At 36.7% G+C, this 288358-nt stretch overlaps 2 protein-coding genes and 1 non-coding gene across 6 annotated transcripts; all 3 read left to right on the top strand.

The window, feature by feature from the left end:
- Positions 1–68970: 68970 nt before the first annotated feature.
- ANO5 (anoctamin 5) lies at positions 68971–191589 on the top strand. Of its 3 annotated transcripts, XM_053562421.1 has the most exons (23): positions 69019–69101; positions 76607–76653; positions 98696–98726; positions 99481–99558; positions 105274–105315; positions 107848–107961; positions 127697–127765; positions 128741–129025; positions 137513–137626; positions 138867–138982; positions 148536–148670; positions 149034–149139; positions 149240–149300; positions 157168–157319; positions 159727–159801; positions 161959–162181; positions 164113–164282; positions 164888–164985; positions 178329–178459; positions 180833–181038; positions 182716–182894; positions 184352–184457; positions 187856–191589. In XM_053562421.1, exons 5-23 carry the CDS (start codon positions 105313–105315, stop codon positions 188075–188077), a joined length of 2565 nt encoding a protein of 854 aa, XP_053418396.1. In that variant the 5' UTR covers positions 69019–69101; positions 76607–76653; positions 98696–98726; positions 99481–99558; positions 105274–105312; the 3' UTR covers positions 188078–191589. The 3 variants fall into 3 exon arrangements, with proteins under 3 accessions (XP_053418394.1, XP_053418395.1, XP_053418396.1); XM_053562419.1 differs by lacking the exon at positions 98696–98726 and having other exon boundaries at positions 68971–69101; XM_053562420.1 differs by lacking the exons at positions 98696–98726; positions 105274–105315 and having other exon boundaries at positions 68971–69101.
- Positions 165447–165553, top strand: LOC128566141 (U6 spliceosomal RNA). The gene has a single exon (XR_008374437.1). It is a non-coding gene; the product is annotated as a U6 spliceosomal RNA (small nuclear RNA).
- Positions 191590–219132: 27543 nt separating the features above from the next.
- SLC17A6 (solute carrier family 17 member 6) lies at positions 219133–260808 on the top strand. 2 transcript variants are annotated; one of them, XM_053561140.1, is made up of 12 exons: positions 219133–219924; positions 222729–222981; positions 224474–224592; positions 240474–240588; positions 241831–241918; positions 243389–243475; positions 246822–246964; positions 251598–251747; positions 256632–256764; positions 257236–257346; positions 257826–257953; positions 258685–260808. In XM_053561140.1, the coding sequence occupies exons 1-12, from the start codon at positions 219839–219841 to the stop codon at positions 259018–259020; spliced, it is 1749 nt and encodes a 582-aa protein (XP_053417115.1). In that variant the 5' UTR covers positions 219133–219838; the 3' UTR covers positions 259021–260808. The 2 variants fall into 2 exon arrangements, with proteins under 2 accessions (XP_053417115.1, XP_053417116.1); XM_053561141.1 differs by lacking the exon at positions 219133–219924 and adding an exon at positions 222355–222445.
- The last annotated feature ends 27550 nt before the right edge of the window (positions 260809–288358 follow it).

Genomic DNA, 288358 nt, shown 5'->3' with positions numbered 1-288358 from the left:
AGGCAGAGTCTCACTTTGTCACACTCGATAGAGTGCCATGGCATCACAGCTCATCGCAACCTCCAGCTTTTGGGCTTAGGCAATTCTCTTGCCTCAGCCTCCCAAGTGGCTGGGACTACAGGTGCCTGCCAATTTTTTTCCAGTTTGGTCAGGGCCAGGTTTGAACCCGCCACCCTCGGTATATGGGGCCAGTGCCCTACCCACTGAGCCACAGGTGCCACCCAGTACTTGGAAGATTTTTATAAACAACTATGGGGAAACTATTAAACCAAATAAAAAAAGAAAAAAAGTGCTCACAAAATTTAAACTTAGGTGTGCAAGTGATATAAAATATTAAACTAGGCATATGGATCGAAAATGAGTTTATCAGAAAGGCGTGCCTCACAGAATGTAAACTGTAGAAAGTCAGAGTAGTCAATCCAGAAAGACATTTCTTTTTTTTTTATATGAAATGATTCACATAGAACTTTGTTTTATAGAATTTTTTATGTAAGCAAAGTAATTTGCTGGATCATGAACTTGGTGAGCTTTTATTATGTAACAAACACTGATTGTATAACAAAATCCTAAAGGCCTTGAATCCTGTGAAATACCACTTCTGTGTCTGCACAGTGCAGTGTGGAGTTATTGTGGGAAGAATTAAACTGCTGTCCCTAACAATTCATTTCCTGAGTTTAGTTCATTGTAAACCAATACTAATCAAGCACCATTTACTCTGCAGTACCGTGCAGAGTACTGTGGAAAAGACATTTCTTTATGCCAGAAAGGACTTAGAAAAAAGACAAAAACATCTTACACCGTCCCAACAAGAATATATGGTGTTTTATTAAAGTGACCTTATCCAAAACAGATCCAGCCCCATATACCGAGGGTGGCGGGTTCAAACCCGGCCCCTGCCAAATTGCAACCAAAAAATAGCCGGGCGTTGTGGCAGGCGCCTGTAGTCCCAGCTACTCGGGAGGCTGAGGCAAGAGAATTGCTTAAGCCCAGGAGTTGGAGGTTGCTGTGAGCTGTGTGATGCCACAGAACTCTACAGAGGGCCATAAAGTGAGACTCTGTCTCTACAAAAAAAAAAAAAAAAAAAAAAAAATCCAAATAAAGTCAATGGCTTTTACCAAAGAGCTAGACAGACTCAGCCTGAAAGAAGACTCACCAGGGCAAAAGAGGTGGACTATGGGGCTGGAGAGCTCAAAGAGTTCAAGTGAGTACTGAGCATTGGTTTTAAGAATTGTCAATTTCTTCTGTTTGTGCTATCTTTCAGGTCCCATTTACAAGCCAAGAAAAGTACCCTAAAAGAATGATGTGTATTTGGGAATAAAGCATTGCATTGAGAATGTTAGAGCTATAATGAAGTATGTGTGTATTCAGGTAGGTAATGGAAGACGAGTATTTTTCAAAGATAAAAATGTGGAGGATTGTAGAATTTGAAATAATTATCCTTGGCTACAAAGAACAATAGCAGGTTTAAAGTTAGACAAGCAATTGCTGGGCAGATGTCCTTACAAAAGGTTTTTTGTTTGTTTGTTTGTTTTTGTATAGGATTGTATGAGGTCTTTGTGCAAGGCTGTGGCTTTTTATGATAGTTTTCGTATCAGGCATATAAGCATACGAACTTTCTCTTCATAGTTCTCCCTGGCTTTATTTCTTTGGGTTTTTTTTTTTTTTTCATTAATGATTCCATTTTTTTTGACATCTTTCACATGTGCCACCCCACTGTTTCAATGGAGGAAATTCTCTATTAAATTGTTTCAGAATCTCATTCTCACAATCACAGAACCAAAAGGAGCATTCTGAAATCTCAATTTTAGAGGACTGGTTTTACAAAAGATATATTACACACAGATTAAATTTAGTGTTCATACTAAAAAGCATGCACATTTTTATATTTTTATTTCTTCAGTGTTTAACATCAGCCCACCTATCCCATGATTGGTACCTTTGGCAAAATAGAGGGGAAGAGTAGGAAAGAGGCAAGAGCCAAATTTAGTGTTTGTTTGTGACACTGTGAAAACAAATGGTAACTTCAGCTGATTCCTCCTCCTGCCTTCCTTCCCCCACTCCAACAAGCCCTCCTCTGTAAGGAGAATTAAGAGATAGTAGAAGAAGGAATTGAGGATAAATCAGAGGAGTTGTAGGCACATAATTTTCATTTAATGTTTTATTTGTGACCAAACAATTGCATTTAATATCAATGGAGAAGGTCTGCGAGTGGAGTGCGTTCAGGAACTCAATTTGCTCCTGAGCACACAGAGGAGACAACGTTAGTTCTATTTGGGTAGAGTAGGTAATAAGCTTAAAGGATGCTAGACTATGGAGATTTTATAAAATATAACTTTATAGCCTTGTTATAATTTCTGTGTGACAATTCACTTTAAAATACTTCTGTATAAATAAAAGGACATTGTATGGGGTATGTGTTTATTGGTGTATGCACTGTACATGTTTATAAGTATAAATTAACTTCAGTTAATTTGTTTCAAGTACTACCCTAGGGACAGGTAGTACTTGAAACTCTACAATTAAGAGCCCACATTTCATCATGGCTATAAGCCTTTAACATTAAATTTTTATCTGTTAATTATTTTAAAATTAAAAAAGTAAAAAAAAAAAACTACATTTCAAAGGTATTATACCAGCATTGCAAATATTTATTCCAAATCTATTCTAATTTTGCAAAATATTGACTTACCATGACTGGCAAAAAAATAAGTGATGTTCAAGACCTATTGTTAGCTAGAAATATTATAGAAGCTTCACTGCTTTTCACTAACCAAATATAAAAATATGCCAAGGGCAACTGCCCAACATCTTCAGAGCATCATTTTCCCCAGAGCTTGTTTGAGTCCTTTTCCCTTTAACAAATGGTTCTATTCCCTAGCTAACCAAAAGGTTACAAAACTGGAGTTCATTCAGAAAGAAACATTCAAACATGGTGTATTTGGAGCACCTAAGGTCACAGAGTGCCTAAGGTCACAAGAATGGCTGATTTCTGTGTCTAATATGAAACACGTATCCATGTGATTACAGAATTTCATATGAGACTTTCTTCCTTCTAACATGCCCTAGCAGTGAGGTTGAGAGTGATGAAACCTGCAGTGTCTGCTGTTTCCATCCTCCCAGGGCTACCACCACTGCCCTGTTGACTTTGGTCAGCTCACAACAGACCTCTTCCTTGGAGCAGTGTCTTTCTTTAATCTGCTTTAAATATTAAGTCTGGAACAGTGAAGTGACAATAAACAAATTCCTCTTTTACAAAATGTTTTATAGTTTTACAAGTTACTTTTAAACCAACACATGTGAATAATGATGTACAAAGCATCCGCCACCCAAGGCAGCGTTGAAGGACCCACCTTCCCAAACAGACTTTGAGATATGGTGGACATAAGTCGATCTAGAGTGGACATATCTCAATTTTATGCAAGAAAATCCAGTGAAAGATCCTCATGGTTGGTACGGTAAGACATGACTATACAAGAAGAGACTCTTTGGAGAGTGTTTTAAAATAGACATAAATAACATGGTTATTTAAATGTGTAATCTCAGAGAAGTACACTTTGGTTAAAAGTTTCTATAGAACCAACATTACCTATTTATTCTCCCAAAATCCTAGGCTGTACTAGTGGAGCTTAACAGGGTAAAGGCAATTCTCTTTTGAAATACTTTAAGTCTTTGTAAAGTTTTGCTTCCAAAATGATATAATTAGGGAGCTAGAGGCAAGTAAGAGGAGAAAGAGATTGCTCCGCTAAAGGGTAATTGGTATGTGATTATATTACTTAGTAGGAAATTGCGTGTTGCATAATTTTCTTATTGTTCATTCCTGTCACTTCATTATAACATGAAACGAGTGGAACAAATCCAAAAATATACGACAAATTCCTAAAATGCTAAGTTGTCCTAATGGTGGTAAACATTTTTAGATGTTTTGATAATCAGTAAAAAGAAAATAATTTTGTGGTTAGAGTCTTATTAAATGTCATTTCGATTGTGAAATCTAATTTTAAATAGAATGTGTGGGCACAGGACGAACATCCCACATAGAAACGCCGTGCACACATGACGAGTACAGTTATTGATTAGCCTGCTGGTAGAGTCAGTATTGAAGGACAAATAGAAGAATTCCATTCTGAGAACTGACTTATCACTTTGATCAACAGTGTTCAAAATAACTGCATGATCACGGAATCTTAACTGTCAAGCAGAGTGAGGCATAGAATCAAAACAATTGTCCAGATAATTTAAATTTAAAAGAGACACATGCTTTAGTCTAAAATAGTCAAGATATGAAGTCTAAATATTTTCAATAAATAAACTAATTCTTCCTTTCACAGGCAATCAGAGTAAAGAAAATCTTATTATTACTGTTATTCTGGTACAGTGACCCATTCAAAACAGTCATGCCTCCATCAGCATATAGATAGGGTTTCCTAATTCTGTTGCCTTTCAGATCTGGGACATTTTCTTTCAATCTCAAAAGTGCAGTTTGAGTAGTATTAGCATGTTATGATTTTTCCCTATGTCCATGTTAATATATTTTTCCAAATGGATTTAATCTTGTGCTTAGACATGAACAAAGAGAAAAGGTTACTGATTATTCTTGGGTTTTTTTTGGGGGGGTAGGTTGTTTTGTTTTGTTGTTTCTTGGGTGTTTTATAAGAACAGGCCCACAGTGGAAGTAAATTTAGTATTTATTTTGGCTAAATGATATTTGTAAATAACAGTGTATTGAATAGTAAGGATCCTAACTGCAGAGAATTTCCTAACCCATCTACTCTCTACTTATTTTGTGGAAAAGCAACTGCTTGGTTTTTGAAGTACAGCACAACTACTTTGTTGCTACATTGACCAATTTCCACTTCAATTTATTGTTCCAGGGAAATAGAAGGATGTGACAAGCCAATCAGAGCTATTGCCAGAATTTTTTGGTATTCAGAGAAGGTAGTAGCTCCTAGTGGCAAAAGCTAAAAATCAGGAAACTCTGAACTTGTCAGGAGGCATGACACAAGGAAAAAAACAAACAAACAAAAAAAAAACACTTATAGTAGAAGAAAATAGAGTTAAATCAGTGTTTAGTAGAAAAAGGAAAGAGAGAATGCTGGTTGAACTGAGGCCCTGCTGTGTCCCTTCTCTCACCCTAGCTGTGTGTTGCTTCTCTAAACCAGTAAATTTCCACTTTAGCTCAAGCTTACGTTAGACTTCTCAACTAAACTTATACAAACCGGCATATACTATCTGATTATTTATCAATAGCAGCATAAACACACCAAGGATAACACATTTATTACAACATGAGAATAAATCACCTAAATCACATTCCAATCTATTCCAAAGCTGGCGTATAAACAGCACATCCTCTCCTCCCATAATGGCTATGTAACACTCCTTATCTGATTGAGTTCACTGAAAATTTTCAAAATACTGTGGATTTGGATCTCACTTTCAAAGTTTAAAATTTTGAAAAAATAAATTGTGAATTCTAAGCTTGGTTTCACCTCAGTGAGCTTCTTGGGACTTTCACTTATTCTGCTCTCCCCCTTTGGTAGCCTTGAAAAATGTCAGTGCCCCTTCCTGGCAACACAGAGAGCAGAATAAATCTAGAGCTCTTTCAAAGCCTCATTGCCAAAGAATTACTATTTTACTTTTCAAATAGTTCCCTGGAAGTTCTCACTGAAAGACTTGTCTTTTCTTGACCTGACTTGGTGATGACTCATTGGTCCTAAGAACCTTCCTTCACCCTCAGAAACATTTATTAAAAACAGTAATGTGCAAGCATTTCATGTTATAGCTGCTTTATTAGATGACAGATAAGAGTTTGGGCAAACAATAGGCTAGTGACAATTCTTAAAAGAAAAAAGCTGAGGAACAAGAAAACTCCAACATTGCTGGGTAACTAGAGGATCATGAACATTCCTAGGGCTGAGCACAAGCTCAGGAAGGAACTAGAAAAGCCCTAAGCTCTCACCTGACCATGAGGTTCTGCAAAATCAGGAATTAAAAGCTGGTGCTACATTGTACACTGGCAGAGTGACAAGAATAGGGCCTTATTGGGAGTAGATTTAGTATTTATGTTGGCTGTCAAATGGATATTTGCTATTAACAATGAAAGCCCCAACACACATCCAAAGCCCATCAGCAAAGACTAGAAGATGTATTAGTTTAAGCCATTTAAAGAAATTTGTGTGGAATGCTTAGATGAACACTAAGCTAGCTGAGCATATATACTCAATGCCAGACATGACAAGGAATACAGACTTCACAGAATTAGTTCAGAAAATTATTAGACAAACACACAACTAATAGTCCAACAAGCAGCAATAGCAAAAAACCTGTGGGGCAGTTAGTATTTGATTTGCAGAATTGCCGTATTACGTGATTTAAAATGTTTAGGTTTCAACAAAAAATTATAAGACATGCAAAGAAACAAGAAAGTAGGGCCTATACACAAGAGGAAAAGTCAACCATTAAAATCTGCCCCTGAGGAATTTCAGGCATTGGACTTGTTAGACAAACTTTTAATGATGAATCAGTACAATTCTTCAGAAACATCCCCTCCCCAAAAGAAGGAGAGGATACACTTTCAAAATCATTCTAGGAGGTTAGGATTTTTACCCTGATAGCAGACCAGAAAGAGAACAAAACAATATATTTTATTCATTTAGATGCAAAAATTCTAAACCAAATGCTAATAAAATCCATCCAAGAGTATACAAAAAAGTTTATACACTAGCTTTATTCAAGATTGCAAAGTTATTATAGCATACAAAACCTAATCAAATTATAGACCATATTAGAGGAACTCTATCTAACAAACTCAAATATTCTGACCTGGTTGTTTGTACCTTCACATTAACCTGAAGAAAAAAAAAAAACACAGAAAGGAATTATTAGCCAAAATATGCAAGGAACTCAAACAACTAAAAACAAACAAAAATAAAAATATACCATATGGTAGAATAAAGGGGAAAAAGCTACATGATCATCTAAATAGATGCAGAAAAAATATTTGGCAAAATTTGATCTCCTTTCATAATTAAAACACTCAACAAATGAGAAATAGGGAATGTTTTCAATCTTTTAAAGGTAAGCTATTTAAAACCCGCAATTAATATACCTAATGATGAAACACCAGCTGCTTTCCCTGTAAGGATTCTTCTCTCACCATCTATTCAGCATTGCATGGGAGGATCTAGCCAGGATAATTAGGCAAGAAAAAGAAATAAATGCCATATGGATTAGAAAGAATATGGAAAACTATCTCTATTTGCAGATGATATGATCTTACATTTAGACGACCTTAAAGAATCTGTACTAAAAAAAATATATATATATATTAGAGCTAATAGATCAGCAAGTTTGCAGAAAAATATTGATAAATAAAAAATCAATTATGCTTCTTTATAAAATAATCCAAAACAAAACAATTCCTTTACAGTAATATCAAAAACAATAAAATACTTAGAAATAAATTTAACCAAAGAGGTACAAGAGATGTACACTAAAAACTACAAAACATTGTTGAAAAAAGACCCAAATAAATGGAAAGATGTCCCATTTTCATGGATTGAAAGACTTAGAATTCCCCTAGCATGAGCTATCCAGGAGCCCAATGCCACAGCTGCAACACACATTAAAACCTAACCAACTAACAATGAAAGTTCCATATGATTACATCTGACCTATTCTATTGGTCACACAGGATCAGCCCTATTCAATATGAGAGAATCAGTCAAGGAGATGAAAGCAAGGATCAGAAAGTAAGGATTACTATGAGCCATTTAGGAGGCTGAGTACCACAGCAGGTTTCTATCACTGCATTAGAAAGCATCCTGTCTGAACTCCCCAGTTGCATAAACATAACAGAAAGTGCCATACATGCTATGATGAAAAGTCTAAAGAACTGTTAAGGAAAACAGAGCATGAGCAATCAGTGCCATCAAGGCAGGCTCCAGGGAGGGAGCAGAGCTGAGATAGGTCTTGAAAATTATTTCACTTATTATCTGTTTAGGTAAGAAGAAAAGAAGTGATTTTGGGACTGAGAAAAAGCTGAGGCAAGAAGGAACAATACCCTGTTATGACTGTGGACAGAGGGGCCCTGGGGAAGATAACACAGTCACTATTGATGGAACCAGTATGAAAGGGGGCCCTGTATGTTTCAAGGAGATTGGGTTTAATTCAGTAGCATTTGTCCCTCAAAAACACAAGTAGTATTTTTTTAAAGTGAAAGCATAAGGGTAGGACCAGGTCCAATACTTCTGTACACAAAATGCTAAACTACCAGTTTCCCAGTAAGAAACTTGGTAGCTTATGTGGATCCTTGTAAAGCCTCCATGGGTACAAATATCTGATCCTCATCTTCTCAATGCCAAATGTTCTCTCCATTCTTTTATTCAAGGTTGATCAGATTCTAGAGGACTAATTGATGTTAATCAAACTCACTAGAGACAGATTAGTAACTTGAAAGCTGATTTCCTAATTTACAATGAGAAACAGTATTTCCTCATGGGTCAAAATTTTCAAGGCAAGAGGTAATGCCTCTCTTTCTAATAGGAAAGTTTTCTTGGGAACTGAATATGAGAAAATTGGTTGGTAAGTATAATGGTGAAGGAAAAAAAATGAGATGATTTTAATGAATTTATGATTGTTTTCTTTTCTGTGTGCTTCTGGCACTTATTTGTGCACTCCATAAACATTTACTCAACATCTGTACAAGACCTGCCCTGTATTCATTGGTGAGGAATGTAAAGGTGTATTAAACCTAGCCTGTCCCAGCAATAGGACAAATATGGAACCAGTAGTAATCAAGGTTCTAATATGTGGCAGGCCTACATGAGGTGATTTATATGCATAGATCATGGAATTTTCACAACTATTTTACACCTTTGAACCTAAATAATTTTTAAATGGGAAAAGTGCAATTTAAATAACTTCTCCAAGATAATAAGGTGAATGGTTACGTAACTATATATAGTTGGACCTTGAAAAATGTAGGGGTCAGGGACATAGACACCCCCTTCACAGTCAAAAATCCACATATAACCCCAAATCTTTGCTGATAGCCTACAGTTGATGAGAAACCTTTCTGATAACATAGTCAAATAACACATATTTTGTACATTATAGGTATTGTATACTGTATTTTTATAATAAAGTAAGGTAGACAAAAGAAAATAATAAGAAAATTGTAAGGAAAAGAGTACTTATTTACTGTACATTAAATCTAAGTGAATCATCACACAGTTTCTCATTCTTGGCATGTTCATGGTTGAGTAGGCCAAAGAGGAAGAGGAAGAATTGGTTTTATTGTATCCAGGATGCCAGAGATAGAAGAAAGTGCTCATTTAAGTAGAGTATGCAATTCACACTGATATGTTTGAAGGTTAGTTGTATTTGTCAAAACTACATATAAATTTTACAACAAAAAACTGATTAAAGGAAACCAAGCCATTTCAGAACACCACAGAGGGGATTTATAAATACATATTTTTTGAAAACAAGTGTTACTCTCCATGAGTTCCTAACCCCCAAACAAGGAAGAAAAGTAGAGGGGTACTGACTTTGCATCAAGCTTCCTGAAAGGAACTTCCATGGTTTCCTTTAAGAACCAGAAATGTGTTCTTTGCAGTCCCCCTGATGATTAGGTCCATGGATGATTAATTTTATTTGCCAACTTAGTGAGGATACAATGACCAGTTGTTTGATCAAACATCAGTCTATAAATTGCTCTGAGAGGTTTTTTTTTTTTTTTTAAGATGTGATTAACATTTAAATTAGTATAGTCCAAGTTTCAATTGAGTCTTTCAACCAGGAAATGTGCTGTATACACCTACAACAAACACAAATACCATAACGTAATCACATGTACGTTCATATTAATCTGAAATAATTAAACAAGAAACATTTAAACCAGTAGCATTTGAGTGAAACAGACAGGTAGGCTGCATCTTATCAGGATTACATGCAGACTGAAGTAGGAGGAAATAATCTAGGTGGGAAGGGATAGTAGCTTAGAATTCACTATAATGACAGTAGAAGTGATGAATTCTGGATGTGTTTTGAAGCTAGCATCAACAACATTTCCTGAAAAATAAAAAGAAGAGAAAATACAGTATAAATTCAAAGATTTTGTTTACAGAAATTGGAAGGATGATTTCCTGAGATGGGTAGACGACAAATGGAAGATGCTTTAGGGGAAAAAAATTGATTTAGCTTTGGAAATCTTAAATTTAGGATGAATATTAGAAATCCAATGAGTGTGGGGAATAGGTAGCAGGAAATAAAAGTCTGGAGAAGAGAAAATTCCAAGCCAGGTACACAAATTAATATTCATTATCACAAATACAATATTTCAGACAATGATATCATATGATTTAAAACTTCCTTATCCTCCTTCTAGCTTTTCCCACTCTTGTGTGAAAGGCAGAAGAGGTGAGTGGAATAAAGGAGAAAAATATGACTATATCTTGCTATCCTATCCCTGAAGTCAACTTCACTCTTTACTTGGAAAATATGGGCAGGAGGGAGAAATTTTACCCTTAAATCAATATTAAAATGATTAATTAATGTCTTAAACTGGACCATCAAATTCTAAATTAAAGCTGGATTTACAACTTTAAAGAGTCATAAGTATATTTATTGCCTATGACACAAGTCATAGGAAATGAAGTTTAAACATAAAGGCATGAAAATATTTCCTATCATGAATACAGCTGGAGGGGGCACTTAGAGACAAAGACAAAGTTACTCATGAACAATCATGAACAATTGGCTTACGCTTTACAATGTTTTTAACTTATCTACGTCAGTTAATCCTTCTTTCTATAACCAGATGAACAAAGAACCTACTGGTATGTAATTGCAAAGAGTTTCCAATTATGAAGGAGTTTTATGAAGTGATGAGTTCATGGATAGGTGAAGTTTAAGAATTCTACAAGTCTCCCTACTCAACATAGAGCAAATTCTAATAACCAATTGCTTTCTAATGGTATTTCCATTTTTACTGAAAACAGAGGAAATAAATGCCCTTGATTAGGTATTTGGAAAAATAGACTGTGATAAGGCTAACTTCTTGTTTAGTGCCCTTACTATTATGCAGATACAGCTCCTAATGTCAATTGACATACTTCAGTACCAAGCTGTGGGTTGAAATGGCACGATAGTATACAACATCCCACTTGATGGCTCAAAAAGCTCCAGGACTTAATTTACTTCAATTTTCCCTTTTTATAGCAGTGTTCTCTTCTGAAAAGATGCATTAGACTTTTATGACTGTATTAGAGATATAAATTATAAACATTGCTTTTATAAAGCACTCAGAGGAAGCATCAGGTGCTGAGATCTAAAACGGGCTGTCAGAATGTTCCTGCATTGACTCGTGCTCTAGCTGTTTTGAAGGAGCCTAAAAATATTCACCAGCATGCAAGCCCAACTACTGGACACACGTAAGATGAAGCTGAGCCAGAGGCCAGCTATTTGTTATTTAAATAGAACATTAGCACAATAGAAAGTATTTGCTTGTTTCAGCAAGACTACTGTCATAAACTTTGCAGAGTAATACTTTGCCTTTAATAGCACAGCTCAGGAATCATTAGGGCAGCAGCCATGCTATGGCTGGTGTGGTAATAGATATTCAAGCTAGACTTTTCCACCTTACATTACCATTTTAGAAAGTTTGCAAAGGTGAACTGGAATTATAAGAGCCTCAAACATCAGGCCTTCTATCCTAGCACTTTAGGTTCAAAATGAATTGAGAGCAGTAAGTGATGCAGTCACCTGGGATACTGAAGGCTGCTATACCAGTGAGAGTTCCCAGAGCTTGCCAGGCCTTAGCTGTCTCCTCATAACTCTCCTTGATCTCAGGTTATTTCTTATCACACAAACTATTTCTTCAAAGAGACTATACATTTCTGCCTACACTTAATCAAAGGTAAGCATGTGCTGGCTGTAGAAAGCTGATGGGAAGTCATTGATATCTGTAGTACCCAGTTAGACCACTGGACTTACTCTTGTGCACACGCATGCACTCTCTACCTCTTGTCTTCTCTTTCTCTCTCTTAAAAATAGTTTGCTTCTTTATACGTTAAGTTAGCACATTCTTCTCGTAGAAAACACAGAAAAAACGTTTTCAATAATGCTCCAACCACAAGAAAATCACCATTTGTATTTTTGTGTATATTTTCCTAGCATTTAATATTTACTGTAAGTAAGAATACTTGATATACATGGGTCATTATGAAAGTTTTGAGATACACAAAAATCAAGAAGCATAAAATCTGCATAGATGGAAACAAATGAAGCCCTCTTAGCAACATCAATAAGCTGAGCAAGGTGAAACTTGTACAGGTGAATCAGAAAGGATTCACAGTGTTGAATCAACTGTGTTTCTTGGAAATGAAATAATGGACCATAACACAGTTTGTCTCAAAATTTTCATAGTGACCTATGTAGCATGTATAGAGATAAATATAAATATATTCTGTTTTATACTAAATATGTAGTACATTTATTTATTACTGTATTATGTATGCTTTTTATATCAAATATATAACAGATTTATTATTATTTATGTTAAGTATATATGTACCAAATTAGGATAACAATGTGAATTTTTTTACTAATTTGTCCACTTTAAATACAAAACATGATTTTTTAAAGCAACTAAATGATGGACACTTCATATTGGTTAAGGGAAAAATACAACAAGAACACATTTCAATTCTAAATATTTGTGTACCCAACTTAAATTCTCCCAGATTCATGAAATAGACCTTAATTAGTCTAAGCTATATGATATCCCATAACACTATAATAGCAGGGGACTTTAATACTCCTCTTACAGAGCTGGACAGATTCTGTAAACAGAAACTAAACAAACATACAAGGGACTGAAATATGACCCTAGAAGAACTGTGCTTGATAAATGTTTTAAATGGTCATATATTGTATCATATGCACATCTCATACTTTGTCTAGCCAGTTCCTGAATGTTGAACATTTACATTGCTCCAAACTTTTGACATTGGAAATAATACAATAAATATTTTTGTAGATAAGGCATTGTTTACATCTGTTTCCTCTAAGTAAAATGCTATAAACAAAATTGTCACATAGAAGATAGACACTAATCATAGAGACACACATCACCAAATGGCATTTCAATTGTCTTACTAATGCAGCTTCCCAACAGCAACGTGTGAGAGGAGCCATGACATCATCTGAATACTAAAAATGAGTGAGATCGGGATGGCGCCTGTGGCTCAGTCGGTAGGGTGCCGGCCCCATATACCGAGGGTGGTGGGTTCAAACCCGGCCCCGGCCAAACTGCAACCAAAAAATAGCCGGGCGTTATGGCGGGCGCCTGTAGTCCCAGCTACTCAGGAGGCTGAGGCAAGAAAATCGCTTAAGCCCAGGAGTTGGAGGTTGCTGTGAGCTGTGTGAGGCCACGGCACTCTACCGAGGGCCATAAAGTGAGACTCTGTCTCTACAAAAAAAAAAAAAAAAAAATGAGTGAGATCTTCAAAAAAAGAAAAAAAACTTTCTTTGCAAGTTTTACAAATTAACAAGGCATATTGTTTTATTTCAAAATTCATTTCTTTAATTACTAATGAACGTGATTATTTAAAAATATATTTATTAAGTAACCACCTGAGGTTTTGAAGGTTACTAGTTATGCAGGGTTTTTCAAATCAAGTATATCTCTAAAACAATACATGGAAGGCTTTTTTTAATTTGGAACTTTTTAAACATAAAAATTCATTAAAAACACATTAATCCAAATAATGTAATATAATTATATACATATTATTGTACAGAAATTAAAGAAAGTTTAAAAAATAAGTTTAAAGTTTCATTTGTTAAGAAGTAAAATATGGGAGTGACCATAATCTCTTATTAAAGAAAGAATTCAGTCTGAGGAATTAAAATACTTAATGTCTAATATAAAGTCTTGTTCCCACCTATTCTGTCCATCTTTCCTTCTTCCACAAGTGTAGTAAAACGTGTCTGACATTCTCAGTATTTGATTATGGAAGTGCTTAATTTTTAAACCAGTTATAATATTGAAAAATTGGTTTCTATGAAGTGTTATTCTTTCACTTTGCCTCTCTTTTTTCTGACAACTGAGGAACAGTTTCATGGAACTGACACTCTCTAACTAGACTACACTTTCTGATAAGTATGCCCTAATCCTCTAAATATTCTGTAGTGTTTGATGATGGGAGGGCAACTGTAAGTCCCTAAATGTCACTTATTGACTGGACTGGGATTCTAAGAAAAATATTCTTTTGACTTGAGCATGGACATCAGCACAACACTTTGGTTATTATACTCCCTCCATAAGTAATAGTTTAGGAGTATTTCTTCTTCATTCTTCTATGCTCTGTATGTGGTTTACTACCAAGGCATTGCTTATTAAATAACTTCTACAATGTGGACTCATATGTAGATGAAAATTGCTTAACAGTTTTTATACAGACGAGGCCTAAAATTGCAAATTTGGATAAAATAATGTCTGTGGATTTTCCCATAAGCATTTATGCTAACATGACAGGAAAAAGACAAAAAGAAGAGCCAAATCTACTTCAAAACCTGAGTGAAAGGTAAGAGGTTTGGTGGAGAGAATAGGAGAGAATTAAAATTTGCCAAACCACTACTAAATTTCAGTTACTGTATGTTATTTACTTGACAATAAGCTGCTGATGAAAATAAAGATAGATTCTATTTTTTAAGCTAGGCACTGTGTTAGTACTTTACAAATGCTATTACATTTGATCCATATAGCAATATGAATATGTAAATGTATAATACATAATATACTTCATGATACATATAATTTTGTTTATTTAGAAATGAGAAAACTTAAATTTATAAGCTTCCAAGGTAGAACTGTTAAGTAATATGGAGACCTAAGATTATAGTTACAAATATGTCTGATACCAAGTTACATGCACTTAATTACTATGCTTCTATTACCTCCCTGTGAAGTGTGTTTAATCACCAGTTTTAAAGTTTGAAAATTGAGGAACAGATCCATTGAGTAACAAAGCTCATATCAGTTTTGCTGCAAATAAGCTTAAAATTATTTAATATGGTGAAAGTAAGTAAACCTTCATTTGTTAAGAACAAATTTCCCAGCTATGACTATATGGGCTAAAAAAAAAAAAAAAGCTATTATATAATGTTAATTAAATTAATAGATAAAGAGCCTCTGATTACTCCTCTCCTCTGAAAAGTGAAGGTTTCCTGTCACTAATCCTAAATTGCAAAGATTTTTTTTTCCATTTCCAAACACCCATCCTTAGAAAACAAACAAACAAACAAAAAAACTGAAAACACCTACTTTTTAGGTCTGGATGTTAAGTTTAATTGATTAGCTCTGCTTTGTTGTGAATAATTAGGACACACCCTCATCACAGGGCAAGCCACTTGAAACAAATCATCTAGACATGCCAGTGAAACAAAAAGAAAATTCTGCTCAGAGCAGCCCTCTGAGTTTCTCTAATGCCTTGAAATATTGATCCTTATAATAGGTGATGGTTTCACTATGGAAATTCTGATATGCATGTTTGAGAACACCTAGAGCATATCCAGATGTCAAAGTAAATACATGCCAAACTTTGAGCAATGAGTCAGAAAAATTCTCTGCGATAAACACTTTTTAGAGATATAAAAAATACCAACAAAAAGTTGGAAGTTTCGTCAAAGGATAGAACTTAGCGATTAGAAGTTCTGATCTGTAGGAACGGATGTTTTCTCTTACAGTTTCTATTCCATTGCATTAGAGCAGTGGTCCTCAATCTTCCTAATTGCCACGTTGTTACAAATGGAAAAAGGGGGTCACGACACACAGGTTGAGAACTGCTGCATTAGAGAATGTAGCCAGTACAATAAGGCAACAGAAAAGAAATTAATTCATCCAGATTGGAAAAGAATTAAAAATATCTGTTTAGAGGGCAGAGGCAAGATGGCTGACTGAAGCCAGCTTTCCACAGAGGCTCCCATCCAGAAGGAGAGTCAAAGGACAAAAGTTTAGCAAGTAACCTGGTGGATTAGAGCTGAGCCAGGAGAAAAGGTTGAAGGACTCAGATCAACCCTGCTGAGGCTAACTGCGACCCCAAGGATACAAACAAAAGGTACAAAATCCATTGCCAAGTGGATGAGAGTCCCCTCCCCAATGAGAACGGCTCACTGTACTCCATACAAGCAAGTGAGCAGAGTTCAAAAGTCCTCCCATAATATCCCATGGGAGAGACCCTCTAAAAACTGGACCTACTTCCCCTACTAGGGTGCCATGCGCTCTCCTTCCAGGCATAAAACTGTATATATTCTCTACCTGTGATTCTGAACTCCCAGCACTCCCCTCCACTCTCACTCTGAGGTCGGCATGCCTGTCCCCCAGGAGTCCAGATTCTAGGGTATTTTCTCCAGAGGAGTGGACGGAACATGGACTGCTGCTGGTCAGTGCTGATTCTGTGGCACAGGAGTAAGGAGTGGACGGTCAGCTGAGAGGGAACCATACAGGTGCGGTGGTGCCCTGAGACACAGAGCAACAGCCAAAGTGGCAACAATAGGGCTCACCACTGGATATTCGGGAGTTACAACCCCTGTCTCTCTGGGCCAATTGCCCGAGGACTATCCAAGTGGTTCCCTGGGTGTGTGGTTGTGGGAAGGTTTGATTTTCCTTTTCCAATTGTTGCTTCTGGGGGGCAGGGTGACTTAATTGCTGGTATTTCTCCACAGCAGAGACTTCACCCAAAGTAACTGATTCACTAGGGTAGGACAGAGACCAGCTGAAAACAAGACAGAGCCACTTAGCCCCACCACACTAAGCAGGTCCCCAATTTCTCAGGCCATAGCATGGTATGGGTTCTTGGCAAAGCTCCAGGGGAAATGGTACACACACCAGTGCCAGCTTTTGGGCAAAGGGCTGGTGATCGCTACTCCTGGAGCCCCCAATCCAACTTCTCTTTATCTGTTCATCTAGTCAAATGGTGTAAAATAATCATGGGGTGGAATCAGTGGAAAAACCCCAGTAACATGAATAACCAGAGTAGATCAACCCTCCCCAAGGAAAGATATGGCAGATGCAACTGAAGATCCCATTCATAAACAAATGGCCAAGATGTCAGGAATTGAATTCAGAATTTGTATTGCAAGCAAGATTAATAGAATGGAGGAAAAGTTGGGATCAGAAATTCCAGGAGCAATTCAAAAGTTGTCTCAAGAATTCAACGAATTTAAATACAAAATCACCAAAGATTTTGACACATTGAAGTAAGAATTGGCAGCCCTCAAAGAATTTAAAATACAGTAGAATCTCTCAGTAACAGAGTGGAGAAAGCAGAAGAAAGGATTTCTGGCATTGAACACAAAGCTTTTGAATGCTCCCAAACTCTCAAAGAGAAAGAGAAATGGAGAGCAAAAATGGATCATTCTCTCGGAGAGTTCTGGGATAATTCAAAGAAAGCTAATATTTGCCTCATAGGAATCCCTGAAAGCAACAAAGTGGCTTCATAAGGCACAGAGGCTCTTCTCCATGAAATTATGAAAGAGAATTTTACAGACATGCCAAGAGATTCTGAAATTCAGATAGCAGTTTCAGAACCCCAGCACAACTCAACCAGAATAAAATATCCCCCAGGCATATCATAATTAATTTCATTAAAGTTAATAGGAAGGAGAAAATTTGCAAAGCAGTCAGATGTAAGAAAACCATAATCTACAAAGGAAAGAATATTAGAATGACTGCAAATCTCTGTGCTGAAATCTTTCAAGCCAGAAGAGGGTTGTCATGGACTTTTAATCTCCTAAAACAAAATAACTTTCAACCCCGGATCCTGTATCCAGCTAAACTGAGTTTCATTTATGATGGAGAAATTAAATACTTTAATGACATTCACATGTTGAAGAAATTTGCCATAACTAAACCAGCTCTTCAGGATATTCTCAGACCTATCCTCCATAATGACAAGCACAATCCTCTACCAAAAAGAAAACTCACTCAGAAACTTTTGATCAAACTCTAACTTCCACAGTGGTGAAAGGATTAAAAATGTCCACTGCACATTCAAAAAACACAATACCCAAAATTCCACCAGGCTTATGAATATTCTCCATTAATGTGAATGGCTTAAATTATCCTCTAAGGAGGCACACATTGGCTGACTGGATACAAAAACTCAGGCCAGATATCTGCTGCATACAAGAATCTCATCTTACCTAAAAAGATAAATATAGACTCAGGGTGAAAGGATGGTCATCCGTATTTCAGGCAAATAGAAATCAGACAAAAGCAAGTGTTGCAATTCTATTTGCAGATACAATAGCTTGTAAACCAACAATAAGGAAAGATAAGAATGGTCATTTCATATACATTAAGGGTAATACTCAATATGATGAGATTTCAATTATTAACATTCATGCACCCAACCAGAATGCACCTCAATTTATAAGAGAAACTCTAACAGACATGAAAAACTTGAGTTCCTCCAGCTCCATAATAGTCAGAGATTTTAACACTCCTTTAGCAGTGTTGGATCAATCCTCCAATAAGAAGCTGAGCAAAGAAATTTTAGATTTAAACCTAACCATACAACATTTGAATTTAACAGACATCTACATAACATTTCATCCCAACAAAACTGAATACACATTCTTCTTATCAGCCCATGGAACATACTCCAAAATTGATCACAACTTAGGTCACAAGTCTAACTTCAGTAAATTTAAAAGAATAGAAATTATTCCTTGCATCATCTTGGACCACCATGGAATAAAAGTTGAATTCAGTAACAACAGGAATCTGCATACTCATACAAAAACATGGAAGGTAAATAACCTTATGCTGAATGATAGCTGGGTTACAGACAAGATTAAGAAGGAAATTACCAAATTTTTGGAACAAAACAAGGAAGACACGAATTACCAGAACCTCTGGGATACCTCAAAGGCACTCTTTTTTTTTTTTTTTTTTTGTAGAGACAGAGTCCCACTTTATGGCCCTCGGTAGAGTGCCGTGGCCTCACACAGCTCACAGCAACCTCCAACTCCTGGGCTTAGGCGATTCTCTTGCCTCAGCCTCCCCAGCAGCTGGGACTACAGGCGCCCGCCACAACGCCCGGCTATTTTTTTGGTTGCAGTTTGGCCGGGGCCGGGTTTGAACCCGCCACCCTTGGTATATGGGGCTGGCGCCTTACTGACTGAGCCACAGGCACCGCCCCTCAAAGGCACTCTTAAGAGGCAAATTTATAGCACTGCAAGCCTTCCTCAAGAGAATGGAAAGGGAAGAAGTTAACAACTTAAAGGGACATCTCAAGTAACTGGAAAAGGAAGAACATTCCAACCCCAAACCCTGTAGAAGAAAAGAAATAACCAAAATTAGAGCATAATTAAGTGAAATTGAAAACCAAAAAAATTATACAATAAATCAAAAAGTTGGTTTTTTGAAAAGGTCAATAAAATAGATAAAACTTTGGTTAACCTAACCAGGAATAAAAGAGTAGAATCTCTAATTTCATCAATCAGAAATGACAAAAATGTAATAACAGACTCCTCAGAAATTAAAAAAAAAATCCTTAATGAATATTACAAGAAAATATATTCTCAGAAATATGAAAATCTGAAGAAAATAGACCAATACTTGGAACCACGTCACCTTCCAAAACTTAGCCAGAATCAAGTGGAAATGTTGAATAGGCCCATATCAAGTTCTGAAATAGCATCAACCATACAAAATCTTCCTAAAAAGAAAAGCCTGGGACCAGATGGCTTCACGTCAGAATTCTACCAAACCTTTAAAGAGGAACTAGTACCTATATTACTCAACCTGTTACAAAATAGAGAAAAAGAAGGAAGACTACCCTACATGTTCTATGAAGCAAACATCACCCTGATCCCCAAACCAGGAAAAGACCCAACAAGAAAAGAAAATTATAGACCAATATCACTAATGAATATAGATGCAAAATTATTCAACAAGATCCTAACAAACAGAATCCAGCAACACATCAAACAAATTATACATCATGACCAAGTCGATTTTATCCCAGGGTCTCAAGGCCAGTTCAATATACATAAATCGATAAGTATAATTCAGCACATAAACAAATTTAAAAACAAAGACCATATGATTCTCTCAATTGATGCATAAAAAGTTTTTGATATTATCCAGCATCCCTTGATCACAACACCTAAGAAAATTGGTATAGAAGGGACATTTCCTAAACTGATAGAGGCCATCTACAGCAAACCCACAGCCAATATCGTATCGAATGGAGTTAAATTGAAATCATTTCCACTCAGATCAGGAATCAGACAAGGTTGTCCATTGTCTCCCTTGTTCTTTAACATTGTAATGGAAGTTTTAGCCATCACAATTAGGGAAGAAAAGGGTATCCATATAGGGTCAGAACAGATCAAATTTTCACTCTTCACAGATGATATGATTGTATATGTGGAAAACACCAGGGATTCTACTACAAAACTTTTAGAAGCGATCAAGGAATACAGCAGCATCTCAGGTTACAAAATCAACATTCATAAATCGGTAGCCTTTGTATATACCAACAATAGTCAAGCTGAAAAAACAGTCAGGAACTCTATTCTGTTCACAGAAGTGCCAAAGAAGTTGAAATAATAAGGAGTTTATCTAACAAAGAATGTGAAAGATCTCTATAAAGAGAACTATGAAACTCTAAGAAAAGAAATAGCTGAAAATGTGAACAAATGGAAAAACATACCATGTTCACAGCTGGGAAGAATTAACATTGTTAAAATGTCCATACTACCCAAATCAATATACAATTTTAATGCAATTCCTATTAAAGCTCCACTGTCATACTTTAAAGATCTTGAAAAAATAATACTTCATTTTATATGGAATCAGAAAAAAACTCGAATAGCAAAGACATTACTCAGAAATAAAAACAAAGCAGGAGGAATCACGCTACCAGACCTCAGACTATACTATAAATTGATAGTGATCAAAACAGCATGGCATTGGCACAAAAACAGAGAGGTAGATGAATGGAACAGAATAGAGAACCAAGAGATGAATCCAGCTACTTACCATTATTTGATCTTTGACAAGCCAATTGACAATATTCAGTGGGGAAAAGATTCCCTATTTAACAAATGGTGCTGGGTGAACTGGCTGGCAACCTGCAGAAGACTGAAACTGGACCCACACCTTTCACCATTAACTAAGATAGACTCTCACTGGATTAAATATTTAAACTTAAGACATGAAACTATAAAAATACTAGAAGTAAGTACAGGGAAAACACTTGAAGAAATTGGCCTGAGCGAATATTTTATGTGGAAGACCCCCCAGGCAATTGAAGCAGCATCAAAAATACACTACTAGGACCTGATCAAACTAAAAAGCTTCTGCACAGCCAAGAACACAGTAAGTAAAGCAAACAAACAGCCCTCAGAATGGGAGGTGATATTTGCAGGTTATGTCTTTGACAAAGGTTTAATAACCAGAATCCACAGAGAACTCAAACGTATTGTCACAAAAAGAACTAGTGATCCTATCTCAGGGTGGGCAAGGGACTTGAAGAGAAACTTCTCTAAAAAAGACAGGTACACGGCCACAGACATATGAAAAAATGCTCATCATCCTTAATCAGAGAAATGCAAATCAAAACTACTTTGAGATATCATCTAACTCCAGTAAGATTAGCCCATATCACAAAATCCCAAGACCAGAGATGTTGGCGTGGATGTGGAGCAAAGGGAACACTTCTACACTGTTGGTGGGAATGCAAACTAATACGTTCCTTTTGGAAAGATGTTTGGAAAACACTCAGAGATCTAAAAATAGACCTGACATTCTATCCTATAAGTCTTCTACTAGATATATACCCAGAAGACCAAAAATCACATTATAGCAAAGATATTTGTGCCAGAATGTTTATCGCAGCCCAATTCATAATTGCTAAGTCATGGAAGAAGCCCAAGTGCCCATCGATCCATGAATGGATTAATAAATTGTGGTATGTGTACACCATGGAATATTATGCAGGCTTAAAGAAAGATGGAGACTTAACCTCTTTCATGTTTACATGGATGGAGCTTGAACATATTCTTCTCAATAAAGTATCTCAAGCATGGAAGAAAAAGTATCCAATGTACTCAACCCTACTATGAAACTAATTTCATATGAAAATTAGTTTCATATGAAAGCCATTTCCAATTATAACCTAAGAATATGGGGAAAGGGAAAAGGGAGGACAGAGGAGGGGGAGGATAGGTGGTGGAAGGGTAATTGGTTGGACCATACCTACAGTGCATCTTACAAGGGTACATGTGAAACTTACTAAATTTAAAATATAAATGTCTTAACACAATAACTATGTTAACCAGTGTGATAAAAATATGTCAAATGGTATATAAAATCAGTGTATGGTGCCCCATGATTGCATTAATATACACAGCTGATTTATGATTTAATAATAAAAGTTTTTAAAATCTGTTTGTCAAGATGATATTCTATATATGTAGATCATTACAAAAGTTTCCAGATACATACAAATCCAGAAAAAGAAAATTCACATGGCTGGAAACAAATGAAGCTCTGCTAGCAATAAGCTAAGCAGGTCGAAACTTGGCTTGGGTGAATTTGTGGTGTTATAAATCAAGTGAGTGGTTGCTGAGGGATCAGAGTGGGGCAGGGAAGAGTGAGTGAAAAAGACAATAAATGGGCACAGAGAAACTTTGGGGATGATTTATGTGTTCTTTTCCTTTTAAAAAATGTTCCGATTAATATGAGGGTATATACAATTAGGTCACATTGTTTACATTTGTAAGGTCAAGTCTAAATTATAGTTAAGACTTTTACCCAGGAAGTGTGCCATCTACCTGTATGTTGTACCTGTTTGGTGAGAATTTCCCAGACCCCCTCCCGCTTCCCCCTTCTTAGATTTAATTGAGTTTTTTAATCTATAAGTTTCAACTTAGTCAGTTTTCAAGCTCATCTATCACTGGGATAATTTTCTAACTATGGTTACTCCTTTTTTCCTTGATAAAAGAATCGATTTTTATTCAAGTATCAGAGGGCCATGGTTTTCAGAGAGATCTAAACATGATCCAAACCCAGTGGATGAATCCAGTGGAGTTAACCCAGTATTGCTTGGGAGGTTTGGAAAGTAAAAGAAAGTATTCTCTTATTCTCACTCTGAGATACAGTCATCTGAAAGTGACACCTGAAACCATGGAGGCTATTTTGACAATAGGCTAACTAGACCTGAGAAGAAAGCTAGGAAGGCAGAAAAATGTGAAGAAACTAGGTTTTTGATGATGTCATACAGATAGTAGCTATCAATCAAGATTTTACATTCTTGTTATTATAATTCTTTGGACTGGGTGATTTTTCTGAAGAAGGCTCACCTGTGCATAGTTGGAATATAGAATGGGTACTAGTGTCACTGGCCTCTACCTAGTGAATGCTGGTAGTATTCATCTGGTAGTGGTTACAAGCAGAAGAATGTCTTCAGACATTGCTAAAACATTTCCCCAAACTACATGTACTCCTGGCAGAGAACCACTGATCCAGGTTTATTGTTCTAAGAGATGATATGTGTACATTTTCCTTATTGATTTAGGTATTTAATTGGATATGCACGCAGAGAATCCTAATTAAGGACCTCAACCATACTCTTTTTAATTTTAATCTTTTAAAAAAATTTTGTTTTAGACACTATTTGCAAAATCTTTCCTTCTTTTTCTTCTCTTCTTCCCCTTCCCTTCCTCCCTCCCTACATCCCTCCCTCCTTCCCTCCCTCCCTTCCTTCCAATTGTCTTTATTTCATTTACATCAGAGAAATCATGAGTCTTGATGTACTAGCTATTAGAATTAGTTTTGGTAAAGTTGAGATGATTATGATTCATGCATTAAATCCAAGAAGTTTGAGTAACAAGGCCACTTATCAACTGATTGTTGGATAGAATGACAGCAAATGAATTACTTCTTCCCCTCGTTCTCAGAGGTATTGTCAAGAATAAATCATATATGCTGATGGATATAACAAAATGTTCTTCTCACAGACTGACTTGAGTCACTCGCAGCAAAGTCAAGGCAGATGCAGCATGTTGGAGGAAGAAACCACACAAATAACGTTGCTTAGGAAACACGTGTGAATAGCCTTTTCTCTTTCCCACTCTCTCTGACGTCCTGATGTCCTAACCTTTTCATAATGACAACCATAACTTTTACCTTTCTGTGTTTCTGAAAAACAAATTCTTTCATCAAATTATGATGATATTTAGCATTATGTTGAAATGAGTTTAAGACATGTACTAAAATGGCTCCATTATATATTAGAAAATATTCACTTTCCTTAGCATTCTCCTATGGCAGACATAAAGTAAGTATAGTTACAGGATGAAATTTTGCTTCAATTTTAACATAATTAAAAGCAATTCTACCAAATTCAATGCCCTTACTTCTGTAACAACAATAACTTAAGGTCTTCTTAGTGTAGTTGAAAAACTACAAGCTTAATGGAACATTTGTGCTTCAGAATTAAAGTGCCATGTCTATCAAAGATGCATCTAAATAGAGTTCCAAGGCCTTCATTAGCTATGTTATGACAATTAAATAACAGCTTTACAACTTAGGAGGCAAGTGAATACCACATTTTGAATATAATTTCTAAATAACTGAAGTCTTTAAAGGCATATATAACACTTCAAATACTGTGTATGATTTACTACATGGCAGATTTTGTTGTTCATAGACATTTTAGAACAACTTTGCAATAGCTTCATTAAATGGTCATCCAGCTCTGGTGGTAATACTTTGTTGTGAAGCTCTTCATACCATTATTAGTCAACTCTGATGCAATTTATTTCTCTTTCCTTCCTTCCCCTCTTCCTCTGTCATTTTTTCTTTCCTGTCTTTATTGTACAATACTTATTAAATACCAAATGTGATGAGATACGTGTTAGGTCAATGGATACCATAAAGAAAAGCACCCCCCGCCCACTTAACCTCCATGGTGATGGTATTAGGAACTGGCCTTTGGGGAGGTAAAGGCAGAGCCTTAATGAATAGGATTAGTGCCCTTATGAAACCAGCCCAAGGGAGTCTATTTCCCTCTTGCACAATGTGAGGGCACAGTCATAAGGTACCATCTGTGAACCAGCAAGGAGGCGCTCACCAGACACCAAAAATCTGTTGCACCTTAATCTTGCCCTTCCCAGTCTCCAGAACCATCAGAAATAAATTTGTTTTTCATAAATTACCCAGTTTGGGGCATTTTGTCATAGCAGCCCAAATAAACTAAGACAAACAAGATACTATCCCCAATTTCAAGTAGCTTACAGTCTTTACTGAGGCCTTGTAAAGTAAAAAGGCAATACAGAATCCATGTGCCCAAACAGCAGAAAGCTCAGTATGTTGAATGCGGAAATTAGTGCATATTTACTGGACACCTGTTGGCTCTTATGCACTGGGCTCAGAGCTATGCTGTTCACAAGATAATGTGTTTCTTCATGATCTTAAAACACTGGGTCTAGCTCTGCCCCCTAAACACAAGCACAATGATTCTGATATTTTTGCCATGGGCAAAGAGTGGTTTTTCTTCTTTCCTTGGCAGGCACTAAAGGGCAAAGTAAAATAGTTTATAATTTAAAGATAAATCTTTAAAATTTTTAATTATGGGAAAATACAGAAGGAAAGTTATTTGGAATTTTCCACCATTGTTAATTTCAGTAGTGAAGACAAAGCACAAAAGGTCGTGATTCTTCTCTGTGTCACTTTCCTGGCGTTTGTTCTACAAACAGTGGTATTGATGAGTCATCCTCACCACTGACACAAAAGTCCATGCTCAGATTAGCCTTCCGGGCTGCCTTGCCTTTCAGATGGGCAAAAAGTGAAATGCCAAAATGCCAAGGTCCTGAGAGGATCAAGGTTTTCAAAGTTAAATTTCCTTGATGGCATACAGTCAAAACTTCAGTTTCCCTTCATTTCCTTTACTTTTGTAAAAAATTTACAAAACATAACAGGGAATTCAGAATTTGGTTTATAAGCTGTTAAATGTTAATTTAAAAACTATACCTTGTCTTGTGATTAGGTAGTTTGTATTCTAGTCCCAGGTCTGCCACTAATTTTCTATGTGACCTTGGAAAAGCCAATTATTCAACAGTGTACTGATGAGATCAACCTAATATTCCCTAACATTGCTTTTGTTCTTAACTTTTTATGATTTTGAAAGGACTTTATTAGAAGAGTAGCTAAGAGGTCTGAACATCATACCAAAAATGTTTCTATAACTCTTCCCCACATCCCCCCACCAACTACCTCTTCCGTAATAAATCTAAAACATCTTGTATTTATGTCATATAATATTTGCATATGAAATTTATAACCCGAATGTGAAGGTGACTAAAACAGAACAAGAAATACCGGTCCCCTAAATACTAGGCAATTCTTAACATACACTTGTAAGCCCTCATTTTGTATGGTTTTGTCACATCTTCCCTATTCTATCGTAATTGTATTGAATTAGGGGACAGGGACTGAATAATTTTTGTGTTCTCACAAAGTGCCAAGAAACGTTCCACATGTTTTATAAACATCAGTGCAGCATTGGGCACATTTTAAATGTTCATCAAATGTGTGTCAAATAAGTTTAAAGTAATTTTAAAATGCTCTATTAATAATTATTAGATCACATGACAACCATATGGCCTCTTGTCTTTGTGGCCTGCTATGTTTTGCCTTGAATCAGTACACTCTTTGCTGCCTCTCATTTTCTTATCTAGGAAAAAAGGGAAATTTTTGATGAAGTGTTTGCTAGGATCAGGTGAGATTTGAAAACATATGTTTTGTTTTGAATGATATGAAATTAGTTATAATTTAAATAGTTATTGTGTATTCTCATATTTAAGACATCTGAAAATATGATTAGCTTGATAAGCTCCAGACATTGTAGAGGAGAGAAAGAGGAAGCCAGGAATTGACATTGAGAAAGCGAAGCTGTTTCACAACACTCATCTCCTACCATCTTCATCAACATCATCACCATCTCATTATCATCATCGTTCCAACCATCAGGGCCAAAAGACCTAAAGCACAGTCACAAAATCAAATATTTACAGGATCTACACAGGAATGAGAGGTGGGGGAAGTGGAGGACATAATAAGGTTCTATACATGTAACTCATTTTAATTAAATGGTCATTACTCAGCTCTAGGGCTGCTCCTGAAGAAATTTAGGACCATCATGACCACACCTGGTTCTAAATCCAGTATCTACTGGGTAAGACTTGAGAATCATGGGTTCTAATAATCAATTTTCTTATCTGCAATGATAATAAAGCTCATATATAGCAAATACTTATTATCCCAGGTATTATTCTAAAAACTTTTATCTATTAATTCAATAATCATAACACTAACCCACTAACTAGATAATGTTCTTAATAGCTAACAAAACTGAGACAATGAAAATAAGATTAGGTAACTTTCCCAAAACCACAGCTAATATGGGTGAGGGTCATTATTTAAACCTGGGCAACTTTGTCCAAAGCCTACACTCATAATCACAATGCTAGATGAATAGTGCTGTATCTACCAGGGCAGATTAATGCTGAATTATACTCTGACAGTGGTCAGAGTAGTATCTGTTTCACCTTTGGAAAATAACTTAGCTTCCCGGGTATTTAATTTACATTCTATCCTATTCACTTCATTGGAAGTATTGGGATATATAAATAAGATGATGCACAGAACTTTAACTGTAATATATAAATTATTATTATCTTATTAATATTATACTGTGAAGAAATTCTCAACCTTTCCATATCTAATATATATTTTTAAAATTTCTTCCTGAACCATTGTAAGGAATATAAGCAATAGCTAATCAGAACTCCTAGCTTGCTACCAATAATGGGTGTTATAAACTTAGAAAATAGAATCCTAGGGTAAGACCAAAACACTTAGTTGGCTTTTCTTTTCTTTTTTCTTCTTCTTCTTTTTTTTTTTTTTTTTTTTGTAGAGACAGAGTCTCACTGTACCGCCCTCGGGTAGAGTGCCGTGGCGTCACACGGCTCACAGCAACCTCTAACTCTTGGGCTTAACGCGATTCTCTTGCCTCAGCCTCCCGAGCAGCTGGGACTACAGGCACCCGCCACAACGCCCGGCTATTTTTCTGTTGCAGTTTGGCCGGGGCTGGGTTTGAACCCGCCACCCTCGGCATATGGGGCCGGTGCCCTACTCACTGAGCCACAGGCGCCGCCCCCCTTCTTCTTCTTTTTTAACCTGTGGGGTATCACTGTAAAAAAATGTGAGATTTCTACAAGATTCTAAAAAAAAAAAAAAAAATATTTGGAGGAAAGCAGACATCATCCACATTGTTGCCTTTTGGATCCCAGACTGGGAATTATGCAGGTTGAGAGGCTTAGAGGCCCCCTGACTTTCCAACCCTCCTCCCTGCCAACTCAAAGGTCTCCAGTGGCCTAGGAAAGGCCTTCAGCTGCTTTCTGGTTCATCTAAAGTTGATACTATATATATTTTTTCAGTCACTTGTACAATGACTGCTCCATCCTTTGACTCAGGAGTTATAAAATCTTGCTGTAGATGTGTTCTAACTGATGGCCCAAAGGAGAGGAGTAATGATGCTTCAAGGGAGGATTTGAGCACAGCTGGCATGAATAATCCAGCAGAGCAACTAAACGAGGTCCATCTCTGTGTGCAATGCAAATATCCTGACCTCAGAGGGAGAGTGGTTTAGGGACTGCTGGGAGAGATTTTGCTTAAATAAAATTTGAAATGAAGTATTGATAACTGCTCGGAGGTTGCTTTTGTTCAACAGTGAGGGCCTATTACCCTGTTATCCACAACCTCTAGAGTCCTGAAGATACTGTAAAAGCTGACAGCTGCTTGGAGAATATTAGAAGATTATATTGGTCTTACAGAATTTCCCACACACTAGAAGTTAAGCAATATCTTCTGGGGTCCAGCTTCTCTCAGATTGAAAGCGTTATTAACATTTAAAATGACAACAAAATTTCTAATCTCTTTTAGATTGTATTTCAATTCGCTTTTCAAAATGACAGCCTAGTCAAGAAAGTACTTGGGGAAGGGGGAAAGTGCTAGAGGATGATGAAGAAATGGTAGTTATTATAACTTTGGCCTTTTCCTAAGAAGCTGTATCTCATCCTTTACTATTCAAACTGAGCTTTGACTAGAATTCTTGGCAGTTGGTGCTAAGCATCAAAAGTCCACACATCTACATTTGTGCTTTTCAAATTGAGAAAAGGAGTTCTTTTGCCTTTATACCTATAATTTAGTTTCTAGAGGGTGTGTTTAGGTTCAAAGTGTGTGAGTGTATTTATTAATACACCTAATCTAACATGATTTGCTAGGAAGAGAAGGAAAAAAGGGAAGCCACTATGCGATAATGTGGTTACTTAAGCTATTTCGCATAAAAATGACGTATTTAGGGCAGTGCCTATGGCTCAAGGAGTAGGGCACTGGCCCCATATGCCTGAGGTGACGGGTTCAAACCCAGCCCTGGCCAAAAACTGCAAAAAAAAAAATAAATAAATAAAAAGAGCTATTTAGTCCCCTCTCAGTACCCCAATAATTTCATCCTTAGACTTCAATATGCCTGATTATAACTCAACATTATTCTATTCCAAATTAGCAGTAGCGTATTTTATTTTCAGCCTATTTTTTTAAAAAATGAATCAATTATGAGCATGGAGATTGATGGCATAGAGAGGGTGTTCATTAGGCTTTCTTTCAGTATAAGAACAACACCAGCAATGGTCATATCTTTCTTGTTTCCCTATTTTCTGACCTTTTTCTTCTCCCAATAGTGCAATCAAAAGTGAGTAGGCCAAAGAAGGCTAAACCAACTTTTGTAATAAGGTGAGCCCTTCTTTGGAAAAAGATTTCATCCTGTCTAGAAAAAAGATGCATTGTTTTGGAATTTTGGGAAAAGGGTAGGTCCCTTAGTCACCCATGAACCAGGTGACTTAAAACAACAGAATTTATTTCTCGCAGTTCTGGAGGCTGCAACTCCAAGATGAAGGTGCCAGCACAGTCAGGTTCTGATGAGAACTATCTTCCAGTTTGTAAATGTCCTCTTCTCACTGTACATGGTATCGTCACATGGCAGAAAAAGAGCAAAGGAGCTCTCTGGAGTCCCTTTTATGAGGGCAACAAGCTCATTTATGAGGTGGCTGTCCTCATGACCTAATAGTCTCCCCAAGTCCACACTCCAAATATTATCACACTGAGGGCTAATATTTCAACATATGATTATTATTTATTTTTTTTTTTTTGAGCCAGGGTCACACTTTGTCGCCAGGATGGGATGCAGTGGAGCTAACATAGCTCACTGCAGCCTTGACCCCCTGAGCTTAAGTGATCCTTTCACTTCAGTCCTTCTAGTAGCTGGGACTACAGAGGGATACTGCCATACCCAGTTAATTTTATTAAATTATTTTTCAGACAGACAGGATCTTACTCTGTTGCCTACCCAAGCTGTTCTCACACTCCTGGCCTCAAGTGATCCTCCTGTCTCAGTTTCCCAAAGTATTAAAATTTTGAGAGAAAAAAAAAATTCAGTCTACTTCAAATAATTTGAAAACAAAATCTTTCATTTTTATCATGTATTTTTAAAGTGAAGAAAACAAAGAGGAGCGTAATTTATTTTTCGATGGCTGCCAGTGAAAACTATTAAATCAATATTAGGAGAAAGCAAAAAGGAAAAAAAGAAGCCTTCTCAGTGGAGCCACTGTTTTCATCTCTCTTCTCTTACCAACCTATAGCACAGCCTCCTGACCAGTGCTGGGATCCCGCCAGGCCACAGGAGGGCTGACGGTCTGGCCAGACACTCATACTCTCAGCCCTCTCCATGGCCATATGTGGTCTGGGCTGGCCAAAGCCATTCATCTTTTACACAATCAAAATAATTAAGTTTCTCCAATGTGCCTATAGGTATTACCATTTTCTAGAATGTGACATTAAAGGATATAGGTTAAAAAGCATTGACACATGAAATCCTATCCCAACCACCTTCTTCACAGGACAGACTAATCTAACAATCTCTTTTTCTCTCTCTTTCTGTATGTGACTGTGTATACGTGTAAGCGTGTGTTAGCTTCCTACAACTAGCAACATTCCTTGAAGGTAGTGGATCAATATTATGAAATTTTGCAATTAGTACAATGTTCTACACATAGTGAGACCTTGATAATAAAATTCTGGGTGATACAAGTCCATTTTGTGTCACAGTGAATATGTCACAATGCACCATCCACTCGCCTAACTGAGCCAGCACAGTGTTTAAGCCACCTTCCAGGTGTTTGCAAAAGTTCCAGAGAAGAGTTTGCATACAGTGTTTCCAACTGCATAAACAGTGATTGGTATAACAATATTGTATTGGACACATAAAAGCTGGGGTTGCTGGGTAAGTTACAACTCAAATTGCTGGCCAGACCACTGGAAACTGATTGCTGGTCTTCAAAAATGCTTTTTTTTTTTTTCTATTATACATTTGTAACATGTTTTTCTTTAGTTTTGAGTCACACAGTCTGTGGGTTCCCTCTGCTGGCTGTTTAACTGTTGGAACTCATAATCTAAAAACAAGACACATAACCTGAAAAACAACTCCAAAGGCAGAGAAAGGGCAACAGAATGGTGCCTGATACTGGAAGATTCTGACCTGGAACAGCAGAGAGAAGTGGACAGTGGACTAAGTTTAAGCAAAGGATCAGTGAGACTCGGCCCATTCTATTTGACCTGGTCACTCATTTAATGTTTTTATGAATTGGTTAGAAGTATTTAAAATCTGTATTTCTATTCTCTTTCCAAAAGCTGCAGACAGTGAGCCAATATTGTCCTGCAGCTGGGTAAAGTTGTCTTTGTCCATTTTATTTTATTTTTTATTTTTTTGTTTTTTTTGAAAATGTTCTCTTTATTATTTCACTAGGTTCTTTTCTTTTTCTTTTTTTTTATTGTAAATCATAGCTGTGTACATTAGTGTAATCACCTGTACCCATTCTAAGATGCACCATAGATGTGGCCCCACCCATTGCTCTCCCTCCACCAAAACCACCCCCTTCCCTTCCCCTTCCTTGGCCCTTTCCCCATAGTCTTGTGCTATAGTTGGGTTATAGTCTTCATGTGAAAGCTATAATTTAGCTTCATAGTAGAGCTGAGTACATTGGATACTTTTTCTTCCATTCCTGAGATACTTTGCTAAGAAGAATATGTTCCAGCTCCATCCATGTAAACATGAAAGAGGTAAAGTCTCCATCTTTGTTTAAGGCATAATATTCCATGGTATTCATGTACCACTATTTGCTAGTCCATTCGTGGGTTGATGGCACTTGGGCTTCTTCCATGACTTAGCAATTATAAATTGGGCTACAAGAAACATTCTGGTACAGATGTCTTTGTTATATTGTGACTTTTGGTCTTCTGGGTATAAACCTAGTAAAGGAATTATAGGATCGAATGGCAGGTCTATTTTTAGGTCTCTAAGTATTCTTCAAACATCCTTCTAGAAGGAACGTATTCGTGGGCATTCCTACCAGCAGTGTAGAAGTGCGCCCTTTCCTCCACATCCACGTCAACATTTCTGGTTTTGGGATTTTGTTATGTGGGCTACTCTTACTGGGGTTAGGTGATATCTCAGAGTAGTTTTGATTTGCATTTCTCTGATGATTAAGGATAATGAGCTTTTTTTCATGTGTTTGTAGATTGTGCGTCGGTCTTCTTTAGAGAAGTTTCTCTTCAATTCCCTTGCCCACCCTGAGATGGGGTCACGTGTTCTTTTCTTGTTAATACGTTTGAGTTCTCTGTGGATTCTGGTTATTAGACCTTTATCGGAGATATAACCTGCAAATATTTTCTCCCATTCTGAGGGCTGTCTGCTTGCTTTACTTACCATGTTCTTGGCTGTGCAGAAGCTTTTTAGTTTGATCAGGTCCCAGTAGTGTATTTTTGATACTGCTTCAATTGCCTGGGGAGTCCTCCTCATAAAATATTCACCCAGGCCGATTCCTTCAAGAGTTTTCCCTGCACTTTCTTCAAGTATTTTTATAGTTTCATGTCTTAAGTTTAAATCTTTTATCCAGTGAGAGTCTATCTTAGTTAATGGTGAAAGGTGTGGGTCCAGTTTCAATCTTCTATAGGTTGCCAGCCAGTTTACCCAACACCATTTGTTAAGTAGGGAATCTTTTCCCCACTGAATGTTTTTAATTGGCTTGTCAAAGATCAAATAATGGTAAGTAGCTGGATCCATCTCTTGGTTCTCTATTCTGTTCCAGACATCTACTTCTCTGCTTTTGTGCCAGTGCCATGCTGTTTTGATCACTATGGATTTATAGTACAGTCTCAGGTCTGGTAGCGTGATTCCTCCTGCTTTGTTTTTATTGCTCAGTAATGTTTTAGCTATTTGAGATTTTTTGCTGATTCCATATAAAATGAAGTATTATTTTTTCAAGATCTTTAAAGTATGACAATGGAGCTTTAATAGGAATTGCATTAAAATTATATATTGCTTTGGGCAGTATAGACATTTTAACAATGTTGATTCTTCCCAGTCATGAGTGTGGTATGTTTTTCCATCTGTTAACATCTTCGGCTATTTCTTTTCTTAGAGTTTCATAGTTCTCTTTGTAGAGATCTTTCACGTCCTTTGTTAGGTATACTCCCAAATATTTCATCTTCTTTGGCACTACTGTGAAAGGAATAGAGTCCTTGACTGTTTTTTTGGCTTGGTTATTGTTGGTATATATAAAGGCTACAGATTTATGGGTGTTGATTTTGTAGCCTGAGACATTGCTACATTCCTTGATCACTTCTAAAAGTTTTGTAGTAGAATCCCTAGTGTTTTCCAGATATACGATCATATCATCTGTGAAGAGTGAAAGTTTGATCTCTTCTGACCCTATATGGATACCCTTGATCGCCTTTTCCTCCCTAATTGCAATGACTAAAACTTCCATTACAATGTTAAAGAGCAATGGAGACAATGGGCAACCTTGCCTGGTTCCTGATCTAAGTGGAAATGATTTCAATTTAACTCCATTCAATACGATATTGGCTGTGGGTTTGCTATAGATGGCCTCTATTATTTTAAGAAATGTCCCTTCTATACCAATTTTCTTAAGTGCTCTGATCATGAAGGGATGCTGGATATTATCAAAAGCTTTTTCTGCATCAACTGAAAGAATCATATGGTCTTTATTTTTAATTTTGTTTATGTGTTGAATTACATTTATAGATTTACGTATATTGAACCAGCCTTGAAACCCTGGGATAAATCTGACTTGGTTATGGTGTATAATTTTTTTGATGTGTTGTTGGATTCTGTTTGTTAGGATCTTATTGAGTATTTTAGCATCTATATTCATTAGTGATATTGGTCTATAATTTTCTTTTCTTATTGGGTCTTTCCCTGGTTTGGGGATCAAGGTGATGTTTGCTTCGTAGAATGTGCTGGGTAATATTCCTTCTTTGTCTATATTTTGGAAGAGGTTTAGTAGTATAGGTACTAGTTCTTCTTTAAATGTTTGGTAGAATTCTGACGTAAAGCCATCTGGTCCTGGGCTTTTCTTTTTAGGAAGATTTTTATAGTTGATGCTATTTCAGAACTTGATGTAGGCCTGTTCAACATTTCCACTTCGTTCTGGCTAAGTCTTGGTAGGTGGCGTGCTTCCAGGTATTGGTCGATTTCTTTCAGATTTTCATATTTGTGAGAGTACAGTTTCTTGTAGTATTCGTTAAGGATTTTTTGAATTTCTGAAGGGTCTGTTGTTATTTCATCATTATGTTTCTGATTGATGAAATTAGAGATTTTACTCTTTTTTTCCTGGTTAGGTTGGCCAAAGGTTTATCTATTTTATTGATCTTTTCAAAAAGCCAGCTTTTGGATTTATTGGTCTGTTGTATAATTCTTTTGTTCTCAATTTCATTTAATTCTGCTCTGATTTTGGTTATTTCTTTTCTTCTGCTGCATTTGGGGTTGAAGTGTTTTCTTTCTCCAGTTGCTTGAGATGTTCCATTAAGTTATTGACTTCCTCTCTTTCCGTTTTCTTGAGGAAGGCTTGCAGTGCTATAAATTTCTCTCTTAGGACTGCCTTTGCAGTATCCCAGAGGTTCTGGTAATTCGTGTCTTGATTGTTGTTTTGTTCCAAAAATATGGTGATTTCCTTCTTAATCTCGTCTATAACCCATGTATCCTTCAGCATAAGGTTGTTTAGCTTCCATGTTTTTATATGGGTATGCAGGTTCCTGTTGTTATTTAGTTCAACTTTTATTCCATGATGGTCTGAGAAGATGCAAGGAATAATTTCTATTTTTTTAAATTTGCTGAGGTTAGATTTGTGGCCTAGGATGTGGTCAATTTTGGAGTATGTTCTGTGGGCTGATGAGAAGAATGTGTATTCAGTTTTTTGGGAATGAAATGTTCTGTAGATGTCTGTTACGTTCAGATGTTGAATGGTTAAGTTTAAATCTAAAATTTCTTTGCTTAGCTTCTTTTTGGAGGATCTATCCAGGACTGCTAAAGAGGTGTTAAAATCTCCAACTACTGTGGAAGTGGAGGAAATCGAGTTGCTCATGTCTGTTAGAGTTTCTCTTATAAATTGAGGTGCATTGTGGTTAGGTGCATAAATATTAATATTTGAGATCTCATCATATTGAGTATTACCTTTAACAAATATGAAGTGTCCATCCTTATCCTTAATTATTTTGGTTGGTTTAAAGTCTATTGCGTCTGCAAACAGGATTGCAACACCTGCTTTTTTTTGCTTTCCATTTGCCTGGAATATAGATGACCATCCCTTCACCTTGAGTCTATATCTGTCTTTTAATGTAAGATGCAATTCTTGGATGCAGCAGATATCTGGCTTGAGTTTTGTATCCAGTCCGCCAACCTATGCCTCTTTAGAGGACAATTTAAACCATTCACATTAATTGAGAGTATTGATAAGCCTTTCGAGAGACCGGTGGACATTTTTAATCCTTTTGAAACTGTGGAAGTTGGAATTTTATCCAAAATTTTGGGGGTGGGTTTACTTTTGTGGTGGAGAATTATGCTGGTCTTTATGGAGGATAGGTCTAAGAATGTCCTGGAGAGCTGGTTTAGTTGTGGCAAATTTCTTCAACATGTGAATGTCATTGAAGTATTTAATTTCTCCGTCATAAATGAAGCTCAGTTTAAACTGAGCTTCATTTATGACGGAGAAATTAAATACCCATCCAGGGTACAGGATCCTGGGTAGAAAGTTATTTTGTTTTAGGTGATTAAAAGTCGATGACCATCCTCTTCTAGCTTGAAAGGTTTCAGCAGAGAGATCTGCAGTTATTCCGATATTCTTCCCCTTGTAGGTAATGGTTTTCTTTCGTCTGGCAGCTTTCAGAATTTTCTCCTTCATATTAACTTTAGTGAAATTGATTATGATGTGTCTGGGGTATGTCTTATTTGGGTTGAGTCGTGCTGCAGTTCTGAAACTGTCTGCTATCTGAATTTTGGAATCTCTTGGCATGTCTGGAAAGTTCTCCTTCATAATCTCATGGAGAAGAGACTCTGTGCCTTGTGAAGTCACTTCATCACTTTCGGGGATCCCTATAAGACGAATATTGGTTTTCTTCAAATTATCCGAGAGCTCTCTGAGAGAGTGGTCTGTTTTTGCTCTCCATTTCTCTTTTTCTTTGAGGTTTGGGAGTGTTCGAAAGCTTTGTCTTCAATGTCAGAAATCCTTTCTTCTGCTTGCTCCATTCTGTTACTGAGGGATTCTGCTGTGTTTCGCAGATCTTTGAGGGATGCAACTTCTTGTCTCAAAGTGTCGAAATCTTTGGTCATTTTGTCTTTGAATCTGTTGAATTCTTGAGACAACTTTTGGAATTCTAATTCGATCTTATTTGCTATCCAGATCCTGAATTCAATTTCTGACATCTCCGCTATTTGTTTGTGCATGGGGTCTTGCGCTGTTTCTGCCCCATTGATCCTTGGGGGAGTTGATCTACTCTAATTATTCATATTGCCAGATTTTTCTGTTGATTTTGCCTCATGATTGCTTTTCACTGTTGCCTCTGGCTGTCCTCAGAGTGGGGAGGTGTCTCTCCAAGATTAGACCCCAGCGGGATCACTCTATTGTTGCTGGATCTTTGTAGGGAGTGACCCAGTGTAGTTCCTCTCGGGCTGCTCTAGCTAGGGAGTTCTGGTTGTGGAAGCAGCTCCGGTTTGTGACACACCTGGATCCAGCAACAGGGCTGGGGGTGGTATGCACAGTTCTGGGAGTGCCAGGCGCCCAGTGACTGGCACAGAGAGCCCAAGGCTCCAGCAGTCTCTGGCCGGGAGAAGAGCTCTGCGCAGAGGCAGGGAGGGCTCCAAAGGGCACCCAGCTACCAGAGTACCTGTCCTTATAAACTGGCTAGTGTTGAAGCTGGGAGGACACAGGAGGGAGGAAGCAGGGTTGCGTGGCACCCACAGTTCCTGGTCAGGGAATTTGGAGGCCCGGTGGGTGTGGGTCACCAGTCCGGGGTCTCTGCACAGCTCTTATGGAGGTCTGGGAGGCACCAGGCCCAGGTGTTTGAGGTTGCTATGAGCTGTGACGTCACGGCACTCTACCCAGGGCAACAGCCCAAGGCTCCAGTGTGCCAAAATTGTCTCATTCTGCCCCTATGGTTAAGGCTATAAGGCAGCTCAGCCCTCGCCTTTAATTTGCTCAGTCAGTAGGTTACTTTGACCCGCCCAATCCTTGCTCTGAGACCCTGAGGGCAGAGATTGACGGGGCAGTTCTTTCACAATGGCTTCCTGCGCCCAGCTCAGTGGCTCAGTCTGGGGCCCCAGACAATGCCCAAAGTTCTCCACACTCCTGCTCAAGCTCTCCCCAAGGCAGTTCAACTGAGTGCCAAGTCCAAGAACACCAAAACAGTTCATGGGTAAGGCCTTTCAGGATTGCAGTCTCACTGCTGCTTGTACTTATGGTTGCCAGCGTGATTAGGTCGATCGAATACATGCAACCACTTGCCAGTTTTCCACTGTTTTTGTCTTCTTCTTGCAGTCCAGAAGTCCCTTGCTGGCTCTCTGTATCCTCAAAGGGATGATTATAGGCAGATCCCACTGGCCAGAGATGCCTGGAGTCTTGTCTCCCCAGACTCGCTGTTCCCAGTTGCAGGGAAGCTGTTACTCGGCTGCCATCTTTAATCTCTCCTGTTTGTCCATTTTAGATGTCATATGCCCAGTAGAGTTCAGCCATTACTGGTATTGCTTATGGTCTTACTCATGTGACCTGGTGTCAGTTGCCCAGTATCAAGCATGAGCAAGGGTTCTTTTTGTTTGTTTGTTGTCTGTTTTTGTATGCTGTGCCAATTTCCCTTATTGTTGTTTTTGTCCAGATTTCACCAGGCATTAGAGTGTTGTAGTTTATGCTCGGCAACATAGAGCATGAACCACTTTTTCTAAAAGATACTATTGGTTCTTATTCCTTACACTTCAACCCCTTTAAAGCTAAGTATTTTTTGTTATTCTATGATAAAAACAGCAAACATGCCTAGAAAAAATATGGTATGAAAACTGTAATTTAGAACTTCCTTGCTTATAATGAGAGAGCTCTTATGATCTGGAGTTTAAATATGAGAAAAGTACACATAGATATTCCTCTTAATAAAAAAGCTATCAAAATAATATGCTTTACAGTACTATTTTTAAATCAATTTCTACAGCCACAGCAAGAAAGAAGAGAGAAACTAGAATTTAAAAACTGTATCAGTCAAATAACAGAAGAAAAACCGTGCTGTGACTGAGAATGAGATGAAAGGAATATTTGAGGTCTTTTAAGAAAAGACCATATAATCTTATCAAGGCCTTTCCAGAACAGGCTGGAATTTAGGAAACCCAAACCTTCATTTAAACTGCATTTGGATAAAAACTAAAGCCTTATTTGGTCTGTTATTATGTGTCCTCAAGAAATTTGAACTTGCCATCTAGACTCTCTGCTTTTTGATAATAGAGATTCCAGGCACTGGTGGTTCACCCAACAGCTGTTAACTTTACTTGTATATTTAGAATGAAATGAATTTTTGAGGGGAGGACGGAGGTGGGCATTTTTTTTATTTTTACCACTAGAATATCTAAATAATTGTTGCCTCAGAACTTTCTGTTACATGGGTCTCTTGTCAACGTTCAAATTCTTTCCTTTTCCTTCTCATGCGAAAATTTCCCACATTTCAGTAGTCCTTGTACTACTATGAGACCAAAAAAATAAAAAGGAGCACTAAAAAGATTCAGGAGTCAGGATTTCTGGGTGTAAACTCTTAACCAGTTTCTGGGCTGGCTTCTTCCATTGGCATAATGAGTTTGAAAGCAGGGGTGTCCAGCGTGCCACCCACTGACTGAATGTGTATCTATTACGTGAGGACACTTTTGTTATTCTGTGGTGGCAGATATCATGACAATTATGAACAGACCTTTTTTCTTGCTCATGGCCTTGTGTTAGTGTTTGTGTATTTAATGTATGGCCTGAGATAACTCTTCTTTCAGTGTGGTACAGAAAAGCCAAAGATTAGACTCCCCTGGACAGGAAAACGCAGTTTTTCTTTGATGAGTACTGTGTAAGCAGACATGCATATGTGATTATCTACTAGAATCTCTTTAATTGAAAACAAAGTCAATTCAAGGGGCCACAGTTGATATATGAAAATTGTAGATGACCCCTACCAAAACTACATGCCTATGGAGGCCTTATTCACTTCTTTCTATTTTTCTTTTTGTTTCTTGTGGGTTTTTTTTTTTTTTTTTGAAGCAGTTTTGTCACCCTAGGTAGAGTACCATGGTATCATAACTCACAGCAACTTCAAACTCTTGGGTTCAAGTGATCTCTTACCTCAACCTCCTGAATAGCTAGGATACAGGCACCCACCACAACACATGGTTAGCTTTAGAGATGGGGGGTCTCACTCTTGCTCAGGCTGGTCTTGAACTTGTGAGCTCAAGCAATCTACCTGCCTCAGCCTCCCAGAGTGCTAGGATTACAGCCCTGAGCCACCACGCCTAGATTACTTCTATTTTTCTTATGACAGAAATCTTTCATAAGGATTCCATGTTGTTTTGTGAGTAAATGTTAGAAAAATGAAATCTGAACAGTTCAAAATGTATAATGAATTACTAACAGCATCAAATAAAATGACTGATCCAAGCCAGCCAGCCAGATACCTGGGTAATTGTTTCCAGAGAAAAACAAATGGTTCGATCCTAGTGGATTGGAAGATCATGAGCGGTAACCATGTTCAAAACATTTTTTTTTTTTTTTTTTTTTTGGCCGGGGCTGGGCTTGAACCCGCCACCTCCAGCATATGGGACCGGCGCCCTACCCGTTGAGCCACAGGCGCCGCCCTCAAAACATTCTAAAAGACCTCAGGGCCAAGTGCACTGCATCTGTTTCATGGGGTGAATAGTGGGTTCCATGTATTACATGTTCATCAGTGTCTTTTTACATTCTAATCTTCCTTTCCTAGTCTTTCCTGCTAAAGCAGTGTTTTCCAAAAGGCATTTTAACAGATGCCACTTGGTATTCTACAGGAAAAAATAAAGTAGAGGGGGAAAGAGGTTCTATGGTTATTTAGGGTATGCTGCATTTAATAAAAATATAGTACAAATGAATTATTTTCAGAGTTTTTAATATGCCAATAAGACATGTGTTCTGTGAATTTGCATACTTTGGCGCATGTAGATAGCTACATTAGTTCTCAACAAGGTTTGGTAGCGTTTTTTAAGGATTATTTAGTAATAGGCAGTTTTGATTATCATGATGGATGCTAAATGCCCTCATGGGATTGGGACGATCCTACACAACAAAGGATTTCTAGCCCCTCATTGACATCCCAAAGGAATATGATGTCAGAATCTTTCATTTAGAGTGCAACTCGTGAGACTACTATTCCCTAGGATCCATTCTGGGTGAGTTAACTTAAGGTACATACTTAAAGACTGAGTTGTAGGAGTGACCACCACCCACAATGGCCACATATGAGTTTATCTTTTTTATTTTATTATTTTTTATTTTGAGACAGAGTCTCACTTTGTTGCCCTCGGTGGAGTGCCATGGCATCACAGCTCACAACAACCTCCAACTCTTAGGCTTAAGTGATTCTCTTGCCTCAGCCTCTCAAGTAGCTGGGACAACAGGCGCCTGCCACAACAGCTCAAGAAGACCCTGCAGCTTCCAGATGTGGCTGAGGAAATGGCCTTTCCATACAGCATAGACAGTCCTGGGTCCTACTCTCCCAGTCTCTCACTCACCATCTCAGGCTTCAAAACACCCCCTTTCCATCATTTAAAATTTCATTCAAGAAGGCACAATAGCATAGGCCACCAGATCAAACCAATTCAAGGTTTGGTTCTGTGGAATTTGTTATTTGCAACCCCCTTTTTGCAATTTGTACTGAGCCTCACGAAAATTTCTAAAATAGCATTTGATCTTTTTATTTACTAGTCTTTATTAGCCGGCCCATTTGGCAGTTTGTAGGTAATATGTGAATGACAGGACTCTGCATGGGAGAGTGAGGGGGTACACATTCCTCAGAACGGACTGGGGCTTTATATAGCAACTAGCCGCTCTTCCCTCACTTTTATTTCACACATGGGAAAGCCGACACCTGGAGGGGCAGGCACCTGCTCAGGGATCACTGTGGTGAGTGAACTGGGACTGGGACCTGGTACTCTTGCTTCTTTCAAAGTACAGACAATACTCTTTTGAATATATGTTTGTGAGTCTTATAGCCATGAGCATAAATAATAGAAAAATACAGCTGTAAGAATCTTACTAAACTAGCAATGTATTTGTCTTAAATTCCAAATATAGAGACCTCAAGTCAGGAATTCTTACTAAGAGCAATGCATTAAATAGTACTATCTCAACAAAACAATGCGTAGGCCCACCAAAGCCTGTCCTCAGAAGGAACATTCTCACAGAGATCCTGCTTGTAAGCCCTGGGCCTTATACCAACTCCTGCAGAACACTTTGGCTTAAAAAGGACAAAAGCTATCCACTGCCTACCTTATCACAGAGAGCCGGGTGGAGGAATTTTTATAGTTTTTACTGACATGGAGGAAGAAAAGAATTATGAATCTTTCTCACTAGACACTCTATATAGTCTTTCTTCTCAGAGGACTTTTTTTCTTTCTTTCTTTTTTTTTTTTTTTTTTTTTTGCCAGTCCAGGGCACTCCAGGAGAGAGGTATGCAAGAACCACACCTCTCTCTTTCCCTTAGCCCTGTACTACAAGAAAGCTATCTCTGCCTTCCCTTTCCCCATCCACTTAGCCACTCCCATCAAGCCCTAGCCTTTCTTTTCATTTCTTTCAATGGACTTTGAGGGAAAAAGAAATTCATCTTCCAGTCCTTTCAAGGGTTCAAGAGAAACATCTATCCTCATAGGAAAGCAAAAAAGGTGATTAAAGTAAATCAGTTAAGTCTCGAACTTAAGATGATCTGAATGTTGATCTTCTGCAACAATTATAAAAGCGAGATGGATTTAGGGGGGCACAAAATCTGAACCAAATTCTTCACCTATGACAACTAACTTTTTCTCCATTCTAAATTTCTGATTTCCTCCATACACTTTCTCCCTTATAAACACCCTCACCTTGTTCAGTTCTTTTCTTCTTGTATTTCTTCTTAAACTTAATCATTCTAGCTCTTCAGGTCATACTGAAGGGGGGAATCTCATGAGGATATGAGGGATAGTCTTACAATACATTCTAAGACAAAAAAAAAAGAAAGTAACCAGGGAGGTCTTCTTCTGTAAAATGGGAATAAAGGATCTAACATATACAGTAGAACTTTCATAGTTGACCACCTTCCTACATTGACCGCCTCCTCAAGCTGACCTAATTTTCATGGATCGGACATGCATTACATGTAGTTATCAGTATTATAGGCCTAGTTCCTTCTGTTGACCAGTTTATTACAATCTCTGGGGTAGTCAACTTATAGAGGTTCCACTGTAGTGTCATTATAAAGTTTATTTGTTTTTTGAGACAGAGTCTCACTAGGTCGCCCTTAGTAGAGTGCCGTGGCATCATAGCTCACAGCAACCTCAAATTCTCAGCCTCCCAGGTAGCTGGGACTACAGGCACCCACTAAAATGCCCAGCAATTTTTTTTGTTGTTCTTATTGTCCCTGTTGTTTAGCAGATCCAGGCCGAGTTTCAACCCACCAGCCCCAGTGCATGTGGCCGGTGCCCTAACCACTGAGCTACACATGCTGAGCCTATTATAAGGTTTAAATGGAGAATGTTCATATAAAGTGTTAAGTATAGCCCTTGGCACATAAAAGTGTCCAATAAATGTTTACTGTGATTATATTTTTATAAAAAAATTATCCCTACAGAGTAACCATATAGTATCCCTTCCAGTGAAGAATCTAACCTTCACAGCATACCACCTTTCAGTGACACTATGAATTTGGAATCATTAGCAGAAAAGCATTAGTTAATCCCTTCACTTTAGTTCTACCAGCTATAAATTTAAAATGAGATTAACATTGAAAGTTCTTCTAGTCACTTAATAAGGGCCTCTTGTTACCAAGCGTTGTTCTGTATTCAGAGGAGAGAAAAAAGCAAAAGGCATGCTTATTGATGTCAAGAATCTACAATATTACAAGAAAATGAATAACACTGGAGTTTGGGGGAGTGAAGTTTACTTTTCCTCTTTTTCACTTGTCATTTATATTTGTATTCAGAAAAATTCCAGCAAAAGTATTCTATTTCAAAAGTATTCTCATTCTTGCTAAGAATGAGACTTCCCATTATTTGAATTCAGGAACTAATCACCAAATACTGATTCATATTTTTTCCTTTTTCTAGAATAATCCTATCTGAATGGAACGATCCTGAACTGTAAGGTTCCTGTTCCAGTAGATGTTTCCAATAAGTGCATTTACACTAAAATCTAGAAAATTGTACCTAAAAAGTCAATAATTAAGTCTACTCAAGCAGAACACCCTGATTTTCATTGAGTACATGAATATCCCTCAGGAGTTATAAACGTATAAACACCACATAAACTACTATGTAAAGCACTATGTAAAATTTAAGTATATTATTAAATGGTTATTGCCAATATAAATAGCAATAATGATAATGAAACTTATTTCCAAACACATTCGTATATATAGCCATAATGCCATCTCAGGAGACTGGGGGAAAAAAATAAAAGCAATTCAAGGAAAGTTTTCTAAAAATAAAATCCTGACACTCTTTCTCTCTCTCTCCATACATACATGTGAGTTTGCGTGTTTACACACACACACACACACACACACACGGATACATAGATATGAAACAAAGGAGGCAATCAGAGAATATAATCAATCGGTATCTACTAGAACATTCTGGAAACAAGCATTAAAAAAGACTTGTACTAGACTGTTTATTGCAGCTCAATTTACAATCGCCAAAATGTGGAAACAGCCTAAATGCCCACCAACCCAGGAATGGATTAACAAGCTGTGGTATGTGTATACCATGGAATACTATTCAGCCATTAAAAAAAATGGAGACTTTACATCCTTCGTATTAACCTGGATGGAAGTGGAAGACATTATTCTTAGTAAAGCATCACAAGAATGGAGAAGCATGAATCCTATGTACTCAATTTTGATATGAGGACAATTAATGACAATTAAGGTTATTGGGGGGGAAGCAGAAAGAGGGATGGAGGGAGTGGGGTGGGGCCTTGGTGTGTGTCACAAAAAAAATTAAAAAAAGAGACAGAAAAAAAAAGACTGTAAAAGAAAAAAAAATCCTACTGGACAAAATAACAAACAAAATCGATTTGATTCCAATCCTATTACCAGCAAAAGGGGACACCACACAGAGGAAGTCTGGCTACTCATCTGCACAGAAAATAGGGGCTAAAGAGTTTTTAAGAGCTGGGGCAGCAGGATCATCGGCCTTCTGGGTTAGCTAATTGTCTTTACCCAAAGATAAAGGAACCTTTCTCTTGTCTTCATAACATCAGATAGTTTTACAACTTGGAGTGAGGCCCCTGTCCTTTCCAATTCCTTAAGAAAAAACTTTCCTGAGTTGTAAAACTAGCAAGAGGCTTTTTAAAACATTAACATCTGAAAGGGTAGAGAAAGGATTACACATTTTCTAAAGTAAATACTCCAATGAAAGGGAGGTGAGGGGCCTGGAGCCAGGAGCAAACCTGTATAAAGATTAGTAAAGCTAGTGCAAAGTAGCACATCTTCTTGGTCAGAAGCCATCGCTTTGCACATATGCACGTACACATGAAGAAATTGTGGGGATAGTATGAGACAACTAGTGTGGGACAACACAGGCTCACTACAGAAAAACAGATAGTATATTAGGAAAGCTTTTTGCAAGTTGCCACAGGAGCTAGGTAAAGTCCTTTAGTTAGATTTGAAAAATCACTACACATTTTCAGGAATGCAGATTTTAACTAACAGCATTTCAGGTTGAATAAAGATATTTGCATGCTAAATAATCCAATAAAGGACTGATTACCAGATTTTACAAAGAATTTAAGCAGATCAACAACATCAAATAACCCCCAAACAGAACTTGAACAGAAACTTTTCTAATGCAAATAGACTAATGGCCAACAAACACATGAAAAAGTGCTCAATAGCTCTAATCCTCAGGAAAATGCAAATTAAAACCTGACCCCAGTGAGAATGGCTTACATTACATTGTCCCAAAGCAATTCATGCTGGCGTGGATACAGAAAGGAACATGTGTCCATTGTTGGTGGGAATACAAAGTACTTCAACCTTTACGGAAAGTAGTATGGATATTCCTCAAAGAACTTAAAGTAGACCTACCTTTTGATCCTTCAATCCCTCTACTAGGGATTTACCGAAAGGAAGAAGAGAGATACCTGCTCTCAAATGTTTATAGCAGCCCAATTCACAATCACAAAGATGTGGAAACAGCTCAAGTGCTTATCAATACATGAATAGATTAATAAAATGACTTTAGGCCAGGTGAAATGTAGGCTGCTTTCAGTTCTGAGTTTGTGGTTTTGCTTCCGCAGATTTGTGATTACAACTCCGAGTGCATTCAAGGTATATCCTACAGTAATATACTTGTATTACTGAAAGGGCTTCTGAAGTCAAAGTTGCCCATCAAAGAAAAAATTCAACTTTCATGTTCTGCTTATGTAAAATCGAGAGCCAGGATGAGAATATATCTATAATTTTTTTTAGTTCTATTATTTTCCAAAGTGTTTTATAGGACCTTTTTTGCTTTTCTCTTTTCTTTTTACTGTAAATATAATTACCAATATTTGTTCATTTTTTTTCTGTAGATGTATAAGAAAACCTGTGTGCCTTCCCTAAACACACATGAACACATAACAAGTTCAAAGGCTCAGAAGCAGTCAGTCAATCTGGGTCCACCACCTGCCAGTGAACTGGAGATCTACCTTCATTAGACAGGCTGATTTAAATACAGCCAAATTCAAGAAAACGAAAGCATTCCCTTCCCAGCCACAAGTAATTCATTCGTCTCACTGAAAAGTTACTTTCTACCCAAAGACTCAAGTGAAACTACATTTAACAGGGTGCTCAATGACAAAGGTTGTACCTATACTGCACGTTCTCTGAAAAACCGGGAAAAATGCCAGATGAGTAGTGGTGGCATTATAAAACTGGAGCCATTGCTCAAAATCGATACCTTTCCCTTACTTAAATGATGTCTCTGCCTAGGTCCAAATTCAAAAATGAAATGTATAGTACACAGCTATGGTGGCAAGTAAAAAGGAAAAAGAAACTCTACTAACCTGATGAATATGTGCCCTGTAGGTTAAGCAACCTATGAAAAGAGCATTGGTGGTCGACAAAGGCCTCCTGTCTCTTGCAGTTTTGCTCCAGCCTCTGCTGCCAAGCGTTCCCTCCACTTAACACCTATCTAAAACGTTTCCACCCACACCCTAGCACTTATATATGCAAGTAATCAGACAGCCCATGCTGATGTATCTCTTTTTTTTCTGTATTTTATTATATCTTTATTTTTTATTAAATCATAGCTGTGTACATTAATGCAATCATAGGGTACAAGATGCTGGTTTTATATACAATTTTTTTATTGTTGAATTATAGCTGTGTACATTAGTGCAATCAAGGGGTACAATGTGCTGGTTTCATATACAATCTGAAATATTCTCATCAAACTGTTCAACGTAGCCTTCATGGCATTTTCTTAGTTATTGTATGTAGACATTTGTATTCTGCATTTAGTAAGTTTCACCTGTACCCATTCTAAGATGCACGGTAGGTGTAGCCCCACCGATTACCCTCCCTCCACCCTACCCTCCCCCCTCCCTTCCCCTTCCTTGGCCCTTTCTTCATAGTCTTGTGCTATAGTTGGGTTATAGCCTTCATGTGAAAGCTATAATTTAGCTTCATAGTAGGGCTGAGTACATTGGATACTTTTTCCTCCATTCCTGAGATACTTCTTACTTTTTAATTGTTATTTATTATAACTAGCTCTTATAATCTTATTATAACTATAACTTTATTTGTAATCTTATTATAACTATCCCCTAACCCTAGGAACCCTCTCATTCTTACTTAGGAAAGAATTTCTTGGCTTTAAATCGTAAGCATTTGATTCACCTGATATAAGGTTGAGAGCCAAGTTTTGCAGCGGTTCTCAACCTGTGGGTGGCGACCCACAGGAACTGTATTGAAGAGCTGCGGCATTAGGAAGGTTGAGAACCACTGTGTCAGGCAATTTACTCTGCTACTTACCAACTGTCTGACATTAAATAAATCACTTAACCTCCCTAAGTCTTACTTTTTCCACCTGTAAGATGGGGACACCGCTACTTTCTTCCATGGGTTTTTGTGAGCACATAGTTTCTGCCCCCCAAATGTAATCATTGCGTTTGTTGTTATCACTTTAAAAAAGAACATCATCTTAGAAGATAAATTGGATTAAAGAAAAATAAAAGCAGTTTGTAGTTGTATCGCCTCATGGTAAAAAGATATTACACTGGCCTGAGCATTAGAAGATTGACATCGAGCCCTGGTTCCACCTCCTTATTGTGTAACTTTTGGCAAGTCTCTACCCTTTCCACTTAATAAAACAACCTGTTATATACCCTTCAGCTTTTGCTAGTTATCAATTTATTTTTTCTCAGCTCAAAATTTTTAATTTGCCTCTTCTGTGAAAATTGAGCTGTTTAAAACATGTTTCTTTTGCTAGCTGGTACAATGTTAAGCTCTGACAGCTCTTTTCCTGGATAAAAAGGAAAGATAGTGCAGAAAGAAGGGATCTTTCTTTCTATTCTGACCTCCTGGCTTAGAAGTCTTCTGCTTGCCCAGTGCCCAGCTCCTGCACCCAGCACAGCATCCCCAGAGCCTCGTTCCTAGAGTGAACAGTAGTCAGCACTGTCCAATGGGGAGCAGCTTCCTGTAACATCCCCTCATCTGGGCAATTTTTATTGGATTACATCAGGCAAGAAAACTTTCTGTGAAGAACTTTCTCCAGCAGTTTTCATTAGGAAAGCACCACAGCAATTTCTCTGCTATCCAGTGGACCACAACAAAGCCTTTTCCCTTCCCACATGCTGTGGATCTTAGCCCTCGGGTTGGGGACAGAGTCTTCCCTGGGTGCTATAGCTCAGTCCTATAGGTGAGAAGAACAGAGGACAAAGTCTTGGAGGGGTCCTAACACAGAGCTTCTAGTGATCGTCTCTCCAAGGAGTCAGGGTCAGACTAGGTTGCCTCCTCCTGGCCACAGTGTATAACAATTCACGGGAGTACTGCCAACCAGGGACACTCAACTGAGGTGTGATATCCAGAATTTTTAATGGGGTTTATTACTTTGGCATGGTTGATTGAATCATACTGACATTATTATACTTAATCTCAGACACCCATCCCTCCTTGATGGTGGGACTAACATCACAGAGCCAGAGGGGTCTAGCTACCTCAGTAATATAAACTAACAGGTGGTGTCCCACGAACAATAAACACACTTCAAACACTAGGGAAATTCCAAAGGTTTGCAGGGTCCTCAAACTTTTTAAACAGGGGGCCAGTTCACTGTCCCTCAGACCGTTGGAGGGCCAGACTATAGTTTAAAAAAAAAAAAAAAACTATGAACAAATTCCTGTGCACACTGCACATACCTTCTTTTGAAGTAAAAAAACAAAACGGGAACAAATACAATCATACCGCCTCATGTGGCCCGTGGGCCACAGTTTGAGGACCCCTGGCAGAGTTTATCTACCAGGAACCTGGGGGAAAGGCCAGACCTTTTCTTGGGGAGCTCACTAAATTCCTTGCTACACATGAATCAAATCCTTTGAAGAGCTGAAGTAAAAGAAGCTATGGTAGTTATTGCCCAAGAGGCAGATTTTACTGGAAAGAAATGAAGTTGCTTACATAAAGTCAGTCACATTGAAAGGGTAATAAATTACGTGGTAAAAAGGAGGAGAAGCAGCAGAAAAATGATAAAGGATTGGCTACCTAACCATTTTTACTTGCTTTTTTTGGCCTTAGGTACCCAAGGTTTCATACACTGGCATGAAAAGTTGATTTGAATGTGAACTTTATCATGTTAAATCCCTGTTTTCTTCCATTTGTGTGACAACATTTTCAACTGTGTATGCTTGCATGCCTCAGCTTATTATAGATCGGCCTCCTGAAGCATGCTCAAAGCACAAAGAAATAATTTTCTGCCTCTTTGATCCTTCCCCGGCCTTAGCAAGTGTTAGTATAATAAAACATCACGGCCCCATTAGATCCTGTGCTCCTGGGGCCTTATGTGCCCCTTTCTTCTTGTTCTAAATAGTTTCGTGTGCTCAATGATTAGATCACAGCTTCACACTTGTATATATTCAGTTATATTAGCAGTGGAGCCAGGGAATTTCAAAATGTTGTTACATGCAGGGAATGGGCAAGAAAGCAGGAAGACTATGAAAAAGACATAAAATGTGATTTTTATGGTTTCGTTTTATTGTATTATGTTCAGCTAAACTGTACGTGGTAAAAACAAAACAAAATAAAGGAGATTTAGGTGGGGAAAACAGATTGGATACTCTGTCAATTCATAATAACTAACTCTGATATATTCTCAACACCACCAGTCCATGCTTCTGCATTTATCTGAACTCAATTTGCCTTCTATTATTTTGACCTACTGCTATACACTCAAATCTTAACTCTCTCTTTTCTTCTTACAATTAAGCAGATGATATTATTTAGTAAGTAAGGGTTAAAATGTAGCTCCTGTTCATTATCTAAGGGCATTACCTTCCTGTGTGTTTTCAGCTTCACTATCTTTACTCTTCTCCAGAGAATTGTGTTGTTTATTAATATTTTTATTTCCTTTCTTTCTTAGGTGTGTAACATCTACCTGGATTCTTTTATTGTTGTTTAAACGTAGCCAAGTCTCTCTCAATTAAATATAAAACTCCTTCCCTAAATACTACACTCTGTACAGGTTAGTAGACTCTCCCTCTTCACTTTTAAGGCTAAACGTCGGTAAAGAAATATTTACTCTCAATTCCAATTCACATCTTAGACTACCATAGTCTAAGGAAATTGTCTCTGTCATTCTACTGAACCAGGTCTCATGAAGATCACCCTGAAGCCCCTGTGGCTAAATCCAGTGGATATTTTTGAGTTTTCATTGTACTTAAATTGTCAACATTTTTTTCACTCTGCTGATCACTTTTTCCGTCTTGAGACTTTCTTCTCCAGGATCCCCGGATATACTTTCTTGGTTTGGTTATAGCTGTGGGTTCTCACTTTGAACTCTTTTGCCCTTCTATCTAGCCATTTAATGTCAAAACCCCCGAAAGTTCAATTAAATGGTCTCTCATATTGTCACTTAGCACTTTGTCTTTGGAACAATCATCTATGCCCATGTCTTTATTGCTACCAAATTTGGATGACTCCCAAATATGCATCTCCAGCTAAGGAAGAGCCTTTGTATTTCAAGTATGAATTTGCAATAGTCAATGTGACAATTTGTCTCAAAAACTCCTTAGATGAAATTACTCAAACCACACTCAAACCACAGGACCTCCCTTTTTTCACCAAAAGTTTTACCCTTCTTGTGATGGCCTATGTCTCATCCATTCAAATGAATAAGACAGAGAAATCTAGAGGTCGTTACCTTTAACACTCCCCTGTCTTCTACCTCCTATATTCAATGCATCGCCATGTTAGTCATTTTATCCCTTACAAGTTTCTTGAAAACATCTACTTTTTCTGTCTCCAGTGACACATCCATGACCTCAAAAAGTCACTACCAGACAATATCTAGTCCAGCATGTATCACAATATCCATGTTTGTACATGTCATCCGTCCCAATACATTCAATATCCTATAGTCAGAGTGATATGATCAGGTCACCTCTACTCAAAACACCTCAGTAGCTTTCCATTTTCCTTAAGCTACAAATCAAAAATCCCATAACATTTACATTTCTGTGACCATATGTACCCACTGATTAGCTCCCAATTATTAGACAGTCTATGTAGTATTTATTCATTCTTCACATAGGATAATATGAGATACTTCACATAGGATAATATTTTCCAGTTCCATCCAATTTGCTGCAAAATAAAGGAGAGTCTGGTGAGGAAAACAGATTGGATACCCTTCAGTTATGTTAGGATGGATCCAGGGAATTTCAAAATGTTGTTACATGTTTCATTCCTTTTTATGGCTGAGTAGTACTCCATGATGTGTGTGTGTGTGTGTGTGTGTGTGTGTGTGTCACATTTTCTTAACCACTCATGATTTGATGGGCACTGAGGTTGATTTTACATCTTTGTGAGTGTGAATTATGTTGTAATGAACATTTGAGTGCAGATGTGTGTTAGGGCCCTGAACCCTTCCACTATCTTCCCTCCCAGAACAAAAGGCGTACCTGGCCTCTCCCTAAGAGTTCATTTGGAAAGACCCTAGCCCGCCAAAACCTTCCAGCAACCTGTGGAATCTTCCTTCCTCTAAGCCCGGTATAAAAGGAAGCCTCCAACCATCCTCATTGCAGCTGCCATCTTTGCCCAGGCGAGTCATAGTCCTCTTTCATTAAACTTGGCCTAAACCTCTCCTGGTCTCATCTCTGGGCACACCATCGAACCTCTTTTAGCGTCTTTTTGAAAATCACTTATTTTCCTTTGAGTAGATACTCAGTAGTGGAGCTTCTGGGTCAAAATCTTTGAATAGTAGATCATAGGATTCTATATGTCCTGTCTTCTCAACCCCACCCCTAGCTATATTGTCTGCACTTCAATTAAGCAAAATGCCCTGGTGCTTCTTGCCCTTTTTTCTAGGGAAATACCCAAATTCCATACTCTATCCAGGTAACTCTTAAGTTAGCTTTAGATCCCACTTTATTCATCACCTCCCTAGGAAGCTTTCCCAATTCTCTTATCTAGAGCAAATATCCTATCATATGCTGTTGTGTTAATACTTATGTCTCCTCCATTAAACACATCATCTTGATAATGTTATAATTATGTAGGCAATCACATAATTAATCCTTGCCTCTCCTCTAGCACTGTACAATTATGGAGGATAAGGAACAAATATATTCATTGCCCTTTCAGAACTTAGCATAATGTCTGGTGATCCTTTAAGTACACAGATAAATGAAAAAATAAATTATCAGGTTTTGAAATACAAAATCACTTGCAGAGAGAAGACGTTCTGCATTTGAGGGTAACAATTAACAGCTTACAGGAAAGGGGCATGTTGTGACTTTCCCTTTGCTGCCCTTATTTGTAAAAATGTGTTCCACAGGTCTTAGAGATGAGCCAAAAGTCAATTGGGTGGGAGGTTGTGTGTGTGAATTAAGAGGGGAGGTGAATGGCAGAGACCTGAAGCCACCGATCTCTCTGCTCGACTTTAACCAGTCTAACTGGGGTGCTGCCTGTGTCACACAGTATTTAAAGGAATATTGTTTTGTTTGCATAAGTGTCTACTCCTATTCTTCTCCCTCAAAAGATTCTGAAAATTACTGAAGTAGATACATCTCAGTGTACAGATGAGAAAAGTAAAGCCTGTGTTTAAAAAATGAAATAAACCAAAGCTGTAGAAGTGAGTAATGTAGAAAAATTAAAAATCCTCAAGAATAGGAAAATCCTCTGGAAAGAATGTATTCTTCTTCTAAAAACTAAGAAAGAGAAATTGCTCCTTTCCATTGCCCCTTTTTCAACCTTGTTAGTTCCCCTTACCTGTCACTGATTTTATTCTTACAATATTTCCTACGTTATCAAGAAGTGGACTTTACAGAATAAATGCGAATATTTCGTTTTCTGACTTTATAAAGGAGGGTCATCGCTGGGAACTCTGCTTCTCACCAATTTGTTTGCCAAATGGAAACCCCAGACACACTTTAATGCTGGAACTCTCCCCAAGTAACCAATCAACATTCATTTGTATGTCTGCAGTAAATTTGAAAAGATTCAAGCACTAGATCGATCTGTATAGATAGAATTTGTCTATGCCAAAGAATCCTAATAAATAGAAAACAAGAGGCAAGTAAATGTACTGTTAGCCCTTCTTTGCAAACACCAGAGGGCAGTATGCGCTGGAGAAACATTTAGAAATGTTGCAAAGTGTACATAAATACATCTTACCAGAGGAACTAAAGGAAAAGTTAAATTAATAGATTACGGATGTTCATAAAAGTGTCTCTCTGTAAATAGGATACATATGTATGCTACTTCAAAATAGGAGAGTGCATATTTATTGTAATCTGGAGAAGCATGTTACTATCAGGAGAATGTAAGGAAAATCAGTGGGGAAAATGATCACTTGCTCAGGAATTTGAAAGTGAAGTAAAATCTATAAATCATGTATGTCATTACTTCTCTCCATTTCTCCCCTGATCTTTCTCTTCCCTGTTCCCTCCCTTCTTTTGTGATTTCCCTGGCCTTTATTTCTATCTCTGTCTCCAGCTATCACACTAGCTTTATCCATATGTGTGTGTGTGTGTGTGAATATGAATGGATCTATATGGATATATAGCTCTAAAAATAAATCTCTGGCATCCCAATAAAAAAGTAAGAAGAGAATGAAAACAGAATTCACAGAAGTAACAAAATTGGTAATGGCAAAATGGCAAAAAAAATGTTCAGTTACAATAGAAATCAAGCAATCCTATCTAAAACAAAAATAAAGTTATATTGTCCAATACTGGCAAGAATATAGCGGAAAAGGTCCTCTCCTACACTACTGGCAGGAGTATTAAATTGGTAAAAGATCTTTCAGCGTGCAATGTGATGACATGTGTTTAGGTAGATAGGTAGTAGACACATTTTTGTTTTGGGTTTTTTTTTAATTATTTTGTATTAAATCATAACTTTGTACATTGATGCATTTATGGGCTTCAGGGTACTGCTTTGATATACGGTGTGAAAAGCTTACATTGAACTAAGTAACACATCCATCACAATCAGACTCATTTCTAAATAGTTTTGAAGTGTACTATTGCATCATGCACATTAGGTGAGGTTGCCCCAAATATATTTTTGAACCAAAAAAATTTATCTCTTTAAAACTACTTTAATTAAATAATCAGAGATATATAAAATATGTACAGAGAAATGTGCCAGAGAAATATCACAGTAAAGAAGTGGAAATAGGGCGGCGCCTGTGGCTCAGTCGGTAAGGCGCCGGCCCCATATACCGAGGGTGGCAGGTTCAAACCCGGCCCCGGCCAAACTGCAACCAAAAAATAGCCAGGCGTTGTGGTGGGCGGCTGTAGTCCCAGCTACTTGGGAGGCTGAGGCAAGAGAATCGCTTAAGCCCCAGGAGTTGGAGGTTGCTGTGAGCTGTGTGAGGCCACGGCACTCTACTGAGGGCCATAAAGTGAGACTCTGTCTCTACAAAAAAAAAAAAAAAAAAAGAAGTGGAAATAAACTTGATGCTGTACAGTAAAAAGAATGGTACATTCTTATCATCTCATGATAGTCATTGAATATTATGCTTTCACTCGAATTAAAGTCCTGAAAAATTAAGTGATGTAAAATAGCATTATGCTGTAAAGTGTTAAATTAAAAAAACAATTCCCAATGTATTTTCAATATTTAAAAAATGTCCCTTTGATTAGTGGTAGTTAGATTTATTTGTAAAATTACAGATACTTTTTATTTTCTTTTAAAACTTCTTTTTCATTTTCTTTATGAGCAACATGCCAATTTTACAATTAAAGGAAAGAAGTATTTTTAATGCTTATTAAAAAAAAATTCAAAGTTCCCCAAAAGATGCAAGAATGGTAAAACCAACTCTTATTGTTTAAAGAGCTAAAAATCTTAAGATATTCAGGTGTCTAACAACCTAAATATTCATCCATACACATGAGTGGTTTACAAAAGCACTCATTTTGCTTTAATCTTAGCAGCATTACATGATAAAATTTTGATTATTTTTGTTTTATATTATATTTCTTAATTATTTTTGAAGCTGAACATATGTTTTTTAAAAAAAATTCTGGCCATTAGGAATTCTATTAATGCACTTTAATCTGCAGTCCAAATTCAAATTTCACCTCCATATCAATACTTTCCTTTCTATTATTGTCCTTACACAATAAACAAATTTGCTATTGCACAATGAATTTCTTTGTCATACCTCCTTAGTCTCTATTATGAAGCAGTTCTTTAGGCTTTCGTTATTTCCAGTGACTAACTTTTATTGAAGAAGACAAGCCAGTTGTTTTATACTGTCTTTTTAACAATTTGTATTTATTTTCTTCTCATTCAATTCAGGTTATAATTTTTTCTCTGGGATATTCTCATCAGTGAATCACATCAGATGCTCATTTTTGCCCACTAATGTGTAATTTCTGAGAAGATGCTTTCAGAGGATGTCTATGCTCTGTTCCTCGTCACAGTTTACATTGTGCTGTTATCATCCTTTGATATTTCGTGCCAGAATCAATTACTATGATAAACACAAGTTGGTGAGTTTCTAACACAATCATTTATTCTACTTTTAATAGTTAGCATTATACTGCTTTGGAAAAAGTTTCCCATTCTCCTCCATTTATTCATTTATCTATTTATTAATAATATGGGTACCTGGATTCTTCTTTTAAATAATGGATGATAATGCATTACTATCATTATTTATTTTGATATTTTAATCTTCCCATATTTGGCTCCTGGGAACTGCTTCAGGCTTGAACTATTGTACTTTTCACATGCCTTCATTATTATTATTATTTTTTTCTTTTACCTTGTCCTTACTTTATGGCACCACAAATGCTCCAGGCTCATCTTGTACTTTTCCTTCATCTGGAAAACTCTAGAAAATTCCATTCCAACACTAATGTTTTCTTTCTATTCTTACTCTATTCCATATTTGTATTTCCCTTCTCCAAGGGTGAAAATACTGGTTGAAATTATCATCAGTGTCTTTACCCTTTCATTCAATCTTGCAATACACGAAAAGTGGTTTCAGAATTGCTGTATATAGACTGTTAGGAATACAACCTACCAAGTAAGATTAATTATAGGCATTTTTATATTTAGAATAAAAGCATATTGAAGTACAATGTTAAAAAGCTATTTGGTTTTAAAAATGCTTTTAAAAAACTTATTGTGTTAGTTGTTTTATTTCCTTTAATAAGGTTATGTTATTTGAAAAATACTTTTTACAAAGATGATTATGTTTGGTTAAATTTAATTTAACTTGAAAAAGTCAAATTGAAAGTCCTTCTGTACTTACTAACCCACTTCAATTTTCATCCAATTTGAAATGTTTTCACTTACCTTTTCATACTGCTTATTTTTTTGCAGAAAATAAAAATCATCATATGACTCAAAGTATAAAATAAATATCCTTGAGTCTATACAGATATTAATAAATGGTTGAATAAGAATTGATGAAAATATTTCCTTGGAGAGAGAAATCCTCCTTTTCTAATGTGAATCCTTACCTCTCACCTCCCCAACCCAGATTTAGATAAAATTCTTTTACTTAAAATTTCTTAAGAACAAGGAGTACTCACAGGATTACTCAAGAAACTAAAAATGTCTGTATTCCAGCTGACGAATGCTGAAGACCATCAGGTGATTTGTGTCTGATCTATGTAGTCTATAGCAGCCAAGTAGAGGAAGCTGCATGGGGAAAGGCCTGAACTCCTAGACTTTGTTGGAGCAAGAGAATGACAGAGATTTCTCATGGAACAGATGTAAACCATGCAGGAATAAAGGCAGTATTGGATCATCCTCAGTCCTGGCCAATAAAGCTGCCTTGAAGGAAGAGGGGCCTGAGCTGCAAGGAACTGGACGCAGTCAACAGATTCCTGGAGCTAAGGAAACAAGCCACAAGTACCCACTGTAGATAAGAGTGCATCCACTTGGGTTAAGGTAATTGCTGGAGAGAGGAGCTCATTGGTGGTGATTACTAACACTCCAATAGCATCTGCTGAAGTCTGAGCACACAAAGCCTCTGTGCTTTTCCTCATGTCTACTTCCTTTCTTCTTTGCTTTGCCTCTGGAAGTGAGAAACATCAATGAGAAGGTGGACTAGTAGGAGAGCAGAGAGATGAAGACACCAATCATACACACCCTTCCCTGAAAGCAGGCCACTGCCATCTTAGCATGAGAAAGGGAGGAGGAAAAGAAAGCTTACTTTTCAAGAAGTATTGAATCATTTAATAAATATCTGGAAATGGTGACATCTTAATCACTGAATTGAAATGACCTTTTCAGTCTCTGAAAGTTAGAAAAATATTGAACTCTCTCTAAATACCATTTAAGATCAGAAAAGTTTTACTTCCTCTAAATAAATGTTTAAGCAACAGTGGAAGATTAACATGCATTAGTGTTTATATTGTACAAAAAAACATGTTTGTTCAGGGCTGTGCCTGTGGCTCAAAGGAGTAGGGCTCTGGCCCCATATGCTGGAGGTGGTGGGTTCAAACCCAGCCCCCACCAAAACTGCAAAACAAACAAACAAACAAACCAACAAAAACATGTTTGATCATTGTACTAAATACATATCAGTTTGAGGCTGACTTGTGCTCCCTTCTCTCCAAATTCATATGTTGAAGCCCTAACCTCAAGTGCCTCAGAATGTTAATTTGGAGATAAAGCCTTTCGAGAGGTAATTAAGGTTACATAAAGTCATAAAGATGGCATCTTAATTCCATAGGACTGGTGTCCTTTTGTGAAGAAGGAATTTGGACACACAAAGAGACAGTGAAGATGTGTTCATAGAAAGTAAAGACCCTGTGAAGATAGAGGAAGTAAGTGGCCTTCCATTAGTCAAGGACAGAATCCTGAGGACAAACCAAACCTGTGACACCTTGATCCTGCCTGGACTACTACCCTCCAGAACTGTGAGAAAATAAACATCTGTTATTTAAGCCACACAATTGGTGCTGTTTTGTTACAGCAGTCCTAGCAAACTAATACAGTAACACCTACATAAGTTCGAAATATGTCTTAGTCCATCTGCACTGCTATAACAAAATATCTAAGACTCGGTCATTTACAAAGAACAGAAATTTCACGCTGGGCACGGTGGCTCATACCTACAATCCTAGCACTTTGAGAAGCTGAGTGGGTGGATTACTTGAGCTCAGGAGTTCAAGACCAGACTGAGCAAGAACAAGAACTCTGTCTCTACAAAAATAGATAAAGCTGGGCATTGTGGCAGGCACTGTGGCATTGTGGCAGACACCTGTAGTCCCAGCCACTTGGGAAGCTGGGCATTGTGGCAGGCACCTGTAGTCCCAGTCACTTAGGAGGTTGAGGCAAGAGGATTTTTTGATCTCAAGAGTTGGAGGTTGTTGTGAGCTATGACACTATGGCACGCCACTTAGAGCACCACAGTGAGACTCTATTAAAAAAAGAAGAATAAATTTATATCAGACAGTTTTGGAGTCTATAAAATCCAAAATGAAGTTCCTGGCACCTGAGTGTCTAGGGAGTGTCTGCCTCATAGATGGCACAGTCTACATGTCCTCACATGTTGGAAATGGAAAGCAGAGCAAAGTCCTTCCCTCTAGGCCTGTGATAAGGACACTAAGTCATTCATAATGGCAGAGCTCTCATGGTCTAATCACTTCCTAAGATTCTACCTCTAAAAACCATTGCACCAGAAATTAAGATCAACATGAATTTTGTGAGGGACACAAACATTCAAACCATAGCAACATATCACGATTCCCCAGCATGTTCTTGTTCCCTGTTTCTGACATTCAAGTCATTTCTTACACTTAATTCACTGTCCTTTTCCTCTGTTGTCATCCCTTTCCTTTGTTGGAGTTGGCACCCTCCTATTGTATCACGCCTGCTTTTAGCCTCTAAAGGTACAAAGCTACTGGATCTAAGTCATTGCTTGCAACTCTCCTGACACCTCTTTTATGGGCCTAATGCAAACACCAGATTTCATTCTCTTCATTATCAATCCAAATCTTGCGATTGAATTGAGCCAAAGCCCAGTAGCTACACTTTACAGACTCCTCCTAAACTAATATTCCACCAAGACTTGGAGATGTGGACTTCCCCCAGGCATTGGAAATAATACAAAGTCACACAAAAGCTGGAGTACAAGTCTGAAGTTTTTGATGGCTCATCAACACAATATGAATGGCCTTGGGAGAGGATCTCTTTGTCTCTGAAGCTCATACTTGGTCAGCCACACAATCCTGTCTTAGTCACTTAGTGTTGTTATAAAAGACTACCTGAGTCTAGGGAATTTACAAAGAAAACAGGTTTGTTTGGCCCTCAAGTCTGGTTACCAGAGTCCAGAGCATGGCAAAGGCATCTGTTTAGTTTCTGATGAGGATCTCCTGCTGATTCAATTCATGGCGGAAAAGTGGGAGGGGAAGTGGGCATATGCAAAGAGGAACCACCTTGCTTTAATAACCTCCTTTTGTGAGAACTAACCTATACCTGAGAGAGCAAGGTCTCGCTCACTCCCTGGAAACACTACTAATCAATTTTTTTTTTTTTTTTTTTTTTTTGAGACAGAGACTTACTGTATCGCCCTTGGTAGAGTGATGTGGCATCACAGCTCATAGCAACCTCAAACTCTTGAGCTTAAGTGATTCTCTTGCCTCAGCCTCCCAAGTATCTGGGATTACAGGTGCCCACCACAACCCGCCAGCCCCAGGGGTATGTGGCTGGTGCCCTAACTACTGAGCTACTGGTGCCAAGCCAAAACACCAGTAATCAATTCTTGAGGGATCCACTTCCAGGATCCAAACATCCCCCCAACACAGTAGGCTCCACCTCCAAAAACTGCAATTCTGGTGACTAAAGCTCAACATGAGTCTTGGTGGGGATGAACCACTTCCAAACCACAGCAAACCCTTTCCTTTCTTTCTGTTTGTCCTTATGCAATGGCTGTGTTTCCCGGAATGGAGTTATATGTGAGTAGGTGATATTCAAGAGTACCCTTTATATAAATCACTATGTATGGAGATTTTTCTTTAGCTGAGGAACAAGGATTTTTTTTTTTTTTTGTACCAAGTGCCAATGCAATGGAAGAGATGGAGAGACTAAAGGCAATGGGATCATGTCTGCTGCCTACAAACCCCTTGGATTATGTGAAGAGATCATGGAAGAGAGAGGAGCTAGGACCAGAACATGACAGAGCCTCTGAAATCAGGGGACTTAATGAGAATCTAAGAATTGTCACTGCCACTATAAATATGGGTTTACATACAATTTCTAATCTACCCTCTGTCTCTTACCAGCTACAAGGTCTTGAAATTAAGTTCATGAACTGATCCTAGACAAAGTGCTACTTACCTCATTGATAATATCACTAGGGAGTGAAAGCTCTCTCACATATGGTGCTGTGCAAGCTGGTACATTGTCCTGGTGCAAGAGCCACACCTTTCTCATGCCAAGATTTTTAGTTAAGGTTTTCCTGTTTATCGATGTTTACTTGGTCCGCTATGCTTCTTACAGTTTGCCAAAAATTCTGACACACAATTTGAGGAATTTTTGCAATGTTTTCATCAGTTCTGCTTGTTACTGACCACCCTGACCTCTCTTCATCTGTGACTCTTTCTCTTCCTTCAGAAAAATGTTTAAATTTGTGCATTGCCATTTTCTTCACAGCATTATCCTCATAAATTTGACTTAACATGTCTCTGATTTCCCTTCCACTCTTGCCAAGTTTAACAAGAAATCTGCGAATGTTCATTGTTCTTAGGACAGCACAAAAATATGCAATAGTAACAAACACCATTCAGCATGACACCATCACACATCAACACTAACACAACTGTGAGACACCAAGGTTATGAAACCTCGCTGAGTTGTCTGTGCCGTGCTGCCATCGTGAGCAAAAGGTGGTAAGTTCAGGAACTTAATTTTCAGGCCTTGTTTGTGACCATGGCCAACCCTTCACCTCTCTGATCTTCAGCTTCATTATTCACAAACTGACGCTTATTACTATTCCCACAGTTTAACCTAATAGAGAATACTGTTTTCTCTCCCCGTGCCTTCCCCATCCAGAGGCGCCAAATCCTGTCCTAACCTCCCAGAAGTTCTCCTAAACTCCAGGATTAATTTTCCCCCTTATCCATAACCCTTGGACCCTTGCCTAGCCTTAAATTCCCACCCCCATATGCATCTTGAAGGAGGTAATTTGTGATCCAAGTGAATGAAACTTTAATGGTGCAATTGGAGGCAGTTAGATACCCTGTTTCCCTGAAAATAAGACATCCTTCGAAAATAAGACCTACTTACAGGAAAGATAAGACGTCCCCTGAAAATAAGACCTAGCGCATCTTTGGGAGCACACCTTAAAATAAGACACTGTCTTATTTTCGGGGAAACAGGGTAATAATCTTTGTCAGAAAACCCCCACGAGTATTTCTATAACATTAACCATAAGAACATACACATAAAAACATATATTCTAGGTGGTAAGGGTTTTTAGCAAATAGTGAAAGTTAATAAATCATGAACAGGCAAGATAGAGTAATAGCATGATCTCTAGGCCCTATCTACCTCTATAAAAATCTTGGCTCCACCACTTACCGGCTGCATGATCTTGGGCAAATTATTAATACTAAAATTCTTGATGCCTCAGTTTCCTCATCTGAAAAAGAAAATGGAATAGTGTCTGCTTTAAGAAATTGTCCTCAGAATTAAAGGAGCCAATATGTTGAAGTGCTTAGAATGCTGCCAGAATAAGAACTGAAATCACTTGATTAAGAGGAAGATTTTTAAATACAAAGAAAATAATGCATATTCTTGTACTATTATACCACTTGTATTCAAAATGGCTAAAATTACTGCATAAACAGATCTGCCAGCTCTATTCTTACCAAATAAAGGCATGCAAAGATTTATGGAGTATGACAAATATTAGTCTCTCATTCATGTGTTGAGAAGAAAACTATATGACCCAAGCTAGACACAGACATTTTTAGCCTCCTCCTCACTGAGTCTCTCTCTCTCTGTCACACACACACAACCTGTTCATTTTTCTGTCTCCTAGACTACTTTCATATTCCATTGTCTCAAGGACTATAATTTTTTTTTTTTTTGAGACACAGTCTCAAGTGGTCACCTTGGGAGTCTGTAAAATAAATACAGGCTGCTTCTAAAGTTAACGGTGAAGTTAATGAAGTGGTGACCATCCGCTTCATTCATGTCAGAAAAGACCTAAACATGAATCCCAGGAGTTCATGGATAGAGTGCCATGGCATCATCATAGCTCACAGCAACTTTCAAGTCGGGCTTAAGTGATCCTCTTGTTACCGTTGTTTTGTTGTTTTTGTTGTTTGTTTTTTGTTTTTATTTTTACTAGAGATGGGGTCTTGCTCTTGCTCAGGCTGGTCTTGAACACCTGAGATCAAGCAATCCACCCACCTTGGCCTCCCAGAGTGCTGGGATTACAGGCATGAACCGCACACAGCCAGGACTATAAATTTTTATACAAATTGAATTATTAGCCACCATGAAAAGTGTAGTATAAAATAGTATAGTATAATATAGTAGGTATGAGTATGAGCTGTGAGCCATACGTTTAAGTTTCCTTATCTGTAAAATGGGGACAACAATAATACTTGTCTCTTAGCTTCGGGAGGGGTGATTAAATAATATAATCAAATGCTTTAAGGACTTTTTTCTAATAATAGCCTATAACCCTTATGTTGCCTGTTTTGTAGATGAGTGTATTGAGAGGAAGAAATATTAAGATACTCCCACAAGATGCTTGGCAAGTGGAGTATCTGCAATAAGCTAAAGATTTCAGAGCCCTCACTTCATCTAAACCTCCAAGCAATCCTCCAAAAGGATATTATGCCCATTTCACAAGTGCCTAATTTTAGTGTACATAAGTGGTATACTTTTATTAACTTGAACCTCCTGTATTTCAGTCAAGTTTGGCTTTCTAAATAATGCAAGTTTTAAGGACCCTTTAAGAATTTTAGTAGTGGGTATAATATATTTCAGGGGATGCAAATTGGCCAACAATGTATTCTAATCCAAGTATTAAATTATATATTAATGAGAACTTACTATTTTTTCAGAAGCTTTTACTTCATTGCTATAGCTATAAAGGTCACGAAAATACTGCTTAATGGAGCACTTTAATCAATCTGTGAGTTTACTGGCTCTTAAGAGTTCCTGCCATTGTTTCAAGCAATATTTATATTGTCGTTATTCACCATGTGCTTCATTTTAAAGTTCAGAAATCACTGTTTTGTGCCATAGGTTTCTACGAGTATTACAGGCTAATAAAAATGAATCCTGTTATGAAAATTAAAGGAACGAGTATGGATTTAACAAGAAAATTCTCCAACATCTGTAAAACTCTATGGTTTAAAGTCAACTTTAAAATATAATAAAATAAATATAAATATAATACAAATATATCATATAAATATAATAAAATAAAATAGCATGCAATGGTTTATATTTGAACAAATGGAGACATGAGTTATTATACTTTATCCACAGAAAAAATGAATTTTTTTTTCCAAATTACGGGTAAAGAAACAGACTTAGAAAGGCTAAGAGATTTATCATACACAGTTAAAAAATGAGCTAAGATTTGAAATCAATTTTATCAAGTCAATATCTTTCCATTAAAAATATTGCTTTGTTGGGAGAAATCAAATCAAGTAACAGGCTGTTGTAGGAACCAAAACAGGAGACATTAATGGGATAGCAGTAGGAAAGGAGAAATAGCAATGAATTTTAGATGTTTTTCAGAAATTTTGTGGCCTGAAGAAATCATTTTCAATAACCGAAGAGAGTGAAAACTTTTGAAAGAAGACATGATGGGAAACTGGTAGAATAAATGTATTATTAAAATATTGGACCACGTCAAAGCTGACTAATTTCCTCCTTAAAAAGCAATATTTTGATTAAGAAAATGAATAATGGATCTAGACTATCCTGAATCCAAGCTCTTACACTGTCTTTTTAATAGTGATGCAATTCTGGGAAGTTATTTAACTTTTTGGCCTTAATTTCCTAACCGATTTTTTAAGGGACATAGTAATAATGTTGTTCGATCCCAGATTTCCCCTAACAGCAGAGCCTGAGATGAGACTTGTGTATAGAAAGATTATTTTGTAAAATGATCCCCCAAAAGAAAAGCTGGGGTGGGGTCAGGAAGAGACAAACATGAAAGGAGGGAAAGGCAATGAGGCTATTGAGCTGTCTCCCACCATGAACCAATGAGGATGGGTCCCTCGGGGAAGCCCTGGAGAGCTGGGTAAAATGCATCTCAAAATGGTCCCTCCAAATTCAAGAGGGAAATATTTATTCATCATCTTCAATTGTTTAGAGTTTCCCTATGTTGTGCTAACTTCTTCCTACTTACAGTTTTGCAAGCATCTCTAAATAGAGATGTGGACAAGCATAGAAAACCCACACTGTGGTGGTGGAGGAGCCCTGGAGCAGGAGCCACAAGTACCCAACAGAGCGAAGGCACATTTCATGTCGTGAAGACTGGGTCCTAAAGCTATAGTGATAGACAGCGTATCAGTGGTTACTATGACTGACTGCAGAGGGTTAGGGTAGCTTTTGGAGGTGTTCTATATCCTGAATATGGTGATAGTTACATATAGGTATCTAATGTACATGCCACAAAATTTATCTAATAGCACACCTATAATTAGTGAATTTAATTATTAATATAATTATCAATATTGCTATGAATTAGACGTAGTTCCTCCCTGACTTTCCTCCCTGCCAACATTCATACTGAAGTTTGATTCCTAATGTAAGCAGTGTTGGGAGATGAGCTTAGTGGGAGGGGGTTGGGTTATGAGGTCAAATCTCTTATGAATAGGTTAATGCCCTCCCATGGGGGGGGCGAGTTCTTGCTCTTACAGGAATGAATTCGTTCTCATGATAGTGGACTGTTAAAAAGAGCCTGGTTTCCTCAGTTTCTCTCTTTCTTGCTTCTCTCACCATATGATCGCTTTCAACACATTTGCTCTTCCATTTTACGCCATGAACTGAAGCAGGACAAAGCTCTCACCAGATGCAGCTGCCTTATTTTGGACCTTCCAGTCACCAGACACATGAGCCAAATAAAGCTCTTTTATTTATAAATCATCCAAGCTCAGGTGCTCTGTTATAGCAATACAAGACAGACTAAAGGCAATGATAAATTATATTTCAATAAATTTATTTATTTATTTTTTTACAAAAAGGGTGAGTCAAGATGTGCAGCAGTTGCAAGAGGAGTCTGGGGATAAGTACTAGACTTCATGTCATCAAGGGGATTCAAAGTAGTAGAATAAACCAGGAACATTGATTGACAAATGGCAAATATTGAAATAACAGTAGCTGGTGTAATTACTAATCACTAACTGAAGACAATCTTCATGATTTAGAAAGAAGTAGAAGAACTGGGAAATGAACTAGCTTGCAGGAAGACTGTTCAGCCAAATTAGGATAATATTAGAATATATAAGTGACTTACAAATTTTGTAAGTAAACATTTTCCAATGAGGAGTATTTCTTGGTTGAATATTGAATGCAAGCTTTAAAAAAGTGACAGTAATGGAAAAGAAAAAATGGGAATAACAAGGAAGACTTTTGAAAGAAGGTGCAAAACCAAGGAAATCATAGAGCATACAAACGAAAGATGAAAACTAACATTCTTTTAATGTTTACTACGTGCCAAAGGCAACACTCTTATTTAGTTTTCATAACCACACCGTTTTGTGGATATAATTGTTTCCATCATATTGGTTAGGAAATTAAGGTTTAGAGAAGTTCAAGCACTAGCTCAAGGTTAAATAGTCAGTAGATGGCTAAATGAAGATTCAAAACTGAGGCAGATTTGCCTGATCTTGAATGGTCTGACTTTAACTTCCGTTCTGTTTCTTTTACATCATACTGCCTGAAGAGTGGGAGACTCAGTTACAGGAAGAGACTAGGAGCGGTGCAGGTCTTGAAGGCCATTATGAAAGGTTTGGAAAGAAGCTCTGCATTTAATGACCGATACACACTGGCAGTGAAGGATAACCTTTGAGTGAACAGTTTCCTTCAGTGGCATGGTAAGATTCAAAATGAAATTCTATGGTAAAGAAAATACAGATTCCACCAGTGGATATAAACTCTACATGGAAAAGTTAATTTGTGAAAGAGAGAAATTGTAGTATAGATGTGTCTTCTCCCAAAGTCGAGACTCTTACTAAAGGATTTGCTGTAGAGCGTTTGAATTTAGTTTTTGGCCCCTGTTTATGTATACACCAAAGAAAAAGAACAATCCTAACACTTGCCATTTAAATAACAGAATGACAGATTATAATTTAAATAACAGAATAACAGATTATACAAAAAGACACTTGTTACTACAGTAACATATTAATAGCAGAACTAAAAGGTCTGCTCACCTCTTCTTTCTATTTACTGTCATTGCTTAATAAGGTCCAGCACCTTTCTTCAGAGGATAGGCAAGAGGTTGGTGCTAAGATAGTAAGATGAATTCCTAACCCTGACTCTAGTCATTTAGTTGTTTCTTTAGTCACATTTTATAGTTTCTTTAGAATTAGTTCTCAGAATGGCACTTGGTCACTTCAAGGGTATAATATTACTCTCCCAGCTGCTTGAAAACAAGGGGTATTGGAGAAGTCAGCTACTGGCTGGACTTGGGCAGTAGGAAATTTGATGATACACTTTGGTCAAATCATTCATTTAACAAATACTTCTATCATAATTAGTCATTTATTATAATTACATATATAGTAAATCTATTGCTTGCTTGTGTCTATTAACCTTTCAAACACAATTCCCAAATACATTAAGTAAAGAACTGCCTGCAGTCTTGAACCACTCAGCCATAATTCTCATTTTCCTAGAGTTTTAAGTATGGAACAGATAGCAAAGTACAGGGAAAAGGAGTAATTTCCAGTTTCACAGTCAATCATGACATTCACCCAAACACTTCTCTCCAGGCCTGTTTGCTCATCTGTAGGTGATGTTTCGTTCTAAGAAGTCAGTAGTAAAGAAAAGACACGGGTCTTTGGCCATCTCATCCTTATTCTCAAACCACCCCATCCCTCACTCAAACTCAGAGTCGCGCCCCCCTCAGCTCTCTCAGGGTTGTCAGTTCAGACTTCTGCTTCACCTTCCGGTCAGAATCATCAATCCCCGTCCCCCACTAGACAGTGATTCTCAAATCTCTAGTATTGCGGAGTTGGCAGCTTACAGGGTGACAGCAATGTAGAATCAATTGGGAGGGCCCTGTGAAGAGAACTATCCATTCCCCTTGAGGTTGAAGTTGCGGGGGGAGTAGAGGTGGCTGGGAACACTACGCGATCCTTTGAGGTGGAGCAGGAATCAATGCCATATGGATTAACTTTTATTCCAGATAAATTTTGAACACAGTCTGTACCAAGCACTCTACACCGTTGTCCTTTTAACAGCCTCAGAAAACGGGGCTATTATCATTCCCATTTCTAGAGGCAGAAAGTGAAGCTTATAGAAATTTGACCCTTCAAGGGACTGAGACCAACTTGGAACTCAGACAGCAAGGTTTGACCTTCCCCCACCTGTCGAAGACAGGTACCCTGTCAGCACCCAGGAAGCAGGCAGTCAAGTTAATACCTAAGGGCCAGAGCCAGAGGGAGGGGGTTGCTTAGAACCCTGGGCACCCCGGCCACGCGCTGGCCTTAAAGGGGGAGAGCGTCCTTAAGGAGAAGAACTTTATCTCGCCCGACAAAAAATAACTCCCGAACTGAGAGGGGTCCTGTCCCAGGGGCACCCTCGGCGGGGAAGGGCCTAGCCAGGATGAATGAGGACCAGGATAACCGGCTGAGGGAGCGTTTGGCCCATTCGAGGGGATCAGAAGAGGAGGGTTCAGAGGGCAGGGAGGCGGCAGCCCCGGAGAACCAGTTGTCCAGGGCGTCGTGTGACCCGGTAGAATGGGACCGGGGAAGCCTGTTGGGAATGGAGCTGGCCGGCCAGGACAGACGGGAGGACGAGGAGCCCGCAGAGCGGCAGGAGGCAGCGGGCCCGGAGGAGGGCCGCGAAGTGGGCCCCGAGGAGCGGCGGGAGGCGGCGGGACCCGAGCAGGGCCCGAAGGCGGCGGAGCAGGGGCTCCGGGGCGCAGAAGGTCAGAGCCAAGAGGAGGCGGCCTGCGGTCAGCCAGCCAGTCCCAGGGGCGGGCAGACCGCGGTCCCCTGGGGCGGAGCGAGGGCGGGGCTTGAGGTCGGGAGGCGGAGAGAGAGGCGGGGAAAGCAGCAGAAGGGCCATGGTAGGAAGGACCCCGGCCAGCGCAGGGAGACCCAGGGCAAGGCGGCCGGGCAGCGGGACAGGTACTTGGAGAAGTATTGGGAGAGCTACCAGGAGCGCTACCGTAAGAGGGTAGTGCGCCAGACGGCCAAGGCCACCAAGCAGGTGGAGGGCAACCAGGTCGAGGGGAAATACGCTGTGGAGAGGAAGCCCCCCTGGCTGAGGGACCCCAGATCCACCGAGTCTGAGGAGGAGGAGGACAAGAATGAGGAACGGAAGGCCGACCTCTTCAAGGTCCGGCAGCAATCCCTGCGGCCCAGGATCAGATTCAGTATCTGCCCCAAATTAACTCCACGCCCACCGCACCGGTCCATTGGCAGCTGCGTCTCAGGACTCAGCGCCATTAACGAGCTGGCGAAGATGGGCGACCCGAATCTCCTGGAAGTGGTGGCCGTGGAAGGTAGGAGTCCGCCCAGGGGCGCCGAGGGAGAGTCGGGCTGCACGAGCTGGCCCTGCCGTCCCCGGCACAGGGCTCCCAGGGGACGTTGGCGCATCTGCGGCTCGAGTTCCGGGGACGTTCGTTGCGTGGCATGCCCTGCGCGAGTCCCTGCCTGGGGTGGCTGGATGGCTTTACGCGCCCTAGAAATTTCTCTGCTGCAGCCGCGAGCTCAGGACCTGCGACCTGTGACCTCTGTGATTCCCAAACGCCTTCCCTGCCACCTCGGAGGCTGGGGAGTCGCGGAGGAATTCAGGGAGGCTTGGCCAGCGCGCTGCAGAGCCTGGACCGCTGACCCCCAGAAAGGAAGGGAGTCGTCTTTAGAAAGTGACGGCTTAGAGTGCACGACAGCTATCCCTCGTGTAGGGAGCTGGTGCCCCAGTCCTTTTGCCTCTTTCTAATTTTTGCAGATGCTAGGGTCTGTCAGCTTGAGATTCATAACGCACTTGGGAACGCTGCCGTTTTTTACAAAACAGCTTTCATTGAACCTTTGGTTCCCTTGAGAAATCCTTGTCCACTGTTTGCTAAGGCTTTACGCAGAACTATAATCTGTGGATCTATTTTAGCACACAGATTTTCCTTAAAATGCACTTAAAAAATTTTTTTTTGCTATCTTTGGAACCTTGTTTCCCTCCATGACACTCTGTTTTATGTGTATGTCTTGTTTAGTCTTAGATCCAAACATGGAAAGAAATTTTTAAAGTGATAAAAGATCCGTGAATAGTTTTACTGTTCAGTCTTAAAAGGCTTTAAGAAAGAGTGTGTCATTTTATCCTCCTGTTCCCCTTTTTAACAGCTTTGTTGAAATATCTATATGCCATAAACTTATTCGTTTAAAGTGTACAGTTCAATGGTTTTTAGTATATTTACTGAGTTTTGCAATCATCACCTAATCTTATTTTAGGACAGTTTCATCACCCCAAATAGAAACCTCTTTGATAGCCAATTTCCCTTCTCCCAATGCCCCGCTTCTTCCTCTAGGTAGCCAATAATTTATTCATCTATGAATTTGTCTATTCCAGACCCTCTTTTGAAAAGGATAATGAAATATGTGGTCTGTTATAACTGTCTTCTTTCTCTGAGCATAATGTTTTTAAAGTTCTTCCATGTTGTAACTTGTATTATCACATCATTCCTTTAATTGCCAAACACTATTCCATTGTAGAGATCTACCAGGTCTCATCCATTAATTAACTGCTCTGTTGCCCAGGCTACAGTGACCTTAGGTCACCACAACATCAAACTCCTATGTTAAAGTGATCCTCCTGCTTCAGGCTCCCATGTAGCTGTGACTCAAGGTGCCTGCCACTAAGTCTGGCTAATTTTTCTATTCTTAGTAGAGAAGGGGTCTTGCTCTTGCTCAGGCTGGTTGTTCCCTCCTGAGCTCATGGGAACCTCTTTCTTCAACGTTCCAGAGTGCTAGGATTATAAGTGTCAGCCACCATGTCCAGACTCAGGTGAAAGTTTTTGTATGAGCATGTATTGTAGCTTTTCTTGAATATATATCTAAGAGTGGAATTGCTGGGTCACGTTTTACCTTTATATTGAACATTTTGAGAAACTGCCAAACTGTAATCCAAGCATGCATCATTTTACAGTCCCACCAGTAACATATAAGGGTTCCAGTTTCTTCACATCCGCACTAACACTTGTCTTTGTCTTTTTTATTATAGCCATCCTAGTGGTTGTGAAACATTATCTCATTGTAATTTTGATTTGCATTTCCCCAATGAATGACTAAAGTAGCAAGAATTTTCATCTAGTTATTGGCCATTCATATATTTTCTTTGGAGAATAATGTCCTTTGCCGCTTTGAAAAATTGAGTAATTTTTCTTTTTATTATAGAGTTGTAAGGGTTCTTTTTGTATTCTGGAGACAAATCCCTCCTTAGATACATAATTTACAAATATTTTCTTATTCTGTAAGTTATCTTTCTGCATTCTTGATGGTGTCACTTAAAGCATATTCCTGCTTGAGCCACAGCCACTACCCATCTGTAGCTCAAGCAGTTAAGGCGCCAGCCACATATACCAGAGCTGGTGGGTTTGAATCCAGCCTGGGCCTACCAAACAACAATGACATCTACACACAAAAAATAGCCAGCATTGTGGTGGGCACCTGTAGTCACAGCTACTTGGGAGGCTGAGGCAAGAGAATTTAAGTCCAGGAGTTGGAGGTTGCTGTGACCTATAATGCCACGGCATTCTACCCAGTGTCACAGCTTGAGGCTCTGTCTCATTAAAAAAAAAAGCATATCCCTGCTTTTAAAATCAAAAATAATTTGAGGACAGAAGGAAATAAAACTATTGAAAATTTTAAGCTTTGATTAGTGGTTCTACTAAAGGATTTAAGCATACTGGTAAGTGTTCATTGGTGCAAAAGAAGTTAAATGACTTTCATTAGTACAAAATTGGAAGTCCCTTGCCATATTTATTTGATGTTTTCCTCCTGGGCTAAATATGTGTGTGTGTTCATTTAAAGTATTCATTAATCCCTTATAATCAGTCCTGAAGTAAAACTCAAAACTTTGTAAAGGTAGAGAAATATATTTTTTATTGAAAAAGAGTGGAAGGAAAAATGTGTATTATGTGATGTTCTCTGTGTAATGAAGAAAATATTTCAACATGGCATTATAGAAATTGGCCATGGTCGTCTTAAATTTGAAGTATGATCTAGTTTAGCTTTAAGATTATTATTCTTAGTAGAATTATAAATTAGTATCGCATAAGGTTATATGAAACATAGATCCAATCCCAAGAAGGTTTTTTTTTTGTTTGTTTGTTTGTTTTTATTGATTGATCGATTTAGATGGAGTCTTGCTTTGTCACCCAGGCTGGAGTGCAGTAGCATCATCACAGATCTCTGCAACCGCAAACTCCTAGGCTCAATCAATCCTCTTTCTCCTGAGGAGCTGGGACTACAGGTGCACTCCACCATGCCATTCAAGTTTTTCTGTTTTTAGGATTTGTTGCATTTTCTCTGAGTCTCTTTTCTTCCACAATTGAACACATCAGAAATCAGCAATCTCCAGGAGGCTAATTTTCTACTATCTACTAATTTTTTAAATGGAGTTCTAATGGCAAAATATAATGTAAAAACTTAGTTACACAAACACTGCTAGTACAATGTTAGTGTTGCTGAAATTGAACTGTTGACTGGTTGACAATGTATGGAGGTTCTGATTTTTTCACAGATTTTGGCTGGGACTAGGTTTGAACCTGCCACCTCTGGCATATGAGGCCCGTGCCCTACTCCTTTGAGCCACAGGTGCCACCCGGATGTTCTGATTTTAAATGTATATTTTTTAGCTAATTTATAATATAGTCAGCATTGGAAAAGACAGTTTAGTGGTTTAGTGCTGGAAAGGCAATTTAAATGTTGACTGTAAAGTTGCTTTCATCTTTACAGATACATTAAACATTGTATTTAAACAACCCGTCCTTTAGTAGTGTGAATATTTCATTGCAGATATTTTGTTTTATGCTGCTGGTAGGAGTGTAAACTGAGAAGATCATTTGGTAAATGCAAGAGCTATTTTGGGGTCTGGGTTTGTTGGAGTGTGTATTCTTAGTAATGTTCCTGACCCAACCCTCAGTCTTTGGGCTGGATTTACTTCTGGCATGTATTTGATGATTCCTTATAGAGATTGGCACCAAATCCTTCATTTCTTTGTTTTTTAGCCTACAGAATGAATATAATCATCTCTATTCACTTTAGAGGAAGTTTTAACAATAGCAAGAAGCTGACAATTTTGTCAGTTTCAAATCCTGTTCTTCAGTCAGGCATGTGTTTTTGGGACAGGGACTTGGTGATTATGCATGGTTATTACATATTTATATTCTGAATACAAAGTGTGCCTGGGTCTATGGTATATGTGAATATCTGATTGTATGTGTATGCATGTGTATGTGACAAAGCTAGGGAGCAGTAGCTATAAGAGGAGTGAGAGGGAGTATAGTATGTTAAGAAATAAATCTGTCCTCCTGAATTTTTCAGCTTTTCAGAAAAGTACATAGTTGAGAAAATGTGTTCCTGCTGGCTCTAATGGGGTACAGTCTTATGGAGGGAAGTGTAACTGGGCAAAGTGCCCAGAAAGGGAAAATTATTATGGGTATTCTTCTTCAATGTTACTCCAAAATTCAACTAATAATAGGTTCTTAAAAGTTAGAGGTAATAAAATTTGAAACCATCTAAATGAACTTTTCATTGTTTGCTGCACTCATTGGTCTGGTTGCTTTTTAAATGGATCTTTTACCTATGAATGATTTTCTAATGTCACACATCAGTCATTTGGAAAATGCTAGTTCACTGAGTTATGCAACTTGCCAGACATTAACATATTTCATTATAAAATATCAAAAAGTCACGTTAACTATTTTATTGATCTCATCGGGACGGGCTTGGGAAAATGTTAAGCTCATGGTGACAGACATTAGTTTTCTGAAATTCTTTCATTTGAAACCCAAATGTTGGCATTGGCAAAAAATACTGTCAGCTGTTTTCCGTGAAGTCACAGATTAGTGTCATTTATTCTTGAGATAATATCTACCCATTTGCTAAGTCTCTGTGACCATATTATGTCTGCCAGCTGTATTTTCAATTAAAATGATGTTTCATGAAAAACTCAGCTTCTTCACTGTGTAATACAAAATATTTTTTTTCACAAAATAACAATGGTACTGTGAATGCAGCAGCAGTACCTCATATATAATTCTATTTATAGATTATTAAAAAGATGTGTCGGGCGGCGCCTGTGGCTCAAAGGACTGCAAAAAAAAAAAAAGATGTGTGTTAAGGGTAAAGATTTAATAAAATTAATAATTTTACTGTTTTATCAAAGATATTTTTAAGTTAAACTAGATTTTTTTTCATTTATTACTGAATAATACATGTTGGTGGAGAATATAATGACCACTAGTATAGTTTGGTGCGTGGCCTTGATTTGTGTGATGGCACCAACAGTTTTATCCCACTGCTTTTGCGCCATCAGTATAAATGGGAACAGAATGAAAAGGCAAGTAAGGTATTAATATTATCATAAAATAAATTAGATCTTGACAGGGATTGTCATACCATACTTTGAAAACTGCTGACATGAGATTTGAATTGTCAACTATCGAATGTGTGTGTATGTGGTGTGTATGTGCGTGTGTGTACAGGTATTATGTGTACATAGGGAGTTGTGTGTATGTGTGTGTGTGCACATTCTTAAATGTCCTCAAGGGATTGGTTTCATCTGCAGATTGTCAAATCCCTCATATAAAATGGTGCAGTATTTGCATATAACCTGTACCCATCCTTCCATATACATTAAATCATTGCTAGATTACTTATAATACCTAATACAAAGTAAATTCTGTGTAAATAGATTAGTACTTGGCACAGTGCCTGGCACATGGCAAGTTCTCTCTTTATTTTGAGTTATTATTTGCAGGAACTGTAGGAAAATAACTTGGCTCTTTTGCCAGCCTCCTCATTCAAATTTATGGAAACATTTCTTTCAATAAATGTTTGTGAAGGAACTTTCATCTGCTAATCTGCCTTTTCAGTATGTGAAAAATACAAAATCAGACATTGTGTCCACCTTTCAGGGACACACAGTCTTTGGTGGGAAAAAGATACTCATCAAAAAGCACACGTATCCTTATGAAATTTGAAACTTTGAAAAGTACCATCAAGTAGAGATATTTAAAATTATTTGAACTAGTCAGATAGGTTAGAGAGGGCTTCCCTGGAGAGAAAGTGACTTATGCTGATGTCTGAAAAAGGTAAGAAGTGGCCCAGGGTAAGGTGAGAAGAGAAGCAGTGTCTTAGCCTGTTTTGTGCTGCTGTAACAGAATGCCACAGTCTGGGTAATTGACAAAGAAAAGAAGTTCATTAAACACTTTGTGGAAACTCTGAGATTGCATGGCCACATCTGGTGAGGTCCTTCTTGCTGCATCAAACTATGGAAGAATGCAGCTTGGTATGATGAGAGAGAGCGTGTGTACTAAGAGAGCAGAATTCCCTTTGTAACAATCCCTTCCTGCCATGATGGCAGAGCCCTTACGACCTTAACACTTGTTAGAGATCTAACACTGAATGTTGGAGGACAGATAGAAACCGTTACAGAGAACCTTCCTTTCAGGGTATAACTGTTAAGATATCACAAAAAGGAGCTTGGAACTGAAAGAAGGTACAAGAAAACTGATGAAAAACTAGCCGGCTGGGGTTGAGAGAGCAAGGGCACGTGGCTGGAGAAGTAGTTTGGTTTTAACTAAATTTTAAAGTCAGTAATCTGACAAAGGTAAAGAACTTATATCAGGAATGATCTTTATCTTTTACTATTAAAGCTATGGACCATGAATCTTTTTTTTTTTTAACTAAAATAAAATTATACATAAAACAGATACTTCCTACAAGCCAGTGTTTGTTTTCATATGTAAACTTGATTTAACCAATGCACAAATATCCAAAAGTCCTCTCCGTAGAAAGCTTTGAACTTTACACCCGAGCTGACTTATAATGATTGAATTTATGTCAAATATAGGTTTGTCTACATAGTGTATTTACCAGTAGGAGAGAATAACTAAGGGATTTGCATCATCTGTAAAAAGGAAGTAAGCTGTTGTGATCCTGGTACAATTAATTTCATTTAACATATGTTTAATATTGTTTTATAAAATGTTTTTTCTTGTATTGTGAAAAAAGATATACAAATAGTAGCTTTATATTTTGTGGTTTTGGAACACATATTAACTTCTCCTAAAATTGCAGTTATGGTGGATGGCCTTTAAATCAGAGCAACATTTTATTTCGTTTCCATGGTGACATTTTCTCAAAAAAAGTTTTTCAGCCTAGGAAGTTTTCTATTTGAGAAATATTTCTCAGTCTTTTTCCAAGTTGGAGTCACTAAAGAATAAGAATCTAAATTCTATATTTAACATACTTTGGCATCACATATTTATTTGAACATGTATTTTAGTCCAAAGGACTAAACAAATATCCATTACAGGACTATCTGTGTCGAGAAAGTAATTTGGCTTATTTAGTGTTCTGGTAGTGTTTTAATTACAACTAGTCTGGTTTAATTTCAGGAAAACAATGAGAGAATATTAAATCTCACAGGGTGAGAACTAAAAGATACCAGTGGACTATGTCCTAATTGGATATTTTCCTTTTAGCATTTTTGTGACTATGAATTGATAACTGTATTGGTAAAAGTTTGTTTATTTTTTGGTGCTAAAGATTATATTCTATGCATTAGTATTTGCTGATTATAGTCTGGTTTTGATGAGACTTTTTTTGGAGGCTGTTTTGAACAATTTAGCTTCCAGAAGATATTGTATTTTTTTCTTCCAGTATGTTTTCTTGAAATGTTTTTGTTTGTTGTTGAATTCCTATTTTCTTCTTATGCAGACTTTTGAACATATCTGAATATGATTAGTTAACTAGTTTAACATGCTTTTTTCTTTCTTATTTCATTTAGGGAAAAAATCCAGTAGAGATACCAGCTATGCTTTCAACAAGAATGAGGTAAGTTAAATACATATGTATTAACTTCCTTATAAGACAAAGCAAAATATAAAGACAAGGTTAGAAATTGATTTCATATGAGTAATTAAGTGTTTGTACTGTGTTCTATTTTGTCTTCTAACCTATTCATTTTTTTGGTAACTAAAGCAAATTCAGTGTTTCATGCAGATTTAATATTGGATCTTTACTGATATTATATTGGGACAAAACTAAGTTTAAATTTGTTTAGAGACTTTCTGCAAAATAAATTCAGAAATACTGAGTCTTGATATACAAGATGATAGTATTCGGCTTAACTGTTTGCAAGAATGTAATGCAAGTATAATATGTGACGATTTTTATGTTATAGTTATTAGTATGTGATTAGTGCTTATCAGTGATTATGCTAGAATTCAATTGACTTCATTCTATTTAAATTAAGTAAATGCATTATTACTTAGAACAATAAATGAAATTAAATACAACCTCTAGAAATACAGATTTCCTTAAACTAAAGACCTTATTTAATTTATCAAAACCTTTTAAAAGATACAGACAATTTAGGTTCTTCTACGCTAAGCACAAGTGTTCTAAAGATATTTCTAAAAATAATATTTCGGGCAGGGTCCAGTTGATTCAGAACTCTATAGTGGCTCTCACAGAGGTAGATGTCTTTCAATGGGTTACAGTTCTCCAGCTCTATATAAACAGCGTCTTTAAAAAAGATTTCTGGAATGACTGAAATTCCTCCTTGGAGAAATGTATCCTTCCAGAAGAGGTTGGCTGTATGCTAGTTGGCTTGATAAATGGGCTGGATAAACTGGTTGACTAAAGATTGCCAGGAGAGATTAAAAATGACAGTTGAGTAACAGCTTCCCTGCAACTGGGAACAGCGAGTCTGGGGAGACAAGACTCCAGGCATCTCTGGCCAGTGGGATCTGCCTATAATCATCCCTTTGAGGATACAGGGAGCCAGCAAGGGACTTCTGGACCCCAAGAGGAAGACAAAAACAGTGGAAAACTGGCAAGTGGTTGCGTGTGTTCGATCAACCTAATCACGCCAGCAACCGTAAGTACAAGCAGCAGTGAGACTGCAAACCTGAAAGGCCTTACCTGTGAACTGTTTTGGTGTTCTTGGACTTGGCACTCAGTTGAACTGCCTTGGGGAGAGCTTGAGCAGGAGTGTGGAGAACTTTGGGCATTGTCTGGGGCCCCAGACTGAGCCACTGAGCTGGGTGCAGGAAGCCATTGTGAAAGAACTGCCCCGGCAAGCTACGACCTCAGGGTCTCAGAGCAAGGATTGGGTGGGTCAAAGTAACCTGCTGACTGAACAGACTAAAGGCGGGGACTGAGCTGCCTTACAGCCTTAATCCTTAGGGGCAGAGTGAGACGGTTTTGGCACACTGGAGCCTTGGGCTGTTGCCCTGGGTAGAGTGCCATGACATCACAGCTCATAGCAACCTAAAACTCCTGGGCCCGGCGCCGCCCAGACCTCCATAAGAGCTGTGCAGTGAGCCCCAACCAGTGACCCACACCCACCGGGCCTCCACATTTCCTGACCAGGAACTGCGGGAGCCACGCAACCCTGCATCCTCCCTCCTGTGTCCTCCAAGTTTCCACACTAGCCCATTCATCTGGACAGGGACTCTGGTAGCTGGGTGCCCTATGGAGCCCTCCCTGCCTCTGTGCAGAGCTCTTCTCCCGGCCAGAGACTGCTGAAGCCTTGGGCTCTCTGTGCCAAAGTCACTGGGGGCCTGGCACTCCCAGAACCGTGTGCAGCACACCCAGCCCTGTTGCTGGATCCAGGTGTGTCACAAACTGGAGCTGCTTCCACAACCAGAACTCCCTAGCTAGAGCAGCCCCAGAGGAACTACACAGGGTCACTCCCTACAAAGATCCAGCAACAATAGAGTGATTCCGCTGGGGTCCAATCTTGGAGAGACACCTCCCCAACTCTGAGGACAGCCAGAGGCAATGGTGAAAAATAATCATGAGGTGAAATCAACAGAAAAATCTGGCAATGTGAATAATCAGAGTAGATCAACTCCCCCAAGGATCAATGGGGCAGAAACAGCACAAGACCCCATGCACAAACAAATAGATGAGATGTCAGAAATTGAATTCAGGATCTGGATAGCAAATAAGATCGAATTAGAATTCCAAAAGTTATCTCAAGAATTCAACAGATTCAAAGACCAAATGACCAAAGATTTCGACACATTGAGACAAGAAGTTGCACCCCTCAAAGATCTGAGAAACACAGTAGAATCCCTCAGTAACAGAATGGAGCAAGCAGAAGAAAGGATTTCTGACATTGAAGACAAAGCTTTCGAACACTCCGAAACCCTCAAAGAAGAAGAGAAATGGAGAGCAAAAACAGACCACTCTCTCAGAGAGCTCTCGGATAATTTGAAGAAAACCAATATTCGTCTTATAGGGATCCCCGAAAGTGATGAAGTGGCTTCACAAGGCACAGAGTCTCTTCTCCATGAGATTATGAAGGAGAACTTTCCAGACATGCCAAGAGATTCCAAAATTCAGATAGCAGACAGTTTCAGAACTCCAGCACAACTCAACCCAAATAAGACATCCCCCAGACACATCATAATCAATTTCTCCTTAATATGAAGGAGAAAATTCTGAAAGCTGCCAGACAAAAGAAAACCATTACCTACGAGGGGAAGAATATCAGAATAACTGCAGATCTCTCTGCTGAAACCTTTCAAGCTCGAAAACAATGGTCATCAACTTTTAATCTCCTAAAACAAAATAACTTTCAACCCAGGATCCTGTACCCAGCTAAACTGAGCTTCATTTATGACGGAGAAATTCAGTACTTCAACGACATTCACATGTTGAAGAAATTTGCCACAACTAAACCAGCTCTCCAGGACATTCTTAGACCTATCCTCCATAAAGACCAGTGTAATTCTCCACCACAAAAGTAAACCCACCCCCAAAATTTTTGATCAAATTCCAACTTGCACAGTCGCAAAAGGATTAAAAATGTCCACCGGTCTCTCGAAAGGCTTATCAATACTCTGAATTAATGTGAATGGTTTAAATTGTCCTCTAAAGAGGCATAGGTTGGCGGACTGGATACAAAAACTCAAGCCAGATATCTGCTGCATCCAAGAATCACATCTTACATTAAAAGACAGATATAGACTCAAGGTGAAGGGATGGTCATCTATATTCCAGGCAAATGGAAAGCAGAAAAAAGCAGGCATTGCAATCCTGTTCGCAGATGCAATAGGCTTTAAACCAACCAAAATAATTAAGGATAAGGATGGACACTTCATATTTTTTAAAGGTAATACTCAATATGATGAGATCTCAATTATTAATATTTATGCACCCAACAACAACGCACCTCAATTTATAAGAGAAACTCTAACAGACATGAGCAACTCGACTTCCTCCACTTCCATAGTAGTTGGAGATTTTAACGCCCCTTTAGCAGTCCTGGATAGATCCTCCGAAAAGAAGCTAAGCAAAGAAATTTTAGATTTAAACTCAACCATTCAACATCTGGACGTAACAGATATCTGCAGAACATTTCATCCCAAAAAAACTGAATACACATTCTTCTCATCAGCCCACAGAACATACTCCAAAATTGACCACATCCTAGGCCACAAATCTAACCTCAGCAAATTTAAAAAAATAGAAATTATTCCTTGCATCTTCTCAGACCATCATGGAATAAAAGTTGAACTAAATAACAACAGGATCCTGCATACCCATACAAAAACATGGAAGCTAAACAACCTTATGCTGAAGGATACATGGGTTATAGACGAGATTAAGAAGGAAATCACCATATTTTTGGAACAAAACAACAATCAAGACATGAATTACCAGAACCTCTGGGATAGTGCAAAGGGAGGCATAAGAGGGAAATTTATAGCACTGCAAGCCTTCCTCCAGAAAATGGAAAGAGAGGAAGTCAATAACTTAATGGAACATCTCAAGCAACTGGTGAAAGAAGAACACTTCAACCCCAAACGCAGCAGAAGAAAAGAAATAACCAAAATTAGAGCAGAACTAAATGAAATTGAAAACAAAAGAATTATACGACAGATCAATAAATCCAAAAGCTGGTTTTTTGAAAAGATCAATAAAATAGATAAGCCTTTGGCTAACCTAACCAGGAAAAAAAGAGTAAAATCTCTAATTTCATGAATCAGAAATGGTAATGATGAAATAACAACAGACCCCTCAGAAATTCAACAAATCCTTAATGAATACTACAAAAAACTCTACTCTCACAAATATGAAAATCTGAAAGAAATCGACCAATACCTGGAAGCACACCACCTACCAAGACTTAGCCAGAATGAGTGGAAATGTTGAACAGACCTATATGAATTTCTGAAATAGCATCAACTATAAAAATCTCCCTAAAAAGAAAAGCCCAGGGCCAGATGACTGTACGTCAGAATTCTACCAAACATTGAAAGAAGAACTAGTACCTATGCTACTAAACCTCTTCCAAAATATAGAAAACAAAGGAATATTACCCAGCACATTCTATGAAGCAAACATCACTTTGTTCCCCAAACCAGAGAAAGACCCAACAAGAAAAGAAAATTGTAGACCAATATCACTAATGAATATAGATGTTAAAATACTCAATAAGATCCTAACAAATAGATCCAACAACACATCAAAAAAAAAATCATACACCATGACCAAGTCGGATTTATCCCAGGGTCTCAAGGCTGTTCAATATATGTAAATCTATAAATGTAATTCAACACGTAAACAAACTTAAAAATAAAGACCATATGATTCTTTCAATTGATGCAGAAAAAGCTTTTGATAATATCCAGCATCTGTTCATGATCAGAGCACTTAAGAAAATTGGTATAGAAAGGACATTTCTTTAACTAATAGAGGCCATCTACAGCAAACCCACAGCCAGTATCGTATTGAATGGAGTTAAATTGAAATCATTTCCACTTAGATCAGGAACCAGGCAAGGTTGCCCATTGTCTCCATTGCTATTTAACATTGTAATGGAAGTCTTAGCCATTGCAATTAGGGAAGAAAAGGCAATCAAGGGTATCCACATATGGTCAGAAGAGATCAAACTTTCACTCTTCGCAGATGATATGATCGTATATCTGGAAAACACTAGGGATTCTACTACAAAACTTTTAGAAGTGATCAAGGAATATAGCAATGTCTCAGGCTACAAAATCAACACCCATAAATCTGTAGCCTTTATTGTACCAACAATAACCAAGCCGAACAAACAGTCAAGGACTTTATTCCTTTCACAGTAGTGCCAAAGAAGATGAAATATTTGGGTGTATACCTAACAGAGAATGTGAAAGATCTCTACAAAGAGAACTATGAAACTCTAAGAAAAGAAATAGCTGAAGATGTTAACAGATGGAAAAACATACCATGCTCATGGCTGGGAAGAATCAACATTGTTAAAATGTCCATACTACCCAAAGCAATATATAATTTTAATGCAATTCCTATTAAAGCTCCATTGTCATACTTTAAAGATCTTGAAAAAAAAATACTTCGTTTTATATGGAATCAGAAAAAACTTCGAATAGCAGACATTACTGAGCAATAAAAACAAAGCAGGAGGAATCACGCTACCAGTCCTGAGACTGTACTATAAATCCATTGTGATCAAAACAGCATGGTACTGGCACAAAAGCAGAGAAGTAGATGTCTGGAACAGAATAGAGAACCAAGAGATGGATCCAGCTACTTACCATTATTTGATCTTTGACAAGCCAATTAAAAACATTCAGTGGGGAAAAGATTCCCTATTTAACAAATGGTGCTGGGTAAACTGGCTGGCAACCTGTAGAAGATTGAAACTGGACCCACACCTTTCACCATTAACTAAGATAGACTCTCATTGGATAAAAGATTTAAACTTAAGACATGAAACTATACAAATACTTGAAGAAAGTGCAGGGAAAACTCTTGAAGGAATTGGCCTGGGTGAATATTTTATGAGGAGGACTCCCCAGGCAATTGAAGCAGTATCAAAAATACACTACTGGGACCTGATCAAACTAAAAAGCTTCTGCACAGCTAAGAACATAGTGAGTAAAACAAGCAGACAGCCCTCAGAATGGGAGACAATATTTGCAGGTTATACCTCCGATAAAGGTCTAATAACCAGAATCCACAGAGAACTCAAACATATTAACAAGAAAAGAACATGTGACCCCATCTCAGGGTGGGCAAGGGAATTGAAGAGAAACTTCTCTAGAGAAGACTGACGCAAGATCTACAAACACATGAAAAAAAGCTCATCATTCTTAATCATCAGAGAAATGTAAATCAAAACTACTCTGAGATATCACCTAACCCCAGTAAGAGTAGCCCACATAACAAAATCCCAAAACCAGAAATGTTGACGTGGATGTGGAGGAAAGGGCACACTTCTACACTGCTGGTGGGAATGCCCACTAATACGTTCCTTCTGGAAGGATATTTGGAAAATACTTAAGAGACCTAAAAATAGACCTGCCGTTCGATCCTGTAATTCCTTTACTAGGTTTATACCTAGAAGACCAAAAGTCACAATATAACAAAGACATCTGTACCAGAATGTTTATTGCAGCCCAATTCATAATTGCTAAGTCATGGAAGAAGCCCAAGTGCCCATCGACCCACGAATGGACTAGCAAATAGTGGTACATGTATACCATGGAATACTATGCAGCCTTAAAGAAAGATGGAGACTTTACCTCTTTCATGTTTACATGGATGGAGCTGGAACATATTCTTCTTAGGAAAGTATCTCAGGAATGGAAGAAAAAGTATCCAATGTACTCAGCCCTACTATGAAGCTAAATTATAGCTTTCACATGAAGACTATAACCCAACTATAGCACAAGACTATGGGGAAAGGGCCAAGGAAGGGGAAGGGAGGGGGGAGGTTTGGGTGGAGGGATGGTAATGGGTGGAGCCACATCTATGCTGCATCTTAGAATGGGTACAGACGATTGCACTCATGTACACAGCTATGATTTAACAATAAAAAAAAAGAAAAAAAAAGATTGCCAGATGTTCTAGGATTCCTTTAAAAGTTTAATAACTAAGATGTTCAGAGAAACAGAATATGAGAACAGAAAGAGACTATAAACATTACATGGTCCAGCCATTTTTAAAGTGTAGTTTGCAGACCACCTGAATAAGAATTATATGAATAAATTCTTCCAAATGCAGACCCTTAGGCCTATGCTCAGACTGCTAATTAGTATCTTTGGGGATAAGCCTGAAGTATCATGATTTTACAAAAGCATCACACATTATACCTATTGTCATTAACATTTCAAAACCGTTGTCATAAGGCAGAGTCTCCACAACTAAAGTGATACAATGTGGCACAGAGAACATATTTATTAAGTGAGTCAAGGTAAATTTTTTTGAAATAAAGAATAGAAAATGTTAAATTTTTCATGTCTTTGGAGTACAGAGGAAAAATTTATCTCATGAGATTGATCCAGTTTAAATGATAACAAATATGTTATCATGTCATTTTCATTTTGGGTTGACATAATAATACCGTTCTCTTCACAGATCTTTACATGTATTGCTCAAGTTAACTTCAGTTACATCTTATGTTCTTTGTTTTCTGTGTGTCTTCCGTATTCATGTACATTGCAGACATCTAGAAGAGAAAAACATTTTAATCAAGACGAGTCATATATGTATTGTTTCTTATCCCTTTGTACATTTTAGGAGCAATGGATAGTGTTTCCTTGACTTCAAGTTCAGATAGATCTTCATTTGAAAGAATTTTGCTCAACATTTTAAGGCTTTATTTTTGGCTTGATGAATTGAAAAATTTATTTAATTAAATTGACACCATAGTTCTTCAGAAATGTAGTATCTAGATGTTTTAAAAATCAAGTTTTCCTTTTCAGGGAAGGAAACAAGTAATAGATCTCCACCCTGGTAAAATATTGCTGTCATATCAAACTCCTTCTAGACTCAATGTTTAACATGTGTTTTTCAATATAATGTACTTTGGAATAAAAATAATATCTCTCTGAAATAAAGACAAAAAATGTCTGCTGATGTTTGGAGTTCTTAAGAGGATATATTACCAAATTAATCATTTCAAAAGTAATTACAGCTCTTGCTTCTGGAAAGATGGAATAGAAAATTTTTCTCTTCTTATTCTTCCAAGTATGGCTAAAACTCCTGGACATTATGTATAAACCAAAGATAAGACTATGAAAGTTAAAAGAGAATGAAGGCAGACCAGACCATTCTCTAAAAGAGAATGAAATCAGTTTTCTGTGTTTGCTCTTCATTTGCTAGAATGGACGCTGGGTGAAGGAGAGGCCTGTGACTGAGAAATGATAACTGATACAGACAAAATAAAACCTCAAGACATGCCTGCTGTCTCTGGCCAATGAACCAGGAAAAGGGCGACCTAGGAATATAGAAAAATCTTAGTCAAATAGCTGCTTTATTTGGAGCCCAACATCACACAGACACAGACACAGACACACACACACACACACACACACACACATCGTGGCCCTAGCACCACCCTTTCCATCAAAGCACAAGTGAGGAGACTAGACATTTACTTCCAATTGGTTGTAACCAAGTGCCTAAATCTCCATTGGTTTGGTGTCAGAGAAGGCTGAATGGGGAAGCAGGAATTTTATTCTCACTGGGTGATAACACGTCCCTCTCACACACACCACTAGGTGTCAGTGGAGATGATGTGGGGAGCTTGGACTTCCACCCTCACCAATGATAACATATCCAATCCTTCTCTGCTAGAGTGTTAGAGTAATGCCCTAGTGAAGAGTCAACAATTTCATTGTTGCCTAGAGGTAGAGAAACCATGTCCATTCCAGCCCACACTATGGTGACAGGAGAGGCCAGATGGAGAGCAATAATGAGGCATCCTTGCCCTTCACAGCCAGATTAGGATCAGTGGAGGACTATTGGCAACCTCGAACTTTGGACCTCACCCAGGAGTAATGAGAAAAAGTTTCCCACTACCCTGTGTCATGTCAACAAAGGCTGAGTGGAGGACCCATATTTCTCCCACTAGGTAGTGAGGCATCACACTGACTACCCCACCAGAATGGCATAATGGGAGGCTTGCTAAAATAGAAGATTTAAATAAAATCTACAGTCTGATAATGTCCCTGAAGTTCACATTTCTATAGAAAATCAGTAATAAAACAACCAGAACGATCCCAACAAGAATGAGAAAAGACAGTCAACAGATGCCATGTAAGGTGACAGCAAAACAATAGAAATTAGAAGAGCAAAGTGGACATTTTAGAATTGAAAAGTAGAATAACTAAAAAAGCTTAACAGTAGAATGAATAGATAGAGGAAAGAATCATGGAATTTCAAGATAAAAGAACAAATTACTCGATTTGAGAAGCAGACTGGGGAAAACATGAACAGAGCCACGGAGACATGGACGTGTGAGACTATAACAAAAGATCTAATATTTGTATGCTTGGGGTCCCAAGAGAAGGAAAAGAGTGTACTAAAAAACTGTTCAAAGAATAGCTGGAAATATACATTTGTCAAAAGACATAAACCTACTGATGAAAAAGATTGAAGGAACCACAAAGATATTCACACAAATCAAGCTAAACCTAGTTCTAAAAACTAAAGACAAAGAAAAAATCTTGAAAGCAGTGAAAGAGAAACAATACCTTTACTATAGGGAAAAGTAATTAAAATGATAGTAGTTTTTTTATTGGAAAACTTGGAGGCTGAAGGAAGTGGTACAATTTTTTTCAAGTGCTCAAAAAAAAAAAATAACCGTCTAGAATTCCACAGCTTTTGAAAATATCATTCAGGAACAAATAGAACATCAGGACATTCTTAGGTGAAAGAAGATTAAGGAATCACATCTACCATCAAAGACTGCTGAAGGGAAGTTCTTTTAAAAGTTCCTTTTTAGAAAAAAATAAAAGAATTTCATAACACAAGGAAGGAAGAAGGAACAACAATGAGAGAAAAATGTAACTATATAAATAGACTTTCCCTCCTTCTTGAGTTTTTAAAATTATTTTATAATTGAAGCAATAATTTACACTGTCTTATGTAATTCTCTATATGTGCAGATGAATATTTAAGACAATTAATTTTATTATGAACAAATATTTGGTGGTGTAAAGGGAGATTAGAGTTATATATCTGTATTTCATTTGAATGGTAAAATGTGTACACATGTAGACAGTGATAAGTTATGTATTTATAATGTAATATCAAAATCAACCATTAAAAAAGCTATAGAGAGGGTAAGACAACAGACTATAAGCAGCCAGCAGATGCCACTCTCAAGGAAAGGATTAAAGTTGCAGGTGGATGCCCTACAAATGAGACTTCTTGGAAAGAACATTATGAATCACTGAGAAGTGAAGAGACATTCAGAGTGAAGGAGAAGGGAACAGGCTGATCCATTGAGCAAGATAGGATGGTACACAGGGGAGGCATCCACACACTGGAGGGATGTACAGGAGAAAACCTGGGGCTCCATGCTTCTAACATGGGCACTGCAGTCCAAGCTTGAGGAGGCCATCACTGCCATTGCAGACCTCTGGACTCATCAGGGAGTTGCTTAGAGTCTCTGCAGCAATACTGGGCCAGAGGGCAGGCACAGCAGGAATATTGTGCCTTCTGTTTCTGGGTTGTAGAAGTTAATGCCATTCTAAGCTCTCATGTCTGTGTAGAGTGGATGCTCTGGCATGTCCCATGGCAGGAGCTGAGTATCCCTTCCCCAACAGGGAGAATGAGCAGGAAGATGCCACAGTTGCCACCTGAGAAGCCCTGCAGTGACTGCCTCCATGGGATATTGATAGCAGAAGAGCCCTGGCTACCCAGGAGCTGGCCCTGTGGCCCCTCTCTGGGATTCCCCATGCTATCACAGCTTTTCCCTTGAGGTTTCCATGCTGCTAGCTGGCATGGGGCTCTGCCTCTACAATTCACACTATACTGTCTGACCCTGTGCCCTGTCCACAACTCCTTCACTGCCTCTAGAACCCCACAGTTCCACCCCCAGGCTCTAGTGCTGATACAGAGTCCCAAATATCTACCCACAAGGCTCCAATGCTGCTGGAAGACCTCACAGCCCCATCTTTGACACTCCCCATTGGTACTAAGCCCCAGGGCCCTGCACCCAAGGCACCATGCTGCATTTGGGCCCTGAAGCTCCACCCCTGAGGCTGCAGTGCTGCTTCTGAACCTCACAGACATGCTTTCTAAGGTCTACCACTGCTGTAGAGCCATGAGGCTCTTTTCCAAGGCTCCACTGCTACTTCCTGCAGGTCCTGCAGGTGATCTTGAGGCTACAGGATTATTGCTCAGCCCGTGGCACTGCTCTGAGGTACCAGTGCTGCCACTGGCTCCATTAACCCTGCTCTGAGGCCCCCCACTTCCCTTGGACCCCATGGCCCTGCCATGGAGGCTCCAGTGTAGCCATGGCCTCCACAGTTTTGCCCATGAGGCTCTAGTGCCTCATGGCAAGTCCTGCCCCAAGGTTTCTACCAGCCTCTTGGTGGGAACTTCTTGCTGATTGAACACTCTGTCAGGACCCACTACACTTAAGCTGCGATCACATTTAGACCTGGTTGGAGTGATCACCAGTGGCCCAGATACCCATGGTTACTGCACAATAGCATTAGTCAGTAATAGTGTCATACTTGTAGGGAGACCCACGAAGAGAAATCTCCTACAATACATGGAGAAATATTTCCGTGGAGAAAGCCTTGCCCAGCCCACTCCAACAGTATCTTGGGCAACAAACCATCACTCTGTGCAAAGATTACCCAGTACCAGCATGGACTGTGACTATCACAGGGGAATGAGAACATAGAACAGCTACATTATAAGCTCTCAATGCATCTGCCCCTTCCTTTTTTGGGTTAGTCTTCCAGAGTAGGTCACAAAAGCACTATCTGCAGACTTCTCTTTCTTACTAAGTAGGCAAATTCCAAGCAAAGGAGGTGCACTGCGAACTTATCTGCTCTGAAGTGGGAGAAAAGGTTTAGATGAGAAGTAACTGGCAAAACTCTGGAAACACACACACACACACAACAAGCTATTTTGATGCAACCAAGTGATAGCATTGGAGCTACAGAAGTGGATCCCAACTGAAAGGAAATTTTCAAAATGTTAGAGATGGAATTCAGAATATGCATGTCCAATAAAAGGAATGAGATTGAAGAGGATGTTAAACACCAACAAAAAGAAGCCAAACATTTTTCAGAACATTAATGAAAGAAATGAAAAAATTACTAAAGAGCTAGAAAATATGAGAAAGGATATAACAAAACTTAAAGAAATGAAAGCGCAATTTAGGAGATTCCAAAATACAGCAAAACTTCAGCAAGTGAAACCAATAGAAGAAAGAATCTCAGATCTTGAAGACAAGGCTGTCAAACTAACCCAGTCAGAGAAAGAAGAAGAAGAAAAAAGAGTAGGAAGTGGTGAGGAGGAGGAGGAGGAAGAGAAAGAGGAAGAGCAGAGGAGGAGAAGGAAGAATAAGAAGAATAAACAATCACTCAAAGAAATATGGGACTATGTGAAGCCAAGCAATATATGAATTGAAAGTTTTCCCAGGGAGAAGAAGTGAAAGCAAATCTATTTGAGGGAATTATTGAGGAAACTTCCCTGGTACGGTCTGAGATTCAGATATATAGGTACAAGATGGTCATTGAAAACTGGGAAGATTCATAGCAAATAGGATATCTTCAAGATACACAGTCATCAACTTAGCCAACTGAAAATAAAGGAGAAAATTCTACAATCACCAATAAGTAAGTGACAACAAACTTACCAAGGAAAATCCGTCAGGCTAACAGCAAATTTCTTAGCAGAGATTGTATAAAACAGAAGGGATTGGGGCCCCTATTTTAGTCTTTTTAAACAGAACAGGAATTTTGTATCCTGAAAAACTAAGTTTCATAAATGATGGAAAAATAAAGTTTTCCAGATAAACATGTAGTTAGAGAATGTGTCACTGTTAGAACTTCCCTAAATGAAATATTAAGAATCACATTATATATGAAATATCACAATAGATACCCACCAGTGTAAAATATACCTGAAAGCTAAAGCTCATAGCTCTTGTAAAAGAACAGCACAAGAAGGAAAATAAAAGAATAAGGTATCATTCAATATGATGAATAGAACAGTATCCCACATATGAATGAAACCACTTAAGATTAACAGTCTTGAGGCCCCACTTGAAAGGCACAGACTGGCTGAATAGTTGAAAAAAAAACACAACCCAAATATATGCTGTCTCCAAGAAAAACATCTGATCTTTGCAGACTCAAACAACTCGAGGTAAAAGGATGGAAACAAAGATTCCATGCAAGCCGAAATCATAAGCAAGTTTGTGTAGCCATTCTCATATCAGATAAAATAGACTTTAAATCAACAATAGTAAAAGAAAAATACAAAGATTGTCATTATATAATGGGAAATGGAGCAGTTCAAAAAGAAGCCATAGCAGTCCTACATATATATACACACATCACACAGGATCTCCTAGATTTGTAAAGAAAACCCTAGTGGATCCAAGCACCAAAATAAACAGTAGCACAGTAGTTGGAGGATACTTTAACACCACTTAAAGAACTGCTCAGATCATTGAAGAAGAAAATAAGTAAAGAAATACTAACTTAAACAGGACTATAAACAGATGGACGTAACAGACATTTCCAGAATATTCTATCTACAAATGATTCTATATACATTCTCATCAACGAATTGAACATTATCAAAGGTTGATTATACATTAGGCCACAAAAAAAGTCTGAGGAAATTCTCAAAAATAAATGTCATACCATGTATCTTCTCAGATCACAATGGAATAAAACAGAAATCAATTTCTAGAGAAACATTGAGATCTACAAACATAACACCATGGAAATTAAAAAAAAATTTAAAATTTCTGCTGAACATTCTTGGGTCAATGATGAAATTAAGATGCAAATCAAAAGATTCTTTGAACTGAGTGACAAAAGATACACAAGCAGTCAAAACCTAAGTAATATGGTAAAATCAGTAGTAAGGAGAAAGTTCACAGACTTAAATACCCAGATCAGAAAGAAAAAAAAAAGAAAGATCTGAAATTAACAACCTAATGTCACACCTCAAGGAACCGAAAAAGAATAGAAAACAGAACCCAAAGCCAGCAGAAGAAATAAAAATAGCTCAGAACACAGCTAAATAAAATAGAAACAAACAAACAACAACAACAACAAACACCTCAAAACAATACATAGGACTAAAAAAAATTAAAAGGCTTTTTATTTTGATAGATGAATAATATTGATAGACCACTAGCCAGATTACCCAGAAATGGAATAGAAAGGAGCCAAATAAGCTTAATCAAAAATGAAAATGGAGACATTAGAAATGATACAGCAGAAATACAAAATATCATCTGTGAATACTATAAAAATCTTCCCACACACAAGATAGAAAACCTAGAAGAAATACATAAATACCTGGAAAAACATAACCTCCCCAACATGAATCAGGAAGAAACAGAAGTAGAAATCCTGAACAGACCAATAATGAGCAAAAAGGTTGATGAAGTAATAAAAAAAATTACCAATAATATAAAGCTCTGGATCAGATGAATTCACAGCTGAATTCCACAAAATCTACAAAGAATAACTGGTACCCCTACTGAAGAAATTATTTCATAACATTGAAAATAAAGGAATCCTACCTGACTCATTCTATGAAGGTATTATCTCTTTATTAATGAAGACAGGAAAGGACACAACAAAAAAAGATAACTATAGACCAGCATCCTTTATAAACATAGATACAAAATCCTGATGAAAACACAAGGAAACCAAATTCAACATCATGTCTGAAAGATAATTCACCATGAGCAAATGAATTCCATTCATGGATGCAAGCATAGTTTAATATACACCAATCAATAAACATGATTCACTATATAAACTGAATTTAAACAAAGACCACATGAACATCTCTCTTTTTTTTTAGATGTAAAAAAAATACATTCTGTATAATCCAGAACTCTCTCTTGATTAAAAACCCTCAACAAACTTGGTGTGGAAGAACATACCTTAAAATTATAGAAGTCATGTCTGACAAACACACAGCCTACATAATACTGAATAGGGAAAAGTTGACAGCATTCCTCCTAAGAAATGGGACAAGACAAGGGTGTCCACTGTCACCACATCTTTTCAACATAGTGCTGGAAGTCCTACCCAAAGCAATGAGGCAAGAGAAAGAAATAAAACATATTTGAATTGAGAAAGATGAGAGCAAACTATCCCTGTTCACTGATATGTTCTTACATGTAGGCAACCCTAAAGACTCCATCAAAAAGTTCTTATAATTTAAATAAATTTATCAAAGTCTCAGTTTACTGTACTCAAATAATTAGAATTTCTGTATTCTAATAACAGTCAAGCTAAGAGTAAAAATCACAGACTTAATACCATTTACAATAGTTACAAAGAAAATAAAGTATCTAAGAATATACTTAATGAAAGAGTTAAAAGATATCTACAAAAAGAACTATAAACATAGATGGAAGAACTCAGAGATGACATGAAAAAATGGAAAAACATCCCCTATGCTCATGGATTGGTTTAATTAATGTTATTAAAATATATATGCTGCCCAAAGTGATTTACAGATCAATGCAATCAACAGCGAAATAGTGTCGTATTTCACAGGTCTATAAAACAAATCCTACAATTCATTTGGAATAAATAAAGAGCCCTAAAAGTCAAAATAATCTTAAGAAAAAAGAAGAAATGTGGAGGCATCAGATTACCTAACTCTAAATTATACTATAAGACTCTAACAACCCAAATATTATGGTACTAGTGTAAAAGCAGAGACCCATTGATGCAGAGAGAAAAAAATGCTTATACACTCTTTGGTGGGGGGACTGTAAATTAATACAAACTCTATGAAAAACTGTATAGAAATTCCTTCTAGAAATCAATGTAGAACAGAGAGAGGGAAAGAGGGAGGGAGTGGGGGTCATGGTGTGTGACACACCTTTTGGGGATGGGACACAATTATAAGAGGGACATTACCTAACTAAAGCAATTAATGTAACCTGGTTCTTTGTACCCACAATGAATCCCCAACAATTAAAGAAAGAAAGAGAGAAATGTAGACTTGCCATGTGACCTTGAAATTCCCACTAATGGGAATCTATCTAAAGGAAAAAAGAGATCATTTTATCGAAAAGACACCTGCACTTGAATATTTATTGTGGAAGAATTCACAATTACAGAGGTATTGAATCTATGTGACCATCAATTCATGAGTAGATTAAGAAAATATAATATATGTATTATATATATTGTGGAATACTACTCTATCCTAAAAAGGATTGAAATAATATGTTTTCCGACAACTTGGATAGATCTGGAGAACATCATATGTGAAGTATCTCAGTAATAGAAAGACAAAAACAAATTTACTCTCTAATAATTGGGAGCTAAACACTGAGCAATCATAGGCGTGGAAACAAGAAGGGAGGGCGTTAAAAGGTGGTGATGGGAACAAACTTACCTGTCAGGTACAATGAACAATTCTATTGTGACTGGTAAATGAAAAGCTCTTATAGCATTATACAGTGTAACCATGTAATAAAAACATTTGTGCTCCTTTAATATTTTGAGATTAAAAACTGTGAAAGAACAAAAGCCATACAAAGAGATATACTCAAAAAATATATTAAAGTATTTAGATAAATAAATCAACATGGAATCGTAAGTGTGAATAACCCACAGAAAATCATGAAAAATGAGGAAACATGAAATAGAATAAACAGACAACAAATAATAAAATGGCAGAATTAGTTACTAATATATCAATAATTACATGAAACATAAATGGTCTAAGTAAGTCACTTAAAGAACATAAATTTGTGAGTAGTTAAAAAAATTTGAAAATAAAAGGATCAAAAATTTATATTATCACAAACAATGTGCAAACATGAATAAGAAAAAGGTATTAGTACAATGTTTATATAAAGTATACTTTTGAGTGAGGAAAATCACCAACAAAGAGTGTGACATTACTTAAGGATAAAAGGGCCCAGCCTTTAAGAAGACAGTGGTGTTAAAGGTGCATGCACAATATAATAGCATCACAATATGTGAAGAGAAAACTAATAGAAATAAAAGAAGTAATACACAAATCTATAATTATTATTAGAGACTTCAACATATCTCTCTCAATAATAATATAATAACTAGTTAGAAAACCGTCAAGTATATAGACAAACTCAACACAATCAATCAACAGGCTATAGTTGACATATGTAGAATACTGCACCTAACACCAGTACAATACTCATTCATTTCAAGTGCTAATGGAACATATATGAAAATAGACCATATTCTGGAACATAAAACAAACCTCAACAAATTAAAAGGAACTGAAATTATACAAGGTATGTTCTCTGACCTCAATGAAATCTATCTAGAAATCTATAACAGAAAAATAACAGGAGCATCTACAATTGCAAACTAAACATTATATTTCTAAATAATCCAAAAGTCAAAGAAATTCTCAAGGGAAAACCAAAGCAAATAAAAACAATTGAATGAAAGTGAAAATCCAGAATGTCAACATTTGAACAATGTAGCTAAAGCAGTGCTCAGAGGGAAACTTATAGCCCTAAAATGATGATGTTAGTAGAGAGGAAAGGTCTCAAATTCATAGTCAGCTTCCAACTCAAGAAAGTAGACCAAATAAAGCAAGCAAGAAGGAAGGAACTAATAAGAGCAGAAATCAGTGAATTGAAAACCAAAAAGTTTTTTAAAAAATCATTAAAACAAAAATCTCCTTGGTTCTTTGAAAAAAAAAAAAAAATGACAGATGTTTAGCTTGACTGACAGAGAGAGAGAGAAACTGAGGACATATAATCAATACCTAGAACAAAATGTGACATAATAAAAGAGATAAAAGAATACTGTGAGCAGCCCTACACACATAAATTTGACAACATAGATAAAATGAATTACTCAAAAAGAATATACTTCCACAGCCCACTCAATATGAAATAAATTATTTATTCAAATAGAATGTGTAATTAAAAAATCTCACAACGATATCTTCAGTAGAGGAATGGTTACAAGACTGTGACAGTCTTACCATGGAATACTACCAAAGAATTATTCTACCAAATATTTTATATAATCTCTTTAAGAATGTGGAAGAGGAACAAGTATGCCTCATTTCATCTGTTGATAAAGACAGTTTCTTTAAAAGGCAAGCTAATATTCCCCATTAACATAGACACAAAAATCCTTAGTAAAATTTAGCAATACATATAAAAAGAATTGTGCACCATGACCAAGTAGGCTTTATTTCAATGATAGAAGGCTTATTCTAAAAACAATAGATGTACCTCACCAAAGGCTTAAGAATAAAAACATGTTTTTATCAGAAAAATTATCAAACTGTAATACCCATTTATTAAAAAACAAACACAAACTCTCAGAAACCTAAGATTTGATAAAGAATATCTGCAAAACACCTATAGGAATATTATATTTAGTTATAAAAACAGAATGCTTTTTTTCTAATATCAGGAACAAGGTCAGGATGTTCTCACTTCCCACTCTTATTAAATATAGGAGTACCAATTTTTGCAATAAGACAAGAAAATGAAATTGAAGGTATATAGACCATAAAGAAACAATAAAACTCTGCATGATCTACATATCTCAAGCAATCTACATAACAAGAATAAAAAGCTCCTACAATTAATATGTGAATTGAGTAAGATTGTAGAATACAGGTAAATAGTACAGATATCAATTGTATTTCTATGTATTAGCAATGTACTATTTCTATGTACATGAAAACAAAAATTGGTGTACAGGATAATGCAATTCCTATTTAAATAAACTTCTGCATGATATTTTATAGATAAAGACAAAAGCATTCTAAAATTTGTTTGGAAATACAAAAGAAGTATAAGAGATAAAATAATTTTGGAAAAGATTAGAGTGGGAGGAATCCTTCTGCCCTATTTTTAAGACATTTTAGCTGCAGTCTCATGAAACTAAGGACTTGAGGAGAGATAAGCATGTATATTAATGAAACAAAATTGAGATCCCAGAAATGTTCCCACCTATGTACATCTGAATGATTTTGGACAAATGTGCAAAAGTAATTCAATGAAGGATGAATAATCTTCTCAACAAATAGTGCTGGAGCATCTATATATTCATAGGTGTATTCAACAAACTTTGAACTGAACTTCATACCATATACAAAAATTAATTTAACATTATCAGAGATTTACATGAAAACAAACTATAAAACTTTTTTTTTGAGACAGTCTCACTGTGACACCCTCTGTAGAGTGCTGTAATGTCACAGCTAACAGCAACCTCAAACTCTAGGGCTTAAGCAATTCTCTAGCCTTAGCTTCCCAAGGAGCTGGGACTACAGGTCCCCGCCACAACACCCGGGTATTTTGTTGTTGTTGTTGTTGTTGTTATTGTCATTGTTGTTTAGCAGGCCCTGGCCAGGTTCAAACCTACCAGCCCTGGTGTATGTGCCCAGTGCCCTAACCACTGAGCTACAGGCACTGAGCCATATAAAACTTTTTGAAGAATAAAACAAAACAAAGTCTTTGGAAAATAGGTCTTGGTAAATATTTGTAGATATGACAAAAAGTATGTAACATAAAAGAAAAAAATTGATAAATTATAGTTTATCATATTTAAGAATTCTTATTTTGTAAAAGATCCTGTTAAGATGATGAACAGACAAGCTACAGACTGGGAGAAATACTTGCACATCCTATATCTGACAAAGGACTTGTACTACATATTTATTGTATATAAAAAAACCTACAGAATTAAATATTGATATTAAATTGTATTAAATCAATACTTTTTAAAAAACCCAACTAAAAATGTACAATGTATGTGTTGAAAGCTTTCACTAAAGAAGAAACTTGGGAGACAATCGTTATGAAAATATTTTCAATATGCCTAGCCATTAGGGAAATACAAAATACAACCAAGTAAGATATCACTATAAACCTATTACATCAGCTAAAATAGAAAATAGTGACAATACCAATTACTGGTGAAGATGCAGAGAAGCCGAATTGCTCATACATTTCCAGTTGGAACGCAAAATGGTACAGTCACTCTGGGGAATCGTTGGACAGTTTCTTTAAAAATGTAGCTATACTTACATTGTCACTTGCCATGTCCTCTTAGGCATGTTATCGCACAGAAATGAAAACATATGTTCACATAAAAACCTGAACACAAATATTTATAGTAAAAAGTGGAAATAACCCAGATGTCCTGGAGTAGGTGAATGGTTGCAAGAGTATGACAGTCTTACTGTGGAATACTACGCGCCGATATAAAGGAATGGACTCCATGGCATATTATGCTGAGTGGAACAAAAAAAAGAAAAAAGAAAATCTTAGAAGAACATTATGATCAATTGTTATCACATTCTTGAAATGACAGTATTATAAAGATGGAGAACAAAGGAGTGGGTCCTGGGGAGATGGGTACTGAAGGGGGGAGATGGGCATAAATTTAAAGGGGTGGCACAAGGGAGATGTTTGTTGATGAAACAGCTCCACCACTTGACTGGGCTTGTTCTTACCCTACTGTGCACATGAGACAGAATGACATAGAACTGGACACAGATGTGGTACTCACGTCTGTTTCCTGGTCATGTAAGGTGTAACAATTTAAGGGAGACTAGGGGAGGACACGTGGCATCTCTTGTACTATTTTGGCAAATTTTTGTAAAGCTATAACAGTTTCAAAATAAATAGTTCAAAAAAGTGAATACAATTTATTTCACTTCCTCCATTGCCAAATTATTTTTTTACTGCTGACAAATGCAGTAATTTAAAACATATATTGATGGTAGAATATTTTATCCAAGTATTGGATTGAGGCAGAAATGACTAGAATCAATGGATTTAGTTTATTAGTGAAGTTATAGGCATGATGGATGTTTGGGCTTTCACAAGACAGAAGAGTATGTAGAAATTCTAGGTTTATTATCTCCAAATTGTTTTATATTTTGAAAGCATCTTCCAAATTTTTTATAATTTCTTAAACTTTGAAAGGGCTAAATTTGTAGGGTGTTACCTCTGATTTACAATTAATATAGGTTTTGGGATCTATAAAATATACTAGAGTTAAAAATTTATGATGCAATATTAGATTCATGATATCATTAGAACATAAACAAAAATTAATTTTAAAAATCTAATATTTTTTGAGAACTTCCAAGGTATTATTTAACCCCAGATTTGTGGAAGTGATGGTAGAGTGAGGTTAACTTGCTCAAGTTTACATGTTTAATTAGTTTTACATACTTAAAGAAAAATGATATCAGGAATCAATAAAGTGAAACTATATAAATTGCTTTATTGTTCTATCTGTAAGTTTTGGAGTTGGGATTCTGAACATGGCGAGTCTGATTCTAATAGTTTCTTAATCACTGCACAATATTACTTCTTAATACTGTTTTAAGAAGTTTTATTTGTGAATTTGCTTCCTATTCATTGCTATTTGTGTTCAGAATTTTTAGAACGGGTATTTAGTTTCTATGATGGTTTATAATGTCTGAATACTACTATGTTTTGTTACTAGTGGAAGTGTGTCATTCATCCCTTTTTTCATTTCATGTCATTTTGTATCATTTCACTCAGTTCTCCAATAGTTGGGGTGAGGGAAGTAGGCAGTTTGAGACAGGAAAGCTCTGGCCACTGTAGAGAGGAATGTAAAATTAAGAACAGCATGAATTATTTTGCCAAAGACTAAGGTCAATGAGAAATGAGACAGTAAAATACTCCAAAAAATGTAGACACAACCTAAGTTATTTTATTTACATTTGCAAACTGAAGATATAACCATAGCCTTTGGCTAGAAATCAGAGCAACTGAAATTTATACCATTAGGTGTTATTTACAAGGTGCTCTTTGAGTATTTTTTGTATACGTCCATTGTACTTTTTATTTGCTATTTTCAAAACTGATATACTCGCATCATCTGGACACAAGGAGATGCTGGTTGTGATTTTCTAAGAACAAGGTAAGTGGACTCTAGTATGCATGAATTTCGGGTCATTTCTGTTGGCTGTTCCCTCTCTGTAAAATTGCTGAGAAGTGATTGGGTGTGATCTCAAGAGCATGTGATCTTAGGTTCCTGTCCTGAGTGTGGTATGCAGGCTATCTTGTAACACGAGGAGTTGAAATCCATCATACGCCAAGGGAAGTGTCCTTATTACTTTAGTTACAAGTGGTTTGCATGTATGTATATACATACGGCTTTTTTCTTGGGCTTTAAGTGCCATTTTTTAAAGGATTCTGATGGTGCGTTTTCCAAAATATTCACTTAAATAATTTCAAATAAATATTGAAAGGCACGTGGTAGGCAATGAATTGTGCCCTTCCTGTTGGTCCTGCTGTTTAGGATTCAGCATCCTTAAAAGAGTAGACCTCCTTGTTATTTCTCTGTAATGTATTTTAGTTCTTCTATCTGTATCACAGATTTATTAAGCTACCTCGTAAATTCTCATTCTCTCTCAGGCTCTCTTTCTCTTCCCCTCCACACAGATACACACATACACAAATACACCCACCCATGTGTGGACACACATGCATGTGTACTCACATAGAAACAGTGCACATGTGTATATGACATACACAATTTTGCATGCAGTTTCAGGTGTTTCATAGCTCCCTTGAGTTCCACAAGTATTTCTGCAAAGAGAACATAGAATTTTTGTTATTGAAGCTTAATTGTTCCCTCTGCTTCCCCCCAACCCCCGCACGATTATTAACAGCATTATGACTTCTCTGGGTGCTGTCAGCAGAGTCGGAGCAGCAGAGAATCCAGCTTTTTCTCTGCAGAGGAGTTCTTGGTAAGTAGCTATCAGTACTATCCTTTCTTGCATGGATGCAAATGGGGCATTGTTTTATAATCTTCAGTCATATTTTCCAGTTCCAGTTATTTTTTGGGTCCTTAAACATGGCATTTGAGAATTTGTTTGGTTAGGGCAAAAACAGTTTCTTAAGGGAAAAAAAAAAAAAAACCATCAGATGTATGAGAATGACACCTTAAGCATCGCACTCCACTCGCATTTTAATATTTTTCAGTTAACAAATGAGAAAATGAAGCATCTCAGAGGATTAATGACTTGACCAAAATTATCTGCATGTTTTAAGGGGTTTCTGAGGCCCGGTTTAGTATCCTTACTCCGTTACGTCACCCTTCCCGTCTGTAAATACATGCCGAAGAATAATCATGAAGTACGATTAATTTAAAAATAAAAGTTGAATGCCAGTTCAGAGGCTAGTAAAGGGGCTTAAACCCCTTCATTAGTTTCTTAGTACATGAAAGATGCTATTTGGGAAGGTGGGGAAATAAAGTTATATTCTTTATACCAACAACTTTAACATAGGTGATAACTTGCTTTTCACTTGATTGCTAATATTTCAAAGTAAAGATTTGGGGGGTCATGGTTTAAAATAATTGAAATTTTGTTGGCTTGTTTCCTTTCATTTTTTTTCAAGAACAATTTTTTTAAGTCATATACACATAGATTATGAATACATTTAATTGTGGTCATATAAACATTTACGTGATTACAGAGTTGAAAATCATAGAGTAAATTAATGTTTAATGGTGCCCAAAGCTTAATACACATTTGATGTCAAGATCAAGATCAAGATAAATAGTGGGACACAAGTTTACTTTAAACGGTTGACAGCTGTATTGTACCATGAAAACACCTTGCTAATCCTTGGAAGGAGCAGGCACAAGTAAGAAGCCCTGAAACTTAGAGTTTATTAGCTTGAGGGTTAAGGCATCTTAGGTTGAATCTATGAGACAAAGCATTTGTAGAGAAATCTTTCTTCTTTGTCTTCTCAATCCTTTTGTGGTAACCATTTTATATGGTTTATTTTGCCAATGCAATTGCAAATGTTGCTACAATGAATACCATTGGTAATTAGTCTTATAATATTTTGGCCATTTAATCTTTCTACTCAGTGTTTCTCTATGGAAGAATATTGTAATTTTGCCTTAGGTTGCCAAATCTGCTAACTTGCATTTCTAACAAATGTGTGAGAATGCCTGTTTATCCATAGCCTTTCCAGCAGTGTGTTTTCATGCTTTTATTTTGCCTGATGATAGGTAGATAGTGGCTTTGGGGAGCTATTTCAGTTAGCATAGTACCTTTGTATAATTTAAATTTGCATTTCTTGCAACATGAGTGAGATATTTACCTGTTTCTACATTAAACCGTCATCTTTATTTTGCTAGATCACTGTTTCGATTTTTTGTCCATTTTCCTATCACTTAAGTTAGTTGTTTTTTTTTTTTTTTTGCTATTAATTTTGTTTGGTGGAGCTTTTCACATGCTTATTATTATCCCCTTGCCTGCAATAAAAGCTGCAAATACTTTCCCCATTATATCGTATGCTAATAATTCAAATTTTAAGTTCTAACGTTAAAATGATTTATGATCTTTCATTCAATATGTTGAGAATGTATTTGGCTACAGAAAGCTATTAAAATTCAACAGGTTTTATTTTTCAAATTTATTTTAATATGGTTTTAGATTTGCATATTTATTACAAATACAGAGTTCCTTACACTTCACATCCATTTTCTTCTCCTGTTGTTAGTATCTTACATTAGTATAGTACATTTGTCACAATTAATGGGCCACTGTTGGTAAATTATTATTAACTGAAGTTCCTGTTTTATTCCTATTTCTTTGGTTGTTCCCTAATATCCTTTTTCTATTCCAGCATCCTACTGAGGATGCCACATTGCATTTAATAATCACATCTCCCCAGGCTTCTCTGACTTGTGACAGTTTCACATACTTTTTTTGATTTTGATAATCAGAGTTTTGACATTTTTCTCTACTGTAAAGTTGCTCTTTTTTCCCCATCCTTTTCATATTGTATTCTTTGGGGAAAAAAAGATCACTATGTGCATAATCCTGCAGACAAGGATTGGGCATTATATTCCACTTCCTTAAGGGTAAAAAGATTATCTGGAATTTTTTGTATGGAAAATTCTTCTTTTCATTCTTTTTTTTCCTTCCCTCTCTCCTTTTCTCCCTCCCTTCCTCCCTTCCTTCCTCCTTCCTTTTTTTTTCCTTTCTTTCCTCCATAAATATTGAGTCATGGACATTTATTTTATGCTTTCTTTGAGTTATAAATTTAATACTACCTTATTTATTTTCTTCAAATTTGTTCCAACTTTGGCTATTGAGAGTTTCTCAGTTGATGCGTCTATTCATTTGATAAGACCTTCTTGTTGTGTTTTGTTTTTAGCATTTCTTTATCTTCTGACATTTCATGGTGCTCCAGGCTTATCTTATACCTTTCCTGTCTGAGTCCCAGAATCAAATCAACCATTTCTCCAGGGAAATTTTCTTTTAATATTACAGAAATGTTACAAAGGAAAAATATCTATCAATTGGGTTGCTGTTAGGCACATCCAAATTAGGATAGTTTGAGAAGAGTTTAGTAAAAATTCTTTTACTAAGATGGGGTGCAGTGATATCCCAGTATGTATAGGTCTAGTAACCATGAATTCATTATCATTCATAAAACTGAAAGGAATAGTGGAGAGAGCAGTTATTGGGACCCAGAAGGAAAACTTTATGTACTAAAGGCACTATTGAGAGGCTCAATGACCTTTAGTGCAGGAATACAGCCTTCTTTAATTCAACCTTAGGTGGGAAGACCCTCTGTCTTTCCCTCCCCATAATCATCTTTGAGAGGTCAGAGGTCAAGAGATATCTACACTGGTCACACACACAAGACAAAAAGCAGGGTTGAGAGAAGTGGAGAAGGGATATGCTGGCCTAAATCAAAGATATCCAGCAGAACCTTACTGGACATATTTCTTGGGAAAAAAAATGGAGTCTTGTGGTTTGTAGTTTGATTAATATGATGGAATTTAACTGTTAATGATTCTACAAATACAGAAGAATTAACATAACTTAACATTTTGTTTGAAATGGTCAACAGTTGATTGGATTGAGTATCTAAATGGTTATTAAGTTGCCAGTATAGAAGGGGCACTAAAGCCATTACATGAAGGCTAAGAAGGTGGAGACAGTTGTACCCAGGAGAATGTATCTCAGAGTGACTGCCATGTGTGATTAGAAAGGAATAGTTTGGTAAGTACTTAAGAGTTTCGTGAGCAAAGAATGTGAATTGCAAGTCCCACTAGAAGTGTGCTTTAATTTTGACAGATGTACAATTAGGTTTTGAAGGACTATGGGTTTTGTTAACCTCAGGGATGATATTCCAAATATGTAACAAACAACAGGACGTGGGCACAAAACAATCAGCTAGGGACCTTTGAATAAGCTGACCAGAAGCAATCATTCTGAATCTAAGTGCAGTGTATTTTACCGATTTATATGCAGTATAATCTCCATACGTGACCACCTCCCTACATGGAACAGCTTCTTAAATTGACATAATTTCCATAGATTGGACATGCGCCACATGTACTTAATGGAAGTTCCTTATGGTGACTAGCTCTGTATGTCAATCGGTTCATTATAGTCCCTTGGGTAGTCAACTTCTAGAGCTTCTTCTGTATAAAATGAGTGCATTTTATTGTATCTAATGTATACCAATAAAGATTATAACTTTTATTTAGTTAAGTTTTACGAAACTACAAATAAGATGAAGAAAATTTCCATTACCCTTTCAAGCTCCTTTGTGCTGTTTTATTCCTATCCTTACCATAGGCAGCCACTGATTTCTTTTTTCTTATGTAATATGTCAATGGAGTTGTTCAGTATATACTATATTATGCCTGGCTTCTGGGTTTTTTGGTAAGCATAAATGTTTCGAAGTCTCACCCCAACCTTCAAATACTGATAAATTGTTGACTACATCTACAGTTGACTACATTTGTTGACTACATCTACAGTTTTATTGTTTGTTTTATTTTGTTATTTGTTGTCTAGTATTCCATTGAATGGCTGTATTGAAATTGATCCATTCACTCACTGATGAATATTTGGGTAATTTTCACTTTTGAGACTTTTAAATAAAGCTGTTACGAAAGGTCATTTAAGAAGCTTTTGTATAGATCTATGTTAGACAATCATATATTTTTCTTTATGAGCAGTCTGTTCATAGCTTTCCTTCATTTAAAAAAATAGGTAAATTATCTTTGTGTTGATTTATAAGAGCTGTTTGTATATTCCAAATGCAAGATCTTTGTCGGCTGTATTTGTGTGAATATTTTCTTTTAATCTGTTATTTTCATTTACAGTGTTTTTAGAAAAGCTAGTTTTAGAAGTTTTGAAGTTCAATATCTCTTCTATCTGCTTTTATGATCCATGCTTTTTGTGTTCTAAGAAGTATTGGCCTATACCAAAGTAGGGGAGAGTCTCTCAGATTTTCTTTGTTCTATGATGTTAGCTCTTATGTTTAGTTCTGTGGTTCCTTTTGAGTTGCCTTTTGTTAATCCAGGGACCCTGAAAGTCATAGTGTAGTCCTGCTGCTCCCTTCCTGTAGTGCTCTTTCATTTTCCTGTAATAATGCTGTAATGAATTTAGGAATAACATCGGAGAAAAATGGTAAACTTACAAATCTCATGGAAGTTACCAAGAGAAAGTATGGAGGTGGAAAATTTCTGGGGAGCAAAAGAGTATAATTTAAAATACTCTTTATACAGTGATCAACATTGGTCTTTTATCTATTGTGTATTAAAATAACAGCAATATTAACTCCTCTGTCTATACATAGAAGACTCATTAGTTCACCAAGCAGGAATTTCCACTCCATCAGGCACCTGTTACTTGGGTCTCTTCTGTCTGCTCCAGGAAGAGATTAGTTTAAGCAAAACTTAACATAACAGGAACCAAACTTGCATAATGATAATTGTATTGGACTATTTGCTCTTTAATTACACTATAAAATATGTACAACACTTGCCTTTTGTATATAAGTTTTTTCTTCTTTGAAATATTGTTGGTATTTTTAGGTGATTGCCTTTGTAATAATGACCATAGTAATTAAAGATTGGAGACAACTCAACATTTGAATAATTGAATGACTTTTTTCTTTTTTCCAGTATATTGAGTGGTCATGAAATATCTAAAAATAAACTCTAGGTAAACTTTCCTACCATACATCATCCCAGCATAATTGTGGTGATTTTGATTTCTTTTCCTGGTACACTTAGGCTTCCTTAACAGAATATTTTACTTTCTATTTTTATTATTTCCATGTCTTCTTCCTGATTCATTATTCTTTTTCTCTCTGTCCTATCTTCCTTAATTCAAGTCCACAGATATTTATTATTTAAAGTCATTGTTTAAAGGATTTAGGGAAATTTACATGAAAGCCTTCTTATTTTTTTCTAAGTTTTTCTTCATTTTTCTTTCTAACTTCTACCCTCAAGCTTGAAATCGCTCGCTCTCTCTCTCTCTCTCCTTCTCTGTCTCTCTCTCTCTCTCTCTCTCACACACACACACACACACACACACACACACATTCATGAACAGATCATACTGTATGCCCATTTTTTATCATCCTTACTGCAGTTGCAGGCAAGATTTGCTAACTCTTTTTTGGTTGCTTCACAGCCTGCAAAGCGATACAATTTGTTCCTGAGGCGGCGTCTCATGGTAAAGGCAGTGCTGAATGATCCTGCTTTGCTCTGGCTGGCTGCAGTGATAGCCTGGCATCTTTTTCTCTTCCAGTGGACACTAACACTGTTGATTTGGGGGAAGTTTGTCACTAATTCCTAACTCCAGACAATTGAGGTTTAAAACGGTGATTCTTAATACTTTTTGCATCTAATGAAATCAATAGACCCTCTTTCTAAAATGTCCATAGCACCCTCACACACACAATTGACGATTTAGAGGTTTGTGAATCTCCATTAGGAATTCAGGCTTATGAACTGCCTTATTCGAAGAGAAGCCACTGAGCTGTAGCTTCCTTATAAATAGGCATTTCTAAGAACAAATGAAATATAAACACACAAGTAAATATGAGAAAATAGGATCTTTATGTCATATTTTGAACAAAACAAAAGCATGATACATTTTCTTGGAATTCAGTTATAGGTAACATATTGTCAGGGATTTTTTGCCCATTAGCTTTAACTAGGTTTTGTCAACAGTCCTGAAACATGTACCTCATGGTGACTTACGTGGCTATCAGGGGTTTCTCTCTCTCTCTCTCTTTCTCTCTCTCTCTCTGTGTGTGTGTGTGTGTGTTTAATTTACATTTTACCATCAGGGCATGACATAAGGATAGTAGTTTGGGTTTTCCTAGGTAGCCTTTGGCTTTCAGGACAAGGAAAGTATCTTTACCCATTTTGACTGTGTACTCCGGAAATAATTTGAGTTGCTATTTTCTTAGCTACTATGTCTATTCCCTAATTTTCAAATATTCTGAGTGTGATTTTTTTTCTGATTTTTATGTGGATATCTTCTATTACCAAGACCTGATCTTTCTGTGTCTAGATTTAGCTAGTGTAAATGACATGATCACTTGTAAATGTGTTCATCATTAATAAAATACAAAATATGGCTGTTCTGGGATTGGAACAATAGAACTATTGTTTTTTCCCCTCTAGTTTTGTGTTTTGCATATACTTAGTGTGAGTGGGATTATTTTTTTTTGCCTCAGTTGGCTTTCACAAATTTTAGTGAATTTCATAAGATATGCTAATATTATGATGATTTACAAGAATGTCAATGATGTTTTTGTTTTGTTTTTCTTTCTTTTTCTTTATTTAGTGATTTATAATCAAGGTGCAACATGATAGATGTTTGTGTTTTCTCGGGTTCTTTGATTTTGTTTTAGGAAAGGGGAGAGGATTATGCATCTTTTCCAGACTCTCTAGATGTTCTTTATTTTATTTATTTTTTTGCAGTTTTTTTTTTTGTCTCTGTTATATGGGGCCAGTGCCCCACTCCTTTGAGCCACAGTTGCCGCCCTGGATGTTCTTTATTTAACTTTTCATTTTTTAACACATTTCCTACTGGGCACTGGGAGGTGGTTCTTTCTGAAACACACCAGCTACACCTGCTGTTTTCACAGACCATTTTTTTTACCATCGTTTGAATGTGAGATTTTTGTTTCATTCACACATGCTTGATATACATTCATTCCCTTTTATGGGAGGCTTACCTGGCCTGACTGGATAATAACTGACATAGAATACCATAAAAGAAACTCATAAACTTATAAAAACCCTAGGTTTGAAAGTTAAAAGTATCTAGTTCCTCATCTTCAGGTTAGCTAAAGCAATTGGAAAGTTGTCTCATTGACAACTGTTGCATCATCTTTTGCATAATTCCAAGTATTAAATATTACATATTATGTATAATTACATAAAAACTGTGATGAAAATCTAATCAATCGACATGATTAGAGCTCTTTCATCTGAAGCTCTCTAGTGTTTTCACTGTTTTGAAAGGGAAGGAATTAATGAACTATACAACATGTGAAAGTTGAACTTGTACATTTGATTATTATACTGAGAGAATTCTCACAATTTTAAACCAAGGATTGATTTTGGCCCTTCTGGCAAATTGATGTTGAAGGGGAGAGTTGCATGAGAGCTTACTTGTGAGAAGCTAGCTAACATGCTACCTGCTTTCTAGTTTTTAACTGCACCTTGATTTTATTTTAATCCTTTAAAAGTTGAATTGGAAAGAGGTGATTTTATGAAAACATAGCACAAACATTAATTATGTTTATTTTCTTACAATGATATTTTATTAATTGGTCTGTTCTTAATTATATCCTCAAAGTACTATGTAAATATGAATTGTTTAGTGGACTATTTGGTCTGTTGTTTAATGAGAATCTATGTATATGAACTTTGAGATCTGTGTATATACATATATACACATAGATTATCTCATGTGTTGGTCTAATTGTAGCATTTATGGTGTGCATGCCAGAATTTAATATGCTTAACTTCCTCCTCAGTCGTGGTTGTTTCATCCTTTATATGGAATTTTACTTAATAAAATAAGCATAATCCTCTGTTGGTGAAAACTCTGGTTATGTTTCTTGACCTATCATTTCAAGACTAAAAAAATAATTAGGTGGTGACCAAATTTAAATAATCCCTTTTATGGTTTTGCCATTTGAGAATAAAACGATAATTAAAATTGTGTCATTTATGTTTCTTGCAGTTTCAAAAACATAAGCAAAGCAAAGATTCTATCTTCTTCCGAGACGGGATTAGGCAGATTGATTTTGTCCTGTCCTATGTTGATGACATAAAGAAAGATGCAGAGATAAAGGCAGTAAGTACTTACCTGAGAGAAATGGGGAAAACAAAAAAGAAGCATATTCTATTAGTTTGATGTAGATATTTGTATTGAACTATGTTGTGAAATTCAGAGACCCCTGAAGCATTAAAGGGGAAACTGGGTGGAAGATCACAAAATACACAGTCTAAGAAGGGACATGTAAAGTCAGGGGACTTTTGCAGTAGACAAACTTCTTTTTCTCCCTCTTCCAAGTAACTGATATAGCTCACCTTAGATGTTAAATGCGACCTCCAAAATTTGAGATGTATGTTTAAAAATAAAAATACCATTTCCATATTTTTATTTTTTAAGATGTATGACTAATCCATCCTATCTGATACAGCCTTCCTGTTGTGCTTTATTCTTGATCCCATTTTATTTTTATTATAATATTTAAACCACTGAATGAACTTGTATGATTTATGCCTTTCTTTATTTATCTCTAACACTACAAATTAACTTTATGAAGTCAAGACTTCGTCTTGTTCATTTCTGTATCCCCCAAAGCCTAGACTAGTGAGCACAGCATAATGAATGCTCAGTAAATATTTGTTGTTTAAAATAATGAGTTAATAAGTTAATCTGTTTGTGTAAGTATGTACTACTGCCTATGTTCCAATGTTCTCCTTTTTCAATGTTCTTGGCCCCTACTCTTTTTTTTTTTAATTAAATCATAGCTGTGTACATTAGTATGATCGTGGGGCACCATACACTTGGTTCATAGATCGTTTGACACATTTTCATCACACTAGTTAACATAGCTTTCGTAGCATTTTCTTAGTTATTTTGCTAAGACCTTTACATTCCACATTTATTAGGATTCACATATACCTTTGTAAGATGCACCGCAGGTGTAATCCCATTAATCACCCTCCCTCCACCCACCTCCCCCCTCCCTCCCCTCCCTTTCCCCCTTCTCCCTATTCTTAGGTTGTAACTGGGTTATAGGTTTCATGTGAAGGTCCTACATTAGTTTCATAATAAGGGTGAGTACATTGGGTACTTTTTCTTCCATTCTTGAGACACTTTACTAAGAAGAATATGTTCCAGCTCCATCCATGTAAACATGAAAGAGGTAAAGTCTCCATCTTTTTTTAAGGCTGCATAATATTCCATGGTGTATGTATACCACAATTTATTAATCCATTCGTGGATCAATGGGCACTTGGGCATTTTCCATGACTTAGCAATTATGAATAGGGCTGCAATAAATATTCTGATACAAATATCTTTGTTATGGTGTGATTTTTGGTCTTCTGGGTATATGCCCAGTAGAGGGATTACAGGATTGAATGGCAGATCTATTTTTAGATCTCTAAGTGTTCTCCATATCTCTTTCCAAAAGGAATGTATTAATTTGCATTCCCACCAGCAGTGCAAAAGTGTTCCCTTTTCTCCACATCCACGCCAACATCTCTGGTCTTGGGATTTTGTGATATAGGCTAGTCTCACTGGAGTTAGATGATATCTCAAAGTAGTTTTGATTTGCATTTCTCTGATGATTAAAGATGATGAGCATTTCTTGATATGTCTGAAGGCCATGCGCCTGTCTTCTTCAGAGAAGTTTCTCTTCAAGTCCCTTGCCCAGCCTGCGATGGGATCCCTTGTTCTTTTCTTGCTAATGCGTTTGAGTTCTCTGTGGATTCCGGTTATTAAACCTTTGTCGGAGACATAACCTGCAAATATCTTCTCCCATTCTGAGGGCTGTTTGCTTGCTTTACTTACTGTGTTCTTGGCTGTGCAGAAGCTTTTTAGTTTGATCAAGTCCCAATAGTGTATTTTTGAAGCAGCTTCAATTGCCTGGGGGGTTCTTCTCATAAAAAACTCGCCAACCTAATTTCTTCAAGAGTTTTCCCTGTACTCTCTTCTAGTATTTTTATAGTTTCATGTCTTAGGTTTAAATCTTTAATCCAGTGAGGGTCTATCTTGGTTAATGGTGAGAGGTGTGGGTCCAGTTTCAGTCTTCTACAGGTTGCCAGCCAGTTCACCCAGCACCATTTGTTAAATAGGGAATCTTTTCCCCACTGAATGTTTTTAATTGGCTTGTCAAAGATTAAATAACAGTAATTAGCTGGATTCATCTCTTGGTTCTCTATTCTGTTCCAGACATCTACTTCTCTGTTTTTGCACCAGTACCATGCTCTTTTGATCACTATCGATTTGTAGTATAGTCTGAGGTCTGGTAGTGTGATTCCTCCTGCTTTGTTTTTATTTTTGAGTAATGTCTTGGCTATTCGAGGTTTTTTCTGATTCCATATAAAACGAAGTATTATTTTTTCAAGATCTTTAAAGTATGACAGTGGAGCTTTAATGGGGATTGCATTGTAATTATATATTGCTTTGGGTAGTATGGACATTTTAACAATGTTGATTCTTCCCAACCATGAGCATGGTATATTTTTCCATTTGTTAACATTCTCAGCTATCTCTTTTCTTAGAGTTTCATAGTTCTCTTTATATAGATCTTTCACGTCCTTTGTTAGATAAACTCCCAAGTATTTCATCTTCTTTGGCACTACTGTGAATGGGATAGAGTCCTTAATTGTTTTTTCAACTTGACTATTGTTGGTATATATAAAGGCTACTGATTTATGAATGTTGATTTTGTAACCTGAGACACTGCTGTATTCCTTGATCACTTGTAAGAGTTTTGTAGTAGAGTCCCTAGTATTTTCCAGATATACAATCATGTCATCTGCAAAGAGCGAAAGTTTGATCTCTTCTGACCCTATGTGGATACCCTTGATCGCCTTTTCTTCCCTAATTGCAGTGGCTAAAACTTCCATTACAATGTTAAAGAGCAATGGAGACAATGGGCAGCCTTGTCTGGTTCCAGATCGGAGTGGAAATGATTTCCAATTTAACTCCATTCAATATGATATTGGCTATGGGTTTGCTGTAGATGGTCTCTATCAGTTTAAGAAATGTCCCTTCTATACCAATTTTCTTAAGTGTTCTGATCATGAATGGATGTTGGATGTTATCAAAAGCTTTTTGTGCGTTGATTGAGAGAATCATATGGTCTTTGTTTTTTAATTTGTTTATGTGCTCATTTATAGATTTACGTATATTGAACCAGCCTTGAGACCCTGGGATAAAACCGACTTGGTCATGATGTATGATTTGTTTGATATGTTGCTGGATTCTGTTTGTTATAATCTTGTTGAATATTTTTGCATGTATATTCATTAGTGATATTGGTCTATAATTTTCTTTTCTTGTTGGGTCTTTTCCTGGTTTGGTGATCAGGGTGATGTTTGCTTCATAGAACGTGTTGGGTAGTCTTCCTTCTTTTTCCACATTTTGGAACAGGTTGAGTAATATAGGTACTAATTCCTCTTTAAAGGTTTGGTAGAATTCTGATGTAAAACCATCTGGTCCCGGGCTTTTCTTTTTGGGGAGATTTTGTATGGTTGATGTTATTTCCGAACTTGATATGGGCCTGTTCAACATTTCCACTTGATTTTGGTTAAGTCTTGGAAGGTGATGTGCTTCCAAGTAATGGTTAATTTCCTTCAGATTTTCGTATTTCTGAGAATAAAGTTTCTTGTAATATTCATTAAGGATTTTTTGGATTTCTGAGGAGTCTGTTGTTAATTCGTCTTTGTTATTTCTGATTGATGATATTAGAGGTTTTACTCTTTTTTTCCTGATTAGGTTGGCCAAAGGTTTGTCTATTTTGTTGACCTTTTCAAAAAACCAGCTTTTTGATTATTGATCTGTTGTATTATTCTTTTGTTTTCAATTTCATTTAGTTCTGCTCTGTTTTTGGTTATTTCTTTTCTTCTACTGGATTTGGGATTGGAGTGTTCTTCCATTTCCTGTCTCTTGAGATGTCCCATTAAGTTGCTTACTTCCTCTTTCTGTTCTCCTGAGGAAGGCTGCAGTGCTATAAATTTCCCTCTTAGAACTGCCTTTGCAGTGCCCCAGAGGTTCTGATAGTTCATGTCTTCATTGTCGTTTTGTTCCCGAAATTTGGCAATTTCCTTCTTGATCTCATCTCTGACCCAGCTATCATTCAGCATAAGGTTATTTAACTTCCATGTTTTTGTATGTGTATGCAGATTCCTGTTGTTACTCATCTCAAGTTTTATTCCATGATAGTCCGAGAAGATGCATGGAATAATTTCTATTCCTTTAAATTTACTGAGGTTAGACTTGTGACCTAAGACGTGATCGATTCTGGAGTAAGTTCCGTGGGCTGATGAGAAGTATGTGTATTCAGTTTTGTTGGGATGAAATGTTCTGAAGATGTCTGCTAAATCTAAATGCTGGATGGTTAGATTTAAATCTAGAATTTCTTTACTCAGGTTTCTGTTGGAGGATCGATCCGTCACTGCCAAAGGAGTGTTAAAATCTCCGACTATTATAGAGTTGGAGGAAATCAAGTTGCTCATGTCTGTTAGAGTTTCTCTTGTAAATTGAGGTGCATTCTGGTTGGGTGCATAGATATTAATAATTGAAATCTCATCATATTGAGTCTTACCCTTAAGAAATATGAAGTGACCATTTTTGTCCTTCCTTACTTTTGTTGGTTTAAAGCCTATTGTATCCGCAAATAAAATTGCAACTCCTGCTTTTTTCTGGTTACCATTTGCCTGAAATATGGATGACCGTCCTTTCACCCTGAGTCTGTATTTGTATTTTAAGTTAAGATGTGACTCTTATATGCAACAAATGTCTAGCCTGAGTTTTTGTATCCAGTCAGCTAACCTATGTCTCTTTAGAGGGTATTTTAAGCCATTCACATTAATGGAGAGTATTGATAAGTTTGGTGAAATTTGGGGTATTGAGTTTTTCAAAAGTCCAGTGGGCATTTTTAATCCTTTTGCCATTGTGGAAGTTGGAGTTTGATCAGAAGTTTCTGAGTGAGTTTACTTTTGTAGCAGAGGATTGGGTTGGTTATTATGGAGGATAGGTCTGAGAATATCCTGAAGAGCTGGTTTGGTTATGGCAAATTTCTTTAGCATATGTGTGTCATTAAAGTATTTAATTTCTCCATCATAATTGAAACTCAGTTTAGCTGAGTACAAGATCCGGGGTTGAAAGTTATTTTGCTTGAGGAGATTAAACGTTGATGACCACCCTCTTCTGGCTTGAACAGCAGAGAGATCTGCAGTCATTCTAATGTTCTTCCCTTTGAAGGTAATAGATTTCTTTCACCTGGCCGCTTTGAGAATTTTCTCCTTCATATTAACTTTAGTGAAGTTAATTATGATATGCCTGGGGGATGTCTTATTAGGGTTGAGTCGTGCTGGGGTTCTGAAGCTATCTGCTATCTGATTTTCAGGTTCTCTAGGCATGTCTGGAAAATTCTCTTTCATAATTTCATGCAGAAGGGCCTCTGCACCCAGTGAGGCCACTTCATCTGTTTCAGGAATTCCTATGAGTCGGATATTTGCCTTCTTCGCATTATCCCAGAGCTCTCTGAGTGAGTGATCCATTTTTGCTCTCCATTTCTCTTCCTCTTTGAGAGTTTGGGAGCGTTCAAAGGCTTTATCTTCGATGTCAGAGATCCTTTCTTCTGCTTGGTCCATTCTGTTGCTAAGGGATTCTACTGTATTTTTCATATCTTTGAGGGCTGCAAATTCTTGTTTCAGTGTGTCTAAGTCTTTGGTGGTTTTGTCCTTAAATTCGTTAAATTCTTGAGTCAGCTTTTGAATTTCTCCACGAATTCCTAATTCTATTTTGTTAATCTTGTTTGCCATCCAAATTCTGAATTCAATTTCTGACATCTCAGCCAGTTGTTTGTGAATGGGATCTTCAATTACATCTGCCGTATCTTTCCTTGGGGGTGTTGATCTATTCTGGTTATTCATGTTACCAGAGTTTTTCCGCTGATTCCACCCCATGATTGTTTTACTCCCTTTTATTTTCCTCTGGTGTTTTGTCGAGGACCCGTACAGTGCTGTGGCCTGAGAAACTGTCGCCCTGTTTGGTGTAGAGGGGCTAAGTGGTTCTGTCTTGTTTTCAGCTGGTTTCTATGTGACCCTAGTGAAACAGTTACTCTGGGTTGAAGTCTCAGCTTTGGAGAAATACCAGCAATTAAGTCACCCCACCCACCACAGGCAACAAATGGAAAAGGAAAATCAAACCTTCCTACAACCACACACCCAGGGCACCACCTGGATAGTCCCCAGGTGAGTGACTCAGTTCAAAAGGTCCAAGTCAATTTTCTCAGTCAGCAGCTGCCTCGGGTGGGAGAGTTCAAGAGGTCCCTGGGAACTGGATCACAGGGGTCTGGTGACTGCTCTGAAATGGCTTGCTCCAGTGCTGCGTGGAGTGCGGAAGAGCCACCAGTAAATAGATCATTCTGGGAAGATTGATGCCTCCTTCCCCACCTTGCAGCTCTGTCACACCCAGTCGCTGCTACCCCACAGGGCTGTGACCCAGTCAGTTGTCGCCAGTAAGGAGATACTCCAGGGGTTTGCACCTGCCTAAGTCACAGGGTAGTCTGTGTCTGCTCGACTAGGCTGCTATTCTCTGTCTTTATCCAGCAGGGGGTCGTGTGGCCTGTCAACCTCGGGCACTTGATGGAGGCTGGAGGTGTTCACTCAGTTCCAGCCCCACCCTTAGTTTATGTTACTGGGTGAAGGGAACAACCCTGTGGGAGTTTGTTTCTGACCTTGCCAGATTCCTCTGCAGAGGAGAGGCTGATTTGAGTTCCCAGAACCTGTGCCTCAGGCACTGTCTTTAGTCCTGTGGGTTTGTATTCGCAGCACGATCAGTTGTTGGCTGTAGCCTCTGGGCCTCCTTTGTCTATAGGCTGGTGATCCCCTAATGGCCAGGTGCGTCTTAGGCTCAGTAGAGCGGTCCTCTGGATCAGCCCCACCCTGGGAGTTTCCCAGCTCTGCGGGTGTGTTTTCTAGTCTTCGTGTTCCACCCAGGTTGGTACCGTCTCAGGAAAACCCTTTACTCATGGGGCCTGTGTTTCAGTCCCAGGTCTGTTCCATGGTGGTTGCCATCTGAGAAGATGCTCGGCCTCATCTGGTTGCCCAGGAAGATAGGAGGAGAGGCTATGGGATATCTGGGGGTGGGCCTTGTTATTGCTGAAGACGGCTGTTGCTCTGCACCTTGGGGCACCACCGCTCCAGTGTAATTCCCTCTCAGCTGACCATCGTCTTCTCGCTCCTTTCCTACAGAGTCAGCACTAGCCAGCTGCAGTCCAGGTCCTGTCTACACCTCTTGAGAGTTCACCCAAGAATCTGGACTCCTGGGGGGGCAGGTCTCCAGATCACGGAGTGAGAGTGGAGGGGAGTGTTAGAAGCTCAGAGTTGCAGGTTGTAACACCAAGCTCATTGAGACCAAATGAACAAATAAACAGATACAAAGGTTACCAGGCACATGGGCTCATAGATACAGAGACAGACGGAAACACATAGACATACAGGCAACAGCCACGACAACAGCAATATAAGAACAACTGCAATAAAAATAGTGATAATCGTAAAATAATTGAAAGAAAGAAAAAAAGAGAGAAAAAAGTGGTGTTAGAAGGAATTTTAAATGAGAGGAAAGAAGAAATTAAAATTAGAAGACATAGAAATAAAAAATATATCTATATAAAAAATAATAAAAAATTATAGAAATCTCCTTTAAGAAAATGGTGAGGAAAAAACAGACAAAAACAAAACAACAACAAAAAAACCCCCACGAAAACCAAACCAAAACAACACAAAACAAAACAAAAGAAAAAAGGCACCAACTACAAAAATATTCTTGTGTGTAGAAATGTACGTATAAATATCTATATGTCTGTTTTAGGGATCAACTTTTGTAGGAATATATTCATACTGCAATATACTTTCTGGACACCAGGTGGCACTGTGAGTGGTTCTGAGAAATACCTGATTTACAGTTTATACCATTACCATGGTAACCACCTTCCATGGCCCATCACCATTTTGGAGTTTCCGTAGAAGTTTGTGGCCTAAGAATTGTGCAACCTCAGCTGTTCTTTTCCAGACAGTACTTGCGACCGACCTTCCCACTCAGTGCAGGTGTCCACGCTTCCTAAGTCCCTCCACTGTGTTCCCAGGTTCCCCCGCAAACTGGCGACTGCAATCGGCCATAAGGGGAGCCGTGCTGAGTTTGCGCGGTCGTTGGCGGGCTCGCGGCTCTATCTCCTGTAGCTGGTTCCCGCGGCTTCAGCAGCCAAAGCCCTGTCCGCGGCTTCAGTAGCTTTGCAGCTCCAGAAGCCAAAGCCGGGTCCTAGGCTTCAAGCCCATTCCCGTGGTTGGAGCCCTCGGAGGACTTATTCTGAGTTTTATGGTTCAGAGTTTCCCTTTTGGATGGGTGCCCGCCAGTTCGCCGCGCAGCCTGAACTGCCAGCCTCCTCCAACACCCAGGGGAAAGGTGTCCGCCCTTTTGGGTAGTTCAAAATGTCTGTTTCCCAGGCAGGATCCCTTCCCTTCAATTGTCCAACAGTTTGCCCAGCTCCCCGTGGTTTTGAGTGGCTCTCCTTTAGGATGCCTCCCTCAGTTCAGGATTAATTATTTGTCAATTGGATTTTGTCAGCATTTACAAGCTGCTGACCTCCATAGGGGAGGGGCCTGCTGGCCGGCACGGCCGAGCAGGGAAGAATCTCTACAACAGAGTCTGTGATTTTAAATTACCCCTCATATATAACAAATGGCCAGTTTGCTGGGTTTCTCCAGCTGTCTGTCCACTCTAATAATCCACACACAGGGAAGGTCCAGACTGCCTTTCCTCTCAGCTGGTGGCTTGGGAGAGGTGGGCTACACATCTGTCCTGTCTGCCATCATGCTCCGCCTCCACCTTGGCCCCTACTCTTAACTCAGCCCTTCCCTCCCTTCACACATACATACATACATTTACTTAGATACTACAAAGTAAATGTCATATAAAACAAAAATTTAAAAATATACATATTGACCCTATGAGGCTCTGTACATATCCAGATCTGTCCCTTTCTTTCACTGTTTTCTTGGAAACCCTTCCCCCAAGGCCTCTGAAATTCATGGACTGTCCTCATTATCATCTCTTCTCTGAATGTTCCCTACAAACCCGGCTCCTCGAGATTTGTTGCTTCCTCTAATAGCTCTCTCAAGTGGTATTTTTTCTTTCTACAGCCTTTCCTTGAAGATGGGGTAGATGCTGATTGCCTTCTTTGTATTTTGTTGTTGATTTCACTCATTCTCCCTCCCTTGTCCCTAAAATTCCTGAACTTCCCATCTCAGCATAGTTATTACTAACCTGTATTCTTGCTGTCATTTATCTGTTCCTTGGGTCTTCTTTTTTGTTTCTCAGCAGTTTTAGCTCCGGGCTCACTTTCAGCTCTCCACTGGTAATCAACACACACATAGATGATTACTTTGGCACACTGGCCTCTGATCCTTATAACACTTTCCCAATGCTCTTGCCTTCTACTCTTGACTGAGCCATTCACTCCCTTAGAACATGTCATTGCTAATAATTGCAGCTCTTTGTAATCTCATTCTATGGTTTCAAATGTCTGACTAACCTCTCAAATCTGATTCATAGCCTTCTTCTTTCTTTCTTTTTTTTTTTTTTATTGTTGGGGATTCATTGAGGGTACAAAAAGCCAGGTTACACTGATTGCAATTGTTAGGTAAAGTCCCTCTTGCAATCATGTCTTGCCCCCATAAAGTGTGACACACACCAAGGCCCCACCCACCTCCCTCCTTCCCTCTTTCTGTTTCCCTCCCCATAACCATAATTGTCATTAATTGTCCTCATATCAAAATTGAGTACATAGGATTCATGCTTCTCCATTCTTGTGATGCTTTACTAAGAATAATATCTTCCACGTCCATCCAGGTTAATACGAAGGATGTAAAGTCTCCATTTTTTTTAATGGCTGAATAGTATTCCATGGTATACATATACCACAGCTTGTTAATCCATTCCTGGGTTGGTGGGCATTTAGGCTGTTTCCACATTTTGGCGACTGTAAATTGAGCTGCAATAAACAGTCTAGTACAAGTGTCCTTATGATAAAAGGATTTCTTTCCTTCTGGGTAGATGCCCAGTAATGGGATTGCAGGATCAAATGGGAGGTCTAGCTTGAGTGCTTTGAGGATTCTCCATACTTCCTTCCAGAAAGGTTGTACTAGTTTGCAGTCCCACCAGCAGTGTAAAAGTGTTCCCTTCTCTCCACATCCACGCCAGCATCTGCAGTTTTGAGATTTTGTGATGTGGGCCATTCTCACTGGGGTTAGATGATATCTCAGGGTTGTTTTGATTTGCATTTCTCTAATATATAGAGATGATGAACATTTTTTCATGTGTTTGTTAGCCATTCGTCTGTCCTCTTTAGAGAAAGTTCTATTCATGTCTCTTGCCCATTGATATAAGGGATTGTTGGCTTTTTTCATGTGGATTAATTTGAGTTCTCTATAGATCCTAGTTATCAAGCTTTTGTCTGATTGAAAATATGCAAATATCCTTTCCCATTGTGTAGGTTGTCTCTTTGCTTTGGTTATTGTCTCCTTAGCTGTACAGAAGCTTTTCAGTTTAATGAAGTCCCATTTGTTTATTTTTGTTGTTGTTGCAATTGCCATGGCAGTCTTCTTCATGAAGTCTTTCCCCAGGCCAATATCTTCCAGTGTTTTTCCTATGCTTTCTTAGAGGGTTTTTATTGTTTCATGCCTTAGGTTTAAGTCCTTTATCCATCTTGAATCAATTTTTGTGAGTGGGGAAAGGTGTGGGTCCAGTTTCAGTCTTTTACATGTAGACATCCAGTTCTCCCAACACCATTTATTGAATGGGGAGTCTTTCCCCCAGGGTATGTTCTTGTTTGGTTTATCAAAGATTAGGTGGTTGTAAGATGTTAGTTTCATTTCTTGGTTTTCCATTCGATTCCAAGTGTCTATGTCTCTGTTTTTGTGCCAGTACCATGCTGTCTTGAGCACTATGGCTTTGTAGTACAGACTAAAATCCGGTATGCTGATGCCCCCAGCTTTATTTTTATTACTAAGAACTGCCTTAGCTATACGGGTTTTTTTCTGGTTCCCTACAAAACGCAGAATCATTTTTTCCAAATCTTGAAAGTATGATGTTGGTATTTTGATAGGAATGGCATTGAATAGGTAGATTGCTTTGGGAAGTATGGACATTTTAACAATGTTGATTCTTCCCATCCATGAGCATGGTATGTTCTTCCATTTGTTAATATCCTCTGCTATTTCCTTTCTGAGGACTTCATAGTTTTCTTTATACAGGTCCTTCACCTCCTTCGTTAGGTATATTCCTAGGTATTTGATTTTCTTTGAGACTATGGTGAAGGGAGTTGTGTCCTTGATTAGCTTCTCATCTTGACTGTTATTGGTGTACACAAAGGCTACTGACTTGTGGACATTGATTTTATATCCTGAAACATTACTGTATTTTTTGATGACTTCTAGGAGTCTTGTGGTTGAGTCTTTGGGGTTCTCTAAGTATAAGATTATGTCGTCAGCAAAGAGGGAGAGTTTGACCTCCTCTGCTCCCATTTGGATTCCCTTTATTTCCTTGTCTTGCCTAATTGTATTGGCTAGAACTTCCAGCACTATGTTGAATAGTAAAGGTGACAGAGGACAACCTTGTCTGGTTCTAGTTCTAACAGGAAAAGCTTTGAGTTTTACTCCATTCAGTAAAATATTGGCTGTGGGTTTGTCATAGATAGCTTCAATCAGTTTTAGAAATGTGCCACCTATGCCTATACTCTTCAGAGTTCTAATTAGAAAAGGATGCTGGATTTTATCAAATGCTTTTTCTGCATCTATTGAGAGGATCATGTGATCTTTATTTTTGCCTCTGTTAATATGGTGGATAACGTTTATAGACTTGCGTATGTTAAACCAGCCTTGCATACCTGGGATGAAGCCTACTTGATCATGATGAATGACTTTTTTGATGATAAGCTGTAATCTATTGGCTAGGATTTTGTTGAGAATTTTTGCGTCTATGTTCATGAGTGAGATTGGTCTGAAATTCTCCTTTTTGTTTGGGTCTTTTCCTGGTTTTGGTATCAGGGTGATGTTTGCTTCATAGAATGTGTTGGGGAAGATTCCTTCTTCCTCAATTTTTTGGAATAATTTCTGCAGTACAGGAATAAGCTCTTCCTTGAAGGTTTGATAGAATTCTGGAGTGAAGCCATCTGGACCAGGGCATTTTTTGGTTGGAAGATTTTTTATTGTTTCTTTGATCTCAGTGCTTGAAATTGGTCTGTTCAGGAGCTCTGTTTCTTCCTGGCTGAGTCTAGGGAGAGGGTGTGATTCCAAATATTGATCCATTTCTTTCACATTGTCAAATTTCTGGGCATAGAGTTTCTGGTAGTATTCAGAGATCATCTCTTGTATCTCTGTGGGATCAGTTGTTATTTCCCCTTTATCATTTCTGATTGAGGTTACTAGAGATTTTACTTTTCTATTCCTTGTTAGTCTGGCCAATGGTTTATCTATTTTATTTATTTTTTAAAAAAACCAACTTCTTGTTTCATTAATTTTCTGAATGATTCTTTTGTTTTCAATTTCATTGATCTCTGATTTGATTTTGGATATTTCTTTTCTTCTACTGAGTTTAGGCTTAGATTGTTCTTCTTTTTCCAATTCCATAAGATCTCTTGTGAGATTGTTGATGTGCTCTCTTTCAGTTTTTCGAATGTAGGCATCTAAAGCGATGAATTTTCCTCTCAAAACTGCTTTTGCAGTATCCCACAGGTTTTGGTAGCTTGTGTCTTCATTGTTGTTATGCTCAAGGAAGTTAATGATTTCCTGTTTTATTTCTTCCTGCACCCATCTGTTATTCAACAGAAGATTGTTTAATTTCCATGCCTTTGGGTGGGGTCGAGCATTTTTGTTAGAGTTGAGTTCCACCTTTAGTGCCTTATGGTCTGAGAAGATACAAGGTAAAATTTCAATTCTTTTGATTCTGTTGATATTTGTTTTGTGTCCCAGGATATGATCAATTTTGGAGAATGTTCCATGGGGTGATGAGAAGAATGTATATTCTTTATCTTTGGGGTGGAGTGTTCTATATGCGTCTATCAAGCACAGTTGTTCTAGAGTCTCATTTAAGTCTTTTATATCCTTGTTTAATTTCTGTTTAGAGGATCTGTCCAGCTCTGTAAGAGGAGTGTTATAGTCCCCTGTTATGATGGTATTATCAGATATCATATTGCTCAGACTGAGTAAGGTCTGCTTCAAGAATCTGGGAGCATTTAAATTGGGTGCATAAATATTTAGAATTGAAATGTCTTCTTGTTGTATTTTTCCCTTGACCAATATAAAGTGACCATCTTTGTCTTTTTTGACTTTAGTTGCTTTAAATCCACATGTGTCTGACAATAAGATTGCAACTCCTCTTTTCTTCTGAATTCCATTTGCCTGAAAAATTGTCTTCCAACCCTTGACTCGGAGCTTTAATTTGTCTTTTGAAGCCAGGTGTGTTTCTTGCAGACAGCAAATGGATGGCTTGTGTTTTTTAATCCAGTCAACCAATCTATGTCTCTTCAGTGGGGAATTCAAGCCATTAACATTTATTGAGATAATTGACAAGTGTGGTAGTATTCTATTCATCTTATTTTGTGAGAGTCCATTGCTTAGTTTTATCTTTTGCATCAGTGTGGAGGTTAGGTTCTGTCCTTGAATTTCTGAGTTCTTACTTTGCTGCTGATCCATTGTGGTGGTCAGTGTGCAGAACAGGTTGAAGTATTTCCTGTAGAGCTGGTCTTGTTGTTTCGAATTTCCTCAATGTTTGTATATCCGTAAATGATTTGATTTCTCCGTCAATTTTGAAGCTTAGCTTAGCAGGGTACAGAATTCTGGGCTGAAAATTGTTCTGTTTAAGTAGATTAAAGGTAGATGACCATTGTCTTCTTGCTTGGAAAGTTTCATTAGAGAAGTCTGCGGTCACTCTGATGGATTTGCCCCTGTAGGTCAACTGGCGCTTACTCCTGGCAGCTTGCAGAATCATTTCTTTGGTCTTGACTTTGGACAGGTTCATCACAATGTGTCTTGGAGAAGCTCGGTTAGAGTTGAGGCGACCTGGGGTCCGATATCCCTCTGAAAGCAGTGTGTCAGAATCTTTGGTGATATTTGGGAAATTTTCTTTTATAATATTCTCTAGTATGGCTTCCATTCCTCTGGGGCATTCTTCTTCCCCTTGTGGAATTCCTATAACTCGTATGTTGGAACGCTTCATAAAGTCCCATAATTCTGACAGTGAACATTCTGCTTTCTCTCTCTTCTTTTCTGCCTCTTTTACTATCTGAGTTATCTCAAAAACTTTGTCTTCTACCTCTGAAATTCTTTCTTCTGCATGGTCTAACCTGTTGCTGATACTTTCCATTGCATCTTTAAGTTCCCTGATTAACTGTTTCATTTCCTTCAGCTCTGCTATATCCTTTTTATATTCTTCATATCGTTCATCTCTTATTTGATTCTGTTTTTGAATTTCCTTTTGGTTATTTTCCACTTTATTAACAGTTTCCTTCATTGTTTCCATCATTTCCTTCATTGTTTTCAACATGTGTATTCTAAATTCCCTTTCTGTCATTCCTAACATTTCTGTATAGGTGGAATCCTCTGCAGTAGCTACCTCATGGTCCCTTGGCGGGGTAGTTCTGGACTGGTTCTTCATGTTGCCTGGAGTTTTCTGCTGATTCTTCCTCATGGGTGATTTCTTTTATCTGTTTCCTTGCCCTAATTTTCCTTTCACTTCCTCTTGCTCTTTAAGTTCTTGTGCCTGTGGACTAAGGGTTACAGGACCAGAAGGGTGAGAAGGTTTTAGAGCAAAAAAGCGATGAAAGAAATGAGGACCGAGTGATAAGAAAAAAAAAAAATGAAAAAAAAGAAAAATAGAGAAAGGAGAGTGTTTGGGTGAAAGGAATATTGACAAAAAGAAGAGAGGCACAGAAAGAGGAAGACAGAGCAATATAGGTGTACAGTAGGGTACTTTGATACAACCTTAAAAAAAAAAAAAAAACACCTTCTGGGGGTGCCAAGTGGGGTGGTTCCCTTGAGGTCAGCAGCTCTTTGCTAACCTGATCAGACACAGTACCCCACCTCCACCAAGTAGAGAGGAAAGACAAAAATGCTATAAATCAAACCAAAACAAGCAAACAGAAAACTTTACGGGATAAAATTGGCTGGAAAAACCAAATAATAGTGGTAGAAAGACTAACAAAAATGAAGTTCTGATTATTGAAATAGGCAGCAATGGGAAATTATAATTAAACTAGAAAAATTGAGAAAGAAAAAGGATCTGTATGGAAAAGGTTGAACTTAAAAAACAAAACAACAATCTAGAACGTCAAAATAAACAAAAAAAACAACCAAACCAAAAAAAAAACCAAACAAACAAACAAACAAAAAAAAAACACACACGCAACCAAAAACAAAGCAGTATGTATATGGAATTGAATATTGTCTGGGCAACACGTGGTCTTCTGGGGTATGAGATGTTAATCACAGTTCTGATACGACTGGAGGCTGCTAGTTTCTCGAACCCCAGCAGGTAGACACCCTAAATCTCTCTTCAGCCCACTTAAAAGGCACTTTGAACTTGTTCACTTACTGAGCAGAAGCTTTCTCAGGGAAGTGCTTGTTGCTGGAATCACTGCTGAAGTGGCTATCCACTTACCCTGTGTGTCAAAACTGGTCTCCCTCTGCCCCCGAGGGTTAGGGCTGCAAGGCGGCTCAGACCCCGCCCTTAGGCTACTTGGTCGCTGGGTTACCAGCTCCCACCCAATTCCAGCTCTGCGACCCTGAGGGCGGAGCTTGCCAGGGCAGATCGCTCACAATGTCTGCCTGTGACCCAGAGCCAAACTCTATTAGCTCCGTCTGGCTCAGCGGCTCAGACTGGGGCCCTAGACAAAGGCCAAAGTTCTCCGCACTCCCGCTCAGGCTCTCCCCAAGGCAGTTCAGCTGAGTGCCAAGTCCAAAGACACCAAAACAGTTCACAGGTAAGGCCTTTCTGGTTTGCAGTCTCGCTGCTACTGAACTTACAGTTGCGGGCGGGTTTAGGCGGATTGAACACACGCGACCATTTGCCGGTTTTCCACTGTTTTAGTCCTCCTCTTGGGGTCCAGAAGTCTCTCGCTGACTCCCTGTATCCTCTCAGGGGTGATGATAGGCAGATCCCAGCAGCCAGAGATGCCTGGAGTCCTATATCCCCAGACTCACGGTGCCCAGATGCAAGGAAGCTGTTACTCGGCTGCCATCTTGCTCCTCCCCACTCAGCCTTCTTCTTTCAATCCTGCCAGGACCAACCAGATACGATGCAATTATCTTACCACTTTTTTTTTTTTTTTGTGACAGTCTCATTCTGTTGCCCAGGCTAGAGGGCTCTGGTGTCAGTATAGCTCACAGCAACCTCAAACTCCTGGGTTCAAGTGATTCTCCTGCCTTAGCCTCCCGAGTAGCTGGGATTACCGGCACCTTCATTTACAACACCCAGCCATTTTTTTATAATTTTCGTAGAGATGGGGTTTCACTCTTGCTCAGGCTGCTCTTGAACTCCTGAGCTCAAGCGACTCTCCTGCCTCAGCCTCCCAGAGTTCTAGGATTACAGGTTTGAGACACCGCATCCGGCCTATTTTACAACATTTTTACTTCCCCTTATCTTACTCTTTCCAGTCTTTATCCACTTCAGTCTCATAGCTGATGATTGTAATGACTCTAATGTGTGTGTGTGGTGTGTGTGTGTGTGTGTATAATATACATGTAAATTTATATATGGATATATGGAGATATATAAATATATATATCACCAAGAGTGTCTTGCCCTCTCTTAATTATATTAACTTGACAAAACAACTTTAAACCTCCCCTACATGCCAGCACCCATGAAGAAAGACACGCGCACAGTTCACGGACTCATTTTACCTTTTATTTGTGCCCATGGACCTCAACTCGGACCTGTGCTGTCTAGAAGTTGTACTTTACTTTCATATTCTATCATCTCTCACTTTCCTAGATGACTGCTGTGTAACTTTTTTTCTTTCTTTAATACCTCCAATACTCCTCCCACCATCTCCAAGCTAGCTGACTGCTCTTGTGCTTTCCTGAGAAAATGGAAGTGCATAGAAGTGATAACGTGCACATTCCTTCCTGAGACCACAGCTAAACTCCTGACGCTTCTATTTAAAGCCTACTCCTCCATTTGTGCCCAGACTCTGTTTTTTCTTGAGTACTTTCCAGGGGGCGCTCAGGTCATCTTCAGCCTTAGGGATTCATTCATTAGAAAGACTCATGGGCCTAAGCACATAGCCATGCTCATGGCTGTGTTTTATTACAGTGAAATGATGTAAAGTAAAAGCAGCAAAAGGAAAAAGAGAAAAAAAAAAAAAAAAACTTGTGGGGCAAAGTCTAGAGAAAACTGAGAGCAAACTTATAAGAGTTCTCTCCTACTAAAGCCACCAAGAATATCCTGAATTTCTCCAGCAATGATGTGTGCCAGCACATATGAAGTGTTATCTATTGGGCAAACTCATTAAAATCTCAGTGTCTTATATTTTTACTAAGGGTTAGATATCTTGTCACATTTTGCCTACCACATATCAAAATTCCATACTCCCAGAAGAAAAGTAGATGTTCAGCATTAACTACACAGTTTGAGCAAACAGTTTAGGTAAAGTGAGCTACTCCTAACAGTTCTGAGAATGGTGAGAAACCCCCGGAAAGCCGAAGTCTTAGACACCAGAGCCAGACTTTCTACAGTTGCAGGCAGGCCTTTCTAGGGATGGCGTTTTCCTGCCTGCTATATTAAGTCTCTTCTGTATACCTCTTTAGGGATGTTGCTCCCATGATAACTTCTTCTTTCTCCTAAATGATACTTCATTCCATACTTTACTGGTCCATTTCTTTCAACAAACAAATAGGCTGTGGATTTTTCTGTATTAAAAAATAGCAAGTATGAAAACATTTTCATTCTAGTTTCCATACTAGTTGCTTTTAATTCATTAATTTATTTCTTAAATTCCTTACATCCTAGTCCTTTCAGACCTTCTCCCAACCTCTGTGTATAAACCCAATGGTCAAGTCTCAACCTTCCTCTTGCTAGACCTAGTAGCAGCATTTGACACCATTAATCATTCCCTTCTTTGTTGTGTATCTTCTTCACTTGACTTCCAGGACTCCACATTCTCTTAGTTTATTTTTTTTCCCCACTTATTTTACTAGTTGCTCCATCTCAATCTTTTATTCTCCCAGATCCCTTACTGTTTTAGTGCTTCATTGCACAGTTGTTAATCTTGTCTTTTCTTGGTTCACATGGATTTCCTTGATGATATCATTCTGTCTCACAGGTTTAAAATCATGTATTTTCTAAGTCCAAAGGAAACCTTTCCAGTTCATGCTTCTCTCCCACCTGTGCTGTTCTGCATCCCTTTTTGGAGACTTATAGACATGTCAGACTCAGCAGGTCTGAACCACCCCCAAAGGACTGATCCATCTACAAGTCTTCCCTAACTATAATTATTCATCCTACTTTTCAATAGTTGTAAAGGATGCAACTTACAACACATTGTAAATGGTCCTGGTCAATTGCTTTTCAACATATATCTATAGAAAATAAATACCATGGAAATTTGATACCCAGCAACATTCATTTCTAAAAAATATATGAAAAAGCCCATTTTTAACAGCTGAAATTTTATATCATTTGTTTTTTCATTTGCCTAAAATTTCTCTTTGATTTTCCACAGATAATTTTTTCCTGGTATAACTTCTGTGTTATTCTTTGGAGTCTTTCGTTGTTTGTGTAGTCATAACTTTACTACAACAAATATGTGATAGTGATTGAGATGTTTTTTATTAACTTTAACCATAACACTCTAAACTTTAAAAGTATCCTTTGGAATTGAATTGTTTTTATAATGATACATTTTCATAGTTGTTGATGCATCATGAATCTATTGCAAAATTTGACAAGTAATTATCAAACATAAACAATGAAATCATCATAAATACATCAATTTGTACCAGAATGTTTATTGCAGCCCACTTCATAATTGCTAAATCATGGAAAAAGCCCAAGTGCCCGTCGATCCATGAATGGATTAATAAATTGTGGTATATGTACACCATGGAATATTATGCAGCCTTAAAGAAAGATGGAGACTTTACCTCTTTCATGTTTACATGGATGGAGCTGGAACATATTCTTCTTAGTAAAGTATCTCAAGAATGGAAGAAAAAGTATCCAATGTACTCAGCCCTACTATGAAACTAATTTATGGCTTTCACATGAAAGCTATAACCCAGTTATAACCCAAGAATAGGGGGAAGGGGGAAAAGGAGGGGAGGGATAGGGGAGGTGGGTGGAGGGAGGGTGATTGGTGGGATTACACCTGTGGTGCATCTTACAAGGGTATGTGTGAAACTTAGTAACTGTAGAATGTAAATGTCTTAACGCAATAACTAAGAAAATGCCAGGAAGGCTATGTTAACCAGTGTGATGAAAATGTGTCAAACGGTCTATAAAACCAGTGTATGGTGCCCCATGATCGCATTAATGTACACAGCTATGATTTAATAAAAAATAAATACATCAATTAATGAGATGGACAGAGGGTTTTTAAAGTTTTCTGTTTTTATGAATGAAAAAGAATTATTTCTAGGATGAGATAGTTCAGCTTCAATTATATTTCTCTTGCTTTTTTACGTATGTTAGTTTAAAGGAAAGTTGTTCAGATAAGTGTCTTATCACTGAGCAAATAAAACAGAAGTGTTCTACATAATTCTATTGATTCATTTTGCCATAGGAAAGAAGAAATGTGTTTGAACGAAATCTGAGAAAAACAGGTCTTGAGTTAGAAGTTGAAGATAAAAGGGTAAATGTAGTTGTCACTTTATATAAGAATCTTGTTTTTTGAAGTGTTATTTTCTTCTAATACGGCCTTTGACTGGATAGACTTTGTGTGTGGGGGTAATACAATAGCCCCTTTGGCTACAAATGAGTGTCCTCAGCACAGTGGGGCCTACAGTCATATAGATTAAGTAGATCAGTGTTCTGAATATGAGACGCTTAGTGGAACATGCGTATGCCATGTCTGTTCAGAAGGCAAAGAAAAAAAAGACATGGTCATTGTTTCATATCTGTCTCAGTTTGAAGGTTGCCTATAATCTGATAATTGTTAACCTTTTCTTTAAACCTTCTTTTTATTTACTGTTTTCTAGAATTTACTTGGGAAAATTATTTTTAAAGACCTATTTTAGGTCTGTCCAGGAAACATCTAAGAAGCTCTTGTTTTTATACTCTCTAGTTATTATTTCTCTAATTTTTACTGAACTAATAAATATATATTATACCACACAATCTATAATTTAAACATTCTCCTATGTAATGAACCTTTGTTACCTAAAGTTCTTCCTCTTTGTGTAGGCCACACCAAAGGAGCTGGGTAAGAAGAGTGAGTGCATCTTGGAGTTTGTATCCCTCACATAATCTAAACAAAATTCTTTGCTCATAGCTGGTCCCTAAAACTTAAGAGATTGCTCAGAACCACGTGTGTAACTGTGGATTTAGGGCTGAGTGTAGATTGACCCTGAAACATATTTTAAAATATATTCTCTGTCTCTGTGTGTCTCTTTGTTTCTATTTCTCTTTCTCTCTCTCACACACAAATATAAATAAAACATATAAGTGTATCTATATTTAAATGTAAGTATAAATATAGATCTGTTTTTTAAAATTTTCTTAAAGTCATGCTAAAAAAAATTAGATTTTGTAAATTTTGTTTTTTCCTTTCATTAGTGGAGTCATGGACTGATCTGGAACCTTTCTGTGATTTTGCTATTTTATGCAGGACTCTGAAGATGGAAGAACTTATTTTGTCAAGATTCATGCCCCTTGGGAGGTATTAGTTACTTATGCTGAAGTGTTAGGAATCAAAATGCCCGTTAAGGAAAGTGATATTCCTCGAGCCGAGTGGACTCCCATAAGCTATATGCTTGGGGCTGTGAGACTCCCACCAAATGTGAAGTTTCCTCACCCTGAATATTTCACTGTCCAGTTCAGCAGACATCGGCAGGAGCTCTTCCTCATTGATGATCCAGCAAGCTTCTTTCCATCCTCAGCAAGGAACAGAATTGTAGGTAGAGAAGACCTGTGGGTACAGCCCTTCCGTTATGGGATGTGTGCCCATGCGTGCTTTCATATGTGTGCAAGGTCCAATATTATGTCTGCAAGGGGGTTTCTGTGTAAGATATAAGCAGGTGGTACTGGGCAGGTTTGACTGTCTGTTTGAACCACTTACGTCTGTTAACCTCTCTAACTTTCAAACTGTTGTTTAAAAATGAGTGGTTGACAGTGTGGGTGCAATGAAAAAAAAAAAGGCATCATGCAATCCCAGCAAAAGCACTGAATTGAAATCCAGAGGACTTTGATTTCATAAGATTCTTGTAAATAGTTCCATAATCTTAGAGTTTGGTTTTAGAAATTTGGTGCATAGTAGAGGGAATACTGTTCCAAATGAAATGGAATGTGTTAATATCTGTATACATGGATAGAATTTGAGACAGCTCACAATTTTTTTTGTTCATGTAAAACTATTTTCAGCTTGTGAATAATTTTGTTTGCTCTCCATTTGAAGTCCTAGGATCTTTCAGTTTCCCATTAAAAACCTCTCTCCTAAAAGATCATAGTTTCTGTGCCACTGTTTCTTTGTGCTTATATAGAAACGATTTCCACTTCCTGGGTTACCCTGAGAATTAAATTAGTAAAGATGTGAAAGTCTTTGAACAGTGGTTCACATACACCACATGTTCAGCAATGTTAGATATTATCATTATTGATCTGACTTCAGAGGGAAAAAAAATGTAGGTTCTGTGTTGCTCTTACATTTTCTATTTGTTACTTATTTTTTTAATTTATGATTGACACCTAATAATTATATATGTATTTATATTTGTGATGTTTCAATACATGTATACGTGTACAATTATAAAATCAAGATAATTAGCATATCCATCACTTTAAACATCTATCATTTCTTTGAGGTAACATTCAAAAGCCTCCCTTCTAGTTATTTTGAAATATACTCTATTGTTAACTGTAGTCATCCTCCTATGCAGTAGGACGTCAGAAGTTATTCCTCCTACCTAACTGTAACTTTGTACCTGTGGATGAATTTCTCCCCATGCCCCCCAAGCCTTCCTCATCCTCTAGTAACCTCTACCTCTACTTCCAGGAGAAGTAAAGTTTTTAGATTCCACAGATGAGTGAGATCATGTGGTATTTATCTTTCTATGTCTGCAATCCATCTGCATTGTAAATACCAGCATTTTATTCTTTATAGGGTTGAATAGTATTCCATTCTATGCTTACATCATGGTTTCTTTTCTTATACATCCTTTGGTGGACATTCAGATTGCTCCCATATTTTGGCTATTGTGAATAGTGCTGCAGTAAACAGCAGTGCAGGTTTCTCTTCAAAATACTCATTTCATTTCCATTGGATATATGTAGTATACCCGGTAGTACTGGTCGCTAGATCATATGATAGTTCTGTTGTTAATAGTTTGAAGAACTTTCATACCGTTTTTCAGAATGGCTATTTTAATTTGCATTCTCACCAACAGCATCTACAGGCTCCCTTTATTCCACATCCTCACAAACACATATTATCTTAGTATTTTTTGATTGTGACCATTCTAATTAGAGCGAGGTGATATCTCATTATAGTTTGATTTGCATTACCCCAATGACATTTAAATCCCCAAAAAAATGTATTTGAAAAATTGCTGAACATCACTAATCACCAGGGGAACGCTGTTATTAATTTAATCACCAGTGTGCCAGCAATCACAGGACCCTTTACCTTGAGATTTTTTTGCTCTCTTTTCCTGAGGACCTGCAGGCCTGATTCCATTTTTTCCTAGTTCCTAAATAAATGTTTTAAAAATTCATTGGAAAGAATTAAACTAAGTTTAATTCCTAAAATTTAGGTATGAAATATGATTCCATACACTAAAAATCATCTTGATGTTATTGGGAATAAACACTTACAAAAAACCTAAAAGGAAACCTTTAAGGGAACCAGAGGAGATGGTTTCAAGTCATCTTTCTTTAAAACTACAGTGTACTTTCTAAACATTTTATATAATGTCTCTTAAGACAGAGATAATGAATGCTATAATGGCCCCATTGTGAAAATCAAAGGATAGAATGTATGTGGAAACTGTAAAGTACTTTAGAGATACTTGTTACATCAAGAAGTTGCTAATAAAAGTGCAGTGAACTCAGGAACTATTAATAATTAGGAACTTGCTGAGGAATAGACAAGTCAGTATTCATTTCCTTTGTTTTTGAGCCAATACCTTAGACTAATTCAGCATTAAAACACAATTTCCCTTCCTTTGAAGTAGAGCAAAACTAATTTGACTATACTGAGGAAGTTATTTGGCATATTCATGTAGGAAAAGTCCCGTCCCTTCCTGCCTTCTTATCCTTATCCCAAACACTAGAGTGTATGTGTGCACAAATGAGCAGTATTCCAAGAGCATCTGGCATTAATATAGAAGCTCGTATTTTTAGCCGGGCGTTGTGGCAGGCGCCTGTAGTCCCAGCTACTCGGGAGGCTGAGGCAGGAGAATTGCTGAAGCCCAGGAGTTGGAGGTTGCTGTGAGCTGTGTGATGCCATGGCACTCTACTGAGGGCCATAAAGTGAGACTCTGTCTCTACAAAAAAAAAAAAAAAAAAAAAAAGAAGCTCGTATTTTCAAAACATCTCACAACCATCAAGACATCTTAGCCTTTAAAAAACTTTATTAAAATTGTAATACTACATATACACCAATAACAAAAGATGAATATAAGCCATGTTGAGCACCTCTTGTAATTGCGGAAGTCAAATGTGAGTTGAGTATTACAAATTTAATGTAGTTTTTTTTATTTCTTAAAATGGATATACATTTTTCGCACCCTCTGCATATGTGTATATATAGAGATATTTAGATTTATATATGTGTATACGACAGATGTATATGTCCAGACTTTTTTAACATGAAAAAAATCTTCAATTTATCCAGCTGTGTAGATGGAAATGCTCACACTTTCAATATGAGATTTAAAGTGCACGTATGACCAAAATTTTCTATGTGTATAGAAAGAGAAACAAATAGATATCTGGTGATTTTAATTACAAGGACCCTCCTGAGAACAGAGAATTGGTTCTTACTGCACGCTGAAGCCAAAGTTTCATCTATATGGGAACATTTTCCTTTGCACTGACAATGTCTAACATCAGGATTTATGTCAGTATCTTTCTGGCTGAATAATGTTTCACAACTTATAAGTGGACTCCTTCCAAGCACAGTTGCTTTTTTTTTTTTGTGAGACACAGTCTCACTCTTGTCCCCCTGGGCAGAATGCCACGGCGTCAGTCTAGCTCACAGCAACCTCCAAGGCTTGGGCTCAAGCGATCCTCTGCCTCAGCTTCCCAAGTAGCTGGGACTACAGACGCCCACCACAATGCCTAACTAATTTTTTCTAATTTAGTAGAGACAGGATCTCATTCTTGCATAGGCTAGTCTCGAACTTCTGTGCTCGATCAATCCACCCACCTTGCCTCCCAGAGTGCTGGGATTACAAACATGAGCCACCTCTCCCAGCCCTGCAGTTGCTTTTTTGGTGGTGCTCATTACAAATTCTCTTCTCTTGAAGTTTTCAGAGTGTTCCAAAAGTTTCAGACCCAAATATCCATCTGCCTAGAAGTCATTTATATTTGTTCCTTTCAAAGGTATTCACACTTGATCTGTCTAAAGCCAAACTTTTTAGCTGCCATGTTCGTATGACCTCCTGAGCATCCCCACTAACAAACAGACTCAAATTGTCCAGACCTGGTCCCCTCACAGGCGTCCTCCTCTCATGAGCAGCACCTTGTTTCAAGCATCAGCAGGAAACCTGAGATTCCTTCATTCTTCCTTTACCACCGTGTTCAACCATTACGAGGTTCCATCAGCTTCATCCCTAAATATCTTTTCAATCTTGGCCGTTTCTATCTTCATCTTTCTCATTACCAAAGTGTTGAGTATGGCAGCTGTTATTCATGAGATCTAAAACAGTACTTTTTAATCCATTTCCCCACTTATACTTTTGCTACCCTCTAATGAATGCACCCAGAATGATCTTTGTAAAATCAGATCTGATTGGGTCACCCCCTTCAAAACCTCACTATTACTCCTGTTTTACAGGTCAGATTTCTTAGTGTGGCTGAGAAATACATGATTTCATGATTTTTATTTTTTAATAAAATAAAATATTTTGATTTTAATTTTTTAAGTGTCCATCTCCATCCTTGACTCACCATTGTATCCACAGTGCCCAGTACCTGATGTGCATAAGTATTTTTAAGTAATGAGTAAAGGAAGTAATTAATAAGATGTAAATTATTTCTTTTTTTGTTTTTTTTTTTTGCAGTTTTCGGCCAGGGCTGGGTTTGAACCTGCTACCTCTGGCATATGGGGCTAGTGCCCTACTCCTTTGAGCCACAGGTGCCACCGGATGCAAATTATTTCTTCACAGCATTTTATTTTATTCGAAAGTAAATTTAATGGTTAATGTGAGGGTACAATCAGGTCAAAATATTTGATTTTGTTATTTAGAGTCCCTCTTGCATTTATGTTCCACACACAAAAAGTGTGCCAAACATACATCGTTTTATATTAAAAGCATTTTCCAGGGCAGTGCCTGTGGCTCAAGGAATAGGGCATCGGCCCTATATACCAGGGGTGGCAGGATCGAGCCGGGCCCCAGCCAAAAATTGCAAAAAAAAAAATAATAAACAATAATAATAATAATAAATAAAATAAAATGAAAGCATTTTCCATTGCTTTAATATAATCTCTATGGCCATTACCTTGTTACATTTTTTGAATTGTACATGTAAGGCACAATTTCATCCTGGTTGTAAAAGCACCAAACATTGGGCTAGGCTAGGGGTGGTGACTCACCCCTGTAATCCCAGAATTTTTTAGAGGCTCAATAGCAGCCTCAGACTCCCTGTTTCTACCAAAAAATAGAAAACATTATCAGGCTGCAGTGGCATGTGCCTGCAGCTACTCAGACTGAAGCAGGAAGATCCCTCGAGCCCAGGTGTTCGAGGTTGTAGTGAGTTTCGATTGTATTGCTGCCCTCCAATCTGGGCAACAGAACGAGACCCCCATCTCTAAAGCTGTATATAACATAACATGAAGAGATTCCTTACATAAATATTTATTTTACTTGTTTTATAAGTTGAAAACACTCTTAACAGTTTATGGTATATTCTTCCACATCCTTTTCTGGTAGTATATATTAATCTACCTGTTCATTTTAATGGTTGCTTAATAATCCATAGTATGTATACCATCACTTCATTACACATTTTCACTTCTGATCACGATTGAGGTTTTATTCAACTTTTCTGGTATTACAAATAGATATGTGTACCACATATAATACACGTCTAAAATATGTATATGACACCATCACTCTTTACTAAAAGATGTATCATTAATTTAAGGGTCCTAGTAACAACATATGAGTACTCGGTTTTCACATATTTTTCTGAACAACAAAAATTATCCATCTTTTTTTCTTTTTTAATTGAGTAATAACATAGAGGTGAGTCCACAAGTCCTAATTATTAATATTACAAAACACAGCCATGTGACCATCACCAAGATCCAAAGAGAAAACATTCCTACATTCCTAGCTATTATTCCCTTTCTCCTCAGCACAGGGAGACTAAATTTGAAGAGCAGAGATTAGTTTGCTTTGTTTTTAAGATTTATAAAAATAGAATCATAGAGTATTTGTTCTTTTGATTCTAGCTTCTTAACTCAACATTTATTTGGACAATCAGTATTGCTTTTGTATGAGCTCTTGTGTGAACTTTTAAAATTAATTTTTATTAATTTCTATGTAAATTTCTTTTTTTGCATGTCATGTTTTTAATGTTTATTTCTCTACTATAAACAAGATGGGTCTCTTTGTATATGTTTATTGACCATTTAGATAATGCAGTTTATGCCTGCTACAGTTCCTGGCTTATTTTCAAGTAGGTCTTCCTCTATGGATGTGTAGGAACCGGTTATATATTCTTTCTATAAGTCTTTTATTTATTATGTATTTTACCGGTCTTTTCTTAATTTATGCTATTTTTCTTTCAATGGTTCCTTTTGATAAGTATATGCTATTAACTTTCATGCAGTTCACTTTCTTAAGCTTTTATAATTATAAATAATGCTCTTAATCTATTACTGTAACCAACATAATGAAGTTAATTTCCTACGTTAGCTTCTAAAAGTTGTAGTACTTTACTTTTTACATTGAGCACTATTATCTACCTGGAATTAATTTTGTGCATGTTATAAGATGTAGGTTAATTTTTTTTTAACCTATGTATAGTCAGTCAGCTTACATTGATTTTTGAAAACATTCAACTTTTAATACTGTTTTATAATGCTACTTTTGTCATAAACCAAGTATCTGGATACATAGAATTCACAGGTCTACTTCTGGACTCTGCTCTGCTCATTTGATCTTTTTGTCTATTTTTGTGTCATTATTGGCAATGTCGAACTTTACTTGAGTTTTGTAGTCCTGGAAAACAGGAGCAGTTAAAGAAATTTCTCACATTTTTCCTAGGAAACTGCTTATTGCAAAGAATTACACTTTCTCATATTACTTAGATAATAATAACACTCATAAAAACCCCTTCCCACCAGTTGGACTTGACAGCTTATCCTGAATTCACCTGATACTTGAGGTTTTCATCTATGATAGTTAACTCCATTTATACAAAAAAAAAATAAATAAATAAAATAAAACTTGTCATATTTCTATGTCAAGAGGTGGTTACAACTTGCAGCCAAATGTCTAAGCTAAATTTCCTCAGAAACTGGGAAATAGCTTTGCTGTCTTTCTTGATATTTCCATTTAAAAGAATTTGGGGAAAAAAACTTAAGAAAGATGTTCCTGGTTTGTAAAACTGGCAAGGGGCTTATTTAGCTTTAAAAAGATTTACGCTGTACACACTATATCTCCAAGAGATAGAAAAAAATTTACAAGCACTCTAAGAAAAGGGAGGTGAGGCAAGTCTCTTTCCCTTCTGCACCATGGAAAAGTCAGGTCTTTTAGCTCTACTTTTCCCTTGCAATTCTCGCATTTGTTATTAGTAGCAGACATACTCTCTCCCAATTCTTATTTTCTGTTTAATAGATGATTAAACTGTTCGTTCCCATTGAGCCATTGAGCCATCAGAACAAAGTAGTTGTTAGCTTACTTGATCACGTACAACGGCTTCCTCCTTAACACAAAGAAAAATAATCTCTGAAACTTGTTTACTTACTTTTCTGCCTGATTTTTGCATATCTCCTGATGGAGACATTCTTCCTGTTTCAAAATTTCTTTCTCCCTCTAGCAATAATCTAGCAATAATCTTTTCAAAGAAAGTCTTTTCTTGTCTAAAACCAGGTTTGCTTCTATTTGACAATACCACACTTTACTTATGATTGTAGTTTTGTAATATGTCTTAATGACTGTAGGGTAAATTTTTCTACTTTGTGAACACCCCAAGACAGAGTTCTGGTTTTGGGTGAATCTTTCCTAGGTAAATAATCCCCAAAAAGTAAAATAGTTAATATTTCTCACATTCTTTGTAAAACTTGAAACTACCTTGCATAAATTAGGATTTATTTACCAAGATGAAAATCTCTCACATTTTTAAGCTATCCTTAAAACGAATGACCAGGTGAGAGAATAATGATTCAAGGCAGCAACTATTCCAATCAGCAACTCCTTCTTATAAAATGTATAAGAATGGGAGAGGTGTGGATCTATCTAAAACAACGATAAAAATACCAAATTCAACAATGCTGAAAAGTTGCTGGAGGACAAAAAGGAGATGAAATTGAAGAGCAACGGATACCAAAACCCAAATTATATGCAGGACAAAACTGATAGAAAGATATGAGCGATTGCCAAGATTGTGGAGATAAAATATTAAGTCAATAAGTTCAGATATTAGGAAAAGGCCTTTAAAATTGTGAGAATGATCAATCAAAGAAATATTCATGAGATCTTGGCTACTTATCAGTTCCTCCAACGGAACTGTTTGCAGTGATAGTAGAGTCCAAGTTGAAGTCCTGAGATAGTAGGAATCTGGCACAAGGGACTCAGAGAGGAAAAGAGAAGCCAAATTAACACAAACTCTGCATCATCCCACTTTTTTTTTAATTGTTTTTTTTTTACAATTTTTTTATTGGCTCATAACTGTGTACATTACTACATTTATGGGGTACAATGTGCTGACTCCACATACAATCCAGAATGTTCACATCAAACCGGTCAACATATCATTCACCTCACTTATTCAATTGTTGTGTTTAGACATTTATACTTGACTGTTAATATATTTAACATGTACACTTGCAATATACACGTCTACTCCCACACAACACAAGAGGCTTTGGTCTATAATCAGAACCTGTATCAACATTCAGACAGAGTGGACATTGCTAAATTGTGATTGAAAGAGAAATGTAGAAACATAAAGCCTGCAACGTGCTAATGTCTCTTTGTACTTATTTTTGTAGGTATACTACATTCTCTCAAGGTGTCCTTTCGGCATAGAGGATGGGAAGAAAAAGTTTGGGATTGAGAGACTACTAAACTCTAACACTTACTCAGCAGCCTACCCACTCCACGATGTGAGTATAAGCTTGATTTTCAAATACTGATTCCATTTTCTCTCTCCCATGTTCGAAGGTTGCCTTATTAGAAGAGAGGATCTTTCCACTTGTTTCCCTTTTTATTACAAATTGCTTAACTCTCTTGTGACAGGAAATCCCCAAAGACTCCCTGGTTCCAAGCTGATAACTTTACCAGCTAGCCTTTCAGTGAAGTCCTTCAGGCTCACCAGAAATTCAGTATTACCGAGATGTCATTGGTGATAATCATAACTGAATGTTAATTTTGCCTTTTTCTTTCTTTTCTTCTGAAGACAAGTTTAGGTACTGGATTTTTTTTCTTTTGTGCTTTACGGAATCAATTTTACAATATAACCTGTGTACAAGCTGTTCTTTCCTTTTTAAAGATTTTATTCCTCGAGTTCGGTAGGATTAGCTACAGATGCAGAAAAATTGTAGAAAATGGATGATATACAATTTTACATGCTACCATTTAGAGCTCTTCTTATGTGCTAAATTGTAAACTGGACAGTCATCTCGTGTTTTTAGCAGTTCATTTGTCTACACATTTTTTTAAAAGAATGTATTAAATGACCACTATGTATACAATACTTGGGTAGGCCATGAAGAGACATTATAAAGCCACTCAGCATTTAACAGTGGAGAAGGAATTTATGTCAGAAACAATACTGAAGCTCTTAAGTGCTAACGTGTGTTGTAATCTTATAAGTTCTTTGGGAAATCCTTATCAGTGAGGACAAGAATCTCTTCCAGTAATAGCGCTATGACTTTGGATCAATTACTTCATTTTGCTTGAGGTTTAATTTTTCCATCTATAAAATAAAATTGTCAGCTTATTCCTAAAACTCCTTGCCAGCTGTATAGGGATATGAATCTCTGAGCTGTGACGATTATGTTCGAATTTGAGTAGAGAAGAAAGGGCATTCTAGGTGACATGAACAGCTCAGTGAAAGCCTAAGTCTCACACCTTAATTTGTATTTTTAGATAAGTGGGTGTAAAAATTTAACAAATAAACCACTATTGTTACTTGCCCTTAATATTAAAAAAACCACTATTGTGATAGTTTATTAGAGGTTTTAGTAAATAATTTTACATCAATGGAATAGGAAATCTATATCTAAAAGTAAACGAGAGCATTAGCCTTGTTCACTTACAAAAGCTTGTTATAAATGCAACACTAATTTACTTCCCCGCATCTTCTGCTTTTCTGTTTTGCTCCCTCGTCTTGAATATCTGCAGGGCCAATATTGGAAGCCATCAGAACCTCCCAATCCTGTTAATGAAAGGTACATACTTCACCAGAATTGGGCTCGATTTTCCTTTTTTTACAAGGAGCAACCTTTAGATTTGATTAGGTAAGTTTCTTACACAGCATCAATTAAAACTTGATGATGTGATTTTTATTCACATGGCATTTTACTCTATTTTTTGGCTACTGTTTTTGTCCACTGCACTTCCCAGCTGTTTGGCTCCATCTCTACACTATAGCTTAGTAATTCATTTGGGAGCTGAATGTTTTTGCCAAAGTAGGTGAGAGATAATGGAGATAACACAGTGGTTAAGAGGCTGGGCCTGGGCATTAGCTGTGCTGGATTCAAACCTAAAGTCTGCCTGTTAAAATTGGTTAAGCTACTTAATCACCAAGAGGTTCATCTTTAAGATGGGAAGGACAAGTACCTTCCTTTTCAGGTTATTTGATAATGAATTCTAATCGACGTTATTTAACCATCTACAGATGTCTATCTACTAGAGTCTAGTATTTAGTGCTTAATACGTTATTGGCTTTGTTTTCTTCTGGACTCCAGAAATTTAAAAGAGAGGAGAAAGGTTGTATATGGAAGTTTGTGTGTTGATCTCAGAGCTGTGAAGATATTTGTTCTATGACCTAAATCTCCAAATAGTTTGATTTGTTAAGAAAGAGGATTGTGGTTGCAGGTTCTTGCTTTGAAACAAAATAGTAATACATACATATAGGGTGACTTTCTACTATGCTTTTGGTGAGGGAACAATCAGATTACAAATCTCTTGCTATTAAGATGCACCGCAGGTGTAATCCCATTAATCCCCCTCCCTCCACCTACCTCCCCCCTCCCTCCCCTCCCTTTCCCCCTTCTCCCTATTCTTAGGTTGTAACTGGGTTATAGCTTTCATGTGAAGGTCCTACATTAGTTTCATAATAAGAGTGAGTACATTGGGTACTTTTTCCAAGGGTATATGTGAATCCTAGTAAATGTGGAATGTAAAGGTCTTAGCAAAATAACTAAGAAAATGCCACGAAAGCTATGTTAACTAGTGTGATGAAAATGTGTCAAATGGTCTATGAACCAAGTGTATGGTGCCCCATGATCATACTAATGTACACAGCTATGATTTAATAAAAAAATAAATAAATATAATAAAAAAAATCTCTTGCTATTATAGACTGTGTTTTTTAAGTGGCTGTTTATGTTATTGCTATGTTTGCACAGTAACACAGCATCTATTTTAATGTAACCACCCAATCAATTGGCATGTTATTTCCACAGTTTTGTGTCAGGCAAATAAGAGGCAATATTCTAAAAAAATAAATAAAAGAAGGTGCACAACCAGTTTCTAAACTGGTGCTTTCTGTAAATGATTATATGAACTCTTTCTGGATTGACTATTTTAATTGTTTTGAACAATAGTAATTTAATTTTTTAAAGTTATAAAAATAGAACATTTATCAAAAACATTTCAAATAATAAAGAGATGTGAAATGTTTTAAGCGAAAATTCATCTCCACCTAAGTCCACAAAGATAACTTGTCTTTGGTAACATTGATTTAATTTTAATTTTATGTGTATATATTTAAAAAAACACATACACAAGTATGTTTGTTTCTCCTACAGCAGTGGTATCTTGGTCTTCTCTTCTGTGCTGACACTTTCTTTTTTCCGTAAATAGTGTATTATTTATATCATTCCCTGTGAATGGACAAAGATCTATCTCCTACTTTAAACAGAACACAGAATGCCTTATTGTGAACTTTTCATGATTCAATTATCGATCTTTCTATTGGAAAAACATTAGGCTGTACCAAAATTTTCAATCAGGGTTGCCAAGAACATCTGCAGACACTTTTCTCTTGCAGAATATTTCAATAGGTTATTTTCAAAGAAGCAAAGTTGTCGAGATGAAGGTTTGCACGTTTTACGTTGTTCAAAGTACACCGAATGTTTATTCACCTAACATTAGTTAACAATCTACAGATGTCTGTTTTGTAAGTATTCCCCAAAGGTTGGTTTTCATAGCCAACTTCTTTTTACAACAAAGGGAAAATTCAGATATTTCACAGGATAACAAGATGCAGCTTAAATCGAACAACTTAACACAAATGTTCGTTTTGTTATATAATCACTTTCCCATTATAGCAAGTTATACTACTTTTCCATTTCAGCAGTGAAATGCTTTTTACATAAATTAAATATTTTCAACAGGAAGTTTAATGTAAAGAATTGATATAAATTTTTTAACTAAGTGAAAAGGCAAAAAAGAAAGACTATGTTATCACAGAGGTAGCAAATGTAGCAAATATGCATTTTTTTCTCTTTCTTTTTTTTTTTTTTTCCTTTGAGACAGAGTCTCACTTTGTCACCCTTGGTAGACTGCCATGGCATCATTGCTCACAGCAACCTCAAACTATTGGGATCAAGTGATTCTCATGCCTCAGCCTCCTGAGTAGCTGGGACTACAGGCGCCCTCCACAACACCCAGCTATTTTTAGAGATGAGGTCTTGCTCTGGCTTAGGCTGGTCTTGAACCTGTGAGCTCAGGCAATCCACTCACCTCAGCCTCCCAGAGTGCTAGGATTACAGGCGCGAGCCACTGTGCCCAGCCAAGAGCCATTTTTTTCTAAGATTTCTTTATAGTGTTTATATAAGATCATATTTTTATTCTTAAGAAGATAGCGAAGTATTCTTAGGGGTAAATGACCACAGTATGTTCACCTTGCTTTCAAATGATTCAGAAAAATATGTTTTACATATGTATATATACATATGTACATAAGTGGAGATACACACACACACATATACATCTATGTGGGTCACTACAGAAGTTTTGAGACAGACTGTGATATGATATGTTCCACTATTTCCCTTCTAAGAAGCACAGTCCACAGACAGCATCCTTTCTGATTGATCTGTGAAAGTTCCAACTTGATCAGCTTATTGCTGTTGCTGGGAGGGCTTCAATTATTTCTGTCTGTGAAGATTTTACATTTGTTGATTTTTGTGTATTGCAAAACTTTCAGAATGACCCACGTGTATGTGTGTGGGTATGTATACATCCATGCGTACATAAACACGTACACAGAAAGAGAGAGTGCAAATGAAGCAACATGTTTACCTTTGAATGATTCTTGCAACTTTTTGTAAATTTTAATTATTTCCTAATAAAAACTTGAATGAATCAGAATCTCAGAAATATATCTATATATATTGAAAACTTGAATAAATGGGAATTTCAGAAATATATATCTATATCTCTATATATAGTCAATTAATTTTTAACAAATATGCTTACTAAGTAATGTGCTTAGTAGGTAGTGCATAGTCCTTTCAACAAATGATGCTGGAACAAATGGATCTCTATTTGCAAAAAAACATGAATTTTGATCCTTTCCTATATAAAATTTTAAATTAACTTGAAATGGATCCAAGAATTAGGTGTAAGAGCTAAAATTATAAAACATTTAGAAGAATATATAAGTGAAAACCTATGTGACATTGGGTTAAGCATAGACTTCTTAGATAATATGCAGAAAGCATAATTAAAAATAGGATAAACTTGGGGTGGTGCCTGTGGCTCAGAGGAATAAGGCACCGGCCCCATATGCCAGAGGTGGTGGGTTCAAACCCAGCCTTGGCCAGAAACTGCAAAAAAAAAAAAGGATAAATTTTACTTCATCAATATTGAAATATCTACTCTTTAAAAGGTACTGTTAGAAAAATAAAAACACAAACCACAGACTGGTAGAAAATATTTGCATCATACATACCAAAAAAGGATGTTTCTCCAGAACAGAGAAGGAACTCTTACAACTCTGTCTACTGAAACACAAAATAATTTAAAAATAGAAAGATTATAACAGATATTTCACTAAAGAATTATTGTTATGAATGGCCAACAAGTATATAAAAATTCCTAACATCATTATTCTAAAAGAATAGAAATTAAAATATTATTTAGATACCACAAAACACCTACTAGAATAGCTAAAATTAGAAAGACTGGCAGTAAGAAGTGCTGGCGGGATGCAGAGCTACCTGAAGTCTCAAACATTGCTGGTGAGACAGATTTTCACTATGTCATCCTTGGCAGAGTGCTGTGGCATCATAGCTCACAGCAACCTCAAACTCCTGAGTTTAAGCCATTATCTTGCCTCAGCCTCCCAATAGCTGTGACTACAGGTGTCAGCCACACCGTCCAGCTTTATTTTTTTTTTTTAGAGACAGAGTCTCACTTCATTGCCCTCAGTAGAGTGCTGTGTCATCACAGCTCACAGCAACCTCCAACTCCTGGGCTTAGGTGATTCTCTTGTCTCAGCCTCCCGAGCAGCTGGGACTACAGGTGCCTACCACAATGCCTGGATATTTTTGTTGTTGTTGTTGTTGTTGCAGTTTGGCCGGGGCCTGGTTCGAACCCTTGGTATATGGGGCCGGTGTCCTACCCACTGAACCTCAGGCACCACCCTGTGTGTTTTATTTCTTAAATGTTTTCTTGGACTGTAGTTTTGAGTATTAGCTCTTGTCTATTGTTTTGATTATTTCCTTTAGATTAAGTTATGTTATGCTATTTCGCTTTTTCTTAACTTCAATTTCTCTGTAACTCTTTTTAATTCTCTATCTCATTTTTATTCTTTTAACAGCTTTCCTGTTTTTCATATTGTCTTCATTCAATTTTTACTTAATTCTCTAATGACTCTCTCTTGAATCCCTGATAATTTCAGCATATTTCTGATATGATCTAATATAGTTTCTTATCTGCTCTATTTCTTTCTGGAGTTGAATTAATTTTCTCCTTCTTTTTTTTTTTCTGTTTTTCCCCATGACTTTTCTTAGTCTTTGTATTTCTGGTGTTTTCTTACATCCACAAATGTTTATCTCAGAGTATCTCATTCAGTTTGTAGTTTTTATTGCAAAATTTTTCAATTTCATATACTTTGGGGAGAATTTTTATTAGCTGAAATTATTTGTTCTGCATTTTCTGGTTTTGTTTTTATTTATTTATTTATTTTTGGTTTAGGGATGTGGTCGCGTTTCAAGTTGTGTTTAATTCATGGACAGAGTTTAGCACTAGAGCGCCCTCTTCTGGTACTTCTTTCCTCTTCCATGCAGTTTACAAATAATGCTGAGTAGTTGGCAAGAGCTATTCCTTTTGTTCCTATGACTAATTCTACCCTCTTATTTTCTCTTGTGTTTTTACTCCCACACCTCCAAGGAGTACCTTTCTTCTCTTTGTATCTGATTATTCCCCGGAAATACTGCTTCTCTTGAGTCTGCCATTTCCAGTGCTGCTCATTTTCTGATACTTTCTTACAAAAAAAAAAAAGCATAGTTTTTTTCTAGTGGTCGTTTTTTCTGTGCTTGTCTACGTTCTCCACGCTAGTTTACATTTCTCCCCTAGAATTTCTTAGCATTTCTTTATCCACTTTCTGTATCTCAGGTTAAAATTAGGCTGATATCTTTACCTGTAGGTAATTTAAAGTCATGATATTCTCTGTCGTGATACTGAAGACCTGTAATGGGTTTGGTGTTTTTTTCACCTTGTTGATTTTATGGCTTTTTTAAATGTTTAAGACTTGATAAAAGATAATATGTTTTTTAAAAGGAGTAATAATATATTCATAGGCACATAATCACAATTCAAACTTTCTTTTAGAATCTTTAATATTCTATCACTTTTATATCTGTAATTCTTATGATGTGAAAGATATGGTTTCCTTTGCTTTCCTGTTTAAATTTAATTTCACCCAGTGAGAATAGCCCTCATCACAAAGTACCAAAGCTGCAAATGCTGGCGTGGGTGTGGAAAGAAGGAAACACTTATACATTGTTGGTGGGATTGCATACTAACTAATACAACCTTTTTGGAAAGAAATGGGGAGAATCCTCAAAGATCTAAAAGTAGACCTTCCATTTTGCAATCCCATTACTAGGGATTTACCCAGAAGAAAATAATTTTATTAATTCACACATCTTATTTATTTATTTATTTATTTATTTTTATTTATTCATTTATTTATTTATTTTGGAAACAGGGTCTGACTATGTCGCCATGATATCACAGCATACAGCAACCTCAAACTCTTGGGCTCAAGTGATTCTCTTGCCTCAGCCTCCCAACTAGCTAGGACTACAGGCACCTGCCACAACACTGGGCTATTTTTTTGTTGCAGTTGTCATTGCTGTTTATTAGGCCCTGGCCGGGCTCAAACCTACCAGCTTCAGTGCATGTAGCGAGTGCCCTACTCACTGAGCCATGGGCACTGAGCCAATTCACACATCTTTAAATGAGAATTTATTAAACATGACTACATACCAGCAAAGGTAGTCAGAACATAGTTCCCTGACATGAATTTGCTCACAGCAACACATACAAATGCATAACAGAGTACAGTAGCACTCACAAAAGAACAAAGCACAGAGGAAAAAGCCCCTACCTGTATGACAACCTCAGGAACAGCTTAACAGGGCTCATTCTTGGACTGTGGCTTGAAAAATATGTAGCAAGGTGCTAGGTAAACAAGTTAGGTAAAAACATCCCAGGTGGAGAGAATAAATACAGAACACTGGGCTAAAGAGCACAGTGCATTTCATTTTCATATGGGGGTGTCAGTCAGCAAAGAAGATTTGAATACTGACCCATCAAAATCATGAAGAGCTATGCTATGGGGAAAGAATGAAATCTCTGGAGAAAAAGGATATTGGTAATTTTTTCCTTTAGAAACATCACTTTACTGAAAACAAAGAAGACAGTTTATTTTAGAGGGATCTAAGACTGAACTCAGAGAAGTAAGGAGGCTGTTAAAACTGCCCAGCAAGAAATATTGAGGGTCTCATCCAAGACACTGGTAACAAGAAGCGAAGAATACTATGGGCTAGACAAAGGGTTTTATTGCAGAATTTATTAGACCTAATGGATTACTGGATATGGAGGGTAAAAATAAAAGACAAGATAATGGGGTACCTAGGAAGAGATTTAGAATATAGAAATCTGAATTCCTAGATTTCACATTTCCTGTTATCTCTATACCAAATTTTGCTTTCTGTCTAAATATTTGTAAGTGGTTTTTCTGCCTTTGGGCACTGATCATTTTTTTTTTTTTTTAGATAATATATATTGGGGGAAAGTGAGAATATTAAAGTTGCTATTAAGGCATACCAATCTTTAATTATACGTGCTCTATCAGCTCTATTGTTTTTTTTCTGTCAATATAATAACACCGTCTATTGATATATTGCCACATACTAAATAGTTTAGAATTTTTGTCGCAGTTGTCATTGACAGTGTTAGTACAATGTCATGGTAATCTGATACTAAGCTATGTTTCTCAGATGTCTATGTATTCACTGTAAAATTGAATCCCTTTACAACAAATATTAACATTTGTTCATTCATTACTCAACACTGTATTCGTTTTAATTCTATTACCCTTTTTATTATTTATTACGTCTCAGGCTGAATGTCCTATAAATACAAAAATTGACCAATTCTTTCATACAATATCTCACAACCAATATTCCGAATCTCTCTTACCTATCAGATACTATGTTACCTGGTGTACTGCCACACATCAGTTGAAAATTTGGTAAATAAAATGGACAGGTTAAGAATTATACCAGAGATATATGACACATTTTTTTCTAAAAAAATAATACTCAAAAGAAGGCTATCCTTGTATTTGAGTCTTCATAGTATCTAATTAAATTTCTCTTATTTGCTTTGTTATGAATAAGATAGCTTAGTTTTAAACTTAAATGTTAGTTCAATGAATATGTACAATTTTACTATAATACAAATCTAAGCTATGTCATTTATTTTCTACACTCCTAAAATATACTTTAGTTGTTGATCTGGCACTATTAAATACACAAATCCAAAGTTTAGTAAAATAATTTCTACATTTCCACCTATTGTAAATGTTTGTCTGATTTTGTTTAATAAGTGCTAAGCAATTTCTCTTTTTGAGAATTTTTTTAAATTTATTTTTATTGTTAAATCATAGCTGTGTACATTAGTGAAATCAAGGGGTACAATGTGCTGCTTTCATATACAATCTGAAACTTTTTGAGAATATTTTAATAGCAGTTATAGATCTAGAGTTCTTGAGAGCTGTGTTTTAATTCTCACAAAATAAAATTATTCAAATTTGAAATAGAGAAAAAAGTAGTCCTCTAAAATAAAGTTGGCAAAATATCCAACTTTCTTAGGAATTTCTGAAGAATTTTTAAGTCTATAACATTAATAGTGATCTTATACCACCTTCTAAGAATTATTGATTCCATAATGTTTGCAACATCAAATGGAAATAGACATGATGAAAAGTAAATTCCTCCAAATAAAATATTTTTATAGTTTCTTATTTTGATGTTATGTAGTTTTGTAGTACTTGCCATATATTTTTCAGTAAAAAGCTAAAACAAAGCAAGTTTCATATGTAAGAAACTATGTAAATCTGAGGAAGTTGTGAATGCCAGATTAACAAGGGGATTTAATAGCATTATAATTTAATTTGAAGTTCATAGTTATTTTGAAAGCAAAATGAGAGAAGATAACAATGCAAACATTTTTATTATCATTGAAAATAATTTTAAAAGATAATGCAAGCAGAAAAATGGCTAGTTAATTAAGAGTAGCTTTGAATTCCAAAAAACAAGGGGGTCAATAAAGTAAATATTGAATATAAGAAATACATTTTAAAATCTTCCTATTGGGAAATGAAGTTTATAAACTTTATGTTACAAGTTGCCTTTCTTTGAGCATATGTAGAAATTGCAATTTAATATTAAGTGCTTTTATAGAATTGTACAACATATTCTTAGAACCTCCAAAGGGTCACATCTATGTGGCTAGGAACTATAGAAAGGATCATAGATTCAGTGAGATGGATTCTGTCTACGTGAATGAAAAGGAGGATTAGTCCTGTTAAATAATGATAATAAAACCTAGTTTTCAGAGGTAGAGAAAACTATATGTTCTGGGTCCTAAATGGAGACTCTGTTGTTTTAAAAAAGAAAAAAAAATAGTTATGAAACTTGAAAATTGATGCCAAGTAATATCACAACTCTCCAAAAGTAAGATCTGAGATTCTACTTCATAGAATTTTTGTTAGTCATTTTTTTCGCTCCTTGGATTGCTACCTGTGTCCTAATTCCTTAAACATCCATTAGAAATTCGAATTTGGAAATTGATACCTATAGTGAGTGTGGCCAGAGTTCTTTCCTTCAATTTTAGGAAAGAGAGAGAAAGTGAAAGCCCACACAGATGATGCCTGTGATTTTGGCGTGTTAATTGCTAGAAAAGTTACACTGCAGAATGTTTTACAGTTTGTTCACAAAAACATTTAAACTCTTCATAATGTAGAAGCTCTTCAAATCAACTTATTTAAAATAAAAATTTGAATTTCATTCCATTGGCTTCCTACATATATATTTTATCTCTTTTAATCTTTACACAAGCTTTACACCATGGAATAAGTATTACCCTGTGTTTTATGATGTGGAAACTAAGCTTAGCGAATTTAGTAACTTTACCAGAATGAACATAGCCTGAGCATAATGGGGTCAAAATGAGAACACGGGCCTGTCTGAATACAAAGCCACGGCTGTCTGGACGATAACATTTTTCCAACCTCTGATTGTATTTTTTTTCTCTCTTCCATAGGAATTATTATGGAGAAAAAATTGGCATCTATTTTGTTTTTCTTGGATTTTACACGGAAATGTTGTTCTTTGCAGCCATAGTTGGCTTAGCTTGTTTTATTTATGGTTTATTATCAATGAACGGTAACACAAACAGGTAAGTGCAACCGAGGTGGCCAAATAGAGGAAACGTATTGATCTTCTACTAACTGAAGCTAGTGCTGTTATTTCCCTGATTGCTTCAGAATGTTTCCCTGGAGCAGCAGGGGAACTGATGTTTTCAGAAAAGGCCTAGACGTAGCAGCTCTCTTTCATCTTGTGTTTTATGGGGAATCTGTTTTTAATGATGAGACGGTAAAGATTCGGTCTCTCAAAGCATGATTTGCTACAGAAATGACTGCTTCATTGCTCCGTCTGTCATATGTAAGAAACTATGTGAACAGTTGCTCTAATGAGAACAGCTTAGAGTTTCACCCAAACACCTATCACTTTTATGATAACTTGGCTGTTCCTCCTGCAGCATGGAAATCTGTGACCCTCAGATTGGAGGTCAGATGATCATGTGTCCACTCTGTGACCTAGTGTGTGATTATTGGAGACTAAATAGTACTTGTTTAGCTTCAAAGGTATGTAGATACTGGGGTGTGTTGAAAAACTTGGAATTTCTCTCCTTTTTTATTGCATTTCATACTAACTGACTTTGTGATGTTACTGTTGTTTTTACAGATCTCCCATTTGTTTGATAATGAATCAACAGTGTTCTTTGCAGTATTCATGGGAGTTTGGGGTGAGTATGTACTTCCAAAAAAAAACTTTCTCCATATCAATGTGTTATATGGCCCATCCATATAACATATGCAGATGGCATATGTTATATAAAGAAGGTGCTTATAGACCATTGCATCTTGCTAATATCAGTACACTGATGGCATCCACATTAGTGGCCCTTGGTTCTTGATCCAAACATCTGCTCATTTATTTAAGAGACAATATAATTTTTGAAACATCAAATTTATTCATTTCCCACTGTCTCCTAGAGCCATGGTAAAAGCAAGACCAGTAAGGGCTCAATTCAGGAGAAACTAAACATAGATACTTGATGGCTTGGAGATAGTGAATCACGTATCCAAATGGGAACAAATATCGACAAGTTGAAAACACATACCAGAACTCTGAGTCTAAATTCTGTGTGTCTTGTTCTAGTTTTAGCTCTCACTTTCATTTGTTAAAAATCTTCCATATAAAACGGAGCGCCTTTTAACTTTGGAAATATCCCACCCCATACTTCAGCCATTTCATTTGGGAAATCGAAGTCTCATGAAGTTGTTCCTCTCATCAGTGAGGATAATATTTTCTGTAAGAATAACTCTGCAAGAGGGGACCCAAAGAATGGACTAAACTCTATCCCCAAACTTAGGGTTCTTAGAGAAAAATAGACATTTTTTCTTTCCAACTAAAAACAAAGAAACAAAAAAGAACTCTAGCAAGCACAAATAAGTGAATTTCAAAACTAGGCAGGGCTTGCTTTACCCAGTGAAAATAACATCAAACATGTTGTGGGTGTGTGTGCACACCAGAGGTATTTTTGTTTTTTTGTGATTTTTGGTTGGTTGCGATGACCTGAAGAGAGCAGCCTAGATTCAAAGTGAGAACAGAAGACCCAGAAATCCACAACCCCAAGTTTTTTGATAAGTTGGTTTATAGGCATCTCTTTATCAGAAGGCTGCCAAATACTACCCATCATTACTTGGAATCAAGATGAATGATAGATGCACAAATTACAACATATTATATTGGGAGAGTTTTCGATTGCTTCCATTAGGAGTTACTTTGCACCAACCCCATCCTTAAATTTCATCAAAAATAGAGTGGCAGCCCTGTGTGCAACAGCCAGTTAACACCATAAAATGGGCACTGTGAAGAAGTAAAACCATCAGTAAGTCCTTCCGGAAAAGTTTGTCATTGTAGTTTGTCATTGTAGTGCACTGATTTAGCTTTGGCTTTTGAGGCTCTTGAACAAATTCTATAAAAGCAGAAGTTCAAGTATATTCGTTTTAGTACAGTGTCTGATACAAACAGGTACACTGAACGAAATGATGAGTTGGCAGGGAAGATGTGAAGAAAAAACGATAATACAGCTTAAAGGAACAACACTAATTGAAGGGTTTGAAGCCTGAAAAACTGCATTACAGTGGAGGGTAAGAAGAGCTTTCGAAAAACACTTCTAGTAGCCAGGAGCAGTGGCTCACATCTGTAATTCTACCATTCTTGAAGGCCGAGGCAGGTGGATTGCTTGAGTTCAGGAGTTCAAGAGTAGCCTGAGCAAGAGTGAGACACTGTCTCTAGTAAAAACAGAAAAATTAGCTGGGTGTTGAGGTGACACCTGTAGTCCTAGCTACTTGGAAGGCTGAGGCAAGAGGATTGCTCAAGCTCAAGAGTTTGAGGTTGCTTTGAGCTCTGTCGCTACGGCACTCTATCCAGGGCACAAAGCAAGACTCTGTCTCAACAAACAAACAAAAACACTTTGGGTTTCTTTATGACGGAAATATGTACCCATTCATAGAAAATTCAAGCAATATATAGAGTCAGGAAGAAAAAGATGTTAAAATCACTAAAAATATGATCCTTATTTTGACCATCTATTTTTAGCATATTTCATTGTACGTTTGTGGGCACGTGTGTTCATAAAATTTTATGTAAATAATATAATATTTACAGAGTTTTAAGCTGGTTTTTATTATTCAATAAAGAATGAGTGATGGAACATCTTCCATGTGAGTAACTATGTTGTATGTTGTGTGTGTACAACTGTGTATTTATGAGTGATTTATCACATCTTTTTTTTTTTACCATTGTAAGTTAGACTGGAATAAACTTCTAGCTATACTTCTCTAATTACCTTCTAAGAATAAATTCTTAGGAGGTAAATTACTGAGAAGTATTCATATTTATAATTTGGAAGGTTTATTCTATATTTCAATATTGCCTTACACAAAGTTTGTGCTAATTTATATTTTTTCAAATGTATGAGTTTTCCAGGGTTCCAGCCCTAAATAAGCTTAGGGATTGGCATTTTTTTGGTCATTGACAGTCTGATAGATATGAATGCTATCTTGTAGTGGTTTCCATTTTTAGTTACTTGATCACAAGTGATATTAACTGTGTTTCTAATACTTTATTTATTGACCATGGGCTCTCCTTGACTTTGTATTTTATTTTCATAATAATTTTATAGATGATTTTGTATAATAAACACAGTAACCATTTGCTACAGAACTTGAAAATATTTTTTCAGTTTGCCATTTACATCTGCCCTTGTATTTAGTCAATAAAATGTTTAATATGCATAACCAGATCACAAAACTATCCTTAACGGTGTTTCTCATTTTTTATTTTTCTTTAGAATAAAATGTTTCCTTATCCAAGATAATTATGTTCACCCATACTTTATTCCAGAAACTTAATTATTTCATTTTACTTACACTTTAATATAATTCAACCAGGGATTTTTAAAGTTTCCAGCCTGGGATTGGTGCTATTCTAGACAATAAGGATTTGCCTATACACATACATGGCCCTTGACCGTAAGGCAGGTTTTTAGTATACGTGCTCCATGACTATAATTGTTTGTAAGCCAATCTCATCACTAGATTACTTGCTCCTTTAGGGCAAATGCCATGGATTTTGCCCCCTCCTTACAGTTCTAGTGTCTTGTATGTATTCAAATATATTATGAATAAATAAATAATTTCGATGCTAATTGTATTCATTCTTGTATGTGAAAAAAGTCTTGTTCTATTTAGGCACAAACAATAAGACCTAAGTCAAAGTTTTCTTTAATTTTCAGAAATCCTTTGCAGGGAATACCTGAATCCTGTGATCCCTACATACTCGTATGATCACAAGAAGCCCATGAAAATCCTGGGAACAATTTTGTTTTTACTAACTTGTTTTTTCCCTTTCCTATAGCACTCGGTTTGCTATTTTGTATCGTTCTTAATTTCTTTCACATCTCAACTCTGTTGTCCAGTTTTCTTATTTCCACTTCAGATTTGCAAATTTTGAGACAAAAGAGGTTGGACTGTTTAGTGTAGTTGAAAGTTTCAGGAATATATATAGAACAGCCAAACTGTTGCATAGCCATAGTAACCAAGAGCTATTATGTCTAAAAATTACGGTCATTGTTCCTTTGGAGTAGAAATAAGCAAACAAATATTAAAATCCTTATTAATGGTACCAGGCTTTGAAAACTCTATTCTCCCTATTAACAAGGAATCTAGGGCGGTACCTGTGGCTCAGTGAGCAGGGCGCCGGCCCCATATACCGAGGGTGGCGGGTTCAAACCCGCCCCCGGCCAAACTGCAACAAAAAAATAGCCGGGCGTTGTGGCAGGCACCTGTAGTCCCAGCTACTCGGGAGGCTGAGGCGGGAGAATCTCCTAAGCCCAGGAGTTGGAGGTTGCTGTGAGCTGTGTGACGCCACGACACTCTACCGAGGGCGATAAGGTGAGACTCTGTCTCTACAAGAAAAAAAAAAAAAAGGAATCTACTGCATATAGGAGCAAAGAAATGAATAAATTAAAAGTTTCTGCCTCATGAAATTCACAATGAACATTAAATGACAGAATGAATAAATAAATGAATGAGTGAAATATAACCTGTTATTTAAAAAGTATATTGGGATACAATCGATCTAAATCCTACTTTTACAGGCTGAGGTGGGTGCACAAGGGAGGACTGAATTGCTTTTTGACTAGAGGAGTTAAGATAACTTTTAGAATACATGGAATTTGATTTGGATTTTAATAAATAAATAGAATTTTGATATGGGAAATGGTGGAAAATATTCTAAAAATAGGACAATCTGGATTGAGCATTAACTCCCACCAATTATCCTCTATTCTTTCAATATCATAAACTATCTCTGAGTTTTTTTCCATCATCACTTCCTCTGTGATATCTTCACCCTTTTCTTGCCAACTGCTGTCCTCATTTGTGTCAAGAAGTTTGCTTTCACTAAGTTCATCTGCTGTATATACAACATCTCCCAATGGTGAGAGCACCAGCATTCTCACAGTCACTGTTTCTTCTGTAATTCCATTTAGATTTGAATTTCACTTCTAGTGTTATCACTTTTTATTTCTTCACTGCACTTTCATCTTTGTTGGCCAATTCTATATTTCCATTTTTCATTTTTATAAAATGTCACATGAATTTAGAGGCAAGGAGACAATACAAATACATGCTTTCCTCTTTGTGTATGCGCCGGGTAACAGATACATAGTGAGCAGTCACCGTCAGACTTGAGAAGACCTGATGTGATTAGTCACCAAACATGATGCACAGAGGTTGCTCGTGTAGTGATTTTTAAACTGATTTTTAAATCTGTCCTTTTTATAATTGCTCTCAGTTAATACCCTACGGTAACTGAAATTTGAGTCATGATAGGGGAGAGGTATCAATGAACTAATTTGTGGAAACAGAAATTCATGCATATGAGAACCATACGAAGCAAAGTCTGCCTGTATTTCTACATGCTTAAAGGAATAAAAAATGAGCCACCCGATACTCATAAATTGAAGACACAGAAGTGTTAAAATTTCCATACTACCCAAAGTTATCTACAGAGTCAATGGAATCCCCCACGAAAATCCCAAAGGAACTTTTTACAGAAATAGGAAAAACAATTATGAAATTCATGTGGAACCACTAAAGAGCTGGAATTGCTTAAGATTCTTCGGAAAGAAAACAAAATCTGGAGGCATGATATTTCCGAAATTCAAAATATATTACTATGGTGACGAAAATAGTATGGTACTGCAAAAAGATTAAAATGGAACCTTATTTTACACCATATACAAAAATCAACTCCAAATGGATTAAAAGCTTGAAGACCTAAAATATTAAAGCTTCTAAAAGAAAACACAGAGGAAAAGCTTCATGACCTTGAATTGGACAATTTTTTTTTTCATGGAAATGACACAGAAAACACAGGCAGTAAAAACAAAAACAAACAGGACTGCATCAAACAGCAAAGGAAACACTCAACAAAATGAAAAGGCAGCCTATGTAATATTTGTAAGAGAGAAATATTTGTAAGACATTAGTCTGATAAAGGGTTAATATCCAAAATGAGATATTACCTCGCAGCTATCGAGATGACTATTATTTAAAAAACAAAAAAAAGAAACAAATGTTGGCGAAGAGATGATGAAATTGGAACTCTTGTAAATTGTTGGTAATAATGGAAAACAATATAGCTTCTATGAAACAGTATGGAATTTCCTCAAAACCTTAAAAAAAGAGCTGCCATATCATCCAGGAATCCCCACTTCTGGGTATTTATCCAAAAGAATTGAAATCAGGATCTCGAAGAAATATTAGCATTCTCATGTTCATTGTAGCACTAGTCACAATAGCCGAGATGTGGAAACAACCTAAATGTCCATCAGCAGACAAATGGATAAACAATCTGTGGCACAGACGTACAATAGAATACCATTCGGCCTTAAGAAGAAAGAAAGGAAGAATTTCTACAACATGTGAAAGCATGGTTGAAACTTGAGGACATTGAGCTAAGGAAGTAAGCCAGTCACAGGAAGAGAAATACTGCATGATGCCATGGACATGAGGTATCTGATCAAATTCATAGAATCGAAGAGTAGAATGGTGGTGACCATGGCGGGTAGTATTGGAAATTCAGGTGTTACTTATCAGTGGGCATAGGGTTTCAGTTAAACAAGATGAATAAACTCTAGAGATCTGTACAACCTTGTACTTCTAATCAACAACAATGAATTGTGCCTTTAAAAATTGATGAAGAGAGTAGATTTATGTTAAGTGTTCTTACCACTTAACACATTTTAGATATTTACTTAAATTTTAATAATAGCCAAAGGGACACATAAGCTAATGTGTACATGAGCAAATGAATAAACAAACGAGCAGTCAGCTGACAGATCTATTTGCAATGAAAAAAATACATCTTGCAATTAGGTGCAAGACATGATTACAAGAGGGACTTTACCTAACAAATGCAATCAGTGTAACCTGGCTTATTGTACCCTCAATGAATCCCCAACAATAAAAAAAGAAAGAAAGCAGTGATACTTAATGAAGGATGTGATTGAGACTTTAAAAATGTACAGATAGAATCATAATTCCTTAAAATTATTCAAAAGGTAGAGAGTGATTGAGAAGAAATTTTGAATGTTGAATCTTTCATAGGTGATAAAAGTATTAGTTAACATTAGTATTCTATTCCTAAACATAAACCCAATATAAAGGCTTGCATATGCCCATCAAAACATATGTACAGAAATGTTCACAGCAGCACTGTTTGTAGTAGCACATATCTGGAAACAAATGTCCATCAACTCAAAAATAAATAACAAAAATTTTGATTTCATTATACCATGAAATACTATACAACAATGAAAATAAATGCACTTTTGCTATCATAGCGACAATGTTGAAGCAAATAGAAAGCTTAATACAAAAAAAAAAACTATCAGTTTTATTCTATCATTTATGTAAAGTTCAAAAGCAGGCAAAGATACACTATAATATAAGAAACTAGAATCCTAGTTACTCTGATGTCTCAGAAGAGCCATAAGGAGGGTCTCTGGGGTGCTGGTTATATTTTTTGTATTGGTGCCAATGACATGGGTATGTTTACTTTGTGAGAATTCTTTGAATTACACACTTCTGTTTTATACACTTTTCTGTAAATATCTTCAATTGAAATTTTTGTGTATATATAGATAAGAATTTCAAATATATAATATATAACATAATATCTTTATAAAGATGCCAAAAATGTATGCACATTTAAAGAAAGGAAAAAACTGTTGTTAAAATTGTAGTAATCAATATACACCAATAACAAAAGAAATACAGATCACACCGAGCACCTCTTGTAATTGCAGTAGTCAAATGTGACTTGAGTATTACAAATATAATACAGATTTTTCCTTTTTTAAAATATGTATACATTTTTTGGCTTTATGTACATAAAAAATTTTATATACATATATAGAGAGAGAGGGTGGGAGAGAGAGAGAGAAATCATGGTGAGGAATGGCTCTAATGTTTTCATAAAGATGAGTCATAGGTGTAGTTCCCTTAAACTAGGAAGTCAGCTACTCGGGAGGCTGAGGCAGGAGAATCGCCTAAGGCCAAGAACTGGAGGTTGCTGTGAGCTGTAACACCACAGTACTCTACTGAGGGTGACAAAGTGAGACTCTATCTCTAAAAAAACAAAACAAAAAAAAAAAAACAAAAACTAGGAAGTTGGAACAATGACTAGAATGATTTCTATAAAAGACACGTGCAAAAAAATCTGTGTTTAGTAACAAGTTAAGTTTATATATTATTTCAAATTATCTGAATAAAAAGAAAGAGAGAGAGTTTTGTGCCAGGCAAAAAAAATTTCTAAGAAATTAATTTGAATCTTTGTATATCAGTTATTCTATTATTCCACAGTATTAGGCCAAGGTTAGTAATTAATCATTTTTCATTAAACATATCAGTGAGAGAGTAGCCAACTACAAAATATCAACTATCAGGTAATGAAAGTGAGTCAAGAGCGAAGTAGAAAAAAGTTATGTTCTACGTCTTGACTATGTTCGCTTTTTTGTTTCTATCTGCCTCCAGTCACCTTGTTTTTGGAGTTTTGGAAACAGCGACAAGCCCGACTGGAATATGAATGGGACCTGGTGGACTTTGAAGAGGAACAGCAGCAGCTTCAGCTGAGACCCGAATTTGAAGCTATGTGTAAACACAGGAAAATGAATCCAGTAACGAAGGTAGATTCTGAAACTGAAATTAGGACACACAGCTACAGGTTGCGTCTTAAATCATACTTCAATATTCTTTCAAAGTATTCGCCAAAATATAAACCATATAAACTTCTTTACTTGTTTCTAGTATATACATAGATATTCTTATATGTGTGTGTATATATATGTGTGTGTGTGTGAACGTTTACAAACAGATACAAAAGGAGATAGCAAAGTACAGTGAACCCATGAATGTGCCTAATTACCCATCTTCAATCATTTTTATTTTTATTATTATTTTTTTTTGGGGGGGGGAAAGAGCCTCGAGCTATCGCCCTAGGTAGAGTGCTGTGTCATCACAGCTCACAGCAACCTCCAACACCAGGGCTTAAGCAATTCTCTTGCCTCAGCCTCCCAAGTAGCTGGGACTACAGGTGCCCGCCACAATGCCCAGCTATTTTTTGGTTGTAGTTGTCATTATTGTTTGGCAGGCCTGGGCTGGATTCAAACCCACCAGCTGTGGTGTATGTGGCCAGTGCCTTTGCCATTGAGCTACAGGCTCTGAGCCTCAATCGTTTTTAAATTTGTGAACAATTTTACTTCATTTATACTCCTATTCCCTTGTGTCACTAGAGTATTTTGAAGCAAATCAAAGGCAACATAAAGTGAAATATAAAGGTCTATAATCAGGAAAAATAGAAAGTGGTGTGCATTCTGTGGGCTTTCTATTTAAACATAAAGACATGAAAATAAAACTGTTAATGTGAAAAAGTTAAAATAGTAGATATAATAAGATGTAAGTCTTATGAGTATTTGTTTGATTAGACCAAATTCTTAACTGAGAAAATGGTTGTATGTTCTTGTCTGAGTCATTTGACATCTTGTTACCTCATTTTTTTTCACATGATCATGGACATTACCTTCACACATCAGAATCTTGGCTACATATTTTTAGAGCCCCTATTTTTCCATAATCTATAATTGTTGTATTGCCTACAGCTATTTAAAGGGGAATAGACCACATCTTATACTCTCTTCAGTAGAATTTCTTACATGGTTCAAGACATAATTCTTGCAGTACAACCCTCAAAATTGTTTCCACAGTTTAAACATACACTAAACATTTATTATATTGCATCGAAACATTACAAAAATGTAGTAACTGAACAAAAGACAAAAAAACACCTCAGAAAATACATTGACAATTTGGGTGGCAATTTGAAATTAAGAAACCATATTAAAAGATATTGACAGAATAATGACGTGATGTTTATTCCTATTTCATGAGATAAAGAGGAAAACAAAAGCAGGCCTATTGGCTTCACCAAAAATTGACAGAAAAAAAAATCTATAGGGCAGCTCCTGTGGCTCAAGGAGTAGGGCACTGGCCCCATATACCGGAGGTGGTGGGTTCAAACCCAGCCCTGACCCAAAAAAAAAAAAAAAAATCTATATATATTGAATGCTTACATTTGAAACCAGTTGAAAAGCAGTATGTATTGATTTGCTATGAATCACCTCGTTCACTTAGCTGTAATGGTTTTGAAATGAAGAGACAGACTTTAGTTATAGTGTTTCCTCAGTGTTTTAGCACAGCTGTCTGTATTGGGAACACAGGTGCATGTGTACACCCAAGAAATATGCAGACACATGCATGAGTACACACACGCATTGAGTGAACACACCTGCACACAGTCACATGGTTGCACACACGCATGAAAATCTTGAAGTTCTGTGGAACTCTCAGACAGCCCGTTCTACCCATTGAATAGTTCTGGTTATTCTACCCATTGGAGGTTCTGGTTATAGTCAGAACACCCTGAAAGTCTGTAAAATACAAAGTATTATGTATAGAATTACATGATATGGATTTCTGCCGATAACTACTTTTTACTTCTTTCGGGTGAAATCGACCTACCTCCTTATGTATCTAAAAGTGTCAACTGATATAATTAATATCTTCCATTAATAACTTTTAAATCTTGAAGGTGAAAAATTCTGGGCTCCTAAGTGATGTGGAAAAACAAAGTTTATCCTATAAATATAAAGAAGGCATCCAATTTGATTATACTGCAGAGCAATTATAGAGCAACGCAATTCAATTCACTCAGAATAAAATGCTAACATCATTTAAGCATGCTCATTTAAGCAGCAGCCCTCACGATTTGACTGAATACAATAATATTCAGGAAACAGCATGTATCTATTAAATTTTATGTTACGTGTGAGGTACCTTATTTAGGAGGCCTGAAGGTTTCTACTTCAAAAGAAAGAACCATTGCTGGAAGGCAGCTTGCCATGAGCAATAATGGGCCTTTTGGGAAGGTTGCTACATAATTTTGGGCTCTATAATTTTGACTGATGCTTGGAGTTCCAACTTTGAAAATAGATTTAAATTTTTTCTGTGTTTTTATTTTTTTTTTCAATATTACAGGAGATGGAACCTCACATGCCGTTACGTTCCCGTATTCCATGGTACCTGTGCTCAGGAGCCACGGTAGTGTTATGGGTGAGCATGTCTTTAAAAACTGTTCTCTCCTTAACAGGCAATTAGGATTATCTCAACAGTTTCACCTGCAATGGCTCTTGACTCTTTCTCTCCCCCCACCCTGGTCTTTATCTTGGTTACTTCTCTTATATAAAATAGTCTATAATTGACATGAATTTTTCCATACTGAACTCTGGCAAAAGATCTAGAGGAAGAGATAAGTGCTTTATTTGAGAATCTGTCCCTCTCTGCCTCACAACATCTCATGAAGTGACCACTTGGAATAGTAACAGAATAGCAAATTTATTTGGATTACAGACGCCTCAGTCAGTTTTAGAAAATGGTTTGTCTTTGTCTCCACTTAAAATACCTGCACAAAATAAATTAACCCCCCCCTTCAACTTTAGTTCATACTGTAAATGAGATAAAAAAGAAAATGTTTCTTCTCCTACTTGAATAATTTAATTAGGATATCACGTTGTGAGGGAGTCAGGTTTTTTTTTTTTTTTTTTTTTGTAGAGACAGAGTCTCACTTTATGGCCCTCGGTAGAGTGCCGTGGCCTCACCCAGCTCACAGCAACCTCCAACTCCTGGGCTTAAGCGATTCTCTTGCCTCAGCCCCCCAAGTAGCTGGGACTACAGGCGCCCGCCACAACGCCCGGCTATTTTTTTGGTTGCAGTTTGGCCGGGGCCGGGTTTGAACCCGCCACCCTGGGTATATGGGACCAGCGCCCTAGCAACTGAGCCACAGGCGCTGCCCGTGGGAGTCAGGTTTTCTAAATTCCTTTTAGCTAATAGATTTCTCTACCACTGTGGTCTATTACCTGCCTTCCCTTTTTCAAACATGTGCCTTTAACTTTGGGAAAATAAATGAAAAATTCATCTGACAGGTTAGAATGTTAAAACACACATAATTAACAGTTATAGAATATAATTTAATATCACCAGGCTATAAATCCTATTCTTTATCTTTAGTATTTTTGTTAAAGCTATTATTTTCCTATTTTAAAAGAGTTAATAGAGGGCCAGGTTCTGTGGCTCACGCCTATAATCCTAGCACTCTCGGAGGTAGAGACAGGTGGATCGCCTGAGCTCAGAAGTTAGAGACCAGCCTGAGCAAGAGGGAGACCCTGTCTCTACTGAAAACAGAAAAATTACCTGAGCTTTGTAGGTAGGCACGTGTAGCCCCAGATACTGTTGCAGCTGAGACACAAGGATTGCTCAAACCCAGGAGCTTGAGGTTGCTGTGAGCTATCACAGCACGGCACTCTATCCAGGGCGACACAGTGGGACTCTGTCTCTAAATTAATTCATTAATAGAAACATGTTTTCTTAGATTATATAACAATCATTGAAGAGATGTGACAGAATAAAAGGAGCTGTGCCACAATAACCAATCAGGATACTTTTGGGGAAACATTCTGGAGTATGGTCCCAGAAAGATTATTCTGTTTCTGATTTCTTGTTCTCATTCAATTGGACTCACTCCCTCAACTTTTAGAATAAAATTCTCTGATGATTGAAATAAAGGCATTTTTGTGCTTTTGCTATATTGGAAGAGTGCTAAATTTTATACAGAACCTACATAAATATCTACACTATCAGATATTAGTGGCAGATTAGACCAATAATCTTAACAGTCTGAGAAGAAATGAAATATATTCTTAAATGTATTTTTCTTGGAAAAGTGGGTGATCTTCACTCTACATGTTTGGTAACAACTAAAAGCATGAGTCAGCAAACTTTTTCTGTAAAGGAGCCATCTATATTTTGGGCTGTGTGCCCACATGTAGTCTTCAGCACATAATTTTTTTTATTTTTCTTTATAAGCTTTAAAAATGCAGAACAATCTTAACTATAAGGGCTTTTTAAGGTGAGGCAAAGCCTTGGCCAGGATTTGGCCCCCTGCTGTCATTTTCCAATGCCTGCTAGAGTATCGGCAGGGAATATTTTGCTATTTTAGACTTAGCTGGTGCAATACACATTATCTGTAACCCTTTTATTTTGCTACTGTTCATTTCCTGCCATCGATAGTATGAGAGTCTGACTTGGTTTTCTTTGCATGCATGGGCTGCTAAACTTAATATAATGAGATGAACAGAATGGTGAGTGTTTTAGATGCTTATGTAGCTCAGAGATACAGAGACCCAAGTAACCGATTCTGTTTCCCTTCCTCAGATGTCTCTGGTCCTCAGCAGCATGGTAGCTGTCATTGTGTACCGCCTGTCCGTCTTTGCAACATTTGCTAGCTTCATGGAAAAGGATGCATCCTTAAAGCACGTCAAAAGTTTCTTTACTCCCCAGATAGCTACATCACTCACAGGATCATGCTTTAACTTTATCGTCATCTTGATCTTGAATTTCTTTTATGAAAAGATATCTGCCTGGATGACAAAAATGGGTAAGCTGGCCAACCCATAAGTATGACCCTGAACAGGGGTTTCTACCAATGGTATCCAAGCGTTTTGGATTGCCTCCTAGGGAGTTCGTTTTTCAAGGATATATTTTAAGGCAGTTTATCTCAGTGGGTAGCCCTGCAGCTTGATGCCACATTCAGGCCCCTTATAATGGAAGCAGGAACAAGATTTGTATTGGACACTCTAGATATTTGTGAGTATTCTTGCCTTAATCTTCCCTTGACAAGTCTAATTGAATCCTAAGTAAAATGTTCACTCAAGACCCAATTTTTACTTCACGTGTATGATTCTAGAAGGTAAGAAGCCATCAAAGTGAAAGCCACAGCAATCAGCTCCTTCTAAGTAAATTAAACTTCAGCGCTCTTCTTTTCAGTTGTTATCTCTTAAAACTGGAATGATGTTCTTGTTAAAATATTAATGTCTTCTAAATCCACGAGGGAAGGTGAAGGGGGTCACAGGTGAAGTAAAGATTCCGTCAAAGAGAGGAGCACAGAGGCCAGTCAATTCTGGTCTTGCTAGTGACGAGCTGGAATAAGATTTAGAGACTCCACGCAGAGCATCAGCCTCTTCTCTGAGCGCTTCCTCAGGGGCGGAGCTCCTCCTGTAAATCTGTACACCGACATCTTCCCAAAGGCAAGCAAAAACAGCACTGGGAAGTAACTTTCATTACATACTATCTTCACGTTTGGAAGTCTCGCTCTCAGTTTTACTTTTCTCTGGAAGCAGCAGCAAGAAAATTACAGTAGATAAACTGCTTTAAAAGCACATTTAAAAGTCACAGTTCTCTTCATTGAGAAAAATCACTGAAGGTCACAATTTTTTTTTTTTTTTTTTTTTTAGAAATGCAGCTAAATTTTATTAAAATGGAGGAGTGATCTTTGTTTTTAGAGTAATTTGTGTTACTATCTCATATTTCTGAAAATGTCACGGATTTGGCTGGATCAGCTGGTGCTCCTGGGAAAGCCTCAGCTCAGAAAAACATGTCTTGCCAGGGTGGTGGCTGACACCTATAGTCCTAGTGTTCTGGGAAGCGGAGGCAGGTGGATTGCTTGAGCTCAGGAGTTGGAAACCAGCTTACTAAAAATAACTGGGTGTCTTGGCAGGAGCCTTTAGTCCCAGCTACTAGGAAGCCTGAGGCAAGAGGAACTCTTGAGCTTAAGACTTTGAGGTTGCTGCGCTATGACACCACAGCACTCTGCACAGGGTGACAGAGGGAGACTCTCTCAAAAAGAAAGAAAGAAAGAAAAGGAAGGAAGGAAGGAAAACATGCTCCCTTACTATTTTGTGCCTCATTATGATCTATGTGGGGAGAAGAGAATTTAGTATTTCCTGGTCTTGGAATTTGTTGAATGACAGTTGATGACCACGCATTTTAAATGAAGGAGAGGAGAAAGGTGTACTATTTTTGCCAACATTTACTATCACATTGTTTTCAAAATTAACATAACCATTTAATTCCTGAGAGAAATACAATGTAGTTGGAAATCATCCCCACACTTGACATGAGTTTACTTTGTTTTAACCAGAGAGAGAAAAACAGAGAGAAAGAGAGACAGAGAGAGAGAGAGATGTGAATGGTCTTTGTTTATGGAATATCATGTTGTGTTTGGATGTGCGTAAGGCTCTCCTGTCTTATATGAGTTTAAATTTTATGTTCTGACTGTGTGATTCACCCACACATGGACTCTATCCCTCTAAATGTGCTAGTGACTGCCTCCTAGACATTTTCAGTGGTTAGATAAATAGAAAGTGTCTAACAGAAAGCCTTCTACAATTAATATTGGTCTGGTGTTACCTTGAGTGGGGAGCATTGCTGTAGGTTCTCAGAATGACTAGATGTCCACTTGTTCCGGGGAGTACAAGTTCAAGGAGAAACTGGAAGGTGCATTAAACCTTGGTGTTTTTTATTTACCAGAAATTCCTCGAACTTACCAGGAGTACGAAAGCAGTCTTACCTTGAAAATGTTCCTATTTCAATTTGTAAATTATTACTCGTCCTGCTTCTACGTAGCTTTCTTTAAAGGGAAGTTCGTGGGCTATCCTGGAAAATACACATATATGTTTAATGTGTGGAGAAGTGAAGAGGTAAGAACTCCCTTGAGAGGTGAGGTCTGTAGCTTTGGTAACTCAATCTTGACTCACTGCCTTCTCAGAGCTCTAACTCAAATGTTGTCATGTTGTTAGCAAAGTCTAGACACAAAGTCTGTCCAGAGATGAATCCTGTAATTTGATAAAATTTCTAGTTCATGTTGGGCAAGAAGTTATATGGAGCCTGTGGTTTGGAAGTAAAATAGAACTAGAAAATGAGCTAAGTAACTTCTTCATTCCTGAAAGCTTCCTGCAAAAGGAAAAATTATTATTTTCTGCAGCATCAGACCAGATCAATAGTTTCCTGGATTTATATCCAGTCACATAGAAAATACACCAACTCCTCACTTTCACCAGGACAAAAGGGCTCAGACTTTTCTGAGAATCAGACCCCCAGAAATACAATCAGATCAATCTAGTGCAGCTATCCTGACACGGTTCTTTGGTCATGTTGGAAAGTAGGTTAAATATCTCTTTAATCCCTTAATATCCCTTCCAAACGAAATCTTGAGATTCTAATCTTCTTAGGGTCTCTTTTAGTTGTTGCTGCATTCCATCTTTCATCATTTACTTCTTTTTCCTCCCCTCTTGTTTCCAACTAGTGTGATCCTGGTGGCTGCCTAATAGAATTAACGACCCAGTTGACCATCATAATGATTGGGAAACAGATTTGTGGAAACGTTAAAGAAGCCATTTATCCGTATGTATGACTCACAAGCTCTTTATGTGGTTTAAGTTACCATGAGAGATTTCTTATAGAATAAGATGAAATGTGTTCATGGTATTATGGTATCTCTGTTAGAAAATGGTTAAGCAACAACAAAAACTGTCTTTAATCTACAATGAAAGATATGTTAAGGTAATACAGGCTTTTATTTTTATTACTATCTTTTGGTTCCACAAATAGAAAAAGTTTTTTAGATTTAATTTTTAATTGATAAATAATAATTGCATGTATTTAGGGGATACATTGTGCTGTTTTAAATATGGCCCTTTAAAATGCATCTTTGTCACATGAATGACGTTGAGGGTAAATAGTTATTTCTCCTTCGAAGATTTTCACTGGGAACTCTAAAGATTATATCCTGTTTGTCCATTCTACATATTGTATATTATTTCCTAAGATTGCTAAATGTTGAGTTTGCAAAAGTATCCACGTATATGCTCGTTTCAGCAGTACATATACTAACATTGAAACAATACGGAGAAGATTAGCATGGTCCTTGTGCAAGGATGACATGCAAGTTCATGAAATGTTTCATATTTAAATAAATCTGGTTATAAATGAAATGCTGGAGAACTTTTAGGTCAATGCATAATAAGATTGCTCTCTGATCCACAAAAGCAGAGCAAAATGAATACATTACAAAAAGAAAAAAACAAAAATGATGGTTGATTTCAGATACTGATCAACATTTTCATGAATAAAATAAGATAATCATAAAATCATAAGCTTGTGATCTTGTAGGGCACCTAGTTAGAAATAATGGTGACAGGGTTTCATACCCACAGTACAGTCTAGAAGTGCTTCACTTAAGACGGGGGACTGGCCAGTTTAACTTTACTTAAAGCCAAGGTCTGGGTTTATTTTCTTATTTGTGAAAGAGTGTTGAAAACAGCCTCCTCCCCAACATACACACAATTCCACAGTGCTTCCTAGGGTTCAATTTCATATGCTGACAAAGGAAGAACATGGACTTATCCTTACAAATGGTAATAGGTTTGAGCCAAGCCTGCTTCTAGTTTCCTCACATTCCTAAGAGAAATAACTCCAAGTCCTACCACTAGATCAGCGGTTGTCAACCTGTGGGTCGTGACCCCTTTGAACTGTATTAAAGGGTTGAGGTATTAGGAAGATTGAGAATCACTGCAAGTCTAGATTGAGAGAACAGAGAACAAAAAGCATAACCTGAGCCTACCTACAAACCCCAATTTCAAAACATACGATGAGCTTTAATTCTACAAAAGCTGTTAATGAAATCACCTTAGAAAGTGATCTTACTCTAGCTATGATTCTAGCCAGAAGATTCTGGGAAAGCCCATAAAATAGTATATTGACAATGCTAACAACATAAGGAGGTGATAATGACATTTAAAAGGATCAAGATATTAAAATTAACAGTTAGGACTTCTAGTTCCAAATTGTTGGCATAGATGTAAGCTGGCTTCTTTCTTCCCCAATCTCCCCCGCCCCTCCCCCGGCCCACACACACACAGATGCAAACACACCAAGACAAATCATTACCATCTACAACCCAGAGTTCAGGTATGGTGATGAAACAGTTCCCAGGGCCACAGAGAAGTACAGAAACTCCAAAAAGATGGTGAAAGAACTGGATTTCCACTTCTGTGATGTACGTCCCCCATCCTTCCAAGTGCAAACTATGCAAAAAAATCTCTCCTTAACTCATAATTTCTACATTGGAAAAAGGGAAATTGAGGTGGTCAACCAGCTTCCCCACCTTCCTGCTCCTTGGCAGGTGATTTACCCTTTCCTTAAGGTACCATATGGAGTGCCTGAAGGGAGTAAGATCCTGAAGGACAGGCAGAGACAAACTGAGAAGGTGGAACTACCATCCCCAACTTGGAAAGCCTGCTCTGTATCTCAGCAAAAGATTTCATATTAAAGTGGCTATAGGCCATATGTTCCCAACATGCCATAAGCACGAACCGTTAGCCACTACCTAGTTATCTCACAACGCTGGAGTTCAGGGCCTCCCCAATTTGGGACCCACAGGTGTTCTGACCATTTGCTAGAGCTAAGTGAATCAGGGTTAAGGCGCCATCTAGAGCCAAAAGTGGGGGCAGCAGCCTAACAGATTCACTGAAGCAGATGATATATGTTCAATAAAAACCAAAACAAGCTGGACAGAGAAAAAACTGGAATAAATCACTAACCCTTAAATGCAAAGTCATAGACGTATACCCTCAAGAAATGACAGCAAGCAAGGAAAAATGACCTCCCCAAAAGGACAAAACAAAATCCATGACAAACTCCAACGAGATGGTGATTTCTGAGCTCTCTGACCAAGAATTCAAAATAGCAATTTTAAGGAAACTCAGTGATCTCTAAGATAACACAAGAAAGCACTTCAGATATCTAACAGAGAAATTTAACAAATATATTTAAATAATGTAAAAAATCAAACAAACCTTGGAACTGAGGAGTGTATTTGCTGAAATGAGAAATTTTTTGAGGCTGTCTGTCAATAGAAGACAGAATGGAGGAAAGAATCAGTGAGCTTACAGATTGGCTGTTTGAAAATAGAGTATAAAAAAGAAAATAAATAATGAAAAGAAATGAAGACCACCCCCAGAAGACCAAATGTAAGCATTATAGGTGGTTAAGAAGGAGTTGAGCAAAAGCAAGGGGTAGAAAACTTATTCAAAGAAAGAATAACAGAAAACCTTCCAAAACTTGAGAAACACATGAACATTCAGCTATAGGAAAGTCTTAGAACATCTAACAGATTCAACCCCAATAAGGCAAGGAATTTAATAATCAAACTCTCAAAGGTCAAGGATGAAAAGAAGATTCTAAAAGCAGCAAGAGACAGGAAACAAAGGAGCTTCAGTTCTGGCAAGGGACTTCTCAGCAGAAACCCTATAGAAGGGGAGTCAGTGGAATGACATCTCAACGTACTCAAAACACTCTACAACCCAAGAATATTATATCCTAAAAAAAGTGTCATTCAGATTTGAAGCAGAGATAAAGTTCTCTGCAGACAAAAGCTGAGAAAATCCATCTCCACCATACCCATCATGTAAGAAATGCTAAAGGGAGTTCTTAAGTTTGAAAGAAAAAAACATTAACATACAAAAGGGAACTTTTCAAAGTCTAAAATCCACTGATAAAACTAGGTGTATGGACAAACCCAGAATACTTGATTACTGTGTTTCTGGTGTGCAATGTACCCATAATTTTAGTACAAAATCTAAAAGACAAATCTATCTAAAACAATAATAGCTACTGCAACCTGTTAAGAGATAGGTTATTTTAAAATGTGTAAATTGAGATAGCCAAGAGTTATGATGAAGGAGTGGAGTTAAAGTGTACAATTTTTGTTAGGTTTATTAGTTTCTGTTATTTGTGTTCTAATATAAATTTTCATCTCTTTAAAATAACTTGTTATATATATAAATTTTTTTGGAAGCCTCATGGTAACCACAACACAAAAATCTGTAATAGATTCACCAAAAAAGAAAAGAAACAAATTAAAACATAACAAACCACACCTACCTTGCATCTTACAAGGGTACATGTGAAATTTACTAAATGTAGAAGATAAATGTCTTAACACAATAACTAAGAAAATGCCATGAAGGCTATGTAAACCAGTTTGATGAAAATATTTCAAATTATATATAAAACCAGCACATTGTACCCCACGATTGCATTAATGTACACAGCTATGATTTAATTAAAAAAAAAACATAGCAGAGATATTCACTTAACTATAAAGGAAGACAATAGAAAGAAAAAAAGGAAGAGAATTTTCATTGCAACCAGAAAACAAGCAGCAAAATGGCAGTAGTGAGTACTTATCAATAATAATAATGAATGTAAATGTTTTCAATTTTCAGGCACAAGAGTAGTTGAATTGATAAAGAAAGAAATCCCAGCTATATGCTATCTTCAAGAACCTTACTTCATCTATAGACATACTTAGATTGAAATGGAAGGAATGGAACAAGATGTTCCATGCAAATGGAAACAAAAAACAAAAAACACGAGCAATTATGCTCATATCAGATAAAATAGACTACAAATCAAAGGCTCTAAAAGAAATAAGAAAAGTCACTATATAATGATAAAGAGGCAAATTCAGCTTGAGGATGTAACAGTTATAAATACCCACACACCCAAACCAGAGCACCCAAATGTATAAAGCAAACATGAATAGACCAAAAGGGTAAGATAGACTGCAATGTAGTAATAGTAGAGGACTTTAACACCCCACTCTCAGTAATGGGTAATCATCCTAACTGAAAATCAATGGAGAAACAGTAGAGTTAGACATAGTAGTCCTAACTGACATTTACAGAACATTTCAGTCAACTGCTACAGAATTCATATTATTTTAATCAGCAAATAAAATATTTTTGATCATATGTTAGGTCTCAAAACAAGTCAGTAAAAATTAAAAAAAAATGGAAATTATATCAAATATTTCTTCTACCACAGGGGAATAAAACTAGAAATCAATAACTAAAGGAAACTTGGAAAATACACAAACATGGAAAGTAAGCAATATGCTCCTCAACAACCAATAAGTCAATGACAGAAATAAGAAACAAATATAAAAATTCCTTGAAACAAATGAAGTAGAAATACAAAGTGACAAAAATCTATGGAGTACAGCAAAAGCAGTACTAAAAGTACTACTTTTATGACAATAAAAGCATATATAAAAAAAAAAAGAACAACCTAAGGAGGCATCCCAAAAAACCAGAGAAGCAATAAGAAATCAAAACAAAAATTAATAGGAGGAAAGAAAACAAAACTCGAGCAGAAATAAATAAAATAGAGACAAAAATTACAGAGGATCAATGAAATGAAAACTTTTTTAAAAAGAAAAACAAAATTGACACACCTTAAGCTAGGCTAAGGAAAAAAGTGAGAACACCCAAATAAAATCAAAAATGAAAAAAGAGACATTACAACTGAGACTTCAGAAACACAAAGAATCATTAGAATCTATTATGAACAACTGTATACACACAAATTTTGTTTTTTTTTTACAATGTGTTGATTTTTCTATTTTATACTATTTGGAATGGTAACATCAAACTAATTAATATAGCTTTTACCTCATTTACTTAATTATTATGTTAAGACATTTATGTTCTATACTTGGTAGATTTGACTTGTACCCTTACAGTATGCTCCATATGTGTAGTCCCACCATTTACTCTCCCTCCATCAACCCTTCTCTTTTCCTTCCCATCTCCCTCTACTTCTCTCCTTCATCCTAGGCTAAGTTGTGATCTTTCATAAGAAAATGTGAGTAATTATAAATTGGTTTTATAAAAGTATTGAGTACATTGGATACTTTTATTCCATTCTTGAGATACTTTACTAAGAAGAATATTTTCCAGCTCCATCCATGTAAACATAAAAGAGGTAATGTCTCCATCTTTTTTAAGGCTGCATAGTATTCCATGGTATACATATGCCACAATTTATTAATCCATTCATGGGTCGATGGGCACTTGGGCTTTTCCATGACTTGGCAATTATGAATTGAGCTACAATGAACAATCTGGTGCAAATATCTTTGTTGCAAAGTGATTTTTGGTCTTTTGGATATATACCTAGTAGAGGAATTGCAGGATCAAACAGCAGGTCTACTTTTAGATCCCTGAGTGTTCTCCAAACTTCTCTCCAAAAGGAACAAATTTTAAAACCTAGACATGGATAGACTCTGAACACATACAAGCTACCAAGATTTAACCATGAAGAAACAGAAAACCTCAGCCAGCCAATGACTAGTAATGAGATTGGAACTGTAATAAAATAACTCCAAAGAAAATTCCAGGAACTGATGGCATCATTGCTGAATTATACCAAACAAGTATAGAAGACCTAATACCAAGTCTACTCAAACTCTTAAAAAAGAATGAAGGGAATGTTTCCAAACTCATTCTACAAGGCCAGCATTACTCTGATACAAAACCACACAAGGGGAGCAACAAACAAAGAAAACTATAGGCTGGTATCACTGATAAACCTGGATCCAAAAGTCTCCAGTTAAACCTAATGCAACAACGTATTAAAAAGATCATTCCGTATAATCAAATAGGATTCATCCCAGGGATAAAAGAATGGTTCAACACACACGAATCCTTAAACATACAAAATATTGACAGAATCAAAAACGAAATCCATGTGCTTATTTCAACTAATGCCAAAAAAGCATCTGATAAAATTCAGCATCCCTCAGATGGAGCCCATAGCTCAGTGGGTAGGGCACCGGCCACATACACCCAGGCTGGCAAGTTGGAACCCAGCCCAGGCCAACTAAACAATGACAACTGCAACCAAAAAATAGTTAGGCATTGTGGTGGGTGCCTGTAATCCCAGCTAGTTGGGAGGCTGAGACAAAAGAATCACTTGAGCCCAAGAGTTTGAGGTTGCTGTAAGCTGTGACACCATGTCATTCTACCAAGGGTGACATAGTGAGACTCTGTCTCAAAAAAAAAAAAAAAATCAGCATCCCATTATGATAAAAACCTTCATCAACATGGGTATTGAAGGAACATACCTCAAAATAGTAAAAGCCATCTGTAACAGACTCACAACTAGCATCATGCTGAAACACGGAAATGTTAAAGGCCTTTCCTCTGAAGACTAGAACAAGATAAGGATGCCCACTTTCAATACTATTAGTCAACATAATACTGGAAGTCATCCTTAGGACAATTAGGCAAGAAAAGGAAATAGAGGAATTAAAATAGAAAAGGAAGAAGTCAAATTAGCCTTGTTCCCAGACAACATGACTTTATAATACAGAAACCTAAAGACTGCACCAAAAAACTGTCAGAACCGATAAATGAATTCAGAATAATTACAGAGCACAACATGAACATTAAAAAAAAGTAGCATTTATGGGCGGCGCCTGTGGCTCAGTGAGTAGGGTGCCGGCCCCATATGCCGAGGGTGGCGGGTTCAGACCCAGCCCCGGCCAAACTGCAACCAAAAAATGGCCGGGCGTTGTGGTGGACGCCTGTAGTCCCAGCTGCTCGGGAGGCTGAGGCAAGACAATCGCGTAAGCCCAAGAGTTAGAGGTTGCTGTGAGCCGTGTGACACCAAGGCACTCTACTGAGGGCGGTACAGTGAGACTCTGTCTCTACAAAAAAAAAAAAGTAGCATTTATAAACGTATACACCAGCAACTAATAATCAGAAAAAGAAATTAGGAGACCATTTGCAATAGCTACAAAAAATAGAAAAGACCTAGGAGTCAATCTTACCAAAGAAGTAACAGATCTATACCAGGAAACCTATAAAATTCTGAAAGTAAAGAAGACGTGAAGAAATTGAAAGATAGTCTATGCCCGTGGATTGAAATAATATTATTAAAATGACAATATAATCCCAAACAATTTATAGAGTCAATGCAATCCCTGTCAAAATACTAATGACACTGGCTTATTGTACCTTCAATGAATCCCCAACAATAAAAAAAAAAAGAAAAAAAAATACCAATGACATTCTTCACAGAAATAAGATATGTATCTTAACACAAAAGACCCCAAATAGCTGAAGCAACCGTAGCCAAAAATACAAAGCTATAAGGCACCACATTACCTGACTTAAATATTTTATCACAAAGCTATAGTAACCAAAACAGCATGGTGCTGGCATAAAAAGACACAGAGATAAATGGAGAACCCAAATATAAATCTATACATTTACAGCCAACTCATCTTTAATAAAGGCACCAAGAACTTACTATGGGGAAAGAACAATCTTTTCAGCAAATGGTGCTGGGAAAATTATGTAACTATATGCAGAATAATGAAACTATATCTGTATCTCCCACCACACAAAGATAAAAATGGATTAAATAATTGAATCAAAAAAATGAAACTATGAAACAACTACAAGAAAACATTGAAGAAATGCTCCATGACATTCTGGGCACAGATTTTTTTTGTGTCAGACCTCAAAAGCACAGGTAACAGAAGCAAAATTAGGCCATTCGATGACATCTGGCTAAAAACCTTCTGCACAGCAAAAGAAACAATCAATAAAGTGAATAGACAAGCTACAGAATGGCAGAAAATATCTGCAAACTAAACATCTGAGAAAGGATTAATAATCACAATGTGTAAGTAACTCAAAAAATAGCAAAAAATAAACTGATTTTAGAAATGGGCAAAAGGTCTGAATAGACATTTTTCAAAATAAGACATACAACTTTATTTACTTTTACTTACTTCCATGATAATCTACTAATAGTTCCAACCAAAAGACAATAGTCAATAGTTGAGGAAATCATTCTTTGAATAGGTAATTACAAAAAAATTTCCCCAAATGAAGAAAAATGTGAGTTTTAGAAATTAAAATTAATTTTTAGTATGAAGCAAGATAAGTATAATTAAATTAACACCCAGTTTCATTATGGTAAAACTATAAAACATCAAAAATAAACAGGCAATCTTAAAAATCAGTAGCGAGATAAACAGAATTAAATTCACTCCCAGATTCATTATGATAAAACTACAGAAAATCAAAAATAAACAGGCCATCTTTAAAATCAAAAATAAACAGGCAATCTTAAAATCAGAAGCAAGATAAATAGCATTAGTTTTACACCCAGATTCATTATGGTAAAACTACAGAACATCAAAAATAAACAGGGCAATCTTTAAAATCAAAAATAAACAGGCAATGTTTAAAATCAGAATATCTACACTTTCTACAGATCTCCCATCAACAGCATTAGATGCCAGAAATCAGTAAAGATACTTTCAAGATTCTGCGTGAAAATAATGTTCACCTTAGATCTCCAGAACCAAGAAATACAGTGAAAGAAAGATATTTTTAGACATGAGAAGAGTTTTCATTTATACATTTTCATGACAGGCACCTCTGAAACATACAGTTGGTGAAGAATAGAATACAGAGTGAATCCATGTGGTGTAAGAAACACTGGTTAGCTCAGAATTTGTTAGCTACAAAAAACACAAAAATAAAATCATTTGGCATTAATCTAAAGCTCATAGGATTTGCATGCCAAAAACTGTAAAAGCCTGATGAAAGAAATTTTCAAAAAATATATAGGCAGAAATACCATACTCATAGTCAATTATCCCCAAGTTGATATAAAGCATTATTGTTATTCTAATCAAAATATCAGCAAGAATTTTGTAGGCATAAATGAGTGGATTCTAAAATTTATATGGATGTTCAACGAACTAAAATAGTCAAAACAAGTTGATGAAAGAAGAATAGGATTGGAAGAATTATATGAGATAATTCAAGATAATCCAAGAATTATCCTACTTGACTTATTAAGCAATATTAATCAAGGCTGTGGAATTGGTGAAGATACAGTTACATAAATCAATGGAACAGAGTGGAAATTATAGCGATTGCAAAAATTTGTGCTCTATGCAAATAAGGCCATTTTACCTTTGACAGGGGTGCAAAAACAATTTTTAAAGAAATAATAGTCTTGATGGGAAAGTATATTGGAACAATTAATCCATATGCAAATAAGAAACTTATGTGAACACTTCATTCAAAATGAATTCAAAATGGATCATAGATGGTAAGGCTGTTTTCAAAAAAGGAAGTGATTATTATAAAGTTTAAGATAGTAGTGACAGATATGGGAATTGAAGGTGTAAATGGAATAGAGTACCCAGAAGGGCTCTGGAATTTCTAGCGAAGTTCTTTCCATAATGACTTCAGCTATAGTATGCCCTCTGTTTGATACTGGTTCAAAAGTCACAGGTGGTGTTGACCCAGATGGGTGGATTGCTTGAGCTCAGGAGTTGGAGACCAACCTGAACAAAAGCAAGACCCTGTCTCTACTAAAAACAGAAAAAATTAGAGAGGCATTGTGGCAGTCCATTGTAGTCATAACTGCTTGGGAGACTAAGGCAAGGGTGATGCCACGACCTGCGGCCTTAGCCCTGGCGGTGTTGATGCTGTCCCCGCTGGAGAAACCAGCTTGCTGGAAGGACCAGACACCTGTGGAAGAGGCGCAGCTGGGCCTTGCTGTCTCCTCCTCCGGCACTTCTGGCTGGTCAGTTTCATGGCTGGCACCTTGCCCTCTCAGGTGAGTTTCCAGGGCCTCAGAGTTCGGGCACCTTGCTGCTGATTGGACAACTGGCTGTAATTGACTAAGACCTACGCCCTTAAAGTCAACATTGAGTTCCAACAAAACACCCCCCTGGGACTATGTAAACCCCTGAGCAGAGAACCCAGGACAGACCTGGGAGCGGGAGCAGGAGAGCTTGTGCCCCCTGTGGGTTCTCTCTGCCAGGAGCTTTGGTTTTTTGTAAGTTGCAATTTTTGTTTCTGTGAATAAACCTTGTCTTACCACTGATTCTGTGGTCTGTGGATTCATTCTTCCAATGGCTGAGACCAAGAACGTGAAACACCAGTATCATATTTGGTGAGCCAGCCAGGAGAGAAGACCAAGTTCCGGTATCAAGGGGACTGCTCAAGCCCCTGTGTTTGAGGTTACTGTGAGCTATGACGACACCCAGGCACTCTGCCCAGGGAGATGATCTGCCTCAAAACAGAAAAAAAAAAGAAGCCACCCAAACAAACCAAAAAACAAATGTCACAGATGCCTTGTTCTCTTCGTGTTTGTTAGAATATAAATAGTATATAAATGTTCCTTTTAATCCACATTTGCTACAGTACTTCAGATTATCTTATTTACTCATTTTTTTCCAATTGATTAGGTGCAAATGATATCTGATTTTGGTCTTATCTTGCATTTCCCCAGTTTATAACATGAATAAAAGTTTTTTTGGCCATATGTGCTTCCTTTTCAATGAAATGCTTATTTATGTTGTTTAACCATTTTCCTCCTTGGCAGTTTAGCTTTTTCCAATTGATTTGTATGAATATATTTTAACTTCTGATTCCTTTTTTTTCTTTTATGATTACATGTGTTGGAAACATTTTATCCTAATATAAATTTTGTCGTGCTATTTTTTAATAAGATTTTAAGGTTACCATTTCTCAACTTCAGGATTACTGACATTTTGGGCTGGAAAATTCTTTGTTATTGGGCAAAAGGAGTGGTGCGGGGAGCTGTCCTCAGCATGATAGAATGTTTAATAGTATCCTTGAACTCTAACCACTAGATGCCAGCAGCCCACCCCTAACCCAGTTGTGACAACTAAAAAATATCTCCAAGCTTTGCAAATTTCCCCTTATGGCCAAAATTACCCCCACATGGGAGCATTAGATGGACAAGGCTACATAATTTACATATGGTCTATTATATCAATCTTTTCTTTTATAGGTTAGCATTTTTTAAATCTTAAGAAATCCTTCCCTATCCTCAGAGGAAAAATATATTCTCATATACTTCAATTTTTTTTAAACATTTTAAAATTATTGTCTTTTATTTCCAAAATTTTAATATCTATGTAAAGGATTTTCATGTTTCAGGTGAGGTAAAAATCCAATTTTTTACATAGATGTGCACATATATATAAATTATATACATATATATTAATTTTCTTATCAACTGAAAAGTCTTCTATGCTCTCCATGATCTACAGTATCATTTGTGCCATATACCAAGTGCAATGCTATTTACAGTTCTTCATTTTGTTCTAATATTTGTTTATTTTAACACCAATACTAGGATTTCTTCTTAATATTGTTTTATAATTTGTATCCCTTAGAGAAAGTGTTATCAAATTATTTTCCATCTAAAGAACTATTTTGGCTATCCTTTTGGTCTTTTGTCTTTCTAAATTTTAGAAGCATCTTATCAGATTCACAAGGAAAAATAGTCTGGCTTTTTTTTTTTTTTTCTTGAGACAGCGTCTCCCTCTGTCACCTGGGCTAGAGTACAGTGCTGTTATCATAGCTCAATGTAACTTCAAATTCCTGGGATCAAGCAGTTCTCTTGCCTCAGCCTCCCAAGTAGCTGGGACTACAGGTGTGCACCATTATTCCCAGCTGATTTTTCTATTTTTTTGTGGAGACAAGATCTTGCCCTTGCTCAGGCCAGTCTCAAATTCCTGCTTCAAGCAGTCCTCCAGCTTTGGCCTCCCAAAGTGCTAGGATTACAGGTGTGAGCCAATGCACCCAGCCTATTTTGGATTTGTGATCAAAATTACACTTCAGTCATTCCCATATAAACAATTATCACTTTTTATAATATCAAATCTTATATTCAGGGACAATTATTTTGGACATCAATGACTTCAAATGAAGATTTTAAACTTCTGCGTAAGGTCCTATAAATATTTTATCACATACATTTCTGAGTACTTTTTATTTGCTAGTATAAATGACATCTTTTTAAAAACTGTTTTCTACTTGTGTATTGTGGGTATATAGAAATGAAATATATTGATAAACCTTGTTATTATTTATAAGTTTTCTTTATTTCTAAATAATTATATATTTCCCCTTTATTTCTAATTCTTTTGCTGTTTTCCATCTTTCTGTACTGACTATAATGTACAGTAGAACCTTGAATACGATCATGCAAATTCTTATCTTGTTCTGATTCTAAAGCAAATTCTTCTGACTTTTCCCTGTTAAGAATGATGTTTGCCCCAGGGTTTTGGTAGATCCTTGCCTTCTATTTACTTTTCTGTCATAGGTTTTAATAGTTTCTTAAAATATATGAAATACATTTTTCTGCATCGATTGAGATAATTTTGTATTTTTTCCCTTAAATCTATTTGGACTTTACATTAATTAATTTACTAATTTTACAAAAACTGTTTTTATTCCTCAAAGTAATCCAACATTACCATGATTTTTTTGTACATTTCTGACAGTTGTGGATGTCCAACAGACTTGAGTATTACGATTTTAATAGTTTTTTCCCGTCTTAAAATATGTATACCTTTTTTGCCCCCTCTGTAGTACAGGATTTAGATAGTGGATATTTGTTTAGCGTTAATGCATTTATTTTCTCTGCATTTCCTTTCTCATACATTTTTTTCTATTATGATCAACTTCCTGTTGCCTTATATTTCTTCTGAGTATCATCACAGTATTATGGTTATAATAGTCCTACTAATGACACTCTCTTCCACTTGCTTTTTAACTGAACTGTCTCTGAGTGAACGTAGTACATGTCTATGAGCAGACTCAGGATTGTTTTATTTTGTTAATCACTCTCATACAGAACCCCTCCCTTCCATTTCCACTCAGTTGTAAAAAGTTCACTAGAGTTGGATTTGAGCTGTAGCTGGAGTCATATGCGATCCTAACTTATTTAACCTTTCTCTCTGTCAATTACTATGTTTAACACTCTGATTGATTCTCTGACCTTTTTCTTTTTTGCACTGTTTCATGATTTATTCTTCTCATTTACAACAGGTTAGCTTTGAATTGGTGGAGACGCCGAAAAACTCGGGCCAACTCGGAGAAACTATACAGTCGATGGGAGCAGGATCATGACCTTGAATCTTTTGGCCCCCTGGGTCTGTTCTATGAATATTTAGAAACAGGTAATTTTCAGCCACTATTCTGAAAGAGTCAGAACAGAGTCAGCCTGAATAAAAAGAGTGGGGGAGGTAGCTCTTAATTCTTTCTGCCATGCACATATTAAGTGTTCAAGAAATCATTGGTTGTTTAAAAAATGGATGGATGGATATGGAGATGATTGGTTCGTTATTTTCCTGTCCCAGCAAATAGAATACAAAATGAAGTTTTGCTTCAAAACATCTTGAAGATATTGGCCTATCAATTGAATGTTAATATTATTGAAGCAAATCAAGACTTTTTAACACCTGTCTCAAATTAGCTTTAATAGTTATTTCTCCTTTTGTTTTCCTCAGTAACAGCTCAGAGAGAAAATTAGTTGGAAAACCTTTCCAGAGTATGACATGCATTTAGTGTACGTTTTTATGTCAGTCTGAAAATAAGAAGGATAAAAGGTATTATATAAGGAAGTCCAAGCTGAACACAAGAAATGCCTAAGATAGTTCAAGGATTGAATAGAGAAGAAACTTTAAGGACAAATTTTAGGAGAGATACTGCTGGGGACTACTTATGTAGCCTGTTCTGGTAGAGTTAAGGAGAACAGTTTTCCTGACTTGCTCACAAGGCTTGCAACACTACAGTGGAATAAATGAGATGACCTGAAACTGTTAGTGATTCGCCAGTGTAATATGTACATGTGACATGTGAATTGAAATGAGTCAATTTAGGACAAGTAGCAGTCTAATTGATATAGCTTTGGTTGTAAAATTAGGTAGTCCTTGCCTTTGGAATTATACAACTATAATTTGTAATTGTGTAAGTTTCAAATGAATCTGTATGCATGAATCAGAGATTATTACTGAAATTAAAGAATAGCAATATTAATTGCTGTTAATATATTGAGACAACTACATTAATTTATTCTAGAAACTTTACCTACTTTATCTCTAATTTTTAAACAATTCTTCAGAGTAGTCATTATTCGACATTTTATGTTTGAGGATTCTGAAATTTGGATAGTTTAATAAAATTTCTATGGGCCACAAAGATTTTAGGTAGAGATTAGAGATTTAAACCTAGAAAATTCACATTGCTTCTACATAATACTTCCTGTTTTTCTTTTCTGTCTTTTTGTTTAGTAGAGAATCAGGAAAGGTGAGAGTTAGTATGTATTAATATATGTTCATTTTGGCTTTTTTTTTTTTTTTTTGCAGTTTTTGGCTGGGGCTAGGTTTGAACACGCCACCTCCAGTATATGGGGCCGGCGCCCTATTCCTTGAGCCACAGGTGCTGCCCAATATATGTTCATTTGATAACAAGACTGACTTAGTCTTATGAGAAAAGCTAAAATCAAGAAATATTTGAGATTTATTTTAAAATAGAGGACTAATAAAATATTCTTTCTTTTATCCTTTGAAGGAAAACCATTCCCATATCTCTCTTTTTTTCATTCCCTCACATGAGAAGCCCAGACTATCAGTTGCACAGATTCTTTTACCTGATGTATTGTTGGAAACAGAAGACAAAAATGAGGAGAAAAGCCACCTTACACAGAAATAGTCTCTCTTAAATCTTCATAAGGAGAGAGAATAACATTTCTTTTAAAATACATTAAGGTAGTATTGAGGATCAAGACCTTAACCAATATTTTATTCTAGAAAAGGTATATATTTTGCCCATATACAAAGTATACACATAAGCACACATACATAGGCTGGATACTGGAATCATATATACAGTTTCACCCTAATCATTAAAAGTACATAGATTACCAAGACAGAAAAACTTGGTTACTCCACAAACATTCCAATACACATGTAAAGACTAGATCAAGTATCCAATGTACTCAGCCCTACTATGAAGCTAAATTATAGCTTTCACATGAAGACTATAACCCAACTACAGCACAAGACTATGGGGAAAGGGCCAAGGAAGGGGAAGGGTGGGGGGAGGTTTTGGTGGAGGGAGGGTAATGGGTGGGGCCACATCTATGGTGCATCTTAGAATGGGTACAGGCGATTGCACTAATGTACACAGCTATGATTTAACAATAAAAAAAAAAAGACTAGATCAGCATAAAACAAAACTTAGCAGAGAAGAATAGATTCTCTTAATAAAAGGCAGAGAAGAATAGATTCTTGCTTAGATAAACACAGCTCAAAAGGAAGAATGAGGAAGGAATTCAGCTATGCCTGGTTATATCCTCCTAATTCTAGCAAGCAGAGACGTTACTGAGCCTCCTATGGGGAGGAGGAAGTGGACAGGTAGAGAGGGGCCTGGAGGGTTTGACTGCTGGGGACTCCCTACAAGATAAAGGACGTGGCAAGAGTTGGGCAGGGGGTTCCTCTCTTTCCCCTTCACAACAAAGAGTTCATACTTTTTATTTTCTTTCTCTACAGTTACTCAATTTGGATTTGTTACACTATTTGTGGCCTCTTTTCCTTTGGCTCCTCTTTTTGCTCTCATAAATAATATCGTAGGGATACGAGTGGATGCCTGGAAACTTACTACTCAGTACAGGAGAACTGTAGCCTCTAAAGCTCATAGCATAGGTGTTTGGCAAGACATTCTTTTTGGAATGGCTGTCCTTTCGGTTGCAACTAATGTAAGTGGACCTATTTCACTAGAGTGACTTTGTATTTTACTACTTGGGGATGGGAAAATGTGAATGATGCTTAACCTGATCTTTCCTGACATTGATTTAATCAGAGTGCGACGCCATAAAAATCAAACATTCCTAAACTTTCATACGCTTGCCAGGATAGAGAAGCCTATGACATGAAAACTATTAGACATTAAAGAAAATAAATGTAAAATTTCTCTCATTAAAATTTCATGACACAGTTTCACAGCCTATGACAAAGCGACTGAGTAGACAGAAAATAAATGATGGTATAAAGCATTTGAATAACAATTAAAGTTGGATTATGCTTGAATTTGTATACTACAGAGAATGGTCAACATTTAACTATTATGTTTTATAGAGCACTTATTAAAAAGTACAAAAAAACTAAATTCCCCAAGGTAGAAAATTTTCAGTGCATATTTACCTATAAAAATGTTTCAAAAATATAAGTTGATAATAAGGAAATCAAAAAAGAAAATCTAACTACTTAAAGTTAACTCTTCTAAGTAAGGTTCACATAAGAGGAAACAATAGAAACTATAGAGAGGGCTTAATTTAAATACAAACCTATGGAAACAAGCTAAAACCACTGTTAGAGAAAAGTCTATAGCAGCGGTTCTCAACCTATGTCGGGACCCACATAAACTGTATTAAAGGGCCTCTACATTAGGAAGTTTGAGAACCACTGGTCTATAGCCATAAATGCTTTTATTATTTTTTAAAGAACTACTGGAAAACATGTAAGACACTAAGTTACATGTAAGGAAAAAATATAAAATTAATAGAAAGTAGTATTGAAAAAGAATAAAGATATAATCAGACATAATCAGATTGAAAAGCCAACAAAAAGGAACATAATTGCTAAGTAAATCAAGAGTTGGTTTGTTGAAAAGACAAATAAAACAAGTAAAACATTGAGACTCCTATGTACCCATTTATTCCAATAAATTTTAAAATTTATTTGAAACAATTGCTTTTTTAATAAAATTAAAATTGTGAAGTTTATTTAATAAGTGATATCTGAACAGACCATTAGCCATAGAAATAATATTAAATGCTTTTTAAAACATACCATTAGAAACGTAGATGCCAGAGCCAGATGGTTTCTAATTGAATTAACTAACCTGAAGTAGACATGCTTATACTATCCCAGGGCTTAGGAATGGATGGAAAAATACCATTCCCATGGACTCAAATCTTGAAATTGGTTACACTGAATTATAAGACATTTACAAGTACCTGGTCTTCTGTCTCTCTTACTTCTTCCCATCATCTTCTTACACACACGTACAGTCCTAGCTTATGTGGTTGGCCCAGGAAGTGAATGCAATTCACTTATTGTTTCATAGGAACCGTCCTATGAAACAATAAGAAAAGTAAGAAGTAGCAAGGCATTGTGGGAAGAGCATGGTTCCCGGAGACAGGTACATTTAGGTTCAATACTTAGCCACTTAGCAGCTATGAAATCTAGAAATACTAATCACACACTAGAAATGATCTTTTTCACATTTTAAGCCAAATATTTGTATATTCATATAATCTATAATAGTTTGGAATCATTTTGCAGTATATGGTTTATGAGACACAGAGCTACAAATCAGACATTTTGAAAATGTGTTTGGCAGTTCACCATCTTCCTTTTGCTTTGTTCTTCAGGCGTTTATAGTTGCATTTACATCAGACATCATTCCTCGTTTAGTTTACTACTACGCCTACTCAACAAATGCTGTCCACCCTATGAGAGGATATGTGAATAACAGCCTGTCAGTGTTCCTGATAGCTGATTTTCCAAATCAAACTGCACCTTCGGGAAAGCAAGACTTCGCCACTTGCAGGTTTCCTTTTGTTTGTTTATGTTTTAATTAAGTTATCCATTCCCTTCGTGTCTTACAATGCAAATGATTTACTTGAAGCAACCAAAGTCTTGGATAAGTGAAGTGCATAAATTCTAGATCACATGTCATGTGATTTTTATTTGGAAAGATAAAATGTCAAGAAGTAAGAGACTAGTATGGATAAAGATAACACCAATTTTGAATGATTCCTTATTTTCTAAATTTATCAAAAGGATTGCTTGCCATCAAATGCCCCTTGGTCCAAAGTTGTAATATCTGTAGATCACACAGAACAACCATGTGCACTTAACTTACGCCAATTTAACTAGGTGTCCTCAGAAAAGAGATAAAGTGAGAAAGAGAGAAATAACAATGTAATGATCTAATCAGTTCACCAGCCTTGCCACTTAACGGGTTTCTTCTGTGCAGGGAGGGTGAGATTGGATATGTAGATCTTCTGTGTCCACAGTCAGTATACCACGCACTATGAGGATCTTTTTATTATACAATTTAAATATACACACCCCCCACACATACACACAGTAGCACCTAAACTTCTATCAACTGCTTCATTTGGATTGCGACAAAAAAAGTGCAAAACAGTTGTAAGACAGGCAGATACAAACATTGTTATATTCCACGTTTGAATATAGACAATCATAGCCTGCTGTTTAAGAGCGTAGCCACTGGTGTGAGACACATTCCATGATGTTATCGTTTCCCAGCTGGACTACATCTTTGAAGAGCAACAATACCCAGTGACTTTGTACAATGGAATGAGTTTACTAAGTTTGAGCACTGAGACAACTCCAGAAAAGACATTAAGAAAAGCAAAGCACATCTACTTGGGAGGCTGAGGCAAGAGAATCGTCTGAGCCCAAAAGCTGGAGGTTGCTGTGAGCTGTGATGCCACAGTACTCTACCGAGGGCGACAAAGTGAAACTCTGTCTCTAAAAAAAGAAAAGAAAGAAAGAAAGAAGAAGAAAAGAAAAGAAAAGCAGAGCAGAGCAGCCAAGAGAAAACAGGATTTCAAGAGAATAGAAGTGATCAATAATATCAAGTCCTATTCTAAAAATAATCAAAAATAAAATGAGAATCAAAATGTCCCTTCAATTTAACTGAATTGGTTTTGATGGAGAGAGGGAAAGAACTAAGTATGTTAAGAAGGAGGGAGGGTAAAAATATCGACAACAAATAATGGAAACTCCTTTGAAAAGTTTGTCTTGGCAGGAGAGAAGTGCCACTTGTGTATTTTCTGTTAGATTTGTATGAACAAAATTAGCAAATGGCCATAATTTTATGTGAGCAAGAATAATAGATGCTTCATGATATCAGTTTATCTTCCTATGACTTGAGTTTCGTGGTGAACCAGAAGGGTCTTTTAAGAGAAGTAGTAAGAATGTATGTCTCTAGTGGAAGCTATAGCTAATATTTTTGCATTTATTTTCATTCTGCAGGTATAGAGATTACAGATATCCTCCTGATCATGAGAGGAAATATTTTCGTAATATGCAATTCTGGCATGTCCTTGCTGCTAAGATGACCTTCATCATAATTATAGAAGTAAGCTGCTCTTAACTTTCTTGCAAATTACTGTCTTCTCCCTTTAGGTGAATATTTCTAAAGGTATCTGCTCTGCTCATCACAAAGTTAGCATATCTCAATGAGTTTGTCTTGAAGGGATTTTTTTTTTTTTTGTCATAAAAAACATCTCAGGGACATTCACAGTACAATGGTTTGCCTGTTATTCAGGCACTGAGGGATATTCAGGGACTATTGTTGAAGATACCATGGTGACAGAAAAAGAAGGAAAAATATCTCTTCCCTTGAGGTCAAGAAAGGGGAAGAGAGCGCACTGATTTTACAGAATACCTATTATGTTCCTTCCAGAACTTAAGTCCTTGTAAGTTAGACTTTATTACTTACCTTTGAAAAAAGAGCCCTAGACTCTGCAAAAAAATCACTAGTTGGCTTAAGGATAATCAGCAAGTATTTGAGCTGAGTTTCAGCACCAGATGTACCACTCCCCAGCCTGTGCTCTGCCCGCCTCTGTGTTACGCTTCCTCTCTTTTGGAGTACCTAGAAAATTACAGAGATAAGGCATGCAAGAAAAGAGGGGCCGTGTGATTAAGTTTCAGATTGACTGCTATAGACTATAAATCAGGAAGACCAATAAGGGAGAGAGAAATAAAAGTCAGGCACTTTTCCTTTCCCATAGTAAAGTCCAATGATTGACAATTCTAACCAAAGAGCATGCAATTCTAATCAGTTTCTATTAAATTTATTTTTTTAATTAAATCATAGCTGTGTACATTAATGTGATCATGGGGCACCATACTATTAAATTCATTTTTATCAAGATTATGTATATAATTTAAACAATCAGATAGTTCTACATGGCCAAAAATGAGAGGGTTCCTATGTAATATTCGTCACTATCTTTAAATCCTAATTTCCAAAGGCAATCATTTCAACTTTTTAAACTCATTCTTCTAGTAGTTAGCTCTGTGTGGCTAACCAACACATTTTTGCAGCTCTATCTGTCTAGTTTTAGATGTTAATCACTGACTTCCTATAATGGCAGATCTCGTGCACAGCACAGCACACACTGACACACACATGCACAGGTGCACAGACGCAGATAGAAACTTTATCTTTCTCCTACCTCTCAATAGAATGACTGCATAATTTTTTCTTTATACAGGTCCATAATTTCTTATTCTGAAAGTCCAAACCTCAGAAAGCAAAGTATTTTGGCAACTTAATTATCAGCAATACCTTATCTGACATGTCTTAAGCCTATTTGTAGAGTGACCATTTATTTTGCTGCAGAGACGTTTGTGACAAAGTGCCACCTCAGACCCTGCTGATGTGTGCTTGATTCAATAAATTATACATTTTTAATATTTAATAATGTCAATTCTAAAATATTTCTGTCCATGAGAGTTTTGAATAAGAGATTGTAGATAAGTACAATAGCATTTATAAATTAGGACTTTATAAATAGTAGTTCTATCTGTTTCATATATTATTTTCTGCATATCTTTCCTTAGTATAATATTGTTTTTCTTCTTTGTTTCTTTCCCTCTCTCTCTCTCTTTTACTTCTTTAGGTATTTATCGCTCTTTCATTCCATCAGAAGTTTCGGTTGCCTTTCAGTCCAATAAATTGCATCAGGAAATTTCTTTGTTTGAATTTTTGTTTGTATTTATTACTCTCATCAATTTTTTGTAATCATCTCCGGGTCAAACCTAACATCATTCTGGGCCCGTTCACTTCTCTTCTTCTGGGTGTGCTATGACCTGCAGTCTGTGTTCCTCTCCTTCTTGGTTTAATATGTTAGTTTGGTGAAACACATCTCCTAGTAATTTTCTAAGGAAAATTATGAGAAGTCAGTTTTTGAGAACTTGAATATTGGAAATTTATTTTCTAGGCGTGATTATGTGGAATAGAATTTTTTTCTCTTTTTTTTTCTTGAAATATTTTTAATCAACTTTATTTAGGTATTCCTGAAATTTTGAAGACACTGCTCCATTTTCTTTCCACTTCTGATGTTGTAAAGTGCAATAACATTGTCATGATCCAGTCTTTGTTTACAATCTACTTTTAGAAACAATAACCTTATAGGACTCTCTCACTAGCTCCAATTTTATAAGACAGTTCCTTGCTATTGGACAATATTCATTGTTTTCTATACTTGCTAAGTCTCTTCAAGTTGAGAATTTTTGCTTGTGTTATTTCTTCGATAAACATTTTCTTTCTTCTATCTCTGTGGAACTTCTCATAGTCAGATATTATACTTCCTGTTTTTTAATTCTAATTATCATTTATTTTTCCTTCTATGAAGATGTGGTTTAGTATCTTAGGTTTTTATTACACTTTTTTCCCTTTATGATTTGTGTTTCCTCTTAGTCCTTGTTTGTTTACTTCCTTGTTTTTCTTTCATGTTAGAGACTTCCCTGCGTACTTGTTGGTTCTGCTCATGTTTAATTGTGAGGCAGTGAAAAGCTGATTTTAAGCTTTGGGTGCTGCAAGAGAGGTGGTACTTGGTGGGTTTGACTGCAGCATGATAAGGTAGTGAGCCAACTTTTGCATTGGAGACCTATCAGATTTTGGCATCTGTAATTTTGCTTTCATAGACTAGTTAATTTTACCCAGAGAAAAGAGACAAGTTCTTCAACCTCCTGTCTATTGAGATATTTCATAGATGCTTATGTTCTGAGAGCTGAACAAGGCAGAGGGGACCAAGGATTCCACAGTTCAGTAGGGTGAACTTCACTTTCTGGTGTTTTTTTAATTTTTATTATAGTTCCACTTCTCCATCAGTTACGTGTGATACCACTGAGTTTATAGCTTTCTGATTTAATTTCCACAAAAAAATGAACTCTTTGGCTGCTTCTGGGATGGGATATGGAGAGAGGTAATATCTGAATACAGATAGGAGAGAGGCTCTGGAAAATCAAGGGCTCCTTATACAAATTTTTAACTAATCAAGCCCCTTGTTTTCAACTCCACCCCTACATTAATGCCTTTAGAAGTTCTCAGTACCTTCTTTTCTGAACTTTCCTTAGGATCTAAAACAAAATTGGCTTTTATCTTTTTGCTTTCCACCATCAATCACCATATCACTGATTGCAAGTGTGAGGGCCAGCTTTCTTCACTCTTTTGAGTCTAATTCTTTTACAAATATTTTGTCAGGTTTTCAGGAGGGAGGAGAGAGAGGGAATATTCAGTAATCATGTTCGACTGGAATTTCACTAAGTGCACATTTAAGTGTGTACATGTGTGTATGTGTGTGTTTTAATGTGGTTCTTTGTATAAGAGTTCTTAGACAGAGCCCGTATCTTCTTGCTGGTTCTTATACTTCATGTCTCAAGCACAATTTATTGCATGACTAAAATAAACAATTTGTGGGGAATTGGCAATTTTAACCATGTTCTAATTTTCCTTTATATTTCTAGCACATTGTGTTTTTAGTTAAATTTTTGTTGGCCTGGATGATACCTGATGTTCCAAAAGACGTTGAGGAGAGAATCAAAAGAGAAAAGTTAATGACCATCAAGATTATCCATGACTTTGAGCTCAACAAATTAAAAGAGCACTTGGGAATTAATGATACCGAATTTTCCAAGCATGTCATGATTGAGGAAAACAAAGTACAACTGGCCAGATCGACAATCTAATCAGCATAATGAGCAAGCAGCTGGTTGCCTGTCTCACTTCACTTTTCCTCCCAGGTTATGGGCCAGAGGCCAGAAGCCATATGTCAGTTTTACCCTTTCTTCATTTTTTTTTTTTTTTAACTCAGAGTTTTTGTACACTTTTATAGAAGCCAACTTCGTGATATTGGAAGAGTACCACTTCTCTGTTTCATTGGCTGGGCCCTTTCCAAATATTGTTTTCTGAAGTCCTGTAAATGATTGTTGAACATTCATGTAGAATCAGAATATTGGGAAATCATGGAGTGTTGCAGCTTAGAACAAAACACTGGACTTGGGCTGTCCCATCACTTTCCAGTGCATCTACACATTTTGATGGTCTTCTGTTGGGTTGTTTCATATCTCCTTCCCATCAAGAAAAATGTTGGGACAAAAATAAAGGGAGCAAAGAGGCCAAGTGAGATATATCTAACCTGCTATTTTTAAATGTGCAAATAAAAAACCAAAATCAGTAAACTTGCATACTAAAGAACTTCTGTATCATAGCAGGGGTTTGTTCCTGAAATTGTCCTGAATAAGTTCAACTTCCATCAGAATCTCAGATAGACCCTCCTGGTAATGCAGGATTTATTTTTTCAAGAAACTGAACTTTTGAGTTTTACAAAAAACCAACAACTCAGTTCTTAAAGATAACATTTTTGTTATCTTTAAACTACTGTGTTTTGAAATTAACACAGTAGTTTCAAGCATCACGAAGGTGTCAGATTGCTTCAGGTCTTAAAGTAAAGATATTATAGAGAATTAAATGTGTTTTCTTTAGTACTTAAAGAATGCCAGACAATGTATCCTGATTAATTTTTTGACCTTAATCTAGAAAATTGTCAAATTATCTTTTAAAAATCAGTTTTCTTCTGGAGTGCCTATTTTGCATCATGAAACCTTTTTAAGTACTAGCTGTTTGTAGACATTAGTAACATGCTATTTATGAAACGTGATCTCTTTTAAACAATCTGAGATCTTTTAACAAGTTTACAACCTTTTCTATTGATGTTTCACCTTATACAATACTAAGTGCCTTGCGCTTATGCTTTTGACACACAAGAAGTCATATTGTTGATGACTGATGTGATATAACATCTCAGTGTAAGCTTGTTTTAGAGAACTATCATTGTAACAACCACCGTAGACTTCAATAGCAAAAGAGGATTAACCAAGTGAAGTGATGGACTTGATAGCTAAGTGAAAAGATGTGTTTGTGGAATTATTCCTCTCAAATGTAGGCCGGTAGTACAACAAGTCTTGTTCTTAAAAAAATACTGCTTATGTAAGATGTGTGTGCCTGCATATTGTTTCTAGAGTGATTGATACAGTCCAATTATTTAGGATCTGAATCTCTAGTTGGAAATTACAATTTGCTTCCAGAAGAATAGTGTTTTTTAACTTTACACATAAGAAACTTTCTCACAATATTTTTAAAGTAGTGTTTCATTATCTAATGCTAATAAATCTTTATAGCTTTTCCAGTATGAAATATATGGCAGATGGTATTAACTACTAATCAATATTTAGCATTTAGAACTGGGGATTATGGATTTTATAAAACTATGGGACATTTACCTAGTCTTGGCAATACCAATTTGTCATCCACTGGGTAGGCTTTATGAACATTTTTTGATAATTTGAAGTGATCTCATTAGTGAAAAATAATTTCATATGTGGAGGAGATAATATTTCTTGCCTGAGAAAACCAGTCAGGGTTACCATGAAATAAGCCAGAGACGCAGTATTTTTTGGTTTGTCAAGTCAAACTCTGTGTTACTACAGCCTTATACATTGCATATTGCTCATATTGCTTCCTTCCTAGGTGCTGATAAAAAGAAGAAAGAGCATGGAAATTGGTTTCTTGTCTATAAACTTTAATTTTTATGACTTAAAAGTGCTTATAGAGCTAGACTGGAACATGAATAAAGACAAATTTAACTCACAAAGTCATCTGTACACTGCAATCTTACAGCAAACCAATGCAACTGTTGGATTTCCCATGTTTATGGAAAATCTGGCAAGGGAGGAAAAGAAGTAAATAATTCTTGTGACTTGTGGATACTTCCCTTTTGAAATGTTATTTAAAGATAATGCGTATTTACTTTTAAATTTCCTACCCAAAAATTTATCTTCATTTTACAGATTTTAAAATGAAATACAAGTATCCTTCATGTTCATGAATGCATGCTAGCCAAAATCAAGAGCCAAAACAATTCAGATAGATTTGTCTCATCTACTTAAAGCCATTGGTGAGGGGTCAAGGAAGATCACTTGGCCACCAAATAGGAGTTGAGATTTACTAGCATGGCAGGTGATTTTATTCTCCAATCAAACCCACAGGTTTTATTTTTTAATTTTCAGAAATGTTATAGGGAACATTAGAGACTTTATGTAAAATACAATTTTAAGTGACAAAGCCAAAAAATACTTATTTTCAAATGCACTTTCTCATCCTTACCTTTATCAACTTTTCAGTGAACACCAGAAGCAGAATCCAGTTCATAATATTTACTTTAGAGGAGTCCAACAAAAAGGGGGTTTCTTAGTTAGATGGAATGTTGTCTTGTTTTTTGCTGCATCTCATGACAACTACATCTTCTTTTAGCTCTAACATCTTTTAACCAAGCCATTAAGCAAGTTATCAAAGTGGAAAAGAAAAAGGAGCCTCGCTTGAGCCCAGGAGTTGGAGGTTGCTGTGAGCTGTGATGCCAGAGCACTCTACCCAAGGTGACAGCTTGAGGTTCTGTCTCAAAAAAAAGAAGAAGAGGACGAGGGGAAGGAGAAAAAAGGAAAGGGGGAGGATGAGGATGAAGATAAAGAGAAAGGAGGAAGGAGAGAGCTTTATTTATGAATCCTATTTCCAAGAGAGAAAGAGGTGTTCTGAGAGGGTGTGGTGCAGGGGAGGGTGGTAAGAAGTATCACCCTTTCCCAAGTCATCTTAGGAAGGTGAGAGAAAAGCTAAAGAAATTTCCAGTTGATAACTATTATGTTTTAAACTAAAACTTAGGTTTCAAACTGACTTTGTAACGTCAGATTCTGTGGTAGCCATGGTTCTCTGTTAATTGACACCAGTTGACACCAGGACCTTACTTGTACTGCTCATTCAAAAAGGGAGTCTATTGTTCTGAAAGAACCTCTTTTGCAAATTTTAACGTTGACGGTAGCTATTTTGCAGTTGAAGAACATTATTAAGGAAAGTAGCACTGCAGGAAGTAACACTGTCCAGGCTTAGAAATCTGCCAACTGAATCATTGTAACTATTGTGTTATTCATTTTCTAGGCAAATTGTGACTCTTCTACTTTTATGTGTAATAATTCAAGTCTGTCATTTATTCCAGCATTATGTAAAAATTGATGGGAATGCTCAAAAGAATAGTGTTGTTTAATTTGTCTGAGAAACCTACTTACATCCCCGCAAGACCTTTGAGTAGGTAAATCTCCGCTATGTGAGATATGGGCCCAGGTGTGAACCCATAAAATAAGTCCTCTTTTTTTTTCTTTTCTTTCTTCCAAGTGTTTTATTGGGGGAGGGATATAAAAAAAACAACTTTTTTTTTCTTTCTTCCAATTAATTTGGTTGTTTGGTTGTTTTCAGGAAGGAGACTACACAGGTATGTAGGCAAAGTTCTTAGGAAACATTTCAGGACACTCAAATTCACACAGTGAATAAAGTAATAATTTTAAACTTTATTTTGGCATAAATTCAATTTATTCTGACAGTAAATGTTAATGTCTTTTTTTGAGTTTGAGTACTCTTTAAGTTTTAAGCTCTCCCTTTTTTATAATGTAGAAGCATTTATATATAAACAGATATATATAAATGCTACCAAAAAATGTATACACCTTTTAAGAGACATTATCTATGTATCACTTTTTAAAGTTTAATATGAAGGTACTACCCTGTTTCCCCAAAAATAAGACCTACTTACAGGAAAGATAAGACATCCCCTGAAAATACGACCTAGCACGTCTTTGGGAGCACACCTTAAAATAAGACACTGTCTTATTTTTGGAAAAACAGGGTAGTACTGGTCAAGAGCCCCTAGACATGGTCCACACATCCATTTTACCTGCAATTCATATACTTTACCAGCATGGTATACAGCTTAGGGGAATTTCAATTTTACTTCCAACAAAATCTCTTAAAATGTATACACACTTTTTTAGGCACACCTGGCATATACAGCATTGTTGAGCTTATGAAATTACATGTTTAGTACATTTAGAAATGGATAGTCCTTCAAGTAAGAAGCTGGATAATTGAGAAAAAATGGAAAGTGGTATGTTTTCTTGTTTTTTCTATTTTTTTTTTCTACTTTGGAAGATGAGAAGAGTGAACAGAAAGGCCCAAGGAGAAAACTAGTATGTTGGAATAGTTTTCATTTTCCCCCTAGTCTCACTTTTCCCAAAAAGAAGTCCACAACCACCTTCATCAAAATTATCTCAGATGCATGTTTGAAAAGCGTCTTCCAGGTCTTATCCCAGATCTCTAGAAACAGAGTCCCTGAGAAGCTTTTAAAATCTCCAGGGTTACTTTTGGGGGAGGACATGACTGATGAGAGAATTTATTAAGATGCCAAATTCCCTGGCCTAAAATGTACTATAACTCTCAAACATCAATTTATCAGTCCAGCCCATTAGAGAATTGTGGCAAGGTATGTAAAGCCAGGATTTCCAAATTTATAGAACTGCTGTAACTGTGACATATAGAAGTAGTTGAAATATTTGTTTTTAATTATCAAAGTTGATCTTTGTTTTTAATTATTTAAAAAAGAAGAAAGATTAGATGAACTGTGTTCACTTATACCAATATATTCAAGAAAAATGATGTGCAGACTGGCCCGAAATTAAGGTGACTACATTACATTTTAAGTATTTAATAAAACACGTGCTATGAAACAGGATTTAATTAGGAAAACAAAATTGCCATGAATATTATAGAATAAAAGATTTGTTACAGAAAACGGGCATTTCGAAATTGTGGGAGGAACTGGAAAGTAAGGGTGTGGAAGGAAGATTTGGAGTGTGAGAGAAAAGGTACCATTTAGCTCTCCTGAAATACGATCGTGGGTAAACAAATTAGAGCTTGTGGGGGTATCCAGGTGCCGACAAGAGGATGGGAAGGAAAGCTACAGAAGAGGTCTTTGGAGATGTGACTTGCATGTAGCTACTGCTTCTGTGAATCTGCAGCCAAGCTTCTAGTGTGGGCTTGGGGCCCATTGCTGGTCACAAAGAGCTGGACATGGAGTGGAAAAGAATGTGGACAGGACAGAGCTCACTGGATGCCTTTCTGCATGTCCTTTACTATGTCTGTCCTCAGACACCTTTGGAGAGAAGTAGCCACTGCTTCACGTCCGTCTACAAATCTAAGATGACTTGCAAATCTAAGATGACACCAAATAAGGAAAAAACTGCTGGGAAATGCAGCACCAGCTTCACCTAAGTTGACCTAGTACACACTACCATATAGATCAAAAAAAAAAAAAAAAGTAGGGCTGTTGATTATTTGAACAACATAATTAATAATGTAGACTTAGGGTGGCTCCTGTGGCTCAGTGAGTAGGGTGCCGGCCCTATATACCAGAGGTGGTGAGTTCAAAGTTGGCCCCGGCCAGAAAAAACTACAAAAAAACAAACAAAAAACAATATAGTCTTAATTTTCCTTCATAAGACATTGTACTTAATAACTGAAGAATAGGAGCTTCTTCACAAGCACATTCTAAACATTTGCAAAATCTCAAATACCAGAGTGTGAAAACAAACAAACAAAAACCCCAGCAAATTTCAAAGGGTTAAAATGAGTAAGTTTTTGTTGTCCACTATAAAATGAAATTAGAAAAAATAATGAAGACATGACTAGGAGAATTACATAATACATTTTGAAATAACCCATGGATCAAAAGTCATTCAAATAAAATTTATATATTTATATAATTACATGGTACCAAAAATGCTGCACAGCTCAAATTTTGTAGGATTCACTTAAATAACATAGGTTTTCAACAAGCTAAGTATATAAAGAATTTAGAGAACAAAAATATAAACAAAAAGTAAAAGAAGGTAAAATCCAGTTAAGAGGAGAAATTAATGAAAAGCATACAGAAAACATAATTCTTAATGGGAACGTATTAGACACATCCTCTTTGTAATTAGCAATAGAAATCACATTTCCAACAATAGCCGGGATTCAGTCCAGACAATTATAAGCCTGATAACCACCGGAAAAACTGGGTTAAAATGTTAAAAATAAATTCATTGAAAGTATCAAAAAATTGCCAAAGTAGCCTTATAAAACCAATAACTAAAAGAGGAGTGAAAACCAAAGAGAAGTAAGTCCTGGCTTTGTGACAGTTTTTTTTTTTCCCCTCTTGATGAAATTGGGAGCTTCCAAAAACAACACTTGAAAGGCAGAAAGATTCGGCTGACCTTTCAACCGACTTGGGGCTTGGCAGAAATATTTAAGTTTAGAGCCCGGAAAGGAAAAGAAGGCCTGGTGAAATCCCAGCACTTTCTGTTGAGACATTAAATATAAGGACACAGAGAAGTTGAAAGTAAAAGAATACTTGGAAGCACTAAAATAAATAAAATAGGTCTGTATTAATATTAAACAAAGTAGATGGGAAGCAAGATGGAATACTAGAGATTTTGAGATATATTATAATGTCAATATAATGTAATTTAAAGAAGAATACAGATGACTCTTAAGCATCTAGTAACAGGAAAACATAAAAGCAATATTGGTGGAACTAAAAGGTATAGTAAACCCACAATTTAATTTGGAAATGTGAACATGCTCTTAATGACTGATAGAACAAAGAGCTGGAAAATGCAATAGGATATAGAAAATATAAATATGTAATCAATCAACTTGACAACTGAATATATATGAAATTCCATCCAATAATGGCTATATATATATATATCTTTTCAAGTGTACATGGAACATTTCCAAAATGAAACATATCCTCAGCCATAAAGCAAAGTTAATGTTTTACTTAACTTTTAGTTAAAATCATAACTGTAGATATTTTTAGGGCACAATATGATGATTTTATATACAATGTGGAATGTTTAAATTAAAGGAATTAACAAATATCACCATCACCTCACTTATTTTTTGTGGTAAGACATTTAAAATTTACTCTTAATTATTTTGAAATTTACCCTTGCATTATAGGTGGGAGGAGGGAGGACATTTGGTGGGTTCTCACCCAGTGTGCAAAGTTAATTTTAAAAGACTGAAACCATCCAGAATATTTCTCTGACCATAGTGAATTAAACCAGAACTCAATAGCGGAAAGATAACCGAAAAATCCCAAAAATGTTTGGATATAAAGCAAGCAACACAGTTCACAGCTACATATAGACCACGGAAGAAATCCCAAAGGATATTAGATACCATTTGAAGGTAAAAATTAATATTGACATTTTTAAATGTGTGGGAAGCAGCTAAATCAATGTTAATCGAAATATATAGAGATCTTAATGATATCTCTTAAAAATTATGAAAATAAATTAAGCTTTTATCTCAAATATACAGGGGGAAATGACAAATAAAACCCAAAGAATAAAGACAAGAAAATTATGGTATTATTATAAATGAATGAAATAGAAAAGAAACATCAGTAGAGAAATTAATAAGACAAAAGTTGATTATCTTTTGTCTTATAAATGATTAAAGAAGTTTATAAGCACCCAAAAAAAATGACCAAGAATGAGAGATTGAAATCTTAAATTGCCCAAATCAGGTGAGTATTTTCTTGACTTAGGGGAGACAAAACAGTAACCATTGAAGAAATGGTAGATCAATTTGACTTCTTTAAAATTAGAAAATTCTGTTGAATAGAAAATGAAATTAATATTTTGATAATATAATATATGCCCTGGGTAATTAGAAGGTATTTTCAAAGTAAAAGACTCTTGTCTAAACTATCTAAAGAAATTTAATAAGTCAAATAAGACTGTCAGCTCAATTTTAAAAATGGCCAGACATTTCACAAAAGAAGTTATCCAAATTGACAACAAAATATGGACAGGTGATCAACATCATTGGTCAAAAGAGAAATGCAAATTATGCACATTCCCTACAAGATAGAAAAATACTGAAAAAACTAATAATACTAAGTGTTGGGAAGGATAAGGAGAAATGGAATTCTCTCATACGTTGCTAGTGAGAATGAACTTTGTTACTACCACTTTAAAGATTAGTGTGAGCTACTCAATCTAAACATAAGTTTACCTCATGATCTAACAATTATTTCATACTTACATCCAATAAAAGACCTATAAGGAATATCCATAGCAGCCCTATTCATAATATTCTAACCTATATACAATCTATAAACCTAACTACAATATAATAGAGAATAGTACTTATGTCCAACAAAAGACATGTAAGAAATGTCCATAGCAGACCAATGAATACAAAATACTCTAAACTAGATACAATCTATAAGTCTAACTACAATATAATGGAAAATTAAGATGTGTTATATTTGTTCAATGGAATACAAGATCAGACGATGAAATTTGTGAACTCATCCTAGAAAAAGTGCTACATAGCTCATTGCTAAATATCACTATGGTCACCCTCAAAGTACTCTCCATGGGAAGCTATGCACCAATGCCAGCATCTAGTTCACCCTTCAAGCAGTCCTTGTAGAGATAATTTCCTTGGAAAAGTACATTCTATGTATTTTTTTTTTTGGTAGCTTTTGTAGATGGCATTGAGTCTTTGATTTAACTCTTAGCTTGACTATTATTGGTGTATGGAACCACTACTGATTTGTGTACAATTATTTTTTAATCTAAAACTTTGATGAATTTATCAATTTCAAGAGTCTCTTGGCAGAGTCTTCAGGATTTTCTAGATACAAGATCATTATTGAAAAGCAATAGTTAGGTCTCTTCTTTCCCAATGGGAATACACTTTATTTCTCTCTCTTGCCTGATGGCTCTGGCTAGGACTTACAGCGCTAATTGAATAGAAATAGTGACAGTGCCTTGTTCAAGTTCTCAGTGGAAATGCTTTCAAATTTTCCCCATTCAGTATGATGTTTGCTGTTGGTTTGTCATGAATGGCTTTTATAATTTTGAGATATGTTCTTTGTATTCCTTATTTGTTGAGAGTTTTTGTCATGAAATGGGACTGGATTTTGTCAAATGATTTTCTGCATCTACTGAGATGATCACATGCTCTTTGATTTTGCTTCTGTTTATGTGGTGAAATACGCTTATTGATTTATGTATGTTGAATCATCCTTGCATCCTTGAGATGAAGCCCAATTGATCATCGTGAATTATGTTTTTGATGTGCTGTCGAATTTGATTGGCTAACATTTTATTGAGGATTTTTGCATCTGTATTCGTAAGGAATTTATAGTTTTCTTTTTTTAGAGACAGAGTCTTACTTTATCGCCCTCGGTAGAGTGCTGTAGCGTCACAGCTCACAGCAACCTCCAGCTCTTGGGCTTAGGTGATTCTTTTGCCTCAGCCTCCCAAGTAGCTGGGACCACAGGCACCCACCACAATGCCCAGCTATTTTTTGTTGCAGTTTGGCCCGGGCCAGGTTCAAACCCACCACCCTTGGTATATGGGGTTGGTGCTACCCACTGAGCCACAGGCACTGCCCAGTTTTCCTTTTTTGCTGTATTCTTTTCTGGCTTTGGTATAAAGATAATATTGGCTTTGTAAAATGAATTTGGAAGGATTCCCTTCTCAATTTTATGGAATAATACTATCTGCAGTATGGGTACCAGTTTTTCTTTGTAAAAGTTGACTATGAATCTATCTGGACCAGGCTCTACAATTTGATCCAACAATCCCACTACTGGGTATCTACCCAAAGGAAAAGAAGTCATTTTATCAAAAGATATCTATCTACATTTGAATGTTTACTGAAGCCCAATCCACAAATGCAAGATTGAGATCATCAAAAGTCCATCAATTCATGAGTAGATTAACAAAATGTGGTATATGTATACTCTAGATTACTACTCACCCATAAAAAAGGAAGAATTGTTGCCTGTTGCAGCAATTTGGAAGGAATTGGAGCCTAATATCCTAAGCAAAGTTTCTCAAGTATACAAAAATAAACATCATACATACTCTCTAGTAAATTTGAACTTACTAATGGGCACACAAGTGCACAGAGGGAAGTAAAAGTCTTTGAGAATAAAGCAGGGGTTGGGCGGCGCCTGTGGCTGGGTCGGTAGGGCGCCGGCCCCATATACCGAGGGTGGCGGGTTCAAACCTGGCTCCGGCTGAACTGCAACCAAAAAATGGCCGGGCGTTGTGGCGGGAGCCTGTAGTCCCAGCTACTCGGGAGGCTGAGGCAGGAGAATCGCTTGGGCCCAGGAGTTGGAGGTTGCTGTGAGCTGTATGATGCCATGGCACTCTACCAAGGGCCATAAAGTGAAACTCTGTCTCTAATAATAAAAAAAAAAAGCAGGGGTGAGAGGGGAGGGGAGGAGAGGTGGTAAACCCATCTAGCAGGTACCAATAAACACTATTCAGGTGATGAGCACATTTATTGCTCTGATATGTAGCAGAAACATTTGTATCCTATTAATATTTTGAAATAAAGAAAGAAATCAAGGTAATGAAGAGAACTCATGAGTTTTCATATGTATATATAGAAATAACATAGATATAAATGTGTGAGTATAGACGCAGGCATATACACTCAGAATGAATGGCGAGACTGGAAACAGGCAAAGTCCAAGATGATTCTGGAATATATTACTATGTTAGAAAGAAAAAAAAAATACTCCAAGAATGAGCCAGTATGATATGAAAAAAACATAAGAGCCATCTGGAAAACTCATAATCTGTATCTAATTATGAGTAAGCATTGAAAAATACCTAAACTGAAGGGAATTCTAGAACATAATTGTAATTCTCAAAGTGGCAAGGACATGAGAAGCATAAAAAGACTGAAGAACTCTCTAAGATCAAACTACGCTAAAAGCATTTTGACGATTAAATCCAATGTGTGATTATGACCTGGGTTCTTTTACTCAAAAATAAAAAAAGAAATAGTACTGATGTAATTGTAGATCTTGAGATTACATTAAATAGCAGAAATGTATTCAATGTTTATTTTCTGATTTCGAAGATTGTATTGAGTTTCTTTGGAAGAGTATCCTTGTTTGTAGTAAATACACACTAAAAATTACAAAGGGAAAATTAAATACTAGCATTGTAGACAAAATACTAATATGATGGAATGGGAAACTACATTTGTGAATCGTGTATCTGAGAATGGGTTAACAGGTAAAATATATAAGGAAATCAAACAACTCAATAGTAAAAAAAATGAATAACCAATTTAAAAATAGACAAGATATGAATAGACATTTCTCAAAAGACATAAAAACAGTTAAAATATATATGAAAACTTGCTCAAAATCTCTAATCATCAGAGAAAATGCATACTCATTTTACAATGAGATATCACCTCACACATTTTGAAATGGATATTATCAAAAATCTGAAAGATATCAAGTGTTGGCAAGAATGTAGATGAAAAGAAACTTTTGCACCCTCTTGGTGAGAATGTAAATTAAGGCAGCTATTATGGAAAACAGTATGCAGGTTCCTCCCCAAAATTAAAAGTAGAACTACCATATGAGCCACCAACCTCACTCTTGTGTATATATCCTAAGGATATAAAATAAGTATTTCAAAGGTATATCTGCACTCCGGTTTTTACTGCAGTATTATTCACAATAAGCAAAATATGAAATCAACCTAAATGTCTATCAGCAGAAGAATGGATAAAGACACCATGGCATATCTACATAGTGGGACACTATTCAGTCTTAAAAAAAAAAACATCCTGTTATTTGTGACAACATGGATGGAGAACATTACGTTAAGTGAAATAATACAGGAATAGAAAGACAAATGGCATATGATCTCACTGATACACTGTGTGTAAACATTCAAATTCATAGGAACAGAGACTAACATGATGGTTAACAGAGGCTGGGGTGGATGGGGGACTGGGAAGATGCTGGTTGAAGAACACCAAGTTTGGCCAGGTGTGGTAGACCCATTATTGAAGCTCTCTGAGAAGCTGAGGTGGAAGGATTGCTTGAGGCCAGGAATTCGAGATCTCCCTGGGCAACATAATAAGACCCCCAACTCTATAAAAGGGAAAAAGATACAAAAAAGAATGAAGTGACATGATGTTCCCCACAATTTAGTGCTTTTTTTTAAATTAAATCATAGCTGTGTACATTAATATGATCATGGGGCACCATACACTGGTTTTATAGACCATTTGACACATTTTCATCATACTGGTTACCATAGCTTTCCTGGCATTTTCTTAGTTATTGTGTTACGACATTTACATTCTACATTTACTAAGTTTCACATATACCCTTGTAAGATGCAATGCAGGTGTAATCCCACCAATCACCCACCCTCCGTCCACTTACTCACTCCCTCCCCTCCCTTTCCCCTTCCCTCTATTCTTAGGTTATAACTGGGTTATAGCTTTCATGTGAAAGCCATAAATTAGTTTCATAGTAGGGCTGAATACATTGGATACTTTTTCTTCCATTCTTGAGATACTTTACTAAGAAGAATAGGTTCCAGCTCCATCCATGTAAACATGAAAGAGGTAAAGTCTCCATCTTTCTTTAAGGCTGCATAATATTCCAGATATATTATTCCAGATATAATATTATTCCAGGTATTATAATATTATTCCAGATATAATATTCCAGATATATTATTATATTATATATAATATTCCATAATATACCACAATTTATTAATCCATTTATGGATCGATGGGCACTTGGGCTTTTTCCATGACTTAGCAATTATGAATTAGGCTGCAATAAACATTCTGGTACAAATATTTTTGTTATGATGTGATGTTTGGTCTTCTGGGTATATGCCTAGTAGAGGAATTATAGGATTGAATGGCAGATCTATTTTTAGATCTCTGAGTGTTCTCCAAACATCTTTCCAAAAACAATTTAATGTTAAATGGCTCATCAACTATAAAAATTAAAATAAGAGTAAATGACTCTACTTTTTAAAAACTGCTGAGTCTCTGTAGTAAGTATACTATATCACTTTATTATACTATTTTCAAGTTTTTATACATTTAAACCTGTCAAAATAAAAAAAGATTAAAAACAGCTCACAATTACCCTTTCTCTTCAAAATCAGTGTTTTATTTAGAAAAATATAGACAAAAGCAAGAAAGTGTGCAATACTCATAAAGCAAGAAACAAACAAAATGATCTATGTATCATTTGTACTTAAATCTATCGATTTCTGGGAAATTTAGGGGTTTGAGAGACATATTAAAGATGATGGAGCCACCAAAATCCAGATTCAAAAGACTCCAAAGGGCCAATAACTGGCTTTCCTTTGGAGACAAATTACCAGCAAAATGAAGAGAGATGGAGGGGAACTTACAGACTAAGAAGTTTAAGAGACTTATCATTCAAGTATACATCTCCTTTAGATCCTGATTTGAACAAACTGCAGGAAAAGAAACAGGAAGAGAAAAAGGAGAGAGAGGATAAAAAGAGGAGGGGGGGGAATGTTGCAAAGAAGCAGCAGAAACATGAAGAAATGGAAAATTAAGCAATTGACTATCTAGTGTTCATCTAAAAATTGATGTTGAATTATTCTTCATTTTTAGATATGATAATAGCATTATGGCCATTATTTTGAGGGTGCCTATCTTTCAGAGGTACATCCTAAAAGTTTGCAGGTGAAATGAAATGTGAAGTTTCCTTCAAAATAATTCAGCACTGGGGAGGTGAGGGAAAAGCAAAGGAGATAAGAATGGAACCAGATTACCAGGTGTTCTTGTTGAACCCAGTGAAGGGGGCTTGTGGGTTTTAAAAGCTATTCTTTCTACTTTTGTGTTTGAATTTTTTTACAATGAAAGTTAAATAAATAACACAAAAATTGCATACTGACCAGTTTGACTCTAGAAATCTGTATTGTAGAAATACTTACAAACTTGTAAACTGTAGATAGAAAGAGAGAGGTATAATGTTGATGGTTAAATGATATTCTATTCATTGCAGAATTGTTGGTGATAAGCAAATATAGGGAAAAATCTAACAGTAATTAGTAAACAAATATAAATAAGTTAGCATTATAAGGCATAACACAATCTACTTATGAAAATTAATATGGTCATTCTACTATATTTTTTAGTTGAAAAGCCTATCTACGAGACAGTATGTATACTGTACTTTTATTTGTGTACAGTTGAGGGCCCAGGGTAATTCACACAGGCAACTGAGAGAAGCCACAAAATACATCTTGTTATTAAGTTCATTTTGATTGCCACCTGCTGGTTAGCAGGAAGAAATACAACCTTGATGTTTCTAGGTTTCCAACTTAGATCCAAAGAGGTAAATATTATAGGCAGGTTTGAGTAATTCTAAGAGAAAAGTGCCCAGTCTCTCAGAGAGCCTGCCTCTTCTAAAGCTTCTGTGCCAAATAGGATGTCCCAGTTTATTAGTGGAAGAAAATACAGAATAGGAAATGAAAGATGTGTGGTTGGTGATTCTGGAGTATGTTCTAGCTGCAGGCTACTGTTTTTGCAAAATAACTCATTTAGGTCTGGTCACTGGGAGCCCTGTTGGCATCCTATGGCACATGAACCTGTAAGATATTCTTTTGACTTGAATGATATTTCTTGGGAGGAGAATATATAAAGAATTCCCAAAACTACAGTAAAAAGAGAATAATTTAATTAGAGAATAGTCAAAATGCATGAAGATTCATTTCACTGAAAAGAGTACACAGATGGCAAATGAGTACATGAAAAGATGTTAAGCATCATTAGTCATCAGAGAAATGTGAATTAAAACCCCAATGAATGTGTCATGTATAATGTTTTAACAGTGCTAGTAAATAAATATGGGTTTTCATTCTTTAAAAAATTGAAATATCAAAACATTACTGTCAGAATGATTAAAATTAAAAATGCAAAATCTGGGCTCAGTGGCTCATGCCTGTAATCCTAGCACTTTGGGAGGCCAATGTGGGCAGATCGCCTGTGCTCAGGAGTTCCAGACCAGCCTGAGCAAGAATGAGACCCTCTCTCTAAAAAATAGCCAGATATGTGGCAGGCACTTTTAGTCCCCAATACTTGGGAGGCTGAGGCAAGAGGATCTCTTGAGACCAAGAGTTTGAGGTTGCTGTGAGCTATGACACCACCATACTCTACCAAGGGTGACAAGTGAGACTCTGTCTCCCCCCCCCCAACAAAATACAAAATAGTGATAACAAAAAACACTGGAGAAGAAGGGAAGCAATTTGATCACTCTGATTACTACTAAGAATGTACAATGAAAAAAAAAAAGGAATGTAAAATGTTTTAGATTCTTAGGAAATAGTTTTTCAATTTCTTACAAATTAATTATATGCATACCAAAAGACAGCAATCACATTCCTGGGTATTTATTCCAGAAAAATGAATGCTTATATTTACATAAAACTAGACATTAATGCTCACACAAGCTTTATTCATATTAGCCAAAAACTAGAAATAACCCTTATGTCATGCGTGTGTAAATGGCACATCCACATAATGCAATATCATTCAACAATAAGGGAACGGTTGATACACACAACTTCAATGGACCTTAAGGGAACTGTGTTGAGTAAAATAATACAGTCCCAACAGTTTACACACTGTGTGGTTCTATTTATAGCAATCTTAAACTTATAAAACTGTAAAGACAGAGAATATCTTAGTGGTTGTTGGGGGTTAGGAGAAGGGCATTTTGTCTGTAAAAGAGGGAACAAGGAATCCTTATTAGGTACCCATTCTGTATCTTCAATGTGGTGGTCTTTGCATGAATCCAGATCCTAGAGTTTCAGATCAATGCAATATTGTTTTCTGCAAATAACTGATCTTTAGAAAAAAAAAGCTTTTATAATTACTGCCAGGTTCTGGTAAAGACTCTATACCTGTTTATAGCATATCCACTGTCTGTGTGACCTGAGATGCTTATGGTGAGTAGTGTTCCCTGATCTTCTATGCATGTAGTTGGAAATTCACAGCAGTACTTTATTGTCGAATAGAATGGGGATCTAGCTCAGGCATCTCCTAGAAGCACGCATACATGATATGAACAGGTAGATCTCCCATGGCATCTATTCCTACAGCATTCCCAAAGTTTAATCACCCCACACCTATGGACTCTTGAAGAGTTTTCTACTAGTTTAACTGTATAGGCTGGAAGTAGACCATAGACTAAAACAGTGCAGTTACACATAAAGATGGCTCTGAAAATACCAACATATTATATTGCATTTTCTGAAAGAAACAAGGTCAAATTTTAGTGGCTTACAGCAAAACACATTGTTTCTTTCTTATAGTTCCATGGGTCAAGTGAAGGTTAGCTGTAAGTCAACAGGATTCAATTAGGAAAAGCTGAACAAAGCTGTATGACTCCAGGCTACTGGTCAGATTCAAAATTGGGCCACATGTCTTTCATTTTAGAATCTATACTGAAGGGCAATAGCTACCTGGAGCATGCTCTCATTAAGGCAGATGACAAGAGGATAAGAAGGCATGTAAGACTGCACAGTTATTTCCAGTCTCTGCCCAAATCTGGCACACGTCACACTCACTCACTTTCCCTGGGGCCAAAACAAGATGGCCGGTTGATCAGTGATGAAACAGAGAAGTATCTGCCTCTTGTAGCAGAGATGGAGGAGAAATTGAATATTTGGAGAATAATAATTGAAATCTACTATGTTGGTGAGGTTAAAACCCTATTTATATACAAAATTGAGTATCAATAGTTCCTTTTGCCTCAAAGGAGAAATATCCAATATAGATCTACTCTGACTCACCGAAAGTGGCTCAGGGCTTGATCAGATACCAGGGATTTTTAAGGCTGAGAAGTGGAGAGAGGAAATGGGGAAGAATTTTGTGGTTAGAATTTCAGAGTGGTCCAGGAAGGGCATGTTACATTTGAGTGTTCACCATAGGGCATCAACTACAGAGGAGATTATCCATAGACAGAATGGCCTGATCTCCCAGCTGTCACTCAGCATTTTCCTAACTACCTAAGTGCTTGCTCAATGTTTTCATGAATAAAGTAGTTTTATGGTCATCAATGGACAAAAGTACATGGGCTTTCCCTCACCAAGGATGATATAGCTATCATCACTCTAGCCATCTCATCTTTCAGTAGGAAAATCAAATGTCGGCCAATGCAGGTAAAGAGGGCAACCAGCCATGATGGCAGGAGGATTACATTGGAACCCTTTCATTATGGAGAAATTGCAGCATGTCCTAAATGGAACAGATACTTACCCACCCACTTACTTTGCCTTTGAACTTACGGCTCTGAGATGTTGATGCCAGTACCCCCAAACATATGCTTACTTAATGTCCTCTTCTCCATTACAGTCTCTTGTATTATATTGACTTTGATCAAAGAACTCATTTTATAGAAAAAGAAGTGAAGTGAGAAAATTATGCCCCTAGAATTCAATGGTCTGACCATGAAGTCAATCACTGACAGGCAGCTGGACTGACAGAAAGGCCTTTTGTAAACTCAGCCACACGGCCGCCTTGGTTACACCACCTTTTAAAGTGACATGTATCTAGCAGTCCCACATGTTGCAGCATTTGTTTTGAATCAGTAACCAGTAAGTGGTGTTATAACTCCCATAAGCAGAACACACAGGTCCAATAAATGAGGGATATGGGCCCCTTGTTGCATGTTGAGTTCCCAAAGGAAATGTAATCCAGACTTTGAGATGCGTGTCAGGAGTGATGTGTGGGGTGAGGGAGGAAGTACCGGGCAGAATGAAAAAGCGCAACTCTGCCAGTGTCTACGATACGAGACCTACAGAACTTGAGTGGCCCTTCAACATAGATCAATTGACAAAAGGAATGAAGCCTTTTTACATGTATGTGTTGTTTGTTGGCTGCCTGGAGAGACAGGATATAACCTTATAGCCATGGGCCATCCTCATGGCCATCAGCAAGTTCCTGAGAGGAACTCTGCTATAAGCCATCAGCAGACAGCCCTCCCAGCAATCGGCAGAATGAGAGATTCAGTCCTAATGAATAGTCTGAGCAATGAACCACAATATTCATCACAATTCCCAGAAATTGTATTCTGCTGGTTTAGAGCTCCTAGTTTCTTAGAAGAAATGTCTATAACTTACATTCACATGGGGGATGGATGGCTGCAAAGTGAGAAGAAAGGTGCAAGAAAAAATGTTTAAATTCTCATCTTGTCTCCCTCCTTCTGCCTTGTGAAAATTATAATTAACCCCTTCAACATAGAAATTGGCTATAGCCAATATCAGAGGCAGGTCAAGATCAGAAGAGGTGGAAACAGATGTGAAATGACCAGCTATACTTGGGCATTCATTCCTTCACCTCTTTCCTCTTTAACTGGCGGCCTGTGGCAGGGAATTGCCTCCTGCCAGTGAGACTTTTTCTTGAAGATCTGAAGTACCGCTTTGTGGCAGTGGAAGTATTATGTGGATCAAGTGAAATTGTCGAGCCCCCGTTACAGACAGAAAATCTTAAAAGCAGTCATTGAAAAAAGGCATGTTGCATCCAGGGGATCAAAGATAATTATTATACACTTTTTGTCATAAATAATGAAAACCAGAAGACAATGAAACAGCACATTTGAAATGCTGAAAAGAAAATGAAACTATCAACCCAGAAGACTACATTCAGGAAAAAATATCCTGAAGAAAGATGCATAAAATATCGTTCAGACAACCAAAGGCTGAGAGAATTTATTGTCAGCAGACCTGTGTTATAGGAATAAAACATGAGTATTTAATGATACATTTAACTGGGTTGTTTTAAGGGATATCATCTCCTATCTCTGGAAACTCTCTTCATCTCCAATTCAGAATATTGGATCTTTTATTATCACTCTATTTATCACAAATTTTTCTAAGAATATTTCTTCTAGATTCATTCATCTGGCAATGCTTAAGGCCGCCTTAGAAACTCCCATCTCAAGTCAATGGGACCAGAAGGGGAAAAGCAGCATTTGATTATGTATTTCTTTACATACACGTTTTGGTTTTTCAATGCTACTTTTGTAAAATAGAGATTGTTATCTTCGTGCCACATGTAAAGAAACTGAGGCTCAGAGGGATGATATAACTTCCCAAGTATATTTAACAATGGGCCAATTGTTCTTTTCAAACCTGTTCAAATAAAAGGAACACACTATCTGCTAAAATGTAATATATACAGGGGTGGCACCTGTGGCTCAAGGAGTAGGTTGTTTATCCCATATACCGGAGGTGGCGGATTCAAACCCAGACCCGACCAAAAACTGCAAAACAAAACAAAACAAAAAAAGTTAATATATACAATTGTTGATTTTAGTTTGAATGCTAATTATTTGTAAAGACCACCCTGAAAGATTTGTAACATAGGTTGTTGACATACTGGGTCCAAAATGATTAATTTTTATTCTCCCAAACAGTGTGCAAGCAAGAGGCAGGGTACTAGAGAAAGCGAGTCTAGAGGAAGCAGTGAAAGGGTGGTTTCAGATTCCTGACACCAAAAGACACAAGTCTGTCATATAGGTGGCAAGTCCCTTTGGCAAGTTTCTGAGAGATCGTGGATCCTGAGAGCGCAGAACTTAATATGTAGCAACAAAATGTCTGCACCACTTGTCATTTGCAGAGAAAGATGAACTGGGAGCACTGTACTTTGCTGAGTTTCTCTGTGTTGGAAAATGCTCTTTCTGGGAAGACAAAGGTGACCTTGCTTCATATGGAGACACTAATGTGTGAAAGGAAGAAAAAATACGTAAGATTAATTGAAAGATTTTAAGAAAATAAGATGATAAATCAGGGTATAATTTGTAAGCTAGACACACAATGTGTATATTCATGACATTTGCTTTTCATACTGAGCTGCAAGTTGGATCACCTTTTTTCCTTTCATCCTTCACTATGCATGTTCTTTAATTCTTTCTTTTACTCTTCTTTTTTTCCTTCCTTCTTCCTCTTCTTTCTTTACTTGTCCTCTTCTTTAAGCATCTGATTGGAGCAACCTTGTACAGTTTCTTATTACTGAAAACTGCCTCCCTCCTTATTTGGAAGAGATATCAGATGCTCTAACTGTCTCATTTAAGACCAATTTTTCAGAGTTACAATATAAAATTTTGAAGGAGAAAAAGATGTAAAGTAATCCCTCAGCTCTGCAGAAATATGGATTGCAACTGAAATTATCTATCAGCTAATACATAGTAAGTTTTTACCATTCTTTTAACTATTTTACATCTAATGTTTATGAATAAATGGAAATTTCATTTAATTTTTCCACTCTCATACTAAACTTTTACCAAGTAACTTTTATAAAACAGAAGCACAAACATATCAGCAAATAATTTAAAACACAGATGAACAAAGCTTTATGAGAAAAACATGTGGGAATCCTGGGAAATTTAGAGTTTCCCATCATGATAGGTCTATTAATCTATGTTACTTACAGAGAAGAATGAATTCACATACTATTTATTGAGGGAAAGTGCAGGTTACACAGCAGAATACTTATCACAAGCCTGTATCAGTCAAGAGAGTTTACTTAGCTGAAATGCAATGACTTAAATCCAGACATTTATTACCTCTCGTACAAGTCTTATAGATAGGCAGTTCCAAGACTTTTTCATTATTTCAGTTTTACTAGCAAGAGCACAAGCTCATTCTTTCTTTCCACTCCGACGACCTAAATTGTTGGGTTTTATCCTTCTCATCGTTCTCATATTACAAGATGGCTACTCTCACTCTAGTTGCCATGGTGCTATTTGAAGCAGAAATAGGTATATTGGTCAGGAAGCTTTAGTTGAAAACTGCAAATGCACGCTTGCTTGTTTAAGCTTAAACATGATTTGTGAAATATTTATTAGCTCATGAAACCATTGCACTGGTAGGGGGGAAAAAGACTCTAGACTTAACTTCTCAGGAGAAAATTCTGATATCCAACACAAAACAGTCTTGAAACTTCAGACACTGCCATTACTTAGTACTAAATTTTAGGAACTTAGTTTCATTAAATTTGAGTTTACTACCACACCCATGTCAGGAATGTTACCCCAGCGATAGGGTGACCAACAGTCCAGATTTGCTAGGAAATGGGGGAGGGGGGTCCTAGGAACACAAGATTTTCAGTGGTAAAACTGAACACTGTAGACAAACCAAGGTGAGTGAGTTCCCCTAACTCACCACAACTAGTAAACTACCATCATTACCACTGATGATACCCAACTCCAGGTACGTTATCCTTTAACCACCTATGATAGTAACACATGGAAGCACCACACACAGCCTGTTTCTTAATAGTGATTGTTCTCAAATCATTTTCATGAAGGTATGTCTGACAGATGTGACTTAGATTTTATGCCTATCCATTTACAAGGTCCTATCCTTTACCCCAGGCAAATCAAAAGATAACAGATAGTCACAAACATTATAAACATCTGCATCACAGGGTGAGGGGGCAATGGCAATAAGTTGTTTGTTAGCAGAAAAGGATGACTAGGATTTGTGAAATGTATTGCACTCAGGTAATAAATAACCTAATTACCCTGACCTGATCACTGGGCATTATATAAATATAACACAATTTTACATGTACCTCATAAATATATACAAATTAGAAAAAGCAGCTCCAATCAAGAGTCTTAACAACAAAAAAAAATTAGGGTGACATGTTAATATGTTTGGTTTTTCTTTCCAACTACAATAAAATGTTCATCAGAATGGAAAATTATCTCTTTTGATCACCCCTTTACCTTAGGATTTGGAATAGAGTCAGCACGTAGCAGATACCATAGACATTTTTTGAGAAAATGAATGAATTAAATTTTAATAGAAATATATTGAGGAACCAAAAATGGCCAAAACTTTGCCCTACCAATCATGATTTCCTTCCTTTGTGAGTTCACAGCGGGAATTTTGTACATAAGGATTCTGAAGATGAACCAAAGTATTCCTTTATGAAAAGTATGTTGTTAGTTTTGGATTTCCTGATGGAGACGTTTGAGATGTCCCATGCAGCTGGAGCTTGTGGGTGACCCAATGCCTTTCTTTCAGTCTAATTATTGGAATTGCACCAAACTTTGTACAGCCACCTGAAAGAAGAAAAGAGAGAAACATCTGCTTAACTTACTCTCTCCTTTGCATTAATGAAGAAGGTATAAAAAGGGCAGACCCACGAGTCTGACCAAGTGGTACATGGGACCTGACTGATGTTTTAAATTTTATTTGGAAAATAATTTCTCTACAGAGGGAATAGTAAGAATGGAGGCAGAGGAAAGGAAGCCAGGGCCCTTCTGCTATTTTTTTTTTAATATAGTGTGTTTTTATAAATTTTACAAAATAAATAAAGTGTATTTTATAAATAAAAACTTATTTTTATTTTACCTACATATACTCCCCAGTTATTAAAGATAGTTTGTTACTAAAAGAGAGAGTCTATATTCTTTCCTGGGTCACCAGACAAATGGAATCCAAAAATAGACTCCTGAGAGGTCGGGACAATAGAACAGTGACCTTGATATTCAGTAAGCAGATGAAATAAATCCTCAAAGCCTTTGTAGTCCTAAAGTTCAATGAGGTTGCATCTTAACCTAACAGCTTCCCCCAGTAGGTGAACAAAGGGGAGGAGAGGGACTCTGGTAAATATGGAATATATCTGATTTTCAGTTTTGACTCTAAATACCAATGTGATATTGCCACGTGGCCCTAGATGAACCTCACCTCTCTGTTCCTCAGTTTTATCATTGGTGAACTAAGGGTTGCAGGCGATCCCATAAATGGGGGGAGTTCATTAGTTTCCAAATCTTAATCCAAGTCAGTCACATCAGATCCATCTACCAGAATCTGTACTGAGGAGGACTTCAGTAGAGTGCTGTGGCATCACAGCTCACAGCAACTGAGGAGGACTTTTTTGATGGTGAGCATCTTCTACCTTGGGGCAAAGGGTAGGAAGAGTAAGCGTTATTAATTCATACCACTTTCCAGTGACATTTTTTCTTGTTCCCTCACTAAATAGGTGTGTTTATTTTTTTCTTTCAGAATGTCTAGTGTTACATCCATGATGAAACAGGAAAATGGGCTAAGGATAAAGGAAATATGGTCACTAGAAATTAAATTATCCCACAAAAGCATTTCTCAATGTTATTTGAGTTATTGATTTGCAAATTGGTTTAAACAAAAGACCTGTATCCTAATTCTAGTTTGTGTGTACTATGTGTATGGATATAGGCAATTTTTCCGTACTCCTAAATGATTTTAAAGTCAATCATGAAATGAGAAAGAAGACTTATTTAAAAAATATATTTTATCAACTAATAGACAGACTTCTGTAATACTCATCTTCAGAACTGAGTTCTGTGTACACATTTCTTTAATTTCAAAATATTAAGAGGGTACAAATTTTTTCTTTACATGGAAACCTTGTAGAATGCTTAAGTCAGGACTTTGGTGTGTGTGTCACCAGAATAGTTAGTGTTCACCGTGCCCAATAGGATAAGTTTTTATCCCTCACCCCCCTGCCCTCCTCTCTCTTCACATAGTTGCCTGATTAAAATTCTAAGAATACTACTCTGCTTGATCAAATTATTTCTTTGCCTATAAATTTAAAAATATTTTCCAATTATCTACTAAAAGGTCTAACTTTTTAAAATATGAGCAAATTAATGTCTTGTCTCTGCATCTCTGGTACTCAGCCAAAGACCTGGCTCACAGTCATAATGTAGAAATGTGGAACAAAACTTAATTAAATTAACCTTGAAATTCCAGGCTTTCATTCACCCGAGCCTAGTCTGTCTTTCTAATATTTTATTCTATGATTATTTTTGCATGACTCCTCCTTCTTTCCAGTGTTTTAACTTTATATTCTACACCTTGATTCTGTTTATCCATCCTTCTTCCATTTATTCATCCATCAAATACTTCTGGATGATACATCAAATTCTCTTAGTTGCAAGGAGTGGATGTTCTAACTCAAACAGGCTTAAATATTAATTTAAAAGGCTGATTAGCTCAAAATGTGAAAGGTCAGTCTAGTTAAAGAGGAGGTTCAGTAGGGTTTGATCAGACTTTTGAATCTATTTCCCCACAATTAAAGACTACAAGAATTGGTACTCAGTGTCCAAAGATTGAATGATCACTTAACACAGTAAGAGATGCCCACTATGGCTCTCACCACAGTATAACAGTGTCTTTACCATTGCAACCCCACAAGCAGGCACAGATAGTTGTGTAAGTAGCAGCAAACTTTTCAATAATCATTTATCAAAGTCCTTTTCTTCTTTGTACTAGAAACAATCATACACACACACACACACACACGTATACACACATACATATATATCTCCATGGAAATACCACTGACTTGCAAATAATCATAATCTTTTAGTTTGACCTTTGCATGGGAAAAAGTATTTTTCCACCACTAGAGGGCGGAAGTTAGAAAATCATTATCACCATTGTATCTTGTTTTTACTTCAAAATTAAGATTAGCATGTTTATAGCAATGAAATGTCAGATTTTAAATATTCTATTTTATGGAAAGCCTATGTATTCAGATCTTTGCTTTGGAAAAATGTCACTCTAAATATTCTAAAAGTAGAGCTACCCCCATTCTTTGCCTCTGGTAGCTTAAGTAACTTAGAAATTAGCATGAAGTTAAATAATTGTGGCACATGTATACCATGGAATACTATGCAGCCTTAAAGAAAGATGGAGACTTTACCTCTTTCATGTTTACATGGATGGAGCTGGAACATATTCTTCTTAGCAAAGTATCTCAGGAATGGAAGAAAAAGTATCCAATGTACTCAGCCCTACTATGAAGCTAAATTATAGCTTTCACATGAAGACTATAACCCAACTATAGCACAAGACTATGGGGAAAGGGCCAAGGAAGGGGAAGGGAGGGGGGAGGTTTTGGTGGAGGGAGGGTAATGGGTGGGGCCACATCTATGGTGCATCTTAGAATGGGTACAGGCGATTGCACTAATGTACACAGCTATGATTTAACAATAATAAAAAAAAAATCTCTAGGGGCTTGTAGCCAGGTAGATTTCAATAATATTAACATTTTCCTTCAAGGAAGATAGTATCCACGATGTGATGACAAACGTTTGGTAGCCAGAGGAAGAGAATCAGAAGTGCAGGATAGAGATATTTCAATCAGGTCTGATTTTGTCTTGTACAAATAATATGACACATTATTTGTCATGAAATCTATTTATTTATTTGTACAATACCATAGATCATGGGGATCTCTACTTTGGTCTCCCTCATATTAAAGTATATATTTCTTTTATTGTAGAGGGTTGCATCTCCTTCCTATTCTTAATTTTTCTCCATCTTCCCTTACACAATTACAACTTTTGCTTTATGAAAAATTTGAGAGTTTAAAGAGGTCATCATTTTCAAAGTTCTTCTGCAATTTACTAAGTTACTCTCTCCCTTTTTTTTTTTTTTTTTTTGGTTTGGGGTTCATTGAGGGTACAAAGAATTAGGTTACACTGATTGCATTTGTTAGGTAAAGTCCCTTTTATAATTGTGTCCTGCCCCCAAGAGGTGTGCCGTAACCTCCTATTCCCCTCGCTCCTCTCCTGTCCCCGCTTTCTCGTTCCCTTGCCCCCCATCTTGAAGTGATCTGAGTTTTTCTCCCATGAAGATGATCTATGTATTAGATCGTCTACTGGCTTCATATTAGAATTGAGTACATTGGATTCTTGTTTCTCCATTCTTGTGATACTTTACTAAGAAGAATATGTTCCAACTTAATACTATTTAGTCATTTAAAAAGATGGAGATCCTTTCTAATGACTGAATAGAATTCCATGGTATACATATATCACAGCTTGTTGATCCATTCCTGGGTTGTCGGTGATTGTAAGTTGAGCTGTGATAAATAGTCTAGTACAAATGTCCTTATGATAAAATGATTTGTTACTCTGTATGTATAGTGTGGAACTCAAAATTAGGAATACTATTCTGGCGTTAGAAGAACTGTGTTGGTCTCTATTTACTTTAAAACTTCTATTTTTCCAAGGCACAATGGTATATATTAAATTTATCTTTGAGTACAGAAAGAAAAGACTAAATGAGATGTTCAGATTTATCTTGTGGTGAATAATAAATACAGAGTAGATTCACACAAAAAGGACACATTGCAAATATTATGTACAAACATTTTTTGGTAGTTAAAATATATACTTAAGGTACCAATGTACATTCACTTAAAATCTTCTGCTTCCAGTTTTTTAAACACATAAATTGCAGAGAAATCAGAAGGTATCTTATACCACCTTACAAAATATAGCGGTGCAGAATATTGAGTCATGTACATAGATGTGGTTCTCAGGACAAACTAAATTATTTCTTTTATCCAGCTCTCAAAAAGTTGTATAATGATAATTTCTTGGACATTGTCTCTGAGGCTAACACTGCAAAGTAAAATCAAATAAAGCTGAACTAAAAATTGTTCGCTTAAAAACCCTTGATAAGAAAAAAGTCACAGATGAATCCTAGAGCTTATTTGTATAGCCTCAACCTGAAAGAAATATGTAATTATTAGAGTGAACATTTACTCAGGAATTCAATGTCAAATAAAGCCATATTGTAAAAAAGCTTTTAAAATCAGTCTCCTCTTTAGGAATATACACTCTCTAAATGTAATATAAAAAGCTATAAAACTGTGCTGAGTTCATTTACTATATCCCAGGGAAGGCCCTAGTTCACAGTAGGTACAAATATAAATATCTGTTGGGTGAATATTTGTTAAAATGATAAACATAAAATGTGGCATTCGAAATAGTTTCAGAATCAGTCATCTTGGGGGCTTTTTTGTGGTGGGGGGCAGCGTCTGGCTATCTTGCTCAAATTGTCCTCTAACTCCTGGATTCCATAAATTCTCCCTTCTCAGCCTCTGCAGTGGCTGGGACTACAGAACATACTATACTATGTTCTTGAGGCATGTTTTAAAATAAACTTGCCATACCCCAGAAATAATTTTTGAATAACCTTAACTATGATACCTTTAAAATATGCATTTTTTGTTGATGAGTAGGGAAACATCCAATTTATACTATTTCTAAATATTTATAAAATTACCATAATTTAATCCCTTTGGATTAGAAAGTTTAAATCATTTTTCCTATATGATTATCAAGCCATTTCTAAAACCTTAATATGGTGATCTTTACTTAACAATAGTAACTTTTCTTATAATATTTCTAAGTAATATTTCCTTAACAATAATAACAATAATAACTTTTTGGTTAACTCAGGGATTCTCAGACCACCAACTTATTTATAAATATATTTATTACTTGGTCAGGTAAGACAATTGCTAATATGTTGCCCACAAAGTGACTTAATATTTTTATATGTAAATTTAATTTAACAAATACCTAACAGGATAGGAAAAAAAGAAAGAAAACAATGGGTAGAATTGCATGATTAAGTACTGTTGTTTCCAAACTGTTAACACATCCTTCCACCAGAGGGCAACATTTGCAAGACATTTAAATGATTTCTCAAGAGTATGTCCTCACAAAGAAATAGTATGAACAAATACATATAAACCTATTACACTGATGTTGGGTAATATCTACATTTCAAAAAAAAAAAAACAAACTATGAATGCAATTATTTAAATAATTGCACACAAAAGTAAATATTAAGAGTAAAATGATAGTTCACTCTTTATCAGAAGGTAGAACTTTGAGAAAAGAACACATTCCTATATATTAGTGGCTTTTTCCAGTGTATTTATTAGCTTTTTAGCACAAATATAATGGAAAGATCTTAACGTGGGAGAAACAGGAAAGAGATTTTACATCAATGAATAAAATAATGAAAAAATCATAGAATTTTACAAGTTGAAAGGATGATAGAGATTACCCACTACAAGCCTTGACTTGTGCCAGTATGGAAACTGAAGTCTGTTAATGTTAAACGACTGACTCAAAGTTGCAGGGATGATAGAACCAAGATCCAACCCAGGTCAACCGATTTCACATTCTAGCCTCTAAGCTGGTGATAGTCAAGCGTGATCCTTAGACAAGCGGTCTTGGAAACTTGTTAGAATTTCTGAAATCTTGAGCTCCATTCTAAACCTATTGAATTAGAATCTGTATTTTAATAAGATTTTTAACCATGTGAAACTACTCTAAAGTGTGCTGTTCTCTCATCACAGACTGTGTGACTCCAGGCCATTCTTAAATTTCACTTTCCTCCTCAAAAACATGAAACAAACTTATTTTAGTTTAAATAATAATCGGGGGGAATAAATGAGATTATCATGTACGTCAAAGCCATTCATACATTGTAGCGTTTTCATACATTAGTTACATTCAATGAAAGCTTCTCCTTTCATTGTTCATGGTGCTTGGGAAGAGAAACAATTCTTCCCCTAGAGGAAAAGTTGTTTAAGGATGCAATTTAAGGCACTGTTAAAATTGAATGTAAGATGTTAGGGGTAAAAGAGAAGGGTGTCCAGAGAAAAGAAGGCTTTTTAAAATATTGCTGAATTAATAGCATGCTATAACTACTAGGGTTTCTTTGCATAAGGATACATTTGATAAACTTAGGATCACAAAAGTGCATGTTCAGTGTTTTACAACTTGGGACTACACATGAGTAATATCTGCTGGGTTAGCAAATGGTGTCTGAATATGTGTCTCTTACACTGGGAGCAGCCATTAATTTAAGGATAGCCTATGTGGCATTGTTCACTCTTATGTAGCCTGATAACAATTCTTGTACTTTTCCACATGCAACATTTTTTCTTGATTATGACTTTGTTAAAGATGTTTCCTCTGGCTGGGATGATATCCGACTACCACCAACCTTCCTGGCCAAGCTCTGCTAGGCTGCCATCATCTTTAAAGGACTAAATTTCTTTCAAAGCGTTAAGACATACAAGGAAATATTGCCTCTTGAAGTATTTCCCATACACTTTCCTTCCCAGGCTGGGTTATTTAACTTATTTAACTTCATCCATTATTATTTGTAATTGTATTTATATGTCTATCTCCCACGTAGTTTGTGAGAGCTTTTAGGGGCATTCCCAGACCTAGTGTAGTTCTTGGCACTCAATGAATATTTTTAGAATGAATAAATCTATATTAGCAGTTATTCTGATTCAAGCACTCACCCTGTAATCAAGAGAATGGAAGAGAGACCTAGATGATATTCATTTCAATAAAGGTGAATATAATTATTTTACTCTACAAACCATGCTTTAAAGTTGGATTGATATCGCTGAATGTTCTCTCAAATAGACATAGTGAAGATTTAGCTATCATGTTTACTGGTGGTTTGGATTTCTAGTCATTTGTGATGAAACTTAAGCAGGGGTGCCTAGAAAAATCATTTTTGTAGCACTACCACAGCTTCACAGATATTTGTTATAAGTCTATTTTTTTTGTATAACTTTACAGAATTTCAAAATCATAAATATCACTAAATAAATAAAATTTAATAAATTAGGCACTAAAGGTTTCAAAAAACATAGATATTTTGGAAAAGCACCTAGATAAGTCAAAGTCCTAAGTAGTGTAAATCTTTTGTTTGCAAGGAGGTAAATTAATAAGTTTTTTTCCCCTTCTTTTTACTTCATCTTCTTTGGAAATATACATTACTTGAGGCATTCCAGAGTCTTAGAAAAAACCAAATTTACTCTTTCATTGCAGATATATGTTCAATACATATTTATCAAAATAAATGATGCTCCCTTATTCTTTTTTATTATAATTTATAATAAAATACAATTTAACAATTGTAATTTTAATAATGGCAGATAGCTACTTTTGACTTTTTTTTCAGCTATTCATTCAGTGAGTACAATATCTGTTATATCATTTGAACTATTTAGAAAATATTTTTGCATGATTCTTTATATAGTGTATTTTGGTTCACACTTCTGAGATTTGCTGCCAGGGACCCTAAGTAAAATATATTCCTCTGCTTGGCTTTAATGATCTTCAAGATTTTGACCTTGAGAATGTAGTTCAAGGCCAATCTATTTTGTAAGCTTTTGCCTGAATAGCATCTAAGAGGTTTGTGATTCATGTGAAAGGCATTAATCATTCACATTAATTTAACATGGTTTTCTTGCTTGGCTTAATGAAATAAATTCATTGATGCTACACCTATACAGGGAAAGCCCAAAGTCTTACATGAATGTCTTCCAAAATTTCCATTTTGCAAGAAGGTGGTGCAAAGTAAATATAAATATATATGGGAGTGGAATATATGCAAATTAAAGCTTAAAATCAATTACAATTTGTTGACAAGCACAAGGTATAGTCACAAATTTCATCAGTGTATTGACATTTCAGCATCATACTGTAAATTAGTAAATGAAAAAACGTACAATTCCAATGAATTTTTATTAAACTACTTGTCTCTTATTTAATAGAGTGCCCTGAGGTTACAGTCATTCTTTTTTTGCATCGCTCTCGCGTCTCTATCTTTAGCTCTCTGTCTTTGTATCTCTATCTCCCTCCCTATCTTCCTTCCTTTTCTTATCAGGAGTTAAATACATGAACAATAAAATTATGCAGTTTGTGTGCACATATTTTATATTCAAGGGAGCCCAGGTGTCCTAGAATACCGCTGGCATAAGTGAAATATGTTGTAATCTTTCCCCCTGCAACACTGTCATCGCTGGCGTCAGCACGCTGGACAAAATGTAGCAAACTAGAAGCAACTTGTCAATTTTTAATAAAGTCTTCTTCCCTTGCAGAGCTGAATGCACCATTCTCCCTGCAAACTCTGGATACGATGACATCTTCCCACATGGTTTCCATAGCATCCGTTCCTGAAGAGCCCCAGGATGGTCCTTGTTCAGGGCAATCGGCCCAGCTCCCCTAGAAAGTTGGCTACCTTGCTTGCCAAAAGCAGCGTCCCCTTTTCCGGAAACTTACTCTGTCCGTGGTGCTGAACCATTCTGCGGAGAGACCCGCCCAGACCGGCGCTGTCAGCCGGTGAAAAAAACTGTTCCCTGACGCTGCCCAAATCGGAACCGTGGGTCTGTTATTTACTCACGTCCTCCAAAAGCAGCAAGCCTTCTCCATCTTAATTCGACTCTACCGCAGAGCAGAGTGACGCCGGCGTGATGGGAGGAGGTCATGGGCAGGGAGGAAAAACCAATAGCAGCATTTGCTCACCTGAGACCTGAGCCGCTCCCGTGAGTTTTGAATGTGTGCTGTTCCTCACAGCAAAGACTCCATTTTACAAAGTGCTATTCTTTTGACTCTGCCCTTACACAGGATTCCGTGAAATTCGTCCCCTTCGTCTAAAAGCCAACCGATTTGAAAGCAATAAGCCTTCTAACTCGGGGATTTACACTGTTCTGCAGCGGACGGAGTTCCAGGACAAGGATTCACTCGTCTGCATCCGCCCCAATACCATGGCACTGCGTGCGCTCTTGGCCACCGGATCCTCCCCTTCCAATGAGACTTTCTGATTGTGTCTCCCAACTCTCCTATTAGGAAACCCGTGGGTTGCAGGCAGCTATTCTGTTGTATTCTATTCCCCCTCTCCCTCCCCTTTCTCACTCGCAGGCTTGCTGGAGGCACACCAGTCCCATTCTGCTGAGAAGGAAAAGCCCACAACTACCTTAAGCGATTAAGACAATATGCGCAACCTTCGCCTTTCATAGCGATCACTATTTAAATCTGGCAAGAGCCGAGAACAGTCCTTGCAAGAATGGAGTCAGTAAAACAAAGGATTTTGGCCCCAGGAAAAGAGGGGCTAAAGAATTTTGCAGGAAAATCCCTCGGCCAGATCTACAGGTAAGAGAAAGCAAACCCATGCTTACCTGGGGCTCAGCATGAAAAAATCTGCAGGGCCATTTCCGTAAACCCTGGTTGCTCAAAGCGATTGTAATATGATCAGAAATTCTTTTTGCTGTCCATTGCTAAAGTAGGGGCTGCTCTGGAAACCTGCTTACTGATGCAGGAATGTTGGACTAAATGAACCTGTCCTGTGTGTGTGTGTGTGAGTGTGTGTGTGTGTAACAGAGATTTTTGTTCTGGTACCTGCAGATAGGTTTTCAATTTTCCTACCCAGGACTTATTTATCCATTTTTTACAATTGAGAAATGACTGGCACCTGTTCAAAGAACAAATCTTTTCTGTCTTTTCTTTCTTTCTTTCCTTCTTGCTTTCTTTCTTCTTATAGATACTTCAAGTCAAATCGCTTTGATATAGAGAAATGAATAAAAATTACAATCCTTTAAAAAAAATCAACCAAGAAATTCCAAAGAGTAGTAACAATGTCAAAAAAAAAAAAAATCTCAGCTTTATGGCCATAGTAGAAAAATCCCTCAGTGAAATCTTTCTTCTGAATTGAATGAAGAGAAATCAAAATGTATCAGTAATTGAAAGCTGGAATTGAAGTAATTCTTCTCTCTGAAACTGAAAATATATGTATGCATATGTGGATGTGTATATATGTGTACATATGTATCTTAATTATTTGCTTTCTCCTAGAAGTCCATTTCTTGCATAGTAAATTCACAGTACATGTAAGAACCACCAGAATAATAACTAGCAAAATTACTTTGATCGAAAAATAATTTTTTAAAAAATTGTATACTCCCGTAGTGATTATGCTAATTATGCTGCAATTGCACAACTTTAAACAATTTTAAGTATGTCACATGAATACAATTTTTCTTAACATAAGGACAATAAAAAAAGGGCAAACAAAAAGATAAACGATTCTAAGAGAGCACTAATATTTTCATTTGGAAAACTGAAGTCGTTGTGAATGTATAAGAAATGTAAAGAATTAACCAATGCATTTTCCAGTTTTTCAGATCTCTTCAGAGATCTGGTGGGCTTCGTGTATGGAGGTTATGCACCTATGCGGCAGTAGATACCGCAAGGGCCCTGCAGTCCCGCAGCTACCTGGGAAAGGGCTGTTCATTCCCAGCCCAACTGCCATCAGGTGGAGAGTTCAGATGCAGAGTTCAACTTTGCATATTTGAGCATATAAAAGGAATGCAAAAAAAAAAAAATCACAGAGGCTGATTTTTTTCCCTCCCAGGATAAGTAAATTGTAATGTTTTCTAAAATTTTGGCTGGATTTTAAGAATGAGCCTTAATCTAGCTGCAACTACTTTTATGACCTATTTCCCATAGGATAGTTTATAGAATTTGGAAGTCTGACATTATTTTCCATAATCTCAATCGCCTGACAGCAACATTCCCAGCTATGCCTTCTTAGAATGGATCCAAAAATTTCATTTGTTTTTCCCCGTGTGTGTGAAAGCTATTGTGTGTGCATACATCATTTCAAAGGGCACAGATTAAAAATAATTACATAACTTATTGGAAAACTATGAGCAAACTACAAACGAAAAGGCTCTATTTTAAAAAATCAAAAGTATCAATCCCAAGGGGCTACGGAGATGTTGTTAGCTTTCACATTCTTTTTTTCATAGGAATTTCACGCTTATGTTGGGGACTAGAGAAACACCACCACTTTTTAATAAAACCATTCCATAACTCCACTCCGTGTTCGCCTTCTCCGCTCCCCTTTATTCTAAGGACCAAAGCCCGCAGAATTGAGTCAGACGAGTGAAATCTTGTGAAAATCTATAACACATTGTTTTTTTTTAATTGAAATCTTCCACATTGGAGTGGAAAGTCTTATAAAAGTTTATTTGGGGGGCTTGTTTATTGGGTGTCGTATTTTATGCCTTTGGAAATGGGCCCATGATACTTTTCCGTGTTTGTAGCGGGGATAGTAATGACGCAAGATTGTGAATAATTAATTATTCATGTTCTGGCAGTAGGAAGCTTAGGTGTTGCCATATGCTGAGAAGGTCTTTGTCTGCAATTCGAGTCAAAAAAAAAAAAAAAGTAAGATGTGTAACAGGAGTGTGAGCATTGACTCGGCACCCTAGGGATGGAGCAAAGGGCAACAGAGCGCTCGGCACAGTGGGAGAGCGTTCTCGGCCCTTGTCCCGCGTGGGCACCGGCCTGGAGAGGCCCTCGTCCTGGGGCAGGAGAATTGGGCTCAGCTGCAGGGCGGGATCTCGGCGTCCTCGGAAAAGAAAGCCTCAAATTAGTTAAAAAGAAGATAGCTGCGGTGCTGGGCTGTGGCTGGGCCCTTCCGCAGAGGAGCAGCCCTCAGAAGGCCGGGTGGCGGGATTTCACCTGCTGGCGAGCGGGTGAGATCCTGCGGGAGTGGGGAGGCGTCTATACAGGTGCGAAAGAGGCCCTGGGAACCTCTTCCCTAACAAACTGCAGAGCCTGCAAGAAAACGAGGCCCTAGCGGTCTGTATATGTGAATCAAGGCGCGGAGGTATGGATCCCGACAGAATGGGGGACTCACGGTTTGGGGCCTAAAGGTATTGAAGTGGAAGCGATGCAGAGGCGGGGAGGGAAGCGCAGAATGCTGGAGAACAGGAGGAGAGGTCTTGAAACTTGTTGGCGCCCACCTCCCTAACCTCCGAGGGAGCGGTGAGGTCAGCCGCCCTCCCCCCAGCCCGGAGCGGTCCTGGGACGCTGGACTGGGCCGGCGGTGCGGGTGCCTAACCCGGAGCGTCCTTGACCTCCCTCGCCCCCCATCCCGCTCTGCCACTCAGGGTGCTGGAGAAGAAGCAGGAGACCGGGGAGACCATCGAGCTGACGGAGGATGGGAAGCCCCTGCAGGTGCCTGAGAAGAAGGCCCCGCTGTGCGACTGCACGTGCTTCGGCCTACCGCGCCGCTACATCATCGCCATCATGAGCGGCCTGGGCTTCTGCATCTCCTTCGGCATCCGCTGCAACCTGGGCGTGGCCATCGTGGACATGGTCAACAACAGCACCATCCACCGCGGGGGCAAGGTCATCAAGGAGGTGGGCACAGCTGGGCGGCCTCGCAGCCGCAGCACGTGTCTGAGCCCCGTTTTCCTGTTTTCCTGCCTCTGAAGGAGGCCCCGCTGCTTCCACAGCCCCTGTCTAGTCCTGCCGGTCTGTAACAAAATGGGCCGCGCTAGGAGTGTCACCTCTCTTGTGGCTGGGCAGTTTGGGCCTTCTATTCCTCGTTTGCCAAGAGGAAAATAGGGTCTAGCTCACCAGGTGTTTGTAAAGAGTGATTCAGTACAAGGAATTGATGACTAACCTCCGCTAAATCTCAATCAAAATATTCTTTTGTTCAGAGGAATAGAATAATGGATTAGTTTTAGTTTTCCCCTGACTTCCTCCAATTCCCGCCAGAACATTCTCAGTATTAGAAATGAAACAGAACCGAAAACAGAAATCCAGTTAGCTGTACGCCCATTAGCAGGTTTGGGGGAGAGGTCTTCAGGGGTCTACCGCACCGGCGGGGAAAGACGCCGCAGGTGCAGGAGAGCCTTGGGTCGCTGGGAGTCACACCTAGACAGGAGAGTGTCCGGTCAAGGGCATAGAAACCCGCGGGTCGCAACTTCCTGCTTTAGAGAGCTGAGCGACCATAAAGCAGACGGGACAATAGGGAATGAATGCTCTGTGGGTGGTAAGCAGTTAGTGCAAGCGGCCTCTGGGGAGTCCCGGAGACCCTGCAAAAGGCGTTTGGTTTTGAAACGTTATTTGAAGAGAATGAAAGGGTCCCCAGGTCTCTGCGCTGCCCAGGATCAATTCTCTCAAGTTCCAAATGCAGATATTTCACCAGGGTTACTTGGAGATTGAGTCACCTTGGGGAGCCACCAGGGCTGGCCAGGGCGGAGTTAGAACTTGACCTTCAGACATACCCCTGAATAATGCCTCTCTCACCATTAACTCCCCCAAGTCCCCTGGTAACTCTAAACCTCTCAGGCCTATGTCCCATCCCCATTTCCCAGGAAGAGCATTTCTCCTAGGTACTTCTGAGTCCTGCACTTTCATTCCTAGGTCCCTGCTTTTTCCTTTTCCAGAATTTCCCTATTTAGGTCCTGAGGGCTGGATTCCATTCTCTAAGTCACCCCATTACTGTGTCCACTAAAAGGACGTTGGCCAGGAGTCTCCATCTGGCTAACAAATGTCTTCATGGGGAGTCCAAATTTCCAAGACTAGACCCTGAGAATTACTCGTTCTTTCGGGGAGATTCCACCTGCGTGCCAATAGCAGGGAGCAAAGCCAGGGCGCCCAGCTCGCTAGTAAATCCCAATAAATTTCGTTAATGAGCACGGTTTTTGTTTTTTTTTTTTCTCTCTCTCTCTCTCTCTCAATTAGAAGGGGCAATTTTGCTAGGAAACGAAAACTAAGCCACCCGTATTCCTACTCCCACCCCCAATGCCAGAAGTGCTCCCCAGCATTCAGGCTCTGGCCTGCTACCCACTGAAAGTAAATCCTGGGCACTGACTCTCTCCTTTTGTTTTTCCTACTTCCATAGAAAGCCAAATTCAACTGGGACCCAGAAACAGTGGGTATGATCCACGGTTCCTTCTTTTGGGGCTACATCATCACCCAGATCCCGGGCGGCTACATCGCGTCTAGGCTGGCAGCCAACAGGTACCTCGCGGGAGGGTCAGAGCTTGGAGGTGCATGTCTGCGCACTGGGTAGAGGCAGCGGAAGCTGGGGGTAGGCTACACAGCCCACGGGGTTTGAGAACTCCTTCCTGGGCGAGGTCTAGTTCCTTGCCACACTACTGGTGCTTCATTTCAGAATAAGGCGCCTGAAAGGATTGAGTCTCTCTGGGACCTGCCCAGGCTGTCTTCACCTCTGTTGCTGTGGCTGACACGTCTTTTGGCGAAAGGGTCGACATGCCTTATGGTCCCAGATAGGAGCTGAAGACAGGCTAGGAGCAGGCAGAGCTGGGGCAGTGCAGCCGAGTGCCCGGAGGGTGGGGGTCTTCACATGCTGTGCTGTCTCCCTAGCGTCCCTTGGGTGCCTGGGAATCCCGGGCTGCCGACTCCCTGGCAGGGCATGTTGAATGCCAGGACTGGAGCCCGCCCAGATGGTGCTCTGAGTCTGAAAGGTTTGTTTCTATGGAGGCAAGCGGGATTTCTGGCACCAAGGGTGCGATTCCCCGGTGTTAATGAGCTCCTCTGGGTAGGAGGGGCAGTTGGGGGAGGTGCTCAGCTGCATACAGAGGCCTCTTGCCCAGCAGCCTTGGTGCAACCAGGGTCCTAAGGCCAAGCGCTCCCAGCGCCCCCTGCAGAGACCCGGAAGCCTAAGGTGTAAGCACAGAGGGGGGTTGTCAAGGAGCCGGCCCCCTCACACACACCAGGAGGCCTTGGGTATCCTTGTTCCGCTGTGTCTCCAGGTAAACAAGACTAAAGGCTCTTAAGTCTGAATTGTTGAGCTCGCCACCTCCGGTATAGGGGGCGCCCCTACACCTTCAGCTACAGGCGCCGCCCAACTTTGGGTCTTTTAGACCTCGCACCTATGACTTCACCCCTCTCCCTCCCACCAAAAGTTACATTTTAGAGGAAGAAGATTAAAACTGGACACGACTGGTCCTTTGTCTCTATTTGTAACCTGGGCCCTTCCCAGCATTCACTGCAATCACCCAGGCCTCATCCCAAAGACTTCGCCACTCACCGCCCTTTTCACTAGAGCTGTCTTCTAGCCCAAGGTTTTACTCAGGACCTGGGGAGGAATTCTTGGAAATTAATTTCAGGAGTAACGAACCTAGGGCAAGGATTCTTGGCTAGATCTTCGAAATGTCAGGAGGGAAGTGTAAAAGATTAGGAGCAAAGCCTTTTGGATATCGTCTTCACTGCACAACAAGGATAGTTGACACTCAGAACAACTATGAGGCTAACATTCTTTTTTAAAAAATCAATTTAAGATGAAAAGTATTAACTATATGAAAGACCCCAATATGATGTGATATGTTAAAGAAAAATGGATATTAGGCAAAAAATTTTAAAGAAAATATTCTGTTAATTGTGACTATTTATGAACATGTTACATTTTGTTTTCAAATCCCCATATATAGTATCTTCAACCTTCCTAAAATATTTCCTAAAGCAAAATAAAAGTTCAAGAAAGATAACGGACACATACATAGTGGAAATATTTTCACTTTAGGAGAAAAAATCCCAATAATTCATCAGACAAGAATGTTACATAAAAGTCAATAAAATGTTAAATGGGAACAAGAAGGTGGTTCCTTTAAAAATATTTTCATAGTCAAAATATTCAGCTTGCCAAACATTAAAATATTGACATTTTCCTGCCAGTAAAAACCACCAGGGGTTCTCCAGCTACTCCTCTTTGTATAGCTGGGAGATCAGTAAGCAGGTATCCTGATTTTCATTCAAAAATAGAAGTTCATTGCTACTATTGTGTCCTGTTTAGTAGTAAATGACTGATGCTTAGGTTCTAACTTTGTAGGTTTTCCTGAAAGGAATCATTTCTGACTTTTATAATTCTTATTTGGACTCAAATTCATCTTTGAAGATTCAAGGGAGAGAATCTTCATATTTTCATATACAATATTTTGTGTTCCATGAGACTGAAGAAATGAGGTTAAAATTCATTGCAAAATATTATGAGCATATAGAAACTTATAGAGATAACTTATCACATCTGAATATTTTGATGTATTTGCTTCATTTTTTACAAATGAAATTTACATATAACAAAATCTTGTGAATACAGTTGAAGCCCTCTATGCAAAGAGGTTTTAAGCATATATAATATTTGCTTTTCTGGTAATAAAAGTATTTTATATTAAATAAGAGAATGATATAAGAAAGGTTAACAAAAAAAATCAAATAATTTAATCACCCACATAAACCTATTACTAATGTGTTGGTGAGTATCTAACTATTCCTACAAATGCGATGTAGAATTTTATCTTAGAAGGCTCTTTATGAATACAAGATCTGAGAGATTTTTATAATGTGTGAAAGATGGGTATTTCTTATTATTGGGTGGGATACAGATTCCTTTCCTTGTAGATGTAAAAGAAACTCACTGTGGAAAGCGTGGTGTGCCCTCACTGTTGTGGGTGGAACTAGCATGGAGGAAGTAAGAGGTGTAGAGACAACTCCTCAGAGGGGAATGGCTCCTGGTTACACCTCCTGGCAGATTTGTCATTGAAAAACAAACAGCAATAATTTGCCTTCTGAATTTTATTGTTTAAGCAAAGGCAACCCCAATTTTAATCAGAATAAACTCGTGGTCCTTTTCTTGGTCAGATTCTAAGTGTTCTTGCTTTCCTGTTCATTAGGAAGGATAAGGAGAGTAAGCAGGAGGATAAACTCAGTCCCAGAGGAGGGCTCTTGCATCAATTTTTCCTTTGTCTTTCCTTAAAGAGCTACTGCACTCCCTGAGAAAGAGAATTGAGTCACCTCCACGGAGGAATTAAAGGAAAATTCCTTACAAACTCATACTCCTTTAAGACGAGAACATATTTAATATAGTATAAAAATATAGTAATACAGTAAATAAAAATAGTAATAGAGTAATGAAAAAGATGTTGGTAGTGAGTTAATTTTATCTTTAAATAATACAAGACATGGGGTTTATAGTAATTCAGATATTTACAAATGTGAAATTCCTGAAGACTGTTTTGCCCTGCATTAAACACCAGGGCAAGTCTTTAATGGGGGAAAAACATAGTTTTTGAAAAGTGCTTTACTATAGAAAGTCAAATATACCAAAGGGAGTTTGGCCTAAATAATGATGTTTTAATGTAACACTGTATCACAAATACTATCTTGCCTTTATTAGGTGGCAATATTATTTAAACTGTATTTACCAATTTTATGCCTTGATTCTGTCCTCCTAATTTCTTCACCCTGCTTGAATATTTTTATATAATAATTACCACCTGTCATCCCATTATTTTACTAATTTATCTGTTTTTTTCTTTGATATCTTCTTTTCTCCAGTATAATGTAAGCTCTCTGAGTGCAGGTTAGTTTTGTCCATGTTTTTATCACTGCTATTTTGCTAACATTTCCAAGCAGGCTTGACCCATGATAGATATTTGTTGAATACATAAAATGAACATCACAACAAGGTGTTTTGGGCTTTAATAATAAGCAGTAAGATTTAGCCTCTAAAGCAAAACTGTACAGGTTCAGACTCCTGAATGCGTTACTTAATAACTAAATGACATAAAATACAATTTAACCCCTTTGAGTCTCCTTGGTATTTCAGTAAAAGAGGATTAATCAAAGTACCTACCTCATATGACTCAGTGACAGCTAAGAAAGAGAACATGTGTAAAGTTCTTTCAAGTACTAAAGCTAAGTAATTGTTGCTGTTATTGTTTACTGTTAAGAAAATGTTAAATTCAAAAAAGGAATTGGAAGAAGGGGGGAGAAAATCCTTACCATTCAGCTTAGGTGTGTTTAAATTTGCACTAAGTATTTGTAATGCAAATAGATTATTTCCATTGTGATTTTAAAAAGTCTTTTTTGTGGGTCCTATTTCTGCCTTTTAAATAATTTTCCCATATGCGTGGTTTGCAATCGAAATTACTGTTTATTGAAATTGTCATAAATCTTATCTGAAGGCTTAAAATGCTGTCCTAAAAATATTTTTAGTCAGGAGTATAGAAAACGCTGGTAATTCAGTGCATGCCATCTTTGAATTCTAACCAGGCTTAGAGAAATCCATTTAAGCCTGAGGATAGACTTCTCCATTGAAAGTGATAGTTTATTTCCCCGTACCTACCCCTAACCTTTATTTAAAGTGAGTTCAATTCCTAGTGTAACATTTTGCCTTGTCAGGTATTCCTTGGGTTTCTAAGTTGACTTTTGCTAAAGAAAAAAATGGCTCTTTACTGAGTGAGCCTCTAAGGATCACATGTGGCTGCAGCATGCATACAGTGAACTCCCTATAACAGGAAGCCCATACTGAGGCTGAACAGGGTGCATGTAATACAAGGCTTTCATTTTAGAGCAGTGGAAATAGTGTTTTATCTAAGGTTGCAAAAAGGTTGTGGCTAGATCTCAGGTGTCTGGTAATGCACAATCACACGTTACTTTTACATTGAAATTTAACTTCTTGGCCTGATGCTACTTACTTCATTGCAAAGTTCACTTTCATGAGTAGGTTGAGCCATCTGCTCTCTGAATGAGTGATTACGGTAGATCATGCCCCAAATCCAGGAGAGAAATCCCCGAATTAGAGAAGACTTTAGCAGGCCCAAGGGATCCTTAGTTTTATTTGTTCTTTTTTTTTTTTTCCAGGAAAAACATTCTGTAGCTTTATATTTTTGTTTGTGTTCCCAAATTGTTTAGCCACAATATGAGAGATTTTGTTCTTTTCTTTACAAAAGGCAAACTCCACAGCTGATAATAATTTAGACAAATAATGTGCTATTCTATAGAAGAAAGCATAGTATATAGAACTTTTTTCTGCCCACTTAGTCCCTTCAACTTGGGGCATCTAGAAGATTGCAGAGATGTGAGCATGACTGGTGAGGAGTAGTTTAGATCTTAGTAGTTTAGATCTGCAAAAAACAAGGAATCTGTTTCTTGGGGGGATTTTCCCTGATACAACTTAATTTATACATCTAATATAAAAGAGTAATTTATACTTAAAAATGTACAAATCCAAAAGCATGGTTTTAAAATTGTTTGCATATGCATATGATAAAGCTGAGATTTAACATGTTTTAGGTAAATATTTTGGCTTGTCTATTTGTGAAAAATCCTTGTAAGAATGACTTTCAGAAACAGAGGAAGACAGACATTTTGACCATAACATCTTCATGTCTGGAGCCCAGAAAGGAGAAATTTTACTGGAGCTATTCTGCCTTTCTTTCTTCACAGAAATAAAACAAAACAAAACAAAGCTGTGCTTTATTTATGTATTGGAATAAGCACTGAAAACTAAATTCTTAAGACCCATTATTAAACATGCACACAAATACACTATAATTATTATTTTTTTCTTTCTGCTTACCTATCCATTGCAATATCCATTTCAAGAAGGAGTTCTTTAAGCCTTCCAGTGAGAAACGCTTACTAATGTCTTTTGTGTGAGAAAATAATTCAGACTATAAACATAAAGCCTGCTGCAAAGGACCACCATCCTACTCCAGTAGAAATGTTTTATAGGCACCTAGCCTTTTAGGATTAGAGATGATTTTATCTCACTCATCTAGCTGCTGATCAAACATCTAGCCGCCTTCCTATTGTGGGCCCTATAGGTCAGGTATCTGGGGTATTGCGGAAGGGGCTTTCTTTTTCTGACAAAAGAAAATGCCTTTTACCACCAGATGAATAGATGGATTGATGGGGGGAGGGGTCTCCAAGGGCCTGCACGTGCTTTGCCCACATGAGCTTCTCTTCTCTTTTCATTCTCCAATCCCCTCAGTCCTTCCTAGTGCAGGCAGGCTTCTGTGGCTGTTGCTGCTGCAGCATTCTGCTACCGCAGTGCAGAAAGAGCTTCTGGAAGGGAGGGACATGATTTGGAGGGAGGAGAGTCAGGTGGGCAGCTGGTAGAGCGAGTCTCTGCTGCCATATGCCACAGTTGGGGCCATCTAATTTCTCTGTCATGAAGGATGAAGTCATTTTTACAACTTAATGATGTACCAAGGGACCCAGAGGGCTGTCTTGCGCCTCTGTATTCCTTTTTTAATATAGGAGTAGGGGCATCAGATGTGATAAAGGGAGGTGTCCAGGCTCCGATTTGATTAGATTAAATAGATTAAACAGCCTGAATCAGTCAACTCTTGCAGACCCTCCAGGAGAGAATTAGTCCCACACCTGGGGTGAAGAACACTAGTCCCCTGGTAAGTGACAAGTCACTGCCCAAATGGAAATGAATTGATTGATTTAGGGAAAATATATGTCATCTGTAGAAGTGACAAGTCACCAGTGTTCTTATCACCTCTTCTGGGCAAATCCTTTTGGGGTGAGCTTGATACTCAAGGGTGTGTGGCTAAGGACCATAATAAAGAGTATGACTGTGAGTGTCAAAGCCAACTCAACGGGCCACATTGAATCTTAATCACCAGCCCGTTGGTGATGTGGATTTTCAGCCGCCACATTTGCATTTCCAAACATTTCCATATCATGATTACTATTATATCTCTCCATTTTGGCTCTTTAGTGATATAGAGCTCTCTACCAGTATTCTTTGAAAGAGAAAGGAAAGAGGGGGGGTGGGAGAGGAAGAGGAGGAGGAGGAGGAAGGCGTTAACTTGAAAACAATCAAAATGAATTTATTTTCGTATGTTATTTGCTGCCTTAGAAATCATGAGGAAAACAACATGGATTTCAAAGGGCTGATTTTGAAAATCAGCTTTAATAAGCAAATAGCTCTATCATTTCATAGAGATTATAATGTTATTCTTTGAAAAATTAAAAGCACCTATTAGTTTCTAACTCTTTTCTTAAGAAATAGTCAGTATTTTACATATTATTTATACATTTCTTTCCCTTTTTTCCCTCTCCAGTTCAATTACTGATGCCCTTTGGCGTATATTCATATCAGGAGTGGGTTTTTAAGCTAGCACTTTAGCTGCAAGTTCTAAGGAGAAGGATTTGAAATGAAATATCAGCCTGGTTGAGATTCAGCTTACTACTTAGAACTTCAAGTTCAGCTATATATATATATATATATATATTTAATTCCCAACTTTGTGGTTTCATCAATTTGTTCGGTGATAATATTATTTTAGTTAGTTTATTGCTGAAAAAATTTACATAATTTGCTAATTTTTTTCACAGATAGTTTAATATACATATGTTAGTGACATAAATCTATTAGCTGATATAGAAAATCTACTTTTACAATTGAAAAAATCAAAAAGAGCCCCCAAATGGATAAGCATTTACTTGGAAAACATGTATTTATTTCCATAAAATGCTTTTTTAATGTAATAACTAGTATTTTTTGTTTTCCTGCTTGTTATTAACCCTTATCTAGAAGAAGTGGTGATCAGATCTTATGTGAGTTTTTTTATTGAAATGGATTGTAAAGCAAAAGGCAAAACAAAACAAATAATAGTAAAAATTATAATATAAAGCAGAAGTCAAAGATTAATTTTATTAACATGTAATTGGTTTATCACATTGACTGGGATCTTAAATTTATCTTCTATAATCACAAATTTATTAAAACATTCTCATTTAAATTGCATTATTGTTTGATATTTTATCAAATTTTTTAATTAGCCTGCAGACAGGCATTGAAGATGTACCTTAAAAATCCAGAATGAAATATCAAATGACAAAATTATAAAAATAAACATGCAAACAGCACACATTTTCTTTAGAGCTACTGAATTTAAGCATTAACATGGTCCCTAACCTTACATGATGATGTAGGGAATAGGCTTATCCTTCCCCATAAATAAAGAAAAATCATGGCATCTAGCTTTTATATTAAAGTGGGGAAAAATAGAAAACTATCTTAACTGAATGAAAACACAGCCTCCATCCATGTGAGGTGGAGAGGAGTGAGGGAATATCAGGAGAGCTTTTCTATCAGTGTGGGCCAGATTGCCCAGCTTTTCATAAATAGTAGAGACCATGTGTATTGAGGATGAGAAGAGAGAAAAAATAAATTATAACCTATCTTCAAAACTGCTTTATTCTCCATTTCAGGAGGCAGATGAAATTAGAATTGAATAGAATAACATATGTATAAGTATATATAAAATAGACATAATATATGTGTAATAGATATAATATAATATAGGTATAAATTATGATATAGTTATATATATGATATGGTTATATATAGATATATATTACACACATATATAATCTAATTTAATTATATATAATATATGAAGATGTAGTAAAAAATGATCTACATCTAAATATAAATATATTTACTGTGTGTGTGTATATATTTATATATAAAAATAAACTTTTAATGTACATCGTGTTTTTCCTCAGGCATTCTTATCCTTCTTTTCCTCATGAGAGAACTGAATAGGGAAAAGCAGTTATTTCCCCAAATACCAAGAGATGGTAAGGAGCAGAACTAGATTATAAATCACAGGATGTCTGATATTAAGTCATATTGTTTGTTACTAACACATTTCTCCTATTAAATATCTTCATAATGTGCTTTCTTTTAAAGTTTTTTTTTTTTTTTTTATCTTAGACTCTCTTAAAAAATCACTATATTAGCTAATGCTGGGCTAAGTCCATAGGAAAGAGCTAAGTGGGCTAAGTGCATAAAAAATTAATAATTTTAAGAATTTATCTATTTTCTTGGTTTTGTTTGTTAGAAAGGTATTTTGATAAGAGAATAACTTTAAAAACCTGTGACCATGGATATTATTTTCAGGGCAGTGGTGCTATGAAACCCAATTATGTGATTCAAAGTTAAGATTAGTGTTAGGCATAATAAAATTCCCATGGATATTAAATATTTCCTGGCATATAATAAATTTCCCTCTAGTGACGTACCAAAAATATATTTAATGCTTTTGTTTTTGTTTTCTGGCATCAGGGAAAACAAAAATGATGACTGTTAAATAAGCATGATGCAATATTTATAACTGCATTAAATATTAATAAATGGTGAGGTTCCTTGAGAGGATATTATGTCACTTCTGAGGCATTACGACCTAATTTAATTTTAAAAGCAGAGCCAATGGTTTCAGAGGCTGATGAGGATGTAGTGATTAACTGCTGGTGTATGGCAGTCAATTTCAGGCAATTCCAGGGTCCTTGGAAGACTAAAAGATGAGGCCAGACTGGAGCCCTGCTCTTGAATTCAGCAACTCTCTCAAATGAGGATTTATCCACAGGAGGACTGTGAGTTCTAGCCCAGAGCTGGCACTGTACAGTTACTAGATGAAAGTAAGTCAGCTTCCTAGAATTGATGGCAATTGACAGACTTGACCCATAGCAATAGTCTCTTACCATTAAAAGCTCAAAAACTACCAAATGGTCCACTGATTGGAAAGGATACTGAGATAAAGAAGGTTCAAAGAAGAAAGATCTGTATCACCTCTATAAATCTCAGGAAAAGATGTTATAATCGCTCTCTTATTTCAAGTCTTCACACAAAGGGAATTGGATGCTCATTCACAAACATTCTGCTAGCCCCATGGGGTTTGAAGAAGTGAAGATCTGGACCCTATTCTAGAAGAGACATAAATAGTGGGAAGAATGGGAGAACATATGAACTCATGGATTAAATTTTTTAAAAGTGATCTATAGTACTTTAGAAATGTCTGAAAGAGATTAATTGAAAAAGAGGTGTGGGTGTGGGGGTGGTGAGAGAGAGAGAGAAGGGTGGATAAGTATTGAGTGATAAGGGTAGAAGATACTAAGAAAGATATTGATCTAGAGAAAGCTGTGAATTTGTTTTGTTCGTCATTTTTTTCCCTTCCGATGTTTTAGATGGACTATTAAGGCATAGACCAGGAATCCTCAAACTTTTTAAACAGGGGGCCAATTCACTGTCTCTCGGACTGTTGGAGGGCCGGATTATAGTTTAAAAAAAAAAAAAAGCTATGAACAAATTCCTATGCACACTGCACATATCTTATTTTGAAGTAAAAAACAAAATGGGAACAAATACAATTCACACGGCTTCATGTGGCCCATGGGCCACAGTTTGAGGATGCCTGGCAAAGACTAAGAACTTGATTCATTTCAATAAATCCTGTATGACTTCACAATGAGACAGAATTCCCCTTACATGTCTTCATCTGCTTTGAGTAGCTAAAATTTCAGTCTGGCATGGAACTACCATGCATCCATTGTCACAGAATTAGCATTGTTTAATCAGGGCAAAATTATTCTAGAAGAAAGGTCTGAGGCATAACTATTCTTTGGAAACTCTCTTAAGGTTTAATAAATTTCTATGTGATGCTACTTAGTATTTAGAAATTATTTACTATGAACCAGACATTGTCCTCCTTCATAACTGATTCATTTAAATCTTCATGATATTCCTTTGATGTATGGAAATTTACCTCCATTGTACAGAGGGAGAAAGTGAGCCTTAGAGAATTTAAGTAATGAGAAACCACCCAGGTCATATCTAATAAAAAATTAGAACTGGATTTTAATTCTCACAGTGTAACCACAGAATATGTTCTTACCTACTTCTATATCATGCTGCTTAAATGTCTTCAAGAAAAATATGGCACCCACTCAGTTTCTCAGTGAGGATAGTCAAAATTGGGTCAGAAAATTTCACATTGCTTCTTGACTTAGTGATCTAATTTCAAATTGTGGTGTTTCCATTCTACCCTTTCCTCTCCCCTCCATAGTAAAAGGTCCCTTGTTTCCACTCTGTCCAACTCTGTTTATTCTAGGTCTCCAACATCTGTCTGCTTTTTGATATCTTAGGGTAGAGGGGTACCTAGCAGGTACTTCTGCTAAGCCAATGATTCTCAAAGCAAGGTAAGCAACCTGGGAACCTAATAGAAATGCAGATTATCAAGCCCATAAATACTGGCTGAGTCACAAACTCTGACAACTGGCCGTCTGTGTTTTAACAAGCCCCGAGTTTATTATCATGTGCTAAAGTCTGGAAACCACTGTACCAACCTTATATTCTTAAAATTCTTTTTCATACTCAGTTCTACTACTTCTTCCATGTCTTCGTTGAAACCCAGATTTCCTTTACAAAAAGACAGAACCCTTCATCATTGAGCCTCTCCATTTAATTACTTACGTGAAAACACAAGAAGGAAGCAATAAAATTCTTCTCTCCCTTCCCACTGTGGCTGCCATCTACTAGTCAGTAACGTTTCATCTTTCAAAGTTTACATTATTTTATATGCTGTTGCTGGCACTGTTAGGTGCTAGATTAATTCTGCTGTTTTTGTAGTATAGTAGATCTTAGTGGTTAAGCATCCAGGATCTATCACAGGCATGAGTTACAGGGCCAGGCCAGAAGCACCAAAAATTAAACTGCTGAAGGTCACGCCAGTAATAAGTGACAGAAATGAGCTTCGAACTCAAGACAGTCTGGCTGTAGAATCCATGTCCTTAACCCTCACCTAGTACTGCCCTTTTCAAAGACAAGAAATCAGAAGCTTAGAGAAGTGAAGCCACTTTCCAGTCACATAATTATTAAATGACAAAGCTAGAGTCCAACAAAAACGTTTGTTGCATACTGTGTCAGTCTCCTTCCCCTCGACCACCATCCATGACTTTGGCCCCTTGTTCCTTTGCAAACCATCATCTTGCCTGTAGTTAAGAAACATCTTGACACTTTCTACCTCCCTGGCTTCAGAGATCCTTCTCCCCTCAAGGATATGTGTGCTTCACGTTAGGGGCCTAAGCACCATGCATCCTCTGTGATCACCTCAAACTCCATCTTCTGTAAGATGTTCTAACTCCGGCCTCCACTCCTTACCTCCTTTTGCTCTACATTTCCTCAAACACTTCATGTTCATCATCTCATTCTAGATATTCTTACCTCACCCACATCACCTGCACCACCAGCCGTTTTCTTTTTTTCTTTCTTTTCATTTCAAAATATGAAGGAGGTACAAATGTTTTAGGTTACATGGATTGCTTTTGTAATGATTGAGTCCTGGCTATCGTGTGCCTATCACCCACACAGTGTTCATCGTACCTGCTAGGTAGGTACAGTGGGCGGTTTTGCTCCTCCCTGTGGTTGATTTCCACCCAGTGTCACTTCCCTCTGTGCACCTGTGTGCTCATCAGCTAGTTCCAATTTAATAGCAGGTACACGTGGTGTGTTTGTTTTTCCATTCCCAAGATACTTCACTTTTCAATACTGCCCTGGTCTCTAATATAGATTCTTCCACTGTTAAACCTTTGCTGATCCATTCCTTCCTTTTGGAATTTCTTCCTTCTTTTTCACATTCATCTTCCAAGGCCCAGTTAGAAAGCAAGTTTCCCTGTGAAATGTTTGCATCCTGGCCAACTCAACCGGAATGAATTTTTCCTTCTTTTGTTTTCTATTTGCACTTTTGTTAGTGCTGTTGGTGTATGTTTTCTCTTGGTTACTTATCTTTTTCCTACTGCACTGAGGGCCATCCTTGTCTTTTTCTGAGCATCTAGTAGCTACCGGGAAAAACACAGATTTTCATGTCAGAGAGTCCTGGATTCAAATCTCAGCTCTATAACTTGCTTTTTTTTTTTTTCTTTTAATCTCTTGACTAGTCTGTTTCAGTTTCCTTAGTTGTAAAATGAGAAGAAAGACTAACTCAGAGACTTGTGAAGATTAAGTGAGTTAATATAGGCATAGAAAGTACGGTAATCGCTCTGGAAATCTTAGCCCCCTTCTCTGCACACCCTTGTGCTAATCTCACAGAGGTTTGAAGTACCAGTGTATGACTGAATGTTCAGTGGGGAGGCTGCCTCAGTTTTAGCTGTGTGATAAGGCAAAAAGTGTAAAGGCGTCCCCAATAGGGCAAGAATCTTAGTAATCAGAATTTTAATTACTTATATATTAATCTGGATAGCAATTGTGTGAAACTGAAGAAGATAAAGTCATATGGTTTGGAGGGTTTAAGCTTAACTAGTGAAAGTCAAAGAATTTTCACACGCAATGGCCACTGATAGAAAATGTTGGTTAAAGGAATTAAGGAACTTAAAATGAAAAGTAATTAGACATTATCAAGAGATTAAATAGTTACAAACCTTGTTTAGGGCAATAATGAAAGGTGAACATTGACATTGATCTGTTGGTACTTTATTTCAGGAATAATAGTGTGGTTTTAAGTGGATTATTGAAGATTGTTATTTAAATGTATACTAGTAGGGCAAGTGGAGGGAAGGTATTTTGTGGGAGCTCACCTAACATGCACAATGCAAGGGGACATTTCAAAGCAAATAAAAGTATATTGTAAAGTCTTATCACAGAAAACGTAAGTAAGTGAGGGGATGATTATGTTAATGAGTTTGATTTAAGCATTCCACATTGTATATCAAATTATCATGTTGTACCCCATAAATGTATACAGTTATGATTAAATAAAAAGTTAAATTTAAAAAATAAATTTATAGTTACAGTCCTAAAATACAATACTAACTACATAGAATATACAACATTTGATGTAAATCCAAGTGGCAAAACTCACTGGATTTCAAAGAAGACAGAAGTGGATATAAAACAATCTGCTTAGAACTGGTTACCAACTTGAGCAAGTGATTTCCCTTCTCTCGGGTTCAATTTCTTCACCTACAATATGGGTTTATTAAAAATACCCAGGTCATTAGGTTGTTAGGTAGTTTGTGTATAGTTTACAGCATTAGAAAAGTTATCATGATGCAAGTCAAATAAGCACTTATTAAAGTTAGTTCTGACTATAGTGTGCGCTTTAAAAATGTTTCACAACTGATTTCTCTGTACTGGGGGTAATTTTGTCTCATAAGGAACATTTGGTGGTTACTGGCGACATTTCTGTTGTCATAACTTGGAGGGAGGTGCTACTGGCACCTAGTGGGTGAAGGTCACAGAAGCTGCCAAACTTCAGCCAATACATAGGCCCTGCCTCACAGCAGGGAGTTACCCAGCTCCAAAGTCAGTAATGCAGGGGTTGAGAAACCCTAAGCTAAAGAATAGAGAAACTTCATTTCTCACTGGATTATCTGAGGGGAGCAGTATTTAACAACCCTTCAAAGAAGGAGAGAGAAACTGATGATAGGAAGTTATATTCATAGAAAATAAAACACATGCATCATACTTCCAAAGTATAGGAAAAGAAGGCACATGTTAGGTGGACTTAGATAAAAAGCATTTTCCTCAAGCATGCAAAATTGTCTTTGACTTAAAACCAAGATACCTATTTTGAGCAAACATCTTGGAGGAAGAATGGAACAGAATATTTGCCTGATGAATGAATATTTAGCTCAGTGGAGAGAAGCCAATGGGAGAAGGTGGATGTAGGCTGCATACATCTTTACACAAACATATAAATAGTATAAAATTGATAGAAAAAGAGCTGTTCCACTTCTGCCTTTCTCAAAGCCATTTCTCAAATTTCAGTAGCATTAATGATCAAAGCCTCTTTCAGAAATCCAGGGCTTAAACGGTAATATTTAAATGTGCCCCCTGGGAAAAGCAGAGCTCCTATGAGGTGACCAGCCTTGAGTGAATTTAGATCTCAGTGTATAATTTGCTGATACTTGACCAAAACACACAGATAAGCTCATTCAAAATACTATGCTTCAAAACATCTTTGCAAAGAGAATGGTTCTAAAGGTACCCAATTAAGGGGGCATTTTTGTTCCTTAGTATAAACATTATAGAAGCTTTATTATTTTTAAAAAATGATGGAATGGAATTCATACCTGCACATGTATAAAGACTTTAGCACCATATTTCTATCAATTCTTTCTTGAATTGTGTGTATGTATGCTACTAGAGGTGCGCTTCAAACAAAATTTGTCTACCTACCTACCAAAAAAAAAAAAAGGTGAAAGAAAAAAGAAAAAAACCCCTGAGACATGTATTAAGTATAGTTGTTACGTTATAAAACCATGTGCTGGGTGGCGCCTGTGGCTCAGTGAGTAGGGCGCCGGCCCCATATGCTGAGGGTGGCGGGTTCAAACCCAGCCCCGGCCAAACTGCAACCAAAAAATAGCCGGGCGTTGTGGCGGGCGCCTGTAGTCCCAGCTGCTTGGGAGGCTGAGGCAAGAGAATCGCGTAAGCCCAAGCGTTAGAGGTTGCTGTGAGCCGTGTGACGCCACGGCACTCTACCCGAGGGCGGTACAGTGAGACTCTGTCTCTACAAAAAAAAAAAAGAATAGAAATTAAAAAAAAAAAAAAAACCATGTGCTGGGGGATCCAATCATGAGGTTTCTTTGGGCATTTAAAGTATGATTTTATTTATAAAATTTCTATGTCTGTGTAGCTTCTGAGAAAGTTCCACATGTTATAGAATATAAGGCACAATTCCATTTATGTACTCATCATTTTTCAATAAATCCAGTGAATATCAGCTGTGGCTTTTCCACCATGCTGCGTGTTGAGGATAACACAATGGATGCGGAAAAACAGGCTCTTGTCCTGCAGCCCCTTACAATGTAGACTGAAATAGAAACTAAAAACATATACGGTGACTCACTATGTATTTATAATTGATAATTTGATCTATTAAGATAACAAATACCCTGCTTCCCCGAAAATAAGACAGTGTCTTATTTTAAGGTGTGCTCCCAAAGATGCGCTAGGTCTTATTTTCAGGGGACGTCTTATCTTTCCTGTAAGTAGGTCTTATTTTCGGAGGATGTCTTATTTTCGGGGAAACAGGGTATACGTATAACCAGATTTATCGTATCCTTCATTCATTTCTTGTGGATCAGATAATCTAGACTATCTAGATAGTCCCAGTGCATGTTTACAATGGCTAGCCAAGCACATCCAGAGCATAATTTATTCTTCTAGAGAAAAACAATCTACCTTAAGATTATTTGCAGTTGTAGATTATCTTCAGTGTTTAACTTGACCTGAGAAATTTAGACCTGTGTGTATAAAATGCTGGATCTTTTTAACAGTGTTCCCATCTTTTCTATTTCAGGGTGTTTGGAGCTGCCATACTTCTTACCTCTACCCTCAATATGTTAATCCCTTCCGCAGCCAGGGTGCATTATGGGTGTGTCATATTTGTAAGAATATTGCAGGGACTTGTTGAGGTATGGATCTACTAGATGGTAATCATTATAATGTTGGCACAGAATTGAGAAACATTAGTTTATCTTTGACTTTATACATAAATGTATTTTAATAGGTGGAATCTACATCATGTTAAAGGAAATGAGACATTAGAAAAGTTAGGCAAATATTTTTGTTTATAAACAAGCTTAACTTATAATTGTGACTGCTTACCTTCTCATAAAATTGAGGTGGCTTAAAGAAATGTTCTAGTGACTATTTGACTAAGAAAAACAGGCACTTTTGTTTTTTTGCAGTTTTTGGCTGGGGCTGGGTTTGAACCCGCCACCTCTGGCATATGGGGCCAGCGCCCCACCCCTTTGAGCCACAGGCGCTGCCCAAAACAGGCACTTTTGTTAATGTGTTATAATAAGAATATTTAAGTTTGTCCTCTGCTAGTGAAAACCCCCAATTAATTCCTCTGCGGAGTTTTTTCACTGTCAGTCTTAATTCAAGATATGACTTGAATTATGAATATGTCAGTCCCTGTCAGTCTTAATTCAAGATATGACTTTTCACCAAAATATTTCACTGAATATATATACTTTTGTCTTCAAACTGTAATGGTTGGGTCTTGTTCCATCAGCCTGTGGAATGTGAAATACTACCATTTGAACACTTGAATTTGAGCTAGCAATTACCCCTTCTCCTTCTGTGGAGTGTAATGGGACTCGATAAATAATATAAAATATGAGGGCACTATGCTAATTCCCCTCCTCCAATAAAAATGATAGCATCAAAATAATAGGAGAAGGGTAATTATTTTAAGGGTCTTAAGTTCTACTTTCAGAAAGTATACATTCCAGTATCTAACCAGCACCTTCCCCTCTTTAGATAGATACCTTCTATTAGGGAATCACTGAATTTCATGCCTCACAAAAAGATCTTCCGAATTTCTCAAACTGTTCAGAATTGCAGATGAATGGATTTATATATCAACTCAATTTTTTTTTCTTTTTTTGCCTCAGTTGGAAGAAATTTGAAATGGAAAGAAGACCTTAGGGTGTGGAGGGACTGAACTGATTACTAAAAAGACTCTGTCTTATGTAGTCCAGACTGAAGGCTTTTAAAATAGAATGTGAGGGAATTAGTGCGAGCCATGAGTTGGAGCTTTTCCTAACACCTGTGACTGTCCTATAGAAAACAGCTTCAGAGAAGGGAGTATGCACATGTCACTGTGGCCATGGATCCTAAATGGTGAAATATGTCTCTCCCCTTCACAGGGCGTCACCTACCCAGCATGTCACGGGATATGGAGCAAATGGGCCCCTCCTCTCGAGAGGAGCAGACTGGCGACCACCTCCTTCTGTGGTGAGTATTGCGTGCAGATGTAGTGATGGTGGGTTAAAGTTTAGGAAAAACTTGGATAAGAATTGAAAGTTTGCTAGAGTCACTTGTAAAACCATCTAGTTTTCATGCTGGTACGTATGAGTGTGTGTGGGGGTAAGGTTTTGACCATCATTTCATTTTCTGTAGCTCTTAGGGTTCTTAAATCCTCTTTTTTTTCTTGTGCTGATCCACTAACCTAAGTTTTCAAATATGTTCATGGGTGGTTTTCAAAATAACTCTTCTATTGACGTATCTTTTTTTAGAAACTCAGTGCTATTTGCTTTTATTATAGCTAAATATAAAGATAGAAAAAATACAAATTTTATAAACTTCTATAAAGGTAAAAATATAAAGAAGTGGAGACTGAATTTATGTTTACAAACATTAATTTTACTGTGAATCTGGTCTGGTGTTAACACCTAACACTTTATCAGAATTTGTGTTTGATACAACTGTATGTTAGAACGTTAGTGGACAAAATTGACAAAATCCCTATACAAAATAACTATTGTAATTAAAATTAATATGATTTTCAACTACTCTCATAAGTGCTGTTGTTATACTTTCCTAATTATTACAACTTTAATTTTCAGAACAAAAATGACCTTACCACTATTTTATGTAACAGAATTAACAAACGTATATTAAATCTTTAATCCCAATTTTTAAAGTTTAGAGCTTTTTCCACGAATCTGAAACTACCTTTGGTTCACAGCTTACTTTTATCATATCTTAAGACAGTTAATGTGATTTAAAGTCATCCTTTGTCTGCAGAGAGTTCCTGTATTTTGTCTTTACACCAAACCAACAAGGCAGGAAAGTGGTTTCCTTTCCAAATATCAAGGAGAACATCTACCCATTTTAAAATTCAGAAAATTTGAACCACCATAAATAATCCTAATGATAGGAAATTAAGGCTGCTGTCATTTTTCTTTGTATTTCAACTATAACATTAGATTCACGGTGTTATTTCCTACAGAATTTATAAGCATGTGGGCTTAAATGATGGGCATAAATGCTGCTATCTCTGTCTATACTTTTGAGACATCGTTTTCACAATTGCTTTTGATAAATTTTAAAATGAAACCAGAAAACACTACACAAAACTGAAACTATATGACTGTGCTACAGGAGAGAGAGGCTTGAGGTGTCCAGGATAGATTTAAGGCGTCTGGTTAGTGCTGAAGACTCTGCTCCTGGCCCAGCACAGAAAGGTGCACCCTACAGAGTGGCTTATTATTTTTAAATTTCTGTTTTGTCTTAGGTAAGAGGTAAATGGTATCCACTTACATAGTCCTATGTAAGCGTGTAGATGGGTCTGGTGTTAGATATGTGTATGGGTGTGGGTGCACGTGTACCTGTAGGTGCAAGCATGTGTTTGTGAGAGTCAACCAAGCAATGTGCGATGGAATCAAGAACTTACGCTGATTTCACCTACCTTCCTCCCTTCAGGTTCCTACGCCGGAGCTGTGATTGCAATGCCGTTAGCTGGCATTCTCGTCCAGTACACTGGCTGGTCTTCAGTATTTTATGTCTATGGTATGTTCTATTTCTACACAATAGAGTCAAATAAAATGCACATAGGCAAAAGGAAGAATGATTGCAGATACAGAGGTCGATCACTGAATACATTTCTGTGTTTATTCACTTCTTTTTTTCCCTTAAGAATCATCTGTTCAAAACATAATCAGTTTGGGTGGATTATAGATATAATGTGAAAAACGAAATAATCATCTGTTCATATTATCAAGGAATCTATTCTATCTCTTATTTTCTCTACACTGCTATTTCTTGTTTTAAAAGCAGTCACTTTGCTGATGGAAACTTTGTAATGTATAAAATATTTGTCCTTGATTACGAAGAAAAAGCATTACATGAGCTATTGATTAACGTCTGATAAGGAGTATTCCATTGTGTGCATATAGCACATTTTTTTATCCTGTCTGCTATGGATGAACACTTAGGTCAATTTCATATCTTGGCTATTTTTAATAGTGCTGCAATTAACACATGAGTACCATGAGTACAGTTATCTTTTTGGTATAATCTTTCTTTTCCTTGCTGCATCCAATGGTAGTTCTATTTTTAGTTCTTGGAGAAATCTTTACACTGTTTTCCATAGAGATTATACTAATTTATGTTTATACCCAATACCCAAAAAGCCCTGACTTCACCATTACACAATCCACCCATGTAAATTACACTTGTACCCCATGAATTTATACGAATAAAAACTGATGAGAAGGAGAGAGCTAGACATCACCTACTACTCTTCTTTGCTGTTACTTTCTTTTTTTTTTTCGTTTCAGGCATTTTATTTTTTGTTTTTTTTTTTTATTAAGTCGTTTGTAAACAGATCATGAATACATTTATGCCATTATGGGATTCAATGTGCTGATTATTTGTACAAATTGGAGTGCTTACATCCTACTAAATAACATAGCCTTCACCTCACCTCATTTACCCGATTATAGCATTAAGACATTTGTGTTCTACACCTGATAGATCCAACTTGTACTTGTAATATGCTCCATAGGTGTGGTCCCCTACTGACCCTCCCTCTATCGACCCCCCCCTTCCTTTCTCTCCCCCTCCCCTTCCCCGATTCTGATTCACCACTACTGAATAGAAAGCTGGACGGCAATGTTAGTGCTAATGCAACAATTCCATTTTGTGATGCAATATCAGTAGTCAGCTATTTCAGCAGCAGATCTTAGTCCCCATTTCCCCAGAATTAGAGGTCCCATTTTAAAACAAAATATGAAACACTAACTCTGAACGCCCTTTATATTTATTTTCTAACAAGAAGCTGAAAGCTTACCACTTCCAAGCATCCCTAAAATCTTTCTCTCTGAGAGGCACTTTTTAATAATAAGGAAAGGAGAAATATAAGAGAGCTGGATTCTAACTGGTATTGTCACTGATTAATACCATCCTTGGACATTGGCATGAGAATCTGAAAGATTAATGAAGTCATTCAGTAGATCAGTATCTCACTGCTTCCAAATTTGTCCTGACGTGTTCACATTTTGAAATGTTCTTATCTAACAAATTCTTATACTTGCAGGGTGTCATTAAACGCTACTTTGTGGTAGGGCCTCCTTTTGTGGTTAAAAAGCCATGGTTAGGTTTTGGGATCTATGCCTTAAATTGTATAGGTATTTGTGAATATTTATTCTGTAGGAAGAATTTTTACACCAGATTTTAATTTCTACCTTTTATTACATTTTCAATGGAGTCCACAATTCAACAAAGTTTAAAAGCACTTGTTTGGAGTATGTCTCACAAGTTGGTATGGCTATCCACTAAACACTCTGATTTGTGTTTTAGTCCATTACTTAATTGAAGATATGGTGTGATTTGAAAGTAAGAATACAAACCTAAACAAGGCACTCATAAAATCTAATGTGTTTGTTTAAAGTTACATCTCATTTGATATTTATGATTGAATGAGACAATGTCAAAGTTAAAACATTCGATGATCTGAAAATACCATATTGTAGTCTTGCTTATTTGCTGTGTGTAACAATCATTGGATCTGAAGCCACACATTCAATATTCATATTTTAAAGATTAATTAGATACCCATCTAGCGGAGTAAGTTTTAAAACAGTTAATGCATACAGTGTGATTAGCAGAGTGTCTGGCATTTTAGGGGGGTTCAGTTAGTGGTAATGATGATAATTATAAAATTATAATAGCTGCCATTTACTTCCTGCTATTTTGTGCCATCCATTGTGCTGGATGATTTAGATATTAGCTCCTTCAACTTTTTTATTCCCATTATCCCATGAAAATGAATTTTTATTCTATTTTGTACTGGAAATTTAGAGAGATTTGGTTACTGGTTGGCTCATATAGCTAATGAGTGGTACAGCCAGGATTTGAAGTAAGAGAGTTATATTTAGTAGTCATTACATTGCATCAAATTTTCAAACACTTTCTGACCCTAAATCATGTTTTCAGGTATGTTCAATAATTGTTTTTTTGAAAAAAAATTATGTTTTTATTTTTTTATGTTTTTTAAAATTTAAATCACAACCGTGTACATTAGTGCATTGTGGGGTACAATGTGTTGATTTTATGTACAATTTAGAGTGCTTGCATCAAGGAACACTGCACATCAGGAGCTATTCATGGTACTAAAGAACAGTTCTTAAGAGATTAAGCAAAAAAAAATATATATATATATTATATTATATATATTATAGAGATCAGGGGCATTTGGATTGTTACCCAAAGGATGAAGAGAACAGTGTGAATGAAAATGAAGTTGCCAGCTGCTGGGAAACCAGAACAAATCACTCAAAATTCTTTCTGTTATTAATGGTTACAGATTTCTGTCAAACAGTAAGAACATATTTTAATGCAGAGTGTGCCAAACAAAGAAGGGAATGAAAAGAGGATTTGCAAACAGTTTATGGCCTTGGAAGTTAGAACTTTTATCTGCCCAAAGAATGATTATTGGGCAATAGTATGCGCTGAGAATCCTGCGGCAGATAGTCACATAAAGTGTTAAACGTTACCACGTTCATTAAAGAGGCTCATTGTTTATGGAACTCACTCAGGCTAAAATAATCTAGGTTTTTATTTAAAAGTTTAGTACACTATTCCATCATTCTTTATTATTCCTTGTTTAACAGTGCAGTTTAATAGAAACAAAAATAAATAAATAAAAGCACAGGACTAGACTTCAGGAAGTTCGAAGTGTAGTGGCAAAAGACAAGAAGAGACGGCTAAAGTCAGTTGGAGAATGAAAGTTTGAATTCCCATCCTGTAGAATTTTGTCATGAGGTTATTGTAGTTTTAGTCCAGCACTTCAGCATTAAATGGAAATATTTGTGACGGCTTTCTGTGACTTTCCCCTTTTGAATTGTTGTTGCAGGAAGCTTTGGAATGGTCTGGTACATGTTTTGGCTTTTGGTGTCTTACGAGAGCCCTGCAAAACATCCTACTATTACAGATGAAGAACGTAGGTACATAGAAGAAAGCATTGGAGAGAGTGCAAATCTTTTAGGTGCAATGGAAGTAAGAACCTTATTATGATGTATATTCTTAATCTTGTTCCCCATCTCATCCCCTCTTGACCAAGGGCAAGTTCTCATTCGACACACTAATTTGGTATTAATCATGATGGGCTTTTTCAGTCTATTCATATTCCCTGACAGAAATAACTGCCACTCTTCCTCCATCCATATTTCTTTCTTTTTTCTTTTCTTCAGCATTTAAAAATGTGCTCTGGATTTTAGTTATGATGGTCAACTTAAGCAAGTTTTAAAAACAGTTCATATAGTCTAAAATTTAAACAAATTCAGGTGGCACCTGTGGCTCAAGGAGTAAGGTGCCAGCCCCAGGTGCCAGAGGGGGTGGGTTTGAAAAACTGCAAAATAAATAAATAAATAAATAAATAAACACATTCAATATTTGTTACTTTTAAATTATAAGAAATTCCCAATCATGAATACTTTATTCGTATTTTTTTATGTCTTCAGTACAGTAGTTCCCTCTTATCTATAGGGGAAACTTTCCAAGATCCTCAGTGGATGATTGAAACTGTAGATAGTATCAACCCTGTATACACTACTGTTTTTTCTTATAAATACCTATGACTATAGATCAACAATGGTGGATAAAAGTAGAACAATTTTAACAACCTACTGTAACTAAAGTTATATGAATACAGATACACAATCTCTATCTCTCTTTCAAAATATCTTATTGTACTGTCTTATGGTTAAATGATATTTCTGCAAGTGAAACCTCAGATGAAGGAGGACTATTATGTTCTAAATGTAGGTTTTACACGTACAGATTTATGTTATATGTGGTTTAGGAAATACTGAAGTATTAGAACACTAACATAAAAATATTTTTAACAGGGTGGTGCCTGTGGCTCAAGGAGTAGGGCTCTGGTCCCATATGCCGGAGGTGGTGGGTTCAAACCCAGCCCCGGCCAAAAACCACAAAAAAAAAAAAAAAAAAAATGAGACTGAAAAATATTTGTAACAAAATTTAATCACTATTGATGAAATGGCATCATTTTTGAGTATTGTTATGAATATCAAATATCAGAAAGATAACATTGTGAGACCTATTTTGGATGGTTTGATTTCTTAGACATCATTTACAAAGGGAAAAAATGTAGTTCTCTTTCAATAATGCAAATATTTTATTCTAGGCGACAATGTAATCATAGTAATTAACAAACAGCCATCTGATATTATAAAATAAAACATGGATTAGTAAAAAATATATTTAGACAGGTTTAGTAATTTCACCATCGGATCAAGCTAATCAGTAACTCTGTTTCATAGGATAAGTGCTAGAAGGGATCAGTCCCTAGCCGAGGGGCCAAATTTGCCCCCTATAATGTATGAATCTGCTCTTTTCTTTTAAAAGCTCTCCTCCCTATTTTAGGTTTGTTTGATTCCATCTCTGATTCTCTACTTCATTTGCATTAGATTGCCTAAATGTCTTTGACATTTCATTCTAGGTAAAAAAAATGTCTATCACCCATTGCTGCTGAGCTACCTCGTTCTTTGATGAATAAGAAAAATCCCCTATTGCATAACATTCGGAAGTGAAACTTCAGTGATAAAAAAAAAAACAAAAAAAACCTTAGCACTTGGAAGGCCAAGGCAGGTAGATTGCTTGAGCTCAGAAGTTTTGATGTCAGCCTGAGCAAGAGCAAGACCCTGTCTCTAAAAAATAGTCTGGTGGTGTGGTGGGTACCTGTAGTCCCAGCTACTTGGGAGGCTGAGACCAAAAGGATCATTTGAGCCCAAGAGTTTGAGGTTGCTGTGAGCTATGACACCATGCACTCTACCGAGGGTGACAAAGTGAGACTATCTCAAAAAATGAATATATATTTATATACATACACAAATACACGTGTATATATATCCTTACTTTGTGGTCCTTCCATGAATTAGAAGATTGTCATTAGAACTTTTTTCTTCCTGTTTCTATCTTTAAATGACTAGGAATATTTTAGACTGGCTACTCAAGAAATGAGGTGGTATGGGGGTGGGTTGGGAATTCAGCTGCAGTTACTGGGAGTGGAACTTAAACACAAGCTGGTCTGTGGCGAGTTCTGTATTTAACTTCCGTTTCTAGCCAAAACATAATCTGATCAACCGATAGCCTTTCCTTTATTGTTTCTTTCATTTGCCAGTTCTTGAAAGGTCATGTGACTAAATCAGACATAAATTAAAAACAACAACAAAAAAAACAAAAAAACAGAAGTTTAGCCCAAGTAAAAATCAATTCCTTTAGCCCCCAAAAGAACAGCAGGTAGGGTGATAAAACAACATGAATCTTCATTTCCCATACCTTATTGATCTTCAAAATGTAAAATTTTACTTCTTACTGATGTGTCATATGTTTCTGTAGCTTCAGAGCAAATTTTAAAATGTGACACAATGGGAATGAAACTTGCATTTCACATTTTATCATGAATGAATTCAATATGCAGCAAAGCAGAAAGAATGGTAAGATAACCACATAGGTGCAACGATTGTTAACATCTTGCCGTATTTATTTATCTTTTGTTTTGCTACACTATTTTAAAATAGAGCATCAAAATTCTTCTATCTTTTGTTTTGCTACACTATTTTAAAATAGAGCATCAAAATTCTTTACCCACAAATACTTCACATGGATCTTTAGAAAAATGATACCATTCTCCTTCACAATCCCACTACTATACTATCAAACTGAATACAATTAAAAATAATTTCCTGATATCTAACATCTAAAACATACTTAGTTCTAATACAGAGCCCATATTCTAATACCTATATGATATGTATATGATGTGAGACTGATAGGTATTTTGTAGCCATTTGTTTTGAGTCTGGATCCTATTAAAAAGCATACGTAGCAATTGACTAGAATTTGTTTTTAATCTATTTTCTTTTAAAAATAAGGAATAATGGAAAAAAGAAAAATAATTCTTAGAAATTAATATTCATGCTTTCAGAATTAATATTCTACAAACAGGAAATTTTGTATTTTTCTAAAGTGGGAACACTTTAATCATTAATAGAGGTTGTCTTTAAATATACATGCAGAAAAAGATGCATACATCTTAAAAAACAACTTGCTAATTTTTAATAAATTAAACACACCTATGAATCAAACAGCTAGTTCAATAAACAGAATGTTATAATACCATAGACTCCCCAACAATTTTTTGTGGTGTAAGATCAAATACTTTTACATTTGATGAAGTGTTCTACCACTGTTCTACAACTGTTGTCTGCTAGGAAAATGCTCCTGTATTCATGCCAGGATCTTCGGATCCTGGCATGAATACAGGAGCATTTTCCTAGCAGGCAACAGTTTTTTATTTCTAATAATCATCTGAAGTAATTTCTTATACAAATATTTTACTATACTACAGACTTTCCTGTCTTTGGACATTTTTGTTCTCTGCGAAATAAGTATATTCATTTGGGACTACTTTTTTAGAACATATGTAAAATATTTTTTTAAAAACTTCACTTTTTGAACCTAGTTATAACGTGTCATTATGCAAGCGTAGTATTCATTACTTATTATTAGGATAGGTTTTTGTTTTTGATTTGCTTCTTTTTCGCCTTCTAAGTATATGTATTAGTGATCACCACAATTTAACTTTCTACTAGCTTGCATTTAAAGTCACAACCAATATTAGCAAGGATGAGGCATTATATCCAAAAATAATCATTACATCTGTGTAAAAGATGCTCGCGTCCTTTTTTAGTAACGTAGCCAGGTCAAGCATCCCACGCCAGCTTTAAGTGAAGTTACATCTCTGTAAGTAATATTGCTTCTTCACCAAACAATATTTTGGTATTCAGAACAAAGTAATTGACAAAGTATTTGGGAATATGAGAGATATTTTAAAGTCTAAAAATATTAGGCTTGGGGAGATAATATGTACTTGCTTTATGTTTGGGCATATACAGGAGCTTTAATTTTTTTAAGAGTTTCATAAACAAAGCCAATCATGTTTAGACTGTTTATTTTTAATGTCTTAGTATCCATAAGTAACTATTCCCAGGGTATACTGGGTAGGGGTGGGGGGTTACATGCCTCCACCAAGCTATTTACCGCGTGAATTTCACAAAACCTTGTACTCCAGTATCATAGAATTTGTATTACTATCTGTTAGCTGTTAAGACAATTTATAGATTGGTAGTAGAATAATTGACTTGAAATAGGGTACACACTTAAATTTTTATTTCTTTTTCTTCCCAGCTACATTGAATTTTTAATGTTTTAAATTATGTATGTCGGATATCAGAAATCTGCTGATGTGGCAATGAAGTTTAGCTGCGGCATGATCTATCATTGCTAAGAAAAGAAAAATAAATCATAGAAACTAGATCTCTGCTTTTGGGATTAATTTCCTACATACATGGAATCTTGTATATTCATTCCTAAAGCTGGGCAGTTTAATGACTAACAGAGGTTGATATCTTATTTTTTTATTTTGCAATGATTATTCACGTAGCTAAGGTTAACTGGGTGTTTGTAATTTATGATTCACTATTTCCTTTCTATCTTCTGCTCACACCTCATTATATACATCTTGAAAATACAAAGCACCTATTATTCCCATTTAAGTTAGAAAATATTTAAAATGGTCAGAATAACTCTCTTTTGGGGATTTCAGAAATTCAAGACTCCATGGAGGAAATTTTTTACATCCATGCCGGTCTATGCAATAATTGTTGCAAACTTCTGCAGAAGCTGGACTTTTTATTTATTGCTTATTAGTCAGCCAGCATATTTTGAAGAAGTCTTTGGATTTGAAATCAGCAAGGTATGTAAAAATTTATTTAAAGAGTGGATGATTTTTGTATTTAAGTGGATTTTAAATTTCTTTGCCAAGATTTTATCTTCCAGGCTGGGCATGGAGGCTCATGCCTGTAATCCTGTACTCTAGGAGGATATAGTGGGAGGATTGCTTGAACTCAGAAGTTTGAGACTAGCCTGAGCAGTAGAAAGACTCCATCTTTACTTAAAATAGATAATCAGCCGGTCATTGTGACAGGGGCCTGTAGTCCTAGATACCTGGGAGGCTGAGACAGGAGGATTGCTTGAGGCCAGGAATTTGAGGTTGTTGTGAGCTAGGCTACAACCATGGCACTCTAACCTGGGACAACAGAGTAAAAAAAGATTTTATCTTCCTAATTTAATATGTTAAATTAAAACATTCATTCATTCAAAACATAATTTATAAGAAATTCATTCAATTCATTCAAAACATAATTTATAAGAAATAGAGGATAAATAATGTGTTTCAGTCCTGTTGTATTCTATTGCCTCCTAGAAACTGCTGTGTGGTGGTGGGAATGCAGGCAAAAAAGACCTAGTCTCTAACTTCATGGAACTTACATCCCAATTGGGGTGAGCTGCAGTGTAGTCTTTTCCCTGTAATTCAACATAACTTCTTCCAAGTCTGAGGTCAGAGAAAATGTAACAGTGAATGAAAAAGTACTCTGTTCAAATGGAATTGTGCTTAGATAATGACCAATCTATCTCTTCTTTCAAGCTTTCAGAAATCTGTTCCACTAAACGAGATGAAGATAGCAAAAAGAATCTGAAAACATTCTTATGTTTTGTTCGTCTAATTTATTAATTTACCAAGCATCATTGGACATGATATGCAGATCTTTGTGTTAGACTCAGAAATAAAAACATTGTTTCTGTCCTAAAGTGTTCACAGTTTGGTGGCGTGGTCAAAAAATAAGTTGCCAAATACAGCTCAAGATGCTAAGTACCACAGGCGTTTGTTCACAGCTATAGAAATATAATCATCTTGAGATTTTCTCTAACATCAAAATACTACATTATATTTATGTAAGGTTTTGAGATTTAGAATGTTCTTTCATCTTCATGAACAAACCTGTTGGACAACTATCATCATTTATATTGAAATGATGGGAAAACAGAAACTAGAGAAAATATTTAAATTGTCTAAAGTCATGATCGTAACCAATGACAGAATCAAGTTTAGGCCCGAATTCTTTGATTTGTGTTTCAATTATATTTTCTATGCCATTCAAATTCAGGGAAATCATACATGTATATTCATGCCAGCATTCGCAGAGGATTTGCTGAATGCCATCCTGTGCCATGCCCTTTGCTGAGTCCTGAATGCAGTCGGCTGGCAATGGTTTTTCCATCTCTCTTCATGTCATTACATAAGTCCGGCTGGGCTTGCTATTCATGTTCCATCTCTACTTGAAAGACTCTCTGAGTTCCGAGGCTGAAGAAAACCTGAGTTTAGGAGTAGCTATTCTAAGAGCTCTTTTGTAATCCCTGTTTCTAAGGAAACTGTTTCCTCCATCCCTAAGAAGAATGGCTGCTTTAGACCGGGCTCTTCTCTCTGGAGCTAATCAAACATTGCAGGGTAGCCTTTGGGAGCTCTGAGAGGTGTTACACTTCTCAACAAAGGATGCTGGAGGTGTGAGTCCACGTTCATAATCTAGGCCAAACAGGACAGAGAGGCTATTAATAAAGTCAGGGCTCATGGAGGAGGGTGAGAGAGCCAACTGATGTTAATGAAACCGCATGGTCATTCTAGCTCTGCAGCTCCAATTAATTGAGAATGCTGGAGTAAAAGTAATCGTGTTTTGCAAAAACTAAAAATAAATCAACTGGATGAGTTGACTTATTTGATTTATTATAATTTTTAACTAAATTTGTAGATAAATTCTATACATAGAGATTTGTCTTCAGATTTTCATTAGATTGGTAAAAAAAAATTTTTTTTTTTAGTTACCTAGAAAATATGCAGAAATGATGGAGGACATAGAGCATGGGCTTTGGGTCTGGGCTGAAATGGCTTAGAATCCAAGCTCTATCGTAAAGTATTGGTATATAACATTGGGCTGGGTTATTGAATAAATGTTAGCGTCAAATTTCTTATCTATAAATAATGGTATTAATAGTATTTTTAGAAGTGTAGCAAAATTTAAGTAATTATAATAAACAAAATATTTAAATGAAAGGTCACTCTCTCCAACTTTAGTTAAGATGGGAGTCTGTTGATAAGACCACATATGTAATGGTTTCATCTTCATTTCAGGTGTACTGAATCAGTTAAGACAGTGTATACACACACATAATTACATTTAGCTGCAGTAGGTATGTTTAAAGCCATCTGTGTAGAAATATAATTAGATTTACATGTATTAGTTAAGTATATGACTGTAAACCAACTATATATAGTTATATAATATACTATTTTATTTTATATAGTACAATTAGAACTAATATGTATATGTTATTTAACTACATAAGTTAAGTATATTAGTTGATATGTGTATATATCATAATTTACATTAGCACAGACTTATATGTATATATTATGTTAGCTCATGTCCCAGTAAAAATTTTCAGACTCTTGAGGATAGCATATCAGAGGAAGGCCAATGCTTTTTGGAAGAAAAGATTATGTAACAGAAATCAACCAAATGAGAGCAGACATTTGTTCCTTTGGAGCTTCATAATTAGGGGAGGAATAGAATAGTGTGGGCTGTGGAACTTTGCTCACGTACGGCCCTCCAATTTCTGAGCAGAATGTGGATCAGATAGAGAGAGATACACCCCTGTTTGTGACCCAGGGGTGGGAGGAGGATGGAGTTTCTGTAAAAAATCCATCAGTTATAAGCTCAAGACATTTAACCTACAGTTGCCAAACCTAAAAAAGTAATGAGGAATTTCTGATGATACTCAAAGAAGGTTTTGATTGTTCTGATCATGTGGGAAGTGATTATTCAAAATAAATCACCAAAAGCTGAGAAGACAGTTGAATAATTTTCATGAAGTTTTGAACCTTCTGTGGCCCAGCTGAAAGGCCGAATGTATTTCTATATTGCCAGGGAGGGCACCCCCAACTGTTAAGTGTTTTATTTAATCTCTAGAATTGGTAGCATCTTGCACACCCTCTGTTGAGAGTGAATAAATGGTAACTTTGCTCAGTTATGACTAGTATCGTAGGTTTGTTCACTGCTTATCTAAACAATCAAAATGTTTATTTGAATCGATAATAAATAGTAGAAGATATTCGGAGGCATGAAATACTGGGTCAAAATGCAGGCCAATTATGTGGACTTGGGAAACACGATTCTCCCAAGCTTTCAGCCTACCTTTATAAACACAGCATGTAATTCTATAAAAAATCCTAACATGACATGTTTCAGAATGCTTTGATAAAAGGTTTCTTTCTACACAGATTGCTTTAAATATATCTACTGCAGTTAAGAAGAAAGAGCCATTGCAATTTTTCTAACGTACACTGACAAGTAAAGAGGCTATTCTCAATGACAAGTTTGCCCTAATGTCAGTTTGCTTGGTATCTTTACTTAGCTCGCATTTGTTGAGCACCTGCTACATGCCAGATTTTGTACTAAAGGAAGCACCTTTGCATATGGTATCTGATTTTGTTTGTTTTTTATTCTTATATGGTGGTGGTGCTAAGCACAAAGTTCAAGACCTTAGTCTTTGGACTCAGGTAGAACTGGCTCAAAACTTGGCTCTGACAATCACTTAAACCTTCTGAGTCTCAGTTTTGTCATTTATATTGAAATGATGGGAAAATAGAAACTAGAGAAAATATTAATATTAATGTCAAAGACTTCCATCTGGGCTGGAAGGGGTAAATAGTCTAAACATTTAGCTTTCTTAGAATTATTCGCTACCTCAATTAATTATTATAAGAATCCAAGCCCATGACCTTGTATACTATACTATACAAACTACCAAACAGATTGCTGTCTTAAACTTTCAATAACTAAGACATACTTAATACAAATAATAAACACTTGGTTAATACTTACATATACCAGGACCTGAGCTGCAAAGTATACTTCGTAAGAAACTTCCTTATTCGTTTACTATCACAATTTGCTAAGTCCCTGAATGTGGTAATGCACATTCTAAATTCATTTTATTCATACTCCTGCCCCTATAAAGCCTGGAGAACAGTGCTTTGCATATAATCAATGGTTAAACATGTTTGTTGAATTGAAGCTGGGTAAGCTTTAGATTGTGCTATTTAGTATAAAATTAATTCAGAAATTATATGCCACTCTAGGACAGTGTGACCAAATATTGATATTTGATATAGAAAATAATGAAAATTGAAGAATTAATCTGCACTATCTGGGTACTTGCTCTATGGAAATTAAATCTGTGTTATAAAACTCATAAGAGATATATGCATAGTGTTTTCAAAATCCAAATACAATATATTTTTAGCCTTATGAATTAAAAAGTGAATTTAAAAATACAACTTCTTCAAAGTGTGTCAAGTGTATTTTTTCTCTTTTGTTTCTCTTCTATCCTTCTCCTGCTAATGATATATTTGTGCAAACATATTTGAGTAATTAGATAGAGACACAAATGTAAAGTGCTGTGTGCTAAGATTCATTATAGTTGATTCATATACTCAAAATTTACTGAGTCACAACAACAACAAAAATCCCCTTCTTGTAGAAGATAAAAAGTGATCAAAGTAAATGTATTTAGCTTTTCTCATTTAGTCTGTGGAAGTCACTGTTTATTCTAGGAATGAATAAGTGGTCATTTGGAGACAGTATTTTAAAGCATTGACGATGGATTCAGAAAACCAAGGCCATTACATCGCTAACTTTGTTTATGGTCACATATATTTCTCCTCCTTCTTGTTTCTCATCAGGTTGGCATGCTGTCTGCTGTGCCACACTTAGTAATGACAATCATTGTGCCTATTGGAGGGCAAATTGCAGATTTTCTAAGAAGCAAGCAAATTCTTTCAACTACCACCGTGAGAAAGATCATGAACTGTGGTGGTAAGTCCGTAAGGGTTACGAGGGACTTGCTTATAAGGTCACCAAATTCTAATCCACAGGAGTGAATAACTGTTCCTACACATATCAGATTATTTAATTGCAAATTTAAAATTTGCAAATTTAATTAATTTAAATTTGTGCCTTTATTGCTTATTTAAAATCACTTTCCCATCTTCAAACTTTTCATAATCCCTAGTTTTGAATAACTGCGTAATAATCTCATTTATATTTATTGTAACTAACTTAACTCTACCCACCATTGAAACTCTGGGTTGTTCTGGATGTTTTTATGAAAGCACAAGAAAGGCATTAGTAATCTGTCATAAATTATTACTATTATTATTTTTTTTTTTAGACAGACTTGCTAAAGTAGAAATTCTAAATTCATAAGTATTAGCTTTTTAGCAGTTTTGGCTTATTGGTAAAATCTACACAGATTTTTAAAGTATTTCCATGTATTCGCTTCTGAAGGTTTTGGGATGGAAGCCACATTGCTCCTGGTTGTTGGCTATTCTCATACCAGAGGGGTGGCTATCTCGTTCTTGGTACTTGCAGTGGGATTCAGCGGATTTGCTATTTCTGGTAAGATTTCTTTCTTTGTACTTATGACATCTTTGTATTTTTGACATTCTGATTTTGGTTGGTTATCATATGTGTGTTTATTATATTTATATATATATATATAATACACACATACATGCAAACATATCTTGTAAATGTTAATAGTCAAAATATTTCCATTAGGGAATTAAAAATAATAAAACATTTAGAAAACATTATTTGGATTTCTTGCTTCTCACTTCCCCCACTCCCACTTACCCTTTTGCTGCTTTTGTTGTTGTTAAGAAAACATTTCTACCTCTCTGTGAAATGAGTGTGACGTATTAAGTATCGGATACCTTATTCCCATTATAACCCTGAGCTAAATTATCAAAGAATGGTTGTCAAGCAGATGTTATGTATCCAGTATCGTTTTAAAAGTCGTGATGTGATATTGCTGTAGGTACTCATTCTTAAGAGGCTTAGAACTCCCTGAGTCAAAACTCACGTGTGTATTTCAGGTTTCAACGTTAACCACTTGGACATTGCTCCAAGATATGCCAGTATCTTAATGGGCATTTCGAATGGTGTTGGCACCTTGTCAGGAATGGTTTGCCCTATCATTGTTGGTGCAATGACAAAGAATAAGGTGAGATGGTGCAAAACAGACGTTTAGTTGTGGAAAATTCTCTCTCAAAAAGGGAGTCTTTGTGGGAAAGAGTTAACTTGTTCTTGTGGCATTCTCCTTCTATTCCAGTCACCACGTCTCTCAGTAGGGATGATAATTAAGGAAGATAATTGAGGCTCAGAAGAAAATGTCTCTTTAAGAATTAAGAAAGTTCATTTCCACAACCAATAAGAAATACGTTTCTCAACACCTTTTAATATTTGTGATATTCCTGGCGTGACAAAAATAAACAAACCAAAACCTCCAAAATTTTGCTTCTAGCATATAAAAATAAACAGAAGTCTTCTGTGCTTTATTCGTAGTTGTCTATATTTTCCTGTTTGTGTTTATAGACCTTCAAAATTATGACTTACTAGAGAAAATAAGCAAAAATAGTGGAATGAAAAAAAGAGCAAATCAATGGAAATGACAAGATAGGATGAATACTTTAAAAATCAGAGGGCCATAGTTACATTTTGAATGCTATTTCTAACTTTTAGATTTAAAAAATTAAATAATCAAAGTAACAGTATTACAGACTTTTTTTTTTTTTTTTTTTTTTTTTAGCAGAATGCTTGCTTTACAGAGTCAGGATATAGATTTCCCTGAAGATAGTGTTTTGTAAAAACTTAATGGCAGAGCATTTGGGGAATAGGTTAGGCGTTTCCATGGTGTGGAGTTTATTCTCACAGTGCCACTTTTTGTCACTACAGTCACGTGAAGAGTGGCAGTACGTCTTTCTGATTGCTGCCCTAGTTCACTACGGCGGAGTTATATTTTATGCAATATTTGCTTCGGGAGAGAAGCAACCCTGGGCAGACCCTGAGGAAACAAGTGAAGAAAAATGTGGATTTATTCATGAAGATGAACTTGATGAAGAAACAGGGGACATTACTCAAAATTATATAAATTATGGTACCACCAAGTCTTATGGTGCCACCACACAGGCCAATGGAGGTTGGCCCAATGGTTGGGAAAAGAAAGAGGAATTTGTACAAGAAGAGGTACAAGACTCATACAGCTATAAGGACCGAGATGATTATTCATAACAAAACTAATTGCTGGATTTATTTTTAGTGTTTGTGATTAAATTCATTGTGATTGCACAAAAATTAAAAAAAAAATGTGATGTAAACATGTAAACATATCACCCAGGCAAGACTTGCTGTAAAAAAAATGATATCAAAACAAACCCATGAAGTTACCATCAAGTGCAATCTGTAGAAGTTGTGAAGTTCCATCATTTCCATTCAGGTAATCCATCCTTGCCTTTTTGATGTAAAGGTTGACTTGTCAAAATTGTAGAAACACGTAGTTACTCATTCAATTCACATGAGCTAAAACTCATCACCATTTAATAAAGCACAAGTCAACAGTTGGCACATCTCATCCTACAAAGGTTAGGAAGCCAAAGCTACTTATCATGCAACATGCACTTAACCATTTGTTACAATGTATTGCAAGATATCACACAGAAGTCCTGTTTAAAAAAATAAGCAAACCAATCAAGTTGGCTGCATCAGGTGTTGGCAACATTTATTAACTGTAAATCATGTAGCTGGGATATTTTACCATTAAAGAAGTATATTGTATATTAGCAGCTAGCAAGTTGTACTGATAATTATTAGAATTACATAATGTGGGATATTTTGTTGGTCCTCAAAAGGAATATCTTGCAGTGTTTTTTTATGAAATGCTTGGGCACACACACTTCCTCCGAAAGAGAACTTGTTAATTGAGGGGTATGCTTCATGTTCCTCTATTCATTTACCTAACAGTATAAACACTTCACATTTCAATAAAACCCAACTTTTCATGTAGCACATCCCATCACTTTTTTGCAAAAAATTATAAAAAGAATAGACTTCAATGTATTTTTTATTACAACTTTGTACTGGTTGTAACATGTGTTAGGGAAAAAACAAAGATATATACAAAATACAGAATCTAATAAGAAATTTGCTATGGAGATGTAGCCCTTAAAATGCAATATTAACAACCAATGAACTAGAAAATGGTTTAGATTATCTTTCTTCCTTAACAAATACTATATGAAACTTGTGCCACAGAGCTATATATAATATGAAAAGATAAACTTCATAGAGATATTGTAAGTAGAAAATGTTATTATTTAAAGTCCTATTTGAGAGATATTTGTCTTAAAATATAGGATAATAAATTATATTAAAATTATATCTATATATATCTGTATATCTTATACATATCCATGCACATAAGAAATGATCTTCTCATGAAACCAAAAGTAGCATACACCTAATGTTGGGTTAGGGGACTGCAATTTCTACTTTCATAGAGTCATAGAATTTTAGATAGGGAAGAGGCATTTTGCTCGTCATTTCTTAATATAACTCAACATGAATTGCAACATTTGTGTACCAAGCAATAAGTGCAAGGCATAAAATTTCCTGTCTGTACATGATCTTAATTTTGCTTGTGGTAGCTATTTGGGTGGTTGGAATGATTTTTTTTTTCTTTTAGTACAGTTGACATCAGACCTCTTTAGAATGTTCTAAAATGATAATGCATTTCCCAATTCTACTAAAAATATTATTGGTGTATTTAATTGTCTATTCTGGGTATTTGATCTCTTCATTGTATTGTGCTAGTGACTTGAGGCCCTGCTACTGCAAATATAAAACAAAGTTTATTTTAAAAATGCAAACCATTCTTAACCTTAAGAAAATAAAAATACCTTTTGCTTTGTGTCTCAAAGTGACTTAATGTGATCACAGCTTTTGTTGTGTTGAATGAAAAGATGTGAACTGTCATTTTGTTGCAGCAAAAAAGTATTAATAAAATGCTCTATTTATCCTTTTGTAAAAATAATACATTAATCTGAATATATTTTATTTCGTTTTTAACTTTATTGTGAACTTATCTTGTGGATCTTCCGATAAAGCCAAATCTAGGCTCAAGAGGGCCTTTTAAGCCCCTCGAGATTAAATGAAAGAGCAAGACATTCTTTAAATTTTGTGGGATATGGTTCCACAGAGAGTTTTAAATTGAGAAAGAGATCTGAGTTGAACTCTGTCTTTCAATGACAGTCTGCTCATAATTGCTGCTAAGTTTAAAGAAAAATTTAGGGGAAAAAACTCAAAACGTGTCATGTCTGGGTTACCATAAAATTTTCATGACTATGCATAGCCTGTGTAACTATCCGAGTCATTTTTTATGTATTATCTTATATAACTACATAATGACCCCATAAAGTAAATATTCTAATTTTTGGCTTAGAAATGAAGAAACAGAAGTTTCGAAAATTTGAATAACTTCCCCAAGGTAAATAGAGTAATGCTGTTACATTGTAATGTTTCAGCCAAACCAGTTAGCAAAGTTTATCAAGGCAGACAACAGAATGTGTTTGTCACGGAGAGACAATCATGTAGCTTAGATTTCTCAGATTATAGATGTGTAGAAATGGAAGACTATCTGTGTAATCTAAATCTACAGAATCTATAAACCTGAGACTCATGAAACTTTACCGCTCAAAGGATTTATGGGATGATTTCATTGACACCCTTTATTTAACAAATGAGGAACCCCAACTTGATCAAAGGGATACAGCGATTGTTATGGAACTGGAAAGAAATTATTATGTTTAGCTATGTATTTACCTTTATTTTCCTTTTAAACCAGGATTTTTTATTTAAAAAAGAATCAAGTAAGTATTTATTGTTTCAACTGCTACCCCCCATCCATCACTCCAATAACTTACCATTGTGTGGAAGTGGGAGGTGAGGAGGTATGTTTTATCTTCCTACCGTCCTCTCCATAAAGAAGCAGAGGCCAGAAACCCAGTCTAATTCTGAAGGAGGCTCATATGCCATCTCTGCACAACTTGATATGCAGGAATGAAATATATATTAAGAAATTAATTTGACCAATTCCATAACACAAAGATCCAGAGAGGAAGCTCCTGGGCATGGGCCCTCCCTAACAACCCTGAGAAAGGCTTTCTCTTGATTGCCAAATCTCCCAAAGGTGAGATACTTTCAAGGTGCAAAAGTGTACTCCATATGTCAATTTTTTTTTTTTTTTAAGTTTCAGGTAAGGAAGCTTTTCTCAGCCTCAGGGATCCTCATGCTTCAAAACTCCCAGGTCACTGGGTGAAATCAGTGTTTACTATCTCCAGTACCTGAATAACTGTAGCAGGGAAGAAGGACTGAACTTCTAAGCCCATTCTCCAGTTCTCCTTCAAATCTCTTTCTGTTGTGTTCCTCCTCTGGGCTTCTCATGACCTATACGTTTTTCCCTTTCCATTTTTTTTCTTCATTTACTCTCAGTTTTAACCACACATAGAGGCTACAAATATTTAATTCTTTTTATAGTGATATCATTGGAAGAGATTTTCGAATTATTTTTTCTCTGTACCCTCATCCAAGACCTCAAACCTGAATTTCCATTCAGCTGCTGTCAAAAACACCTTATTGTAGGACGGTGCCTGTGGCTCAAAGGAGTGGGGCACCGGCCTCATATGCCGGAGGTGGCGGGTTCAAACCCAGCCCCGGCCAAAAAATGCAAAAAAAAAACCCACTTTATTTGTGAAGGTTGGTCTAACATATTCAGTCCCTTGGAAGTTTAAGTTTCTCTAAGATTTCCCCTGAATGCTGTCTGGCACTTAAATGACTGTATCATCTGGGCATATCACACTGTCTTCTCTTATGCATTTGTTGACAGAAATCCTGGCTTTCATCTAGAACAAACAAAATGAATAAATCTCTTTAGTGTTATTAAACCACATGTGAGGACATATGTCATTACTTTCTGCCATATACATTAGATAAAGATCCTTGACTTCCAAAGGCTTGAGGAATCCTTTTACTGGTGCATTAGTGCACTGTCAACAATTAGATATCAAAGGACATGGGGCCCATCATGTTTTTTTCTTTGCTTCTTCTAGACAACTTAAAGATTCACTTTTTGGTGCAATTGCTATTTTTTTTGAGGTCCCTTTCTCATTTACATTTGGCTTCTGTCCTTTACTGTTTATTCATTTGGTTAAGTGTTATTTTCTTTTAGTTTAATTTAATTTTAATTTTTATTTATTTATTTATTCATATATATTTTTTGAGACAGAGTCTTGCTATGTTGCCCTGGTAGAATGCCATGGTGTCACAGCTCACAGCAAGCTCAAACTCTTAAACTTAAGCGATTCTCTTGCCTCAGCCTCCCAAGTAGCTGGGACTATAGGCGCCTGCCATAACGCCTGGGGTTTTTTTGGTTGCAGTTTTCATTGTTGTTTAGCAGGCCTGGGCCCGGCTTAAACTCGCCAGCCTCGGTGTATGTGGCTGGTGCCGTAACCGTTCTGCTACGGGCGCCAAGCCCTTTTGATTTAATTTTAAAGGAAGATATGATTGAGGGATCCAGAAAAAAACAATAATGATAATGGGAATCGTTTATACGTGGCACGTAAAGTAAACATATAAACTATCATGTATATATACATTAAGTTATATGTGTTGTAAGTCATTTACTCTTCACGAGAATCCTTTGTGATAGATACTATTGTAAACACCATATTATAAATAAGGAAATGTAGGCACAGAGAAGTTAAGTAACGTATCCAAGGTCCTACAATGAGAATGCACGGTTTCTCTGAACCCACGCAGTCTGGCTCTCGATCTTATACTCTTTGTCATAATAGTACACTGACTCTGAATAGAGTTGACTTTGAGAGGTTAATTTCTCTGAGCTTTGTTTTTTTTAATCTATAAAATAGCATTGGGATACCTAACTTACAGCTGGCTTGGTGTTTAAATCAGATTATATATACATAAATTGTTTAATACTGCACCCTGCATATTAATGCACTGTAATAAATGTTTATTGTTTGGAGACACATACGTGTTTAACAATGTTATTTCTCTATACTCTTTCCCTATGATACCGAGTAAACATAAAATAATGATACTTCAAAGTCAGATTCGTCACCAAGAGCCATTTTGGAAACTACTTTTATGTTTAACACTACTACATACATTCAGTTTAGTTCCTATGTTATTTGTTTCCTATTTATATTTCATAAATTTTATGTGACAAAAAATGTGGGGAATAGTAGGAACCATAAACTACTAGTTTTGTAAAATATAGCAATCTGTTTATAAAAATACAAGATACTATATATTGTGTATTAGAAGGTTAGAGACACAGATTGGAAGGCTACACACAAAAATAGTCATGGTTTTTGCATGAGGAGAGAAAGGAAGAAATTGTTCTTGGTAAAGCAGAAAGGAAAATTCAAATTTCGCATATTTTTCATTTGAAAGATGATCTGAAGAAAACCTGAAAAAATATCACTACGAGTTTATTCTAGGAATTCACATCTGAATTTATTTTTCATGCTATTTTTCTGCATTTTGAAATATAAAAGCAAGTGAACCAGCTTTGGTATTTTTCCCAGAGAACACACGCCTTTATTGCTCTCCAGTCGTTTACTTTTACTTTTTTTTTTTTTAAGTGCCTGAGCTGCCAATGAAGGTATTGCTCAGGTCTTCAAGGACATTTGACAGTTTTCTGATAGAATTTAGTGCAATAGCTTTTGCAGAATTTTTTTTTATTTTATAAAATCAAGGACAGGAGGAATCATACACATTTATGAACAGGTTTCTGAATCTAAATGAAGTTCTTCTGCACAAAACCAACAAAAGTGTGAATGAGAATAAATGTCACAGATAAAAGTTACCTTTCCCATGGATCTCATCAGAAGTCTACTGGACGGCTTCTCAAGGATTCAAAAAAAATAGCATACAGGGCAAGTCTCTCTCCATGAATGAGTGCGGTAAGTAGGATGTCTCCATTAGCCTGAAGGAGTTTGAACTCTCTCAATTCCATTTGCAATGGGATAGCAGAGAAAGCAGAATTGTTAGGGTTTGAACCCTAAATCTGCCCGTAAATGCTCTCTGGGTCTCAGCTTCCTCGTTCAGAAAATAAAGGCATTGTTTGGCCTCAATGGTTTTTTAAAAAGTTTACAAAACAGTTTGCAAAATCTTCTCCGCTCTAAAATTTTCTGACTTTATGCTCTCTGACAATTTCTGAGTTCTTCATTTCAACTTGAAGAAATATTATAATTGTACTCAGAATTTCATTAAATATGAGGCTAAAGTTCACTTTCTGCTTATATCTCTATTGACCTTTTAAAAAAACTAGCCTGCTATTTGGATAACTAGTGGGATAGACATTGTGGGAGACACTCTTTTCATCCTGGTGGGCTTCTTTGTGTGATACTGTGATATTGTAGATAGTTCGGAGACATCTTGACTCTGCTGGAGACATCACATATAGTTTAACAGAATTTGCAATTTTAGAATTTTATGAAACCCTCTACTAACTAAAAGCCCTGCAGTGGATTGGAATGCTTGTATGAAAAATTATGGATGTACGTTCACAGGTCATGCTCAACTTTTACCAGTTTAAGTGGAATATAGTATAGAGCACTAGCCTCCTGGATAAAACAGAAATACATTTCAACCCTTTTATTTTATAGATGGGGAGGCTGAAGACCAAAAGGGGAAGTGACAGGTTGAAGTCCATGTAGTATGCAGCCAGTTCGTGGCAGAGGGTTAACTCAGATTTTCATTGTGAGATTGACAAGAGTGCTTTTGAGATAACTAAAAACCACTTTTTCACTCAGTAAGTTTCAGTTTGTCAAAAAACAGGTATTTATTGGGAATGTATTATGTGACAGGTATTAGGAATATAATGGGAAAAAGAGTAACTGGACACTGCCTTCCTAGAATTCTCAGTGCAGTGCGAGAGACAGTAAAGAAATGAGTGAGAACCACAAAAGCCAACTACAATTGTGGTAGATGCTGTAAAAGAGAAGTAAGGTGCTTTAAGAAGTTCAAATAGTGCACTTGGCCAGGTACGGTGGCTGACACCTGTAATCGCAGCACTTGGGAACCTGAGGGAGGATCACGTGAGGCCAGGAGTTCTGGACCAGCCTGTGTGACAAAAATGAGACCTCATCTTACAAAAATATAAGAAAAATAACTGGGCTCAGTGGTGTAGGCCTGTAATCCCAGCTACTCAGGAGGCTGAGGTGGAGGGATTCCTCGAGGCTGCAGTGAGCTATGATGATGCCACTGCAATTCGGCTTAGAGGACAGAGGGAGATCCCGCTTCAAAAACCAAAACCAAAACAACAACAACAAAAACACAACAGGGCATTGGATGTAGTCTATGGATTGAAGAAAAGTTCCTCAGGGATCTGACATGTCCTGTGAGACCTCAAAGGTGAGTAGGAGTTAGCCCGGCACAGCATGACAGGAAGAAAGTTTCAGAAAGAAGAAATGGCCCAGGCAAAAGCCCAAAGGTGGAAAGAGCTTGGTAAATATTTTAGCATTTTAGTGTTAGTGCTACTCAAATGTTAGTGCGTATGTATATAGAGCAAGTGGCATTTATCTTATAGGTAGAAAAGCTAATTAGCTAAGCTTAAATGTAGAATACTAAAATATACTTTTCAAGAGCTACAGTATTTGCCCATTCATTACTTCATTCCACATCTATTACATTATATGCTAACCCATTACTGCACGATGGTGATACAAAAGTGAATTGGACATGGTCTCTGCCCTTGAGAAGCTCACTGTTTATAGAGAAGAATGCAAACACTGGTAGTAATAGGGAATATAAGGGAACTTCGTGTATACAAAATCTCTTACCAGGGCAGCAAACTATGCCTATCTATCAAAGTTAAACACAATCAGTTATTTCCTAAGGATGCCACTTTACAATTTCCAGGAGACTTGTACATACTACTTATTATAATTTCAACTAGGTATGTGTTTAGAAACAGACGTGTATGTATATACTGCATATGTCCTCCAGTAACCTACAAAAGTGTCTCTAAGATGTGCAGGAATGTGATCATCTGATCCGACCATTAACACCATTTGGAATGTGGAATGGGAAATGCTGACCAGCAATGAAAAAGTGAACGCGAATTCTGGATGGGGAGGTAGTCGCCATAGAGACATTGTGCTGCCATTCTGCTGACAGGAAGTCTGTCTTACAAGACACGTTGTCGGTTCCCTCAAGACCAGGTGGCAGATGTCCTGTATCAAAGGGCAAGAAACAAAATGAGCACCGGAGACAAGGATATAGAACAAGTGTACGTGGCTGTGTGACTGGTATTCCAAATCACGCAGGAGTCTGATTCTGTCCACTTGGCAGTTTGTGTCTTAATCTATGATTAACATCATTCAGTGCAGCTATTTGATATGATAGCAACATCATTCACTGCAAGAGGCAGAGCTAGTATTGGGGGGCAGTGTATTGATTTAAGAATCAGCAACTGTATACAGCTTATTATGAGATCTGCAGAGTATATGAAACTCTTTTAGGAAAGGTGCCTGAAAATTAAAACCAGAATCCCCCTAGTCATTCTGCTTCTAGGTTCTAATAATGTCACTTAACAGCTAAACCTGAAATCCACTCTCAATGTCCAGCTTTTCATTTGTGGAGCTTCCCATGGCTTTCATATCTATCTGAGTCACTGACTGGGCCTCTGCTGTGACAGGTGCAGGAGACCCCCTCCACCCCTAGGCCACACTGCCCATGATACCACTGATAGTTCCAGCAGGGACTCTTTCTGCTAGCACCATGTTGGCCTGCAGGGGTATTGCTCCTTCATGGCCACAGCCTCTATATGTGATCCTCCATGGGCCAATGAATTACAAAGAGGCAGCTGAATTTTGGAAAGGACATCCCTGGTTGAGGCTGTACCGTGCCAGGGTATATTGCTTGATATACAGAGTTCTGGCTGGGTTTCATCCCCTCTGGCTCTCTCATCCTGGACTCTTTGTGTAGGGCACACCTTACACAAAGGTACAGGGTTGATTCACAATCTCGTGTTCACCACTTTAATTTTTCCTTTCATTACTTGCGGCACAGCTCAAGACAAGATAAAGTTTTAAACCAAGAAAGAATACAAAATTATAGAAGAACATTTCAATACAGATATTCTCAACTGATCCCAGTGGAAATTACAAGCTCAAAGGCCTACAGAGCTGAAGTATATCATACATAAGAAAAAGAATGGCTATCAGTGGTGTTGAATCTCAGAAAACTCATGCTCCACTGAGAATGGGCAGCAGCCTTTTAATCCCAGAGATTGTGGCCTTATGGGAATGATTAACACTTATTTTTTAAGAGGGGCTAAAAATTCAGATTGTTTTGACATTTCGAATTTTTTTTAATGTTGGTATACATAATGAAAACAATGCAAACTGAGCAAAATGTTTCCAGGTCTATTCTCAGCACTCTCTGGGCTGGAACATGACTTGGGTCTTCCTCACCATCTCTTGTAGGATACCCTGAGCTGATGCCCTGGCAAGGTCCATGACTAATGCCCTGCCTCTTTCTTGATCTAGGTCTCTGAAGAAGAGATCATTTTTTCCTTTGACCTTCAGCTTTAATTCAAAAACCTGCCTCAGAAGCCAGGTTCAAGGGATTGAAGTTTAAAGAGAGAAAGCATTTCTGTCCTCAGCCAAGCCCCCAGCCTGCTGTCCATCCATTCAACAATGTGTTGCCACGCAACAGGCACTGTTCCGAGCATAAGTATGCATGTCATGTATAAGAGATGGATTTTTTTAAAAAAATAATTAAGTGAAAGCAGAATCATTTAAGAGTGGTATGTATTCAAACAAAAAATAAAAGAGGATGGGAGGAGGATAAGTTTTTACCTTAGACTGGGTTGTTAAGGAAGCGTCTCTGAGGAGGAATCGTAGGATTCCTTAGGAGCCTAAAATGGGATTTCTGGGAGTGATTTATTGAACTTGTCCTCATCAGAGAAGGCATAGAAGGGGAATAAGAGGGCAGGGGAAGAAGGCAAAGCAGGGTACGTAGTCTCAGCTATGCCTAAGCATGCATCTAGTAACTCTCAATGCTCTGAGCAAGGGAAGGAAATCTTTAGGATATCGCTATACAGTGGTAATGGAGTCACTTGGACAGTATTAACTCTTGACATGAACTCTAGGCAGGTTACTTATTAAACAAAGAGAACTCCGGGCAGGTGCAGGAGCTGATGGGGCTGTGGACAAAATGTCTGAGAGAAAAGTCTTTAGCTAGGAGATTCAGAGAAACAAAGAAATGTTAACAAAGGTACCTGAGACAGGTAAAACAAGGAGAAGACGGGCATTAAGACTATGCTTCCCAGCCTTTCCTCCAACTGTCCTACCCTGCTGAGAGGCAATTTGCTCCAGATGAGACTTTGTCTGGTAGGAGGCAGACAGGACTTGTGTGGAGGCTTCAGACTATTTTTTGATAGTCCTGGACTCCAAGAAAGCCTTCTTTAGAGGGTCTGGGCTTTGGACCTGGCCTTTTCACTCCTACGGGTATGGACATTTACAAGAATCATATTACTTTCCTCCATCCATTCATCAACCCTGACTGTCCCCCACTGATTCAAATGTCTTCCTGCAGGGTCTGCTATTTCCTTCGGCAACAAATCTCCACTTTTTTTTCTTGTCCCAATAATACTTTATTCCACTTATAATTTATCTTAGTGTGACCTTTCAATAAGCTTAGGAACCACAGTGAAATGTGCTCTTTAAATACAAAAGAAAAGCGTACATTAAAAGAAAAAAAGATTTGATTAAGACAGACTACTTAAAGCTCAGCTATTTTTCAAACCTACTTGATCGGAATAGTACTGCAAATAAAATCATGATCAAGAGAAATTTCACCATTCGTTCTTTGCCTCTTGGTATGGTTTGGACGTTTTGCTTCTCTAAATCTCAAGTTGAAATTTGAACCCCAGTGTTGAATGTGGGATCTGGTAGGAGGTGTTTGGGTCATAGTGACAGATCCCTCATGAATGACTTAGTGCCCTCCCATGATAATGAGTGGGTGCCCACTTTATTACTTTATGTAAGAACTGGTCCGGCCACTCTCCCTACTTTGTTCTTGCTCTTGCCAAGTGACATACCTGTTCCACCTTAACCTTCCACCTTGATTGGCAGCCCCCTGAAACCCTCACCAGAAGCAGATGCTGTGTCACGCTTCTTGTTCAACCTGAAGAACCACAAGCCAAACAAACTATTTTTTTATACATTACTCAGCCTCAAATATTTTCTTTGTAGCAACGAAATGGGCTAATACAGCTCACAAGATGCTCTGGTTCTTCTTTGCAAAGGCAACTGGAATGAAAAGGAGAAAACCAGGCCCCATTAGAAGAGAGAGTTATTCCTGAGTATTCCCACTATTTCTCATTAGGATGAACTGATGATTGATACTCAAATTTATGTATTAAATGTTCCCTAATGACCATGAGACAACCTAGAACATAAGCACACAATCTCTTGTTAAGCAGACCTATGCTTTTTAAATATCTCAGCCACTTAAAAACTGTGTAGTGTGAGCAAAAACCTCTCTGATGCCTCATAAATTTCATCCATGATGCTGGATTAACAAGAGTGCCTACATCATTGAGTGTATGAAGATTAAATGTGAAAGCACTTATAAAGAATTTACAAGAGGGCCTGGAATACAGTAGGTACTCAATAAGTAAAGGTTATTACTATAAAGCAGTGCTATGTCTTGAAGGTTTGATTCAATAATAAATGACTTGATTCTTGGCTTTGAGGGTCTTTAATAGGCGAGCAAAAAGGAAATTCAAAAATAGAGAATATTGATATAAATTGTTTTTAATTAGAATTTCAAGTTTTGTCAGTGAATAAAATTTAAATGAGAATGAAATATCTGAGAACAGATTTTTATAAAAGATGGAGAGAGAAAAACTGTGTAAGGTACCTGATGGGAGAGTGGTTAAATCTGAGCTGAAAAAATCTTGTCAAAACAACATCACTAAAAGCCAATCCTGGAACTGGATTATGACAATGTTTTACTTCCCTTTCTGGTCTTGTCTTTTCCCTGTTTTTCTGGTGTGTTTTAGGTCTGCAGACACTATTAGTGATGATGCAATTCAATAATACTTGTGTTCTTTGAATTTGTGGGAGATTGTTTCATAAGAAAGTAGAAATTTTATAAAGTAGATATTCTGCCCAAGGTGATATAGTATTATAAAATAAATATTTAAGCACATGAGCATTTTTAATATTCAGAACAGTGTGTCTGATTCATGCAATATGTTCACTTTTTCTTCTAGGGTTTAATCTCTTAAGATGTCGTGGTTAACCACCGAAGTTTATCACTTGCTTTGTTATAAATTAAAAGTATTTCTTGAGGATAGAATAATCAGCTTTAAATATTAAGATTATCCCCCACAATGTAACAGGTAACAAGTGCTTATATTAGGCAAATATATGTGTATTTATTTAAAATATATGTTTACATTTGTATGTACAGAGCCATGTTCTCATCGGGAAACCACATACTCACACAGGGTAAATGAAAAAGATGTAACATTGGATCTATTTACTAAATGTGGTGCGTACTGCAGGAAAGCACTAAGAGATAGCAAAGCACTCCTGAGTTAATTTTAGGAAGCCAGGGGGTCATCCCCACCCCTAGATGCACAGGGATAAGGAGAAGCAGCACTTGAGTGAACTGGAGATGATGGCTGTAGCCACAGGTGTAGGCCCAGCAAGAAGTGTCGCCCAATAGCAGCTGCAGCTACGGCTTTGGTGGAAGGACAGAGGTAATTCATTGTAACCTTGTACAGAGAAATTCAGGAGGTACAACACCTTGCTTATTCTCTTGCCATCCTCTGTCCACTGCTCCATCTTCCTTTGGCCAAAATTAACTGGAATCCAAAGGACAGGAGACTACAATGATAGAAGACATGTCTTCTTGTACCTTAGGAAAATAATTGGTTTATTCAATTAATTTTTCCTTTGTAAATTATGTTTTTAGATAGTAATATGGCCAGTTCCATTTTTCTCTCTGTTCCTACTTGCTTACATTGTTTTCCAGTGTAGAGGTGATAGAAATGTTCATTACCTGGAATGGAGTGATCACTTTACAATATATGAGTACATCAAAATGTCAACTGGTACGTCTTGAACATATGTGATTTTTATATGTCAATTGTATTTCAACGAAGCTGTTAAATTTTTTCTAAAAATGATTAGTCTCAAGTTTCTAGCACAAACAACTGTGTAGTTAAAGAGTTAGTCACTGATGTGGGTACAACTGAAAAATGGGATATTTGATGGGAAGATAACTGTTGCCTTCTGGTATCTTCTTTCAGTCTTTGCTTTAATTAGGAAAATCATAGTATCTACACATAATATCTGTACCATGTAACCTAAGGTTTTAAAAAATATTCTGTTTGTTCTTTCAAATTTGATGCATTTGAGACAGACAATGTAAAGTACATTTCTAACTCTGAGCAGCGTCTCTGGGGCCAAGACATCATGGGAGGTCTAGTCCAAATGCCTGACTCCAGGTATTTGCCTGGGACTAGATACCACAGCATATAAAGAGCTCAAGCATAGACGCCAATGTTACCAGATGAAATTCCCAAAGACAAACAAAACACTCACTATCTTTTAACTTAATAATAATCTCTCTTTCCTAATGCGAGCTAAAAATCAGAATTTGAAAGGGACTATGAATCACATTTTAACGGGAAAAATGATATTGGAGTCACATTTGAGATCTTGGCACCTCAAGTTTTGGCTGCCTCAGCACCTCTCTGTTGCCTTAAAAGATGTGTTTTTGTGTTTTATTTAGTTATTCTTGGTAGAACAGAGACAAAGATGGAAGTGCTCTTTGGTCTCTTGTAAGGTCACCAAGTGAAAGGTTAGTCTGAATAAAATCAATTATGGGAAAGAAAAATTTCAGTGGAACAGGCAGAGAAGTCTTGAATGTCAAAGAAGGGTCCAAGTGATGAAAAACTACACAACTTTGTTTCGATACCAAATGGATCCGTTCCTCCCAAAACTGAAGGGAAATCTGGGCAGGCTTAACAGAGGTTCATCTCCTTTAAATTTAATCCTAATTCCTTCACCCAGATACAGTTATTTTAAGGGTCTCCCTCATAAAAAAGTACAAAAAAAAGGACCTCTCAATGACACAGAATTTGGTTCATACTATAAATTGTATCATTTGATTTTGAAGGCTACTATCTTGGACTAACCTATTAGCTTACATTGAATTCTGTTGTCTGTTTTGTATAAAAATACTCTAAACACTACAAAACTGTATTATTTTCTGTCTCTTCTGAATACAGCGCTATGGGCAAGATATTTCTGCTTAGATTACTGATATATCCCCAGCACTGAGAACAACAGCTAACACATAGTTGGTTTTTAATAAGCATTTATTAAATAATGGATCTTTCTTTACTAATATATCTGACATTCAATTTATTCATGACCTCATTGTAATCAATAATCAGTTACTTATGTGTAAAATTAGTATAGAATACTGTGTTGTGTATTGAATTATCGGGTACTCGTTTGAACACATCTCTTTCTGTCCTCTCACCACTCTCATCAATGTTTATATAGTGATCCTACAATTTGGCCTGGAAGTACAGTTATTGGCATTCTCTTAAAATGCATTTATGATGCATTGTAGTCTTCCTGTTGGCACTCCCTTTATCAGAACTTACCACAACCACAGGACTTTTAGAAAGAGGATACCTTAGTGGCTATGTAGGGACCACATGCCCTTACCTTCTTCGGTGGAATTAAATAATCCAGAGTGGAGACCCAGCCCAGGGGAAAACTAAGCATAAGATTCACTTTTTCTTTTTTTTCTTTCTCTTTGTCTCTTTATTTCTCTGTCTTTTTTTCTTTCTCTTACTTAAAATTTAGACAGAGAGGTTTAATCATTTCTATCAGGTCACTGAGAGTTATGGCTCTAGTTTTGCCATCAGTAACAGAGCCCCAGGAGATGTACAGAACAAGAGTACTTACTGAGGGAGCAAATTCTCAAAAACATTATGGAAAAGATTTGCAGAGAGAATGTAAAATCATAGACTGTTTGGGTTCAATGGGAGAGAGAGTACAATAAAGAGTCTGGTCATATTTTTGATGATTGATTGCTGACAGCTTTCAAGCTCCACCCTCCATTCTTTCTCTTCTGCCTCTCCTCTTGGAAATCTGGAAAGAAAGCCCAGGTGCTCCCTCCCTTGACACTGGTGAGAAGTTCAAATCATGCAGGTCTCTGACTGATAACCCTCATCCCAGCCCTACCACCTAATCACAATAAACCCCAAAGCCAATGGTCCCTCCCTGCTTTCTCAAGTCACTTTTGGAGTGGCTTGAGAGCCTATTCTGCTCTTACTATGTAAATAACATTTTTTTTTTTTATAGACTCTACAGGGATCTGTGTATGTGGCACTATCAGTCTCAACATCTGAACCAAACTTTTGATAGGGGCCTCATCTTCTTCACTGAGATGACCCCAACAGCAAAAGAGAAAGAGAGAGGGGGAGATAGATAACTAAAAAGAAGTTTGACTCAAGGCCATGAATCTGCTCCTTTTCTTTTTTTCTTTCTTTCTTTTTTTTTTTTTTTCCCCTCCTAACACATTTTATTTTATCCACCCCACAGGCAAGAATTGCTTTTTATTTATTTATTTTTTGTCCATTTATTTAAATTATTAAATCATAGCTGTGTACATTAATGCCATCATGGGGCACCATACACTGGTTTTATAGACCATTTGACACATTTTCATCACACTGGTTAACATAGCCTTCCTGGTATTTTCTTAGTTATTGTGTTAAGACATTTATATTCTACATTTACTAAGTTTTACATGTACCCTTGTAAGATGCACCGTAGGTGTAATCCCACCAATCACCCTCCCTCTGCTCATGCTCCCCCCTCCCTCCCCTCCCTCTCCCCCTTCCCCATAATCTTAGGTTATAATTGGGTTATAGCTTTCATATGAAAGCCATAAATTAGTTTCATAGTAGGGCTGAGTACATTGGATACTTTTTCTTCCATTCTTGAGATACTTTACTAAGAAGAATATGTTCCAGCTCCGTCCATGTGAACATGAAAGAGGTAAAGTCTCCATCTTTCTTTAAGGTTGCATAATATTCCACAGTGTACATATACCACAATTTATTAACCCATTCGTGGATCGATGGGCACTTGGGCTTTTTCCATGACTTAGCAATTATGAACTGGGGTGCAATAAACGTTCTGGTATAAATATCTTTGTTGTAATGTGATTTTTGGTCTTCTGGGTATATACCTAGTAGAGGAGTAATAGGATTGAATGGCAGATCTATTTTTAGATCTCTAAGTGTTCTCCAAACATCTTTCCAAAAGGAATGTATTAATTTGCATTCCCACCAGCAGTGTAGAAGTGTTCCCTTTTCTCCACATCCACACCAACATCTCTGGTCTTGGGATTTTGTGATATGGGCTAATCTTACTGGAGTTATATGATATCTCAAAGTAGTTTTGATTTGTGTTTCTCTGATGATTAAGGATGAGCAGGTCTCAAGTCTGGTTCAATATATGTAAATCTATAAATATAATTCAGCACATAAACAAATTAAAAAACAAAGACCATATGATTCTCTCAATTGATGCAGAAAAAGCTTTTGATAATATCCAGCATTGCTTCATGATCAGAATACTTAAGAAAATTTGGATAGAAGGGACATTTCTTAAACTGATAGAGGTCATCTACAGCAAACCCACAACCAATATCGTCTTGAGTGGAGTTAAATTGAAATAATTTCCACTTAGATCAGGAACCAGACAAGCTTGCCCATTGTCTCCACTGCTCTTTAACATTGTAATGGAAGTTTTAGCCATCACAATTAGGGAAGAAAAGGCGATCAAAGGTATCCACATAGGGTCAGAAGAGATCAAACTTTCACTCTTCGCAGATGATATGATTGTATATCTGGAAAACACCAGGGATTCTACTACAAAACTCTTAGAAGTGATCAAGGAGTACAGCAGCATCTCAGGTTACAAAATCGACATTCATAAATCGGCAGCCTTTATATATACCAACAATAGTCAAGCTGAAAAAACAGTTAAGGACTCTATTCCATTCACAGTAGTGCCAAAGAAGATGAAATATTTGGGAGTTTATCTAACAAAGGACATGACATAGATCTCTATAAAGAGAACTATGAAACTCTAAGAAAAGAAATAGCTGAAAACATTAACAAATGGAAAAACATACCATGCTCATGGCTGGGAAGAATCAACATTGTCAAAATGTCCATACTACCCAAAGCAATATACAATTTTCATGCAATCCCTATTAGAGCTCCACTGTCATACTTTAAAGATCTTGAAATAATAATACTTCGTTTTATATGGAATCCATTTCTTGACCTTAGGTTTTGGTGTAATTGCTTCCTATATCCGTATTTTAAACACTATTTTGGGATTTCTATTCTTAGCAACGAAATGATCCATGATATGACATGAGATGACCTCCTTCTCTGCTAAGAGCTCACAGATCTTGTGAAATTTCGATGCCTCCTCTCACAGCTCATAAGCGGTCTTTACTGATTTGATTTTACTGAATTTGGGTTCCAATATACCCAAGGAATGATTGTTCCTTGCACATAGAAACTACTTATTATTTTTGGTAACATAAATATAATAATTGCCTCGGACTGTAGATAAAGCTAAGTCACCGGAAATATCTGACTCATAAGTTCCCAGAGCAGAAAGTGTGAAAAATGCAGAGACAATGTCATTGGGACTGAAATGGTTCTACCCTCCTGGGGAAACATTCCTTCTGGTTGTCAGAGTCCCTGTTAATTTTGCCTGCAATTGCAGCAAAGTGCAGGAAAATGCATGAGGATGAATTATTGATTTTCTCTTGCATTCTCATCGTGGCAGATTTGCAGCTTATGTCCAAGCAATTCTTTCCATCTTCATGGCACTAAATACAAACATCAGTTGAATTTATCTCTTTATAAGCTAATACCTTTCATCATAAATTGCATTTGTAAAACAAGTAACCCTTTGCTCGTTATAATCAGCAAATGAAGAAATACAGCTGAGCAGGTTCTTCCTAATACATCAAAACTTAGAAATAGATACTTTCAATTAAAAGAAGATTCATAAAAATTGAACATAGCTTATAGAAGGTTTTAAATACTATAAATCTTGCAAGCTTGAGAACCAAAAAGCTTCCTATGGAAAATATCGTTGACAGTGGTTGAAGAATGTATTTCTGCATTCAGTCTGAATTTCCCACATTATAAGAGCTTTGGTTTTATTTTAACCCTCCATGCTTCTGTGACTTCTTTATTTCCCCATACCCCTATCCCACAAGAAGAAAGGTGACAGAGCTAAACGTCTGCACTCTGCAAGCACTTGTGCTACATATCTTTTTTTTTTTTTTAATTAAATCATAGCTGTGTACATTAATGTGATCATGGGGCACCATATACTGGTTTTATAGACCGTTTGACACATTTTCATCACACTGGTTAACATTTTATTTCCTGTGTCCTCTATAGTGCTAAAGAGCTCTTGCCCTTTATTTCCATTTGTTTAGGAGACAATGCTTTCAAAGAACAACTTGGATAGCTATTGGTCACAAAGTAGACCCCTCACTGCTCAGCAGCTGTTTGAAACCTTCTGGTCCCAAACTGTATGAGGATTTGAACTTGTCAGGATTTTATTTAATGAGGATGATGACAGGCTCACAGCTTCTGAACAGCTCACCTATCTAAAATAGCACATTTTACCAGCAGTCCTAATAATTCAAAACCATTTCGGTATGGTCCCCCTACAAAAAGACATACTTTCTTTTATATCAAGCTGAAAAGTGAAGCTCACCAACTTAAACACACACACACAAACTCTTATGTCTGGTAGCTCATTTTAGCATCAATTCCAATGGTTCTTTTTTTGCTTGAGAAATTTTCTGGGGAGAAAATTTTAATTAAGTGCATAATACTCATTAAAGATGTATCTTCTTAGTGTGTAAAACTCCCACCGGTAAGAATAAGTACACAAATTCAGAATACTCTAATTCTGTAATGGTGTGTGCATCACATGTATGAAGGTTAAAAGGCAAGACTATTAAAAGTAATAGCTACAATAATTAAAAACATATACAGTATAAAAAGATGTAAATTTTGACATCAAAAACATAAAATGTGGGGAAGAGTGGAGTAAAAGTGTAGAGTTTACATATGTAATAAAAATTAAGCTGTTACCAGCTTAAAATAAGCTAATAAATAATTAAATCACAAAAGAGACAGCAAGACAAGAGGACCAAAAAAATCTACAAAATAACTGGAAAACAACAAAATAACAGCAATAAATCCTCACCTATCAATAATTACCTTGAATGGTAAATGGATTAAATTTTCCAATCAAAATACATAGAGGGGCTAAATAGATTTTTTTAAAAAAAGAAAAAATATGTAAGGAAAAAAAGAGCACAGTTATATGCTGCCTTCATGAGACTCATTTCACCTCTAAGAACAGATATGGATTGAAAGCGAAAGGATGGGAGAAAATATTCTACGCAAATGGAAACCAAAAGGGAGAAGGAGCAGGTATACTTAAATCAGATATCAGATACAATAGACTTTAAATTAAAAAATCATAAAATGAAATAAAGAATGTCATTATATAATAATAAAGAGGTCAATTTATTAAGAGAATATAACAATGATAAACGTACAGTTATATACCCAATAATGATGTTTCGGTCAAGGACAGACGATATATATAATGGTGGTCCTATAAGACTATAATAATGTATTTTTGATGTACCTGTTCTATTTAGAAACAAAAATATTCTTGAGGTGGGGGAAGGGGAGAGCAGAGAGAGAAAGAAGGGGGAGAGGAAGAGCAGAGAGAGGGAAGGAGGGAGGGAGGGGGTTGGGGCCTTGGTGTGTGCCACACCTTTTGGGGGCAAGACACGATTGCAAGAGGGACTTTACTTAAAAAATGCAATCAGTATAACCTGGCCTATTGTACCCTCAATGAATCTCCAACAATAAAAAAAAAAATAAAAAAAATAAATTCTAATTTGTCACTACATGTTTCACTTACTGCATCATTCATTTTGCTTATGCGGATTTGTGTTCCTTCTTCTTTATTCTTTATCTTAAAAGAAATTTTTAAAAATTTCATTCACATTTTATCAATTACTATTAATAAAATTTCAAATTCCAAAAAAAAGAAACAAAAATATTCATCACTATATTACAATTATCTAGGTATTTAGTACAGTAATATGCTATAGAATGAGAGCAATAGGTATACCATGTGTAGTAGGCTATACCATCAGGGTTAGCATAAGTACACTCTATAATATTTATGCAAAAATAAAATTGCTGAGCAATGAGTTTTTCAGAACATATCCTTAACCTTAAACAACATACGCATGCACCCAACATTGGAGCATCTACATACATAAAGCAAATAGCACCATATCTGAAAGGAGAAATAGATTGTAGTGCAATAACAGTAGAGGATTTGAGTTCTACACTTTCAGCAGTGGACCAATCATCCAAACAGAAAATTAATAAGGAAACACTGGATTTACACTATACTTTAGAACAATGGACCTAAAAGACATATACAGAACAGTCCATCTAATAGTAGCAGAATGCACATTCTTCTCAAGTACACAAGGAACATTCTCTAGGATAAATCATATCTTAGGTTGCAAAAATGTGCTAACATATTTAAGAAGATTAAAATAATACCATGTATCTTTTGTGAGTACGGTGGTATGAAACTAGATGTCAATGACAGGAGACATGCTGGAAAATTCACAAAACACAGAAATTGAACAACATGCTCTTAAACAATCAGTGAGTCAATGAAGAAATTAAAAGGAAAATTAAAAGACTTATTGGAACAAACAAAAATGATAACACAATATGCAAAAACCTGTGGGATGTAGCAAAAGCAGGGAAGTTTATAACAATAAATGCTTACTTCGAAAAGGAAAAAAGATTTCAAAAAAAACAAAATTACAGCTAAACAAACTAGGAAAACAAGAACCAACTAAGCTCTAAGTAAGTAGAAGGAAGAATAATTAAAATGAGAACAGAAATAAATGATATAGGAGCTAGAAAAACAATGCGAGAGATTAGTGAACTAAACAAAATCAAGAGAACTTAAGCTAGTCTAATGGAAACAAATAAGACTCAAGTAAAATCACAAATGAAAGAGAAGATATTACAACTGACACCACAAACATATAGAAAATATTAAGTGGTTTCTATGAATAATTATAGACCAAGAAGAAAGAAATAAAATCTTAGACACAAACAACCTAACGAGATCAAATCATGAAGAAATAAAGAATCTGAATACATCTATAAGGTGACAGGAGAATGAATCAATAATAAAAAGTCTACCATTAAAGAAAAGCCTGGAACTTTGTGGTATGACTGCTGAATTCTACCAAATATCTAAAAAATTAAAACTAGTCTTTCTTAAACTCTTCCAAAATATTGAAGAAAAGATATTACTTCAGAAGTCACTTTACAATTATCAGCATTGCCCTGATATCAAAGCCAAAGACATTATAAATAAAAATTACAGCCTAATATCCCTGATGAATATAGACACAAAATCTTCAACAAAATGCTAGCAAACTGAATTCAAAGGACCCTAAAAGAATCATTCACCATGATCTAGTGGGATTTATTCCATGGATACAAAGATGGGTCAACATATTAAAATCTATATATGTGACATACCACTTTAACAAAACGAAGGTCAAAACCCATATGATCATCTCAAAAAATGCAGAAAAGGCATTTAACAAAATAAAACATCTTTTCATGATAGAAACTCTCAACAAATTAGTTATTTAAAAGAACGTACCTCAGCACAATAAAGGCCACATACCATAAGCCCATAGCTAATATCATACTCAATTGTAAAAGTTTAAAACTTTTCCTCTAAAATCAGGAACAAGGCAAAGTCATCCACTCCAGCCGCTTCTTTTTAGGGTAGTATTAAAATCCTAACCAGAACAATCAGGCAAGTGAAAAGAATAAAAGTCATGCAAATTTGAAAGGAAGAAATTACACTGCCTTTGTTTGCTGACAAGATAATCTTATATACAGAAAACCCTAAAAGAAAAAACCTATTTAAACTAATAAATAAATTCAGTAAAAATAGAGGGTACTGAATCAATATACAAAATAAATAATATTCTATACACCAACAACCATCTCAGAAGGAAATTAATAAACCCATTCACTACCAAAAAAAAAAAAAATCCCATTAGCTGCAAAAAAAGTTGTTAGGAATAAACTTTACCAAGGACAAAAAAGACCCATACACTGAAAACTGTAAAACTTTGATAAAAGAAATTGAAGAAGACACAAATAAATAAAAAGATATTCCATATTTATGAATTGTAAGAATATTGTTGAAATGTCCATACTACCCAAAGTGATTTACAGACTCAGTGGACTTTCTATTAAAATTTCCATTTTTCTTGTGAGTGCTTATTGTTTTTAAATTTTAGATTAATATGAGGGTACAGATGATTTGGTTACATTATTTGCATGGTATGCTTTAAAACTATTAAGAGTAGAGTATAAATGTCTTACCACAACAAATAAGTAAGTGATGATTATGTTAACAAGTTTGAAGTAAACTTTCCACATTGTATATCAAATTGGTACAACATACCCCATAATTGCATTAATGTACACAGTTATGATTTAATAAAAAAATTAAAAAATAAATAAAATATATCTTCTCTTATTTTTATACTATGTTTATGCATATATATTTCTTGTATATATTTCTTAATTTTCTATGTTATGTGGTAAAAATTAATGAGAAACAATAGCTTCTATTTCTGGAGACTATGAAGACAGTATGATTGAATTAAAGACATTTTATGAACATTATAAGGTCAAGACACATTTTTCCTTGTTATTGAACTGCCATAAGAGGTCTTAGGGTGTTTAAAAAGTCTTTAGTTTATTTGTTATTTTCACTCTAATTTCCCAATTAGAGCAGAGCTACAAAACTACAGGGAGTTGAGAGGGGAAAGGAGGATTGCTGAGCAGGATGATTTGTATTATTTTATTTTACAGGACAGAAACATTAAGCCTAGGAGAAGAAGATTCTGTGTACTGGGCTTATCTGTTGTATGCAAATGTGGTAGTTCCCTCAATTGTGTGACTTTGCAGACCTCGTAGAAAGGTTCTGCCAATGCCAACCACTGTGCCTGGCATGAGATACAAAGATGAAAATAAGATCCCTCCAGCTTGTAGATTATAGTGGAGTGGAGCATACAGAAAAGAAGAGAAAAATTTAGGATACAAAATATAAACGATATGATAAGAAGAAACACAAAAACGCATGGAGCATAGATAGAACAGAAACATTTACCTGGTCCTTCGAGTCAAGGCAAGCTTCTTGAATGAGGGATGACATGCTGACGCCTGGAGTTTGTTAGGCAAGAGGGGGAGAGAAGAAGGAACGAGAGGCCGGAACATGACAGAGGGAGAGCGTGGAGGCAGAGGGATCCCGTCCCATCCTGGTTCCATTAGTCATTATTAGTGGTTTGAGGGTAGGCAACCACTGATCTTCTCTGAACCTCAGTGTCTTTATCTGAAAAAATATGGATGATAATACTTATTTCTCAGCATTGATGAAAAATACACGAGATAATATGAGTAAAGCGCTACCATTGTCACCAAGTGATAGAAACCCAATGCCAACCAGTGTATGCACAGTGATTGGGAAGGTTATCAGGGTATGCCATAGAATATGAGTCCTTGTGGAGTGCGGGGATCTGGCTATGTCTCGGGACCGGTTGCCATCAGAGACCCAAATGCCATCAGAATCTTACTGCTTCTCCCTCCTATTTTTTCCATTTGCATGGAGACATAATTTTTTTCCTTTCACTAGACACTAGCTTTTTATTCATAGCAAGATAATCATGGCCTCCTAAAAAGTTGCCTTCTGAGTTTTATATCTTTGGCCAGAAGTTACTCAGAGACTGCCTTTCTCAGTTCTAGTTCCAAAAATCTCAGGAGAGGACTGAACAGACTCCCACCCCATACCACCAACTGTGGCTGGAGTGTGAGGCAGTAATGGACTTCCTTGGTGGCTCTTGGAATATCTTTGATGATGGATTTATAGTTTCCTGAAGGGGAAGGAAGCTGAAGAGGTTGTCCAATGACTATTATTTCTTAATAATATTAATTAAAATTACCTGCCTTGACAGCACACCTACTACATATCACACACCATTCAAAAACTTTAAGTGCAATATCTAATTAAACAACCTCATGAGGTAGTGAGTATCATAATCTCCATATCACAGGTGAAGACACTGAGCTCTATGAATGGGTTCACTTGTTCAAGCTTCATAAGGTTAATAAGAAGGGAAGCCAGGATACCAAGCCAGGTTTGCCTGGTTCCAAGTCTGAGCTGTTGACTATTGTGGACATTTAACTGAATTAACGTCTCTCTTTGGTCAGAGACCAGACTTCTACTTCTCCTCACTTAGAGGAAGAATTCTGGACCCTGGTGAGGGGGGAAACAGTGCATTCCTCTGGCCCTTTAGTGTTTAGGTTAGCCAGAGGCGGCAAGCAATTCTTTCTGGAACACAAAAGCCAGAGCTGAACTCAAAGACAAGAATTCTTCAGATGTTGGAGATCGTACACTTTGATGTGATTCTGTTTTCCACGTCTGTATTATTCTCTTCTTTCCAACAGAGTATAAAATATCTCACCTTTAATGATGAAAGGTAACTTTCACATGTGGACACTGACTTTTTATAACCTTTGGTGATGTCAGTCCTCACCTAAACCTACAGATGTCACTAGACATTAAAAGAGAAGTGAATCTATGGTTCTAAAAATGGATGCCGGGAGATTCTGATACCAATTGCTTAAAAGACAGATGTATCTGGTGCCTGCAAGTTGGTCATAGATAAAGGAATGGATCAATTGCAATCAGCAGGGTTTTACAATTGATTACATTTCCAAATGATGTTATTCGACATTCTGAACGAATCAGAATTTCTGCCTCAAGTTTCTCCATCAATTATGCAGGGTATGTTTGTTAGTTTTAGTAGCGCGAAGGAAGGAAGCACTTGTAGCTTTGCTGAGAAGGAAAGGAGATATAGGCTGTGCATTACTGCAAGTATATTGACTTACGCATTCATTTATTTATTTATTCAGCAAATAATTTTTAAGGTGAAGAGATGTGAAATTGAGGACGGGATACTATGGTGGCTTAATTTTTATATCTAATATTTTATTCTAAGATGCTTAATAAGTAAGCAAAATAAGATTTGTTTAAAGCTCATTTTAGATAAAACAGCATTTGTTTAAAGCCAAGTATCTTGACTATAACATATAGCATTTGGATAGGAATGAGGAGGAGAAGAAAGGGAAATACGCTTCTTTTGCCCCAAATACAAAAACCACTTCATTTTGCTTTTTTTTTTTTTAAATGAACCATTACTATTTTGTGCCCCTCAATCTTAGTGTGCCAACACCATGAGTTTTTTTTTTTTTATTGTTGGGGATTCATTGAGAGTACAAAAAACCAGGTTACACTGATTGTATTTGTTAGGTAAAGTCCCTCTTTTTTTTTTTATTGTTGGGGATTCATTGAGGGTACAATAAGCCAGGTTACACTGATTGCATTTGTTAGGTAAAGTCCCTCTTGCAATTGTGTCTTGCCCCCAGAAGGTGTGGCACACACCAAGGCCCCACCCCTCCTCCCTCTTTCCCTCTCTCTGCTTTTCCTTCCCCCCCACCATGGGGGTTTTAAGTCTTTGGTTATGTGGCACATTGTTCGTCAATATTCTGTGCTGGGTCAGGGTAGTAGTGGAACATTGTGCAGCTGGAAATTAAAAACACATCAACATGGAAGGCACAGATCTCTTAGAATTGCCTGTCTTCAATTAAAGATGGAAAATTCCTTTTTGAAATGTGACCCACTACATTTACCACGAAGCACTTTAAGCCTCAAGCATGGCCTGCACTTCACAATTTATCTTGGAATTTTACACTGACCCATCCTCAGCTCTAAGGCATGGTACAAGTCACTTTTCTAAATCCTCCTTCCCCTCATATGTAGGTTGGTAAAAATAAAAATACTCATAAGTTGTTGTAAATACTCATCAGGAGCTGTTATCATGGTGTTAATAAAGGTTACATTTTGATGCTTCATTTGTACCAATTTTCTCAAAAGTCAGTACCAAGTTTTCTATACGTAATTTTGCATTTTTTGTTAAAATGGCCTCCCTGATTAATTAGCTTCCAGCCTCATAGTATCTGGACCTACCTTTAGTTAAAGAAATCACATGAAATATTAAGCAAATATAAGCTTTAGCAAAGTGCCTGAGCTTAAGATGAAAAAGAGAGAGATTGAGATTGAGATACTAGAAAGTAGAAAGAGAGATAGAAAGACATTTTAAAGAATTGGTTTAGGGCAGGACCTGTGGCTCAAAGGAGTAGGGCGCTGGCCCCATATACTCCCATATACTGGAGGTGGTGGATTCAAGCCCGGCCCCGGCCAAAAACTGACAAAAAAAAAAAAAAAAGAAGAATTGGTTTACACAGTGTTAGAGACTAGAAAATTTAAAATCTGTAAGGTAGATGAGAAGACTGGAAATTCAGGAAGTCGTTAATGTTGTAGTCTTTATTTTTATGTAAGGTATACATAAAACACATGTATATATGTTTATATATATATATATATATATATATACAATGAAATGATTGCTAGTGTTATGCCCAGGAGTCTCTCAAAGACCATATCGCCAGACAAGTCAAATTTAAAGAGGAGTTTTACTGAAGAGCCGGTCGGTGACTGCCGTCAGTGTCCCAACATGGGGTTTCCGAGAGCAGCCCCGAGTGCTTAGGGGGTCGGATTTTTAAGACTTGTTCTGCATCCTGGTTGGTATGCAGGCTGCTCAGGTGCATCGAGTAGGTTAGCAAGCATTGTACAGACTTACTCCATTTTGTTGAGGGCTTGCAGCCCAGAAATTTGCCTGGAGTTACCTGGTATTTTTCCACCTTTTTCTAGGCCTCATACTAGAGTCAAACAAATTAATATAACCTTTTCTTTACATAGCTAACTTTGGAGAGTGTGAGAGGGTGTAATTGTGTAGTAAGGGCACCTGAAATCCACTGTCTTAGCAAATTTCCAGAATACTACACAGTATAATCAATGGTACTCAGCAGGAGGTACATTAGCTCTCTAAACTTGGTACCCTTGAAACTGCATCACCCCATTTCCCACTCCAAGTCCATAGTAACCACCATTCTAGTCTCTATTGCTTTTTTTTTCTTGAGACAGAGTCTGACTTTATCACCCTCAGTAGAGTGCTGTGGTGTCACAGCTCACAGCAACCTCAAACTCTTGGGCTTAAGTGATTCTCTTGCCTCAGCCTCCTGAGTGGCTGGGACTATAGGTGCCCACAACAATGCCCAGCTATTTTTAGAGACGGAGTCTCGCTCTGGCCCAGGCTTGTCTTGAACTCGTGAGCTCAGCCAATCCACCCGCCTCGGCCTCCCAGATTGCTAGGATTACAGGGATGAGTCACTGCGCCCAACCTCTACTCTCTATTTCTATATATTAGACTTTATTTTAAGATTCCACATATCGGTGAGTTCATATATTATTTTTCTTTGTCTGTTTTATTTCACTTAGCATAATGTCGTCTTCCATGTTCATGAAGATTATTACAAATGGAAGGCTCTGTTTTTTTAAGGCTGAATAATATTCTGTTTTACAAATGTGTGTGTGTATAAATTTCTCTATTTGTTTATTCATTCATCAATGGATCCGTGTTACTATGTCTCAGCACTGTGAATAATGTGAATAATGCTGCAGTAAACACGGAAATGCATATATATCTGTGAATTTTTTTTAGGTATTTTGGGCATATACCCACACGAGGCATTGCTAGGTCAACTGGTTATTTTATTTTTCTAATTTTTTGAACTTTACATCCTTCGTATTAACCTGGATGGAAGTGGAAGACATTATTCTTAGTAAAGCATCACAAGAATGGAGAAGCATGAATCCTATGTACTCAATCTTGATATGAGGACAATTAATGACAATTAAGGTTATGGGGGGGAAGCAGAAAGAGGGATGGAGGGAGGGGGGTGGGGCCTTAGTGTGTGTCACACTTTATGGGGGCAAGACATGATTGCAAGAGGGACTTTACCTAACAATTGCAATCAGTGTAACTGGCTTATTGTACCCTCAATGAATCCCCAATAATAAAAAAAAAAAAAAAGGAAATTCCATATTATTTCCCACAATGATTATACCAATTATATTCCTACCACTATGTACAAGGATTTCCTTTTTTCCATTCTGTCACTTACACTTGTTTTTTTGTTTTTTGACAGCATTTCTCTCTGTGGCGTAAGTTGAAGGGCAGTGGCATGATCACAGCTTACTGCAACCTTGATCTCCTGGGCTCAAGAAATCCTTCTGTCTCTTCCCAAGTAGCTAGGACTAAAGGCACATGCCACCACACCCACTTAACATTTTATATATTTTTTGTTGAGACAGTAGTCTCCCTGTGTTGCCCTGGATGGTCTTGAACTCCTGGCTTCAAGTGATCATCCTGCCTTAGCCCCTGTAAGTGCTGGGATTACTGGTATGAGCCACCACATACAAGTATCTTTAAAAAAAAATAAGGGTTGTCTTTTTTTTTTTTTTTTTTTTTTTTGGCCAGGGATAGGTTTGAACCCTCCACCTCCGGCATATGGGACCGGCGCCCTACTCCTTGAGCCACAGGGGCTGCCCAAAAAAAAATAAGGGTTGTCTTAACAAATGTGAGGTAGTATCTCATTACGGTTTGGGTTTGCATTTCTCTGGTGATTAGTGATGCTGCACATTTTTTCATTGTATGGAATCACGAAAGACCCTGACTAGCCAACGCAATCTTGAGAAAGAGAAATAAGATTGGAGGCATCACATTTTCTGATTTTAATTACATTATAAAGTTATAATGGTTAAAATAGCACAAAAACAAACATAAAGAACATTGTAACAGAACAACAAGCCCTGAAATAAATCCAAGGATATACACTCAACTGATCTTTGACAAAGATACCAAGAATATACAGTGGGGATAGAATAATCTCTTTAATAGATTGCATTGGGAGAACTGCACGTCCATATGCAAAACTAATAAAACCTGAACTTTATCTTACACCGTACACAAAATTGACTCAAAATGAACTGAAGACCTAAACGTAAGACCTAAAACCATAAAACTTAGAAGAAAACATAGAGGAAAAGTTTCTTGATATTGGTCTTGGCAACGATATTTTGGACATCACACAAAAACCTCAGGCAATAAAAGCAGAAATAAATAAGAGGTACGGTATCAAGCTAAAATGTTTCTGCACAGCACAGAAAATAATTAAAAAGATGAAAAGACAACCTGCAGATTTATAGAAAATTTTGAAAATCACATACCTGATAAGATATAATATCCAGGGCGGCACCTATGGCTCTGGATAGTGGGTAGG

Source organism: Nycticebus coucang, chromosome 14 (genome assembly GCF_027406575.1).
Source record: "Nycticebus coucang isolate mNycCou1 chromosome 14, mNycCou1.pri, whole genome shotgun sequence".
Classification (NCBI taxonomy): Eukaryota; Metazoa; Chordata; class Mammalia; order Primates; family Lorisidae; genus Nycticebus; species Nycticebus coucang.
This window is presented reverse-complemented; position numbering and strand designations above follow the sequence as displayed.

Excerpts from the sequence above, each read along its gene's own strand:
- ANO5 (XM_053562419.1), top strand. The coding sequence starts at position 69,062 with ATGGGCGACCCGAATCTCCTGGAAGTGGTGGCCGTGGAAG. Across the intron at positions 107,962-127,696 it reads AAGATGCAGAGATAAAGGCA|GAAAGAAGAAATGTGTTTGA; the intron begins GTAAGTACTTAC and ends ATTTTGCCATAG. Across the intron at positions 137,627-138,866 it reads CAGCCTACCCACTCCACGAT|GGCCAATATTGGAAGCCATC; the intron begins GTGAGTATAAGC and ends GAATATCTGCAG.
- SLC17A6 (XM_053561140.1), top strand. The coding sequence starts at position 219,839 with ATGGAGTCAGTAAAACAAAGGATTTTGGCCCCAGGAAAAGAGGGGCTA. Across the intron at positions 243,476-246,821 it reads TTCAGTATTTTATGTCTATG|GAAGCTTTGGAATGGTCTGG; the intron begins GTATGTTCTATT and ends TTGTTGTTGCAG. Across the intron at positions 256,765-257,235 it reads AAAGATCATGAACTGTGGTG|GTTTTGGGATGGAAGCCACA; the intron begins GTAAGTCCGTAA and ends TCGCTTCTGAAG.